This window comes from Elgaria multicarinata, chromosome 7 (assembly GCF_023053635.1).
Source record: "Elgaria multicarinata webbii isolate HBS135686 ecotype San Diego chromosome 7, rElgMul1.1.pri, whole genome shotgun sequence".
In the NCBI taxonomy this organism is placed as follows: Eukaryota; Metazoa; Chordata; class Lepidosauria; order Squamata; family Anguidae; genus Elgaria; species Elgaria multicarinata.
In genome coordinates, this window is record NC_086177.1 from 91873892 (window position 1) to 92162249 (window position 288358).

At 43.2% G+C, this 288358-nt stretch overlaps 5 protein-coding genes across 9 annotated transcripts; 2 read left to right on the forward strand and 3 right to left on the reverse strand.

Annotated features, from left to right (window-relative positions):
• Positions 1-22702: 22702 nt before the first annotated feature.
• NUDCD1 (NudC domain containing 1) lies at positions 22703-67736 on the reverse strand. The gene is made up of 10 exons (XM_063131052.1): positions 67593-67736; positions 60824-60978; positions 55231-55416; positions 51890-52073; positions 48693-48878; positions 45923-46127; positions 40152-40296; positions 34686-34811; positions 26523-26679; positions 22703-23209 (listed from the first exon to the last, which is right to left on the reverse strand). The coding sequence occupies exons 1-10, from the start codon at positions 67708-67710 to the stop codon at positions 22917-22919; spliced, it is 1755 nt and encodes a 584-aa protein (XP_062987122.1). The 5' UTR covers positions 67711-67736; the 3' UTR covers positions 22703-22916.
• Positions 67737-70211: 2475 nt separating this feature from the next.
• On the forward strand, positions 70212-78381 carry ENY2 (ENY2 transcription and export complex 2 subunit). 2 transcript variants are annotated; one of them, XM_063129905.1, is made up of 6 exons: positions 70212-70321; positions 71379-71479; positions 72902-72997; positions 74726-74796; positions 76320-76394; positions 78038-78381. In XM_063129905.1, the coding sequence occupies exons 3-6, from the start codon at positions 72930-72932 to the stop codon at positions 78112-78114; spliced, it is 291 nt and encodes a 96-aa protein (XP_062985975.1). In that variant the 5' UTR covers positions 70212-70321; positions 71379-71479; positions 72902-72929; the 3' UTR covers positions 78115-78381. The 2 variants fall into 2 exon arrangements, with proteins under 2 accessions (XP_062985975.1, XP_062985976.1); XM_063129906.1 differs by having other exon boundaries at positions 71379-71475; positions 72900-72997.
• A 1650-nt stretch (positions 78382-80031) lies between these two features.
• Positions 80032-101798, forward strand: EBAG9 (estrogen receptor binding site associated antigen 9). The gene is made up of 7 exons (XM_063131060.1): positions 80032-80169; positions 86632-86729; positions 87367-87445; positions 87575-87733; positions 95577-95684; positions 96956-97047; positions 101265-101798. The coding sequence occupies exons 2-7, from the start codon at positions 86647-86649 to the stop codon at positions 101383-101385; spliced, it is 642 nt and encodes a 213-aa protein (XP_062987130.1). The 5' UTR covers positions 80032-80169; positions 86632-86646; the 3' UTR covers positions 101386-101798.
• Positions 101799-106723: 4925 nt separating this feature from the next.
• On the reverse strand, positions 106724-154761 carry SYBU (syntabulin). 4 transcript variants are annotated; one of them, XM_063131062.1, is made up of 7 exons: positions 154711-154761; positions 150872-151079; positions 129660-129860; positions 120443-120545; positions 113224-113331; positions 109625-109774; positions 106724-108644 (listed from the first exon to the last, which is right to left on the reverse strand). In XM_063131062.1, exons 1-7 carry the CDS (start codon positions 154735-154737, stop codon positions 107534-107536), a joined length of 1908 nt encoding a protein of 635 aa, XP_062987132.1. In that variant the 5' UTR covers positions 154738-154761; the 3' UTR covers positions 106724-107533. The 4 variants fall into 4 exon arrangements, with proteins under 4 accessions (XP_062987132.1, XP_062987131.1, XP_062987134.1 ...); XM_063131061.1 differs by having other exon boundaries at positions 113125-113331; XM_063131064.1 differs by lacking the exon at positions 113224-113331.
• Positions 154762-229323: 74562 nt separating this feature from the next.
• KCNV1 (potassium voltage-gated channel modifier subfamily V member 1) lies at positions 229324-240126 on the reverse strand. The gene is made up of 3 exons (XM_063131065.1): positions 239645-240126; positions 235007-235533; positions 229324-229915 (listed from the first exon to the last, which is right to left on the reverse strand). Exons 1-3 carry the CDS (start codon positions 240124-240126, stop codon positions 229404-229406), a joined length of 1521 nt encoding a protein of 506 aa, XP_062987135.1. The 3' UTR covers positions 229324-229403.
• Between the last annotated feature and the right edge of the window lie 48232 nt (positions 240127-288358).

The window sequence follows — 288358 nt, forward strand, 5'->3', positions numbered from 1 at the left end:
GACAAGTGGGGACTAAATCTGGAACACCTGAGTCCCAGTCCCATACTCCAACCACTACACCACATGGGCTCTCTTGTCCTTTCCTTCCTTCCTCCCTTTCTGCCTGCAGCAATCACCTTTTAACTTCTGCTGCTAAGGGATGGGAAGAAGGTGAACCCTGTAGTACCAGGGCTCTCCCAGACCAGACATATATCATTGTCTACTTCCAGACAGGCAGGTTCAAGCTACACAGCCACAGGTGGGCCAACAGTCACGTACCTCCTGACCCAAAGACAGACTAAAACGTCTCCAGGGAAGGGGGGGCTTCTACAAATGAGCACAGTCATGATTCATACATTTCGTAGACTGTATCACATAGGATATTTGGTGGCCATGTGCCCTACTTTACAGAGGAGACTCCTCTATTTTAAGGACTGTCAGAGGAGCTGAGACCTTCCATGTGCTAAGCATGGGTTCCCCCACTGAGCTACAGCCCTCTTCTTTAAATGGGTGGACGGCACATCTAAATGCACTTACAAACACCAAAGCAGCAAAGATTCACAGGCTCCATGCACATACAAAATGAACATTCAGGATAAAGAAAAGCTAAGCCTCCCTGCACTACTTAAGGTGCAATCCCAGTGCAAGTTTAGACATAAAATAAGTCCTACAACTTCCTGGCTGGCTGGGGAATGCTGGGACTTGTAGGCAGTGGAGGCTGGTGGCTCTAAGGCAGCCTTCCTCAACCTGGGGTGCTCCAGATGTGTTGGACTACAACTCCCAGAATGCCCCAGCCAGCTGGCTGGGGCATTCTGGGAGATGCAGTCCAACACATCTGGAGCGCCCCAGGTTGAGGAAGGCTGCTCTAAGGTCATGGGACATTGAATCCGCTCTGGGGTTCAGGCAGAACCAGTCAGAACTCAAAAGGAGTGATCCAAGGTGCTGTACTCTATCCCCAAATAGGTTCAGCATCTTGCATGGCTCCTTTAGACTCCTGGCTGAAACCCAGAACAGATTTAGAGCCCCACCAGGTTACAGGCCTTTTTCCCTGTCAAAATATGCACAGGGGTGCACCCTTAATGTGCTTTTGTTTGTCTATCCTGTTTTTTGAGGGAAAACGCTCGAAGCATGCCACCCCCTGCCAACCTGCAGCGTGCAGAAATACAGCGAAGAAAAGTTTTCTACCATGCAAATGGCAACAGCATCCACTGTGTGGGCAGGCTGGCCTCCATTTTGCATCCACAACAATACAATACAGGTGTGAGGGGAGCAGTGTTGCCTTCAGCTCCAGGGAAATGGTGGACCTGGTACTATGCCCAAATCTGTCCTCCAATTTCCTGAAAGTTTTCTTCCCCTGTGAAAGGGCCTTCCATTATTCTGCCTCATCCTTAGGGTGTTTTATAATTTATTTTTCTGGTGTTTCTGAGCAAACCTAATCACTGTGAGGGTTTATGTGTCTACCGTGTGTGCTGTCTGTGTGTTTTCTTTCTATTGCACATCTCTCCATTGCTCCAGCCTCCTACGCTGCCTGCGCTTCCTGATCTAAAAAAGCCCTATGGGAGGAATTACCTCATGACTTCCCCTGGGCTTGAAATGTAGGAAGCCAAGGAAGCTACAGGCTGCTGTAGAGATGACTGCAGAATGAAAAACAGGACACTTGGGTCCACTGCTCAGCTAACTGCTATGGAAGTTAAGCACAAGAACCTGTCATGCCCCTATTTGAGGAGTCCTCCTCAGAGGAGAAGCTGGAGGTCCTGGAAGCCCAGGGCACCCCAGACCAGGGTCCGCCATCAGAACCACAGAAGCCTGAGACCTCAGGGGGAGTGGTTGGGCCATCACTGTCAGGAGAAAGGGACTCTGCCTCTGAGGTAGAGGCTGAGCAACCCCCTGGTACCCAGGAACATTATCTCCTCAAGAGACAGGCTAGTACGGCTCCTGCGTGAAAGAGTGCTCACCTCCAGAAAGGGTCTCCTCAGGAGAAAGTGACTCCTCAGGAGTAGGGCTCTGAAAAGAGAGGTCTGAGTACTGCAGCTGAGCAATAGGTGGGGTCCAGCAGGCTCTGGGATTAAAAGCCTTCATTAGAAGCACTGGAACAATTTGATCCATTCTGCCTTTGCCTTGCATCCTGAACTGTGCCTGAGATTAATGCCTTGTTTCCTGCCCTTTTGGACTGCCTAATGATTCTGTTTCTGGACTGTGCAATGTACCTGAGTGATTTACTGTGTTTGGCTCATGCTTGCTGTCTTAACTACTCCTGCTGCTGCCTGTTCCTCTTGTCTACCTGCCTGTGTTCTGTTCTGACTACTGCCTGGACCGAGACTACCTTTGTTGTAACCAGGCCCTCGTCTATACGACAATGGAGGCTTGTCTATACTGCTTTTTTACCCCAACCTAAATGCGCTTATTTGTGTTTTAGGTTACAGGATGCAGCCGTCCATTCGCCTCAGTGCTGGGTTTTTAACTGCAATAATGCGCATATTTGCATTTGCGATTTACTGCGACTTTTAGATCGGGTCCAAGTTTGCACCATGTTATGGCTGTGTATCTTTGGGGGAGATATGTAGGATTTTGATATGTGGGAGGAGTTTTGAGGGTAGGATAACGTGATTGGCCCATTTCCCAATTTCGCACAAATCTGTTGCCTCCTTCATTCGCACTGATTTTAGTTTGAAGTCTCTCTGCAGAGCTCCACAGAAAAAGCTTCTTAAAACAAATTCCCTCCCTCCCTCCCTCCCTCCCTCTCTCTCTCTCTCTCTCTATATTGCATTTCTGTACTGCCCAATATGCAAACTTTTCTGTAGCCTCGTTCTCCCCCCGGGTGCTCCTGGTTCATGGAGGCTGTTTCTTTGAATCTCCTTATGAGGAGCAATGGGAACAAAGCGGGAAACAGGCAGCCAGCCTCCTTCCTTTCCCTCTGTAGCCTCAGCCCCCTTCCCCTCCCCCGCTTGGTTTGTGTGTTATATTAGTCTGCGGAGCTTCGCAGTTAAGATTTATAGCTTCGTTGGCTTCTACCCTTTATCATCATATATGGGATAATGTGCATTAATAACTCACTATAATAATAATAATAATTCAGGAAATAAATCACTGTTGCTGCTGCAGTGTGACACTCTTTACCTACATTTGAATAAACAAAATATCAGGTTTTTATTTAATGAGGAGCTATCCCACTGGAAATGAACACCTGAGGTAGAAGTATGATATGACAAAATCTTGTTTTAAATCAACAAAGCCCCATAGCTCCTTCTAATAGCAAACTCAGATGATGAATGCTGATGGAACATAAACTAAATTTGGAAATTTGATATGCTTGGGGGAACCCCATGGGTTGCAAAAAAAAATTTTTTTTTAATCCCACCAAGGAGGAAACCGAAGGAGTACTGAGTTTGATCTGGAACAGGAAAATGGAGGTGAGATGAAGGACTTCAATGGTCTGTTGTAGAAAGATGTGCCAGTCTTGCTAGAACCCTGAAAAGTGCAGGTTCCACTAGAAAAGGAGAATTACTTTTTCTTCTAGTCATCTTGAAGAACTTCCCAATCACCACCTAATAGCAAGTAATGAGAAAAGTAATTCACTTGTCCAAAAAGGAGATCATTCTGAAAATATTTCCTTAGTTTATTGCTCTTTGCACATCTAACAATTTCTCTTTACCCAGCAGCAAGAATTTTAAGTCAATACAGCCTCAGTAATAAGGGCAATTTGTGTCTCTGTTATGAATTCCACAGGGTATATATCGAGAACAATAGAGATTTCAATACACTTCCTTTCCTTGCACACTCATATTCTATTTCTCTGTTTCTTGACATTGTTAGCTATTTTGATCGAACACAACTAATCTTTCAAAATTCTAGGTTATTATTTTTCTTCCCATTCCAGTTTTCCTTAGACTTAAAAGCACTCCAGTGAAAAGCTGCATTTTTAAAAAACAAAAACCCACACATAATCTTTCATTGTAACTTGAAACAGATTACTGAAGAATGATTTTTAGAACTAATTTTGATATCCATTGTTCATCCCGTTTACCTCTGTCAACGGAAAAGATGGAAATAGCTCCCTCCAACTGATTCTACAAAGCCAAACTCAGTTACTGAAAACATGTAACATTAAACACTATCACATAATGAGAGCAGCTTCAACTGAGGTTCTTTTTAAAATTAATATTTAAGCCTTTCATGTCTAAAGAGCATGACTAATTTTTTTTTAAAAAAAGACAATAAAAATTAAAAGTTCATTGTTCATCTTAGAGCAATTTGTCGAAAGTCACTAGCAGAGTCTGAAGTATTGTGGTAATAAAATATGTTGTATTTTCAAATGTTTATAAATTTTCTCCTCCCTATTTGAGGGCAGAGGAATTGGGGGGGGGGGACTTCACTGAATTTCTCCAGGGAAAGGATAAATTCTTCAATAGTTTCTCACAGATAGGGCTCGTCACCATTGGAAATGGTTGTAGCACAGTTTATTTCTCCTGGTGGTGGTGTGTTGTTCCACCACTGCAAGTAATCAGCAGCAACTGCATTTGCAGCCAGGGGCCCTTCCACACGTCGTCCCCAGAGCGCATCTATTCAACCCCAATGCACTCTGAGGATGATCGCGAAACTTCCCTGTAAAAGAAACGATGAAAAGACGTCCTCGGCGCCACCCAGCTTCCTGCTCCTCGGCCGGCTTGGAGAGCTTTTTTTGAAGACGTTGGGAGAGAGAGCTTCTTCCGCTCTCTCCTCTGCCTTCTTCCGCCGAGCTATGGTCCCGGGCGGGAAGCAGGAAGCTGGGTAGCGCCGGCGCGGAAGACGTCTTTTCGTCGTTTCTTTTACAGGGAAGTTTCACGATCGTCCTCAGAGTGCACTGGGGTCGAATAGATGCGCTCTGGGGACGACGTGTGGAAGGGCCCCAGTCCCCATTTTAAATCCTCTGCAGTCTTTGATATCTAGCATTGTTCTGGGACACTGTGGGGTGAAACAGCCACCATCTAAAATGAATTGCAGTGTGGGAAGCCAAGTAGGCTGCAGGTTGCCAGAAATATGTTCTGCCTCATCCTTTCTACACCTAAGGGTTATCCCAGGAAAATAGAGGGATCATCCCTGTCTGCTCCTGGAATCCCCTGTGTGGCATTTGGATGCACAGGAACGATCCCAGGATATAGGGCTGGTGTAGACATGCCCTATGACTGTACAATGAAAGACAGGACACCCACACACAAGTATGAGAACCATAAATAAGCCTGTCCCATGAGAATTTGTCCAAAATTTTCTTCTCCTTTGAATTTCTTTCCTATCAAGTTGAATGAGAACAGTCGTGGGGGGGGATGTGGGAGAAATTTTGGCACAGCACCCAGTTTAAAATCTCCCTGAAGAACAGCGTAGTTTGAAACACATGCACATTGGAGTGGATTCAGAGTTACTTATAGAGTAGACCCATTAAAATGAATGGGATTTATGTTAGGCGCTTATGTTAGGAATGACTTCAGTCCCAGTAGTTTCATTGAGTTTACTCTAAGTATGAGAAACTTTGGATCCAACCTATTAGATTTATAAACAAACAAATTAATACATGCTTCATAACTGTAGATTTCCCCCCCTCTTGTTTATGCTTTGCTGGGTCCAACTATTTTTCTTATCATTATCAACAATAACGTTGTTGCAATCACCCAGGAGCCAGCTGAAATAGTCTTAGTGCTCGTGTGTAGGTGTGTTGCCTAGGCTTCTGCCTACACAGAGATTATTCATTCACACTTACCAACATAGACAAGTAAGCCTTGATGTTAATGGGCAGCAAGTAGGGAGTCTTCAGGCAGCCTATCAAGCCAGGAGTTAATGATACTTCTTTTAGAGGTCATTAACTGAAGCTGTTGGTTATGATTCCAGTTCATTTCCTTTAAGGATGGTGTGCCGTGAAAAGCATTAAGCTCCTTTTAGCCTTTCCATCAGAAAATACTAGAGTGGCCACGTATGAATTGCTTAAAAACAGAGGATGAAAGAGGTGCCAATCTGCATGAATTTGCATATGCTAATTTATGTGTGTATGCAAATTTAGAAAGAAGTATTATAATTTAAATAGAAATAAAGGATTTCTGTTTGTGAAAGACTGTGACCAGGTGCAGTGGTACAGGTAGGTAAGTTTAGATCCTGGACTTAATGGTTTTATTTATTTATTACATTTATATACCACCCCACAGCTGAAGCTCTCTGGGGGCGGTTCACAAAAGTTATAACAGTAAACATTAAAAAGTATACAAAATTTAAAAACCATCAGAAACATAAAAACAACAGTATAAAAACAAGAGTATCCATTTAAAAAACAATAGTTCTGGGGGCCCCTTCAGCTGTGAAGCACAAAACTAGCATTTCTCTTCTCTCCTCCACTCTGACGTTCCATGGTTTGCAACTGTTTTGAACTTCCCCATATCTTAGAGGGGGAAAAACAAAACCAAATAAACCCCCCTTTGCCACCCCACTTAAAAAACAAAGGAAATAAATACTCTGAACATGTGCAGTTTCACATTTAAACCCACTGAATTCAAAGCAGCATCTAGGCTACAGGAATAAAGAGCTTATTTCTGCTGCCCTGAAGCTAAACACATGTACTTGGGAATAAGCAGTATTTTTTGTAGGAAAGAATAGTATTTTTTTAGAGTAAAAATAATAAAAATGAGCATCTGCAACCATGTACATGCCTGCCCCATATAAACTCAACCAATGCCCCAGCTGCTGCATTTTGCACCAGCTGAAGTTTCCAAACATTTTTCAAGGGCAGCCCCATGTAAAGCACATTGCAGTAATCCAATCTGGATATGAGCAAGGCACGTGCAGCAGTTCTGCTTGTAGCAGTCGTTGCATTAGACCTACGTATTGGTAAATATGTGCATAGAATTGATCTGCCAAACAAATATCGGGAGGTACCATTTTTGAGTTGCACCTAGTTCAAGTGTAGAATATACCTATGTTTTAACTTTGGGTTGTTATTTTTCTCTAGCCTTCAGCTTGTACTGCGCTTGCTTAGAGAACGCCATGCGTCCGATCTACTATCTGCTGCTACACATGGTGTTCCTGCTTCCGACATCTTCAAAACTAGCCAAACCACCTCTGAATTGCCTCAAATGGCATTCATGGTTTCAAATTACCCTGGCTTTGAGTGAATTGGAAGGAGACTTTTAGTCTACCAGGAGAACAAGGCAGGACGCAAAGAGGGGGAGGAACAGTGAGCTAAAGAGGTTGCAAAAGAGAAATAGCAAGGCTAGAGGCTGGGAGGGAGGGGAAATAGCAAGGCAAAAAGGTAGAGGAGAGAGGGAAAGAGCAAGGTTAGAGGTTAGAAAGGGAAAAAAGACCAGCTGCTCTGTTCTGGTCCAAGTGAAGCCCACAGGGCTCAGTACCGGGCAGCAAGGAATCACGGCAAAGCAGACCAGGTGGCTGCCTTCATGGTTCTGGGTTGGCGCCACCTCCCTCCGAAACCCCACAGTTTCTCTCTCCCGGGGTGGCGTCGGGTAATCCCAACGCCAAGGAGGGAGCGCAGGGTTTCCTGCGGCCATCCAGCTCTTCTGCCATTTGATGTCACTGGCTTTTTCAATCCGCGGCTTCATGGGAAAGCCCCGTGGTGGCTACGAAGCTGCACTGCATCATATAACTGATGCAGTGCAGCTCTGCAGCCACACGGAGCTTTCCCCACGTATTAGGCACTCACCCACAAAGTTGCAGCAGCCTGGAGAGCTCCTAGCAAGCCACTCGCTCCCAAGAAGCCTGAGACCAAACTGAAGCCTTTTATGCTGCAGTCCCAGACACCACCCTTTCCTTCAGAACGGAAGCCTTAAAGGGACAGGCCTCTGGCCCATAGCCTAGCAGTCCTCCATCTCTCTGAGTGCTCATGCCTGGCATGCTGCCGGCATTGGTGCATTGGTTCCCTGGAATGTGGGGCTCTTGTAGAAGAGGGTGCTGGTGTTAGGTTCAGGGGTCTCTGGCAGTTCAAGCTCAGAGGCCTCTGTCAGCTCTGCAGTGATGCTCAGACCTGGAGTTTCCATCAGTGACATGCCTCAGAGTTCATGTCACTGCTTGGTTCCTGGATCATGACACTACCTTCACATTTCCCAAGGTTTTCATTTCCTTTTTCCTTATTTTTTTTAATGGGGAGGGGAGTTGATGCCATGGGGCCTGTAGGTGTCATGTGGGACACCCCTTCTAAGTCAATGGAGGAAGGTATGCATTTAGGTACACCCTAAAATGTGCCCCCAATGCATATTTTTTCACCTTTGAACAGCAACAACAAAGCTTGTATTAAGAAATGGGGATAAGCAGACCGAGCTTCCAGATGGAACTCGGAATACCTTGACAACCTCAAGCCTCGCTTATTCTCCCATTCATAGTGTGAAGGGAGCGCTTATTCATTACATAGGAAGATAGTTCATTTCTTCCAGGCTTCACCAATATAGCCTGTCCTCAGTCTTCAGGAGAGAGGAAGTGGCCTAAAAGAAGACAGATCCCATTTTAGGGAACAGTTAAATATACATCTATGTAGATCTAGATTTATAGATATATTAGGATGACTATATGGAAAGGAGGACAGGGCTCCTGTATCTTTAACAGTTGCATAGAAAAGAATTTCAGCAGGTGTCGTTAGTATGCATGCAGCACCTGGTGAAACTCCCTCTTCATCACAACAGTTAAAGCTGCAGGAGCTTTGTCCTCTTTTGCATCTAGTCAAGAGGGCAGGGCTCCTGCAGCTTTAACTGTTTTCATGAGGAAGGAGTTTCACCAGGTGCTGCATGTATACAAATGACACCTGCTGAAATTCCCTTTTCAATACAACCGTTAAAGATACAGGAGCCCTGTCCTCCTTTTCATATGGTCACCCTAAGATATATATCTTCTATATTTGCTCCTGAACTTCATTTGTTTATCTGCCACATTCTTTGCCATATTCAGCTCCTGAAGTGGCGTACAAGAGGAAATTCATAATAAAAGTATCCAACTGTAGAAAAAACAACACCCTAAAAGACTAGATAAAATATCAAACAATAAAAACAGCATGACAAATTCAAAAGCCTCAGAACAGATCTCAAGCCAAGTAAGCCAGTAGAAAATCCTTTATAAACATTAGAAGTCAATACAAATCCCACCAATACAAATCTAAAGCTTAGGGGAGTCATAGAACGAACAGAGGGGCGGGGGAGAGGGAGAGACTAAGAGAAGTGAACCAACAAAATGGTATTTCAAGCTTGTTCTGTTAGGATTAAACTTCAGAATCTTTTTTCATATTTAAAAAGACATGCGAGGGCTTCTCAGCATCAATTATGAATGAATGCACCTTTTTTGTTTAATACAAGATATTGTATCATAACTGAAATGGCTTTGGCTTAAATGTGTAGGAAAGTCTGGTGTGACTTACAGCAGAGTTGCCTTATAGGCAGAGAAAGTGGGGCAACACAGCATTTAGTATTGGAGACAATAGGCACAGTCTAAAGCAATTTAATAGAAGTTCAAACGAGCTTACTTTATTAGTGCTTTTATACATATCTTCAGAGAAGGCTATTTAACACTAACTATAAGCATCCCCTAATGCTGGGTGGTACCACTTCATTACCCTTTCTATGACATTATAATATAATACATTTGGTTCTCTTTCTTTGTTATGGTATGGTGCCTCTGAATCTTGACATAGTTTAGGGCCTCAGCATGTCTTAATCTGGCCCTTGTCACTCATCGCCTGCTGTCTTGCCTCATCACTAAATCTTCACCTAGCAATTTTTCCTGGTTAATTTAAGTCTGCATTCTTTTCATTGCAAGACTAACAGAAGATTGGGAGGAAGAGCCACAGAGATGCCCCAAAGAAACCCTTGTTATGCAAAAGCAACTCCATCACACCTGCATTAAAGCCAGTCCAGGGAGTCCTAAACCTCCACCCCCATAAATTTTGTTCCCAGGGTCATTGGTACATAATGCTGCACATATACTTTAATATTAAATTCAGGAAGCCTCTTGGGGGCAGAAGAACAGGATTGTGGCTGGAATACAGCAAGATAATTCCCTGTATGCTGTTGTGAGCTTGGATCCAAAGGCATAAAATAAAATAAAAAATAGCATATTCAGTGTTTGGGATCTGAGGTAGAACCAGATCTCATCTGAAATTACATAGCTGGTTGTAATCTTGAGCATCTTCGTTTGTATGAAGCCCATTGAGGAGGAAGAAGGAAGTCCCCTGATACAATTTTGCAGATCCTGCAAGGCAGATCACTTTCTTATCAACTCACGTGTGGGGCCAGGCATAAGTGTGCACAGCACATTTCATTAGGCGGTGCACCCAGGGAATTTATTGTCACCCTATGCTAGCCACACATAGTATTAGGATGCATTATAGTTTCTCCTACTCTTGTGTAAGCACATGCAGCCCTGATTTGGATTGGGTCTAAGGTACTCCAGGAGGAGGGAGTTAAACCTTTCCCTTTACCCATTTCCCCCAAAATTCGACCTCCCCTGGGGATTGGGTTTGTGTGTGTTAAAAAACAGAAAAGTCCCCTGTCATTGTCTGGAAAAGCAGGATAAAAATGCAGTAAATAAATAATCCAGCTAAGTGAGAATCAACAGTTTTGGGGGGAGGCTCAATTTTTTTTTAAAGACCACTAGCTCACCAAAATCATTATTTATTACAGCCTACCCCAACATGGCATCCTCCACATTTGGACTGCAACTCCCATCATTCCCAGGCAAAGTTTCCATCTGGAAGGTACTATTGGAGAATGCTGGTTTATTCGTTCTTTGTGGCCCTGAAGAATAATACAGAATGACAGATGTTCCTACCTGCAGCCTTACACTCTAAATTAAACATTCATAAAATTGGGGAATTAACAATGATGATTTAGGGAGAGATTGTGATGACTTTTCATTCCTAATTATCATTTCCCCCCTAGTAACAATCTCTGCACCATTTTCTAGCAGGTAACCTCTAGAACAACCTCCTCTCATGGTTTTTTTTTTTTTAACCAACTTCTCTCCTGTCCTTTTGCCATCTACCACGCAGGAGCCATTAAGAACATCAGTAATTAGCAGTTAACGAACTATGCAATATTATACCTACAGTTTAAGGTTATTTTCTAATGGCCCAATTTGCCTTTCTGGCCTCTGTAATTTTTTTGTTTCTTGATTTGTTTTTCTGCCCTTATGACTCTTCCTCCCAAGCCTCTGCTACAAATCTGTCTGCTGTTTATAAAAGGGATTAATTGTGGATTTTATCAAATATCTACCATATGGATAGAGCCAATAATAACACTGAGGAACATCTGAAACAGATGCAATAAAAGAACATTATATATATGAAAATTCAAGTATCAAGCCTAGATTGCTTCTGGGGATTAGGTTCTGTGCATGTAAGAGAGGTTTTAGTCCGGTGACTATTCTTCTGGGTTCTGGTATTCATATTTTGCAGGAAAAATACAAACCCCCCCACTTGTATGTGGTAGTATTCAACATCCCAATAGAGGTTCTGTGCCTTGCCCTCAGCAAAGTTAAATTAACAGGCTTTGTATAAATTGAGTGTGACACCTTTCAGAATGAATAACCGCCCAGCCAACTTCAGGGTCAAATCTCTGTGTTAAACAAACTGGTATGGTGTATTGGGACCCAGTTTATAAATATTTTGCCAAGTAAAAATGTGGCCAGAATGCATGTAAATGCTGCGGCAGGAATAGTTGGTGACAATATCCTTAGCCCAAAAGCCATTACTGCCTGCAAATGCTACAAAAGCCAACCAAATGATTAAGAGGTTGTCTGAACTACTGATCCCATAGGGCTTTCCTTTGGTATGCGATTTTGTTTCTCTCAAGCCACAGTCTCTCCCCAATTACATTGCCACATAAAATTTTGCTGCAATGAGCAATCAACTGATTAGATCTTGATAACATTTGGGAAATGCTTGTTTTTATCCAAGCGGTTCAATGTCTTGGCACGTGGGCACGTGATATCCACTAGTTCTTTGTATGCGTCGCCATAAACCTGCTCAGAATCAATGTATTTTTGGACATGCCCATTAGAAGTGTGTAAATGTTAGTTTATGTCTGCAGTGCTGCACATGAAACATGCCTAGGTGACAAAGCATATACTACCATCAGCTAATAATTTTATAAATTCTATGTCTATTCTTCTATTTTTTGTATTTATACCTCACCTTTTTTCCTTCTTGTATGGTCACTGATTATCCTGTAGGATATTGTTTTCCAGGTACAATTTCCCGAGAAACTTTATCAGGAGATGTATCATGCAATTTCCCTTTAACTTTCAGAAATTGTCTTCTGCAACAATAATCCAAGATTTGAATGGAGTAGTCTTTACTCAATGTATCCCCGACTAATCAAATTCTATGCTGGGTGATAGGAAATGGTTTGCATCCTTTTCTTTATATCTCTGTACAAAGAAGCAAGCTGTAAATTATTTGTTTTGTAAATTAAAAGTCCTATGAATTTTGAGCTATTGTTCTTCCTCAATGGCAGAAACTGAAAAATAGCTTTAAGAGCATTAACAACTTATACAAAGCTACCTTAAGAGAATTTCTTAGATATTTCTTTTTAAACCCAGAAAGTTAAACAGAAGTGTAGCGGCCAAAGTGACTGAGCTACAAATCAAGAAGTCCCTGGTTTAAATTTTATCTCTGCCAGGAAGTCACTAGGAATTTATTTATTTATTTATTACATTTTTATACCGCCCAATAGACCAATGCAACACTATGCATGTTTAGTAGGGGTGTGCACTCTGCCCCGGAATTATCTGGTAAACCCGAACATCTGCTGAACATTCGATCTTCCAGAGCAGAGACTGGCCACTTCTAAACCCATTAAATAATATCAGAGTCCTACAACTCCATGCTGACTGCAGAATACTGGGAATTGTAGGATTTATTTGCATCTAAACATGTGCAAGATTGCACCCTTGGTGGCCATAGGTAAGATGCTGCCACTGAGCCTTGCCCCCTCCCCATCTACATTATAGAGGATAAGATTACAAGTAGGCAATGCATATGAAGCACTTTGAACATTTGAAAATGAAATCATCATCATTATTGTTGGTCACCAGTACATGTAGGGGTGAGCATATTACCCCAACATTAAAATCACTTCACTGGCTGCCAGTTAGTTTCCGGGCAAAGTACAAAGTGTTGGTCATTACCTTTAAAGCCCTAAATGGTTTGGGTCCAGGTTACCTGCGGGATCGCCTTCCCCCACTCAGTCCGCCACACACACTCAGGTCCTCTGGGGAGAACTTACTTCAGTTTCCCAGAGGACTTTTTCTTCTGTCGCCCCTGGATTATGGAACGGCCTGCCGGAGGACATTCGTAATATTAACTCCCTCTGTGATTTTAAGGCAGCTTGAAAGACTAGCCTTTTCCGGCAGGCCTATCCAGATCAATGTAAAACCAAGAATTTTTAAGACATATTGATTTCTGTTCTAATGTTGTTCCCCGCCTCGATCCAAAGGGAGAGGCGGGTAAGAAATAAATAAATATATTATTATTATTACTCACAGCTCAGCTCAAAAGGTGAGAAAGGATAATGTGTAACAAAATAAATAACACACAAGATAACTATTGTCATAATTAGAAAAACAATTAGTTGCCAGGCTAGATCTTAAGATCCTCTTCTGAGGTCCTTCCCATGGTGCCCCTGACAAATGAGGTGCAGACCATTATATTTTCCCAGGCTTTTCAGTCCTAAAACTTCAGGGCTGCAATCCTAGGCATGTTTAGAAAGAAAAAAGTCCTGCAACTCCCGGTTTACACAGCCTTTTTTCTGTCTAACCATGCATAGGATTGCACTTAGTGATGTTTAGATCTGTTTGGATACTCCTGAAGTTTTAAAGTTTGTAATATTTTGGTGCTGCTGTGAGCTTTGTTATATGGTTTTTATCTTACACTGCTGGTGTTTATGTTGCATTAGATATGGTTTTGCTATGCTGGTATCCATTTGTTTTCATTTTTATTGTAAGCCGCCCAGAAAACCAATAAACATAAGAAGAGCCATGCTGGGTCAGACCAAGGGTCCATCTAGTCCAGCACTCTGTTTACACAATGGCCAACCATCTCTTGACCAGGGACCCAGAAGCAGGACATGGGTGCAACAACACCCTACTGGCCATGTTCCCCAGCAACTGGTGTATACAGGCTCACTGCCTCTGCTACTAGAGGTAGCACATATCCATCAGGACAAGTAGCCATTGATAGCCTTCTCCTCCAGGAATTTATCCAAATGCTATTGGGCAAAATAATAATAATAATAATAATAATAATAATAATAATAATAATAATAATATTCCACGGTTGGACTACTGCAACCTTCTTCTCTCTGGCCTTCCTTCTTCTCACATCAGTCCGTTGGTTTCTGTTCACCACCCTGCCGCAAAGATCATCTTCTTGGCTCGCCGCTCCGACCATGTTACTCTGCTTCTGAAATCTCTTCATTGGCTTCCAATTCACTTCAGAATCCAATATAAACTTCTCCTGTTAACCTTCAAAGCTTTTCACGGTCTAGCTCCTTCCTATCTCTCCTCTCTCATCTCACACTATTGCCCCGCTCGTGCTCTTCGCTCCTCTGATGCCATGTTTCTCGCCTGCCCAAGGGCCTCTACTTCCCTTGCTCGGCTTCGTCCATTTTCGTCTGCTGCCCCTTACGCCTGGAACGCTCTTCCAGAACATTTGAGAACTACAAGTTCAACCGCAGCTTTTAAAGCTCAACTAAAAACTTTTCTTTTTCCTAAAGCTTTTAAAACTTGATGTTGTGCAGACTTCTACTGTTACTTTCTACTGTTAGTTTTACCCTACCCTGTGCCTGCTTACCCTACCCTGTACCTGTTTGCATTCTCTTCCCCTCCTTATTGTTTTACTATGATTTTATTAGATTGTAAGCCTATGCGGCAGGGTCTTGCTATTTACTGTTTTACTCTGTACAGCACCATGTACATTGATGGTGCTATATAAATTAATAATAATAATAATAATAATAATAATAATAATAATAATAATAATAATAATAATTTAATACATGCATACCTAAATGAAATCTGTGTTATACAAAATGTAAAATTTCAATATTTAAAAGCTACTTTACTTTGCTGTGCTCACTTTGAATCCTTACGGGACTTCTCAAAAGCCTTTAAGATATGCAATTTTTTCAGATAATGCTCAATGAACTAATTACTTATCAAATGACGTTCTCTCTCTGTAATGTGGGAGACCTGAATAATTAGGCAGAATGATGTTTCCCTCTGCATTATCCTTCCCCAATCTGATAGCCTCCAGATGTTTTGAACTACAGCATTCCTGACCATTCGCCAGGCTTGCTGAGGCGGATGGAAATTGAAGTCCAGAACACCTGGAGGGAGCCAGGTTGGGAAAGACAGCTCTGCACAGACCCTGAAAACTAACACTTCTCTTCTCTGAAAAGCAGTGAAGCAAGGGAGTCAAATGCTCCCTGTAGTCTGTAATCTGGTCGCAGCATTGTTGGGAGTCTGTGGGGAGGTGGAAGGATGGACAGGGAGAAGCCAAAAAGGGTTACTTAAAAGGTGGCAATTAGTCAAACCAAGTGCCAGCTTACAATCTAAAATCTGACACAAAGGAAACAACAGAGGGAAGGCAGGTGGGGAGAACAGGGGAACATTATGCGGTGGTTGTTCATTTGTATATACTTCGGTTTAGTCAGAAGCCGAGTAAGGCATGGGAACTAGGGGAATTTATTTACGGGAGCTTTAATGCATTTTTTAATCCCACTTCTTGATAAACAGTTTATATCCAAAGTGGCTTACAGCATATAAACACAAATCATTGACAATTTCAAAGGAATGGCTGATACTAAGAAGTACACTAGAAAACCATGAAGTTGCAACAGCAATAGAATGAAATGTTCCGAAAAGTATTAAATATTAAATTCTTGCTTAAGTGGGTTTTGGGCACCTGCCTGAACATGGGAAGAAGGAGCCTCCAAAATTGAGTTGTCCTGAGCCTGGAGAGCCCATGGATCTAGGGCTACTGGGAGACCACATCCCACTACTGGCCAGGAATAACATCAAGCCAAGGGAGAGACCAGACTGGCCTCCTATTAGCCAGAGAAGGATCAGTTGCAGAGAGCTCATTTCCTTCTCCATGCCAGAAAGAAAACATAGCTCCATCTGTCTGTAGCCTTGGGATTGCAAAAGTAAGGGGAATAACTGTTCTAGACCCATCTCTTGGCTGAATGAATAAGAACTAGCAATTGCTATTCGTGAAGGAGCAGCAGCAATGGAAGATCAGCCCGGCTCAGGGTGCACTTAAATGCCTGCCTATAGCTCACACCTTGTCCTGGCCTTGAAAAACTGATCTTCTTCCACTTTCTTTTCTCTCCACTTCCCTTGCCTTGTAAGTCTGGGCTTTTTAGTTTGTAAGCCTGCCTCTCTTTTTGACTTAAGAGAGCAATTTGGGGAGACAGTAATCATCTGAAAAATAGGATACAAATACAGTAAATAATAAATACATTTCTCCAGGAGGGCATTTGTGTCATCACTAAAAAAAAAGGCATTCTCATCCTCACCTCTCAATATCTCGAACAGCGACAGGGCAGAGAGGGGACCTCTGAGGCCAATTTAGGGCACAGGCACATTCATAAGAAAGTCTGATTGTTTATTTTGCCCATCAGCAAGCAAAGCCAGGGACATGGTTTCCCATGTGCTAGATTTATGGGTTGAAAATGCTTCGCAAATATGAAGTTGGTTATGTCGCAGTTGCCAACACATTTCAGAACTAGAGGAGTTTCTGAACATTCACTTGACTGCTATCCTCACCCTTTAATCTTAGAACCACTTTGCCGATTAAGGCTCATGCCTTTCACTATTTCTTATCTCAAGGCCCCTTATCTCATGCACTTAAGTCTAAGGAATGATAAGCTATTTCCTACAGCTAAGGAAGGAGAATCAATAAAGATCTGTTGAGATGCTGGGTGGTATCCATTGGTGTCCTCACACTGATGAAGGCTGTTTGACCCAGGAGAGGCTTCTGTCGGCAGAAAGTGACTGGAGGCACCCATCCCTGCTGTAGTCTCCAACTCCCATCTGCTCTGGAGGGTTGGAGAACCCTTCAGAATAGGGGGCTGCAACAGGGAGGGGGAAAGATGAAAACGGTCTCCCCTCCCTTATCCGCTGATGGAAGCCTCTGCTGCATCAGAACCTTTTGCCAGCAGACAGACACTAGGGGTAGCGTGCAGATGTGCCTCAGCGCTAGTATAAACCAATCTTCTCCATGAGCCCCTGCCAAAGGAAGTGAGGCAGGTGGCTCCTAGGAGGAGGACTTTCTCCACTGTGGCACCCTGGCTGTGGAACGAGCTCCCCAGAGAGGTCCACCTGGCGCCTACACTGTATTCTTTTCATCGCCAGCTGAAGACCTTTTTATTTTCCTCAGTATTTTAACACCTAAATTTAAACTTTGCTGTTTTAATTCTGTATTTTAATCCTATATCAATTTCTGCTGTGTGGTTTTATCCTGGTTGTGCTTTTATATTGTATTTTGTATTTGGGTGTTTAGATTGTTGGATGTTTTATGTTCTTAATTGTATTATTTTTTGTGAACCGCCCAGAGAGCTTCAGCTGTTGGGCGGTATAAAAATGTAATAAATAAATGCAATGTAATAAATAAAAGTAAATAAAATGGTTGAGCAAAATACTAGCACTTGCTAGGGCTTTGGCAGATCACCAATTTTTCTCCATTGTCTTAACAAGCATTCATTACACAGGGCAACATGGAAGGGCATGAAGTGGTTTGAGCCAGGGGCCTGTTCTCCTCTTATATGCATTGTGGGTCTTAGGTTCTATCCAGATAGGGCAATAATAACTAAGAGCTCCATCACACCAGTGTTTTATTGCACTCTCGTCATGCCTGGTTTGCGGTTTTGCAACATGGTACTCACATGACTTCGTCACTGTCCTGCACTCATGTTGCTTCTTCCCCTCCCTTTTCTGTCTTATTTCGGAGCGGGGAAAGTCTGGTTTATTTCCTTTATGCAGGAATAAAGCACCCTCCCCCCACCACATGTATTGCTATCCTTGCATTTTTTTTCTTTTGTTGGGGGCGTGTGCTTGCTGACGGAGGAGGGCAGAGTGGTTCTCCTCCTCCAGCACACTGTGTCAAACAAACTGAGCCAGTCAAACAGGCTTTTGCTGCTCCAACCCCACCCTCCTTGCCTCCTTAAACTATGCCCAGCCGATTAAACATTGAATCGATAAAATGCTAGACAACAAAGCCAGAGCGATGGGAGAGGGGAGGCTCCCACGTCAATCACATGACAAGAACCAATAAAGTGGAGGGGGAAGATGAAGGGGCGGGGGAGCACAATAACAGGAGAGCAAGCAAGTGAAAAGAGAGTTCCCTGGTATACAATAGCTACGATCGTGGAAGCGGCCAGCACTTGCTGTGCTCAAGAAACGGAGGTCAAAATTGCGGGTGCGTAACAGAAAAAATGGTGTGATGGAGCCCTAACCGTGCCTCAGCACTAGGACTAAATGCTTTGCACTAGCATAAATAAATACCGTATTTCCTTGATTGTAAGATGCCATCGATTGTAAGACGCACACTAATTTCAGTACCACCAACAGGAAAAAACACACCCTAAGATACACCTGCGATTCGAAGACAAACCCCATTTTTAGAGATGTTTATATGGGGGAAAAAGTGCGTCTTAGAATCGAAGGAATAGGGTATGTTGGTTTACGCTAGCACAACAGAATTAGCTTTAGTGCTGGGGCACAATTGGATACTACCGTAAGAACAGCCCTACTGGATCAGAACAAGGGTCCATCTAGTCCAGCACTGAGTTCACACAGCGGCCAACCAGCTGCCCATGGGAAACTCACAAGCAAGACCTGAGTCGACAGTAACTTGTATAGGTTGGTATACTGCCTTTGATACTGGAGGTAGCATATAGCCATTAGGACTAGATAAAAACATATCCTATCTGGATACAATTTTCAATGGGGAGCGGTATATAAATATTCTAAATAAATAAATACCCCCCAATGCAGTATAAGAAGGGAACAGGCCTCTTGCATAGACCACTCTGATCCTTCCATGCAGATAATATCTGAAATGGGGAAAAAAATTAATAATACCTGGATCAAGAACTACTATGCTCAAATAACTGTGCCTTCTGCTGATTCAGGGGAGAATTTCTGTGGTCAAAGAAGCAGGTGGGAGAAGGCACACACAGACCCCAGTGCTGGTTTCATTGTAAATGAAGGTTCTGGTCCATGTATTATCTGAATAAATCCTTGGCTGTTGCACAGTGGATTTATGCTAGAGGGCCAAGAAAAGGGATTTGAGGGTGGGGGAAGACCAGAGAAAGGATTTGGCTTAAGAGTCATGGGCCTAATCTACACCTACAGCCATTTCGCAAGTGAGGAAGGGGTGGTTGTGAGTTTTCCTGCTTCCATGATAAACACTCATGGGGCACACACCACCAATGTTTCCTGCAAGTAAAGGAGAGCCGTTGCGGGAGAAAATGGTGATGGTTTTGAATATGTATCGGCAGAAGTGGGTTGGACTAGGCAGATGGGTTCAGGGCATAGAGTTTTTTAATAACTCCTCGGAGATGCGAACCAGTGCAGATACACAGCAACACAAGGGGCCATAGGTACTGTGTCAAAAATGCGCTCCTGCACACCGTGTTGGCTGTTCACTGAGCCAGGAGGTCACACCAAACAGCAACAGCTTTGCGAAGGGGGGGGGGTTACATCACCCGCAGACTTCAGGATTATAGCAAGAGAGCTGAAAAAATGCTACAAAACCAGTCAGCGATATTCCTGAATAACTGAGTGGTGGAGCAGAGATCACCACGGGATCAGCAGACACGGCCATGGTGACGCTTAGCTTGCCAAGCACCTGGGGCGTGGAGAGAGGGTTTGTGACATCCCTTGTAACATTCAGTTTGGGTTGCTTTATGAAACTACCCCTTAAAGTGGAAGGGCAGGTCTTTCTGTGAAGCTCTTTGATTCCTCCATGTTTTTGCTACTGGCACACTATGTGGCACTTTCGTGCATGATGCAGTTAAATCAGCTTTGGCTACTTGGGTTCAACTACATTTTCTTTAGGTGTAGTGCAAAACTGATTTACTCAAAACACCATTCCATTCTCAACAAGCGTGCAGAAGTGTCATCAAGAGAACAGAAAGCCCTTTTCTGGCTAGATCTGCTTTGTCAGTAACCTCCTTTTGAAGTCAAGGTACATTTGCTGCCCCCTTCTCTTTATTGTGTTATAATAAAGGCTGCGTTAAAAAAAACCACACAAGAGGAGTGTTACTTCACTTTGCTAAATCTGTCACAAGAGATAAAGAAAATTAGCTTTCCACAATTCTTAGCTTCATAAATGTAACGTCTTATGAAGAGGAATTATTGTAGAATTGATGAATTGCTCTTTTATCTTGGAGCTTTTACTTTCTTTCTCCAAATGGTAAAATTTAATTTCACAGCTGGGCTTGCTAAGATACATGGGGGTTACTTGGCCTGTAGAAGATGAACTTCCTTGCATTGCGTCTGCAAACTTGTTTTTCGAAGGTTGGTACCAAGACACGATCACAGTTCTAGATGCGCACGATGTTCTCATCTGAAGAGGAACTTTACTTGGCCTTTCGTGCGTCATGCACATGGACTAAGCAAGAACTATAAAGTTGTGCAGAAAAGACTTGAGTCATATTTGACCTTAATTCAGAAGCCCCCTTCTGTCCTTCCTCAAACTCCACCTTTTCTGCAAAACCCTAAGTTTAACCCACTAGACTTCCACACTTACAGAAACTAAGGCATCTGTGTACAGTATTCCCATTGTTACTCTTGCCTCTTTCGTCCCCTCTGTTGACATTTAGATTGCAGGACCCTTAGGGCAGGGACCTATGTTTTCTTTGGTTATGTTATGTAGTGCATCATGTACAACTATAGTCCAATATAAATTTTAATAATGACTCTGAACAGCTTTTCCAAAATCTGGAGTGTTTCTCATACAAGAGCAGTCATGCCAGAACTATGTGGAACAACTGGATGGTCAGTGGACATTTGGGGAAGTAAACTGATGTCTGAATTCAAATCAGACAGGAGCCGGCAGAGGAAACGCCAGGATCTGCTCCAGTTGGTCTGTTCCTCCTTGAGAGGGAGCAGGGCCACCCCACAAGCCCTGCTGCCCATCTTCTTAACTTTCTCTCTCTCTCTCTTCCCCCCTCCCCACCCCCTTTTCCTTCTGTGCCACATCTTTTTTTTTAGATTGTAAACCTGAGGGCAGGCACTGTCTTCTTTGCTGATGGATTGTAAGCCTCTCTGGGAGCCTTTTTTGGCTGAGGAGTGGAATAAAAATGCGATAAATTATAAATAAATCTGAACTGATAGGTTTTACTTACTTGTAGATTGGGGTGTGAAAGGACAGAGCAAATTGGATGGCACTACTTTGTTTTTAACAGTTGTAGATGGGAGACTGCAGAAACACCTCTCTCACATATCCCTAGCTTAAACCTACAGGGCAAATTCATTACTTCTTACCCTTCAGGTAAATGTAGCAGCTAAAGAATTAAGAGCCTTCAAACTCATTCTTGTCCTCACATATGAGCTCCAATCTCAATCTCAGCGAAAAGAACACAAGAGCCCTTTTTAAAAAAACCAAACTCATTTTATTTCTAAAACGCTTGTAGACTTTCATCTGGAACCCGAATACAACCCAAATGTGATTACCACATTTCCACATAACGAGAATTTTGAGCTTCAATTAAATATGTGTGAGAAAACTAGATGTTCATTTTGACTATCATTTGTCCAATGAGCCAATGAAAGCTTTAAGTGAAGGCATTTAAAAAGAAATGAAAACCAATTTTTTTTTAGTCTTTATTAAGCTACAAATTACATTTTATCTATTTGGGTATGCTTCTTTCTTTCTTAAAGAACAAAACAATATGGTCTGATTTGACTCAGGAGGCCAGATAGAAACTGCTGTGATAAAAACGCTAAAATAAACAAAGAGTGTACTTTCCACCAGCTAAGAGAACTGTGATTGAAAAAAATATATATTTGGAAATACAGAAAAAATAAACATTTTATATATGCCTTTTCAATAAGGGTCTAACTTGCATAACTGTTGGAGATGTAATGCAACCTAATTCTTCTTTAATTTGTATGTTTTGGCAATGCCCAGTAGTTGCCCCCCTTTGGGAGGAGGTTATAATAAAGATAAACTTTGTAGTGGAACAATCTTTAATATGGAAAGATCTGCACATCTTTTTAAACTACCTACCGGCTTCTTGGAAGTTAACACATGGTCTGCGCAAATGGATTTTCAGAGCCCTTACGACAGCTAAAAGACTTCTACTATCACGTTGGAAGGACAAATGCTCACCTTCCATAATGCAATGGACTTGAGGACTTAACTCTATCAATATCTGAACAGGTGTTATATAGGTGCGACTTGTGAGTGGATAAATACATGGATATACGGTCTGCTTTTCTTGAAATGTATGCATCTCTCTCTCTCTCTCTTTTTCTTTTTAAACGAATGGTATACCTGATGGAAAAAATGATGATATTCCTCTGTATGTAATGTTTCTTTGATTTTCTTGTTCACTATGTATTTTTTATTTTTGGTTAATATTCACAATAAAAAGGGGAGAGAAAAACAGTTCATAAATGCAATTTCTGCCAATAGCCCCTGTTGGAAAGTGTTAGAGAGAGAAAGAAATCATCAGCCTTCTACAGTTCTCAACAGAAGTAGACATTTTTCACACATAAGTCGTTTATTAAAAATAAAGTTGAATTTCTATCTCTCTTAAACATAGGCAAATGCTAAGATATATATTTTGGTCATAAAAGGTACATATGATACGCTGCTTTTGCATTGACAGCACATCTTTGTACTTCCCCGCTAATTTATATAGTCATTATTTGAGCCAGTTTTGATTGCAGAGATATCAGTGTGACATACTTAGCTGTTAATTCTCAGTGCTTACTTTAATTATGAACAGGACTTTTGTTGTGAGAACAAATAATCTCTCGTTTGTTGCCTGAAACCCCAAAACAGGATCGTGGGTTTCTAGAGTTGCTACCAACTGCTTAGCAACTTGACCTACTTGTCTTCCCTCCTTTCTGTTGTAGAGAACAGTAGACAGAGGAGTTGGTTGTCGATAGATGAACACTCGCCGCAGACACTCACAGAGGGCAGAATATGAGTGATTTGGGGCACAAGCCATGAATTTCTTGTCTTGCTTTGATGCTTGCACATAACCTGAAACACATACAGACAATAAAAGCAGGTAGAAGTCAGGGAGGAGTTTTTTGTGCTACGTTTGTGCAACCATGGATGCGGTTTAAACGATTTTGCAACAGATAACCAATTAGAAGTGGCAATCTATTTTCGTTGTTATAAGGAAAAGGAAATGTTGGCGTAATTTGACTGCTCAATTTAGTTTGCTGTTGTTCAGGAATGTTTTTTTTCTCCCCCAGAAAATTTTATTTTAAAAATCAATTATAAAAAAATCAAAGCAGCTTGAGTTATTTTATGCCTGCTGGGCTCTCTCAGATAGTAGTCTGCAAGACTACATATATTTAAAAGGTTGTCACACGGAGGAGGGGCAAGATCTCTTCTCAATCCTCCCAGAGTGCAGGACACGGAATAACGGGCTGAAGTTACGAGAAGTCAGATTCTGGCTGGACATCAGGAAAATCTTCCTGACTGTTAGAGCAGTACACCAGTGTCTCCCACACAAGAGGCAGCTGGACAACCATCTGCCGGGGATGCTTTAGGGTGGATTCCTGCATTGAGCAGGGGGTTGGACTCGATGGTCTTGTAGGCCCCTTCCAACTTCTACAATTCTACGTTTTTTAAAAAAACCGTCAGTGAAGTTTTTTCTCTCAGTGGTGGCCCCCCAATTATGGAACAATCTCCCTGCTGAGGTTCGTCTGGCACCAACACTGTTATCTTTTCGGCACCAGGTCAAGACTTTTCTTTTCTCCCAGGCATTTAACAGTATATGCGGAGTTTTTTAATTGACCCCAGTTCTATATTTAGGCCTGGTTGAGAGTTCACAGTTGTTTTAAATATTTATTGTCCTTGTATGTTGTCTGTCCTTGCACTTTTAAATTTTGTATATAGATTTTTAATGTTCAACATTTTAATCTTTGTAAACAGCCCAGAGAGCTTCAGCTATGGGGCAGTATATAAATGCAATTAATAATAATAATAATAATAATAATAATAATAATAATGCTTGAAAGTCCTTCTTTTGGATTCAGACTTAGTAAACATTTTCAGGGCTAGACTAGTGTAATGTGCTTTACTTGGGGCTGCTCTTTGAAACTATGCAGAACTAAAGCATGGACAGATATGGTAGCATGCTTCCTGATAGAGAAATTGATGACACATGCACCTCTGAAAATAATAACTAAAGCAGATTAACATCAAAGTGTTACTTTCTATATATTTCAAAATAGCCATAACCTATGTGGAAAGTGCTACTTTAAATATCTATATCTATCAAGCATTCCACCACTTGCAGTGGCTACACTAGATTCCCCCCAAACCCTGTCCAGTGTAAAAACACTGGGGTAACTTTACCACAACACTTCTATTTTCCACCAACCAATGTACCTGCCTGGTTTGCTGTGGATGGAGATAGATTTGAGTTAACAGATGGATTTTATATTTTCAAAAACAGAGGATCTACCATTGTCTGACACTTTATTTTACCCAGTGATTTCAGGGACACTGAAACCATCACATCATCTGACAGAGCCCAATCAGAAAGCCTGCAATCCCTGCTCCACCATTATCTTCTGAAGGCTCTGGCCATGCAGATATACTAACTACAAGATCTAGCCAGACCCTTCCCCACCTGCTTTTCGTAACATCTCACCTGATGAAGGCTTTTGGAGATCTCAAAAGGTTGCACATTTTTTGGTGATCTTTGAGTAGATTTTGAACTTCAACCACAGTGGCTCAGTGAATGATATTGTGGAAAGAAACAGTTAAGAGATGGCAGTCACAGGAAAAAGAAATGGGAGGGTACTACAGTTTAGCAACTAGATGGATGAAATAAGGAAGATGGAAAAAGGTTGCTTTGTAGGCTATATTTGGCAGATACAGAAGTTATTGTGCCTATATTTTTAAGTTGTTGTTTTAAACTTATATATTGTATTTTATTGTCTGCATTTTACTGTCTTAAATGTTATGGTTTTAATTGTTGTGAACTGGCCAGAGAGCTTTGGCTACTGGGTGTTATAAAAATATAAATAATTTTTCATATGCAAAACATGCACAAATTGGTCTGACACGCCAAGAAACCTCGGAAATTTTAAAAACCAGCTTGAACTTCTGTAGCTCTGTCAAGGTTATTCAAATCAAAATCACATGCTACTCAGGATCCAAAGAACTGTGCAACTAGTACTGCATATTTGTGGTGGCTCTGGGCTTATCTTTCTGGACCAAACACACACAAACACCAAAAGGCGGAATGAGAAAGAACTATTGACACAGATGAGACTTTTAAATACAGATTGTAATATGGCATGGGGATCTGGTGTTCAAAGTAAAACCAAACCAAAGTCATGGCCAAGTAATTTTTGGCCCATCTAAAGTAGCACTTTGCATCCTAGCCTATTATGCAGAAAGTATTCCCATTATCTGAAAAACCTTATGGCTCAAAGCTCAGAAATGCAGAAATAAACTACTGGCTAGTATCCTATGCTGCTGCGGTGCTTCTTCTCTTTCTTTTGTGCCAGCAGGAACGACTGCTTGCACAAAGGGGATTTTGCAGTTCTAAAAGTAACCCTGGAAATGAGAAGAAACGGACCAGCCCCGTAGTGAGCTTGCTTCAGGTTGCTTGTGGAACCACATTCGCATTGTACCAGTGGTTGCACACAGTCATAATAAGATACTGTCCTAGAAATTTGAATTACTCACAAAAAACACAGGATGATTAAAGCAAACAATCAGGAATGAAAAATTAAACTGCTTGATCTGCCAGCTGAAAATTAAAGGGGCATCAGTTGAGCTAAGCTTGAATCATCTATGCAAAGTGCCTGGGAATTTTGAAACAGAACTTCAATGCTGGTTTGATCTGCGTTTTATCATCTTTGGGCAATAACACAACACTCATTTGCCAGCAGTAGACTCAGTAGAATCCACTCAAATTCACACAGCACAAACATGCCTGGAACATTTTATGGATTTCGTCTAGAAGATTTAACATGGAGTCTATCCTGAACTATGGTCTGAAATAGCTTACATCTGCAGGGATGCTGGAACCTCTTCATTTTAGTTGCGTTCGCCTTAAGCTATTGTACAAACTTTCATCCATAAAACCAAGTTGCACTTAATTCTGAAGAAAAGTAGGTCTGATTTTATTAAGCTAATCAGTTACTTATTCATCTAAAATAAATCTTTATGAAAATCAACCTGAGATTGAGCCGCTTCAAGATTTGCTGCAATAATCAACCACGTTTTAATCATGGAACTATTATGATTGAGAGCAGAGACAATGAAACTGAAGTGGGGAAGGCAATGAAATGAAGAGAAATGCTACATTGCCTTCCTCCCGTACCTAATGCGTTGAAAGTAGAAATGTGCTCCCACTTGTCCTGTTGGTCTGGGCGCGGCTGCCAGAGAAGAGCATCAACATCATGACGTAAGCAGAAGCATGGCATTTCCTTGGGATCCACCACTGTTGAGAAGAGATACTGGTTGCTTCCAAGATTTACCTGCAAGACAAAAACAGCAATCCTATTAGTACCGATTGTGATGGCATGTGCAGAATACTTTCAGTTTTGAGCAAAACTCCATTAAGAAAATTGTCCAGGCCTCTAAACAGTGGGCAATATCCTACGGTGTCATTCCATAACATGTTGCACAAGAATGATGCACAATGGGTTACGCAAGCATAATGCAGAACCTTGTCTGCACAAATCTAACTAGTAACTAAACTAGAAACACAATTTGCGCTAATGGAAGGACACAGTTGGATACTGTCCTGTGCATTATAGACCCCTAGTCTGGCTGTGATCTTTTTTGGGATATCCCTGAAAGCTGGATGTTTTACACCTAGAAATGTTTTACTGCAATGTTAGACTCAAGACTGAATCCTTAAGTTCTAAGTGTATCAAAATTCTGGCACTGTGGTTTCAATGTTGGAACTACAGCCTGGTCATGAAGCTTGCCGGGAGACAAAGGGCTCATTGCTATTTCGCAGTGTACTGTCCATCACTGGGCTGTTCTGAGTATACGCTACCATGAGCATTTTGGAGGAAGAGTGTGAGAGAGAAAAATCTAACATCTTTGTGGGTGTTGTCCTATTACTCAGGTAGGAGTGAAACTGAGAGATCATCATAAGTTCCTTCAGAAAGGCAGTTAAAACTCATCTTCTTTTACTCTGCTTATACAAGAGTAAATGAAAACCATGAATGCTATTTCATTTACAAAGGCATTTCATGAAGATGTTTAGGCCAATTTAAACAGATTCTTGCTTTTCAAAACTTCTAATGGCGTGAAAATAAGCCGTTCTACTTTGCATGTGGAGAAGGATCTAAGTAAGCCAGTTAAAGGCATAGACTATTTCATAAGCAGCCACTTTTAAGAAAAAGAGCAGTCTGCTTTAAGGGCATGGCCGGCCAGCGTCTTAAACTGTATGCTGTAGGTGCTCCGGGGCTAGTTAATGAAATTCAGTATCCACTTCAGGAATTTTTGGCTTTTCTTACATTTGCTCCTATACATAATGTCTGGCTGTCATTTGCTGTAAGAAGCACATTCCCTGATACAAGGGTGAGGCCACCAATGGAACAAGCATGGAACAAAATAAAAAGAGCGAGAGAGCGAGAGAGAGAGAGCTGTTACACTCAGAAACAAGCAACACCATCTGCAATGATAACGTGAGAGGAAAGAGGTCTCCCCTTGGGCCAGCATATTCTTGAAAGTGGTGGAGAGACTAGTTGAAGTCACTCCCTTGGCTGGCCAATAAGGAATTCGGCCTACAGACTCTTAGCATTTATGTATACATCATCCCAGCAGCAGATGGGAAACTCATGGAGTGTGAAGCTTTCTTGCTCTGGTACACAGCATTCATAAAGTTCGGGATGGGAGGCTCTCCTTCGCTGCATGTTTTCAAGCACAGGCTGGATAGCCATCTGCTGGGGATGCTCTAACTCTAAATGTCATACATCGAGCAGGGGGTTGAACTAGATGGCCTAATAAGGATTCCTCCAACTCTACAATTCTTTATTTCTATCCAGGAGCTGAATAAAATGATCTCACAGGCTGGATGCCATTCAGCTGGTCACACTCTGGCAGAGAAGGCAGCAGAAGCGGGAGAAGCTTTATGAGTTTCACGGAAGAACTAATCTGCAAGCCGCACTTTGGCAGGTTTATGAAGTTACCTTTAAAAAATCTCCTCACCTGAACATATCCCTTTAATACTTTTTATGAACCCGATTATTATACGAAGTAGAGAAAACTGAAATAGCACGTATTATTAAACTCCAACACCACCTGCCCCAAACACGATTCAACGTTGTAAACCAGCCATCTCAGTAATCTTGGATGACATAAAGGTTGATCTTTGGCTTGATATTTTGCAGCCATCTTTTAGGTATGAGGGGAAAATCGAAAAATAAAAGGAACATGTAATAGCCATGGCCCGTGTAAATGTACTCTTAATCCCCTTTTGGTTCCTCTTCTATGCACGATCTCCCTACGTAATTGGTTCCATTGTCGTACTGCTCTAACAGTCAGGAATCTGGCTTCCTGTAACTTGAGCCCATTATTCCATGTTCTGCACCCTGGGATGATCGAGAAGAGATCCTGGTCCTCCTCACTGTGACAACATTTCAAGTACTTGACAAGTGCTATCATGTCTCCCCTCAGTCTTCCCTTCTCAAGGCTAAACATCCCCAGGTCTTTCCATCTCTCCCCATAGGGCTTTGCTTCCAGACTCCTGATCATCCTCGTTGACCTCCTCTGAACTCCTCCAGCTTGTCTGCATCCTTCTTGAAGTGTGGTGCCCAGAACTGGACACAATATTCAAGATGAGGCCTAAACAGTGCCAAATAGAGGGGAACCAGTACCCAAAAAGCTCACTGGTTGACCTTGGGCTATTCACTTTCTCTCAGCCTAAACTCACTTTGTAGACTTGATAATTGCAGTGGAGAGAACCATGCATGCCACCTTGAGCTCTTTGAAGGAAAAGTGGGATAAAAAGAGAATAAAAATAAATAAATAAATAAATAAAATGCTCCTGTTTCTTAATCACACTTGTGAGAACATCCACGAATCCTTATGCATCACACTTCAGACTATATAAAAATATTGCATAACAAATACAGATCTAACCATCTGTTATTACTTCAGAATTTGGTCGCTTTTTAAAATAATGAAGGATTAAAAATAATATTTTATTTTTAACTTGATTTTTTTAAAACAAACTTATAAAGCTTTCAGGAAAAAGGGATTATCTTTTGACTATGCTTTACGTTGCACTACTTTGGGCCAAAAGTGATGTACAATGTTTTGAGACTATTTAACAATCTATCCAACATGACTAGACTCACTGTACAGACTAATCTTATTTCAACTTTCACTGTCAGCTTATGAGAACATCTAACATGGACAAAATAGTTTTTGCTTCCCAGGAAGATCAGCAGCTCCATCTTGTTATTTTTGCTGTCACAGACTAGGGCTGGATTCACACAACATGACAAGCCAGAGGATGGGTTGAGTGTGAGTTGATATTGACCCACGGGTTGTTGTTTAATCATGGGTTGTTGTGTTGTGTGAATCCAGCAATGCTAACAAACCACAGTTTGTTAACCATATACTGTACAACCCACAAAGAGAACTCATCGTTTGTTGTTAGTCTGTAAAAACTAATGAGAAAAACACAGAACATCACATCCGTAATAGGGAATAGAGCCCCAGAATAAGTCAACCTTCCTTCCCCGATGCATGCTGGAATAGAAACGTTTTTACTAACTTATTAAAAAGATTAAAAGAAAGAGAAACCTTCTTTGAGGGGAAAAAGCTCTATAATAAGGCTGCAAGTGCTGAAACATACGTTCAGCCACATAATGCCAAGTTTATTATTCTTTTTTATTATTATTTATTTACAATATTTACATAACAATTTTTATTTTTGAAACAACTCCTGACATGGTTTGTGAAAAAATAAAAACAAGCAAACACAACCTTGCCATGAAGACAGGAAGAGAAGGTGTGGGAAGAAGAGAATAAAACTGCAGTCATACGGCCTCTTCTGCTTGCCTCTGCTATGCTACTAAACAGAAGCAGCAGCAGCACTTCTGCTTCATATATTGGTGGAATCTGCCCTCTGTTCTTCATCTTCCCTTTCAACAGCGCGAGAGCTGGGTTGTTCCTCCACAATCATACTTGCCTGTACATTTTCTCTTAGCAATTGCACAAGCAAGATCACCTCACAAGTGAGCATTATCATGAACTGTCAGCTCACTTATTTATTTTGGGTGGAGGAGGGAATTATGTGGACCTGTTCACTATCAATATAAGGTCTGGGGCACAGATGGGTAAGGGTGCACAGAGTGATGGAGGGAAAAAGAGACAGCTCAGGTTTGGAATAGCAGAAGAAAAAGAAATACCTCCCATCGTCATACAGGAGGAAGGGAGTTGCTTGCACTGTAATTTGCCCATCAAAACATTTGGTTGCCCCACGAGGCTGAAACGTTCTATGGGGCAGAAAAGACTCTTACTTCTTGATATAGTTTAAAAAGCCTAATACTCAAGCTAGCCTGCACAGAACAAATATAGATAAGATGGCAGTCTATTTTTGAAGCACACAAAGAATATGGAACCAGTCAATACCACTATATTGATCACTACGAAAAAGAGGAAGCAAACATAAAGGCCACTGTTGACAACTATTTCCTTCATCTCTGAGTAAATGAATATACCCTGTTGTGAAAGAGGGTTTTTTTTGTCTGCACAAGATACATTTACATAATAGTGGTCCTGTGTCTCAAAATGACACGTTTAAATAAAAATGCACCGATGCACACCGACACCCACCCACCCTTACATAATTTGGCACAAGAATTAATCCATCAAAGAATAGATTCAATCATGGCTATGCTCTAAACGCTAACAAAATGTGCACCTCTATTTTTAAGAAACTGTTATAGCATAGAGGCATACTTCCTTTAACTCCTAATTGGCATCAACAGTAGCTGATAACAGCTTAATTGCATATTTCCAAGTGCACTGAATTAAATATACAGCCTCTGTACCAAGAATGTGTGCCTCAATCACATTAGAAGTTTCCACCTTCACTTTTGCTCTTGCAGGCAGTTAATTTCAAAGTAAAATGCACACTGCTTGGAGCAGACACTGACTATTTATAACAGCTATGCATAATACTCTGTGTTCAAGGCTGGTTTGCATTCATGGAGCAATCACAGTGTAGTCAGCTAATCCAGAAGGCTCAAGCATGGGTAAGGCTTGGGATAGCAAGTCTTCCTTCTGTTCAGCTAACAAAGTCCTTCCCTGAAAGCACTCTACCCGTATGTCCCTTCTCCCCCATCCAAATATCAACTTTTATTGGCAAGACCAAGTTTTGTAGGCACCGAGGAATATTCTGAAGCAATTTATATCCTGCTTTTCTTCTAAAGTGCCTGCTGAATCCTTTCCCTTCATGGGCTTCTAACGCCGTAATTGTGATATAAGTGCCCAGCTCAGTCGGCACTTGCAGGAGCCATTCTTGCAAGCGTTGGCTGAGGTGTGCCGCTGGGAGCAAAGCAGTGTGGGAGGGGAAGGGACTCAGCAGGCACTGGCAAGAATAGTTTCTGTGAACTCTGGCCAAATCCCTTTCTCTGTGCCTCTCTCTGCAAGAAGAAAGGAAAAAATGGGCATGGTGGATGACATCACATGAGGGGGAGGGCCCCTGACCCTTGACGTCATCCAGCCTGCTGGCATGGTCCAGGGAACAGGGCGATGCGGTCCCAGGACCAAAATAGGTTCCCTGCCTTTGCTCTAAAGTAGTGTTCAGCATGGCCTAAAGAGTGCTAGACTAGGCTACCTCTTTTCTGACCTAAGGAATGTGCCTAAACCAATCTATGCCATGATCTCTATCCCTTTATAGTGGCCAGATTCCTGCAGTGCTGAAAGACTTCTAACCTTTGGAAGAAGTTGGATCAGCTTGCAGGATAAAAAGCCTAACTCTAAATATACAAATTCTTCAGGCTAATGCCATGACAAGTGAGTTGAGTATGTTCTATGACTCCCAGGTCTTATTTTTCTGGAAGTAAAATGTTAGGATACTAATATATACCCACTTAACTGAGAGCAAACCCCATTGAGCTCAATGCGGCTTATGTCTGAATACACACGTTATGTTATAAATCTGGCGTAATTTCCAATGTTTTGCCCATCCAATTTCAGAGAAGCAACTGTAACTAAAACCATCAGTCATTTTAAGCATCTGGCTTGAAAGGAGCCAATTTATGTTCTCTAATAATCTGACAAACAGGTATTAAGAACAAAAACCATTTGCATTGAGCTTGTCTTCCCTGGTTGCTAACTGGCAATTATTTGATCCTTGTGCATAAAAGAGGAGCTTGACTCTCTTATGAACATGCATTCACGGCTTGTTATCTACTGCAGCACCTCTCTGTTTCTGTCACAGATCATTATCTTTCTACATAATGCCTCCTTTCCCCCCAAATAATGAATGGCAGCAACCTTTGGCTTAGATGCAAACACGACGAGTTGTTATTCTCACACATAACTATTTAATGGGTGAAAAAAGGGGGGGAAGTATACTGAAAAATGAGTCTTGTAAGAATAGCATTGGTTTGCCATACAAATGACAGGGAATTCTTTGGAAAGCAAATCACCTTTATTCAGAAAACTGCCAAACCTAGCAGGGCACAAAATACACTGATTAATCGCTTGAGAGCAAAGTACAGTGGTGTAAAGGTGCAATGCTTGCCCTAACAAAAATGAGCCTCTATCAAGAAGGGTGGGGGGAAGGGTGATGCCGCCACAAGTGTAATGAAAGTGAATTAAAAACAGATGGCTTGACTGACTATGCTCATGTCTCCAGACTGGCTGTAGACAGATAAAAAAAATAACAACGGGCAGGTACAAGGCTACACTGGCCAAGTCATAATGGAGCAGGCCCAACAAAGTGCCCATAAAAATTAAAAAACAAAAAAACCCACCCACCTTACTAGCTCAGTTAATACTAGCTCAGTGAATAACATGGTTGCGCTGGAGAGTATATACCTGCTTGCCTGATACAAGGCAGAATACCCTAGTATTTGACAATGAAGTTGTTCACATAACATGCTAACCCACGCTAACCTCAGTGGTTGAATGTGGGTTGTTTGTTGAACCATGGGTCAGCGTGTTGTCTGAACCCAACAACAAACCATGGATTCTAAAGGTGGTTTGTTCAAGAAAAATAAGACATACTGCATAGTTAATAAGCCACCCTGCAGAAAAAAAATCAGACAACATGCCATCCTACTGATCAACAACCCATAATTCACCCACAACCCACACTCAACCACTCTAAGTAATGAGCTAAAAAAAATGACTTCTCTTCCTAGCTAGAATGTTTGAAGTGACTTTGGGCCATTTTCTTGTCTAGAGCAAAGGATCTGTGGGAGCTTTGATATACAATTTTTCATTTATAAAATAAATTGGGTTGTTTATATTTTATTGCATTATCTCAACATTTGCATGCCATCTTCAGGGTAAGTGTCCTAAAGCACCCACAACACAGCATAAAAACACAACACAAACAGGTCACAAAAAGATTGTCCCCCTGGCAGTTTAGAACAGTAAAACACTACATATATGAAGTCAAACAGCCAAAAATACGGACACTGAAGTAACTGTTAAATACAGAGTGCTAAAATATTATTTAAAAGCAGCCTGAAACAAAGGTCTTCAAGGCCCTGTCTAAGTATCAACAGAGTAGGGGCCTTATGTATATTCTGAGGGAGGGAGTTCAATAAAGCATGGGACATCATAAAAAAGGCCCTGTGCGCTGTCAGCCAACATAATAGGCCTTGATGGGAGGTCAATCAGCAGGACCTCTGAAACCAATCTTAAGGCCTGGACAAGTTCATATGTGTGCAGACGGCCCTACAAATAATTTGGTCCCAAACCACTTGGGGCTCTATAAGTGCCTCCATCTTATCTGGAGTTGATTTCAGCTTGTTTGCCCTTATCTGTTCCAAAACTATTTTCAGACACCTGTTCAGTGTTTCCATAGCCTCCTTGAAACTAATCAATAGAAATAAGAAGTCGAGTTGCACTCGGGTCTCTCAATAATTTCAAGTAATTGAAAACATGGGGGACAAGATGGAACCCTGAAATACCCCAACAGTAGTCTCCCTACTCCACCATCTGGGTACATCTTTCCAGAAAGGACTGGAGTCACACTGTATTTCCCAACCTAGTTCTGGCCACAAGGATAGCATAGTCAATGGCAGTGAAAACTACTCAGAGGTCCAGAAATCCCAACAGCGCTGCACTCCCCCACCCCATTCATTTCCTAACTAACGACTGGCAGGTGAATGGAGTAGATTAGTATCATACGTGTGCAATAATATGCATGTTTAGACAGAAAAATAGTTGTACAACTCCCAGCATTTCCCCAGCCAGCCAAAGGGAAAAAGGACCACTTGGTTTGCTGTCGGTAGTCAAATGATAAAGGAGTTTAAGGATATTACCTTCTACTTACCACATGAGTGACATTCAAGGTGTTGCCATCAAATCTACACAAACTTGTGCTGTCTTCAAGGAAAATGTCACATTCTTCCAGCTCCTGGGCATTACATGGGGGGTTCTCTTTGTTAGGGTCTGGATTCTGAAACCATAAATGTATTTTATTTAGATTTCTAGGCACTCCAAAGGTGCATGAAGGCAGTATCACTGAAAAAATAGTAAAAGAAGAGCCATAGGATATACAATCAGAAATGATGAAGGATCTTGCACCAACCAATGATGCTCACAACTTAAATAAGCAATTATATTACCAGGGAGCTGGAGTGACAATGCTGATCGGTTGCAAGTGGAACCAGACACTATTGAATTTATTTCTTACATTTATAGCCTAACTTTCATCCAAGGAGCCCAAGGCAGCATAGACAATCTTCCTCCCTGCCATTTTACAAAATACATTTGTGAGGCTTGTGATTTAGGTCAGAGCTGAAAAGAAGGTAGATCTGAATCTACTGGTAGATCTCTGCGTGATTTGCATTAGATCAACAGGGTTGTCTTACTCCCAAGAATAACAACATCCAAATAACTCTTCCCACCCTAAATTATACTGTTGAAATGAAGGGAAGTTTTGGGTAACCAGGAAAGGATTTTTGTGGCTGAGGACTGGGAGCTCTGTTCATTTTTGTTACTCGAAACAAATCTTCGGGCTCAGAATTCTTTCATTCAAAGTATACAGTGGAGGCTAGTGGTTCCGATTTTGGTGGGATGGGAATCTGTTCTGGGTTTTCAGCAAGGTGCCTAACCCTATCCCCCAAATAGGTTCAGCACCTTGGATAGCTCCTTTAGAGTTATGACTGGTTCTGACTGAAACCAAGAATGGATTCACAGCCTCACCAAAATTGGAGCCACAAGCCTCCACTGAAAGCATCCCAGTTAATGGTTCCTGGTATTCAAGCCTAAAACCCTGTTTTAGGTACTACTTTTACCAAGTTTATTAAGGAAACCCAGTCTTCCAAATAATGGAGTAACTTAACCATTCATTCATTTGAAAATCTTATCTTTTTCATAAGCTTTAGGCAGATGGAGAATATAAGACAGAAAGCTTTGCTCTAATAGTCAAAGATTTTCAGAACTATGAGATATAAAAGGTAGCAACTTCCTTAGTTAAGCCCCATTTTAGATCTAGCAATGATTTCAGGCAGCCATAAGGTAGGCCATTAGATTTTTCCATGCTTGTTTAGTTTATAATTATTGTTCACCTTGGATGCACTGAATCTGTTGGCTGTATACAGAAAGCTTCAAACACCAAATGAAAATAAATGAAAGATGCAAGTCAGAAAATTCAACTTGCAAAATAAATACTAGCTTGAATAAAATACTCATGTTAACATTTTAGGTGCTGAAAGGTCTTCTTGGTGTTTCTTCTAAGGAATACTCTTTTCAATAAAGGTGATGGAGCCAGATCTCTACTGGGTTCTGCCACTGAACCGGCTGGAATATTTCCTCTTTTGAAATATCTCTAGGAGAGATAGTATTTGTTCTCCTTCCCCACCCCACACTTTGTGTGCTATTTTTGGTAAACTGAATTGACAATCTTTGTATTTTATTGTGTTGTGTTTTTGTGACGGCTTCCTTTTATTTAATGTATTCCACCATTCTATCATATAAACAGGACATCGTTAGCATAAGCTGCCGGGTGGGATTGTTGGGTGGAAAAACAGGGTAGAAATGGGGTGAAATGAATAAAATATGTTGTCTCCAAAACAACTTAGTTGCTCTTAGGTGATGCTGAAATCAATGTGAGATATTAGTCGTGACTAATTCTAGTCGTATGGATTTCAATGGGGAACAAAGTGCAACAAACTTAGTCTGGATACAACCCTATATCTTGGTTGGCGGTGAGCAACTATCATGAATGCCTAAAGAACTCCTGACTGCAGTGTAGTAGCCTAATCCTTTTGTCTGCTGTGCAAATTGAAAAGGGCGGAGGACCAGAACCAACGCTCAACACTGTGGCATCTCCCACACTACAACAAAGGCTGTACAGCTTTACACCTGAGGTACAACCATACCGTGAGCAGTCATATATGATCAGGAAGGAGACATGACAACAGTTAAGCACAGTTAACTGTTGGACCACTACTATCCTCTGGCACTGGCTCAAAATGGCATCGCCAAATATCAGTATCAAATCAGAGACACAGGATCCAAGTCCCTGGGCCAAGCAGACAACAGAAGCTAGCTAGCCGTAGTATACATGCTAGTGGAAGAGCAGCCCTTTGCTGATGATCATATGACAGGTCTAGGACAGGTATGTATGCATGATACTATTATTTATAAAAATGTACATATTTTTTCAGCTTCCTGCCTTTCACATCTATCTTTCAGAATGAGTACTTTGGAACAGGAACTTGTCTGTGGTGTTGTTGTGTGTTTTTTACAAATGTAAAACATCTTGTATACTTGTAGGGACTGTGATAAAGAACAAATCCCGTTAAAATGGGGGGCAGATATTTGCGACGAAGGAAGAGAAAGCAAACGGCAGGCAGCTTTTTTGGCACCCTTCCCTCTGCCCTTTTTAGCTAGCTGTCAGGATAGCCTTGCATTTGTAAGAGTTAAGTTGCTTGTCACAAGGTACTGCTAAAACAGTCTGCCCACAAAATTTGGAGGAAGGTGTGACTTTCCAAGCATAGCTGAGTATCGCTACAGGCACTTCAGAGTAAGATCAATTGCCACCAGTAGCACCACGCAAGCCTATCACCAACTCTGCCTTAAGATTTCCTACCTGTCCCCTCCTGTCTCATTCCTTTCTCTTGAACCTTTTTAAACAAACACCTGTGATCTGGGTTTGGAAGCTTATGTCAGCAGCACAGGAACAGCAGAAGCACCATTACATCTCAGGCGTTGCTGCTGTTGTGGCTTCAAGGAATAATAAGATGCCTTCCATTGCTGCAGCCAGATTGAAACACTTCGGTAAGCGAAGACACTTGCTGTTCTCCCCCTCCTCTATTTCAATAAACAGCTCAGGACCAAGATACCCAAAAGAACATCTGCCCAGCTAACCTTCAAGATCTTCAGACAAGGCCTTGTTGATCATTCTATGACCAAAAAAATGTTGCCACATAACTTCTCAGACATGAGCCTTCTCAGTAGTGGCACCCACCCTCTTGTATGATTTGGGAAGCAGAAATGTGGCATATTTTAAACACCTCCTGAAAAAGCACTTATTTAAGGAGGTTTTCTCTGGCTTGCAATTACTCATAACTAGTTACGCGCCTGCTCTATTGTATTGTTTTTGCATTGTCGGTAAGGCCTTTCTTTTACTAGAGCAACTTTTGTAGGTACAAAAGTATGCAGACTTCTGAACTACAAGGAATTCTTCATCAGACTTTACAACAGCAGCAACACGTGAGAAGTAATGGTGCTTCTGCTGTTCCTGTGCGGCTGATGTAAGCTTCGGAGTCTGTCATGAAGAACTCCATGCAATTAAAAAGTTTGAATACTACTGTACCAAAGGAAGTTGAGCAAATAATACATTGCAGCCTTTCAGTTCTTTCCCACAAACCCTACAAGCCTGAGATCCAACCTTAGCTAGAATGTGCAATCACATGAAATATGGAGTGTGGTTTCTCACACAGGCTGCATACCGAAGATCACTCTGTAGAATAGTTATTTCCCACCAACCTGCAGCCACACTGTCAAACTCTCGATCAAAGTAGGAAAAGGATAATGTTTTCTCCCCTTTACATGCAGGTTTATGGATGAAGAGGGGATTGTAACCTGTTAATGGCTATAAAGCTTGGAAATATGAGTGCTGGTTTTTCTGGAATAAATTACACCCCCAAAAAGTTTCTTGATGTATTCCTTCACCCAGTTCTACACGCAAGCACATTCTCTATCTCCGCAGCCTGTCTCTCTTAGAACGAGGAAGATTCATGGGAAGCACAGTTAGTGATTCTTTGGGTAAAAATAGGGCCTTTAGACAAGAACATCCCTACTTGTATCTGTGAAATGTTGGAGGGCATGTTATCTTAGTATTTCTTCAAGCTGTTGCAAAAAGCTTCAGGCTACAAACACTTAATGCCACAGTACATTTGTTAACCTTTAAAGCTGCCATGTACACTCTCCTTACAGCAACATCAACGCCACTTGGAGGCTTGGAAACGGCAAAATTAAATTGTCTTTTGTTTTGTTTTTAAGTAGTGAAGAAATTACTGAAAAAGTAAGCATCAAGATCACTGAAGAGCCATGTTATCCTCAGTCGCCACAGCCCAGCCACCTGCTCTGACAAGAGCCTTAGAATCGCGCAATCAGTTCAGGATTCATCTTATAATCCAGTGACCAGTACGCTCACCCTGCCACCAACTCAGACACAGGCAAAAGCGAATCTCTCTTTACTAAGTATTTGTGAGTCAAATTTAACAAGGTGGGGAACAAATGACGGCTACCAAAAAACATCAGACTTCCCCTTTCCTATAATGCGTAGTTATGGAAATAATGTGCTGTGGGTTTCCCCACCCGCACGCCATATTTCCACCTGCCACTGGAGGAGGGTGAGGGACAGGGAAGAGAGGAGAAAGAAGCCCAACAGTGGCATCAACATGTCTTTCTGTAATGACTCATTATGAACAGAGGAGCGAGAACTCAAAAGAAGCACTGGTGTTCGCAGCTCTTCCAGATTATCACATCTAGTTCCGTCTTGTTTTGTTTGACAGAAGTACAATATTTATTTATTGCATTTTTATACCGCCCAATAGCCGAAGCTCTCTGGGTGGTTCACAAAATAGACTAGACTTATTTATTTTATGCGTTCATTGCATTATTTCACTGGGCAGATTAGCGTTACAGGATACAATACCCTTCAAAATCCAGGTTTTTTTTTAACCTCCACTGGAACAATCACAATAGGATAAAAGAGATACTTTTTCTTCTTCTTCTATATCTTGCAGTTCTCTTATTTTAGCCAGTGTATGTCTACTTAATTCTTGACAGTACAGATTCATGTGAAGAAGGGCTGGGCTCAGATGTGCCATCTAGATGCACATTTGGGTGGGAGACATCTGATGTTGCCCTGCTCATCCTATACAAATTAGGTGGGGGAACACAGAGGAAGGTCGTGGGCTCTCCCACTCTAGAGGCCTTCAAGAGGCAGCTGGACAACCATCTGTCAGGTATGCTTTAAGGTGGATTCCTGCATTGAGCAGGGGGTTGGACTTGATGGCCTTATAGGCCCCTTCCAGCTCTACTATTCTATGATTCTAAGTTGCATTCTGATAAGCAAGACCAGTAAAGCATCAGTTTCTGACACCGCAATCCTACGCATACTTACCAGGGGGCAACGTAAGTTGACTTGTTGAACATACATCAAAGTGATTTACTTGAGTAAACATACATAGGACTACACTGATATATATATATATATATATATATATATATATATATATTTCTCTTAATATCAAGAGTTCACTTTTTATCATGCCTTTACCATTTCATCAGATGTAAGGTGCATTAAACGCTCAGTTATTGCTGCACTCTGCGCTGGGTCCGTGATGGATTCACCCCGCGAGTCACCAACTATCAGCTCTGGCCATAAACGTCCCTCTTCTTTCTTAATCATGGAAATCTCCAAACTGCAAAGAGACAAAAAAGATGACTACCGGTAGACCAGAAGATGGGACAAAGTTATACATATGAGTGCTGCAACATTTAGGGTGCAATCCTATGTATGTTTAGATGGAACATGCTGGCTAGGGAATGCTGGGAGACGTAGGACGTTTTCCCATCTAACCATGTGTAGGATTATAACCCTAGTCAACCAATCAATTAAAATATTTTGACTGACTAAAAAGGTGCCACACTTAATCAGCCAATTAATGTCTTTTTAAAAAACATTTTAAATATATTTACAGAGATGTCAAGCATCACATTAAGAGGCATTTCCTGATGAGTCAACATAAAAAATGGAATACTATTTCCATGTTGCTTCCTGTGACATGTACATGCAAGCAAAAATAAAGCATGCCTTTTTCTTTCAAACTAATTGTGCAAAATCATGGAGATTTCTTTAACTTGGTAACAGACCTGTCATGTATCAGCTACATCTATAGTATGATTTTCAGATACAATTATCAAACAATCATAACATCAGAAGCTGCCTTACCCCGAGTCAGACCAATGGTCAGTATTGTCTACCCTGTACTCAGGAGCTCATGCCTGAGTAAGGATTGCATGAAAAGGCACTTACCGAAGGGCAGATGCAGGAAGAGAAGGGGAACCCCGTGAGGGAGTGAAAAAACAAGCCAAAGGCAGGGGCGGAACCAAGGATAATGTTGCAAAATATTATTTGTGTAAAAAAGGGTTTAATGAAGGTGCCTACGCGTTTCGGACAAAAAAAGTCCTTCCTTAGGGCTTATGCCTGCACAAATGGAAAGGCCACTGTACAAAAATTCCAAATTCTGCTCCAACGTAATCCCCGTTTTGTGCCAGGAAAGGAATCAATTCTGCAAACTGAGTAAGTTGAAGTCATTTTTACTAGCTGGCACAGCTGCAAATTTATTTATTTATTACATTTTTATATTTATTTACCGCCCAATAGCCGAAACTCTCTGGGCGGTTCACAAAAATTAAAACCATGAAGAGCATAAAAACAACCAACAAATTTAAAACACAAATACAAAATACAATATAAAAAGCACAACCAGAATAAAACCAACACAGCAAAAATTAATACAGGTTAAAATATGAGATTAAAACAGCAAAGTTTAAATTTAAGTTAAATTAGTTGTTAAAATACTGAGAAAATAAAAAGGTCTTCAGTTGGCGATGGAAAAAATATTTTGAGAAAATATTGTAGGCGCAACCACAAAACAGCTGCCACAGGGTGCCTGGCTAATCACAAAATGGAATCTGGGTACAAGACAGAGGCTCTGGGTGAGCCAAATAAAATAGATCCAACAGGACTGAAGTCTGCCTACCCCAACTTATACGGTATGCCTCTTGTTTTTATTAAAGAAAGGATTCTCAAAGGGGACTACATTTCATTCAATGAAGAATTGAATAAAGCAAGACACCCGCTCTAGGAGACCATTTAAAAATAGAGAATAAACATTAACATGCCTACTGCATACTGCTTTAATTGTAAAGAAAAAGAAAATGAGGCTTGGATCCTAAAGTGCTTTTGCACAAGTGGAAAAGCAGGTCTGCACAGCCAAAGGGCACGAGTCCGATTTTCACTTATCCCACTTTTCCTAGACCACCTGTGCATTGGGAGAAAGTTAAGAAAGACTGGCAAACTGCATTGCAACCTGTCCCACAACCCTCAGGAATTATTTTTTGTGGACAGCGGTGTAACTGACTGCAAAGGGAAGAATCAGACAGAAAAGCTGTTCGGTGAACAGAATTCCCTTCTGTGAGCAGAACAGATGTTAGGACCCAAGCCAGAGCTCGTAACAACCGCAACGTGAGCAAAAAATAAATAAATCCACTTTTAGCCTCCTAATACTTCAGGTTCCTAATGAAACATGTATCCTGATCCTATGTTTATGTGGCAGTGCCCACTGATTTCAAATGGGCCTTGCTTCAAAGGATTGTACTACTGAGCAACAGCCTGGCCTGAGGCAGATAGGTTTCAAATATATATTTTGTTTCTCTTTCCACTGGAGCCCTTCTGGGTAAGCACAGTGTTCTCAAAGCTAAGACACACTGGAATGCCAAGGCACACTGGGATGTGGTCTCCGCTACCCAACCGTCTTGGCAGTTCTGCTTCTCACCACTTCTTTTGCCATCAATTGCTAATGCACCTGCAGAGTAAGAACATCTGACTGAGGTGGCCGCCATGGATAAGCCCCGTTGCATGATAAAACAACTGAACAATATTATCTCATCTCTGTACACAACCATAGGAGATGGTGTACTTCTGCTACATGGACTGATTTATTTCAAGTGTTCTCATGTAGAGAATCCTAACTCAGCAGAAGCTTTTGGGCCAGATGATTTTTCAGTCCCACCTGGTATTCCAGAAACTCAGGAAGGAGGTTATTCCAAGTTAGACAGCCCATCTGGGTTCACACAACCCATCTGGGTTGTTGTGTTGTTTGAACATTTTCGTCAGGGTGGGTTAACGCGTTGTCTAAAAGCAGCTTGTTTTCCGCAGGGTGGGTTGTGTTGTCTGAATGCAGAATATTTTCTGCAGGGTGGCTTGTTAACCATGCAGTGTGGGTTATTTTTCCTCAAACAAGCCACCTTTAGAACTCATGGCTTGTAGTTGGCTTGTTCAGAGTGGTTAACAAGCAACCCCATGGAAACCTTGCTGCGTTCAGACTACACAATAACCCACCTTGAAAAAAAAGTGCTGCACTCAGGCAACATGATAACCCACGGTTCAACAACAACCCACACTGGATGAGTTAGAGTGTTGTGTGAACCCAGCCTGCTTTAGAATTGTCTATGATGATTGAGAGCAGCACCCTAGGGTTTAGACAGGGGTCATTCTTAGCCCTACTTTGAGATGTGGGGGATTAAACGTGGAATCTCAGCCGCGCTGGCACTGAGCTACCCCCCTTCCCTTTGTCTTTCTTCTAAACAGAAACACCTGTTATCAGCAGAATGAACAGTTCTTCCTACCAGGGTTTTTTTTCCAGAGGAGGGGGGAGAGGGTAGAGCAATATTGAAAAGAAAAAGATAAACAGTATTTACAAAAGCTATGACATGCAGTAAAATAAGCAATTCATAAGAGCTGATCACCCAGCTTATATCTCAGTTTCTAAGAACAGAGAGCTATAACCACACATTTGTTTTCAAATGCTTATATCAGCAGATAAACTTAGAGCATATTTGTTGTCAAAACTGATTCTCACAAATTCATTAATTGGGTTTATGAAAATAAAAGCTAGCCAAATCAGCCTGGAATACTGACAGCTGGAGGGAAAATAATAGGGACAAGAACAGCATTAAAATAATCCTACTACTTTCAACAAGTGAATTTAGATAAAAGGAGCTTGCACTGTCATGAGCAACATGTCTGATGACTAGAAATTATATTTAAAGAAGAGGCTGGATTTTCAAACTTCAATCTCTAAAATATTAAGTAAAAGCACCACTCATTTTTACATGCTTAGGATGATCCAACAGAATAATGAAATGTGTAACCAGAGGACTATATGCAACTGGATTGGACTGGACTCCCAACAATCTCTAGCAGCAGCTAGGCAGAAAATTTAATTTGTATAAATTTGGTTTTATACCCCCCACTCATTACAGTTTACTTGGGTAACGTTGGACAATTTACTGCTTCTGAGCCTACATTGGCCACGTTCGGACGATACAATAGTTAACCATAATAGTCCACTCCACAGATGACTATTGGCATGTCACGTTGGGGTATCCCCAACACTACATGCTAATAGTCATCTACGGAGTAGATTATTAACACAGGGTTGACTACTGCTCACGCCACCCCTTGCCTTCTTTGTGCTGAAGGGGTGCATGGCTCTCCTGCGCCTTTCTCCATGGCGTCCCAATATGGAAAGCGGGAACCAGCGTTGCCATTTGGTGGAGGGGGTAGGGAGGAAGACGCAGAAGAGTCACTGCCGAGCGTCCCCCTCCGCTTTCTCAATTGGACATAGAACGCGTGGAGAAGGACGCTGTTAGAAGAGCTCTTCTGACAGTGTCCTTTTCTGCGCGCTGCATATCCACACATGGAGAAAGAGTGCATGGAGGAAGGATGCCTGCATAGCAGGGGATCCCTCCGCCATGCACACTTTCCCCATTTGTGGATAAGGAACGCACGGAGGACGCAGTCAGACGAGCTCTTCAGTTCTTCTAACAGCGTCCTTCTCCATGCGCACCATACCCACAAATGGCGAATGAGATGCGGCAGATTGCCTGACAGCCTGCAAGAGGATTGTCTTCCTCCACCATGCCTTGTTCGCCTCAAAGTGGCGGTGAATGAGGCAAGGGCTGGAGACGCTACGATCTCCTGCCGCTCTCAAGCTTGACAGCGGCAGGAAATGCTTATGGGCCCCACCTCAATATTGGCGGAAGGATATTTCCCGTGGTTTAACGTTACACGTCAAGTTGTGGGAGACACCCTTCATTCAAATGTTAGATGTGCGTATTGATGATTGCCCCATTTGTTTTTCTGACGTAGCTCCTCGTCTTGAATCCAAGGCTTCTCCTAAATTTAAGGAGTTAGGGGTTAGTAGTGGTGGGTTTGCAGTAGGAGAGGGGAATGTTCCCTGGAAAAACGTGTTTTTTGTGAACTGCCCAGAGAACTTTGGCTATGGAGTGACAATGTCATGTCTAACCTTACTGCCCCTGTCTTAGGAGAAGATGTTTCAGGTAATCAATCAGAATGAGATTCAGAACTAGAAGATGCAGCGCCAGACACCAGCTAGCTTGTACCAGTGGGAGAGGAAGCTCTCACGGGTGATTCACCAGCTGGGAGTCAGCCCTCTCTAGAGCTTATCTCCTCAAGGCCAAATCCTACACACTCAGCAGGAAGTGAGCTTTCTTCCAGAGGAGAGCACCCTGACAAGATAGCTGATGCTAGGGTCTGCTGGAAGGTAAAACGCACAGAGCGGAAAGAAGGTGTGAGAAGGTCGGTCCGGCTAGAATTGTGCCAGAACTTGCCTCCACACCAAGCTCTCTGAAGTTATGGGCGTTTAAGGGAAAGCTGCCTGTTCTCCTTGGTAGGACAAATGTCTCGCTTAGTTTGCATAGTTTTGCCTAGGGGGAAGTTTCCAAGAGATCAGACTCTCTTCAGGTGGAAGAGATGTTTGTTGCTTAATAAAAGCTTTGTAGATTACCTAGCTAGCTGATGTGAGGGTCTGCCGGAAGCTAAAACGCACGGTGTGGAAGGAAGGCATGAGAAAGTTGGTTCAATTACGCCAGAACCTGCCTCCGCACTAGGCTCCCTGAAGTTACAGACATTTGGGAAGTGGTTTCCTATTCTTCTTGAGCGGACAATTGTCTTGCTTAGTTTGCATAGTTTTGCCTAGGGGGACATTTTGAAGAGGTTAGACCCTCTTCAGGTTGAACAGACGTTTGTTGCTTAATAAAAGCTTTGTGAATTACTTAACAAGTCTCATCATTTGCCTCCCATCGAAAGCAGGAGTTTTCTGAGAAACACGACAGATATCCCTTTTCCTTTAGGACTGCATGGAAGTTGCCCACTAATTACCAAATGTCTATAACTCAACACTAAATTTGGGTCTTCGGTTCCATCAGCTATTAATTAACCAATTCAGGCTATCTCACCTATTTTCTTTAATTATCCATGTGGAGCTTTCATGGTCAATCAATGAAAAAAGAGTTCCTTCCAGTACAAGGAGTGGATCTTTCAGTGTTACACTAAGACGATCTGGAGAAAAGTGCACCTGTACGTCCTCTTTAGCGAAGTCTTTGTGCAAGTGAAAACTGATCGTCAAATCATCTTCAGTCTGTTTCCAGTAGTACAGGGACTCTATAGATGGAAACACAAAATGGGAATACATTAATAGTTTACAAACTCAAGCACTGAAAACATTTGCAAGAAGATCTGGGGACAGGTTTTCAGAAAACCAGCTTTTTTTGCAGTTAACCCCCTCCCACCATCAAATAGAAAATACTATAGTCACTATTTATATGGGACTAGCAGCACCACGGCACAACTTCTCTTTCGCTGCCACCACCTTCTTCTTTATCTTTAAAATGAATGAGGGAACTTTAAACCGTCTTTTTATTTGTTTTTGTGTGTGAGTGTATATCACCAATCTATGGCAACACCTAAGACTGAGAAAGCAGGGTTAAAATAACAAAACACTATTGAAAACGTTATTTATAAATAAAAAGGTATTTAAATACAACTTATGTTTAAGGTTATTAAAATAAATATACCTCCTTCCACCTCCCAGGGAAAACTAACTCCCCCCCCCAAACTATAGCCCCAATTTCCCAATCGTACCCTGATGAAAGACCGTCCTTCTCCCCTACTTCTCCCTCCATTTCTCTTCTCTCTCTCTCTACTCCAAATGAAACAACCAACCAGATGACACCATTCAAACAGTTCAACATTCTAACTCCCCCTACTTACCATTGCCTGTAATAAAAAAAGAATTGGCCAAAGCAAATCAAGCCCTCAATGAAACATTCAAAATGATACACATAAACAACAAAATAAAATACCCTTCCGTCACAGTCGTCCACCCAGCATCGCTGCTGCTCCCTGCGGCTTCAGAAGTCAGCACCACTTCTCCTAATCAATTGTGTGAACTGCTGTGCAGGTGGAAAGGAGAAGCAATCCTTTTTCTAACCCCTGCAAGTTATCCATTTATGTCTCCAGGCATGTCCTTGTTAGTCTGCCATATCCTGAGGTAATAGCCATCAAGCTATTCAGCCTTTCAAATAAACAAACTGCATTTTGCTCATTTCTAGACTAGGCAAGTTGATTTCTACACAGATAAAAAGTTTAAAGGCAGTTGCTGAAGTCTAACAACTGTATGGAATGTACAATGCACTGAATGTGTACATAAATACATGGCTTCAAATTGGGTTTTGTTGCTGGGGAAAAAACATGGCGGGCAGCAAGGGGCAGGTTTGGACATTCAAACAAACCACAACTTGGTTAACCAAATCAAGGCCTATCTCTTTGAACAACAACATTTATAAAATGAAACGTATATCGCTAAACCGTTGCAACGAAGGAAGTATTAAATGCACTGGCTTTATTATAAATGAAAATGGCTAAGGCTTTAGTAGCGGTTTGCTTTCAAACAACTCCACTTGCTACGAAGTGAGAAACTGAACGAGCAGCCATCATACAAAGAGGCATAGGGTTGGATCCAGGATTTGCCTTTCATGGACAGAAGGGCTGTGCTCACGGAAGGTGCATCTGCCCAATTTTCAGGACTCACCGCCTCTCTCAGAGTCACAGTTCTCCCGGTTCAGCAGAGCCCGCATTACGCTCTGTGTAACCTTTGCAGGGTGGGTGGAAGGGTTGACGTCTGCTGCTGCAAGCCCAGAAGCACACACTTACATTTGGATCCAGCCCACAACCTCTACGCTGGACTACCATAAAGCAAATCTCTTCCGAGGGAGGGATGTCTGCCTGCCACTCCCCTCCCCCCCCTCTCTCACACACAAATAAAAACATGCTACATTAGTGCTTCAGCATCTGCAGTGGCTTTCTGTAGTCATCTGGTCTTAATTAGTGCAGATTGTATATCTGACGGAACACCTCTCCCAACATGAACCTACCCACACACTATGCTCCACATCTCAAGTCCTCCTCTGAGTGCCTACTCAGAGGGAAGCTCGGAGGATGGCAACAAAGAAAAGGGCCTTTTCAGTGGTGGTGCCTCAATTATGGAATAATCTCCCCAACGAGGCTCGCCTGGTGCCAACATTGTTATCTTTTCAGTGCCAGGTCAAGACTTTTCTCTTCTCCCAGGCATTTAACAGCGTTTAATAGCATATGCTGAGGTTTTTTTTTATCTGACCCCAGAATAGTTTTTTTTTAATGGACTGTCTGTTCCTGTTTGTATTTTGTGCTTTTTATGGTTTTAAATTTTGTATATTTGTTTTTAATGTTCACTGTTTTTAACTTTTGTAAACCGCCCAGAGAGCTTTGGCTATGGGGCGGTATATAAATGTAAATAATAATAATAATAATAATAATAATAATAATAATAATAATAATATAATAACATAACATAAAGGCTTGAACTGATGGTGCTAATTGTATTTGGGAGGCTGGAGCATGGGGAAGAATATGTCACAACCTTTAACTACTATCATCATCCACCTCAAATTTAAGATCTGCAAAGACATGCAGAAAGAAGTTATGAGTGGCTGCCCCCAACTGTGAAGTACTCTGATGTCTTAATACCTCCTGGAAGATGTTTATTATGGCCTGGAATAGGGCGTAACAAAGGCCACATGTTAACATTTGAGTACTGTACAATTTTTAAATACATTTTCTACGCTGAAGCTTCAGGACAAGATGGGTTGCAAGCAAAATTAGTAATCATGGACAGGAATGCAGGGTTACCTTTCTTGTTCGCTTCTGCTTTCTCCTTTTCACTTTCATCTTGTTTGTTCTCATCACTCTGTGCAAGCCTGTAAGGCTTGTAAGAGATAACCATCAGGCCATCACCGCTCGGCTCTATAGCGGCATAATGAGGAACTGATTTTCCTTGAAGGACTCGGCGCTTGGAGATTTCGTACCCTTGATCACCTGATCAAAAGAAAACCAACACCATTGAATTTGTTCAATCCCCCAATTTTAAAAGGATAAACATTCAGCGACAAATATTGATGAATCTCTTTCTATCCCCCCACCCCACCCCATGTGGATGGCTGGAAGGTCTTGATCATATAAAATATCAGTACACAGAGATGGAGATAGATAGGGAAGTCTAAAAGACATCTAACATAATTTTAGTATTCTCTGCCTGACAGATTGTAAGACAACCCATACACTGTTTGAAAAAGAACTAAAACGTACCTACTTGTGGGGTCAGTGCAACCACAATAGGACAAAGCTTTAGAAACTCTCTCTCACACACACACTCACCTCCCAGGTCATTCCATTCAAGTATCCTTCTACCATATGGGTGCTGCTGCCAGACCTGCAACCGTTACCTGAAGGTTTGCAGTGAGGACCATTGCTATGGAAACAGTCTCCAGAATGTAGTTCTCACCCCATTCTAGCAACATCCATGCTGCTTTTTAAGGCTATGCACCTACGCACTCTACGAGCTGCTCTCAAGCCTGCTGGTCACTTCCATTATACTCTGACTAGATGCTATGTGGTAATATGCCTCTACTCCCTGCTTCCTCAACATCTTCTGAGACAACCCTGCCAAGGTCTTTTTATTGCTAGTTTACCTTTAATAAATGTTAGGAATTTGTGTCTCTGCATATTCAAGAACTCAGTTAGTGTGTGTGCACAATTATCTCATAGTTTTCCTTTACCATAACTTCATTTAACAGCCTCTTTTGTTCATAAGGTATATTAACTAGCCCTCACTCCTACATTAGCATACCCCATTCTGTGTAAATTACTACAATAAAAAGCTACTCCAACAACAACCCAAAAAAAATATTGCTGCCTCTTCTCTCACTCAAGAGACTTCTTCATTCACTCCTCAAGTGTCTCCTCTCCCCCTGGACTTGCAATCATCTCAATGGGTTCACTCTTAATATGTCTTATTCTAGAATGTCTAGTTCCTGCTAAATGGAAAAAAAGGGTTTTGGAGCTTCTGCTCTGTTGAAATATCAGCGGTTTTGTCTCAACCCAGTATGCGTTTCTTGGGCAGCCGTACTGGCCTGAGGAATCACCTTTGACAATGGCAAGTGGGTAGACAAGTAGCATTTCGCTTAGCCTACTTCGTCCCTAATGATTACTGGCCATCTGGAATCAAAATGGCCTAAAAATATCTCTAAGCAATTCAATTCATATGCTATCTAAATGCATTTTTATTATGGCAAACACTGTAACCCCAATTCCCAATACAGCCCTCAAATCCCCTAAGAAGCCACCCCTGAAAATTGGAGAATCCTGCAGAGTGGCATTTGCTACAACACAATGGGGTACAGTTGGAAAATAATGTAGACAAGCCTTCCTTCTTTATACAGAAGTGTTCTTTATATCCAGGCTGAAACCACACATATAGGTTTTCCCACTGATATTGGGAACAATGTGTAGAATTGGGTAGCCTCACACAGAAGTTTAATTGAAAGATAAGTTCATGACAGCGAGAACTTAAGCTTTATCACTAAAGGATGATTACAAGAACTGTTTTCCCCCCAAAATACAAATTGGTACACAGTATTTCTTAATAAGCCAGAATATCTTTTTTACTTGTCTGAAACAATCACACATGAGACGATACCCTGGTTGGTTCATAAGATTAAATTCCTTTTGCTGTCTCCAAAGAAAACCAGTCAAGTCTTCTAGCTATTTTCCTTCTACATTTTCTCATTAAAGTAAGACTAAAAAAAAAGATTGCTTATAAAGTAACCAGAGCCGTGTCTGAAAGACCTAAGGAAATCTATAAAATTAGATGCCAATAACAGCTACTAGAAAGCCAATGCGCTGAACAGAGGAATATAAATAAAAACCCACATTAATTTCCAACCCTAAGGGCCTTTGCATCAGCAGGTAAGGTATTCTCTGGTAAAATGGAGTCTCTGTTTAAGCCATCTGGGTCTGATGCTTCAGGGTACTAGTTGTGTCTGTACAGATGTGTGTGAGAGAGAAGGGAGGGGGCTGCAGGGAAATTTAATACTGCCTTCAACATCTTTTATTTAATCGCCATTTGGGATTGACAGGAAGTGTTCATCTGTATGGGAGAGATGGTATTGGGATGAAGCATACATTGGGCAGCTGCGGAAGGTCTGCTAAGCCAGGTGGAGGAAGAGTAGAAGAAAACCTCACATGGAGCTAAAAACTATGAAGAAACGGTTCCCTTTGGGGTAAGAAGGAGCAGAGCTTTGCTTCAACACCAACCTAATCCAAGATACTTAAAGGAAATGCAACGTATTCCTCTGTCCCAAGCCCAAAATCACAATTCCAGAGCAGAGTGAGGCATGCCAGGCACAGTCTGTTTTTACCAGTTGTTGTTGTTGTTGTTGTTGTTCTTGCTTTGGAAACTATGTTTGGGTTTTTTCACCCTTCTGCATACTGCAGGGATTCTCAATGCCTGCTGAAAGCTCCCCGTAGCGCATGGCTTTGTCACTTTGGCTACATAAGCATCAGCACTGTCACTTGCAGATGAGACACAGAATATACGATGGATGATGCTATTACAGAAGAAAGGAAGGGAAGACCCAAGGCTAATGATTTTGGTGGTTTCCATGCAGTTGATCTAACGTCTAGTTCCAGCTCCAGAGAGGTTGTCTGCACATGCTCTGGCTGCATCCTAGGATGCTGTGTTTGGAAAATACGGAGGAAAGGCACGCAACACCCACATTTCCAAGACATCTGCCCTAGACCAAAACAAGGTTTACTCAGAAGTCAGTTCCACTGATTTCAGCATGACTGACTTTTAAATTTTAAAATGCTTAGGGTCGTTGCCGTACTCTGTTACCATTTCTAAAACATTTTAGCAAGCAGATTAGCAAGCACACTCATATTCATCACTTTTATACCAGATACGCCGGAATGGCGACTTCATAAATACGTAAGCATTTACGGCTGTCTTTTTCACACACACAAAAGGCAAAACCAAGTGAAATACTCACCTTCCTTAGCCGTTTTCACAATTGTAACCCACTCCAAGGAAACGTGGAAGCCGCTGCCTTGCACGTCCAATTCATCTTTTTCTACTCGCAGAAGTAAAACACCTACTGAATGTGCATCTAACTGCAGGAAGGAGATGCTGTGGACTATAACAAAGGGGCTCTCAAATTCTTCGCTGAATAATATCTGGGGGAGAGAAGGATTCTTGTAAGCTACCAAGTGGTGCATGCTTTAGACTGAACAGAAAACTTAGTGCTAGAACAGGGGGATGTTACAGGGCAGAGAGAAGCTGATCCGGGATTCTAGGTTTTGGTGGCCGTGCTGCATATACTCCAGTGATGCTTAGCTCCAGGCTCAGAGGAGCAAATACCTTTTGGAATATACTGATGAGACAGACACATACAACCGCATACCCAGGATAATTAGAGTAGGGAGTACAATCAATTGAGGTGTATACAACTGGCTGAAAGTGTATGGCTGTTTTTCATCCAATGTTAAGTTTTCCCCTCTAGATCTTTACTCAGGCTTCACGTCTATAAAAATATTTATTCTGGTGCCTATGAAGTTCATATGCTAGATGATTTCAACTGTCTAATGAATTGGTAGGCAACATACAGCTTCCAAAGCTGGGCAGATCCAGTAAACACCATGGCAATGCAGAGATCAAAGCGCCCAGGTCCTGTTGCTAGAGTTCCCAGTTCTAGATCTCAGTACCTTACATTTGCCCTTCTATTTATTTATTTATTTATTACATTTTTATACTGCCCAATAGCCGAAGCTCTCTGGGCGGTTCACAAAAATTAAATCAGGTCTAGATCAGGTTAGTAATGTCTTGGGATTCCATGTGTGGTGAAAGACATTTAGTTTCTCCTATATGCTGTTATTTCATGTTGAGAGGCTGATATTTAAAACAGCAGCAGAAGGGTCGTTTTAAGAATTCCAACCTCCTCTCTAGCACTGGGCTTCTCTACATGAGGCTTTTATCATGCATTCATAATTGCTCACTCGTGGAAGTTTGCAGCTCCTTTACACGTCATTGTCAACCTCCAAGACCTTTCCTGTGCTTTATGACCTTTATCCTGGCTTTTTTAAGATCGGGAAAAGCATTGCATTTTCTCTAGAAGCGTGATCATAACAGTTATACCACACCACCATCTAGTGGCTGTATAATGAAACACATAGAACTTTCAGAGAAAGACACCCCCCTGTGAAAACGAGCCATTTTTAATCCTGCAAGCCTTCGTGTAAAGGAGCTGTTCTTAATCCTGCAAAGAATCCAGAAGCAAAAGCCCTGGTAAAGTGGTGGGATAAAATTCTGGTATAAAGAAGCTCTATTTAACATGGTGAATATACTGTCTGTGTTCAGATGATCGCAGGGATGAAAGAAGCCATCATGGCTTCTTCCCTCGCCCCCGTGCATGCTGTATGCACAACTGCAATTTGTTTAATTACCTGCAATGCAGCACAAGTTGCTGTGTTATCTGAACCCAGTGCGCTATGCTGCAGGGGTGACTTCTTACCAACACCGCAACCCCTACTACAAGCCATGGGTTGTAGTGTGGAAGAAGCCAGTCACTGAAAATTTAGAATCTGCTACAGCGAGTGGCTGTTAAGAATTGCCTTAGAGGATCAGAACAGAGTCCATCTCCCCCAGTATTCTTTTTTCAATAGAGGCCAGCCAATAACTGAGCTTTCGCAAGGAAGACACAATGAACCTCACCGTTTACTGAAAGAGAAATATTCTCAGGTGCTGGAAAAAAAACTTTTATTATGCCCAACATGTCTCAGAAAGGACTTTCATTCCTCAGGGGTCACTTACCTTTCTCCAAACGTCTCACAAAGAATCTTTTCCAAGGCTTCTTCTATCTTACAATTCTCAAAGCACTGGAAAGAATCTTAACTGATTACTGCAGTGCTCTATAGTGCTACGGAGCAGTTTCAGCACATTTGGGGGGGAGGGGCTGTGCCAGGGGGCAAAAGTGGCTCCTTGACATTCAGAAGTTGCCCACCTCTGCTTTAGGCATTCATTTGGGATTTCCTATCAATTTGCTCAGAAAACCTAGGCTGCTGGGAGATAAGACAAGCAAAGTGGATTCTTCAATGCTCAGTAAAAACCACTCGTGGTATGATATGATTAACTGCATTTAGACTGACATTAATGTTAACATGATGTTCACAAATTTCTTCTGCTGCATATATTAATACCTAACTCTCCGCTGACTTCTGAACAAAATCAAATTTCACATTTCAAGAATCAACTAAATTAGAGTACTATGCTGAAAGGCACACTTCAAAGAACAATGATCCAGAGAGACACTTTAGAATGGTGACAGATATTTCTGAGCCATAATCCTTTACATTTAATGCCCTTTTATTTGCTTCATTTGATTTCAAATAGACCTTTAACATACAATACTTAATTCAGTAACATTAAATATAATGAGAGGGGACATATGCCAGTAGAAGAAGTACAATGCTTCACAAAGTTCATGGAATTCCCTCCCACTGAGGTGTGTATATATGCTTGACTCTGCAAATGTTCAAATGTGCTTTAAAAATTCACCCATTTGGGGTTGCTTTTTTGTTAATTAGAACTTTTTATCTTTGCAAGTTTAAACAGTGCTGCTGTAAGGGCGTGATTTTTATTTATTAGGTCACTTATTATAATTTAACTGTCACACACACACACGTGTGTGTGCGTGCACACACATGTAAGCATGTGTGCGTGTGCGTGAGAGAGAACATATGAATGATATATATCACACACACAAGAAATTGAAGGCTGGACCTGATAAAGCAGAATACTTCTCATTCTCTGGCATTCTCTTTTTCCTTTGCCCCATTTGTCATTTTACTCTGCCATATTATTTTTCTGTTTTCACTAGGTTTTATATTTTTTGCTGTATTTTTATTATTTTCTGCTTTTAATTACTGTCTATTGTATTTTTAATACAGTATTCGTTTTACTTTTCTTTCTTTTTTGGCTCTGTAGGTCACTCAGAGAATATCGGTTGAAATGTATAAGTCAATAAAATTATCTTCATCATCTGGTATGCTTCCAGCTACTGACTTTGTAGTTCCTGGGCTACTATACTACTTTATTCAAATGAAGAATGGCAGTAGTTTAAGATTTTGGGGTCTGCAAGTCCATCTTTAAGAAACAGCAGTGGAAAAAGTAATTATGCCAATAACTGGTATACACAGGAAGGCTGAGACAAAATGGTGTCACATCTGGCTTGATGCAAGAATCCTCAGTCACTTGGGGAAAGAAGCAGATAGTTTTCAAAGCACATTCTAAGGCCCCATACATAAGGAAAGCTGTTAAGAGATTTGCAAGACTTACTTCCCACTTTTCACATGAACCGTCTCCACGCTTGCCTGTTCGAATCAGATACAGTCTTCCTGTTCCATCTGAAAGGGTAACCCAGGTGGAAGATGTGAAATGTATTGATGCACAAAGGCGATTATCACAAACTATCAAGTCTGCAGGAAGCCTGAACACTTCTCTTGGCTTTTTTAAGGCAGTGTCCTGTAAGCAAAACACAAAAACATTGTTATTTGTCTTATTATGATTTCAAACAAACACTTTAAAGAACAACATTTCATAGTTGAGACTTTTAGAGGTCGGTGGTAGTTGTAATTTTTTTGGCTTTGGCCTTACATGTCTCTGGCAGACTGGAGCCTCCTCAGCTTTCTACACTTTAGCTAAAGCCCAGGGGAAGACATCATGAGGTAATTCTTTACACAGCACATTTTCAGTCAAGGAAGTGTCGACAGCCTGGGAGGCTTCAGAGCAATGATGAAATGTGTAATAGAAAGAAAAATACAACCACCTACGTAAGGTAAAAAAACACCGCCAACACACATTCAAAATAAATTATAAAAATGCCTTGGGAATGAGGCAAAAAAATGGAAGCCTCTTTCATGGGGGAAGAAAACTTTCAGGGCATTGAAGGACAGATTTTGGCACAGCATTAGCTCCACCTTTTCCTTGGAGTTGGCTGTAACACTGCCCCACCTCACACCTGCTCTCAGGGAAGAAGCAGTAGAGGTAAGATGCAGCTACAATCACCCCTCAGAAATGTAACATTTAGAAGACCCCGAGGAAGGTGCTAAACCTTAAAGAATGACAACCAGAGCTCAGCTAAAAATTCCCAGAACATATTTTTCTTTTCTTACTCTCCTAGAAATAAAAGGCTACTTTCCAATATTTTCCTCCAAATTTTCTTCAACTTTTTTTGTGGTGACTACATTCCCCCTCCCCACAATGCCCTGGAATTATACTAGCTATGTGGCATTGTGGAAGATGCAAAATAAGGGCCAGGCTGCCAACATTTGATGATGTTGCCATTTGCAGTGGCAGTGCAAACCCCCCACCCGCAAAAAAAACCCCACCTTTGCTACAACCCTTGCCTATGGCGAGCCCTACCTCTGAGAAATTGTTGGAGAATTTCTCTTCCCTGGAGAAATTTGGTGAAACAAACGATTTTTAATGTTTACTATTTTTAATTGTTGTAAACCGCCCAGAGAGCTTCGGCTGTGGGGCGGTATATAAATGGGAGGGCTGATGATTTCACATCCTCCTTTCCAGAAGCATCTAGGGCTGTGTTCAGACAACACGATAGTCGATGGTGGGATAATAATCAACTCTACAGTTGTTTACCTAGGGGGTACTCCCCACACAGCATGATAATAACCAACTGTGGTGTGAACCACTCTTGACTTGCGACTCTGTGGCTGATGAAATAGCCAATGGTGGCCGAAGAAATAATCAACAGTGCCCTCCACACAACACAATAACCAATAGTGGTTCAAATAGCCAACTCTGCACAGCATTGGTTATTTGCATTGGCTATTTCGGCCAAATAGTCAACCGTTGGTTAAAAATCTTCCTCCACACAACACGAGAACCCATGGTGGGTAAAATAACCAACCATTGACTATTTAAACCACCATTGGTTATTGTATTGTCTGAACCCAGTCTAGGTGGCTAAAGCTGAAAACGGATGCTGATCTGGAATCACAGAATAGTAGAGTTGGAAGGGGCCTAAAAAGCCATTGAGTCCAACCCCCTGCTCAATGCAGGAATCCACCCTACAGCATACTTGACAGATGGTTGTGCAGCTGCCTCTTGAAGGCCTCTAGTGTGGGAGAGCCCACAACCTCCCTAGATAACTGGTTCCATTGTCATACTGCTCTAACAATCAAGAAGTTTTTCCTAATGTCCAGCTGGAATCTGACTTCTGACTGGCACCTTGGCCTGATCTAGCAAGGCTCTTATATTCCTATCAGAATTAAAAGCCATATACACTGTGCATTGTGGACAGGGTTAGTTTCCAATGCCCTTGGACTTGAATAGCCATGCTAGAGGTTTAAGCTGCACTCTCAGTTACGGATGGGCTAAGAAGGCAATTTCACAATCTCTACTCTTGTCTAAATATCAAGCTCCATCTTGAAGTCAGCTTCCATTTTCAGGGAGCAAAACCCCTTTCAACATCACAGTCTCCAAGGTAACAGCTCCTCAACAGTTAGCATTAGTACGAGCCGGTTTCTGGCATATAAGTACACAGACTGACTTCCTGACATGTTCGTTGAAACATTTTACAGATAATTCTGGGGCAGGACCTCACTCAGAGCTGTAATTTCCAGGTCTGTAGCAGAAATGAGGAGGGAGATGCTCATCCCATCGAGATCAGGAGGACAAACATAATTATTTGAAAGTGAAGGAAAAGTAGTAACTTCTCTTTCAGAGATGAGGTAGAGGTGTGTGTGTGTGTGAGAGAGAGAGAGACAGAGAGAGAGAGAGAGAGAGAATGAGAGAACACAACAGGCTTCCAAAAGATAGAGGAACATCATGTATTATTATTATTATTATTATTTACATAGCTGATCCAGAGCCAAAGCTCTCTGGGCGGTTTACGTAGGATAAAAAACACTATACAAAAAATTAAAACCACAAAAACATACAGTTTTAAACCACAAAAACATACAAAAACAAACCCAGGTTAATTACATATTGCTAAATGCCCGGAAGAAGAGGAAAGTCTTGACCTGGCACTGAAAAGATAACAATGTCAGCGCTAGGCTGACATTTTTATACTTCTCCTCCATGGATTTTACATAATAAAAAGCCCAGCAATCCTAGCTCCTTTCTTAGCTTCTTCTCAATGGCACATAGCCTTTGATATTCCTAGAACTTTATGCAATCCTTTCTGCAGAAGCAGCTTCTGGGTTCCAGGCAATTGCATTCAAACCTGGTCTCCTCACCTTTCGTTTGGCTGTGGGGTTTCTAAGGGCCCACAGATACCTGCTGGAGTTCACCTTTACTATTAAATTCCAAAGCATTCTCTAGAATTCACTATGGAGTCTATTTCAATTACCACATTTTAAAAGAACCAGAGTACTTCATCAATAAGCATGTGTGCCAACTCAGAAAGGGCTCATACAAAAAGATCCTGGAATTAAAACGTTTACGTAAACAGAGGCAAAACTTTCGGGTGATGAACAGATGGAAGGACATGCCAGCAATTTGCTTCCAGTGGCTGTTTGAATTAAGATTAGGACAGGAGTGTTACACAAACCTATCTGAGCAATTAGCACGCCAGCAGCATAAGTTCCAACTTTAAATTAAAAATAAAGTAAGCATTATCCTAAGTATTGGTCTATGAAACTATTTTAATTGATAATGCAGTAACTTCATAACTGCAAAAGTCATAATAGCAATACTTAATAGGTGAAAGGAGAACTCGATACTGTGCTATGGAATAGTACACGCTTTATTACACAGCTGTTAAATTCCACTAAACAATGTATAATCTTGCTATTACAATACTTAACTCCGATAAAATGAAATACCATGTAGTCAATAACATGGAAGAGTGCATAAATTGGGTAGTTCAATTAATATTACTGATTAGTGAAATAATTAAAGATAGTCAAGGAATGTGAAACTTTTATTGGATTGTGTAATTATGGAAATGAGCAGAGTTCCATTAATTCTTAAAGTACCAAAGGCCATGAGGTACAAATGTTTGAACTCTAATCCATTGCATAAATTTATTGGCCTGATCTCTATCTTTTTATCGGGAGAGACTTTGAAAGCGGGATCACACTGACTGTTACTGGTGTGATGCTTTTATCAAAGAGACTGCAGCATGTAGGGAAGAGAGCTTTAAACTATCCCAGCCGTGCTTATGTCATGGCTAACCCTACTGCCCCTGTTTTGGGGGAAGGTGTTTCAGGTAATCAATCAGACTCAGATTCGGAACTAGAGGCGGCAGCGCCAGACACCAGCCAGCCTGTACCAGTGGGGGAGAAAGCTCTCACGGGCGATTCACCCACTGGGAGTCAGCCCTCTCCAGAGCTTATCTCCTCAAGGCCAAATCCTACACACTCAGCGGGAAGTGAGCTTTCTTCCGGAGGAGAGCACCCCGACAAGATAGCTGATGCTAGGGTCCGCCGGAAGCTAAAGCACACGGAGCGGAAAGGTGTGAGAAGGTCGGTCCAGCTAGAATTGCACCAGAACTTGCCTCCGCACAAGGCTCTCTGAAGTTACGGGCGTTTAAGGGAAAGCTGCCTGTTCTCCTTGGTAGGACAAATGTCTCGCTTAGTTTGCATAGTTTTGCCTAGGGGGAAGTTTCCAAGAGATCAGACTCTCTTCAGGTGGAAGAGATGTTTGTTGCTTAATAAAAGCTTTGTAGATTACCTAGCAAGCCTCGTCATTTGCAAAGGTTTTCAGAGAAACACTACAGCACACTGACTGGGGGTTGGGTTGGGTGGGAAGAGCAAGAGTGTATTTATGTGCCTGTGCATATCGGGAAAGAGGGCATGTGTCTGAGAGCGAGGGGAGCAGGTGAGGGAGAAGGCTGTGAATGTGTGGCACTCAATCCACAACCCACTGCTGTAGGAGCAAAATAGTTGGCCAATCCTATCTTAAACGAAAACCCCCAAGAAAAAATGGAGTGTTATTTTTGTTCATTACAAGGCATTTTGACCTGGCTCACATGACACGTAGGGCTCATCTGGGGTTTTTTAACCAGCAATGAGCTGTGGTGTGTCCGGGTGCCATTTTGAATATCCACACCCCTCGCATTACCTTCGGTTTGTTGCTACGCAAGCATTGTTTAACCCTCAAATAACTAGGGATTGCTTATTGAAAATGGCACCAGGCACATGCCGTGGCTCGTTGCGGGTTCAATAACTCCCGATGAACCCAGCGTTTTGTGCAAACCGGCTCACTGGCTGCATTTGGATATCATACAAAAGTTTTCAATGACAAACAAGTCCATGCACTCCCCGCTCTCCTAACTAGAAATCCAATAAATGTTTCTATTACAATTATAGAATGACACAGAAACAACACCAGTCTAAAACAAAGATTAATTACTATGGATACCACAGAGGACATTTGGGTTCATCTTTTTTCTTTTTACAAGATGCCCAGCAGCATCTTGATGAAGCATATTTTGGCACCTTAATCCATATCAATAAAAATGACAGAAAGCCAAGATGTCCAAATACATATTATTAATTTTTGGAGGGGGGATAATCTTGCATATACAATGAAGCTGATTAACTAGCTATGAAGTTTCCTTTACTCCTTCTAAATATCTTGTTGGGGTTTACAGAGAACCCATAAGGAAAGAGGACATTTTATTGTGCAATGGTCTAACTACAGCAAAAATCCTGATCACCTCTAAATGGCATTTCTCATCCTCTCTCACTATTAAAGGATGTTTACAAATTGCTAGACAAAATTAACAAATTATTTAATTGAGCGAAGGGAGAAAGAAAAAGCAAACCTTTGAGCTAGGCGGAACTGATTTGTGTATAAACCATGAAGAATTTATAGTTTTGCTGAAAAATTATGGTGTGGTCCTTGTACACATCATGAGAAGTGAATCTGGGCATCATTATTATTTTTGCTGTAATCTTACCAGAGTAACACTTAAATTCATGACTCTTCCAAGTTGATCAACATAATAAATATTATCTTGGTACCAGGAATCAAGATGTAGGTAGTTATACATGCCAAAGGCACGCATGTGATCCAAGGTGTACTGATCATCTCGAAGTTTGACTTCTGCTACCGCTGGGTGGGGAAAACGAGAAAAAGAGGAGACCAGGTAAACCATTTTAAACTGATGGTTATTCAAAACTAAATGATAATTATTATATTTAATAGACAATTACACTGGCTAATCTTAGGGACTTCGGTTCAAAATAAATAGTTGCCTTGAAAAATAGAACTGCTTTTTAAGCCTGCGATCTGCTGGATTGAGATGTTTGCCCCCCCCCCACAAAAAAGTTAAATAAATACACTGAAGCAGGTCTGATAAGCAAGAAAGAATCATCTGGTGCCTTTGACTTATGTCTGTGGAAGATGTAATTTTGTAAAGAGTTTAAGACGTAATTTTGTAAAAGGTTTAATTTTGGAAAGGGTTTCCTATCATCTTCAAAGCTTCCGTCCACCCACCCCGCAAAAAATATGTGAAGAAAAGATGCAACGGAGTGGTACTAGAAGCTGGCAGACCTTCAGAGCCTTTTTGCCTGGGAACAGGTCATTCCAGCTTCCCCATAATTATACTTCAATTTCCTTCAGAAGTAATAAAAGTACAGAAGGACTGTACTCACATATGGTAAACAACACACATACAGGAATAGTGAAGGTCCTATTGTGAGGATCACTGGACTACCAAATCAGGTTCCCTTGTATCTGAACAATTTCTTATGCCTATCCTTTGATGTGCTAACTGCACCTGCCACTACGGTAGCATTGCCTATCTCTTCCTTATCACCAGTCTGTGATGAGAAATCTGAGATAAAGAAGGGATTCACTAGCAAGAGAAACCCCAGGGTTTCCCTTGCTAGTGCTAAGTCAATCTATGAGCCTCTAGGACTCCTCTCCTTGCTAAGGATCAGTCAGATGACTTGCCAGGTTAAAAGCTGTAAAATTCTGGGGTGTAGCCTTAGTGGCTCTTATATAGTCCCTGCACTCTGCAGTTTACACTGAGATGCAGCAATGTCCAAATTTCTCTTTCCATCATCCTTAGTAAATCACTATGCTACCCAAGACAAATCTTTGCTTGCACTGCCACCCTGTGGATTCAACCTGCCACAGCGTATTAACATAGTTATAAAACAGTTGTGAAATTTTAGGGCCCATATTATTATCATAGTTACTAGGGGTGTGCACAGACCCCCCCGCTCCGCTTCACTTGCAGATCCGCCATTTTCCGGATCGGGCCGCTCCGCCCCGCCCCCGCTCCGCCCACTTCCGCTCCGCCCGGAGCTCCGGATCCGGATCCGGAGCTCCGTTTCCCCCCCCCATAGGCTTGCATTGAAAGCTAAAAAATTATACAACTTTTTTTCTGTTCAAGTTAGAAACCTCATGTTTGGCACCATGACACCTCATGGGGATATACACACGCATGCCAAGTTTCAAAGCAATCCCATCATCCCCTGATTTTTGGCGAATTTTTGAAAATCGGGCACCCCACACACAACATCCCTGCGAGGTGGGCAGGGGAGGAGGGAGGGAAGGCAGGCAGGCATGCAGCTGGCATTTCTGGGGGCATAAGGAAGTGAGCCAAGGATAAGCCAGTAATGCATATAAAATGGAATAAATAAACAAATAAACAAAGGAGGGGTGGAATTAAAAGCAGCAGTGTTGCTCAATAAACAACAAGAAGAACTTTTTTTAAAAGGCTATATCTGTCTTTTACCAGCAATAGGGGGACGTGCCCGGGGGAGGGGGAAGTAGCTGCCAGTTCAAGACACTGACAGCCACAGCTCCGAGAAGAAGTAAAACGCTCACTTCGACTCAGAACAGGCATTGCTCCACCACTGAAAAGTGACCATTCACTTCAACTCATGATAGGCATTGCTCCACCGTTTTACTCTCTTTGGAAGGCTCTATGGCCTTCCAGTGCAGGAGAGAGTGGGGGCACGTCCACGATGAGATGCCCTAGGGGAGCTCATCCCCTTGCACCACATCGATTCAGTTGTTCACCAAGGTTAGGGTGGGGAGCAGTGCTGTGTTTCTATCTCTTATTCTTGGCTTAGTATATGATTTCAGGTTGTGTTTGTGCATTTGGTGGGGCTACTGTGTTAAAAAACACGGGGAAAAGCCCGTTCAGATGAAGAAAGAGAAGTTTCCCAGAATCCCAAGTTACCTGTTTTGCCTATGCCCTCCTCCAACTTTGGGATCATCATGACCGGGAGCTGACTCTGCCCCTCAGCCCTTTGAAAAAGGTATTTTTCCCGCCGATTTTTTAAAAACGTCTAGCCCGCGACCCGTACGATGCAGAAAGTTGAGAGTGGTCTCAAAATGACCCCCATCCACGACTCTCTGTGCACAAGAATTTCCAGAACGATAGCTTAAACCCCCCCCCCAGTTATCCCCGATTCTTTCCCTCAATGCAATCCTATGGGCGAAAAGCCGAAAACGCAGTTTGAGCCGCGCGGTTGACCCGATTTTCACAAAAATATAGCCCGCGACCCAGACAACGCAGAAAGTTGAGAGTGGTCTCAAAATGACCCCCATCCACGACTCTCTGTGCACAAGAATTTCCAGAATGATAGCTTCAAAAACAACGTAGTTATGCGCGATTATTTGCCGCAATGCAATCCTATGGCGAAATGTTTTCAAGATGGCGACCGGAGCGCTCCGCCTGAACTCGGAGCTCCGAAAAATGGGCGCTTCTCTTCGCCTTGCTTCTAGGGGGTCCGCGGTCCGCTCCTACTCCGCCTCTGGGTAAGGCGGAGCAGGCCAATCCGCTACTGCTTCTACGCTCCTAATCGGAGCGGAGCACATCCCTAATAGTTACTATGCTTGTAGCTCAATCCCCACTTTTACATTTGAATGTTTAGTAGAACCCCCAAATTTTTTAAAGAAAGTTTTAAAATGTAGTTGTCTTTGGCTCAGCTCAGACAACACGTTTCTCAATGGTGGTTAGAATCATAGAGCTGGAAGGGGCCTATAAGGCCATCGAGCCCAACCCCCTGCTCAATGCAGGAATCCACCTTAAAGCATACCTGACAGATGGTTGTCCAGCTGCCTCTTGAAGGTCTCTAGTGTGGGAGAGCCCACAACCTCCCTAGGTAACTTGTTCCATTATCATACTGCTCTAACAGTCAGGAAGTTTTTCTGATGTCCAGCCGGAATCTGGCTTCCTATAACTTGAGCCCATTATTCCAAGTCCTGCACTCTGGACTTGTGACAACTTTTCAAGTATTTGAAGAGTGCTATCATGTCTCCCCCTCAATCTTTTCTTATCCAGAACTCCATGATAGAGTTTTTACACCACCACTGAGAAATGTATTGTCAGGTGGAAAAACTCCAACCCACAGTGGAGTGGTGGGGGTTTTTTTTTGGAAACACTCCACACAGAATATTCACACTGTGCAGAAGAGAGTTCCTGAACAACCGTTGTGGGGTTTTCGCTGCATTGTGTTGACTTTTCCCACTGGCTACAGAGTTCCCTGGCAAGAGTGGCAAAAGGAGTGAGTGCAGCTCTAGGAGAGCTGCCAGGATTGGGTTTTTTCCCCAGCAATGGCTGATGGGATACCATTGGGAGGACCAGGGGAGGAGAGAGGGTGGAGGAACTGTTGATCAAACATCGCAATGGATTTTACTTAACTCCACGGTAGCCCACAGTCACACAATGGTGGAGTTAGAACATGTGTGAGGAGTACCCCCTAAAAACTCAACCGCTGAGTGGAGTTTTCACACTGCGTTGATTAGCATGTTGCCTGAACTGACCCTTTAACTCACTACTACAAACCTACAACACTGTGGTATGTGGCATCAGAGCAGCCTTCTTCAACGGGATTCTCTCCAGACACGCTTGACTGCAACCCCATCATGGCTGAGATGGAGGTTAGGGAAGGCTAGTGGTCAGCCCACTTCATCCTTTCAGAGGCTACTTTAATAAAACTTGCATTGTTTTCATCCAAGAAAAAACGGGTTGCATCAATTTAAGCAATAAGAAAGAGAGGTGGATGAACCCTATTTGTTTTAAAAAATCCCTACAGTGCTTCCAGATGCAGTTTTATCCTGCCTCAAAGATGGAATTTTTCAGGGGAAGGGGAAAAATCTAGACAACAGTTCAATTTGTAACCGGTGCTTTCTGACTGCTCTTCCATCTTTTTTCTTACCAGAAAAACAATCCATTAAGTAGGAAAAGGCAAACTAAATGCACAATGCCTTTTGATGGATAGTGTGCTAGGAGCTCTCCATCTGCAGACACCTCTATACTACCATTCTAAAAGCATCATGTAAAGCTATTTAGAAAAATAAAACCACCCATATTAAATAATATAACCTGGCACTTTTTTAAAAAGAAAAGAAAAGAAAAGCCATATACTGCCACAGCAGTTCTACACAATCAGCATACAGGAGCTATACAGATATAAAAGGTTGATCTTCAATTGGTGGATCAGGAACAAGAAGGTGTATCAAACCGGTGGCACCATCATTTTGTAAAGGTGTGTTTAAAAGAAAAGGTAGATGGGTAAGGCAGAGAGGGAAGGATACAGGAAGAAAAAGACACACACAATTATACATCGTAAAAAATTAAAAATGGGTCCCACTTACACTCATCAAAGGACCTCATCTAGGTCTCCCTGCCTTCTGAAGCTAGGTGGTGGGGAGGGGACCAGAGAAACAGCCACCTCTCTTATTTAATTTATTTATCATATTTATACCCCGCTCCTCGGCCAAAAAAGGCTCTCGGAGTGGCTTACACTTAGCAAAAAAGACAGTCCCTGCCCTCAGGCTTACAGTCTAATAAAGACATGACACACAAGGAAAAGGAGTCTCTTGTGGGCCCTCATATGTGGCATGATCTTCCCAGAAAGCTTGCCTACTGTCAAGCTTGAAATCCTTCCAACATGAAGCAAAACCTTTATTTGCCCAGAACTTCCATAATGGAGAAGACTGTCAATGGCTACTGGTCCTGGTGGTTGTGTGCTACCTCCAGGGTCAAAGGCAGCAAGCCTATATACACCAGTTGCTGGGGGATGTGGGTGGGAGGGTGCTGTTGCACCACACCCTGCTTGTGGGTCCTGAGCAACAGGTGGCTGGCCACTGTGTGAACAGAGTGCTGGACTAGATGGACCCTTGGTCTGATCCAGCACAGCACTTCTTATGTTCTTATTGGAGACAGAAGGGCTGTAACTCAGGCGTCCAGCATGCATTCCAGGTTCAATCTGCAGCCATCTCCAGAAGGACTGGGGAAGACTCTGAAAATCTGGAAAGCTGCTACCAGTAAGTATACACCAGCCTTCTCCAAACTGGTACCACAGTGGCTGGGGATGATTGGCACTGTAGTCCAATACATCTGGAGGGTGCCAGGCAAAGGAAGGCTGATGTAGACAATATAAACTTACTCCAGTATAAGTTAGCTTCCTATAATTTAGGGCACAATCTTAAGCATGTTTTGACAGAAAAAAGGCCTACAATTCCCAGCATTCCCCAGTCAGCATATTTTATTTATTTATTTATTACATTATTATATCACCCAATAGCCGAAGCTAGAGAGATGCTGGGAATTGTTGGGCTTTCTTCTATGTAAACATAAATAGCTAGCTTTAAACATCCTGGCCTACATTTACTGCCACTATGCTCTTTTACTGTACAAAATTCTGCTAATGTATATAAGTGAGAAGTGTGAATGGGTGAAGTAGTGTCCACCGCCCACAACACTCACCCTAATGTTAGAGTAGAGAAACTTGTGACAATTGTAAACAAGCTTTTTTAAAAAAAGAAATTTAAAAATAAAAAAGGCAGCCAGCTGCTGGCCGGCAGCAAACCCTGTTAACAGCAGCAGCAGCTTGCAACAAGTGAGGATACAGTCAGAAAATATGTTTGAGGAAAGGGGAGAATGTACCACAGAACACAGAAAAAGCTACAAAAGTTTGAGCTAAAACATGATGGTATTTTTGGCAATTTTGCCTGTGCTCCTTTTGCATTTACCATGTGGCTTCCAAAACCTTCTCTGAATGGAATTCGACCCTCGTCCTGAAAGAGAATCTGCACCCTTCCTTTAATGGATAGACCTTTCCTATGGATAGACCATAGTGGTACATAAAACAAACAGCATGGTATTTTATCTTCTCAAATGTCTGTACGGTATTTTATTTATTCTATTTCCTCAACTGTCTATGATTTGGCCAGAAAACGTTTGTTACTGGGTGGATTAAAATCAAATAAGGATGAAATCCCATGCATGTTTAGACAGAAAAAAGGTCCTACAACTCCCAGCATTCCCCAGCCAGAATGCTGGGTGTTGGTAGGACCTTTCCCTGTCTAAACACGCATGGGGTTGCACCTGAAATAAACTTACAGAAATCCACACATACAAGCCTTCCAGGCCATTTCCTGCCCCATAGAGAGATGCCCAGAGGTAATGCTTCCTCCTCACCCAAGAAGCTTTAGGTTTGAGGCCTGCTGGAGGTTTGGACTCAATAATGGGAGACCCATCATAAATTGCTTGCATTATTCTAATTATTTTATTTCTTATGTTTTTACTCTTCTTTTTTCCTAGAAATATAGCAAGAAAAGAAAAAGTGGCGGTGATGTGGGGGAGAAATTTAGGCATGGTCTTAGATGGGGTTTGCTTTAGGTAGGGTGGTCCCCTAGCCCGTGTTTTGCCCCTCCCCAGAGCAACGAAGAGGCCCCCTTCCCTGTCCCCCAGCACTCACGGGAGTCCAGCCCCACTTGGTAGCAGGCCAGCGGCTCCAGCGACAGCTTGTAGCCCTCAAACTTGGGGTCCAAGAGCAGCCGCTTGACGCGCAGGGAGCAGTTCGCAGCCGCCTCCATGCCTGTTGTCCGTCAAGAGGCGGCCAATAAAGTTCTTGTTGAAAAGCGGACGTCCCTGACGCAGCCACGCTGAGAAGGCAGCAAACGCTAAGGCTCCTGGGTATGAATCTGCGGTCGGTACGAAGGCATGCTGGGAAAGGTAGTTTTTTTGGGTTTGTTTTTTAGCGCCTCCGACTTTGTGCGTCTCCACTAGTTCGATCCGGGGTGGGATGGGGTAGAATATGAAAAGGATGTTTTTGCCATACAGTCCTATGCATGTTTCCTCAGAAGTAAATCCAACTAAAGAAGTAATGAGATTTTGGAAATATGAATAAGATCCCGTGGTTGGAGGGAGCACACTTATGTTAATTATGATTATGTTAAAGGGAATTAAGTTAGAACATATGTTTATTAAATTGTTTACTTTATATTGTGCATTATGGGGCATTGTTTTATATTGTATTGTTGTATTGGTTGGATGTATTAAAAACATTTTTAAAAAAGAAAAGAAGTAAATCCTACTGAGTGCAATGGAATCTGCTCCAGCTGAGAGCTCCCTCCCTCCTGCTACCAACTGTCTCTGCAGAGGCCACCAGTGAGGGAGGAAGCAGCAGCCAGGCACCTCTCCACCATGCCTGGGTCCAGCTCCAGCTCAGAGCCCCCTCCCTCCTGCTGTCATCTGTAACTGCTGAACTTTACAACTAAGATTGTAGTGCCTAAATTTGCTTTCCTTTCCCCCCTCCTCCTCCTCCCTCCCAGTCCCCTTTCCTTTTGTGTCATGTCTTTTAGATTGTAAGCCTGTGGGCAGGGACTGTCAAGAAATACTTTTGTAAGCCGCCGTGAGAGCCTTTTTTGGCTGAATGGCGGCATAAAAATCCTTAAATAAATAAATAAATAAAAATAAAAATCTACTCCCTAGTAGGGTGCAATCTTATGGATGCTTAGAAATAAGTCCTACAACTATATAAATATGTGTCAGGATATATATAGGCCCTGTTCAGAAGACACTTTAAACCATGGCTTTAACCACGGTGGTTAAGACAGAAAGTCAGGCTGTGTTCAGAAGACAGCTTAAACCATGGCTTTAACCATGGTGAATGAGGCTTTCTGGCTTAACCAGCTGTGGTTTAAGGTGTCTTCTGAACACAGGCTGGCTTTCTGGCGTAACCACCGTGGTTAAAGCTGTGGTTTAAGGTGTCTTCTGAATGGGGTGACAGGGTAACCTGAAAATGCCCCTGTTAAAGCCCCTCAATTTAATGTGAATAAATTGCTCAAACACACTCTTGACACTTTCCCTCTAGCCCCCACCAACATCAAGATACAGAGATCTCCAAGGTTGTCCTGATTTCTTGAAATACAGACTTGGAGATGCGCATTATTTAATCTATTTACCATTGAAAGCCCTCCAACCAGGGATTTCTGAAGGGTCAGAGCATACTCTAGAATCCTTATTTCTCCTTGAGGTGCTTATCAAGGAACAGAATGCAACCTTTTGTACTGGTCACAGGCTGCCAAAATATGGCATTGTTTATGTAAGAATGGGTTTCTGAATATGGAACATGTATGGGACTTGTGATCAGTCACAGGAGGGAGGAGGGAAAAGTATGACTTCATTAGAGCAACTTGGATGGAGTATAAATGTATGCTGATATGACTGATGGGTAGAGAGTCTCTGCCATCGGTTTGTATGAGGTAAGAGCTGTCTCCTGTGTACACAGTATAATAAAGGACTCTCTGTTTCTGGACCGGTTGTGAAGTTGTCCCTTTCCTATCAGGTTAGGGGAATTTCCCTAACAGGGGCCATAGGCAATTACTTGGGAACAAATCCCATGAAATTCAATGGAACCTACTTTTGAGTTGATACCTATAGGATTGCTCTGTAAATTGGGCAAATTTGTAAAATGCAAATTGTTAATTCACTTTACAGCCCAAAGCCACTATTTAGATGAAACAGACTCGCCTTATGTGCCATTCACTTACATACAAACAGCTTTTGCTATAGATGAACATACCATGCCAAAACCGGGGGATACAGAAATGTAATAAAAGGAATACATATAATAGGAAACAGTGGTGGTACAGGGAGGCTACAATCCTAAGCATATTTACTTATTAAACACAACGCAACTCAGTTGGACTTACTTCTGAATACGCATACATAGAATTGGACATGTTGAAAAGTTGCACATTTTCTGTGATCTTTTAAGTCAGCCTAATAAAGGTATTACGCTTTAGGGCTATTAGATTTCCTTCTTTATAGACACAGGACCCGGTAACGCCAGACGTAAGAATGCGCAGAAAAGAATGATGGGAGACGTAGTTTTATTTTTGAGGACTCTGGAAGGAGGTGTAAAGACGGCTGCAGAGAATGGTGTTCTGGGAATTGTAGTTTTGTTAAGGGGACCATGGATTAGTGATATGTAGTCAAGGACTACATTTCCCGAGTATCCCTGCGACGGTTGAGGCAGGGCGTTACGTGGGTGGGTCCCTCCCCTTTCTTCTTCTTTTTTTAATGTTGGGCTAAGTCTTGGGCGCCCGGGAGACTGCGACGGTGTCGCGAGTTCGAGGCTGGTTTGGGTCTGGGTCGCCTCGCAGAAGAAGAAAGGGAGGAATCCAGTTGCCTGCGGGACAGGTAATCCGTCTGTGAGTGGGGGATGAAAGTGGAGGTCTCGCGCGGGCTTTGGACTCCCTATGGACTGGAAGTGGTGACCTTTCCCTAACATTTCTGATCCCCCTTTTCCATTCGCTTGGTGTGGCTAAGAAAGTCTCTCTCTCTCTTTTAAAAAGTCTCTCTTCACCCCTTGTGCATCGAATAGGAAGGCTCTCAGTAGGCTACGGATGACCTGCCAGGCACCCCATTAAAAATGATGGCGTCTAGATGTGGGTCAGCTTTATTCCAGGCTGATATACATGGGCTCTTTCCAAAATTGATCTAATGAGAACATTCTTCTCCATCCTTAGGCCCTCCAAATAGGTTGGACTACATGTCCCACCATCCTGCCCTGGAGATGATGGTGGTTGTAGTCCAACCCCATTGGGTGAGCATAAGGATGGAAAAGCCTGGCACAAACACAGAAGAAAAAACACTGCTGTTGCTGAAACTGAGGACCAGCGCAAGAAGTTTCAAGGCTCCAGCCTGATGTACATTTACTGGGAAGTAACTCCCACTGAATTCAGTGAGGCTGGTGGTCCATTAATCTGGTCACCGATAGCAACTGTTTTTGCACTTAGTGCCCAGTGCAAAAATACCCACTGTTTGCTCTAATTCTTGTGGGTTTCAGAGAACTCAAGGGACCAGTCTTTGTATCGGTTGCAAGAAACCAATCCTTTATTTGTCCAGTGCCTTCTAGTGTGGCAGAGGGAGATTAGTTGGAGACGGAAAGGAGTATGAGTCTAATTCCTAATTCCCATGGCATCTGAATCAGAGGCCTGATTCTGATGCCATGATAAGCCATCATCCTAGCTTATTAAACTAGGATATGGGCCAGCAGCATGTACAAAGGATAACTGACAGTTAAGGGTCTGAACTTTCTTTGTCCGGAACTTATAAGTCTATGTTTGCGATTGCACAAAAAACATTACTATGTCGAAAGAAAAAAATCTGTTGTTTTTAAACTTCAAAATCACTTTTTCAGGTATACTGAGATTGCTTGGTATGTTTAAAACAATGAACTTTCTCTCCCGTACAGGAGTTGTGCCACGATCGTCGGTACTTACTTAAACTCAGGTCCGGAATCTCTTCAGAAACAAAATTGTGTGTGTTCGTGTTTTTTTTTTAAAAAAGATGTAAGTTTCTGGTCCTCTTGGTTCTGGAGGGAAACATTAAAACATGATTTTTTTTTGGCTCCCGTCTTGTATCCCCCTACTTGCCCTCTCACAGTTTACCTCCATCTTTCTATATCCCAGTGTGGTTTAACGAACCTGGGAGTTCTTGATCTCATTTAAGATGCATCATTTCTGGGTCAAGATAAAGAAACTATTGGCTTATCCAAGGTTTGCCTTTGCTGAAGCTCAATGCCAAATTACATGGGATCGCTACAACAAAAAATTGTTTTCTTAATTAATAACTACCATCAGGGATGTGGAGGGGATTAGATTGAGGCTGGAGGTGGAGTTTTCAATCTTTTTTCCCCATCTGCATTATTTCCCCAACTTAAATTCCCTCTCACATTTACTATTACTACAGTGAGTCAGGGTGGGTGTGTACAGGTACCTGTATTGAACCTACCTTTGTATTGTACACTAGACCTTTCTGGCTGATGGCTGCTTTGGGGCAATTTTACATTGGGAGAGATGGCAGAGGTAGAAGGGGGCTCACCATCGCCACCCCTGTAGAGTTCTGTCCAAGTGTCCGCATTCCTGCAGTCACATTTAGTTGGGTACGGAAAGATAGGAATTGTATTAAAATTAAATAATGTGCAAGTTCCTTGACCTTTCCCTGACCAGGTTTCTGCAGCATGTAGAAATGGTAATGAATAAATATCCAAACAGGGCCTCTGGGAAAAGCTCGGAACCTGCAAACTGAGCTTTTCCAATTTTATATGTATGCTTGCTTGGGAATCATTGCATTGAATGAATGTATATACCAAGAATTAGCTAAAATGGTCAAAAAATAGGGAACAGAAATGTAGGCCTACAGAAGTGTTGTGAGCTGATAAAAGCCATTATTATTATTATTATTATTATTATTATTATTAATTTATATAGCACCATCAATGTACATGGTGCTGTACAGAGTAAACATGGTGCTGTACAGAGTAAGTAAAACGTGGCAGTTGCATAGGACCTCACTGTTCTGGACTAGAAAAGACACTTGTGTAGGGCTCTTAAATCAACAAAAGAAGTTGTTGTCTTGCTCATGAGGTCTTTGCGTCTGAGGGAAGAATAGTTTTGTTTTGGACTCGAAACAATGAACCAGTGAACAAAGCATTAGAAAAGCAGGCCCGGGCAGCTTGTGATTCACTAAATGGAACACTGCCCATCCAGCCGTGGATTGTGGCCTGCCACGGCTTGACAGCCTCCCTGGTATTTGCAGTCTTCAGGAGGAAACAAAACCAGGAGGTTTATTGAGCCTCCAGCAAGTAACTATTCCTGGCTGTTGGGATACCCTCACTTTTCCGGGTCACAAATTGTGCACAACTGGCTTTGGCAGAAAGGTGAAGTCCTTTGATAGTAAGATCCCTCTGTGTTTTTTCTTTCTTTTTTAAAAGAGATCGGTTGTACTCAGGCTTGGGGGGAAAATGAACAAAGATGCGCAAATGAGAGCAACTATTAACCAAAAGCTAATCGAAACAGGAGAACGGGAACGGTAGGTGGCCTTTGTTTCCTATTCTGGCTGTAGAAATATACATGAGAAGTGGGCAACGTGTGCCTCCCTCGATGTTTTGGCCTACAACTCTCAGTGTCCCTCACCATTGGCTAGGGCTGATGGGAGTTGTAGGCCAAAACATCTGGAAAGCCATCCCTGACTTCATTATCCGAGAAGGAGCAGTCGGCAGGAGTTGATGTGCAAATAATTGCATTTTAATGATTACAGAGAAATGTTCTGCCAGTTCACATGATAAAAACAATCCACTGCGGTTTGTTTAAGCCACAGTGGGTGATATTTGCATATTCAATGCCTGGCCGCAGCTTGTCATGCCATGCGAACCCAAGGACTGTCAGTTATGCAACGGGTTAAACAACCCTCCCATAACCCAACAACAGACTGGGTTATGCGAGGGTTGTTTAACCCACCCACAATCCATGGTCCCCAGATTCGCACAATACAAGAAGTTGCAGCCAGGTGTTCAATATTCAAAATTACCACAGACATTGTAGCCTACCTTAGCTTAATTAAGCCATGAAGGTGGGCTGTTTGATCCTGCTAGCAAGATCACTGGTTTGGATAATAACTTTATTTATTTATTTATTTATTTAAGGATTTTTATGCCGCCATTCAGCCAAAAAAGGCTCTCACGGCGGCTTACAAAAGTATTTCTTGACAGTCCCTGCCCACAGGCTTACAATCTAAAAGACATGACACAAAAGGAAAGAGGATTGGGAGGGAGGAGGAGGAGGGGGAAAAGGAAAGCAAATTCAGGCACTACAGTCTTAGTTGCAAAGTTCAGCAGTTACAGTTGACAGCAGGAGGGAGGGGGCTCTCAGCTGGAGCTGGACCCAGGCAAGGTGGAGCGGTGCCTGGCTGCTGCTTCCTCCCTCACTGGTGGCCTCTCCAGAGACAGTTGGTAGCAGGAGGGAGGGGGCTCTCAGCTGGAGCTGGACCCAGGCACGGTGGAGAGGTGCCTGGCTGCTGCTTCCTCCCTCACTGGTGGCCTCTCCAGAGACAGTTGGTAGCAGGAGGGAGGGGGCTCTGAGCTATGAAAACTTTCCATTTCTAAACAAAACAGAGTTCACATAGGATTTCCCCATCTCCTCCTTCCCCTGCACCCCCACCCCCGACAATCTGCTGGGGCTGAAGGGGACACCTGGGGATGGTGTGGGATATAATGGGAGAGAGGGCTGTGGATGGAGGGGGAAATTGGTGAAAATTGCCTCCTCCCATATATGAACGAAGAACGACTGACAGCGCAATTCTGTACATGTATGTTCCAAATTAAGTCCCGTTGAGTTCAATGGGGCTTAATCACAGGAAACCTGCTATAGGATTGTAGTCTAAGCTAATGAGAATACAATGATTTTCCACATCAGGAAGCAGAAAGCCTTCGTTATCATGATTGTAATTTAGTATTTTAAATGTATATCTCACCCAGTTTTGAGGAGACTTAAGGTAGGCTACAGATGGCAAAACTATCAAGTTGAGTCAAGGATTAGGGTATGTTAACCTAAACAACAAATATTCTGGGACTTAAAATGTCTAGCTGTCCTCCAGGCATCCTTCAGAAAGTACTGTAGTGCAGCCTTCCCTAACCTGGGAACACGGATTGGGGGAAAATCAAGTCCTGTTTTTGCTTTTTCTGGTTGCCTAAATGAATTGACTGATTAGATACCCATATGCGCACACAAAGCAGGCCTCTAACGCCATGTCTTTTTATAGTCTTAAGGAATTACTGAGAGCCAAATTAATTGAATGCGGTTGGAAAGACCAGTTGAAGGCACATTGCAAAGGTAATGGTCAGTTGATCTCAGTGATTACAGATGTAATGATGGAGCAAAGTCATGAAAATGTGTGCCTGGATAGTTGTATTTTAAACATCAACAGATGAAAAGTCAGCGATCTGTCTTGCATTCCCATTCTAGTAATTTTAAGTATAGCATTCCAAATCCCAATTCCTTGTAGAACCAGATCCTCTATTTCCCTACTCGTTTCAGGTATTTGTTTTAAGTCTTTTGATGGATAATAATCAGCTACTGAAAAATTCCATATAGAAAACCTTTAGTTCAAAGGTGGCCATTTTGCCCCCCTCCCCTGTGGGCCACAGTCTGTGGGCAGTCTCAAAAACAATTCCCCCAAATTGGCAGTTTGCCCTCTGAAATTTGGCAGCAAATTGCTTTGTAGCACTCCAAAATGCTAAATTTAGCTTGTTCTCAACCTAACTTTGACGCTGTTAGTGCTCTACAATGCTAAAAACAGCCACTTTTTTTGCTGCCAAATTCTTCATGTGTGCAAGGGGACCACATGCAGTCTGTACTACAAATGTTGCCAACTGCTGCTTTAATTTGTTGCCCTCTTGATCATACCTGTGACGGTCCCAATATTATGCATCCAGCATGTTCAATTTTATAATATTTTGTGATGACTTCAAGATTGGGGCTGTTTGCACGTAATGACAACCCATAGTTCAGAAAACAATTGGCTGTCGCACCTGCCTCTTCCACTTTACTCCACAACCCACGATTGGCTCCTGGTGAGCATGATGTCTGAACCCAGTGTTTAACCCAACAACAAGCCATCGATTAATCACAGGGTTGTTTAAATAACCCTGTGATATCTGAACCCAGACTACTGGGTAGCTCAGCAGAAGTCGATCGTGGGTTGCTGAATAGACTGTGGTTTGTGAGTAAAAGTGGAAGAGGCTCATGTCGACAGCACATCAGTTTTTAAACCTGTGGATTGCTGTTAAGCGTGAACCAGGTTATTGGCTTGATTGAGGTCCCTCCTTTAATTTTTAACAATACTACCCAACCCTGCCCCCAACTTAAAGTAATTGCAGCAATGTTACCATATCCAATGGTAACAATGGTGATATATAGTGGGTGAGGTTGCAGTCTTATACACAGCTACTGGGAGCGCCCTACCATTCAAAAAAATCTCAATTCTTATGGCTACATGGAGCTAAGTGACAAGACTTCATTTATTTATTTATTGGGTGGGAGAGAGATCCTGGCACAGATAAGTACATAAGAGTGCAATCCAATGCATGTTTAAAGGTCATACAACTCCCAGCATCCATCCATCCATGCTGGCTGGGGCATGTAGGGAATTGTAGGATTTTTTCCACCTAAACCTGCATAGGATTGCAGCCATAAGTGCTCTTATTAGGGAATATTATAGAATTCAATGTGTAAATGAACTTCAGATTCTGCTGTAACAGTATCTGTTCTACGTGCGTTGAGTTCTGTTATCGCAGGTGGGCCTGCCTTCTAAACAACTCTTAAAAATTGTATGTGGTTCTCTTGACCTTACCTAGATGTCATCAAAGAGAAAGGGCTAGAGCACGTCACGGTTGATGATTTGGTGGCAGACATCACTCCAAAAGGCAGAGGTAAGAGAAGCAACGCTGCTTTGTCAGCTGTGCATAAACCATTGGTATATATTTCATTTATATTTATTTCAGGTGCAATCCTATGCATATTTTGATAGAAAAAAGTATTGGCTGGGGAATTCTGGGAGCTGTAGGACTTTTTTCTGTCTACACATGAATAGGATTGCGCTCTTAATATATTTATATCTCACCTTTCTTCCATCATAAAAATCAAGATGGCTTGTAGGGGGCACTCTGGCAGCCTCCCATCCAGGCACTGACAAGATCCTCACTGGCTCAGCTTCAGCAAGGTCATTGCATCATGTGCCCTCAAACCATGACCTGGGATTTGTATTTTTCCTGGGCTACATCTAGGACAGGGGTACACAACCTGCACCACCCAGGCTGTGCACCCCAAAGGTGTCCTCCCAGTCCTGCTGCCTTTGAATTTCCTCTCTCAGTGATTCTGATTATAGATCACTTCTTCTGCACTGGTAGCAGCAGTGACAAACAAGTGATTTGTATCAGGATTGTGGAGAGAAAGGCCTTCTTTCTGCCTCCTAGCAATCTACATTCAGATTGCTCTTTTTCCACTGCAGCTAGCAGCAGGGAGGAAAGATTGAGCTGTGTGAGGATCACTGGTTTGTGTATTTACAATGCACTGGTTTGTGCATTTGTATCTATGTGGCCCCCGAACCAGCATCTCATGTGGCCCTCACGGCTGCAAACGTTGTGCACCCTTGATCTTGGAGAGTACATACAGTTCCTGTGTACAGTTTTGTGGATCCTAAGTTGGGGAAGTGTTGCCATTAAGCTGGGGCAGTCAGGATAAATCTGGGGGAATTTCAGCCTGATTTCTCCAGTGCAGGAGTGGACAGAAAGTAGATCTCCAGATATTTTGGGCTTCAACTCCCAGCATTCCCGACCATTGGCCATGTTGGCCATGAAGCTGATTGGTGGAAGATTCAGGAGAAATAAAAGGAAGTACTTCTTCACACACTACATAGTTAAATTATGGAACTCACTACCTCCTCCTCCTCGCAACCAGCTTTTGTACATGCCTTTTGCTTTGGCACAGACAACAGTGGTAGTGGTGGGAGATCTAAGACAAATAAGAGGAAGGACTTCTTCACACAGTACATAGTTAAATTATGGAACTCACTACCACAAGATGTAGTGATGGCCACCAATATGGACAGCTTTAAAAGGGGGTTGGATAAATTCCTGGAGGCAAAGGCTATCAATGGCTACTAGCCCTGATGGTTGTGTGCTACCTCCAGTATTCAAGGCAGTAAGCTTGTGTGCACCAGTTGCTGGGGAGCATGGGTGAGAGGGTGCTGTTGCACCATGTCCTTCTTGTTCATCCCTGGCCGATGGCTGGTTGGCCACTATGTGAATAGAGTGTTGGACTAGATGGACCCTTGGTCTTATCCAGCAGGGCTCTTCTTATGTTCTTATGGCAGGGGCTCCTGGGAGTTGAAGTCCAAAACATCTGGAGATCTTCCTTCTACTCACCCTTGCCCATGTTTGTCTGTGTGTAAAACAAGAAATGCTGTTTGTACTGGAATGCTTGTAAATTGGACTCAGAACACACAATGTGGCCTTGATTTAACTTGTTACATCTTTCTCCCACTCCATTTCCCACTACCTAACTTATCTTTCAGCCTTGGTACCTGACAGTGTAAAGAAAGAGCTTCTCCAAAGAATAAGAACGTTCCTTGCCCAACACGCCAGCCTTTGATTCTTCCCTTTGAGTCTTATTGTGCTGTGTTAAGTGAATCATGCCAGAAACTGGAAGACATTTTTCCATGCTTTGGGGTTAAAGTTCACTATTTTTTTTTAATGTTTAGTTACTGAAAGTGTACCTTTGTTACACTGACTTCTTAATCTTGGTATTTTAATAAAAAAAACCCCAACCATAAAATGCAATGAAATCAACATCCTGTGGGCGCACGTTGGAAAGAGATTACATTTCTTGCTATTAAAAGGACATTGTGTCTCAACCTAACTGGCACTTGTCGATATCTTTCGTGTCTACTGATGACTCTTTACGTGTCTCTCTCAAAATGCACGAACAGAAATGGTAATAATAGAACACATGCTAGACTAAGTATTTGGTCTTAACTGCAAAATAGTGCAATAGCAGAGTGAAAAGGAGGCATAATGGCCATGGGATATTGAAAGGGAGAGAGGATGGGGATGTGTGTGGAAGTGTCACATTTCAGAATTACTGCTAGATTGTTTACTCTTAGCTTTTCACAGACACTTCCTTTACCAGTTAGTACTTAGCAAGAAAATGACCTTAAAGAGACATGCCGTTTTGAAGCGAAGCAATTGGCTTCTGAGAGCTGTGGGGTTACCATGGCAATAGAAGTCAGATTCTGTGATGTGCTATGTAATTTTGGCCGTACACTGAGCACCTGATCCAGCCTACAACACTCTTTGTCAGACTGGAAAGCAATCTCGGAAATGAAATTTTCCTTCCTCTGCTGTTCATAGTCTATGCTGTCAGGGTCTAAAATAGTATAAGAAAAAAGAACCTGCATTCTAAAAATGCTCTGGATGTGCTGCAGCTTTCCCCTTCTCCCCATATCAAGATCCATTTGAGAACCCGGAAGTTCTAATCAAAATAATTCTGCAATCTTACTTACCCCACTTATTCCCTCATATTATGAGTTGGTTGCAAAATAGATACATTTTAATTGTTATTTACAAAAGCTGAATACCATTCTATATCTGAAACATTTCAGAACGGTGAACGTAAGAATTAAAACAGTAAAATATTTTTTTTTAAAAAAACATATTTTTTTAACTCAGATTTAATGCTGAGTCAAACAGACCAAAAGCATCTGGAGGACAACATATTACCCATCTCTGCCTTATAGTTATCCCTGGAAAGATAGAAACTTAAAATTAGTGTACTATGAAACCAGTCTTACTGAATTCAGTCAAGCTTACTTTTGAGTAGACCTATGGGAGTCTGGCAGGCAGGCACAGGATTGCCATAATAAATGTTCTGGTTCCGGCCAGGCCCCAACCTATCTAATTTTAGGAACTGCTCTCTGTGTAACACTTCTCTTGCAAAACCTCCCAACGCAGCCCTTCTCTCCTCTCCTTTTCAAACTTCTAAAAAGCGAGCCTGCAGCATTTTTCTGTACATCTCATAGTTCGATGAACATAAAAATGTTATACTATAGTTTCTAGCTGATAAATCATTTCCCTTTGGAACATGGATGCATTTTAATAAAGAAATAAAGGACTGCGGGAGCTGCCAGACAACACCATGGTCAGATCTACCGATCACATTGTCAGCCCACGCGTTGTACGGCCCGGAGGGTGCTGGGAGTTGTAGTCCAACCAGCTCGGGGGAGGCTTGCACCAAAGGCCGCATAAAGCCACGAGCAGAAGCCCTATTCACGTCACGTGGCGAGCCAGCACGTCACTTAAGCTCCGCCTCCCTGGCTCGGCGCTCAATGACCCCTCCGGGAGGTGGGGGGGAGAAGCGGTTTTCGCGCGCTTGCGCAGAGTGCCCTTTCCTGTCCTTTCCCCGCCCCTCGTTCCTACTCCGCGTTCGGTTGGTCGCGAGGGGCGTGGCCGGAAAAGGCGGGCCTGAGCGAGCGGGTCTCCCAGGTGACCATAAGGCGGAACAGCCGATGGTCTGGTGAGGGAGACGATGGCTGAGCAGGAGGCCGCGCCCGCCTTTGAATGACGGGAGCTCGCGCTCGCCGAGGGAAGCGGCTCCCCCTCGGCTCGGGCCGCGTCGCCTCCATCTCCGCCCCGCTCCGCGCTGGACAAGGTGAGCGCGGGCGAGGCGCAGCCGCCCCCTACAGCCGCTCCCCACCGGCGGAGCTGAGGCGGCTTCTCCCGCTGCCCGGCTCCGCTCTCCTCCTGCTTCCCCCGAGGGTCCGCTGGCCCCCTTCTCCTCAGGACGAGCGTCTCGCTGGGCCCCGCTAGTGCCCGCATGGCCTCGCCGCTTGCCGCTTCCCCGGCTGGGCTGAGGAGCGCATCTCCCGCACCCCGTCAGCGGCCCATCTGCGGAGCAAGAGCCGTAGCCGGCCTCGCAGGGTTATCGTGGGTCGGTCTCCCTCCCTCCCTCCCTCTTCTTCCTCTGGGGGACGAATCAGGCGAAACAACATAGGGCAACTACCGCTGCTCTGGGAAGAGCCCCCGCGCCGTAGACGCTTCCGAGTGAGGCTGGTTTTGAAGGGCCGCTGCCTTCTCCTCCGCCACGTGGAAGGAGACCCACCGTTTCTGAAGCCTGCGGTGCCCTCCGAGTGTGAGGCTAGGTGGCCGGGTGCGGGCGGCACCATAAGCGACGGTTGACTTCAACGTCCCGCCTATTACCAATCTCCCCCCCCCCCCGGTTCATTATCGTGTCGTCTGAACTCAACCGGTGACTTACACCCGTGGCGTCAGGTCTCAAATCCCTTTCACACTCCCCCGCCCCCCCCCTCTCTTTATTTTGGCTTCTCCTCAGTTTTGTTTTTTCTGACATGCAGATCCGTGCATGACAGATTGCATTGCAGATCCTTTGAGGAAAAAGCCCATGCCGGCTCATCTAACAAATACTGAGCGTTTTTCTAGTCCCAAAAATAATGAGACCTTTTCCTGCAGCTACAGTGAGCAGATCTTGCTCTAGCAATGAGACTTCACATGCAGAGACAGAGGGAGAGAAAAGCTGCTAAGGCTGCAACCCCCTGTGCATGTTTAGACAGAAAAAAATGCCCTACAACTCCCAGCATGCCCCAGTCTGGGGCATGCTGGGAGTTGTAGGACTTTTTTTTTGTCTACATATGATTGTGCCCTTAGCTGTGTTTGTGACCTGATCAAATACAAGTCCAGCTTGCATTAGATGGCCAAAGTACAGGTACAAGATGTACTGACCTAGTTTCCATGGAGCCAGTCTCCATGGTTCCACTTCAAATGCCATTCCTTCACACAAATTTGGTTCATAATTGCAGCTCTAGCTGTATAGCTAATAAATAAGGCCCATGTTATGAAATTGTGCTTTTATTTTATTTATTTAAGGATATTTATGCCGCCATTCAGCCAAAAAAGGCTCTCACGGCGGCTTACAAAAGTATTTCTTGACAGTCCCTGCCCACAGGCTTACAATCTAAAAGACATGACACAAAAGGAAAGGGGATTGGGAGGGAGGAGGAGGGGGAAAAGGAAAGCAAACTCAGGCACTACAATCTTAGTTGCAAAGTTCAGCAGTTACAGTTGACAGCAGGAGGGAGGGGGCTTTCAGCTGGAGCTGGACCCAGGCACGGTGGAGAGGTGCCTGGCTGCTGCTTGCTCCCTCACTGGTGGCCTCTGCAGAGACAGTTGGTAGCAGGAGGGAGGGGGCTCTCAGCTGGAGCTGGACCCAGGCATGGTGGAGAGGTGCCTGGCTGCTGCTTCCTCCCTCACTGGTGGCCTCTGCAGAGACAGTTGGCACTTAAATGTTAGAATTAGTGCTGTAAATATAAACAAGGGCTTATTGCAAATATAATGAGTCTTGCGGCACTTGTTACAAATATAATGAGTCTTGGGACAAATTTATTCTGGCCCTATAAGGTATAAACCTCTATCATGTATGTCCTTTTTTCTGAAATAAAAACGCAGAACTTTGTAACCTTTCTTCATTGAGAAATTACTAAAGTCCCTTAATCATTTTGGTTGCCCTTTCTGCACCTTTTCCAGTTCTCTAACATTTTTGACATGCAGCGTCCAGAAATGCATGCGGTATTCCAAATGTGGTTGCACCATAAATTTCTATAAACTCATTACAATATTGACTGTTTTATTTTTGCTCCCTTTCCTAATGATCCCTATCATATAATTTGCTGCTTCTTCTTTTTTTATTACAATTGCTATATACTGGGATGATGTTTTCATTGAGCTCTCCACCATGACCCCAAGACCTGTTTCCTGCTTAGTCACCACTAGCTCAGACTCCATTAATCATATAAATAAGGTTAGGGAGTTTTGCCCTAATGTCTGTCACTTTATGCTTACTTCTATTGAACCGCATTTGTAATTTAACTGCCAATTCATCCAATTTGGAGAGATCCTTTCTGAGCTCTTAATTACTTTTTGTTTTTACCACCCTGAATAATTTGGTGTCCTCAGGAAACTTGGCCACCTCACCACTTGCCCCTAACTCCAGATCATTAATGAACAAGTTAAAAAGTACCAGTCCAGTGCATATCCTTGGACAGTTCCACTTCTTACATCCCTCCATTGTGTGAACTGTCCATTTATTCCTACTCTTTGCTTCCTGTTCTTTAACCAGTTATTGACTGGTTTGTTATTGGTTTGAAACTCTGAGTTGTTTGTCCCTCAACATCTCAGAGTACCAGGTTCACACATCTCATCAAACAACCCAGGAACAGAGCATTCCTGATTTGTTGACGAAAGCGGATGCAAAACAGAAGTGGCGAGCAGGTGGGAGGCAGCACGGTCCCTGCCATGCAGCACCATCAATTCATGGGTTGATTAACCCATGAATTGGCATTACATGCAAATATGCTCAATTGGTTGGATCTAGGATTTGCCTTCCACAAGAGGGCTCTGCTAACAGAAGGTCTGTCTACCTGAGTTTTGTGATCCCCTCCCTGCAACACCACAGCACGTCTCATTCAGCAATGTAAATGTATATCTGTGTTGATAAATTCATGTAATATTGTTATGTTATCATGATGGGACTGGACTTCACAGCTGGTTAGTAGAAATAAAACCAGCTACCAAGCCCAGCTTTAATAGGTGGAACTTTGATTAAAAATGTGTTTGGGTCTTACTGATTGTACAGTGGTCAGGAGAAAACAGCACTGTGATAGCTGAGATGTCTAAAATTAACTGTTCATACTTTATCGTCACTTTTCTTTGGTTAGCTGTAGGTTGCCATAACTGGTAAAACCTGCTGGTTGAGAGATTGTCTTTGACATTTAAGGGTTGCATGCTTGTTGGCTCTGTTGGATATTTTCTGAGCCTTGTAATTTAAAAAGTATTGCTTCAAGGATTGCTATGAAAAATCTGAATTTGTCCCTAATAAGTAAGACAAACTAAAACATATAGATTACCTATGTTACTATTCCATTTTCATTGTTAGTCAGCTGTACTGCAACAGGGTTAAAATATTTTTTTCCAAAGACACCTACAGTTGGTGCCATATTCTTTTGTTCATTGGGGAGGAGGGAGGATTGTGTGTAAATTGAAACCATCTCTTTGTCCAAGAGAACATCTGTCTTGGGCTGCAGTCCTAAGAATGCGTATTCAAACGTTTGAATTAGTTGTATGTAATTTATGGTGTTTTTATTTGTGTTGTACCCCGCCTCGATCCAGAGGGAGAGGCGGGTAACAAATAAATATATTATTATAATTATATTATTATTATTTGGAAGTAAATGGCATTGAAATCAATAGGGCTTATTTCCTAGTAAAACCTGTCAGCTAGGGTACTAATTGAAAGAAGAAAGCACATACATTATACTATAATTACACCTATATGTATGGTAAAATATTGAAAATAAAAACATATTTAGAAAGCAGAGGCATAATCTTTGCAGCTAATAATGTCTTTTATGTACTATAGGAAAAGTAGCATCCAAGATCTGTCCTCCCATTTTCATTTTTGTTGTTCTGTCTGTGCCTTTTGATTTCAGGTTATATTATTTTGAAGCCAAAATAGTGATAATTATTATTTATATTATTAGCATTATTTCCCACAACTTGTCAATGGTTTTCCAATTATTCCCTAATAACAGCTTACAATGCAATCCTATACATGTCTACCAGAAGTAGTTCCTAATGATTTCAGTGGGACTTAATCCTAGTTAAGTATGTATAAGATTCCAGCCTTAGTGTTGCACATAAAAAATAACTAATGCAGGGTTAACTAACTGCATGATGAAAGTAAGACTGACTACTTTGAATATAATAAACTTTTAATGCGAACTAGTTCGCAGAATAGGAGTGTAGGAGGAAGTTCATAGTTTGGTTGTATTCTCTAGCATGAGTCAGTCAGAATGTTGACACAGTGAGTGAAAATAGTATGGATTGCATTCATAGAATGCTCTTATACATGGACAGGTGAGAAATATAAACTCTTGCACTCATTAATATACTGACTTAGAATGTTAAGACTTGCTGCTTTTGTAACACCAGTGAAGGAACTCTTTATTATTTTTGTGTATGTGTATGTATTTATTTTATTCCATTTATACCCTGCCTTTCCACTCAAGGCAGCTTTAAACCAGTTAGTTGCTTGATAGCCTGTGGCAAGTAAGAATTGCTTCCAGACAGGGAACATTTTTTCAGTGGGCAGAGTAGTTCTTTTCTTTTCATGCTGTTGCTGTGTCAGAAATTATTAATGCATTTATAGGCCCTTTGTGCTTCACCTAGGCTTTAAACATGTCTGCGCTACAGCTGGATTTCAAATTTTAAAAATGGGGGATCCATTTTTTTCCCCTTTCCTTGTTTACAACACCTTTAAGGGCAGCTCCAGGTCCAACCTTTTAAACATAATATGACCTGCAGAGCCTTATTTGAATGCCCGGAGACCCCTCCTCCCCCACTTCATCTTGGGATTCTGAACATGCAAATGCTTTGTTCAGGTTTGGATGATTAAACAATCCATGGGTTTTTAATAATGGGTTGTTTGTAAGAGTGCAAGAGTGTGCATACTGGCTATTGCTCACTTCTGCTTTGCTAAGCAGCTCAGGAATGCCAGTTCCTGGTTTGTTTGTGGTGACATCCAAGCCTGAAATGCTGGGTTGCTGAGTGAGAAACAACCAAGAGTTTTAACCAAACAACAAATCATGGGTTAAAACTATGATGTTTACAAAGCAGGAGTGAGTGGGATCCAGCTCACTCACTGCTGTGAGTTCACAAACAACCCATGGTCAACAAACTGTGGGTTGCTTGTCTGTGACTTCACCATCAATTCAGGTTTTTTTCTTCCCATTTCTCCTGCCGCCGCCAACCAAACCTGCTTTTTGTAACATCTTGCCTGATGAAGAGGTCTGGAGATCATGAAAGCTTGCACGTTTTTTGACGTCTTTTGGTTCGCCTAATAAAGTTATTACAGTAATACAGATTTTTATTTATTTATTTTTATGGTCAACAGGGCTACCTTTGTTTTTGATTTTTATCACACAACAGAAATAAAAAAACCTGTTGTTTACATAAAGTGTTCTCAGAGTATATAGAAAGATTTTATAAAATGTCTAGCCTATAATGGTCATGTGACAATAAATTAAACTATGGCCCACTTCAGAAAACACCTTAAACCATGGCTTTAACCATGGTGGTTAAGCCAGAAAGGTGGCCTGTGTTCAGAAGACACCTTAAACCATGGCTTTAACCATGATGACAAAGGCAAAAAGCCTTAGTCACTGTGGTTAAAGCCATGGTTTAAGGTGTCTTCTGAATGGGGCCTATATCAAGTTCAAACAAATGGTGATATAACTCCACTCACACCCCCACATCCCCCACGTACGCATCACCAAATATGGCTGTTGGAAGTCAACTTAAACACCAAAGCTTCCTGAACTGTGAATACTATTGAAATGTTATCTATCAGTGTGCATTCACAAATGCAAAAATAAAATAAAAAGCAGTTAATCAAACCATTCAACTGGAATGGACCAAAATAGTATGAATAGTAACTACTACTTCATGTCGACAATATTTCAGGGTTTTGTATTTTGCTCACTTTTTTCCTGTCATTCAAAACAATTGTACGCCTAAGAAGTCAAACTAAAAATGGCTTTGTATGATCCGCCACCACCAACATTCTAAAGGTAGAATTCAAAGGAATTAAAGTATAAATCTTCCAAATAAGATTGAAAAACACTCAAGGTTCTGGACAGCCTATTTTCTTTCTTTCTTTCTTTATAATTAATTTACTTAACTGTCCAACTGTACTCATGCAGAAAAGATTTCCCTTGACTGAATGTGATAGATTTAAGAGGCTTATTCATAATTTGACACTGAGTTTGACTCCTTCATATCTGCTTTCATTTTGTGAAAAAGCAAGCTTTCAAAACAGTGAAAAAAGTATGTAAATTTGTGAGTATCCTGACCAGGAGCATAGAAGTGCAAAGCGCTGGCTAATTATAAGGTATGTTCCTTGGTGCCTAAGTAAGAATGTGGACACCTTGAGGTCATGTCTATGAATTCTAATCATATTGAACTACATGCACTGACCGGCTCCAGCATCAGTAAGCTGATAGGCTTACATTATAAACATCTAGTATTTTCTTCCTTTTTGCAGGCGAAGACCTCCATCATGGCCATTACGCAATTCCGTCTGTTTAAAATTTGTACATGCCTGGCAGCAGTACTTTCTTTTTTTAAGCGGCTAATATGCAGGTAAATATAACATCTTGCAAGTCTTATCTAAATATGTCTTGGGATCCCTGACCATTGCTTATATGGTATTCCGTAATCTCAGCTCCTATCAATGTGCTAACATTTTCCAATAGCTAGCATGGTGCTTAGTGATGGCCAGGTGTTTTCACTGAAACTTATATGCAAAATATCAGACACGTTGGAAAAGATACGCTTACAAGTTTTCTGGTTTGACTATAACTCACCTGCCACATCCAAGAATAACCATACTGAAACATGTATAGATTAGTTTATGTCACATTTTGATTCTACTAGTCTTTATAGCATGGTTTATAATGGAAACTTGTTATATCACAGCTCAGAAGTACCCATATTAGTCAGGATTTTAGAAGGTGTAAATTAGGATTTAGAGTTATTGCTTAGACCAAAACTAGTTCAAAAGCAGCTTGCAAAGCTTTCTTTCTTTATATTCCTTTTAAAAACAGAATTCTAATCAGATATTTAGTTTTTTTACACAAAGGCTACTGACTTTTAAAGTTAATACTTTTTATTTAGCTTTTAAAATAATTTTCTTTCTATAAGTTTTTTTAGCTTCACTAATAGTTCCAAGTAGTGCTTATTTTTCAGAGTTAGGAAGATGTCTGCGTTTCTTTTCCAGGACTGGAAGAGGACGAAAACTTAGTGGAGACCAAATAACTTTGCCAACCACCGTGGATTATTCATCTGTTCCTAAACAGGTAATACCTTTAAACACCTGGATATCAGTGATTAAACAAAAATTCTGCCAAACGACCCAGTAAAAAATAGATTGATGATGAATGCCAGTTTGCAAATAGGTAGCTAAAATCTTACTGTTTGCTCTTTAGCCAGAAGTAGAAGATTGGTCTTCATGGGATGAAGATGCACCCACGAGTGTGAAAATTGAAGGTGGTAATGGCAGTGTGGCCAATCAGCAAAATGGTTTGGAAGAAATGGAGCCTGACTACTTTAAGGACATGGCACCAACAATAAGAAAAACACAGAAAGTATGTTTCCAACATGAAAGTCTTTTGAAATGTTATATGATAAAGTAGTCATGATGATTTAGCGATAGTAGTTGTTGCACATAAAGTGTTTTCTACATGTAGGTTATCTGGACTGTAGGTGCATTTGGCTGTCAGACTGTAGATGCATTTGGCTGTCATTAATTTTTGTGAACCGCCCAGAGAGCTTCGGCTATTGGGCGGTATAAAAATGTAATAAATAAATAAATAAATACTGTGGGAACATGTTCACATCCAGCGGAGGAATAACAAGTGAAATTATATGAGTTGTTCCATCTCGATCTTTGATTGGCTACCCTGGATGGCTGCAAACTGCAGCATGGTCAGTTGTCTGATTGCTGCTAGAGTCAAATTTTGGCATCTTCAGAGAACAGTTTACTTTTTTCTGTTTTGTACCTTGGAGAGTCATTTGTAATTACGTTGACTGACTTAAGTATTTGCATACAGTCCGCACTCAGGTCCTCTAGGGTGAACTTACTTTAGTCAGCTAAAACTAGGCTGACATCAGTTTCCCAGAGGACCTTTTCTTCTGTCGCCCCCAGATTGTGGAATGGCCTGCCAGAGGAGATTCATAAAATTAACTCTGTGTGATTTTAAGGCAGCTTTAAAGACTAGCCCTTTCCGGCAGGCCTATCCAGATCAACACACACTCAGGTCCTCTGGGGAGAACTTACTTCAGTTTCCCAGAGGACTTTTTCTTCTGTCGCCCCTGGATTATGGAACGGCCTGCCGGAGGACATTCGTAATATTAACTCCCTCTGTGATTTTAAGGCAGCTTTAAAGACTAGCCCTTTCCGGCAGGCCTATCCAGATCAATGTAAAATCCAGAATTTTTAAGATGTATTGATTCCTGTTCCCCACCTCGATCCAAAGGGAGAGGCGTGTAAGAAATAAATAATTTTTATTATTATTATTATTATTATTATTATTATTATTATTATTATTATTTCCCTGTCAGTTTTTGTGAGTTTTGCAATAGAATTCTTTCAATGGAGAAATTTGGCACAAAACTTAAATCTAGAGTTCGTACATACAATTTTAAGTTTGTATGTACTGAATGAGACATCAGTTGTAATTTGAGATTTATGCACAATGGTATGCTAATTTTCTTTTGATGTTTGGGCTAAATCCCCACTCCATTCCATCAACACCCAAAACCTCTTATATACATGTGGATTTATGTCTACGAATTGCTATGCATCACATATGAGTGTTGTGATGTTTTCTACTAGCACAGGCAGGCCAGAGTTATTTTGAATGTGGGTGGGTCTAAATAGTTGCTGCAAATCATGTGTGCAAGAAAAAATTTGTACGGATATAGAATTCCCAACATTATCCAGCAGTCATTTTATACCAAGAGGGATCATGCAGCCAAGCATTCCAACACAATACTTGCTTGGTTCAGAAGTGAGCAAACCCTCACAAGCCACCCGCTCACACACTCCTCTCTCACTCTTCCTCTTTTGGAGATGCAAGATTGGAAGTATTTGCTTCTACTTTGAAACAAACAATAATTCTCTATTACATCCAGTCTTGGGACATAAGAACAGGTCAAGATTGGAAACAGTTTTATCCTGAGTTGTTCTCACAAAGTGGAGTTCAAGCAGACATGTATTTCCTAAGTTCAGGCATAATGTGGAACTGTACTTTGTTTAAAAGTGGAAGTAGATGCTTCCGATCACTTTATGGCCACAAAAGAGATGGGGTGCGTATGACCCTAAGGCTCATTCAAGTAGTGGGGAACCATGGTTCTTCTTCGTGGTCTCTATGCATCACACATATGGGCTTTGCGCCTGCGCAGAGACCAGACCGGAACCTACTATAGCTGAGTGGAACGTTTTTGGCGGGAACCCCTCCCCCCACGCTACCGCGCATGTCCATGGGGTTCCCGCCCTTACCTCAGTTCTTCGTCGTCCGCCATTGTGCACAGACCTGTTTACCGAACCTCTAGCGTTTTCGTATAGCTTCTTCTTGTTACTATCTTCTTCGTTCTTCAATCTTTTCTAATCTCTTTCTAAACTCTTTTTCTTACAAATTTCCTTGTATCTAAAAAAAAAAAAAAAAAAAAGTTATTGTAGATAGTTCTCCTCAGCGACTTCGGTCGCGTGAGGCCTTTATGGCACTTAAAGCCCCGTTTAGAAAGTGCGTTAAGTGTGGGGCCAAACTTCCGCCGACTGACGGACACTCCCTTTGTGTTTTGTGTTTGGGCGAAGGACACGTTGTTGAGGCCTGCCACCACTGTATGTCATTTACCAAACAAACAAGAAAAAATCGAGCGGACCGACTCCGTTCGATACTGTGGGAAAAGGCTCTCAAGGCCACGGAGGCCCCTACAATGGAGAAAAAGGCGGTTCATAAGTCCGTTGCCCACAAAACGGCAGTTACCAAGACTGTTCCAGACAAACCGCCAGACCATAGCACTGAAGTGCAGGCCAGAGCAAATAGGGCTGAGATACCCCTCACGCCTGGTCGGTCTTTATCAACTTCAATGGCTAAGAAGGTTTCTAAGAAAGCCAGAACGCCGATGCCTTCTCCCGAACTGGAGAAGAAGAAGAAGAAAAAGAGAAAGAGGGATGCGGAGAGGGCCGCTTTAGCGTCACCTCGGCCGCGGGAATCGGCCAGGAGCCATTCCACCCCTCCCGCCGCGCCGACCACTTCGATACCGAGGTCTCCTTCGGTGTCGAGGCCTCTGTCGGTGCCGATGACCACGGTACCGACACGCCCTCCAAGTTTATCAGAAGGCGAGATCCGAGATTCGGTGTCGATAGCTTCCGCTCGACAATCTGTAAGACCCCAGGAGCTCCAGGGTTTAATCCCTGTGCAGCCCTCGCCAAGGCAGACTCCAAGACGCGATTGGGATAGAGTATCGCAGTACTCTGATCCCCAATCCAGGTACGGCTATTACGAGTGGGATCGTTACCGACCGCAACAATTTTTTCAAGGTGACCAGCAGCATTACCAGCCTGAGGGCTATTATGCACATCCTCCACCAACATCGAGGGTATGCCAGTTACCTTTGCCTCCTCCTTCCATGCATCAAGTTCCGACGGTATCGACCCCTCGACATCGTGAACAACATGCGATACCGGTCGCTGCGCCGGCTGCATTATCTACGCAGGAAGAACGGCTGGATTTGCAGGTGGTGACGCTGTCTTCGCCAGAAGAGAACTATCCATCCGACTCGGAGTCGGCACACTCTTTGGTTCCAACCGCACCTTCTCCGGACGATGCAGTCGATGATGCTGACCCTTCTTCGCCGTCGGATGATATGGTCCGTTTCTCAGACCATATGCTCAGAATGGCCAATGCATTAGGCCTCGACATTCAGCAGGCAGATGAATCGGTCATCGACCCAATTTATGACGTGTTTCAAACAACAACAAATCAACGTCTAGCCATCCCAATACCTCACGCCCTAAAACAAGCAGCTCAGTTGTCTTGGAAAACTCCAGCAGTGGCTCAAACAACTTCAAAAAGATTAGAATCATTATACCGTGTAAAAGAGGATGATACACAATTTTTGGCTCAACACCCTAAACCAAATTCAATAGTGGTGGAGTCTGCACAGGGCCAGTCACAGAAAACCCATTCTGCGCCCGTAGATAGAGAGGGGAGAAAGTTAGACCAAACTGGAAGAAGGGTTTACTCATCCTCCGCCCTAGGAATCAAGGCGTCTGCATACGAGGCAACGATGGCGAGGTACCAGCTTTTTCTCTGGGAGAAGATGGGATCTTTGTGTGAACACCTCCCAGAGGACAAAAAAGAGCTTGCAAGGGTTTTTCAAAACGAAGCATCGGCCATAGCAAGGCAACAATTGTCCACCGCTCGACACCAGGTGGACTGCCATTCAAAATCGATGATGGGGGCCATTTCTTTAAGGAGGCATGCTTGGCTCAGATCAGCCAATCTTACGCACGAAACCAAAGCTAGGATTGAAAACATGCCATTCGATGGCGAAGGTCTATTTCATTCAAAAACCGATGAAACACTAGACTCCATCTATAAGGCAAGAACAACAGCCAAAAAGATGGGGTTTACTGCTCCTCCTCAGACTCAGTACCGTTCAAAAAGATGGACAAGGCCTCCGATGCAACAACAGCATCGACCCCAATACCAGCTCCAACCTCGACAGCAACAACATCAGCTTCAGAGGAAGAGGCCTTACCAAGGCAGGTACCAACAAGAAAAAAGGCAGCCCGACTTCAGCAAGAAGCAGCGGGTTTGACTTTTCGGATCCAGATCCACCTCCCTTTGCGAACCGCCTAGCACCCCATTACCATCAATGGGAGTTAATAACAACAGACTCCTGGGTGCTCACTATCATCAACTCGGGGTATGCCATCGAGCTCGATGTCCTTCCTCCTTTTTCGGGCGTGAAAGTAACGGCGCCATCCCCTCCTCTGCTGCTCGAGGTACAGACCTTGCTGTCGAAGGGAGCTATCTCTCCCGTACCCGCAGAGGAACTCAACCAGGGGTTTTTCTCCCGATACTTCACGGTCCCGAAGAAAGATGGAGGTCTTCGACCGATCATGGACTTAAGGCAATTGAACAAATTCATCACCCCGAGAAAGTTTCGTATGATAACGATTGCTTCGATTTTGCAGCTCCTACACAAAAAGGTTTGGTTCGCAGTGGTGGATCTGAAGGATGCGTACTTCCATATCTCTATCAGGAAGTCGCATCAACTTTACCTTCGTTTTTCCATCGGTACAGCCCAGTACCAATTCACCGTTCTTCCGTTCGGATTGGCCACGGCACCGAGGGTCTTCACGAAAGTCATGGCGGTGGTGTGTGCCCACCTGAGACAAAAAGGGATATTTGTTTATCCATACCTCGACGACTGGCTTCTGGTAGCGGACAACAGCGACACGCTCCGGACAGATATTCTAACTACCCTCAACCTGTTGGACTCGTTGGGGCTGTGGATCAACGAAGAAAAATCCATATTGACCCCACAGCAGAGGTTGGACTTCATAGGGGTAACCCTCTCATCTCGAGACGGGAGAGCGTACTTACCCTTGGCCAGGGCGAGTACCCTTCAGCAGTTAGCCATCGATACCGAGAGCCGCCGAAAAGTTTCGGCATGGACAATTCAGAGACTACTAGGTTTGATGGCAGCTACAACTGCAGTCATCAGGTTTGCAAGACTCAGGATGAGGATATTACAGGCCTGGTTTTTGAGGACTTTCGATCTTCGACACAATGCTCGACGAACTTACCTCTCGATACCGAAGCAAGTGAGGGCATCCCTGCAATGGTGGTTCTCGATGTCGACGCTCCTCGATGGGGTACCATTCCAACAGAAGGCGCCCTCGGTAACGATCACAACAGATGCATCCTTAGAAGGATGGGGAGCTCATTGCAACTCCCTTACCGCTCAGGGTCGCTGGCCTCTATATCAAAGAGAACAACACATCAACCATCTGGAGCTCTTAGCTGTGGAGAATGCCGTGAAGACTTTTTCACAAATGATCGAGGGCCGAAATGTCCTGATCGCAACAGACAACACCACCGTTGTGGCTTACATCAACAGGCAGGGTGGAACACGATCGCACCCTCTGAACCGTTCTGCACTCAGAATCTGGAACTGGTGCATCAAGAGAAAGACTTACCTGACTGCCATCCATGTAGCAGGAAAGGAAAACATCATTGCGGACTCCCTCAGCAGGTCCTTCCGTGTCGACCACGAGTGGGAGCTCGACGTCGAGGTCCGAGACGATCTCTTTCGTTGCTGGGGCCGCCCTGCTGTCGATGTCTTCGCTACCGAAGAAAACGCAGCTTGTTCCAGGTTCTGCAGCAGAGCAGGAAAGGGAAAGCACTCTTTAGGAGATGCTTTCACCAGGACTTGGAAAGGAAATCTCCTTTACATCTTTCCACCCTTCCCGCTATTGACGAAGGTGTTAGCCAAGATCCAGATGGACACCTCCAATTGCATCCTGATCACACCGTGGTGGCCTCGACAGACGTGGTTCTCTCACGCCCTTCGGTTATCGAGAGGGGATTACATCAGGCTCCCGTCGATACCGAAGCTTCTGTCTCGACACCAGGGCAGAGTTCGACACTCAGATCTGTCGACCCTCAAGATGACTGCATGGAGGATAACAACTACTCCTCCTCTGGAACCAGAGTTTTGACTGTGGACCACATTATTTTGGCAGCACTAAAGCCTTCCACAAGGAAATCTTATGCAGCAAAGTGGCAAAGATTTCAGAACTTTGCATCAAAAGATGGTAATCAAATACCAGAATCTTGCCACTTAGCCCTTATCCTCAATTATTTATTGACGCTTTTCCAGCAGGGACTTAAGCTCGCATCCATCAGGGTTCACCTTGCTGCGATTACATCTTTTCATCGGGGTGTGGATGGTTTTACACCTTTTACCCATCCAACAACCAAGAAATTTCTGAAAGGTCTGAAGAACACGATACCGACTGTGAAGACTATCGTGCCGCCATGGAGCCTGTCAGTTGTGCTGCAAGCATTGACACGCAAGCCCTTCGAGCCCATGGCTTCGACAGACCTTAGGCTGCTTACTTTAAAGACTGTCTTTTTAGTAGCCATCACATCGGCAAGACGTGCAAGTGAGCTTAAAGCTCTTAGGATAGATGTCCCGTACACTATTTTTCATAAGGACAAGGTTGTGCTACGCACAGACCCAGCCTTCTTACCTAAGGTAGTGTCATCTTTTCATCTGTCCCAGCATATTACTTTGCCTGCTTTCTTTCCTAATCCAACTACACCTCTTGAGTCTTCCCTACATACTCTCGATGTAAGAAGGGCTCTTGCTTTTTACAAAGACAGGACAGACACTTTTAGAAAAACAAAGCAATTGTTTATTTGTTATGGGGAGCCTTCTAAGGGACTCCCTGTCTCTTGCCAGCGCTTGTCACGCTGGATAGTGGAGACAATTGAATTGGCCTACTCTATTTCTAAAATAGAGTTAATGAAACCTGTGACAGCTCATTCCACCAGAGCCGTCTCAACATCGGTGGCCTTCACCAGAGGTGTTCCACTAGCAGAAGTCTGTAGAGCCGCAACGTGGTCCACTCCATCCACGTTTGTCAAGCACTACAGTTTGGACACCCGTGCGAGGCAGGACTGCTCGTTTGGGAGGACAGTGCTCTCGGAGATCTTCAGATGATGCACCAACCCACCTCCAAAGGTATGTCAGCTTGCTACTCGCCCATATGTGTGATGCATAGAGACCACGAAGAAGAAATGCAGGTTGCTTACCTGTAACTGTAGTTCTTCGAGTGGTCATCTATGCATTCACACAACCCACCCACCATCCCCTCTTGGTGGTGTGAGATTTATAAATGACACTGTTATATTGTGGAATGTACTTTATTTTATTTACACTCATGTTTATGGGGGCACAATGTCGGACTCCTGTAAACTGAGGTAAGGGCGGGAACCCCATGGACATGCGCGGTAGCGTGGGGGGAGGGGTTCCCGCCAAAAACGTTCCACTCAGCTATAGTAGGTTCCGGTCTGGTCTCTGCGCAGGCGCAAAGCCCATATGTGTGAATGCATAGATGACCACTCGAAGAACTACAGTTACAGGTAAGCAACCTGCATTTTCTTGTTCCATCTGAACTCGGTAGTTGTGTTGGAAATACATATAGAGGTGTATCTGTATGTATGTTCCAATCTGCAAGTGTAAGCCCAAAACATTGGAAAGAAGTAGTTGGATTGGTACCACCATGAGACATCAATTATTGTGGGCCACAGGTCAATGAACTGGAAATCCTCCCGTTCAATCTATTAATAATGCCAGTATTCTTGATTACTTGTTGTTTCTTTCCTCTTAAATGTTACCTTTCAGATTATTGTTAAAAAACGTGAACCCCTAAATTTTGGGAACCAGGATGGCAGTGCAGGATTTTCTAGTAGATTAGCAGCTACACAAGATGTTCCTTTTATTCACCAATCTGTAAGTATCGATACCGATCAATTTCAGTTTCCAGGTGATTGTTTCTCTCTTAGAAGAAACCATAAATGTTTTTGCATGTTCAGAGGGAGGTCATGTTGCTGAAATATAGTGATAAAACCTTAGAGGTCTTGGTCCGGTCATAGAATATAAAGACGCTGGTCTGAAAAAAAATGTATGCAAGGGAAATGTGAAAACAATAATATGTATAAGTGTGGCTAAGAATTCTTGTCAATGGCAAATCTCCAAACGCAGTACTTGAGTTTGGAGTGTTTCTTGAAGCCCGTATTTTCCTACTTGTGCACATAATACTAACACCTGCTAAATTGTGTGCAAAGTAAAAATGTTAGAAATGCCAAGTCCTACGTCTGCCTACCATCAGTGAGCCACTTTGACTCATCATAGAATGTCTTCGGACATGGCTTCCTTTACTCCTAGCTGCTGTCAATGGCATTGTGTGTAAACAAGTTATATTGGCCAGATTATCAGTTCATCCAGTCTGCCCCCATCGCCAGTTTCTTCAATTGATGTAGGCTTGATTCATTCTGTTCACTTCCCCCTTGCCCCCAATACGTACAAGAAACATATTGCTAAACAATTTGAGACAAATAAGCAGTGCATCCATTTGCTTCCTCACCCTTCAAGAGCATGTTGATAGTTTTGGGGGTGGGTGGGGGAGGCTACACCTTTTTATGAAGGAAGTTTAACATTTCACATACATAAAAATTGGAAAGTAACCGAGACATCTCTGATTATTTGCTTTGTCTGGTATTATAAGCACTGCAGATTTTCTGAGAAGATATTCTCAATGGGAATATTAGAGTGAAGTATAGAGGATATCATGGCAAAAAACATGGAAGTAGTGATATATGTACGTTAAGGGCACAATCCTATGCATTATTTAGACAGGAAAAGAGCCCTACAATATTCCCATGCTGGCTGGGGAATGCTGGGAGTTGGGCTTTTTTTCTGTCTAAACATGCATAGTATTGTTCTCTAAAGAAATTATGAGGGTCTTCGCTAACGTTCAGAAACAGGCAGGTTGCTTGAATGTGCTTCTGTTTTTTAGTGAGTTTGTTCAACAGATGTCTGTCTTCAATTAGTGGTGTTATTTCCCCCCAGGGATGAGTAGAGATGGAAGGGTAGAGTTAATTTTACCTGAATCTAGAATTACAGTGCTATTAATAGGATAGTGCACCCATAATTCAGGATAATATTTTACTGTGAATATTTCAGTTGGGCATTTTGTGTGTTGAATTCTTGCATTTGTTTAGCCGGAATTGGGTGACCTGGAGACATGGCAGGAAAACAGAAATGCTTGGGAAGAAGAGGAAGATGCATCCTGGCAAGCAGAAGACGTTCTGAGGTAACTTTATCCAGATCTGTGACTGTATCGCAAGAATTTGTCAACCAGCAGGCATAGCTTCAGGGAAGATACAGTATGGCTGCAATTGGACGTTTGCTTTTGTTTTTAGTTAATCACAGCTTCATAAACTGAGGTTTCAGCTTGGCTTGTTTCAGTAAGTCATAGTTAATCTCAGCCAGACTTTTTGGCTCAGTTCAGACAACATGTTTCTCAGCAATGTGTTTAGAACCCACAGTGGAGCATTTTTGGAAAACTCTCCACCCTGAATATCCACACTATGCAAAAGAGAGTTCCTTCACAACTGGTGTGTTGTGTGGAGGGCACCATGGAGTATTCCGTTGCATTGAGTTGACTTTTCCCACTGGCTACAGAGTTCCCTGGCAAGAGTGGCAAAAGGAGTGAATGCTGCTCTAAGAGAGCTGCTGGGATTTTTTTTTTCAGCAATGTCTGATGGGATCCCATCAGGAAGACCAGGGGAGGAGAGAGGGTGGAGGAACTGTCAATTAAACGTAGCGATGGATTTTACTCAACTCCACAGTAGCTCACAGTCAGTGAAGTTAGAACATGTTTTGTGGGGAGCACCTCCTAAAAACTCGACCGCTGAGTGGAGTTTCCACACTACATTGATTAACGTGTTCCCTGAACTGAGCCTTTGTCTTGATGTGGACATAACAGTAAGTTGCAGTTAGTCAAAAATAGAAGCAAAACCTTCCACTCTCACAGCCACAGTGGAGGAGGAGTGGGGAGAATGCGAGCCCTAAGCTTCAGCTACGTTCATTCCTGTAATGGAATTATGAGAGTAAAAAGACAGTAAAATTGCTACTAAGATTCATAACCATAAAATCTTGACATTTGAAATGTCCCATAAATTCCTCAGTTATAATATTCTAGGGCTGCTCGTTTGGCACCTAGCCTAATGACTTTTCTATACTAAACCAAGAATTTTGTATTCACCCAGACATTTGATTGATTTTTAGCTGCTGTTTCTCTGGTTCTGATTTTAATTTGTAATTTCTCTTCATTTTTATCCTACAATGTACTTGTTGCTTGGTTTAAAACCAGAATAAACTATTTAAAATAAAAATGAAAAACGTAATTTGTTGGTGACGATACATGACAGGTGAAAAATGGCTTTTGGGCAGGCCATAAAGAAACCGGGGCTCCCCAGAACTACAGAGCCTTAAGAATAACTACTATTTAAACTATTTTAAATAAAAATGAAAAACATAATTTCATAAACCTTCTCCTCATCTCTCATTCTCTCTTACTGTCAATGATGTTACACTTACTCCAGTCAAGGAAGCTCGTAGTCTTGGCTTTATATTTGATTCCTCGCTCTCCTTTATTCCTCATATTGAGGCAGTAGCTAAATCCTGTCGTTTTTTCCTGTATAATATTGCCAGGATTCGATCATTTTTGTCTGTCTCTTCTGCCAAGACTCTTGTTCATGCATTGGTTATTTCTCGGTTGGACTACTGCAACCTTCTTCTCACTGGCCTTCCTTCTTCTCACATCAGTTCATTGGTTTCTGTTCACCACTCTGCTGCTAAGATCATCTTCTTGGCTCGCTGCTCTGACCATGTTACTCCACTTCTGAAATCTCTTCATTGGCTTCCAATTCACTTCAGAATCCAATATAAACTTCTCCTGTTGACCTACAAAGCTTTTCACTGTCTAGCTCCTTCCTATCTTTCCTCTCTCATCTCACACTATTGCCCCGCTCGTGCTCTTCGCTCCTCTAATGCCATGTTTCTCACCTGCCCAAGGGTCTCTACTTCCCTTGCTCGGCTTCGTCCATTTTCTTCTGCTGCCCCTTACGCCTGGAAGGCTCTTCCAGAACATTTGAGAACTACAAGTTCAATCGCAGCTTTTAAAGCTCAGCTAAAAACTTTTCTTTTTCCTAAAGCTTTTAAAACTTGATTTTGTTCTGACTTTTATACTGTTAGTTTTACTGTACCCTGTGCCTGTTTGGTGCATTCTCTTCCCCTTCTTATTGTTTTATTATGATTTTATTAGAATGTAAGCCTATGCGGCAGGGTCTTGCTATTTTATTGTTTTACTCTGTACAGCACCATGTACATTGATGGCGCTATATAAATAAATAAATAATAATAATAATAATAATAATAATAATAATAATAATAATAATAATAATAATTTGTTGGTGGACTTCTATCTGATTTTTATCCCACCCTTGCTCACTACATGGTCACTCCTTTCCTTCATGCTACAGCCATGTGAAGTAGGTTGTGCTCAGGTGTGAGAGAGCACCTGGCTCAAGTCAGGAATTCCCAGGTCCGAGTCCAGCAGTAACTGCTAAACCACACTGGCTTTCTTAGAGAAGCTTCCCCATCAAACAGGGATCGAGAGCTCTGCTTGATAGTGGTGATTGTGCAGCATTACTGGGGACAAAGTGTGTTGTGTGGGGAATATTTTCCCATTGATAGTACAATCTAGACATGTCTAGTCAGAAGTAAGTCTCATTCAACTCAATGGGACTTACTCCCAGGTGAGTCTATAAAGGATTACAGCCTCGGTGAGAAATATGTAATTTGTTATAGTAGCTGTACTTGTGGTTAATAAGAGCTGCCAGGCTAATTTGTGTGGTATGTCACTGATTTTCTATTGATTTGAAGGAATGAGCTGTTGGAGGGGAGAATTGCATAGGAGATCTTAAGAGTGTGAAATTTGTAAACTGGTGTTTTATATTGGAACTATTGAATCCACACAATAATGTCTTGACTAACCAGCAGAGGGCAGTGTACACAGCTAAGGTGGCCTCTTGAGATTCCTGGTTAAAGAACAGTATTAGTTCCATCTGTTTATTTCCTGAAGAGTCCTGTCTCTTTCTTTTAATGCCATGTAACTCATGACATGTTTTCTATGACACAGTCAAAATATGAGATCCGAACTTTTTAGACATCGCCTCAAATAGCTATTTCAAAGTCTTTTTGCAGAGGTGCAGCTGTAGATCACATATGTAGCCATTGATAGCCTTCGCCTCCAGGAATTTATCCAACCCCCTTTTAAAGCCATCAAAATTGGTGGCCATCACTACATCTTGTGGTAGTGAGTTCTACAATTTAACTATGTGCTGTGTGAAGAAGTACTTCCTTTTATTTGTCCTGAATCTCCCACCAATCAGCTTCATGGGATGTCCCCTGGTTCTAGTATTTTCAGAGAGGGAGAAAAATGTCTCCCTACCCACATTCTCCACATCATGCATAATTTTGTACACCTCTATCATGTTTCCCCTTAGCCTCCTTTTTCCAAGCTAAACAATCCCAGTTGATGTAACCTTCCCTCATAGGGGAAATGCTCCAGCCCCATGATCATTTGATTTGCCCTTTTCTGCACTTTTTCCAGCTCCATAATAGCCTTTTTTAGGTGTGGTGACTAGAACTGAACATAGTATTCTAAGTGTGGTTGCACCATAGATTTGTATAAGGGCAGTATGATACTGGCAGTTTTATTCTCAATTCCTTTTTTTTATAATTCCTAACATGGAGTTTGCCTTCTTTACAGCAGCCGCACACTGGGTGGACATTTTCATTGTAAAGTTTAGGGTGTGTAGCAAGAAAAAGTGAGAAAATTCTGCTCTTTGGCACACACAATGCAGGAGGTTGTTTCAGACTCTTTGGATATTAGTGTACAGCCTTTTCTCTACCTCTTTCCATGCCCCAGAAAATGCTGGATAGAATTTGAACTTATTTTTGTGGCAGACTGGGCATATCGTGATCCACTGGGAGACCACCTCGTTCCTGGTGGTTGCTAGGATTCTCGCAAAAAATGCTGGGCAAGGTTGAAAATTTGTCTCATTCAGCAAGGCAAAGCTATGTTAAGGAAGAATGTGTACTTGGGATTAAAAGAGGTTAGTTATGCCTTAATTATTAAAAAGATTCAGGGCATGCATTTTTTGGTTTGCTAATTTAAAAACAACAGCGGGGTTTCTGGTTTTTAAAATAAGGAAGGCCAATATTGAAGTCAGCCCACCCATTCCTTGTTGTATTCAATGGTGAGAGCCCACGGTGTTGGGGTTTATGCATCCCAGTTCAATGGTAGATCTTAGTGAAGAATCTAGTGGTGTGACTCAGAACTTGGTTAAAAAAATGGTGTGGTTCAGGAAATGACTCTTTGTGCAGTGTGATCTTTCAAAAGCGGTCTGATAAAGAACATGCCTCTGTATTTCATTCTATATATTCTGTCTGAAATTGTAGGCAGCAGAAAATAGCAGAAAGGGAAAAAAGAGCAGCAGAGCAACAAAGGAAGAAAATGGAGAAAGAAGCTCAACGTTTAATGAAGAAAGAGCAGAATAAAATTGGTGTGAAGCTGTCCTAACGCCACTTTGCGTTGGTCTCATGGTGCCAGCAGAGGGGAGAGAATTCAGCTTCTAAAGCATATGCATCATTTTGTATTGATCTCAGTATTTTTAGAACTCCAGCTCACTGCTTCATTTTTAAAGCCATCTTGGGAGAGACACTTCTTCCATAAAGTAACTTCAACTGGACGGTTCAAACAACAACAACAGCATCATCCCACCAAATCCCACCATGAAAGGGCAGTGTTTCCTTCAGAAGCCCTATCCCACTGCACTCGTACTCCAAGAAGAGATACTATGGCATAAACTCTTCAACTGCCTGTTTTTGACGCTAAAGGGAAAAAAGGGTGTAAATAATTGAATGATGGCAAACTATTCTATTGTCTATTATGCTTATAACAGGAAAGGTGTGTAATTAAATAATTTTAAAGAATGTGTTGCTTCTCTGTTGTCACAAACTCTGCCTTCACTGCCACATTTAAGTGCCTCTTTGTAAATTCTAAGGAAGGGGGCAACAACGTGCATAGAATGCACGCGCACAAAGTTGCTTAACCAAGGGGGTGTTGAACTGAGGGCCAAATTCCATTTTGAAGAAGCGCTGGGGTGGGGGCATATTCCAGTGTTGGGCAGGGACAGAGCTCCAACCCCCAAAAGGGCCGGCATATGTATTTTTTAAAGCTCTTTGCTGCCAGTAACTGAGCCTTAAGGTAGGTATTTCAATCTTTTTAGGATAGGGGGAAAATGACACAAAAGCTGGGGAACTGTCGAAAGATCGGGTGGAAAGAGCGGTCCTGAGAGGAAACAGCATGGTTGTCTTGAAGCCCCAGTAGGCTGGGTTTGGACAGAGGTTTTGCACCTCTGGCTTAACACTAGCATGGATGTAAATGCTTTTTTGGACAGGATTATAAACAGGTGAAGCAGGTAAGAGAATCTGTCACCATTTCTAACCACTCTCATTCTGAAACAGCAGTGTATAATGGCTGTAGACGAAAGCATTCTATGCATGTGGGCATCTTTAATGCTCTTAACGTTCCTTGTAGATGGGTGCAGAATACTTGTCAGCAGGTTTCCATCCCCAAGGCAAAAGCCATGCTAAAACAGAGCACCAGCCGAGGTAGCATGAGTAACACAGTTCCCACATGGAAGCAACAGATGTCTGCTAGCTTTCTCTGAAGGGCTCCTGAACTGTTCAGGTGGTATTGCAAAGCTTATGGAATCTGGACAATACTTAAGTAATTTAATTTAGCAATGGCTACCTCTGAACCTGGAAGTACAGGTTTTAAGGTCCAAGTCCCTTTGGTAGATGGTTGCGTAGTATATCTCTGATTTCAGAGAAACTCCCATCAGTGACAGTGTGCCTTTAATTCCTCCACCTACAAAGCTAGACTATGATGTTAAGCAAGGTGTAACTGCGCTCCTGAGAAATACGAAGTAGTCCAGTGTGCAAGATCGGGTTTCTTTTAGCCAATGTGTGAATCAACTTTCCTAGTGACTTGGAAAGTGTCATATGGAAATATTGAGTTGTCATAGATCAGTTTAAAGCAAGCCTCCCTAGGGGAGGGAAATGGGCAGTTGCTTGGGCAGGAATGAGTTGCTCCTGTATCTTAATTTAGCAGGCTGACCCAATACTTGGGCTGCTTGTCAAAGCTGAAAGCAGCTGGAGAAACCTATCTTGTATGGACTCTGTTTTCTAATGGTGTCTTCCTTAGGAATGTGTCATGACCCTGCCTCCATTTTGTTTGATCTGCTAGTCCTGGACTGGAAACAAGTATTGGTTGCTATTTAAGATGTCTTTGGTCCAGCTTACACTTTTCCTTTATTATGCAGAAGAAGCTGTAAATAATCTGCCTGGCGTGGATTCTCCATGCCAGTGTTCTAATGAATAGCACTGACCATGTGATTCTTGCTATGGGTGTGGATTTCCCATATCATTGCTGGAGTGTTTTAGTAGATTCAGTTCAGTCAGCCATTATGGAAAATTGAATGTATTTTTTCAGTCTCAGGCTGTACATTTTAATCTACTTAGTTGGTAGATTAATGAACAAAACCTTTGGGAACCCATTTTAATCTGAGGGTAAATCTTAATTTGGGGAATAGAGTTAAGAGTACACTTACTTTGACGTCTTACTGTAATGGAAATGAAACATAGCTTTTCCTTTAGCAGTGGCTGTGATCCAGCTAAAGTTAGTCATAACTAAATCTCCATGAAAGCGATGTGACTTAAGTTGCAACTAATTCTTTCCATTAGCTTCAATGGGACTTAGCTATGACTATGCCTTCTTACTACAAAACTGGAAAGTTTTCATAGCTTGAGGATATTGAACAAAGGATGTATGGTTAATCAACCACTTAAAATGCAGTTTAATCAACTGTATTCTTTAATCAGTTATGAGCTCTTGATTGATTACCCGATGCTTCCCAAATGTGAATGGAAGCTGTTCATGTGATCTTTGAAGGTCATAATATCAAAAACGTTAGTAATAATATCTCTCATCTGCCATTGATAAATCTAAAGGAATGGATATTGCCACACTTGAGAACCTCTCTGGTAAGTATCTGGCTAGATGGGCCTTGGTGTTGTAGCTCTTACGTTTTTAGAGCTCTTGTTATTCTATAAATTTCTCTTAGAGCCTTTCGACACAAGGTATTTATTGTGCGCTTGTGATTCCTCACGCTAGTTTGTGGGTGCTTTACATGTCATCCTCCAGGGCTTCTCCCATTCTTTGCAATCATTTTAGCATTTTTTTTCTAATGAAAAAAGCCTGGTATACCTGTGAATGGTGGCATGAAACCCTAGTGTATTTGTGCAATTCTGCATTGTGTAATGGAACATACTGAAGCGCAGAGGGAAAAAAACCTGGGGGGGAAACATGCATGAAGGTGTCGATCTTAATCCAACAAAAAATCCGGAAGCAGAAGCCTCAGGAAAGGGGCAGCTTAAAAGCATCGTGTAGAAAAGTCCTTAGTCTTGCATTGCTTTTTCCATGATCGATTCCATCTTGTGTTTCATCTCCACAACTGCAAATCCTCTTTGATGTTAACCACAGTTATATCTACATCATGCAAAAACGTTTGTTGTAGAAATCGTAGAAAATCGCCATTGTAATTACAGGAACAGTAAATAACATGATTATTAGTTACCTAGAGAACATAAGATTAAGCTAAATCAAGATCTGCTTTTGTACAGGAAAGAACTGGCTGGTAGGCATGAAACACTCGTAGAAGCTTGACCACTACACGGAGAACACCGGAGAGTGTTTCCAGACTAGGTTGTTATGAGACTATTGCCCTGCCCTGCCTCATTCACGGAAGTTTACAGGGCTTCTGGACGGTGGTGACTTCTACTCCTAACCCTCCTGTGTTGTCCTATCACTTCTTAAGCCCTTTTCTCTGAAAACCATTGAGGCAACCTGTCTCAAATCCTGCATGGTGGTGATGGTAATTGTAGGTCTGGCTCAACTGAATAAAGGGGTCGGAGGGAAAGTGAATTTAGCTGGATGGGTAACTTGGGGGCCTTGGCCTAAATTCAAGAGCCCCTCTGCCAGCTATCAGTTCAGAGTACTGGCCAAATCAATCTATCAGTAGCAAGCTAGGGAGGGAGATAGAGGGAGTGAGAAAAGAAGGTGCCCTGCTCACTACCATCATGCAATATCCAACAGATTATTTCTTAAGGAATGAGGCTGTTGGCAGGGAAAAACTTTCCCTACGCTGATTCAGAGCAGAAGGATGCAGAAGCTTTCCTGGCTCACTGCTTGCCTTTCCCTCAGTTTTATTTTTTTGTTCACTGGGGCCCACTTGCACTGTCTTGTTCTAAGTAAGGGGGCAGTGAGACATTGGGGAAAGGGTTTGATTCGATACACATGTTGCGATGTGCACCCATCCTTTACCCGGGCTTTCATTTGTTATCCCCTCATGCCTGGGGCAACAAGCCATGGAGTAGGACGTCACTGCCAAGTCAGCTGTACATACTGACCTGGATGACCTCTTACTCCGCCTCAGTCAACACCAAACAAGGGTCAGAACTATCACTATGACTATAATTTGCAGTTTGGGGAAGTGGGTGCTGGCCGTGACGTGCTATTGTATGTGGTAGCATAAAAGGAGTCCAAAGCTCGCACACCGTTTTGACTCAATAACACAAAATAAAAGTTGATGCTATACAAGATGTTGTTTTGTCGCTATAGGTGTTCTTGTTATTTAATGGATGACTCACTGCCCCTCTAGGTCCTCCCTCAAAACAGAGATGATGCTTTGGCAAATTCCATACCCAATGTCCCTCAAAACTAACGGACAAAACAGAGAAACCCTCCTCTAGAACAAAACGAGCCAATCACACACGAGTCCCCTCCTGCCCAGAGTTAATCCCTTTTTTTACCTGTATAAAGAGTTTCTGAAAAACTAAATGCGTTCATAGTAACATAACAAAAAGGGTTAACCAAAGAAGCAGGTGATTTTGTCACATACATGTATTCCTTTTGTTCTAAACACCATACTTCCCACTAGGGAGGTGGTTAGAGCGTTAGCCAGTGTGGTTAGAGTGTTAGCCAGGGACTCGAGAGGTCTGAGTTCTAGTTAGGCCCCACTCGGCCATGAAACTCACTGGGTGAGTTTGGGCCGGTCCCTGACTCGCTACTGTGGTTCCTTGCAAGAGGGGAATGTAATAAATACCCAACCAACCAATTTAATCAAATTGGTTTGCTGCCATCTCATCGTGTGTTGTATGAGCCTCAGATATGAGCCTCAGTGTGTTACCATGGGCAAGTCACTAACAACCAGCCTAACTCACTAGACAGTTTTTGCGAGGGGGCAAAGAATGCCTGTGGTCCCATCCAGACTATAATAAGCGGCAAGGAACAAAATATTTCTCTTCTACGACACAGTGTGTACAATAACTTCGCTGGTGGAGGCAGGTAGCTCTGATTTTGTTGGTGCTATAAATTCATTCTGGGTTTCAGTCAGAACCAAACAGAACTCTAAAGGAGCAATCTGAGTTCTGAATCCTATCCCCAAAATAGGTTCAGCACCTCAGATAGCTCCTTTAGAGTTCTGGCCGGTTCTGACTAAAACCCAGAATGGTTTCACAGCCCCACCAAAATCGGAGCGCCCAGTCCCCACTGAACTCCACTTTTTAAGTTATTTTTTTTTCTACATCAGCAACACCACCAGCATTTGCTTATCCTATCCAGCAGACTTCCCCCAACCTGATGCCCTCCTGGTGATGTGGGATTCAACTCCATCTGCCCTACCCAGCACGGACAATGGACAAGGAGCCTGGGAGTTTGTTTGTTAGATTGAAATCTCGCCTTTCCTCCAAAGAGCTGAAGGTGGAGTTGCCGTCCTAAACATCTGTGGGGGAACCAAATTAGACAAGGCTGGTATATGGTTTGTGGCCCCTCCAGTTTTACAGCACAAGTGAGCACTCAGATCTTTTGCATTGAGCCATGTTCAGCTAAAACAAAGACACCAAGTCAGTTTCAACATGCTTTATTTATAACTTGTGATTATAAAGCATTTTTTTCCTTAAAAGATTTAACAAGAAAGAGAAAAATAAGTTAGTACACCATACATTTAAAATATTCCTTCATACACTTGAGTGACATCATCACGTTCCAAGTAAGACTTTAAACAGATTTCATAAAATATATTCACAGCCATATTTATAAACGAGATTAATAACGTGATTCAAGACCCCCACCCCTCTACAATAATGGATTTTTTAAAAATTCTTATTTATTTTTTGGTTACGGTCCCCTTGTACGCAGGATCAGTGAAATGCAGGGGTGATTACATAATCAAAGCGCCACTAAGAAGCACAGTCAGACAATACATGCCAGGATGATGTAAGCTGCCTTTGGAAGAATGAACTTTCCCCTCACATCTGAAAACATTTGGTATAACAATCCATACATCCGACGACAGAACGAGAGGTGCTTAGCATGCTTTTAAAAATGCACTTGTGTTTTTACACAGAGTGGAAACAAGTCCCCAGGCCACCAATAGCCTTTCTCCTTCAGTTTCAAACAACAGACGTTTTCGACTAAATATAGTGCAAATCAAACACTGAGGAGTAAAACGGACAGACCCACCATTACATACACTACCGTTTCCATGGCCTCACGACACCCACCGGGACTCAGCCTCTTGGCACACTGTACAGGACAGTTACATCTAGGGTTGGAGATTGATGGGTACCCGGCGAAGAGAATTCAAGGCTACCAGGCAGCAGCCTCGAAGCAACGCTCCAAAATTGTAGACCGGATTCGTTCCGCCTCTCTGAGTACTCAACATCCACACGACCGTTGGCACTACGGGGGCAGCTACAGCCAACAGATCTATGAGGAAGTTGCTGCTCCAGTATCTTTTCACGACGCTTCCTTCGGACGCCTCCGCAGCACTGCCAAACGTTTCCGTGTGACAGTCTGTGAAATCCAGTTCTTTCATGACTCGGTTTTCGTAGTATCGAGAATCCACAGCCCCACGCACTGACTCCACAGGGGATAAAAGGATAGCGGAATTTGGGTCACATGGAGTCAAGTCCAAGAGCAAGTCTGTGATACTTTCAGGACAAGATACATCTGATTCTTTCAAAGATGAGGATGGGCTGATGAGGCAACCATCTTGCGCTTTGAATATGTTCTGAATCAGCTGTTCCATGTCTGAGCTGTACAGGAACACATCCGCCTGAACTGCCTGTTCCATCGCCACACTATGGTTAGGGTGGTCCTCATCTTCTTTGGAGTCAATTAGGTTTTTTACAAGATCCAGGTGGTTTAAGGTAGAGGCTGTAAAGGCAGTCAGACAACCAAGTTCAGGTGTCGTAGCAATCATTGTCTCTTCAAATATGTCATTCCCATTCGCCACATCATCACTAAGCAGCACACCGCTATCGGCCATATCCTCTGTAGAGTGGTCCTCCGTGAGTAGGCTGTCCGCCATTTTGGAATAGGCTGTACTCAGGGTTGACGATTTATCCGGTGAGCCACACACATACTCTAGACCCTGATCCTCATTAGAAGAGCCATTTTGTGCCATTTCCATACTCTGAAGCAGAGATTCTAGCTTCTTGTTCTGGATGTTGATGTCCACAAAGTACTTCTGAATCCCTTTGTCTTTCTCAGCCAAGCTGTTTTTCATGGTTTCGATAAACTGCTTGAGCTGCTTGATCTCCTTCCTGGCCTCTTTCAAGGCGAGCTGTGCTTCCACACGATGACACTCTTCTTCAATCCAGTCTTCCCTCATGCGCGCCAGTTGAGACTTCAGTTCCTTGATTTCTGTTTCTCTGAATGGAAACAGAAACAAAAACAAAACTTCAATTCCAGTGAGTGCGTCCCGCTCTTTTGAGGTTACCAAAAATGGGAAAGGCCTAGGAACAATGGCAGGTAGACAAGAGGCCAGAAGATGCAGCTTTTTGACCATTCCCAACAGGGTGAAGAGGTAGCTCATAAACTGGAGATATCCATAGGTAGGGGACATGATGTTCATAAGCTGCAGAACTTTTCCCTAGGCTCTCTCTCTCACTCTGTGAGTTTGCATACCCTGTCCTATCTTTCCTCTCTCATCTCACACTATTGCCCCGCTCGTGCTCTTCGCTCCTCTGATGCCATGTCTCTCACCTGCCCAAGGGTCTCTACTTCCCTTGCTCGGCTTCGTCCATTTTCTTCTGCTGCCCCTTATGCCTGGAACGCTCTTCCAGAACATTTGAGAACTACAAGTTCAACCGCAGCTTTTAAAGCTCAGCTAAAAACTTTTCTTTTTCCTAAAGCTTTTAAAACTTGATTTTGTTCTGACTTTTATACTGCCTGTTTGGTGCATTCTCTTCCCCTCCTTATGGTTTTATTAAGATTTTATTAGAATGTAAGCCTATGCAGCAGGGTCTTGTTATTTACTGTTTTACTCTGTACAGCACCATGTACATTGATGGTGCTATATAAATTAATAATAATAATAATAATAATAATAATAATAATATATAAATAATACTAATACTAATACTACTACTAATAATAATGATAATAATGATGTCCAGGTATAATGCCTGAAGTGGGATTGTTACCCAACAGAATCATAACCTGCAAACCAGCCTGCCACTGAGCTCTCCTAAACAGATGTTATCTTTGATTTATGATAGCCTTCCCCAACTTGGATGTGTTGAACTACAACTCCCGTCATCCCCAGCTAGCATGGCCAATGGGTGTGGTAGTCTATTGCTAGCTTGGGGAAGGCTGCCTTATGAAATCTGTTTCCAACTGGAACGGTTACCTTTCTTGAAGTCTGCTCTCAGATTCCTTCAGTTTAGTTTTCAGGTGCCTCAGCGTCACTTCCTTTTGCTGCAGAGGGGTCAGGTACTGCTCTGGGCTGGGTGGTTTAATGCCGTGGTTCTCGCCACAAGAGGTGTATCTTGCCGGCCGCCTGCAAGAGAGAAACATTGTTGGGCCTGCAAAGTATAAACCAGCGATTGGGAAAGCAATCCTTTACGCCAGCCTTCCCTGACACAATGTGATATTAAATGTTGGTATGTCATGGTCCCAAATGTCATGCCACCACTAAAGTTATCTTCAGAGGAGGAGTTGGAACTGTCAGAGGCAGTTGGAGGCCAAGCATTAACCAAGATAGTCTGGGCCCCTCGTGAGTGATGCCTTTACATCTGCCTCTTAGAGAAGCAAAGAGCTCAGCTTCAGAGACAGAGGGAGATGCTGGACCTATCCCCCAAGTACGGCAGCACCTTAAGAACCATGATAGGATGTTGACCAGGAGAAGAAGTACTTGCTTAGTGAAGAGGACTACTCATGAGTTGGGCTCTCCTCATGAGGAAGACATCTGACAACTCTCTGATGGGATGCAGCTGAACACTGGGTGGGGCTCAAGTAGCTTTAACTAGGGGTGTGCACGGACCACCCGCTCCACACCGTGGGCCGATCCGAAAATTTCGGATCGGCCCGCTCCGCGCCGCTCCGACCATACTCCGACCATACTCCGCTCCTCTTCGCAGCGGAGCTCCGGCTCCGAATCGGAGCTCCGCAGTGGAGGGGAGTGGCACCAGGTAAGGCCGGGAGAGGAGGGCGGGAGGTTTACCGGGCCCTGCCGCCGTCGCCGCCCATGCGGCAACGGCGGCAGAGCCCGGTAAGGGACCAAGGGGGAGGGGGGGCCTTACCTGCCCCAGACTTCCTGGTTGAAGATGCTGACAGACCGCAGACGGAGGCAGGTATGGCAGAGGAGGGCGGGGGTGTTGGGTGTTACCGGGCCCTGCTGCTGTTGTCGCATGGGCGACAGCGACAGCTGCAGGGCCAGGTAAACCCCACTTACCTTTCCTGCGGAGCTCCGGATCAAGGTGAAGGATCCGCCATCACCTCGATCCTCTTCGCCACGCTCCGCCGGCCCCCCAATCCTCTTTGCCTCCGCCTTAAGGGCAGGCGAAGCCCCCCGCTCCGCTTCTAATTCGCCGGTCCGATTAGAAGCGGAGCACATCCCTAGCTTTAACTATATCAGTTCTCATTGGTAACTTGCTAGAAACAATGCCTCCAATAGTTTCAGTGTCTGGTCTTTTGACCTCTGATAGATGCTCTGTGCTATTGACCCTTAGACTCTTTCTTGAACCTGCTTCTGTACTTTATCTGACTGCTAAACTCTCTTTTGACATCTGCTTGCTCTCTAGATAGCTCCTGCTTCAGCCTGAACCCCTTTGGACTGAAACCTGTGTGCTTGACCATTTCCTTGCTGAATTGACTACTGTATGGTACACCTCCCTGTAACTACTTTGCTAAGAGCAAGGATGCAGTCCAGAGCAGGACATGGTATAGTTTTGCATTTCTATGGATAAGATAGTGGTATTTTGTAACCATTTTAGTGATTTATGGGTGCTTTGTTTTAGTTATCTCTGCTTGTCAAATTGTTTTTGAAATAGTTAATGGTGCAATCTGACGCATGTTTACACAGAAAAAAAATCCTACAACTCCCAGCATTGCCCAGCTAGCACTATTGGCTGGGGAATGCTGGGAGTAGTAGGACTTCTCTCTGTCTAAACATCATAGGGTTGCATCCTAAATTACAGCTTTTGCTTATGTTATTAGTTGCCTTGGGCTCATTTGAGTTTTAAATGAATAATAAGGAATAATAATGAATAAACTCAATGGAGCTGATGTTGGAGTAGACATATATAAGACTTTGTGCTGGACCAAAGTATTCATCCTAGACTTTTTCAGCTTTTGGGAGTGGGTGAGGGAAATCACCCACCCACCCACCCCTGAAATTGGAGGGTAAATCACGCCAATTTCCTATGATGTCTCAGAGCAATGCTACATTAAGGGCATTGTGAAAAGTTAAAATGGCAGGCAGATCTGGCTGGCTGAAGCATTGCTGTAGCCAACAGAAAAGAGGCCCACTGGAACCCACCATTGGACAAGAGGCCTCACCAAAGCACACTTTGTCCAGAGCCCCCTAAAACCTGGAGCCAGTTCCGTTAGAATGACTCCCAGTGATGGCTCGAGGTTCTTGAGAGCCATCAGACAGGACATCTTCAACAGGCCCCCTCCTTCACTAAGTCTACCTTCTCACCATCATTGACATGAGCTGCTATTGTTCTTCCTCCTCCTTCTCAACACTGCTACTGCTTGCTTGCTTGACAAGCAGGGAGCCACTGTGCAAGCAGATAGGGGCATCTGCTGCTTCTCCTTAAGAACATAAGAAGTACCATGCTGGATCAGACCAAGGGTCCATCTAGTCCAGCACTCTGTTCACACAGTGGCCAACCAGCCATCAGCCAGGGACCAACAAAGCAGGACATGGTGCAACACCACTCTCCCACCAATGTTTCCAAGCAACTGGTGCACACAGGCTTCTGCCTCGAATACTGGAGACAGCACACAGCCATCAGGGCTAGTATCCATCGAAAGCCTTCCCCTCCAGGAATTTATCCAACCCCCTTTTAAAGCCATCCAAATTGGTGGCCATCACTACATCTTCTGGTAGCGAGTTCCATAATTCAACTATGTACTGTGTGAAGAAGTCCTTCCTCTTATTTGTCCTAGATCTCCCACCACTACCACTGTTGTCTGTGCCAAAGCAAAAGGCATGTACAAAAGCTGCTTGCGAGGAGGAGGAGGAGGAGGAGGAGGAGGAGGAGGGGGGGGGAGGAGGAGGAACAAGTCTTGCCAATGGGCCCCGCTGGGGTGAGCGTCCTCATTGTTCTATGGCACAGCAGGCCATAGCAATGGATACTAGTCACTATGGCTCCCAATTCTCACTTTGTATTTTCCTGGAGCTGATTAATCTCCTCTGGACTAAGCGGCCTGAAGCTAGCAGACAATGCACATTTGCCTGTAGTAAAGATGTCATGTGAACAAGTGGCCACGTAAAGGAGGTCAGCAAGGGCACACATGAAAGAGCACAAGAGTATGCAACAACACTGGAGCTTCTTTTTGCAGCAGCCACAGGTCAAGGCAATGGCAAGCGGTGTTACAGTATACGCTGTCCCACAAGGGACTGATTTAGAAACACAAAAGTCAAGGCAGACATTGAGTTAGTGAGAGATGCATGGCCTTTGGCAAGGTTGTTTCCCTCCTAGGAGAAGTCATTGCCTCGGAGGGTGTTAGCGGTGGTCCCAGGACACCTGTCCGTATGCCAGAAGAATGTGACTCAAATGCTGGTGGCATTTATAGGCCTGCAATAATATGCAATGAAGAATATCTATTCAGTGCCATGGGGGGATGTTGGGAACTTTGATGGCAGGATGGGGGAGCAAAGGGCTGGAGAAGCTCACTTGCCTCAAAATGGGGCTGTTATCACTTCCCTTGTATGAACCTGAATTGCTGCTGCTGGCTGAAGAAGGCCCATAATTCTGATGGGTGCTAATGGGACTCAACTGATTTTTGCACAGCATCGATAGGAAGTCCTTCTCGCGGGATGTAATCGGAGGACTAGACCCAGACTTGAAAGACAAGGATCCATTGTTCCGTCCATGAGGCCCCCGACTAGAAGGGACAGCAAAGACAATGCATTATAGTACACCATGCAATATATGTATTAGGGCTCAGCAGAGGCTGGTGGTTCTAATGTCATGGGGTGGCGCATCTCCTCTGAGTTTCCATCAGAGCTCTAAAGGAGCGATCCAAGGTGCAGAATCCTACCCCAAAACTAGGTTCAGCTCCTTGGATAGTTCCTGTAGAGTTCCGACAAACCCAGAATGGATTCACTGACCCCCTGACATTGGAGCCACCACCATGCTGCAATGGTTAGTCAATTAATCACATATATTAATCAAGTTAAAAAAAAAACCTTTTAGATCATTAAATTTGCCAGGAGATTAAATGTTGCTTATTTTGTTTTGATAAAAGTACTTAGCAAAAGAGCACCATCGCCATCTTAGAAGAGACGTTGGTCCTCTCTTGCATAAGAGGACATTTCTCTGCTAAGATGGTGCCTGCTGAGACACATCTGCTTCTTCCAAAAGCAAAAACTCAAACGCTCATTCCTTCAGATACATTGCTGCTAGGTTTTAGTGTGTTGCTGGGTTTTCTTCTGGTTATACTTTTATATTGTGGTTTTAAACTTCCATATTTTATATTTTATAAAATAATTACCTTGTGGTTTTAATTTTTGTGAATTGCCAAGAAATAAATTAATGAAATAAATAAAATATACTTTGTCTCCCCCTCATGCATCGATCGTTAATTTATTTGAATTGTAGCAGCAACTGAATAGATCTGAATTTAACCGTTTAACTGTTAATCTGTAGCAACTGAGGCTGGGTGATGGAAATCCAACAAATGGAAATCCAAGCAGTCCCCACTCTCCACCCATTGACCCAGTTCACATGATGAAACAAACCATAGTTCTTCGTGGTCTCTATGCATTCACACATATGGGCTCTGCGCCCGCGCTGAGACCCGAACCGGAACCTCCAATAGCTTAGTATAACGTTTTAGGCGGGAACCACTCCTTAACGCTACTGCGCATGTGCACGTGGTTCCCGCCTAAAGGCCAGTTCTTCGTCGTCCGCCGTTATGACTAGACATACGAATCAACCTCCTTAGCATTTCTCTTAAAATTTAGTATATAGCCTTCTACAAATCTTGAACAGAAAGTTTTAGACAAACACAACAACTGTTCGTGTGCTATGGTGAGCCAAGGAAGGGTCTCCCTGTGTCATGTCAATGCCTGTCACGCTGGATAACCCAGACTATTGAGCTGACTTACACTTTAGCTGGCCTTCGTTTGTCTGAAACTGTGTCAGCTCACTCTACTAGGGCAATGGCTACATCGGTAGCTTTTCGTAGAGCAGTGCCCTTACATGACATATGCAAAGCAGCAACATGGTCTACTCCATCCACGTTCATAAGACATTACAATCTCGATGTCCGAGCAAGACAGAACTGTTCCTTCGGTAGAGCAGTTCTTTCTGAAGTATTCAGATGACACACCAACCCACCTCCAAGGTAGGTCAGCTTGCTAATCGCCCATATGTGTGATGCATAGAGACCACGAAGAAGAAATGCAGGTTGCTTACCTGTAACTGTAGTTCTTCTAGTGGTCATCTATGCATTCACACAACCCACCCACCATCCCCTCTAGGTGGTGTGTCTTTTTGTGTTTTTTCTCCTGCACCCTATTAGCAGGGTATCCTCTGATGTTTCAGGTATTATTTTATCTTTATTAGGTAATGTTTAGGGGGTCACAATGTAAACTGGCCTTTAGGCGGGAACCACGTGCACATGTGCAGTAGCGTTAGGGAGTGGTTCCCGCCTAAAATGTTATACTAAGCTATTGGAGGTTCCGGTCCGGGTCTCAGCGCGGGCGCAGAGCCCATATGTGTGAATGCATAGATGACCACTAGAAGACTACAGTTACAGGTAAGCAACCTGCATTCGTTAATCATAGGTTGTTTGGGAGCAAACAGGAGCAAGCAAGCAAGCATGCTAGCTGCTGACCGCTCACCCACTTCTGGTGTGATAAACAACCCAGGAATGCCCCATGCCTGGGTTATTTCCCATGATGTCTGAACCTGGAACTCTGAGCTACAGAGGAAAGTTATAATTCATGGTTTTGTTCTTGGTTATAACTCCAGATTGTTTCTTCCTCAACAACCCAGAGTGCTGGGCTCAGATGTTACAGAGAACACTCTAGGGATGGGCATCCTTGGGTTTAGCACACTGGAAATGGGGAAGCAAGTGGCAATCGGCATGGTCGCTTGCTCCCAAACAACAAACTGTGGGTTGTTTCATCATGCAATCTGGGCCACTGTATGAGGCTTTGATCACCTGACCACTACTCAAATGTCCAGACCAATCATGTTTTAGAGCCGCTTGCCTGTCTTCTGCTCAACAACTCCCATTTCTGTGGTGCCAAGGCCACCAGTTAATGGCTGTAACTACACTTTGAGCATCATCAGACGGGGAAATCGTGTTTCCTTACCGTCGCTTTCCTCCCCGCTTCTGTCCATGATACTTCCTCTTCCTTCACACAGGAGAAGAAAGAGGAAGTAAACAATGACCACGTGGCCCATTCAATGGCTGTTTCTATCATGCCACTTTTCCTACATACAGCAGGAAATGACAGCACATTCAGAAAGAAGGCAAGAAGGAGTGGGAGGCGGGCATCATTGACACTGCCGTCAAAAGGACCCGCGAACATCCGTAAGTGGGAACTAAAAGCGTGCAATAAAACGCTCGTCTGATGATGCTCTTTGTTAAGCCAGACATCATTCCAAATCATACTCAAGTTTCCATCTTTCTGTTCTAATGACTGCAAAGTTGAGCTTGAATTTTTTTAAAAAAGCCTCATTTTCCAAACTGTAGAAACTATAAATTTATTTTTTATTTTATTTTTTAAAAAACAATCTTGTAATTTCTATGCCCTTTTAATTATTTTAACAACTGAATCACTCTTTTAAGCGCACCCACCCTGCCCTAGAACCAGCAATGCCAAGGAACTTTGCCACTGCAGCCGGTGACCTGGGATTTGCCCACACTGGAAAAATACAAATTAGGCTAATCATGTAAATAGTAACAGGGATATTGGCAGCATAGCAAGTCTCTAGTGTGGGTGTTGCCTGGCAAAGTGGTTCACGCCCCGGTAAGAGATGCACACAACCACACACACACACAAAATCAATCCAAACTCTTCCTTTTAAAATATGAAAAAGCATCAGAGAGGTGGGGCAGGGGAAGTAAAGACAGAATACATACATGAGAAACACCGCAAATCACGAAGCAAAAAGCTCTGAATTTAGAATTCATTTGAATTGGTTTCTTTTTCCCCTTTGCCTGGAACACTTTATGTGGACCAGATGGTGGAATGACTGTTCCACACGGCAGCATCCCAAGCTTGTGGGTTGGGTTGTTTCGTTGAGCAGAACACAACACAAAGCTGTAATAGGGGGAGTTATATGGCTTCATTGATGAGCTGAATGAATCTCTCCAAACTGCAGCTTCCCTTTGCAGAGGGGCAAATGTCGAAACGCCATTTGAAGGCTGCAGCCTTCGACTCACTTACCTGGCAGTAAGTTCCATTGAACTCAATAGGGCTTACTTGTGAGTAGACATGAATAGGATTGCACTGGAAAAAGACTCTAAAAATGAAAAACAGAACCTGCTTTTTGCACACATGGCACAGCAGAGATATTTTTGGCAGGCGTAATTTGCCTCCTTGGCTCAAAGGCTGTACTTGAAAGATTATTATACAGTTCAGCCCTGTAGTTTTCCTTGCTTCAACTCCTCGCTCAGATAACTTGTTTATTTTTTATCATTATAAATTTCTTTAATTCAAACACTGTAGGGAACAATTTTAACTTTTAAAGGAAGAGGAAATTGAATGACGTTTGCCAAGTTACTCAGGTAATTCAAGCTAATCCAATCCCAGTTCCAGAAAATGTATTTTGTTATAGTGTTTAATTTCCATCAATGTAGGAAAATTATGCTAGGAAAGGGGGAGAGTGCGAATTTTCTGTCAAAAGAGGGACAATCCTTAGGAAACAAGCAGGTAGCTGCTAGGTTTTGCCAGTGTATTGCATTTTTACAGCCCTCTTCCTCAAAATAGCCCAGGGTAATGCTCTTCTGCTCAAAATGTCCCTCAGAAGTTACATTTCCCTCAGATGGCTCCAAATTTATTTATTAGGACTTCTGACAATTATTTATATCTTGACTTCCAAGACACAGATCTTTCCATGGAAGCTTACAAATTATAAGGGTGACCATGTGGTATCTTTTTTAGTGGGTGGCCCTCTATTTGAAGGGCTTCCGCAGGACTGTTCTGTATTCTGAAGGGGTCCTCTGTTTAAAGTGCAATCCAGTCCAAGTCAGGGTTAAAGATAAAGAAGCATAAGCAGGAAGACCAGGGCCTCTGAAATTGCCCATTAACAGTTAGCACCTTGACAGAAGACTGGTCAGGCAAGCACACAGGTCACCCTCTCATTTCATGAGTATTCTTCACTATGAAATGATATTTCCATTTAAATTATAATAAATATGTCTAAATTTGTATTTATACATGTAAATTAACATACACACATTTTATGCAAATTTGTGTCCCCTTTTGACCCCTTTTCTGGCCACCCTGAGGAAAACAACTTGGCTTCGGACAGTATACTAACCCATGGTTCAACGAACAATCCATAGTTCTACAACAATCCACACTCAACCAGTGAGTGGGGGAGAGCGTGTTGTGCAAAACCAGTCAATGGGTATACATGCACAGCGGAGGCACCAGTACTTGCTGGATCATGATCTTATAATACACACACAGGATCTGACTGCTGCAAAACTGTAGTCAATTGTCCTACCACAAAGCTGTGCTGTGTAAAAAGTGGTGTTGTGCAACAATGCTCCTCCACTCTCCCGCCAGTGCCCTGCTGGAAAATGCACACCTATCTGTCCTCTTCCTTGTTCAAGACAAAGACACCATTTCAAAGTTGTGCATCTAAAACAGTCCCTCAGTCGCACTCAGCCTACGAGATGTGCCCCTTGCCTATGCAGACGGTGTCCAACAAAATAATGCACTGCATAATGTTCAGCAGCAAATATGTTAAAATAGCCTTCCTCAACCTGGGGCGCTCCAGATGTGTTGGACTACAACTCCCAGAATGCCCCAGCCAGCTCTGGAGATGCAGTCCAACACATCTGGAGCACCCCAGGTTGAGGAAGGCTGTGTTAAAAGCTTACAGCCAAAATATCTGCTGGGTTATTTCAAATCAGCACGTGAACTTCAGCCTCTCTAACCTCCGGCCACATGCAATTCTTTCTTCTTTTTCATTGTATCAGTTTTGCTTCTCCTTTCAAACTCCTCCACTGGCTTTCTCCTCTTGCAGTCATCTCTCTATACTAGGAGTTCCAACACTGCACCCTTGGGGAACTCAAACAGCACCCATGAGGCTCTTCACTCCCTGCCCCCTTCAAAAAATTATTTTTAATCAAAATCTTGAAAAACATTAGACTGCCAGGTTCTCCTTTGTGTTCCTGAACCTGCTGCTCAGTGAGCAGGAAGTGATGGAGGGAACTGCTCCCTGTCCCCACCCAATCTTCTTTCATCCACAAAGACCTTTCCCCCCCCCCTCTCTCTCTCTTCACTCCCAGCCACTAGCTATGCTCTTTCTCTCCCCCAATCCCTTTCCTGGCTATTTCTCTCCCCTCCTAGCCCCTAGCCTTGTTCATTCTGTTCTACTCAGCCCTTTACTATGCTGTTTCTCTCCACTCCCAGCCCCTAGAAGTACTACCATTCTTCTCCCCCTTCTCTTTATCTTGCTGCTTCTCCCCCTCCAGCCTCGCTCCTTCTCTCCTCTGTATCCCTTTGCCTTGCCATTTCCTCCTCCCTCTCAGCCTCTGTCCTCGCTATTTCTCCCCCTCCATCCCTTTTGATCAGCCAGGGCCCCACAGCTGCCATTATGTGAATAGCCATCCTCCATGAAAGCCACAGCAGCTTCCCAAATTCCCAAATGTGCTCATGGGTCCAAAAAGGCCAGAGACCCCTGCTCTAGACCATTCCCTGTTCTAACTCTCCTTTCCTAGGATCCCTTTGCTTTCCTTGCCCTTATGCCACCCAGGACCTTGCTTCTCCTTTCGTCTACTCTTCCTTCTCTAGGCCTTTCAGCCTGCCCCCTGTAAAGTATGAGCATCGCACCCAATGGTATCCGGAGATGTTTCTGCCTGCTCCACTGTTCTGTGACATCCGGCCAGCTCAGCCAATGCTCAGAGGCTTCGGCTGGGTTCACATGTTGTGCTAACCCATGGTGGGTGCCAAGCTATGTTGAGTATGCAAATAACCTACTGTGCTTCCATCAGACGAACAGGCAGACAAGCTACAGAGCTTATTTCACCCCCTTCACCCTCCTCCTCCTGTCGTCCTCCTGACCAGGCAGGCAGATATCCCAGCTTCCTCTGCAGCAGAAACTTGAAGAGCAGAACACGACAGTGGTTTTGGCTGCTCTTGCCCTGCAGCTCTGTAGGCGATCTCCGTAGCCCACACTATGCGACAGACAACACTGTAGGTAAAATAACCCTGACTGCAGACAATGGCTTTATTTGGGGGACATTTCACAGACAACATGCTAACCCATCATGAGTAGTTCCAGACAATAAACCATCATGGGTTAGCTGTGAACCCAGTCTTCACCTCCCTTAATCTGAATATATTACAAGGCAAAAGTTACAACAGTGTCGTGTCTTTTCAATATACAGCAAGGCTCATACCTGGCTGATAATGTAACTGCAGAAAAACGAAATGTGTGCTGACCAGAGGGCAAAGGTTAATTGTTCTGAATGACTCCAGTGAAGAGGCTGCATGTCCAGCTGCTTTCCTGTTCTCTGTGTCCAAATGGCTTTTAGCCACTTTGCTGGCTTGCAAAATAAATGTGCTGAATAGGGAGAAGAGCTTTCTTACTGCATAGCAGGTTATAACTCTAAGACGACTCTCACCAAGACCTCAGATTCTTGTTTGTACCACAAACCACACCTGTAAACATGCAGGCCATAACTGAATGGTGGGGAATCATGGGTCAACTTCCCCTGCCTTCCACCACACACCGCCCAACTCCAAATAGCCAATCTAAGCAACATTGACAGGAGGGTGTTGGGGGAAGACGCAGTTGCATACTTGCGAGGAAACGATGATCTCTTGCTTCCAGCAGCAGACATATGGACTTCAGGAGCTGAAATGCTTCCTGTGCTGCTTGATGAGCTAAAATCAGCTTCGCTTCCTGAAAGAGAAGAGGGAAGAGTAAAAGACCAATGGAAAGTCGAACTCAAGGGTTGATGTGTGCAGCAGTTAAGCGCAATAATGAATCGTTACTGCCCTTCCTCGCCTCTCCCACTGGAACTTGAAAACCAAACCTGCAGTTTGCAGAAGGTTAAAGGCTGGATCCATTTTGGATTCTCCATGTTTCCGCAAAAGCGGTGAGAAGCGATAGAAATAGCAGCCATGAATGCTTGGATTTATAGTGCAAGATGCTTCAATGGAATGAGATCCACTTTCCATCAGGTGTATGCAAAGAAGAGGCAACTAGCTCTAGCATTCATTTGTGTTATATAATAATAATAATAATAATAATAATAATAATAATAATAATAATAATAAAGAATAACAAATGAGGCATAGTCTGTAGGGTTAACAAACAAATGGAATGAATGAAAATCATCAAAAGAAGAAAATTACAATATCAGTTTCCCACAACCCCACAGTCACCTCTGCATATCACATTCTCCATCCGGTCCTCATGGTTTATCTGCTTTGGGAGAATGAGAATTTCACTGGCACTTTCTGCCTCCTTAGGGAGGATGTTGCGTTAAAGTCTGTGAGCCTTAACTCCCAATTTCCATGCTTTTTGGGGGCTTGGCTGACATTAAGCGCTAGAGCCTTAATGTCGTTTTGTAAAATGTAGTTTTTTGTTTTGTTTAATGATGGTAATTAGTGCTGTGCCAAAAATTTCAATTATTCCATTTTCAGCATTTTGTGGGCGATGGGGAAAAACGAAAACTCTGGTGAAAGAGGCTGGAAGTGGTGAGAATTTTGGAGAATTTTCTGTTTGGGGAAGGAGAAAGGGTTTCCACATACCTTTTTAGGTGTAGGAAGTTTTGAGGGGGTCTTCTTTCTATTTTTTAATTTAAAAAATGAAACAAAACACCCCCGGCACTTGCAGGAGCCCAGGCGTTCTTCCTGAATGCCTATTGGAGACCCTGTGACCTCGCCCTCTCCAACAGTCATTCAGGAAGTCCTGGGTTCCTGCAAGTGCCAGGGGTGATTTTTGGTTTTTGAAAAATTAAAAAAATAGGAAGAAGCTCCTCAAAACTTCCTACACCTAAAACGTTATGTGGAAATGCAGTCCCCCTCCCCAAGGAGAAAATTCTCCTCCTCCCTGAGAAAGAGGCAGAAAAAACAATTTCACAGTCAGAGAAAAAGACTTCCTGAAAATAAAGGGCAGGATTCGGCCTAGCACCATCCCCCCACCCCCCACCACATATGAAGAATTTATTATAATGCTTTACATATGTGTGTAGAGTTTTTTTGCATAACATCCTGGAAAGAATATTCTGGGGCCAAATTGGGGGGCGGGGAGTTCAGTAAAGCTGATGGGGAAAAAGAGAAGTAAACAGACACGCTGTAAGCCGTGCTCTAGGTCACCGTTTTGAATATTTTAAATAAACATCAGATTGTGGGGGAGCATTTATGGCACCAGTTTCGTATTTTTGTTGGCTCGGGGTCCTCCAAGATCAGTGAAGAGGAAAGGATGTTTTTGTATTTTAAAATAGTACTTGTGTCTCATGAACTACATTGTTTTCAAATCTAATTGGAAAGAAATTTAATGGAGATGGGTCAGGCTTCTTTCCCTGGAAATGGCATGTCCATACTGTCAAAGCACATCCTTGCATAAAATCATGAATGATCACAATGGGCCTGTTCAGACGTCACACTAAGCCATGGTTAGGCTGCGGCGCTAACCCTTTTGCAGCAAATGGTTAGTGAGCATGCTTAAACCCCGGTTACGTAGCTACTATAGTTAGAAATAGTTCACCTGACATGCTAAGTCATGGTTCACACTAGGGCTGTGCACCCCCTACCTGAACCGCTTCGGATCCCTTCCGGATTGGGTCCAAACTGGTTCGGGTCGATCTGGACCTTCCCCGATCCGCTCTGGAACCAGAGCCATGTCCTGCTTCCGGCCTTAGGCCTGGGCCGCAGTTGGACTGCGACGGACCCAGGTAAGCCCCCCTTCCTCGGCTCTGCCGCCATCGCTGCACGTGGCGGCAGATGGGAAGCCAGGTAAACTTCCCTCCCACTTACCTAGCTGCTAACCGTTCCAAAACGCTTCGGGCCGATCTGGACCTCCCCCGATCCGATCCGGAACCGGGCTTTGGAGGTCCGGATCAGCCCGCTCCGGATCCAGGGATCCATAACGGAGTGGAGCACACCCCTAGTTCACACCACTCGCTAAGCCATAACATTTAGCCTCAAATGCTGAACCACCCTGGCTTAGCGTGTTGTCTGAACAGAGTCTCTGTAAAATTAAACAGGTTCCCTATAAGGAACACACTGAAGTAGGATGTAGTCAATTTGCTTCTTTGTGTGACCTCCTTACTTGCCTTTGGCAAGCAGGCAGCAACAGACATACAAGGACATTTAAACAATAACATAAGATGTACTTAGGAGCAATTCCAGACCATTTCAAGCCAAGCATTCCCCCTCCCCCCAGCTGGGCTGTATGCCCACCAGTTAATAAATAATCTGGTACCATTATTTCTCTCTCTCCCTTTCTAAGTGCTGAGCACGTGAAACTCCATGAGTTGCAAGGCTGGAAGCTTCAAAGTCAGGCATCAACAAATGACATTTTAGGGACACAATCCAGCCAAAGCTAAGCCCTATCAATCACATGGAAGAAGTTCCCAACTTTGGCTGAAACATGCGCTAGATCATTGACAAAATGCCCATTCGTATGTCAAGCTGTATTTACTTTTAAAAGTGAGTGATTTCCATTCACCTGTAGGAAAGACAGTATGGAAGGCTCAGAGGTACCATTGCAATGGTGTGTGCACTAGGGCTGTGCTCCGCTCCATTTCGGGTCATAGAAGCAGGAGCGAAGCGGCCTGATTCGCCAAAGGTGGATCCAAATCAGGTTGGGGAAGCTGCGGATTGAGGCGAAGTGGTTCGCCTCCATCCGGAGCTCAGAACGCAGGTAAGTGGGGGGGGGAAGGGGGCTCACCTGGCACCACCCAGACTATGGAATGATCTCCCTGACGAGGCTCGCCTGGCACCAACGCTGCTATCTTTCCGGCGCCAGGTTAAGACTTTCCTCTTTGCCCAGGCATATGGCGGCACATCTTAATCACCCACATGTTTAGTTTTTTTAAATGGTTTTAATGCTTTATGTGTGTATGTTCTGTGTTTTAGAATTTTAAATTTTGTATACTCGTTTTTATCTTAATTTTAGAATTTCTGTAAACTGCCCAGAGAGCCCCGGCTATGGGAGCGTTATATAAGTGCAATAAATAAATAAATAAATAAATAAATAAATAATAAACTACGGGATAACAGCGTTGTCTTAAAGAATCCATCAACAACCATGAGGAGGGAATGAACAGCACATGATAAATGATGTGTGTAGAAAAGCCCTCTGTTTGCCTAGCTCCATGCTTATTACCATTTCTTGATAATTCACAAAGACAGAACTCAGAGATTGGCTACACTCAGGGACATCTACACATGGGAATTCTCAGCATCAACTCTCTGCGCTCATCATCTCAGAGCATTTGAATTTCCAGCAGGGGCTACTTCAATATAGAAAGGTGATATCTAATTCAGTGTTGATCTCATTGTTTACATTTCAGACAGTGTATTTACTTTAGCTTTTTGGAACGGGGGAAAGTATATCCTTGTGCAAAAACAAGAGGACTTTTATTCTTTTTACAGAGAGATGTGTGTATTTTATGCTTTTTGTGGACTATAGTTTCATACTGGCGTATCCATGGAGACAGATCCCTTAATAACTCCTCGAGTTAGCAGGTCAAGTAAGCAAACCTACACAGCTCCATAGCAACAGACTTGAAACTAAAAAGGAGCCTATCAGCAAATGAGCAGCATCTCTCTCTCTCTCTCTCTCTCTCTCTCTCTCTCTTCCTTCTTCTCTCTCTCTTGGGAATTTGTGCAGCAAATTATCATGATGCACAGGCTGTCTTAACCAAAAGGAGGAACACCATCCATTTTAAGCAGGTGCGGGAGGAAACAAAGAATCAAGCAAGCTGTCAGCCCCTATAGTAATCACCTTACAGGATCTTAAGCACCGTATCATTTTATTCTTTGTGCAACTGGTGTCAGAGGCAGCATGGTTCCAGAAAATCAAGATCAATAATCAGGAAGGAGTAAGGCTTAGGGTTGAACGTACAAACACACACACACAGGGATGACCCTCCCATGAAGCAGGGTGAGGTGCCTGCATCAGGCGGCAGAGCTGGAGGAGTGGTGAATTGCACAGCTCCACGCCACCCCCCAAGGTGGGGCTGTCACCACCACTGCCTCCTCCAGCAAGTGCTCTGGGAGCCCCACCAGCCGCTCTTCCACTGTGGCAATTGCCCCAGTGAGAAAGTGGCCAGTGGGGCTCTGTAGAGCAGCTACCCCCTGTGTTTGTCTAGTCATGTGGCTGGAAAAACTGGGTGTGGATTGTCTCGTGAGAGTTTGTCCGGAGACTCTGGTGAGCTCTTGAGAGACCCACAACTGCTTCTTCCGGCTGCACGGCTCTCTGCATGAGAAGGCAGAGGCTGGGCGGTAGCAGCAGGGTGGGTGGGGAAGATAAAAGCGGTGCAGAACAATGTCGCAGCAGGAAGAGGCACGATGTGGGGGTGGCAGCGCATGTCCTCTCCTTCTTCAAGCAACAAGAGATCTTGCGCCAGAACTGCATACACCTCTCAGAATATCTGCACCTCTCAGTTTAGGAGGGACTTCCACTTTGGGGTTGTTCCACTGATTTAAGGCGGACTGTCATTTAGTAGGGCTTCAATCAAGCCAATCACACTCATCCTTTCAAGTATTGCCATGTGGATCTTTTTTTTTTTAATTGCCCAACTTCTGTTGAGGAAACGGAAGGCAAGGTGTTTGGCACTGCAAAGACCTCCTGGAGGCAGAACCCCAAAGGCAGAAAGAAAAACTTTAAAGATTTGAAACGCCATATTCTTGTTGTTGTTGATGATGATATTATTACTACTACTACTACTACTAATAATAATAATACCACCACATGAATGTACATGACAGACCTCCCCTCAAGGAGATTACAACCTCGATTATGACAGGAAAGACAACAGTGATGCAAAGGAAGAGCATCAAACAGAAAATGGAGAAATAGGAGAAGCAAGAATAGTTGAGAAATTGGAGTGGCAAGAATAATGCTTAAAGAATTTAAGCAAGCACAATTAACAAGTATTTAGGTGTTGATCCAAAGCACGTGCATTTTAAAGACATAGATAGCCGGGAGCTTTGGCTATTGGGCAGTATAAAAATGCAATAAATAAATAAATGAAATATAACTTTCTTTCCATTTTTTTACTCTAGAGTAAGCACAGGGGTTCCAGGTAGAGGCCTTCTACCCTCCCCTCAACACACACTTTGCTCTTGATCCAGATCATATACCCCCCACGCTCCTGTGATTTATATTGCCAAATATTGATCCATTAAAGCAATATTGAGCAATTTAAATTGCAGTTGTGGAGGTACTAGACTGGATCAAAACTACAGCATAGGGGTGGGTGGGAATTAAAGGTCTGAATCCAGATCATGACCCCTTGCATTTACTCCAGAGTAAAAAAGAAAGAAAGCCCAAGAATAGATACCACTTTAGCCGTTTTATCTCTTGTCATTCCATGGAGCCAACACTTCAGATTAATAACTGTCCAACGGTCCCATAACTTGTCTCCTGCATTCTCCTTCCTCCTTCAAGCACATCAAAAATGACCCCTGACAAACAGAATGCTTGCAAGGTGAGGCCGACTGACTTGGGCCCAGTGACAGCAAACATGTGAGTGATATATGGTTGACCATATGCATATCTCCTCCAAAGGAAGACAGCCAGAAATCAACTGTCAAATAAGCAGCAACAGATGCAGCTGGTAAGATCATCAGGGAGAAAGGAAAGAGGATCAGCAGTTCTTCTGTTCGGGATAAAGTGGGGTAAAATATGCAAAAATACTCACAAGAGGATAACTTTCTCGATGTCAACATGTTAGTGAGCTAAGCAACACACTACGTGCAGCTCATCCTCACCATTTTGTTTACCTTAGTGTAAGCACGCGGGGGCCCAATCCAGGATCCCCACACACTGGTTGGAGAAGGTTTAAACTTCTGGGGAGTAAAATACAGAAGAAAGCTCCTTTGGCAACAATGGAAGGGTTCCCCCCACTACTTCTTTGAGCTGCAGGGGTTGAAATGAGATGGGGCAAATTTGGGGGAGAAAGTGGCTGGGTAGGAAGTTTTAAACCTCCTCTTACCGCACACAACGGTCCTGATCTGGATCAGCCTCCCAGATGCGGTTACACAAAGGTAAACAAAATGGTGAGAATGAACTTCATGCTACGTATTTAATGCAGCAATGCTGGAGAAATCCATTTGCGGGGTGGAGTTCAATGAGTTTTCCTAGACTCCCCCCCCCCCCACTCCACACACACCTGTTGTAACTCCTGACTTGATCTGTAGCAAGTCGTGACACTTTGTGGATTTCCTGGGAATTTTGTCCATTTTTTCCTGTGGAAGGTTCTGCAATTGTTGCAAATTTCTGAGCAGTCTGCACAAACGACAGCTGGATTTGTGCAAATTGTGGGCGAATTTGTGCAAATTACGCAACTTAAGGCCGAATGTGCTCTGTTTGCACAAGTTCAGCCATAATTTGCACAAATTGTTCAGATATTTTTGCAAATTGCAGAACATTCCAAAAACACCGCGCAAAAAAGTTCCCGGAGTTCAGGGAAAAGCCCATAGCTTGGCTCGCAGACATAAAGCAACTCCATTGAGCCCAAAAACAACTGGATTTCCCAGAAACGGACATCCGTGTTTTAATGTAGCTGAGTAAAACAGAATAACTCGATTTTTAAAATCTAACCTCCGGCAAGCATGATTGTGCAGCAGTTTTGTATTGACAATAGGTCCATGCAAAACTATGATCTAAACACTATTCAACCATTCCTATGACAAAGCCTCTATTCAGTTTAGCACACTCTGTATCTTGTGTCTGAACAGCAAACACATTATTTTTTCTCCCCAACAGTTTGCTGACCTTTGCAGCAAACTGGGAACAAAGAGCAGCAAACCCAAGCACAATATGACAAATGTCATTTTCTAAAACTCTCTGCCAGACGTGTTTTCCCCAAGAGGAGAATGCTATGCTCCCAAATCATTGTGAAGCCTAGTGTCCCGCATGATGTCCAACGGATCACAAGTTCTTCCTGAAAAGCCGTGCCCGTGGCTCTTCAATAAGGAGCCCCCAGCCAGTGGCTTCTAACTAGAAAAGTTCTGTAGCAATCTTTGGGATGTGGTCGTCATTCACCAGGTGATAGGGCAGCAGCAAACATGTCTAGTGCCAGAAACTTGGCTGGCATGGGCATGCCAGGGCCCACTAGGGTTGATGCTGGCCTCCACAGCATCATTTGCATTTCTGTTGTAATGATGGTGCTATGATTTAAGTGAGTTTAAAATGCCGAATTGCACATGCTCAGGGTACTCTTTTTTAAAAAACAAACAAATCAGGGTTGGTAAACAGGCTGTCTCCGCCCACTGCCACCACCCCAACCCCCCGGTAACATCAGGAATGTAGAAGCAATTGTAAAGCATGAAATGACAGCAGGTGGGGGAAGAGAAGACAACTGTTAATTGTGTAAATTACAACTGAAGTAATACACATGGCCATCTAACCTCCTCCTGTCCCTGCAAGACCATTAAGTCCAGGGTCTAAAATTACCCAGTAAACCACGGCAATCAACTTTCAGCTGTACGACTTTATATTATTTACAAGTCAAGGGCACATGCAGCAGAGTTTGTCACAGCCCTTTTTGAAATTAGTCAACAATGAAAATTCTTCGTTTCTATGTTTTTGTTTGTCTACGTATTTTGAAAATTAATTATTTTTTAAAAACAACAACACCAACAACAACTTTCAGCTGTACCACCCAACCATGTCTTAATAAAACATTCCAGGCTAGATCTAGACTTAGAACGTTTTCAGATGGGTGTGGGGTGGAGATTGCGTTTCCTTCCCACCACTTTGCTTCATGCTACTGGCCCACAATAGGGAGGAGCAGCTTCCTCCTTCCTCACATGCTGAAGAAAGAGGAAATTAAAAAAGACCACGTGGCCTATTCAGTGGGCATTTTTATCGCGCTGCTTTCCCTGCACACAGCAGGAAATGGTGCCATATTTTTCTGTTGGAGAAAAAAAATCGGATTTTCCAGGGCCTTTTTTTTTTTTTTTAAACGGAAAAATGACCAGAAGGAGCAGGAGGCAGATGGCATCATGAAGCTATAAAGACTGATCTCTTCTGACAGGCCTATCCAGTGGAATTTTAAGATGTTTTAAAAATGTTTTTAGGATGTTTTTTAGGAAGTTTTTAACAATGTATATTATGTTTTAATTGAGTATTATGTATTTTATCATTTATTGTTCCCCGCCTCGATCAAAATGGAGAGGCGGGCAAGAAATAAATTTATTATTATTATTAGAACCCATGAAAATCTGAGTGCCTAGTAACAAGCATGCTATAAAACACTCGTCTGCTGATCTTCTTAGAGTAGATCCATGGCAAAGGGTAAGTAGGCGGATGGGGAAACCAAATAATGCATTGATTTATTGGTTAACATGCAGTTCAAAGGAGAGAGAAATTTATCCCAGCAGCAAATCATCCCCAGGTGATGAGACAATGACAAAAATAAAATGAAGTTCCCAGCAGGCTTCAAATGAATTTACATTTCATACATAGTGTTCAAACAGTTCCCGACCTTATAGATATTACATCTAGGCCTCAAACAATTCAAAACTCCACCCCTTCGGTATTAAATTTCTGTGTTTCTTTTGGGGGGGGGGGCGGGGGTTCATCTATTGCTTATGCTTGGCTCTTTACGCCTTTCGCAAGTGGTTCTTTTTAACAAAGAGTTTGCATTCAAAACAAAGGCGGCATCTGACAATGCAAAGACCCAGCAAACCACATAGATCTATAAATACAGACTCTGTATTTTATTTACTGTAAATGGATGTTATATGCAAACTTAGAAATATTATAATATAGCCAAAAAAAAACCACAAACAAAGATGGCATCCAAAATAGTAGTTTCTAAGTGATCCTTACCTGGTTTTATGAGACTTGTCTTTGTTTCCTTCTTATATCGAGCTGACTGTTGAGTTCCATCCCCCATTGTTCCCGAATTAAATTTCTTTCTTGTGTAGTCACCTCCATCACTGCCTGTACAAAACCCGACTGGACTGTTTCCAGTATCAGGAGGAGTCTTAACTGGAGATACTGACTGGCTACTGGGGCAACCTGTGTCATCTGTAAACAGGAGACAAAAAAAAAAAAAGCCACAAGAAAGGTTATTTGTCGGATTAAATGCAGGTGGCAGCGATTCAATATTTTTTGGCATTACACTGTATGGCCACTTGTTTCCAGTGAAGCATGCAGTCTCTGGAATACTAGATAAAGTGAATTTCATTTTCAGTGGGAGCATTTTTTTGCTCTCATTTTTGCATTTAAAAATGGCAGGAGGCACAATTCATAACCTTTGTCTGTTCTTAATTGCTTATTCCTCTGTGCTACAGGTGGACTTCGTTTTTTGTTTTCATTGACAACTTCCTTGTATGTGTTTTGCTTAAATGTTTGTTCACGTTTCTTTCTTTTTAAATGCTCTTTTTACACTTTTGCATGTGCTCTGAAAAGGCAGACAGCATAGGCATGTTCAAGGGGTGTGCCCAGGCACAACCTAATTTCTCAAAGAATAAGTGCTGAATTGAGGAGGCCACTGAGTAGGGATCCAGAGGGGGATCCAGGCGGAGCGGGAACGTCCCTCCGGCTGCCATCTGGCTGCTCTCTGGCTGCTCGGCTGCCTTGCCAAAGAACCGCTGCCTCCATGAAAGCACCATTGCTCCCAGAAGCAGGAGAGAAAAGGAATCACTCTGGTGGGAGTCTCTCGGTTGGTAGCCACACTTCAAAGAGGCCAGGAGGAGGGCCCCTGAAGGTTAATGTTGCCTCGTAAGCCCCTCCTCCAGCCAGTGTCATTACAAAGCTCCCCCAATGCTAGGGCTTGAGGACTTCTCATTCCCCTCCCCTGCAATGGCCCTGCCACAGTCAGGCAAGCTGAATGCAGAGTAGGGCATTAGTCTACAGTGTTTAATGAATAAATGAATAAAAATAATATCCTTTATGACTGGGTAATCAATGAAATATTCACCTTTTAATAAAAATATATATCCCTGGGTGCGCACCCTAATGAAATGTGCTGTACATGCCTAAGTCAGACAGCCGGTTTCATGATTGACACAAGGACCAGCGAAACCACATCATGAACAGCCCTGTTTTGGACCAGCCAATCAGCATTGTGTACAGCCCCACTTTGAGGGGGGAGGTGGAAATATGACTTTATGATTGAGTCAAAGACCAGCCAATCACAGTGCTTTGCAAAGTGTGTGCTGTTTTTTTGTAAACCGCCCAGAGAGCTTTGGCTATTGGGCGGTATAGAAATGCAATAAATAAATAAATAAATAAGTAACTTCTTCTGAAAGACAGGAGAAGATTTTTTTCCTAAGCTGGATCTAGAGTAGAACGTGATATGTACTCCCAAAGTTCACTGAGTGTCCTCCTATGTGAGGCTCACTGCTAAAATGAATTACATCTGTATGCACCTTTAATTTATATTGAGTCAGTCTGCCTCACTCCCTAAAGCTGGTTAGAAAAATATTTTGTACAGAATCCCTTTCTTTAGCCCACAGGAGCCCGATACAATATTTTCTCTTGTTGGGGAAAAACACACACTCCTCTTTACTTAAGTGAAATGAGTCAGCATCCTCTCTGACTTAGATTTACCCAATTGTTTTAAAAGGCAAGTCACTCCCAGAAATATTTTGGAAACATGCCCAAAGAGTGGATTTACACTGATTCCTCTGTTCCTCTGAAAAGCTGACCAAGAGAGGTTTTCTGTTTTGTTTTGTTTAAATGTACAGGCCTTTTACTTTATGCCCTCACTATAATGAATGCAACTAAGTCCGGAGAAAACGTGAATTTTGGAAATGGCTCGTGACAGCCGTGGGCTAGACTTTGTAAGTTGACAGTGTGGCCAAAGGGAATGTAAAGCTAAGGCTTTACAAGGTGTAATATTTCATTAGCAGGAAGCAAGGAGGCCTTCACGACTCACTGCCCGTTTTCTAGGTTTTCCTTTCACAGGAAGAACTGAGACGTGTGTTTGCTGGCAATCTGGTCAAAGCCAACGGAGAAGGTGTTGATCCCTGACAACCCAGTGAACACTGCTCCTTTGTAAAGGAATGGATGACAAGCAAGCTATATCACATGCCAAAGTACTTCTGAGCATGTACAGAGCATCTTGAATAATCACCATACTTGCATCCTCCTTGATGGTTTTCCTCTGCTTTTCAAAGTGCTTATTTAGGCAGGTAATTCGGCCTGTCACGGAACTGATGGTTTATGCACCCTGATATCTCTGTGAGGTTTCAGCTGCTGCCCCTCTTTTTAAAATGGTTTAAAATTGTTTGGGGGGGTTGTTATTTTCTTATATGGATCCTGTTCTTGATTTTTGTTCTTAATTTATGTTGTGAGCTGCCTTGAGTGTTTCTCTAGAATGGCGGTGTAGAATCTTTTCAGCCCAAGGACAAAGTCCAATTTCGGAAAGCATAAGAACATAGGACGAGCCATGCTGGATCAGGCTAAGGGTCCATCTAGTCTAGCACTATGTTTGTACAGTGGCCAACCAGGGACCCACAAGCAGGACATAGTGCAACAGCACCCTCCCACCCATGTTCCCTAGCAACTCAACCTCTCAGGAGCTACATTCTAGTAAGAGTGTTCTAGTGGTGAGCAGAGCTAAAGGTAAAAGAGGTGGGCTGAAATACCAAAAACACCAGCATGTTTTCGCTCAAAGCTCTTACAGCCAGTAACTGAAGCTTAGGAGAGGCATTCCAACCTTTTAGAATGGGCCGAAAACATGCAAAATCTGGAAAACCATCAAGCAATCAGCAGTTGGGGGAAACAGGGCGAGGCCAGAAAAAGGGGTCATGGCCTTCTAGGGGACCCTACACGGGCCTGAGATTCAACACCCCTGATCTAGATGCAAAAATGAGGGGAATAAGCCCCTCCCTCAAATAATAAATAATATAGCACCTTTGGAGAATTTAGTGCTATCGTCATGTAATCCTGGCAACAACATTGTAAGGTAGGTTAGTACTCTTATCCCCATATTGCAGATGGGAAGAACTGAGGCAGAGGGCCTTGCCTTAGGCCACCGAGTACGTTCATGGCAGAGAAGAGATTTGAACCAAGGAGCTTACTGATTTGTACCCAGGCCCGGCCCAAGGCAGGCTGCCACCTGAAGTGAGCACTCACCATGGCCACTGCTCACCTACTCACTGGATCTGCTCGGCAGCTAACTCTGGCCACGCCCACCTGCTTGCTCGCTCACTTACATTTTTTGGTGAGTGTACACATGCCTGCCTTGTCACATTTCCCAGAATTCTCAAGTATCGCGATACTTCTGGGACGAGGCAGCTGCTGCACAAGTCGATGTGGAGGTGAGCGAGCTGATGGCTACTTCTTGGTCCTGTCAGCAATCTGCATGGCTAGCTGGCCAGCCGGCCATGCAGGTGGCTGGCTGGACCTAGAAGAGGCGGGGCCAAGAAGTGGTGAGGGTGGCAAGAGGGCTGCCCAAGCACGTCGGATGGGTGGGAGATTAGCAGGCATTAGGTGTTGCCAGCAGGACGGCTGTCCCAAGAACTGGTGGGCCCTTTGGAAGAGAACAATTTGTTGCTCTTCTCATATTCCACCACCTGATGCACTCACATCAGGCTGCTTCATGATAGGGCTGGACTTGTTTGTACCTAAGGTGGAATCCTATGCAGCTGCCCTACTGTTCCCAGGGAACTTGACATCTGAATAACCATGGATAGAAAACCAGTGCACGTCGCTTAGGGCACAATCCTATGCATGTTTAAACAGAGAAAACTCCTACAACTCCCAGCTGATGCTGTAATTCCCAACAAACGCCTCAACGCAGTGGAAGTTTGGGACATTGCGGAAAATTTAAATGACCCCCCACCCAGCACTGATTGGATCACTGCTCCCAGTGACTGCTAACCAATCAAGGCCGAGTTCCGACATGGGCACTTTTCCCAGCTCCCCTTGAAACTGGAGCCAGCCTGAAAACAACACTCAGCTGCACACTCTTCCATTTTAAACTGCAATTGCTGATGCTCCCAGCTTTTATGGACACCAGGCTGATTATCATGGGAACACAGAGAACTTGGCAGAGACAACCATTCCTCCTCTTGGCTCCTATCATTAATGACCTTTCAACATACCAATAACTAAGCCGGGCTTTTGAATTCAGCTGCAGACAATGAAAGGATCTCTTGTATGCAATCCTCTTTCCTATTGCCGCCCTGTTATTTTTAACAAGCTGTATACCTAACACCGGTGCATAAAATTTCTCCCCCGAACAGCCGCATGGAAAACATACATCTGTACAGTTGTGATCCCCATCTCCTTCTGCCAGGGGACATTTTTTTCCCCATCCAGGCAAGTATCAGATGGACATTTGAACTTGCAGGATCAAAATTTTCGCCATCACCCAAGGTAGCAGCTGTGCATGAAACCAAGCTGTCCATCACAAAAGGCAAAGTCATTTCTTGACATCACGCAGAGCTTACATCTCTGTACATAGAAGCGACATTTGGAAGAAATGGCAGGGGTGCAGGACTCCTACTTTAAAGAGGACCGTCCTCTATTTGAAGGCCTGTCTAGTCTGGTTTAGAGAGAAAGAACCATAACAAAGAAGAGAAGGGAACTCGACATCTTCCCCACTACAGTTAGAATTATGGCATTTCTAGAGTAGTTATTTCTAAATGTGCAGTTATATGTATAAATTGACTCAAGTATATTTTATGCACATCCATGTCCTCTTTTGACCTCTTTTTGGCTGACACATTTCCACTTTGTTTTGGTGGTGGTGGGGAGAACACACAAGTGGCCACCCTGGGAAATGGTGAACCTGAAATGCTGCTTGTTAAAAGTTTTATCCCCCGCCCCCTCTTAAGAGCTTAAGGAAATTCACACGGTTCTCTCTCCCCTTTTTATTCTGATGACAACCCTGTAAGGTACTCATCCGAACTGAGAGATAACAACTGACCCAAGTAGGGAGAGTCATGGCTGAGTGGGGATTTGAACTCAGGTCTCTCCACTCCTAGTCTGACACTCTTAACTACTACACTATGCTCAGCAAGCAACAGCCTCTCATTTTTGTCTCTAGCACCAGTTATTTTAACATTCACTCATTCACAGAGGCCCACATCCAAAGGAGGGTGAAGCTAGTTCATTTCTGTTACACAACATTTACTACATATATGACAAACGTTGTGGTATAGCATTGGGATCAGCTGTTCAAAAGAAAAGACTCCAAAATTCATCGGGCTACCATGAACACTCTGCATGGGCCTCATCGGAAATCTGACCCACCCCTGCCCCACCCCCCTCCACAGCAAATAAGGCTGAAGCTATTAAGCCTGGATTTGGGATCAGTGAAATCTGGATTCAAGCCTTATCCAAAGAAGTCCTATTTGGTCTTGCAAAAGTCACTCTCTCACACAGAATGGCCCTATGCATCCTTTCCTACAAGTAAAAATGCTAGTTGATCGATGGAGGAAATTTGTTTTCTGTTGCCCCAGAGGGGAGGACCCGAAACAACAGGTTTAAATGATAAGAAAGGGGATTTGGACAGAACATTAGGGAGAGATTCTTGGTGGCACAAGCTGATTGACAATGGAATCAGTGGCTTCAGAAAGTGGTGGACTCTTCCTTTGCCAGAGGTTTTTAAGAAGAGGTGAATGGCCACTTATAAGCGATGCTGCAGCAGCAGGTTCCATGCATTGGCAGGGGGTTGGACCGTAGAATCATAGAATAGCAGAGTTGGAAGGGGCCTACAAGGCCATCGAGTCCAACCCCCTGCTAAATGCAGGAATCCACCCTAAAGCATCCCTGACAGATGGTTGCCCAGCTGCCTCTTGAATGCCTCTAGTGTGGGAGAGCCCACAACCTCCCTAGGTAACTGATTCCATTGTCATACTGCTCTAACAGTCAGGAAGTTTTTCCTGATGTCCAGCTGGAATCTGGCTTCCTTTAACTTGAACCCGTTATTCCGTGTCCTGCACTCTGGGAGGATCGAGAAGAGATCCTGGCCCTCCTCTGTGTGACAACCTTTTAAGTATTTGAAGAGTGCTATCATGTCTCCCCTCAATCTTCTCTTCTCCAGGCTAAACATGCCCAGTTCTTTCAGTCTCTCTTCATAGGGCTTTGTTTCCAGACCCCTGATCATCCTGGTTGCCCACCTCTGAACACGCTCCAGACGACCTTTGTGGTCCATTTCAACTAGTGTAGGCTGGTTTCTCCAATATCAGAGGGGCAGTGAATCTGTTCTGGGTTTCAGTCAGAACTCTAAAGATCCTGTCCAGGGTGCTGAACCTAATCCCCATCCAAATAGGTCCAGTACTTTGGATAGCACCTTTAGATTCCTGGCTGGTTCTGACTGAAACCCAGAGCAGATTTACCGCCCCACTGACATCAGAGCCACCAGCCTCCACTGGTTCCAACACCATGATTCCAAGATCCCAGACAAACATTCATATGACTGTAGCCTCCCTCTCAATTTACCCCTCTGCAAAAGGGGAATTGTATTTACACTGACCTTCCTCAATGAGTTGCTATGGGAAGAAACAAACACCATAAGGTTCTCTGCACCATCAGCAGCAGCAGCAGCATCCACTGACAAACAGAACACTACAACATCTTCAGAGCATGTTTTGACTTCTACAGTCAAAATCCCATATAGGAATGTTAATATGCTGAGTAATGAGGAAGAATTTTAATAAAATAAATATATAAAGAAAGAAAGATTAAAAACAGAAAAAAAAACCCAAGGTGAAGCTTGCATGACTTCCACAAAAATATTGACTGAATTTACAACCACAGATGCATTCCGATACTCGTGCTTCTCAAAATAAGTGAGAACTGTGGAATCTCATTTAATTCCATTCCTACCTGTCATTCAGAAAAATCAGTCAAACCACGGACAGGAGCGCACAGTAGCAAAACTGATACATCACAATACATGGCTTTGTATAATCCCTAGCATTTACGTATCACCTTTTGAGCGTTCAAAGCGATGGACATGCATGATTTCAGTCATCCTTGCAACAACCATGTAAGAAAGGCCGATATTATGAACCCTATACTGCAGATGAGGGTGGGGGCAGGGGGAGATACCGGGGCTGAGATATAGTGAAGCTACAGACCTTTCTTTCTGTGGCTTCACAAAGTGCCCAAGTACAAGAGGAAATCTTTCTTACAGCAAATGCCAGCTTCCCACCACTTACCAAGGTCTCCATGTGGCCACCTTGCGTTTTTTCCCCTGCCTACCTCTGTAGCCACACCACAATTCATCCTTCGTGTCAGAAGTGGTGGCCGGATAAATCATGAGAAGCAGCCGGCCCATGCAGGCACTGACATTGGGGAGATTCTTGAGGACGTGATCCGTGCTCACGCAGCCAAATTAGCGACCCTGCTGCAAGATCCAGCAACGTAAGGATTCCTTAGCAAAAGTAAATAAATCCCTGCCCATCAATGATATCTACAGAAGCTTCCACAGCAGCTGTAAGAGGAGCAATTACCCGATTGTGAAGTTCCAGCCTCGATTATGACTGGGATGGAGAGGAAATTTCCATGTCGTCCTTTGGTAACCGGAGGTAACATTTCCCTCTGTGAGAAAAGCTACTGGAGGCTACAGATGTGGTTCCACAGGAGAAGTGAGAAGGAAAGGGAAGGACGGGACTTGGCGCTAGCAGCCAAACAAGCGCTTAGCAGGATCAGTTCTTACTCCCCCTCTGTTCAATTGATCGTAGCATTTTTTTCAAAAATTATTTTTAAGATCCATTCTGTCAGCTTTCTACTTTCCTGACTTGGCAGCACTTCATCTTAGATAGCACAACATGTTTTCACTCCACCCTTTCTCACAAGGCCGTCTGTTACAATCAGTTTCTAATAGACGTCAGTTGTAACTTGGCAGAGAACTTCAACAGGAAGCATCCAAGTTAACCTCTGAACAGAATGAGCACTTCAAAAGCCTCAATTTCCTAAGAATTAAGCACTTGCTATTTCCTCTGCCTCCCCCAGGTCTTTACTCCCACCCAGTCATTGAAATTATTGTCATTTGTACTGATTCCATGATTTCACATCAACAACTAAGATGGCCCAGGTGGAATACCGACACTGAGGTTGAAGTCTCATCTTGGCTAAAGATTGACTGGATGGTCCCAAGTACCTGATTGCCTGGGTTCACACAACACACTAACCCACACTCAGTGCTTGAGTGTGAGCTGTTGTTGAACAATGGTTTGTAATTGAATCATGGGTTATCATGTTGTCTGAATGCAGCACATTTCCCACAGAGTGGCTTGTTAATCATGCAGCGTGGCTTGTTAACCACCTTGAACAACCCAACAACAAACTATGGGTTCTCAAGATGGTTCATTCGAGAAAAACAAGCTACACTGCAGAGTTAACAAACCACCTTGAGGATAACGGGCTGCATTTAGACAACACGATAACCCATGGTTACACAACAGCCAATGACTCAATAGCAACCCGTGCTAAACCACTGAGTGTGGGTTTGTGCGTTGTGTGAACCCAATCATTGTCTCAATTTACCCCCTAGTTCCTCAATCTGATGCCTTCCAGAGATTTTGGACTACAACGCCCAGTATTCCCAACCATAGGCCATTCTGGCTGGGGTTGATGGGAGCCGAAGACCAAAACATCAGTCTTCATTAAACTAGAGTATGCACAAAGCTGCACAGCATGTTGCGAGAATGTATGGTCTAATTATTAAGTGGCTGGTTCACACAATGATGGTGCTATGAATCGTTATTGTATAACTATTTTAAGCTGCTATTCTATACACCATAGAAGGGAACTTCTAGAGCACAATGGTTCCTCATCCAGCCTGCAGAGCCATGATGGATTACTCAGGGGGCAGGGATTGAAACATTCCTGCTGTTATCTCCAATCACAGGTTGGAGATAACACTGGAGGATGCAGGCATGGGAATCACTTGTGTGGCATCTTCACCAGTGCAGTCAAAGCATCTCTAGCTGACTGCTCAGTGGGGGAGGCTTTGCTTGCAGAGTGTCCTCCCCAAGATGGAAGCTGCCATGCAAATGAAATGTGCTTCTGGTAGAGTTGGTAGCTGGAGTGTTCCTCAAGCCTCCAACTCAGTTGGGGTGGCTTCACTGCATTCCAGCACCCCCCAGTGGTGGAAACCAGGGCACAGCAAAGCAAGGTCCCAGATGACACAATGGCCACCCAGTGCATTGTCCAAGAACCAAATGATGTCAGGAGGCCTGGTCCTGCCCCCTGACATCAAGTGTGGGGCACACTGCTTGCCATCATGCAACCTGTGGAAAGCTGGGTGGGGCTCACCTGCCCCCCACCAAAATTCAGTCCTCCACCCCTGTTACACACACTTACCTGGGAGTAAGCCCTATTGAACTCAATGGGGCTTACTTCTAAGTTGACATTGCTGTTTTCATTACCATATCTGGTTTTTATTACGTGAGTGTTATTCTTGTACACAGCCTGAAAGGCAGCCAAGAAATATTTAAAATAAATAAACCATTTGCATAAGATTGCACCGTTATTAGGCAGTGTGTGTTCATGACCTCATTAAATCAGCTCATCATTCTAAAGATGGGGACTGAGAATAACCTATCAAAGCTGTCAGCCTTTCAGCCATACACATTTTTTCAATGTATAACTGAAACGAGGCTTCAGCCCACATATACCAGGCCTATCCCCAGCCAAATCTGCAAGAACCATGCCCTGTGGGTCTGCTATTCCCCTTCCATGGTTACATCACTTACCTCGGCACAGTTTAACTGTGCATCCCATCCTCCTCCACACCCTGAACGGGCAGACATGGGGGAAAAATAGCCACCAGCCATAGAGGAGGTCCATGGCATCAAGAGCATCGCCGCAAGTGGTGGTCGTTCTTGCTGGTGGACTGTATGGTTCCCCCCATATTTTTTTGAGCGGAACAAACAGAAATACCATCAGACGACCACCGTAGAAGATGGGTACTCTACCCACCATGGGGAGGGAACATGGTGGGCTCTTGTGTCATCTTATCAGGCCCTGTCTCTGCATTCCTCTTAAACACTACTGCAATGATTAAAGAAAAGAAATAGAAGAGAACAAAGGACAAGTTCCTTCTCCAATAGTATTGTCCAGGAAAAACAGAAACCTGGGGAATATCTACACTACAAACTTAAATTAGGTTTATACCAGTTTAATTGTCAGGGCTTCTTCCTGAGAATCTCATGAATCACTGTTTGGTGAAGGTCTCAAAAATTATCAGAGCAGAGGTGGTGGGGAGGGAGACAGAAACATCTTGGGATCTACAATTAAGATTGCTGGAAGATTTCCACTACCAAGGATTTCTGACTCTCCCCTTAAAAGAAAATAATAAAAGTAATATGACAACCACAAAGAGGCTTCCTTGCCCTTTCCTAAATTAGAATCTCTGATCTGTAGTGACTCAAATGTAAATTCATACTTGCATATGTAAGTCATCTCAGTATATTTCTCATGAGGTGTAGTAGGTAATTTACTCTGCCCTGAGTTACCATTTTGCACCTGGCTCCCTTTGGTAGATCTTTGGGATTTAGTAAACAAAGTAGATCTCATGAGCCTGTAGTCTGCTCACACTTGTATTAGTTACCCCCCCTCCACTTAGAATCATAGAATCATAGAACAGCAGAGTTGGAAGGGGCCTACAAGGCCATCGAGTCCAACCCCCTGCTCAATGCAGGAATCCACCCTAAAGTATCCCTGACAGATGCTTGTCCAGCTGCCTCTTGAATGCCTCTAGTGTGGGAGAGCCCACAACCTCCCTGGGTAACTGATTCCACTTGTCCTCATGGTTTTCCTGTTAGGGTGAGCCAGGTGAAAAGAGGACAGGGCTCTTGCACCTTTAATAGTAGTATAAAAGTGAATTTCAGCAGGCACATGGCAAGCACAACTATTAAAGGTGTAGGATCCCCAACATCCTCTTTTTCAACTGACCCGCCCTATTCCCCCGGAGAGAAAATGCCTCTCAAATGCAATCCTATACCTCTTTGCCTGGGAGTAAACACTATTTAATTCAATGGGGATTACATCTGAGTAGACATGTCTAGAATTGCACTGTTAGGGTGCAATCCTATGCATGTTTAGACAGAAAAAAGTCCTATAATTCCCAGCACGCTTCATTCATCCATCCTGGGAGTTGTAGGGTTTTTTTCTGTCTAAAACTGCATTGAGTTGTGCCCTTAGTCTCTAATTAAGATCTACTCCCCCAGCCCCTTAATGCTAGCTTCTAATCAAAGGAAAGTGTGTTTGCTTGTTTTTAGTTTGGCGGAACTTTGCAACCTTTCTTCAGCACAAAAGCATGTTTTGAGATGATTGACATTTTAAAAAGAAATAATGATGTGTATCTCTTTGGCTGGACCTGGTTATTACAACTTTGCACTCCGTCCTACGTATACGGCATACACTTAAAAAGAAATGAACTGAAAGATGAGAGATGCTCTATTCACTGCAAGTAATTGATGTACCAGGCAGGTGAAGACAGAAGGGCAGGACAGCTGGCTCGGCTTCCCCACCAGGTGCGTGGGGCATGGAGGACAATCACTCAGTAGGAGAGCTCAGGCTACTCTAAATCAGTCCTGCAGGTGCCAAGCGGGAGAATAAAATATCCATTTATGTGCACTCCTCATCCTATATATTGTCATGTGCTTGGGGTCAGTCTCAATTACCGTCCAGGGATCCGATTACAAAGAGATTCAGGATTGCTCACCCCAACTCTGTGGGCCTGTTCAGACGTCATGCTAAGTCACTGCAGATCGCTCAAAAACATGATCCGCAGTACCTTAGCATGTCATGCAGTAGGTGATTCCATTCCTCCCCCACATCATGATGGCTGAACTACCCACATCCGCTACCCTCTTGTTGCAGTGGGGTTAGCGGGCATCTGGGATTGCCGGGTCATCTGACGGGAACTCCGTGGGTTGCTTCCATCGTTCTGGCAAAAAGAAAAAGAAAAAAAGCGGCAACCATAGAGTTCACTGGCAAGAGCAACCGTCACGTTCAGCGGCGTTCTTACCACCGTAGACTTTCTCGATGGATGTACAGCCTGATTCATGTCATGGCACCCACTGGAATATGCAGGCACACCAGCAGGAGGCTGCAATGTTTTCCATGGAGCAGAGACAGGATTACCAGATGACACCCCAGGAGAGGGAAAGCATGGGGCTATGGGTTTAGGACGGAGGCCCCGTGAGCCTTATCTTCTCACCTCTGTTGTCACCTTCTCACCTCTGTTGTCACCAACTGCTATGGCTGCTGCTTTTCCCTTTTTCTCATCATTGCTACCACTTGCTGGTTTGACATAGAGCTGGTGAGGGAGCAAGCAGGCAGTGGCGTCTGCGTCTTCTCACCACTATTATCTGGGCCAAAGCAAGAGCCAGGTGAACATGCAGGTTACCATGGTGAGGAGGAGGAGCAAGTCCAAGAGGCTCTTCTCAGTAGATTGGTCACTGCTGGGATGTGGGGGCTTGGGCCTAGGGTGACCATATGAAAAGGAGGACAGGGCTCCTGTATCTTTAACAGTTGCCTAGAAAGGGGAATTTCAGCAGCTGTCATTTGTATACATGCAGCACTTGGTGAAATTCCCTCTTCATCACAACAGTTAAGTGTCAGCAGCTATACTAGAGTGACCAGATACAAGAGGGCAGGGCTCCTGCAGCTTTGTTGTGTTGAAGAGGGAATTTCACCAGGTGCTATATGCATACAAATGGCACCTGCTGAAATTCCCTTCTTTATACAACTGTTAAAGATACAGGAGCCCCGTCCTCCTTTCCATATGGTCACCCTACCCTTGGCAGGTGCCCAACCATGGCTACGCTTGGCAGGATATATACACACAGTTTTCTATATGAAATTATATCCATCAATGAAGTTTGCATTCTGTGAATCAGTTGTACCTGAGCAATTAATTCACCAAATGATACGCCGATGCATAATTTATTTATCTTTTTACTGACTCCTATTTTGACAGCTTTGCAAGGTAAAAAAGCAAAGGGCTCTGACACGAGATACACAGAGATATGGTGTTAGAAGCTTTAAGATACAGCAAATGCCTTTTAGGGAACAATCCTATGTGTGTTGCAACAGGAAAAAAAAGTCCTACAACTCCCAGCATTCCAAGCTAGCTATGGGGCATAAAGACACCCTAATGGGAAAAAAATCAATAGATTCTTTAATGCTCCAAATGTGTTTTTGTTTCCAGAAAGAAGAGGCAGAAATTTGGGGACATTGTGCAGATGACAGTAGGCAACAATGCAATGGGAAGACTATGTGCAGGTCTACTTCTGTGTAGATCCTGCAACATCAAGCACATTTGGGGTTATTTTGTTAGCACAGAGGGTTGGAGAAGGGTTTTATTGTGCATCAGACTTCCACCTAAATCTTACTCACTTTAGTTTAACCTGCACAAAGATGTTCTTGATAGTAGCCCTAATAATAATATTACTGATTTCCCTAAGAATAATATTACTGATCTCTCCCCCCCCCCCAATGAAGAATTTATTATTATGCTTTACATGTGTGTAGAGTTTCTTGCCCAGCACCTGGAAAGAATTTTGGGGATGCTGGGAGTTGTAGGACATTTTCTGCAAACATTGCACACTTAGAGTCTTGTTATTTTGCAGACGAATACTACGGCTTAAACTCTCCCAAGTATTTGGGAGATCCTCTTTTCTGTCTGTTTTGCTGTATAAACAGACCCTTAAAACCTGGATAGCCGACGCTTGTTAGAAGTGTACGTTCTTTTCTTGACTGACAAGGTCAATCTGGCATGAGCAGGAGTCGTTCCAAAGCAGCAGTGCAGCTTATGAGGAAAACAGACCTGAGGTGGAGAAATACTCTGAGGCCAACGAGCCAGCCAATGTCGCTGGGAGAATGTTTTTCTCGGCTTGACATCTGAATCCTGAGGCTGAAATCCAAACCGAAGGGTGAAGCGGAGGGTGGGAGGGTGGCTCTATCCATGTCAGATGACAGGCAGCACACACAAAAGCCATTGGTTTCGCTTCATCGAATGCTGGCACCCGGCTAGAAGTTTTATATCAAGCCGCGTTAATGAGCTCCACATGCAATTGCCAGAATAAATGCACGTTTTGAAGTGTTTCCCCACCCCAACCAATGATTTCATAGGATAATGTTATTAGAACATCTCATTGCAGTTTCTGCAGCTTGCCTCAGTTCAATAGGACTTGCTCCCAAAAGGGCCTACTCCTGAGAAATTGAAACCATAGGCATTTCATGATCATAGTATTACTAGGGATGATATCTACAGATGGAAAACGAGTGTGGTGTAATGGTTAGAGTGTTGGACTGGGAGTTGGGAGATCTAGGTTCTAGTCCCCACTCGGCCATGAAGCTCACTGGGGGATTTTGGGTCAGACACGGACTCTCAGCCCAACCTCCCTCACAGGGTTGCTGTTGTGAGGATAAAATGGAGAGGAGGGGAATTATGTACGACCTGAGGTCCCTTGGAGGAAAAAAGGCGGTATATAAATGCAATAAATAAATAAAATGGCTCAATTCAAAGCACTCTCATTGCAACACATCTGTAGCACATTTATGGAACATGCATAAATCCTGTGCAGTGGGCCTGGGAGAAATCCTGCACTGTTCTATCCCATGCAGCATTATGTGGAAATAGGTCCCACTGAGACGAAGGGGGCATAGAAACACAGCTTCATACCTAACATTGTGCAAAACATACTGCAGGTTAACATGTTCACAGACTGATCTGCACAGGCACACCGTATTATTACCATTGTTTTTAGTCTGTAGGCTGCACATTATCTATGAGGTCACCTGGCGGGGAAAAGAAACGAATCATTGCCAAGGCAAATATACAGTTACAGAGCTCAGCTGTATCATTTTCTAAAAGGAGAAGTGCCAGGAAGCCAGACCTTCGGACCAAGGCCGGAATAACAACAGAGGCAAGCTATGTAACGGTTTGGAGGTACCAGCTACAGCTATGCAAATACCTAGCAGAAAGTACTACCTTTGTTTTGGGAAGAGGCGCCCAAAGGCACTTGGGGAATATTATTCATTTGGGGAATATTTTCTACACTCCAAAGGATGCAATGAGTTAATCCAGACTAATAAATGCCCAGATTGGGGGTACTATTTAATCCAAATTAAATGGTGCAGAGATCAAGTCACGTGACAGTTAAATCATTGAACTTCTATGAGAAAATCAGGAAACCACTGGCACTGAAGGGGTGGCTTACAGTGCTATTGTTAAGATCAAACATGGAATGGGAGGAGAGGCATTTGTAGAGCAGCAAACACATACTAGGTCAGCCTTGCTTCTGTACTGGAAGCTCTGTCCCCAATCACAGATGTGTAGGGGCAGTGGTAGGAATATTGGAGTGGAGAGACCCTAGTTCAAGCCCCCTCTCAGCCATGAAGCTCACTAGATGAACCTGGGTCAGTCACTCTCTCTGAGCCCTACCTACCTCATGCAGTTAGAACATAAGAAGAGCAAGACCAAGAATCCATCTAGTCCAGCATTCTGTTCACACAGTGGCCAACCAGCTATTAACCAGCACCCCACAAGCGAGATATGAGTGTAACAGCACCCTCCCACCCATGTTCACTAGCAGCTGGTGTATATATTCTTACTGCCTTTGATACTGGTGGTAGCACATAGCCATCAGGGCTAGTAGCCATTGACAGCCTCCCCCTCAAGGAATTTATCCACCCCCTTTTAAAGCCATCCAAATTCGTGGCCATCACTACATCTTCCATAGTTTTCGCTGTGTGAAGAAGGACTTCCTTCTGTTGTGGAGTTGTTGTTGTGGAGGTAAAATGGGGAAAGGGAACCATGAACTCCTTGGGAGGAAAGGTGGGATAAAAGCAGGTAGTGCCAGAAAGATGCTCTGCACATGCTCAGAGGTGCACTTTGCTACGCATTTGAGGCCTGAGCCTTGACATTCAATTCAGCCCTGGTGCTCAGCCAGAGCTTAAGCACTCCTCCCTCAATACGAGCATCTTCCTTCTATCACTGAGTGGTTTCACTTTCCCCTCAGCTTCCAGACTGACAGCCTCCGTACTTATTCCCGAAGTCCTGCAGTCGGCTTCTTTTCTGCACAAGGCTTGCCTGAGACAACGTTAGCACACTCTTCTAGATAAAATTTTATATCGATAAACACAGAGAGAGATTGTTGAAGCCATACAGAATATAGCATTAATTCCCACACCCCATATTTTTACAGCATCACATATCTATATACTAATTTAGATGACCAGTTCATTTTTTATTTTCATTTTGGGTGGTTTAGGCCTGCCTTCCCCAACCTAGTGACCTCGAGATGTGCTGGACTACAATTCCCAGCATGGCTGGCTGGGGATGCTGGGAGTTGCAGTCCAACTTATTTGGAGGGCACCGGATTGGGGTCAGCTGATACAGGGCTTTGGCTATAAGCGGTGAATCTGGTCATATTGATAATGATATTATTACAGCTACCCTTTGCTCCTTCTGAGCAACTGTACATTTCTGATTAGCACATACACAACATCATAACTTACTCAAAAGCCAGATGCTCTGCATTCTGGGAAACAGTGGCTCAGTTCAGATAACATGTTAGTCAATGCAGCATGAAAACTCCACTCAACGGTTGAGTTTTTAGGAGGTACTCCCCACACAACATGTTCTAACTCCACCCTTGTGTGACTGTGGGCTACCGTGGTGTTGAGTAGAAGTCAATGCAGTGTTTGATTGACAGTTCCTCCACCCCCTCTCCTCTCCCGGTCCTCCTGATGGTATCCCATCAGTCATTGCTGCAAAAAAATATATCCTGGCGACTCTTGCTAGGGAACTCTGTAGCCAGTGAGAAAAGTCAACTTAATACCACAGAAAACTCCATGGAGCCTTCCACACAACATGCAACACAATGGTTGTGCAGGAACTCTCCTCTCCACAGTGTGGATATTCTGCATGGATAGTGTGACCATATGAAAAGGAGGACAGGGCTCCTGTATCTTTAACAGTTGTATAGAAAAGGGAATTTCAGCAGGTGCTATATGTATGCACGCAGCACCTGGTGAAATTCCCTCCTCATCACAACAGTTAAAGCTGCAGAAGCCCTGCCTAGTGTGACCAGATACAAAAGAGGTCAGGAAGCTGTACAGAACTGTCACCACCCTCAGTAAAGTATTCTTCCCGCAATTCTTTTGGTTGGGGAGTCAAGATAGCTAAACTGGTAGAAAAGCAATGTATACACCTAAGCAATGTATACAACTAAGGAATCACTTCTGCCTCTTTGTATAGGGTCCTTTGGTAACAACTCCTTCCAGATCATCTTTGTATGAAACTGGCGGGTTGCATCCAATGTTAGCTGCTCTACTTAGAGCAGACCCAACTAAAATTAATGGGTCTTAAGTTAGACAAATATTTTTTTTAAAAACTAGTGTTTTATAGCACGCTCGTTACTGGTCACTCACGGACATTCACGGGTCATTCCTATGCATCTCCTACTCCATTTTCTCATTTTAGCACTAAAAATAAAACCACAGAAAACCCGACTGTTCTGGGATATATTGATATTGGTTGGGTTTTCCTGCCACGTGCAGACAAAGTTGTACTATAAAATGCCCACTAGAGGGCACTGTCCCATTCAACTGCACTGAGGCTGTATAAGCCATGTGGTCACTGCTCTCTTCATCATGTAATTACAACTTGTTGCAGAAGCGGAAGAGAAGCAGGAAGCAGAGCCATGGTAAGGGAATATGATTTCCTCCCTCCTCCCATCTGAAGTAGCTCTAACACTGGAAGCAACCATTTGGATACAACACAAAGGTCTTAGCTACTGTGTGGTTGTGGGCAAATTTTCACTAGTTAAATTAGTATTTTAGGCTATGTATATTTACCTGTGAGTAAGCCCCATAGAACTCAGTGGAACTTACTTCTGAGTAGATGAATATAGGATTGTACTCTTAGGGGACAATCCTATGCATGCTTAGACAGAAATATCTCCATCGCTGGTTTGGGGATGCTGGGAGTTGTAGGACTTATTTCGGTCTAAATGTGCATAGAACTGCACCCTTAATTTATTTTATTGATTTATTATTTATTACATTTATATACCGCCCCACAGCCGAAGTTCTCTGGGTGGTTCACAAAAGTTGAAACAGTAAACATTAAAAAGTATACAAAATTTAAAAACCATCAGAAACATAAAAACAACAGTATAAAAACAAGAGTATCCATTTAAAAAACAACAGTTCTGGGGTCTGTTAAAAAACAAACTTAGCGTTGTTAAATGCTGTTAAATGCCTGGGAGAAGAGAAAAGTCTTGACCTGGCGCTGAAAAGATAACAATGTTGGCGCCAGGCGAGCCTCATCAGGGAGATCATTCCACAGTCAGGGGGGGGCATCATTAAAAAGGCCCTCTCCCTTGTTGCCATCCTCCGAGCTTGTTGCCATCCTCCGAGCACTCGGAGGAGGAGCTTAGATGTTGAGCGCAATGTATGGGTAGGTTCATGTTGGGAGAGGCGTTCCATCAGGTATTGCGGTCCCAAGCCATGTAGGGCTTTATAGGTTAAAACCAGCACCTTGAATTGGGTTCGGAAACGTATAGGCAGCTAATGGAAGCGGGCCAGAATCGGTGTTAAATGCTCAAACCCCCCTGTTCCAGCTATCACTCTGGCCACCGCATTCTCCACAAGCTGCAGCTTCTGAACCGTCTTCAAAGGCTGCTTCATGTAGAGGGCATTGCAGTAATCTAATTTGGAGGTTACCAGAGTATGGACAACTGAAGCTAGGTTATCCCTGTCCAGATAGGGGCGTAGTTGGGCCACCAACCAGAGTTGGTAAAAAGCACTCTTTTTACCACTGAGGCCACCTAATATATTTGGGAAGAGAAAAGATGCACTTTCATTTGCTTACTGTAACTCCCCCAGTCAATAGTGCTTGTACTCATTATTTTATTATTGACCCACCCATGGTGTGCAGTAAATCAGTGGGAAGTTTGTGTCGAAAATCAATGTTGTTACATGACTGATATCTGGTTGGTCAATCCTTATAATGAGATAAGAACGCTAAAGGCCTTTAGATCATCTTTTTAAAAATACTACCCCTCACATTTTACATGTAAAATTCACAGATCTCCAAACTCCTAAACTTTTCCTGAGCAAATCTCATCCTTTAAGACTGTCAGTGTGTGTAAACTTCAGCTCTATTAAAACAGGCACATTTCTCATGCAGCGCTTAAGATAAACACATAGTAATCCAAACAGTAACATCTGAGTTCAGTAAGCGATACATGTTTAATATATTCAAGACTGAATTTCATCCACACCGACTTTCTTTTGCTCTATGTTGCTCTATATGCACCCAAGCAAATTGGTGTGTGGAAAAATACAGCAATGTACATGTATTACGTATCTGGAGACAGATTTCCAACAGACAGAGTGATTGCAATGCTCAGTAAATAGAGTGATTTTCCACAGGTTTTTGTTAGTGTATTTGTTACCATGAACCTCCTTGGAAAGTTATTCCATTTACTAGGATGAAGAAGGTTATCAGATTTTTTTCTCCCTCTCTCACAATGCTAGAATCCAGGGTCATCCCATGAAACTGATTGGTGAGAGATTCAGGATAGAGAAAAGGAAGAAATTATTCACACAGTGCATAGTTAAACTATGGAATTCACTACCACAAGATGTAGTGATGGCCACCAATTTAGATGGTTTAAAAGGGGGTTAGACTAGGGTGACCATATGAAAAGGAGGACAGGGCTCCTGTATCTTTAACAGTTGTATTGAAAAGGTAATTTCAGCAGGTGTCCTTTGTATATATGGGGAACCTGGTGAAATGTCCTCTTCATCACAACAGTTAAAGCTGCAGGTGCCCTGCCCGCTTTTAAATCTGGTCTCTCTAGTATAGCTCCTGCAGCTTTAACTGTTATGATGAAGAGGGAATTTCACCAGGTTCTCCATATATACAAATGACACCTGCTGAAATTTTCTTTTCTATGTTTATATGTTAAAGATACAGGAGCCCTGTCCTCCTTTTCATATGGTCACCCTAGTTAGACAAATTCCTGGAAGAGAAGGCTTCCAATGGCTTCTAGTTCTGATAGCTATGTGCTTCCTCCAGCAGCAGCAGCAGCAGTAAGCCTACATACACCATCTGCTGGGGAACATGGGTGGGAGGGTGCTATTACACTTGTGTCCTGCTTGTGGGCTTCCCATAGACATCTGGTTGGCCACTGTGGGAACAGAATGCTCGACTAAATAGGCCTTTGGTCTGATCCAGCACTGATTCGAGTCCTCCTCCAGAGGGCAGAACTAGAAGCAAAGGGTAGAAATGGCAGGGAAGCAGATTTTAGCTAAACATTAGAATAAGCTTCCTAACGGGCTGTTTGGGAGTAGAACAGACTGCATCAGAGGTGGCTCTCTTTCCCTGAAGGTATTGAAGTAAAGCATGGAAGGCCATCTGTCAGAGATGCTGTAGTTGTGTCCTTCGTTGTAGATCCTACATTGGGCAGAGAGCTGGACTAGATTGAATTCCTGGAGGAGAGGGCTATCATGGGCTACATCTCTATGCTACCTCCAGTACTAGTTGCTGGGGAACATGGGTGGGAGAGTACTGTTGCACTCATGTCCTGCTTGTGGGTTTTCCTTGGGCAGCTGGTTGGCCACTGTGTGAACAGAATGCTGGACTAGGTGGACCCTTGGTCTGATGCAGCAGGGCTCTCTTGTATTTTTATGTTCTCAACAATGCAGAGCCAGTCCTACCTTAAGACAGAGTGAGCAAACTACCTTAGACAGCAGATGCTGGCCGGAGGCGGGGGAGGCAGCAGTGACAGTCCCCTTGCTGTTCTTCCTAAGACCCCACCCCCATTCCATGTTGGAGGGCCAAACCGTGTGTACCATGTTGTCTCTCCTGCTCCCCTAAATTGGCCTGCTGCCTTCAGGTGTGGTGGAAGATGCTATCTCATCCGCTGTATTAAAGTAGGATTCAACTGGAAAGGGCACCATGTCATCCTTTGCCTCGGGCATTACAGGTTCTTGGGACATCACTGAGAAGATGACCTCCAAGGTCCCTCCCAACACTATGATTCCGTGAAAACAAAATCAGGTCTAAAGATCAACATTTCCATGGGGACACTTTCTTCAATTACCTGAGCAAAAGCTGTTGCTGCTGATTGTCCTTGCGGACCCTCCGGAAGAGCCGAGGGGGTTGAATTCTCGGCTTTCCTCTTCAGAGAAGGGGGACTCGGATGTTGGGGACACTTTCTGGTGATGGAAGTGCTGCTGGGGCAGATGAGGCCGGAGGACCAGGCGAGGGATACGGCTGCGGCAAATCTCCTTGTCCTGCATCTTCTGCTCCTTCCCATGACAGCAAGAAAAGATGTGTCATTCCCATGCCACGCCAAACACCCAACTCAAAATGTGATGTTAGGAGAGCGGTTACCACCCAAAAGTGCTTCCACATGGACGGACCATCGCTAGCATTCCAGTTGTCAAGAGGGAGCCATGTGGTTTGGCTTCAATGGATGGAATCCCCCCATCCCCCATTGGTACTTGGAAAAAGGGGAAGGCCGTAGCTCAGCGGTAGAGCACAGGCTTTTCATCCAGAAGGTTCCAGCTTTAATCTCCAGGTGTTGCTGAGAAAGACTCCTGCCTAAAGCCCTGGAGAGCTGCTGCCAATAGCTGGGTTCACACAACACAGTAACCCTCATTCAGTGGTTGAGTGTAGATTGTTGCACTATGGGCTGTTGTTGAAATGTGGGTTATTGTGTTGTCTGAACGCAGCACATTTTCTGCAAGGTGGCTTGTTGCAGGGTGGAGAGTATATACGTACCTGCTTCCCTGATACAGGACAGAGTACCCTAGTGTTTGACAATCGGGTTGTTCACACAAGATGCTAACCCACACTCAGTGGTTGAGTGTGGATTGTTTCTTGAACCGTGGGTTACCGTGCTGTCTGAACCCGGGACATTTTTCGCAGGGTGGCTTGTTAACCACGCAATATGGCTTGTTAACCACCCTGAAAAACCCAACAACAAAACTTGGTTTCTCAAGGTGGCTTGTTTGAGAAAAATTAGCCACACTGCATGGTTAACAAGTCAGCCTGGCTGTGTTCAGGCAACATGATAACCCATGGTTCAACAACAACCCACACTCAATCGCTGAGTGAGGGTTAGTGTGTTGTGAACCCAGGCAATCAGAGTATCCTGAACTGGATCGATCAATGGTCTGACTCAATATAAGGCAGCTTCCATGTTCCTATGAACGTTCCATGTTCCTAAGCATATGGCACGGCTTAGTAAACTGCAGACCGCCTTCCCCTAAAGATACCTAGCTAGCCTTCGAGATCTTCAGAGAAGGCCTTAGTGCTGGTTCTTCCATGACCAACAGAATGTCACAACATAATATCTTGAAGGTGGGCTTTCTCGTTGGTGCTTCCGACGCCCACCTTCTGGAAAACCCTCCCTCTTCCAATTCAGAATGCAGAAAATGTGGCGGTATGTTTCAAACACCTCCTGAAAATGTACTTATTCATCCAGGCTTTCTCTGGCTTGTAATTAACTGCAATTAATCATATGCTGCTTCATCTCATTGTTCCTTGCATTGTTTTGTTTTGTATTGTTATTGTAGTTGGAATAGTTTTTTAATGGTGTATTTTAAATGTGAGTTTTAATACATGTGAACCACATAGAGATTTTATTACATTAGGTGCTATTTAAGCATTGCTAATAAAATAACATGGAGGGCTACCCATGCAACATCATTTTCCATGAGTAACACACTGCTTATTTCACTCTTCAACTGGGCCTTTGGCTGACTGCATATCTAAAAATGTAGAGTGTGAATGCGGCAATGCTGACAAACACAAGTCAATGTGACAAATGTGTTTTGGCAAGCATATGCATCCTATAGGTCAGCCTCCAACCTTGTGTTGGACTACAACTCCCATCATTCCCAGCCAGGATAGCCATAGACTGGGAATGATGGGAATTGAAATCTGACACATCTGGAGGGTGCCAAGATGGGAAAAGCTGGTACAGGTTGACTTGTCAGGAAGCTGGGATTGGCTGGGGCCACCATAAAACAATTCCAAAATCCATAGAGGAGATATCCATATAGTTGGCTTTTATTAGGCCAACTCAAAGGTCACAAAAAAGATGCAAGCTTTTGAGATATGCAGATCCCTTCATCAGGCTGTACAGACATCCCGACTATGACATCCAGTCAACCTTTCCACCCTCCTATTCTACACCACCACCAACTTACTGTTTTTTCACATCTTGTTGAAGAGATCTGTTGAAGAAATCTGGAAAGCTTGCACATTTTTTGTGGCCTTCAATTTGTCATACTAAAGATATTACACTATAGGCTGTTGAGTACAGTGTACTCAGAGGCAAATCTGCCATAATGTGTGAAGTGGCCCTTAGTGCTCATCCGGTGATCTGTGGATGCACTTCCTCTCCTGCATTTTAGCCCTTCTACAATAGTTCTACAGGGCCACTGCCCACCGTTAAACACACACACACACACACACACACACACACAGCACAATATCAAATCCACACTTAAGGGACGGTGGTTAGCCTTGATCTCTTGGGAGGTGTGGAATCCATTTAGAGGTATACTCCAGTGCTGGAGAGGGTACAGACATCAAACATTAAACATGATGGTTTCCAAAACTGGATGTTGATGGATCCTGGGGAACAGCCAAGTAACCTCAATGCATTTATTGCACCAAGACTGAATCAGCTGGACTGGCTCTTAAAGGCAATTATCGCGGTCATCATCAACATCGCCACCACCTGTGCAAGTGCCCTCCCTGCCCCCCCCCCACTCAAGACTCAGCCACACACAACAAGGGTGGGGAGGCAATATCCAGATAAACGGGGAGGGTTCTGATAAACCTTCCCAGCTTTGGGCTGACGTCATTTTCGAGCTTGATCTCCAACCCACCCACCTACCCGCTCTGCTCTAGAGAAAGATCCGCAGCACGGGCAGAGCAGCAGTAATGATGTCAGACTCCTTTAGGGTGGAAGAGGGATGCTCCTTTGGAGGATGCGGATGGAAGCAAGGGAAGGGAGGAAGAACACCAGAGTTGGGTGGGTGGGGGTGGAATGACACCTTTTGCTGGGGTGGGGAAGAAGATGCACACCCACATATGGATGCCCGTCTCACCCCAGTCTTTGCCCCCAGCCCACCCAACCCGCAACGTCTCCACCCACCCCATTCAATCAGAAATACACACACCCAAAAACCCACGCAGTATGGAATGATGTCAGGGTGTGAAATCAAAAGATTTGGCTTTCCTAGCTTCTGTTGCTTGTCTGGCTTCTCTTCCAGCCTTTCTGTGGTTTTTCCAGCTTCTATTGCAGCTTCTGTCCGCTGCTTTTGGATGGACATTTTAAAGGCTGCGGGGGTCGTGGGTGGGGGGGTTAACCTCATCAGCACCTGCCTTTGAAGGCGATGGGGGAAAGGGGGGCAGAGTTAGATCCCCTTTGCCACGGCTCAAACCCTAGCGTGAGGACACACGATCACACACCCAAACATGCGCGCACACACGTATATGTGGGGAATCTATGGGTAAAATCCTACTTAAAGTAGATCCATTGACCCGAATGGGACTTCAATGAGTCACGCCTGACTAAATCCCGCTCATTTCAATGGGTCTACTCTACATCGGATTCATGTTGGATCTTACCCTAGCTGCTTGCTACGAGCGTTTCTGTCTATGGGGCATGATGTACACCTGTAGACGTCATGCCGATGAAGTCATCGCCACAGATACTACGCCAGTCTTCGCCCCCCGCCCCGCCCCCGGCGCCCTCCAGAGGTGTGGGATTACCGATCCCATCAAAGCCAGCCAATGCGGGCAATGGGAGTTGTAGTCCCGCAGCTGGAGGGCACCGGACTGCGCCACCTTCTCCACGCCGAGCCTCGCTCCCTGGCCAAAGGCGCCCGAGGGTCGTCTCCCCGCATGGCCCCCGCTCACCTTGGCGCTTTCCCTGAGGGGCCCCATCCCGACGCCGCGTCCCGGCCGAAGCGCTGCCTGCGCTGCTGCGATGGAGGGAGAGGAGCGGGCAGCGCTCTCGCCAACGCCGCAGCCGCCGCGTCTTCTGCCTGCCGCCGCCCGCTGCTGGCGCTCGGCAGCCTCAACCCCGCCCCGCCCCGCCGCTGCCGCCGCCACCGCCGCTCGCCCCGCCCTGACACGTGGAGACGCTGCTGGCTGCCGGGCGCCGTTGCCTGCCGCGCTGTGCCGCAGCCGCTGACGCCTCACATGGCAGAAGGGGCAGCGGACGCGCATCATGTCGCTCGACGGCGTTTTGGTTTTAGGACAGATCTATAGGAAGTTAGAAGAAGGGGTGCTTGGAAGAGAACCATAGAATGGTAGAGTTGGAAGGGGCCTAAAAGGCCATCGAGTCCGACCCCCTGCTCATTGGCAGGAATCCACCTTAAGGCACACCTGACAGATGGTTGTCCAGCTGCCTCTTGAAGGCCTCTAGTGTGGGAGAGCCCACCACCTCCCTAGAGCAGGGGCTTGAACCTCACCCAGCCAGTCGCCTCGGCCCGGTTGCCCAGTTGGGGAAAACATTCTGGACGCTGGCCGTAAGGTGAGACTGGGCTGGTGGCTCCGATTTCGGTGGGGCTGTGAATCCATTCTGGGTTTCAGTCAGAATCAGCCAGAACGCTAAAGGAGCTTTCCGTGGTGCTGGATTTATTTGGTGACACGCCTCAGCACCCTTGACTTTAGAGTTCTGGCTGGCTCTGATTGAAATCCAGGTTGGATTCACAGCCCCACTGACATTGGAGTCACCAGCCTCCACTGAACTGGATGGGAGCCTGGGGCGGGGGTGGGAGCTTAGTGCCCATTGTGGCTGGTGGGGCAGAGAGTAAGGCAGATGCTCGATATTCTATTGGGGTTGTTGGAGGAGCAGGGTAGGAGAAGGTCATACACTCAAGCAGCCGCAAAGCCGTGCGTTGCAGCAAATACACCTGGGGGATCTATCTGCCACAAGTTGGGGGGGGAGCATGTGGGAGTCACTGACCCATTTGCCCCAAATATAGAGCCGCCTCTGGATTGAGCAAGAAGTAGATGAGTTCCAAGGTCCTGGACAACTAGATAATTCTATGTTTCGATGCACTTGATATTAAACACCAGGTGATATTCCTCACATGTAACATGCATGTATTTCATTAGCTTCCTGCCTTTCCTTCAAGGAGCTCAGAAGACGTGGTTCCTTCCCTCCTCCTCTCTTACCCTCGGAACGGCAACCCTGCAAGGCTGAGAAATAAGGACTACACCCACGGTCACTGAGTGTGCTTCATGGCTGGGTGGGGGAGGATTTGAACCTGTGTCTCTTATCTCATAGGACAACCTTTTCAGCCCAGTCTTACCCAACCTTGGACCTTACAGAGGGAGTTGGACTATAATTCCCATTGACCCAATGGCCATGCTGGTTAGGGATTGTAGTCCAACAAATCTGGAGGGTGCCAGGTTAAAGGGTGTGTGTGTGTGTGTGTGTGTGTGCCCTAACCGCTACACCACACAGCTTGCAATTGTAAGCACACTTTCTAGGAAGTATTCCACAGGAGTCAACCTGTCAGTCTGCTGAGACTTGCAGCAAAAGCAACACCAGGTGCTGTGGCACTTTGAATTTATGGTGGCGTCAGCTGTCCTGAACCAGCAGCTACTCTGTTACATGCATGGAATTGTAACCTCGGTGGGGAAGTATATATTTATTATTTATTTAAATGTCAGAAGAGAGGAAGCTCAGCAGCCGGAAGATCTACAGAGGGGAATTTTGCGGCTTCGGCTATTTGGCCTTTTCAAGCACTGTCAATATTTTCTACTGTGCTTAATGCAGAGCCAATTTTGAACTGAGCAGTTGGGTAAACCTGTGTAACTTATAATTATTACCTTCTTAAGGTTTCTGACTCCCCAGTATTGTTGAGAACATAAGAATACAGGAGAGCTCTGCTGGATCAGACCAAGGGCCCATCTAGTCCAGCATTCTGTTCACACAGTGGCCAACCAGCTGTGACCAGGGACCCACAAGCAGGACTTGAGTGCAACAGTACTCTCCCACCCATATTCCCCAGCAACTGGTACTGCCTCGGATACGAGGCGAAATTCGAAAGTCCATTTTTTTCCCAATAGATATGCATTGGAAAAGAAAAATGCCTACAATTTTTTATTTTTCAAGATACAGACATGTAACTGGGCACCATGATAGCTTCTAAATCGATCCTTAGTCACACCAATTTTGAAGCAAATCGGATCAGCCCCTGATTATTAGGGAATTTTTAAAATTTCCCCCATTTACAAAAATGCATTCATTGCAGTCATTTTTGAAGATACACACATGTAACTGGGCACCATGATAGCTTCCACATAGGACCTTATACACACCAATTTTGAAGCAAATTGGATCATCCCCTGATTTTTAGCGATTTTTTAAAAAGTCCCCCACCCTTTACAAAACTGCGGTTATCTCTGTCATTTTTCAAGATACACACATGTAACTGGGCTTTGGCAGGTGTTGGTTCACTGATTTCATGTGTTTGTGGATCAACACCTTGTGTCACATCATTACGATCCCATCATGGTAACGCAATGTCCTTCTTGCACATTTATACCTCGTTGGATACACAATGACATTTTTGCGGTCTTTTGGATAATGCGGAATAAAAAGCAGGAAATAACAGTGTGGTGTAATAGCTAAAGTGTTGGAATGGGAATTGGGAGAGCCGGGTTCTAGTCCCCACTCAGCCATGGAAGCCCCCTGGGTGACTTTGGGCCTGTCACAGACTCTCAGCCCAACCCACTTCACAGGGTTGTTGTTGTGAGAATAAAATGGAGAGGAGGAGGATTATATATGGCAACTTGGGTTTCTTGGAGGAAAAAAGGTGGGATATAAATGAAATAAATAAATAACAGTATGAAAGCTGTTTGTGGAATGTACAATGTGCTCCAACAGTTATCAGTGCACTTCAATACCACTATAAAGCAGTAGGGTAGATCTAGCCCTAGGAACAAGACTAGTACTCTCTGTTTGTTGTTGTTTCAGGGTTGTGCTACAGCATCACAGAATCATAGAATAGTAGAGTTGCCATCAAGTCCAACCCCCCGCTCAATGCAGTACATCCGAATTGGGGCATTGATGTACTAGGGCCTGGTACATAAATGCCTCTTTCGGTCTGAGTGCCAAATTCCATTTCAGAGAAAGTCTTAGATGGAGATAAAGGGGGAAACTCTGCAGTGCACAAGTAAATCCTGTTCCCTAACATGAGTAATTCAGGAATATACAGGAGAGAGGACTATCTAAACCCTTTCTAATTTAGGTCAACACTGGAAAGAAGAAGATTGTTCATTTCAGGAAGTATGTCATATTGCAATTCCACAAGGTAATGTTTACTTGTTTTGGTTTATAATCTAGAATACTTTCAGCCTTCTCTGTAGCCCTAATAGCTTTTTGGAACAGCTTACAAGATACACATAATACAATTGAACTTGAGTCAAGTATCAAGAATGGAAATAACCACATGTCCAAATGGTGCCAGGATTATTTTGGAAGCATTTCCTGCCCTTTTCCTTGGTCTTGCCCGGTGCCATCCTTTGGTTCCACCACTGATAAGGCAGTAGCTCCTCCTGAAGACCTCTGTGGCAAAGGAGTGGAGCTGAGTCTCTGGATCTTACTCAGCCTGTGAAAATAGGCCCTCCACCCCAGACCTCATTGAGAGGGATTCCACCAGGAGGGCAAGAAGAACCAGTGTTGTAGTGGAGTGAGGGCTCTCAGGGTCAAAGCAACAGAATTTTTTGACTAGCAGGAACTGTGATGTCATCTGCCACCTCCTGAGGCTTCCTAGTTCCCTCTGAAGGTAGCTGCAACCCTCACAGTGGCTGGGGTGGAGTTGGGGGATTTGGATTTTTGTAGCAAAAGCGTATTGTTCTGATCTATACTGCTCTCTTGCAAAACATTTTGGCATGGCTTGATCTGGAATGGGCAATTAAAATCCATTAGCTTTATCAAAGACGGAGATGAAAATGACAAGAACTGGTTTGTTAATATGGATCAATGCAGTTGCCTATATTTTTGAACACTGCCTGGGGGCTATGGGGACTGTCACAGTGAACACCCGGACTTCACAATTGACCACTCCAGAACAGGCGGCAGCCCTGCAGGTCCTTACAATATAGCAGCAGCTCTGTCCACAGCTTCTTTGATAAAGTCGAGCAATTTGCTAGTCCTTGTGTTAAAATCTGGGACACGCCATCAAGAATATGCTGTTGATTTTTCATGATTGGTGATTGTTCATTCCTTCTTAGACATTCTTTCTCTTCTCTCTCTCTCTCTCCAGCCAGATATATCACTACATATTAAGCTTAAGGCTAGAACAACCAGAAAGCTGCTGTGAATATCAGTACCTGTGAATATCAGTACAGGTGATAGAAGGGAGTGCATATTGTACATGACACTGTTTAAAAATTGAAGCCTCATCATTGTGAAGGCCTCTGACCTGCAGCAAGCAAGGGACCTGCATCCCTCAGGCATCCCTCAGATGAAGAGACAAAGGTGATTTTTTTCCCCATTGTGATTTCTCTCTCTCTCATTAGGGCTACTGGAAGAGAACAGGAAAAAAAGCATGTTGATTATTTTCCATTTCTGTAATTCTCTGAAAATGTTACATATCAGATTGCACAGTTAATGAATAAGCAATCAAATTATAATTTTCAAATGCTATACTTAGATGAAATGAGGAGGAAGCCTTTAAAACTGCAGCCAATTTCCTTCCAGACATTATCCTCATGCATGTTTTAAAGGAAATAAAATATTTTTTTTATATGAAACATATAAGTAGAAATATCAGACTGGAATGATGCTTGATCAGTTGGACTTAGTTGGACTGATCAGATCAGAAATATTAGGGCTGCAGAACTTGTGACCAACCCAGCTTAATGTATCCCAGTAGGGACTTGATCAATTTCTTATTTTTTCCTCTGAAGTCCTGATTCAGATCCAGTTGTTCTTTGCCGGATAAAGCAGTCCTATGGCCTCTAGATAGAATCTGGGGGACCATAGGATATTTCAGATTCTTGGATCTGAGGTCAGAGAGAGCACTCTGACCTCAAAGCCAGAAATCCGAGGTACAGAAGTGACGAGGAAGTACCTGTGGGTGGGGAGGGGAGGGGACTGGAGAGGCCAGCTTATGCCATATCCTCTCCAGGCTCTGTCCTTCACCCTCTGCGATGCCTCAGCTAGATGGGTGAAAAAGCCCATCTAGCTGGAACGTAGAGTGGGTGGTGCGGCGGAGGCAACAATATCCTCTGCCATGCCTTCTACTATGCACTGGATATTTGTAATGTTCTAAGTTTGGAGACTTACAAGTATCAAAGGTGGATCCCATTGGATTGCAGCCTAAATACAGGACCTCGGAAAACTCCATGTTGGTATGAGTTCAAACGAAAAACATTTTATTTATTTATTTATTTATTTTTCGTGTTTCTGTGGTTTTTCAAAATCTTTCAAAGCAGCTAAAAGTGAAAATGTAGAAGTTATCAAATAATATTAAAATCAAATATTAAAACAAAACAAAAAACCACACAACAAAACAACAATAAAAAACAATAACAGCAGAAACAGCAAATATAAAACCAATCACCCATTAAAAGCTTGAGTGGATACAATGTCTTCAATGGGTGGGGAAAAAGCAGGTGCCAGCAGATTATCTATTGTCAGTCTTCTACAACTGAGATCCCAACACCAAAAAGGCTCTGTCTCTGGTCACCAACCACCTCACCTCTAAAGGCAGTGGTACCCAGAGCAGGAACTCTGATGGAGTTCTTTAAGCCCAAGTGCTTTGGCACAGCCAGAAGAATTTTGAACTGTTGTCTTTTGAATGGTGCACACAGAAATAGACAAACATGCATACAACATGCCTCAGTACTGAGGTCCAGTGTGGTACTGTGGTCAGAGCATTGGCCAAACGACATCTAAGGGATGCAAGTTACAGGCAAATAGATTCTACTGAACATTAGGAGAAACATCTTGATTATAGAAACAGTACAAATCCCTCCTTTGGTCATGAAGCTCACTGGGTAACTTTGACATTGAGTCAATTTGAGCTTATCACTCTATCATGTATACCACCTCCTATGAATGCAAGCTATGAATGTAATAAATGAAAACTAACTATTTGTTTGAAAAATTCTCAGTTTGCAAATAGTTTTGCCATCTGTTAGGAGGTGAGGGCTGCTGCTTGAGAAATGGTAAACCATCCTCCTGGTTCACCTCCCCCCGCCCATCACAACCATGGCGTTGTGATTATGTGCTGAAATATGCACACAGTGGAGGGAAATACACGGCATCTTTTATGGCTGAATGGTTCTTTCCTCCTAGGCAGCATGTTATATGTTTACACTCCAGTTCTCTTCCTTACTTTTGGCTGCTTCAGTGAGCAATGATTTGATCTGACAAATGGTCTTGAGCCAAATGCCAAAATTTAAACAATGAATTAATTTAAATTCTCTCTCTCTCTCTCTCTCTCTCAAATGCAAGGATTGGAAAATGCAAACAGGGTTGGGGGAATGGCCGTCATCCCTCACCATGACCATACTGGTTGAGGCTGATGGGGGTTGATGTCCAAGAACAGCTGGAGGGCCAGTGGTTCCCCATCCCCTTGCTAAAGGAAATCCATTGCCATCTTGATGATTTTCACTTCTACTGAATAACATTACCAATTAGATCAGACTTTCAACCTAGTCTACACATGCAGCAGAATGAGATGACAGGATACGGAGGTGAAGTTGTAGATTGCACCACTTTAGTGGTGTGGAGGATTTGTGTGCAAAAGAGAAGCAAAGAAAGGTGAAATCCTTAACAAACAGATAACGCTGAGCCAAAAGTTAAGGATATATACAATAAAGCAGTGATGTTTAATGTACAAGAATAAAATTGGAATTAACAATAATATTGCATCAAAAGTGCAATAACATATTGCACAGGAATATGTTATTGCGCTTTTAATGCAATATTATTGTTAATTCCAATTTTATTCTTGTACATTAAATATCACTGCTTTATTGTATATATCCTTAACTTATTGCTCAGTGAGGGTTTGTGTGCGACATTTTTGAATGTTTTTTTTAAAGTCTGCAAGTAAAAAATAAAATAAATAAATAAATAAATAAATAAGCAAGCATATCAGGAGAGACATTCTAGTGCAGTTGTCCCCCATATGCAATCTGACAAGGTGCCGTCCATTCTATCACCTCATTCTGCTGCCTATTATAAATCCATTTCAGTTGCTTCTGTTGAGTTCATGTGCACTGACTGTTCCAAAATGTGTGCCCATTTTCTGGCTACCCAAAGTGCAACAATTTACTACCCAAATGGAAGAACCCACCTCTGTATATAATAGATGCATACTGTGGCTGTTCATCGGTTAAAAGTTGCCTTTTCATTTTTCAGTACCAAGGACAGAGTAGGAAGCTCATTGTACAGCATAAATCACTCACCATACCGTGATTACTTTAAGGGGCCCCTCCTCGAATTACAAAGACATGTCAGGGAAGCTTGCCAACTCATACCAATAGAATGGAGTAGCAAGTTTGCATGAATTCTACTCATCCCTGCCTTTTAGCTATGCATCCAAGGTGGCTTACAATTCTTAACCAGTGCACAGAATACAACCAGTACAATTATCCATAAAAAGAGCCAAGAGCATATCCTAAACCTGCAGCAACAATAAGCCAGTAAAAATCCACACTGGGAATTTGCACTTGTAATACAAGGGTACCAAAAGCAGGAGAAATGAGAATTGCTTTGAGCCAACATCTGAACGATAACCAGCGGGTAGATGTCCCCTCTCTCTTTGCCACTGGCCATATTGCTTCCAAAAGTGGGGACCATCCTGAGAAGAGAGACAGAGGAAAATAAAAGGGAATAAGATAAATCAACTGAAGTGTATAGGAGTGTAACTGAATAATTAATGTAACACTCTACAGGATTAATGTCTAAAATTGGGCTTCCCAACTGCCTGTGTGGTGGTCTTGACCATTTGAATGGATATAGCAGCCTTCCCCAAGATGGTGCACTCCAGTTGTTTTCATAGAATACAAAATCATAGAATAGTAGAGTTCGAAGGGGCCTATAAGGCCATTGGGTCCAACCCTCTGCACAATGGAGGAAACCACCTTAAAGCATACTTGACAGATGGCTGTCCAGTTGCATCTTGAATGCCTCAAGTGTGGGAGAGTGAACCACCTCCCTAGCCCATTGGTTTCATTGTCATACTGCTCTAACACTCAAAACATTTTTCCTGATGTCCAGCCGGAATCTGTCTTCCTGTAACTTGAGCCCATTATTCCGTGTCTTGCACTCTGGGATGATCGAGAAGAGATCCTGGCCCTCCTCTGTGTGACAACCTTTCAAGAACTTGATGAGTGCTATCATGTCTCCCCTCAGTCTTCTCTTCTCAAGGCTCAATAAGTTTTGGACTACACCCCATCAGCCCCAGCCAATGGTCAGGGGAATTGTTGTCCAAAGCATCTGGTGGGCATCTAGTTGGGGAAAGCTGTGAAGAGCACACACCTCCAAAGAACTGAGTACTTATCAAGGAGGGGGATGAGTGACAGGCCCTGAGGAATGGGAGGTGCAGCAGTGGCCATTTCTCCTGCATAGACATGTCCATATGAAGGTTCTTTAGAGTCAGACCATAAATCCACCTAGCTCAATATTGTCTAATAATCTCCACTGTTTCAAATAGTGATCTTCCCCATCCATTGCTACAGCAGCCTCCCCCAAGCTAGCGCCCTCCAGATGTTTGGGACCACAATCCCCATCAGCCCCAGTAGTCAGGGAAGATGGGAGTTGTAGACAAAACATCTGGAGGGTAACAGGCTGGGGAATGCTGGACTTCTAGGAGACCACTGAACTGGAGATACATAGAATTGACCATGAGAACTTCTGGATGCAAAGATGTGCTCCACTACTATGTTTTTGCCCATCCTGCACCATTAAAGGTCAAGTGAGGTTCTTTGGGTTGCAGCCTGGCAGTCCTCATGCATTCACTTTAGCTTGCTTGTGTGTTCATTTGCCCCCTGGATTCCTGCTGCTTATCAAACCATGAAGCCATCGTAGCCAAGATATTCCAAAAATATCAAGCAATGTGGCAAGCTCCAAAGGGTGACTGAAGTCTTCACTGCCCCAGCACTGTCATTTCCCCATTGCACAGTGCACCCAGGAAGCAGAACCAAAGAATTATCTGGTGGTACCCTCTTTCAAATGTGAAATCGCCCTGTTGACTAGAAGTAAGTCTGATCTAAGGCAGCAAGGGGAAGCTTGAAATGGACAAAAATGAAAAGGACCCAGATTCTATACTAAATCTTCCTCTTCCTTCACTCTGTTACCATGGTGATAAGCATTTTCCGCTGCTTCTGAGCTTCCAATGAAAATGCTTCTGATCTTGTGCACATGTTACAACTGGCATCACACAGGGAAACTGATGTAACATGATGGCCCAGAGACTGTGTACTGAAATAGGATGCCTCTGGTTCAAATCTTGCCTTAGCGATGAGCTCCAGTCTCACCCCAAAATAGGTTCGGCACCTTGGACAGCTCCTTTAGAGTTCTGGCTGGTTTCGACTGAAACCCAGAGTGGATTCACAGCTCCATCGAAATTAGAGCCACCAGCCTCCACTGGCAGAGCATGCAAAAGGTCCCAGGTTCAGTCCCAGGTATCACCACTTTTTAAAAAAAGAACCAGGTAGCAGTTGATGAGATGATCTCTGCTTAAGACCCCCAGGAGACTCTACCAATCAATACTGGCTTGTAGATGGACAAATAGCTTGAAGGGTTAGAACATGATTTCTGATGTTCCCTATGCCAGGCACAGTGCAAGGAGCCTTAGGATGGGTTCAAATGGCAGGCAGTTGTGCAGCCTCTGCTTTAAATTGGACCATGTGGAATGAAATCATCATCAATTGCATGGAGCACCAATTTTCTATTAGGGAACTTTCATTTATTACAAAATTGGCCCTTGAATGATTCAATAGGGGACACCCCCCCCCCCCAAGGCAGATTTCATTATGAGTAAAAATGTATGTAGGACAACACAATTTAGTGATGGGAAGGTGGCTACCATGGATCTTCAAAAGGAAATGACCTTATCCATTTACTGTTTTCCAGCCTTTTCAATTCTGTGCATGTCCTTTACACAGCTTCCCACTTTGAAGGCCGGTTCCCCTCCTGATGCATTATTCTCTACCAAAATTCCCTGAAAAAAATGGCAGACATGGAGCTATGGAAACAACAAAGCTAAATGTGCAAGCAATCCAGCTGAAAAAAGCATTTCCCCCTAGGTTAAAGCATGAAAAAGCACATAGGAGGATTCGTACATTTTGGGGGCATTTGCACATTTCCACGAGTGCAATTTTTAGCGAACACAAATTTGTGCAAATTCGGACAAATGGTCAAAATATGATTCCATCAATGAGTGGATGATGGAATGAAAGGCAGCTGTCAGTGTGCAAAATGCAGATGGAATGGATTTTACCAAATCTGTCCATCCCTAATTCCATCCCCACACGAAGTTCATTGCCAGCATTATATGTAAGTACATATAAACAGAAACAGCCTACCATTCATAAGAAACAGGTTGGCATGTCAAGAGAGCACCAAGCTTAGATGTCTTGCTGCCATATACTGTCTGCATCAGGTTGCAACCCATCTTAGCTGGATCTAGGTTGCTGTGTAAGAGTCCCTTGGATGCGTGAAATGAGATTCAGGCCAGATCTACACGTAGCGAAGGCACTTCCGTGCTCCTTTTTTAAAGACGTAACCTAAAAGAAGCGCCTCTTTCTTTACTGTGTGTACTGTGAGCTAGGCACACTTCTTTTAGGTTACATCTTTAAAAAAGGCACACGGAAGCGCCTTCGCTACGACGTGTAGATCTGGCCTGAGTGTAGCATTCATTTCATTGCTGCTGGCAGGAGCCCCACGTGACGCAAAACAGCATGCCCTGAGCTGGTGAGCTGAATGGAAGCAGACGATGCTTGTGAGAGGCAAGTCTTAAAAATGAATACTTGCTGGCAAATTGGTTGCACGTTCGTGGCAGTCCACTGACCCCATTATGCCAGACTCATCTTTGAGCATATTTGCTGCAGCGCAGGTTATTTTCATAGTTTGAAATGACTGTGCTCAGTGAAGTAAACTGACAGCCTCAATTCACTGGGGAGTCGGGACAGGGGCGGGTGGTGGGTGGGTGGGGGAATTCATTCATTCACACTTACGGCTAATTTGAGCAATTCTTCCATCCTTAAAATAAAAATACCGTCACACTTTCGAATTCACACTCAGTTTCCCTTGGAAATTCACTCTGCTCTAACTGTTGCAATGGAGGTTCTCTAATTAAAAATGCGTCCAAAAAAGAAATAAAAAAGAGAATAATTAAAATGCATTTTATTAGGGAAATTGCTTGCAAAAATGTATATCTTAGGGAAAATGGATGCAACAACACATCTATTAGGAGAAACATGCACAAAATGATTATGAATTTCCAGGCAAATATTTAAAAACAACAGCCCAGAATTTAGGATGAAGAAACTTAGAAATGCTCAAAGTTTGAGATGATCCAAAGATTGGAAAAATGAGAAATGTGGAGAAATAAAAATTGAACAGATTCAGCCATCTCTACTGGGATGGTCTTCTGCAGCAGCCTTGATGGAATTGATTTTAGGGAAATGGTTGCTACAAATGAGAAGAAAATTGAGCCATCGTTTCTCTTGGAATGGTTTGGAACAGGGTCTGTTTTCAATCATGTGGTCCCTCTGGTTGGCTGGGATTCTCTGGAACAGTGCCAAGACTGAAGTGAGCATCATCCAAAGCCATCATTGTCCCACAAGAGATATTGAGGCAGTTTGCCAGAGCAACAGGAGATACATGCACAGCCTCTTGATTTCTTTGGCTGCAATTTACATCTGAATCCCTGAGGACATCTGAATCCCTGAGGGTTAAGTCTGCACAACACTGGGCTGGGCTGGGCTGGGCTGGGGACATTGGCTTGGATCCTGCATTGCCCTTCCATGAATGGAAGGACTTCTTTGAGTTGAATTTTTGCCAAGTCTCCCCTGCATCACCTTCCACACCATTCTTTACAGTCCCCCAACCCCCTGAGAAAGATTTTCAGGGTCAATCAACAAAAATGAATTGGTTAATCTTCCGCCAATCGAAGTACTCTGTTAGTAGAGGTCTATTCATGGGATCCTAACATCCAAACCGTTGGCTAAGTTTATACAATGCGATCATCCACTCTGCGAAATAAACCATGCAGTGTGGGTTGTTGTCCAAACTACCTACAGTGAACCTGGCAGAGCGATCTCACTGTGGGTTGTTCTGCCCCATCTTAACCTTCAGACCCCCAGCTGGTTCTGCCTGGTATCCCAGGGGACTTGGCAGCAGAACCTGTCTTCTCTGCCATGAAGCCCCCAGTCACTGCTCTGGTCATGACTCCAGTCACAGTCGGAGCTTTTCAATTATTATTTCTATTTTCTCTTCTTTTGCACAAAATAGGGCCAGATTTTATTTATTTACTTCATTTTCCCAGCTCCAGGAATGTGGCCAACACCTTCCTTTAAATGTTCCCCTCCATATACTTCCACACTAGCTGTTTTCCAAAATAAACATCATTTCTTTGCCCAGTTGGTTCAGTGAACCCAAGCAACATTGGTGTCAAATTGTTGCATTCTGGGTTGGCCTCCTGTATTTTTTCAGATGTGGTTTGTTGCGATTTGCTTTGGTCTTAAAATGCAACTGCAGCATCAACCTGTCCACTGGCAAAATACTATTTAAGCTTTTCAGGGCTAGTGTGTCTTTAAGTAGTAGCTTCTTGTGCGCTCTCTCTTTTTTAAAGAGACAGTGTCTCCCTTTGTAAATCATTCCTGAAATTCCCCCTAATTACGGTAGTGAGATATTTCTTGAGTGGGTGGGCAGGCTATAATTCCCAGTTTCCTCTTTGCAGCCAAAGCAATTGCTTCCTATTTTGTTTCATTTAAAATGGTCACAATTGCTCTGGCTGCCAAGGAAACTGGTAATTAAAGCCCCCTCCCTCTCCCCTAGAGAAAAAAACCCAACTGTCTAAGGACCAATTCAGCCTGCAGCTATCCAAATGAATAGGTAGAATCTAATTACGGTGCTAGAAACTGCTTTAAAGATAGAGACAAGCAGGAAGATACTGATTAAAGGCACAGTGGCAGGGGAAAGCCAGATCTTTGATGAAACAGGACTTATTTCTAAGAATGCATTCCTAGTAGCAGATTTCTTTTTGGGGACTATAGCACTATATGACATGCCATTTGGTACCACTATTCCACTACGAGATAATTTCAGAAACAAATACTTTAGCAGCATTAAAGAACTCAAGTGTGGAAGCAATTCAGAATTCAAAGAATTGATAATTAAATAGTCCTCATGCCCCCAGAGACCTTTGAACTTCTGTTTCTAGAACAACAGTTTCCCAAGCCGTATGGCAAAGGACTTTGAAACTGAGGCCCTTTCTTCACCTAAGGATTATCCCAGGCAAATGGAGAGGTCATCCCTGCCTGCTCCTGGGATCCCCTGTGTGTCATTTGCATGATCCAGGGATGATCCCTGGAAAAAAGGCAGGTGTAGAAACGGCCTGAGGGGTGTTCAAAAGCAATTTATGATGTAACATGATGAGGTCCACTTGCTGGGCATTCTCAAGTATTTGGATAACTTAAGGTTACCAAAACCTGCCCAAAATTTCCAATAGGAATCCAATTGTTCATTCAACCTTAAAAGCATTGTTTCTGCTTCTATAAAATCTGCAACTTGTCTTCACATCTGAGAGGCAAGATGGAGTGTTACCTGAATGCAAAATAGGGCTATCAGAATTTTTTTATTCACCTTTGATAAAGATTAGAAATAGATTTTATAGAAGCAGAAGGAATTGAAAAACACAGGATTTGAATGAACAGTGTTGATTCATTTTTTAAAGAAAGATGTTATATTTCATGGTCCCTCCCCCACCGGATGTTTTTATACACGTAGCATCCATTGGCTGGGTTCATGCAACATGCTAACCCACCATGGGTTATTATGCTGTCTGAATGCAGCACATTTTTTGCACAGGGTGTTAACATGTTGCTAGTGGAGAAGGAAGCATAGAATAAAGACACAGACAGCAGAACTTGGGTTAAACTCTGGCCTCTTTATTTGAATAACATGGGTAGTTCTCCCCTCCCTGGATCAGCATGTGAAAGTACAGGAATTGATGTGTCCTTTCTCAGGCCACTTGCCTGGCTTTATGTGTGAGCATTCTGCAAAGCCAGGAGTCGGGTAAAACCCAGCTCCTTTCTTATATGCCAGTCTGCAAGTGTGGGGAGACGGCCTCACATCATCCCCTCCCTGTGTCTCACAGCTCAGGGTAGGTGAGACAGGAGGGTCTCCAAAGGCAAACCATATCCTGACATGGGAGCCTTACAGTTCTCGAGGATGAGGTCCTCCTGATATGCCAATCACCAAAAGGTGCCATAGTGCTCACTGTCCCTATTCTTATATTGCCAATTCCCGCACATCCCTGTAACCAATCACCTATTATCCACCCTCCACCTTAGCAATTCCAATATGAAGTAGGCAAAAACCTTCCACTTTAATGGGCGGAAAAAATCCTACTCAGCCCTCCTTCCAAAGGGAGCGATTGGCTAATCCCATACTAGATTAAGAGAGGGTGGGTGGGAGCCGAGATGAAAGAGGCCGAGTGTTTTGGCAGGATGGCTCTTATAGTGTGTTAACATGTTGTTTGAAGGCAGGGTGGGCTATCGTGTTACCTGACTGCAACATGTTTTCTGCAGGGTGGCTTGTTAACCGTGCAGTGTGGCTTATTTTTCTTGAACAAGCCACCTTGAAACCCTATGGCCTATTGTTGGGTTATTCAGGGTGGTTAACAAGCCACACTGCATGGTTAACGAGCAACCCCATGGAAAATGTGCTGCATTCAGACAACACAATAACCCACCCTGCAGAAAATGCAGTGAGCACAACATGATAACCCATGGTTCAACAACAACCCACACTAGGTGGGTTAGTGTATTGTGTGAACCCAGCCATTGCTTCACCAGCATTGAGCATTTCTACCACAGACTGTATGCTTATACAATACACATACAGGATCTTGGGGGATCAAAGTGGGATGGGTGTGTTTACATCCAAAATTAGCAAGCTCTTGTGCTGACATTTGCCTTTTATCAGAAGACCAGACTGGCAATTTGATTGTTAAATGTCAAGCCTTCCATTCACATCACCAGATTGTATGCCTGTCATTTTCTGTTAGAGAAAAAAATCATGTAACCTTTGAGGTCCTTTTCATCTCAACGATTCTATGATCTCTAACTTCATTTTCTTAAAAATGTCATTCTCTATCAGATAGTTTGCTCCCACACCCCAAGATGAAGATACAAAACTGTAAAATTTCACAATGGGCCACAACTTTATTGCCCCATACAGGGATCTGCAGCAAACATTTAATTTTTATAGCATCCAAAATCCCATCCTGGTGGTGCAGGTTACCTATTGCTTAAGGTAGGGCTGAGTAATCTGTCCCCCTTCCAGATGTTATTGGACCATGATTCCCATAAACTCCAACCAGCATGGGCAATGATTAGGGATGATATTATTATTATTATTATTATTATTATTATTATTATTATTATTATTATTATTGTTATTATCACCATCATCATCATCATCATCTGTATACCATCCCATAGCTGAAGCTCTCTGGGCGGTTTATATAAGATACAAAAGAGGCCAGGGCTCCTGCAGCTTTAACTGCAGGCTTTTAAGAAGGCCTTAAAAACAATTCATTTTACCATAGCCTTCACATGATAGGCATTGTAGTCCAGAGACATCTGGATGGCAATATATTCCCCCCACCTTCCTTAAGGGCACCTGCTGTCCACCTTAAATGGGGTGAGCTGAGCCCAAGCGTCAGATCAATCAACTAACCAATCCATACTTTTAGTTGTCTGCTCACCTTAAATGGTGTGCCGAAGTGCCCACCACCACTTTGGATGGGACCAAGTTGGAGTAGGAGGTTGTTTTTTTGTTTTATGTAATGTAGTTCTCGGTGGGGATGCCTCAAAGAAAAAGAAGCAGCTGAGGACCTTTTCATTATTGTTTTATATGTTAGCAGCTTGTGTCTTTCTTCAGCTCATGAGGAAGGATTTTTATATGAAACATGTAGAGCTTACTGAACAGAGTTTATTAAAGATAAGAATTTTCAGTAGCACCAGAGCGTATCTCCCTTTCCGCATTTGTTTTACGGTGCTTCCCCTCTCATTTCTCCACTTCAGCAGTCTGAACTTTAAAGGAGCTATCCAAGGTCCTGGATCCCAAAATGGGCTCAGCACCTTGGATAGCTCCTTTAGAGTCCTGATTGGTTCTGACTGAAACCCAGAACGGATTCATCGCTCCACTGACATAGGAGCCACCAGCCTCCTCACCACATCTCCTTGAGCAGGATGGCCATGAGGGAGATAGTCTGGTCCAGCCTTCCTCAACCTGGGGCGCTCCAGATGTGTTGGACTGCATCTCCCAGAATGCCCCAGCCAGCTGGCTGGGGCATTCTGGGAGTTGTAGTCCAACACATCTGGAGCACCCCAGGTTGAGGAAGGCTGGTCTGGTCAGTAACCTTCACTAATAGGGTGCTTACTAGCACAGCCTGAGCTCCTTTCCTTACCAACCTTGACCTGCACCGCCAATGCAAGCTGAAGCCAAATTAGGAAAATTCTACAACTCCATGACATAGCTTAGGTGAAAAAAGAGAAGGGCAGTTTTGGAAACTGCACACACATGTGTTTTCCCCCCAAAAGCAGCTGGTTAATCCCACACTAGGTGGAGCCTATGGAAGGAGCCCAAGCCTCCGTGAGCCAGATGGGCAACCACCATGGGTTGAATTAGGCCTGTGGGTTGCAGGTTGCCTCCCACCCACCCCATGACATAAGATGTTCCCAAAGTTATCACGCCACATAAGGCACTGGGCCCAAGGCATTTTGCCAGTACAAGTGAGGCTCAAATGGCACCCCCTGCCCTTGCTAGGACCAACACTTTAAAACAGCCTTCTCCAACCTGGTGCTCTCCAGAACGTTTTGGACCACAACTCCCAGCATTCTTGACCATTGGCCAGTCTAGCTAGGGAGATGAAGTCTAAAACATCTGAAGGGCATCAGGTTGGGGGAGGCTTCTTTAAAAAGTTATGCTGCCCAGGAACTGAAAGATTATTTATTTATTTAAGGATTTTTATGCCGCCATTCAGCCAAAAAAGGCTCTCACGGAGGCTTACAAAAGTATTTCTTGACAGTCCCTGCCCACAGGCTTACAATCTAAAAGACAAGACACAAAAGGAAAGGGGATTGGGAGGGAGGAGGAGGAGGAGGGGGAAAAGGAAAGCAAATTCAGGCACTACAATCTTAGTTGCAAAGTTCAGCAGTGACAGTTGGTAGCAGGAGGGAGGGGGCTCTCAGCTGTAGATGGACTCAGGCATGGTGGAGAGGTGCCTGGCTGCTGCTTCCTCCCTCACTGGTGGCCTCTGCAGAGACAGTTGGTAGCAGGAGGGAGGGGGCTCTCAGCTGGAGCTGGACCCAGGCATGGTGGAGAGGTGCCTGGCTGCTGCTTCCTCCCTCACTGGTGGCCTCTCCAGAGACAGTTGGTAGCAGGAGGGAGGGGGCTCTCAGCTGGAAGATGCCACGTTGCTCCTCATAATGCCACCTACCCTGCCTCTTTACAAGCTAACGGACAGATTTCATTACTAAAGGTGGCAGAAAATAAATGAATGAATCAATAATAATAATAATAATAATAATAATAATAATAATAATAATAATTCTTACTCGCCTCTTCTATGAATTCTTTATTATTTAAAATGTCACTAGCAATTGACTTTCAGGGAATGTTTCTTCCCTTTGGGTTACCTTTTCCAAACTATGTTTTAGGCCTACTTCTTAAAGATGTAAACATGTCCTTATTTAGAATGGCCTGTTACGCGAGCAGTGGAGGAATAACCCGATTATCCAGTTGCATACATTATATTAAACATGGTGACATGTATACTATTCTCTGTGCAGGGAAAAATGAAATAGCTGCTGGCCTCTAGTCTGGAAGATTGGGTATTTCAAATGACAGAAAAAGAGCAAATGCTGACATCTAGAGGAAGTAATTGGCTTTGTCTTACAGCGTGCCACCTAAAATCTGTATATGAAATGAATTTAGCAATTGTTTATGGATTTGCAGACTTCTATTCAGTACATAGCCCATGGGGCAGATTTAAATCCATTTATGGAGGTCCTACATCCAAGTTTAGGATTAGTTCAGATGTGCATGTACGTTCAGACATACTAGAGTGATCAGATATATTAGAGTGAAAAGATACAAAAGAGGGCAGGGCTCCTGCAGCTTTAACTGCAGGCTTTTAAGAAGGCCTTTAAAGTATTTAATTTTACCATAGCTTTCACATGATGAATATCATTGCTGTTATTGTTATTGTTGCTGCTATTGTTGTTGCCCCTGGTTTTATTGTTGGTTTTATTGTTTTAATTGCTGTTTTATTGCTTTAAATATTTTATGTATTTTATTGTTGTAAGTCACCTTGTGAGGGCTTCTGCCCAAGAAATGTTTTAAATAAATAAATAACTGTGAGGATGAAGAAGGAATTTCACCAGGTGCTGCATGTATACGAATGAAATTTGTATACATGCAGCACCAGCTGAAATTCCCTTTTCAATACAACTATTAAAGATACAGGAGCCCTGTTCTCCTTTCTATAAGGTCACCCTAGCTGATGGCTATGTGCTACCTCCAGTATCAAAGGCAGTAAGCTGTTCATTGTATGAACAGAGTGCTGGACTAGATGAACCCTTTGTCTGATCCAGCATGGTTCCTCTTATGTTCTTATCTAGGGTGACCATACGGAAAGAAGGACCACCATCCACAGTTGCATAGAAAAGGGAATTTCAGCAGGTGTCATTTGTAGGCATGCAGCACCTGGTGAAATTCCCTCTTCATCACAACAGTTAAAGCTGCAGGAGACCTGCTCTCTTTTCTATCTGGTCAAGAGGGTAGGACTCCTGCAGCTTTAACTGTTGTGATGAAGAAGGAATTTCACAAGGTGTTGCATGCATACAAATGACACCAGTTCCCTTTTCAGTACAACTGTTAAAAATACAGGAGCCCCATCCTCCTTTCCATATGGTCACCCTAGGTAATGCAAACAGCCAGAGAAAATGAATCCAAGTTAACCTAACTAGACTATCCCTGTTTTGTCCAGGTCCCTTTCAAACAATATTTTATTGTCATTGGCCCAACAATCTCAACCAGTTTTTCCATTACAGCAGATCTGACACTTTAGTTCATCTAGGATGCCCTTTCATTCTCTCTTTCTCTCTCTCCACTCTCTTCCTCTGACCTTCTGCTGAACTTTATAGTTTGCTTCTTGAGCAACTTCCTGACCACTGTGTTGTTACTAAACATTTAGAGCAGTACGACAATGGAACCAGTTACCTAGGGAGGTTGTGGGCTCTCTCACACTAGAGGCATTCAAGAGGCAGCTGGACAACCATCTGTCAGGTATACTTTAGGGTGGATTCTTGCATTGAGCAGGGGGTTGGACTTGATGCCCTTGTAGGCCCCTTCCAACTCTGCTATTCTATGATTTGACCTTTACCCTACTAACTGTTCCACTGACTAGCATACACATAAGAAGATTTAACCCCATAATATACTAAAACCGAATAGAACAAAAATGGGGGATAGCTCTGTCCCTTCATAGTGGGCAATGTTGATTGAAACGAAAGTAGAAGGCCTTTGAGTGAACTATAGGTGTCTGGGACACAGGCCATGAATGCCAAGGGTCTCTAGTAGAAGAGATTCTAATAACATCTTTTTTCCACTTCCACAAATTATTGTAATGCAGTTTTGAATGTGCTGGATAAATAAATTGTTCTTTGGCATATGAGCCTAAGCAGAAGACTACTACTGTAAACAGTACTTAGATAATAGAATTCTTCAAATATGTCCTAAAGGAAGTATTTGGGATATACTTCTCTTAGGACATATTTTTAAAATAGAAATTCAATAAAATACAAATAAACTCATAACAAATAAAATAAAAATGTCAACAGCAGCAACAAACACAATTTCAGCATCCTAAGATGCCTTCTGATACAATACGTCTTTCATCAATCTTTGGAGAGAAAAAAAAGCAGTCCTATGAGGACTGTCATGATGAGCAGCTGTACTTCAGAATTTACCACCACACTAGTGTGTGTTAGTCTTTCCCCACAAACTTCAGTTTCTCTGTCCTAATACCTACTTCTATTGTTTTGTTCCTTTTCACATATACCCAACTATGTTGCCCCCCCTTCAGAGTAGGGTGACCATATGAAAAGGAGGATGGGCTCCTGTATCTTTAGCAATTGCATAGAAAAGGGAATTTCAGCAGGTGTCTTTTATATATATGGAGAACCTGGTGAAATTCCCTCTTCATCACAACAGTTAAAGCTGCAGGAGCTATACTAGAGTGACCAGATTTAAAAGAGGGCAGGGCACCTGAAGCTTTAACTATTGTGATGAAGAGGGAATTTCACCAGGTTCTCCATATATACAAATGACACCTGCAGAAATTCCCTTTTCAATACAACTGTTAAAGATACAGGAGCCCTTTCCTCCTTTTCATATGGTCACCCTAATATAAATCTCACGTTGAATAAATATAGGGCTAAAAAGTGTTGAAACAGAATACCATTAGATGGGACACACTTGAGAATGAACTGCACAAAATTAAGTTATTTATCTGTCGGAGAAGACATATCCTTACTTCATTAAAGGCCTGGAACTTTTAGTGGGGGGAAATCCCGCAGTTGGCCACAAGATGGAGTGTTAATAATACCAAGACGCAGAACGGGATAAACCAATTGGACAGACATGCTGTGATATCCCAGCTTGCATGCTGCTAAATAAAAGTGGTCCCTAGTATAGAGAGAGCTTCACCACATTGAAATCAGTGGGGCCTAAGTTGACTATCTCACTTGGAGCTCAAATATTAATTTAGAAGGAGTTATTCCACCTGCATGGCTTGTTGCTCTGATGATATTGAAGAGATTTGGGCTGGTGTTTCTGATGATGACAACAGTGCAGCTGGATTTGAGTGGACTTCAAAACCAAAAAGCAATACACATTCAAGGGTTATGTGTAGCACAAATATAAACTAACTCTTTTAGTTAGTTTAGTTTAACTTAGGATGAGTTTTTGTGGGTTGTAGGTTGACCATATGAAAAGGAGGACAGGGCTCCTGTATCTTTAACAGTTGTGATGAAGAGGGAATTTCAGCAGGTGTCATTTGTAAGCATGCAGCGCCTGGTGAAATCCCCTCCTCATCACAACAATTAAAGTTGCTGGAGCTATATTAGAGTGACCAGATACAAAAGAGGGCAGGGCTCCTGCAGCTTTAACTGCTGTGATGAAGAGGGAATTTCCCCAGGTGCTGCATGCTGAAATTCCCTTTTCTATACAGCTGATAAAGATGCAGGAGCCCTGTCCTCCTTTGCATATGGTCACTCCAGTGGGTTGTAACCCACTTCACCAGATGCTGTAAATGGAGGCTCTGAGTCTGACAAAATGGTTAAACAGGTAGATCTGCAGCAAGCATTCCATTCTCTTAAAGCAACAAGAGTTACAAACCACAAGGTGCACTAAGAGTCTTTATAATGTGCATAGAAACCATAGTCCCTTTGGAGTCTCTGATTAACACAATCAAATTTTTTTATCACCTCTTGTTCTGCAATCTCATGCTCCAAGTGAGTCTCTGATGTCAATTTCTTTAGAACTGCCATCCTGAGGTCCTCAATGGTATGCCCAGGGAGGTTAAAGTGTTCACTGGCAGATTTATTGATAGTCTTACACTTGATGTCTGATTTGTAGCCATTTAATCTTTTTCTTACAGATAGTCCCATTTGGCTGATGTAAGAGGCCTTTGGGCACTTGATGCAGGAGATGGAGGCAAGATGTACACTACTGCTTTATAACAGTTTTTAACAGCACTGGCTGCCACGACACAGGCTCTGAACACCAGGCCTGGCCGCGGTTACTCCCTGCTCAAGCCAAGCACCACCGCTTGATATGCCTGAGGCAAGGACAAACACCTCCTTCCTCCAAACTATGTGGAGAAAGGGGTTAAATGGAGAAGGATTTCAATAATAAATTAAAGCGCGGTGAATTATATGTGCTGAGGTGAATTATTGTCAGACTGGATGTTAAATGAATAAACTTCAGATGATAAATGCCAAACAGACACATGGGATTTTTGTGGTAGTTAAAAACAAAATAATTAAAATTTGTTTTTAAAAGTTCACAAGCTTCGTTTCAAATTAAAACATGTCATAACCTTTCATCCAATCCTTTCACCCATTCACATACACACTTTCCTTTCTCTCACACAATCACACTTGAACTTTATTATCGGTACTGTTTATTATACACAAACTGTCTATCTCCACACCCCACTCTCAAAAGATACCACTCTCTACACTGAACCTCAAATTCTCCAGAACTTAAGTACTCTAAACACAGAGAGCTAAAAACTCTAAGAGTACCTAAAAAGTCTCTCCATCCCCTCCGTCATTCCCTTATATATCACTCCTCCCACCTCTTCAGACATTCTAACTCCGCCCACTCAGGCCAACATTCTAAAAACCACAGACTTACAAACAGCAAACATACATTTGGGAACTGACTTGTGGGGTGTATCGCCACACTGGCAACTGTTGAGGCCCAGGACACACACACCATATACTGTTTTCAAATCGCTTTCAAAGTGTTATATCTTGCTTGGTGTAGATCTGGCCTTTGTGCAACGCTTAACCCTTGACTTTGTAAACAGAAAGCTAATGTAGTTATACTATAATATTATGTACTAAAAAAAAAAACCAACCCCCACTAATCTTTGTGTTTCTCCTCATTTCTTGCCCTGGGTTCCATCTTTCACCTGAGTAAAGTCAAGTGCAGTAAGAGGTGCACCTTTTTTTTTGTAATTGCAGCCATAAGTATGGTCTTTTTTTCTTTCCTTTTTTTTTCTTACCAAAACAGACTACCTGGATACTCTCCTGATCACCTTTGGCCACCAGGAGAAAACACATTTGTTTGATGAAGCTCTTAGGGTGACCATATGAAAAGGAGGACAGGGCTCCAGTATTTTTAACAGTTGCATAGAAAAGGGAATTTCAGCAGGTGTCATTTGTATATATGGAGAACCTGGTGAAATTCCCTCTTCATTACAACAGTTAAAAGTGCAGGAGCTATACTAGAGTGACCAGATTTAAAAGAGGGCAGGGCACCTGCAGCTTTAACTGTTCTGGTGAAGAGGAAATTTCCCCAGGTTCTCCATATACACAAATGACACCTGCTGAAATTCCCTTTTCAATACAACTGTTAAGATGCAGGAGCCCTGTCCTCCTTTTCATATGGTCACCCTAGAAGCTCTCCCTGGGCTTTTAATGTAACTGCTGGAACAGAGTTTGGCTTAGAATAGCTGTGATTGCTATACTTTTGATGTTGTGTAAATTTCTAAGAATGTTTAATGCTGCTAATTTTTTTTTAAATAGTTTTAATCACATTCTGTGCTGTTTAAATATCTCCAGGTTGGATTCATATACAGGTATATTAAACTGGCCTGGCTAAAGGAGATTTCCCAGATTTCCCCTTCTTGGAGGAACCTCCAGCCTCCCAAAAATGCTACACTGAGGGTTGGGTAAACTATGGTGTGGGGAGAAGGGGAGAACCCTGAAAATTGAGCAGAGACACCTTCTGTGAGTGGTACCCCTCCATCCATGGAAGGCAGGTCTTGCATCAAACCCTTAGGGCACAATCCTATCCAGATACCCATCAGCTCTGAACTTGGGAGCTGACAGGCATCCTATGCAGAGTGGGCGGACTGCAGAGGTGATAGTTGCCTCTGTACTCCACCCACGCTGTGGTTTTGCTATACAGGCATTTTTGCCCATCTAGCTAGGGCACCACAGAGGGGGAAGGAAGCTAATATCCCCTCTTTCCCTGCCCCTCCCTTCCCCATCCACAGAACCTCCCCCTTTCCTTCCTCTCCAAGGTCACTGTAGTGACCTTGGGGAGGCAGCTGGTGCAGTTCTCTCCCCATCAGCTGCCAGGGAGAGGAAGAGGTGGTGCGAAGCTCAGACTCCTGGGTCTGATGTTGGAGGTCTGCCTCCAACCTTGGATCCAGAAATCCAAGCTATCCTGTTGCCCCTCAGGCACTGTCTAGGGGTCATAGGATTGCCTTTTTAGAGACCATTTCATTTTCCAGCTATTCCTGATAGGGAGATTTAAATATTAATGCACAGTGTTTATGGGGAACGTGGTTATGGGTTGCGTGGTCAGAGTGCGAATGCTGCTGTCTCACTTGGGAGCCTTCTCCTCCTCCATCAATACTTGCACTGAACTGTCCCCTTATATCTCTATCTGTCCTGGGATTTGAGAGGCATAACAGCTAACTCTGTGCTAAGAGAAGTATGCATGAAGAAGAAATCTTTGGAGTGATTTGCAAGTCAATTTTCCAATCATCTGGTCCGGCTCCGTGACTTAGAAACGTTTGTCTTAATTGCTTATTAGATGCCAGGGCACAGCGTGGGCTTAGTGTCAACATGAAATATGTGTGCGAGTAATGAAATATACTCAGAGCAGAAATTAAACAAGACAAGGTATTGGCTGCTGTTTGCCACTGTGTCATTTGCAAACCAGTTTGAATAGAACAAGAATTGTAATATATCTTTTTTCAGGACTTAATTGCAGCAATGGGTTCCGGAATTTGCTTTGAATATAAGCATTTCGCCCTTGAAGCTGGAAAATAAGGAAGAAGATAGCACCTCTAGGCATGTGAAGAGTGCATTTCTTTACCACTGAATAATGACAACCTCCTTCATGAGGTCTGGAATTAGGGGACAGGGCTTCAGTGTATACATTTATAAAAATGAGGGGCAATGGCATTATCCAAGCCAGTGTGGTATAATGGTTAGAGTGTCATACTGGGACTGTGAAGATCCAGGTTCAAATCCCCTCTCAGGCATGCTGGGAGTTGTAGGACATTTTCCTGCCTAAACCTGCATAGGATTAAGCCTTAAATCTCCCAATATAATTTTCTTCAGAAGATGCTGCTGAATAAATTTGCTGGCTAAGTGCCTGCAGAACCTTAAAGTAGTTGGGTTCTCACACAATCAGTTGCCTCTGCAAATCCTGTTATTTATTTAAATAAAGATGGCTGTCATTCAACCCATCCTCCCTTTCTAGTGTGTTTCAAAGAACATCTCTAGCCATTGAAAATAGACTGGATCATAAAGGTTGAAGCATTTTTCTACCATTCTGAAATCTGTCGGCAGTGAGATTTTTTAACGTTTTATTTTAAAGGAATAAGATAAAGCACCATCTAGGGAAATGCACATAATATCGAGTCCTCTGACATATAGATCATGAGTAATTGTGACATTTTAGAGCTGTCAAAGCTCTTGTGCAAGTAGCACCATTTAATCCAACGCTTCGCTTTTTGCCTTTGCCAAAAGCTGTAGGGATGGATCGTTTCATCTGAGTTTTTCCTTACATGGTTGTCAGTCTTGTGAAGGACATTATTTTTGTCACGTAGTGATGCATCTGCTACCCACACGTATTTGGGATATTCCCCAATGTTTGAGATATGTCTAATTGGATTATTTAGATGAAAGCTGAAATCAACAACATCTCATCCACGGCAAGATTTCCAAATCGCTGATGAGCAGGCGAAATGTCTCCAGGGCCAATGCTCACTTTACATTCAGGACTCAGGTTCAGATGCCAGGATACATGGACCTCATACTAATTGGGAAAGGCACATGTGTGAAGGACAAGGGGTCTGACCTGGGTTTTGCTTTAATTCATTGTTGCTTTTTGTGTCTGCCAGAATGTGTACATTATTGTGGTCTGAGCTTCGCTGTCCCAGGCTTGGGTGGGAGGGCGCGCCTGCCAAGGTCATATTTGCCTGGCATTTCCAACTCCACCTGTAGCACCTGGGGATTATCAGAAGTATTTAGAAGTCAACTCGTTTCAGCTGTGGGAAAGAATGTGGGTCTCGCTCCTGTTGGGAGGGGTCGCCAGAGGCCCGTGAAGGGCAGTGGTTGGTTGGGATGGATCATGGGGCCAGGTGGTCCAGGCAGTCAGGGGGACTGCTTGGAGTGAGTTAGGCTTTTCTTATGTTTTAAGTGTTGCGGTATTGTGGACAAGGTCAGCCGCCGCTGTGGCTGGGTGGTGGAATGACTGATGGTTTTATTGGGGTAATTGCTAGCTTCCTTCCCTCAGCTTCATTTCTCACTCCTTTTTCCCCACTCCCTTCCCCAACCTTCCCTTCCCTCTTTTTGCTTAGCTTTTACTGACCAAGGGCTCACATGTTAAGTCTTGGTGGTGTTAATAAGCTTGCTTTGGTCCCTAATGAGTGTTTGTGCTTTATTCTTGGAACATCTGGCTCATCCCGGTTGTGGACAGGGCTAGGGAGGCGGGTTGCCTGGGAGTTTAGGATGTTTGGTCCAGGAACCTACCTTGTAGGGATGACAGGTGGATCCTGACTTCCGTTACAACATGTACTTCTCAATTGCCACTTTTCCCAGGCAAAACATATGTAGGCTGTTACTGAGAAAAAAAGACTGGGAGGGAATCTAGACGTCGTTGTGAGGGTGCTTGCATGCGCCCCCAGTGCGCCCCCACAACGACTGTGTAGACGGAGGACGAGGCGGAGGAGGAGGCGGCTCGGGAACCAGCCGCATCCTTGCTGCTGCCGCCGCCACCGCCTCCCCGGTGGCCTCCTGCTGCCAGGGTAAGAGCCACCTAGGTCGGAGAGCTCAGCGGAAGCGGAAACTGAGCTCTCCGACCCGGGTGGCTCTTAGCCCGGCAGCTGGAGGCCACCGGGGAGGCGGTGGCGGCGGCAAGGACGCTGCCAGTTCCCAGCCACCTCTTCCTCCGTCTACACAGTCGTTGTGGAGGCGCATGTAAGCGCCCTCACAACGACGTGTAGATTCCCTGTGGGTCTTGCTATTCACAAAGTGTGCAATCCTATGCATGTTTAAGCAGGAAAAAATGTCCTACAAAGTTACCTGGAAGTAACTGGAATTACATGGAAGTAAGGCCCATTGAACTTCTGAGTAGATGTGCATAGATCAAGTGAGAGCTTTTAATTCCTGTTCAGAACTTTCTGGGCCAATTAAGGGGTTGGAGCATCTCCCCTATGAGAAAAAGTTAAATCAACTGGGATTGTTTAGCTTGGAAAAAAAAGGAGGCTAAGGGGAGACATGATAGGTGTACAAAATTATGCATAGTATGGAGAATGTGGATAGAGAGACATTTTTCTCCCTCTCTCAAAATATTAGAACCCGGGGTCATCCCATGAAGCTGAGATGGAGTTTGTCCATGGAGATCCAGGGCAAATAAAGGGAAGTACTTCTTCACACAGTGCATAGTTAAATTATGGAACCCACTACCACAAAATGTAGTGATGGCCACCAATTTGAATGGCTTTTAAATGGAGTTGGATAAATTCCTGGAGGCAAAGGCTATCCTTGGCTACTAGCCCTGATGGTTGTGTGCTATCTCCAGTATTCGAGGCGGTAAGCCTGTGTGCACCAGTTGCAGGGGAACATGGGTGAAAGTGTGCTGCTGCACCATGTCTTGCTTGTTCATCCCTGGCCGATGGCTGGTTGGCCACTCTGTGAAAAGAGTGCTGGATTAGATGGACCCTTGGTCTGATCCAGCATGGCATTTCTTATGTTTTTATGTTCTTATAACATGGCAAGGCCTGAACTGGGAGTTGAGGGGACAGTGTGCATGGATACATGGGGGGTGGAACCAGCATGCATGGCTCCATCCCAGGACACACTTTGAGCCCTCATGCATTCAAGTGAATGCTTGAATAGGGCTTGTATTGAAACAGAATGGTGAACTTGATGGAGCTTTGGTTTGAGTTAGAATGCAATGTATAGATTCTATGCTTGACTTTCCCCAGTATATGCAGAAACATGTGTGGCCACATGTAACATGCACATCCTGAGACATAATAGGACACAAGATCCTTGCATGATCTGAAATTAGTAAGCAACTTCAACACCAAGGCCCAACTCTTAATTAAATAGACTGAAGAAGGGAAAATAAAGATGGTGACACGTTTTAATTAAAAACATAAACACTGTTGACAATGATGCATCTGTCTACAGACTAGCCAAACAAAAATAAATTGATTTCTTTGTTGTAGCTGTTGATGGCATTTGCTTCTTATGCAAATGTTGCTGTGCTTGTTTCATAATTAATCACATGGAAGTATTTGCATTCTTTGGTGTTTTCCATTGCTCTGTTATCTCATCCCCATCTAGACATTCAATAGGGGAAGTTAACAAAGACTCTGTTCTTTGAAAAGAGAGAAAGAGAAATGGGGAATTAGTTAAAGATCTATAACCCTTGATAATTAGTCTTACAAAACAGGGAGGGTCTTTTCTCTTTGACTGTTCACGGCAGGTCCCACTCGTATTCCAGTCTTTGTATGACATTTCCCAAACTCACGTGTCAGCTGGAACAGCACATCCTATCTATATCCAATGGAAAATGTCCTTACTTTAGAGACATAATTGTGCTACTATTTCATAGACTCATAAAATAGCAGAGTTGGAAGGGGCCTACAAGGCCATTGAGTCCAACCTCCAGCTCAATGCAGGAATCCACCCTAAAGCATCCCTGACAGATGGTTATCCAGCTGCCTCTTGAATGCCTCTAGTGTGGGAGAGCCCACAACCTCCCTAGGTAACTGATTCCATTGTTGTACTGCTCTAACAGTCAGGAAGTTTTTCCTGATGTCCAGCTGGAATCTGGCTTCCTGTAACTTGAGCCCGTTATTCCGTGTCCTGCACTCTGGGAGGATCAAGAAGAGATCCTGGCCCTCCTCTGTGTGACAACCTTTTAAGTATTTGAAGAGTGCTCTCATGTCTCCCCTCAATCTTCTCTTCTCCAGGCTAAACATGCCCAGTTCTTTCAGTCTCTCTTCATAGGGCTTTGTTTCCAGACCCCTGATCATCCTGGTTGCCCTCCTCTGAACACGCTCCAACTTGTCTGCATCCTTCTTGTATTGTGGAGCCCAGAACATTTGCCCTTAAACATTTGTTTTTAAAGTCGGTCTGCATCAGATCTTCATGACCAATCAAGCTGATAATAGTTCACCAGCCATGTATGCTAGCCCACAAGACTCTATAAATCTCCTGCAATTACTTTCTGCTTGGGACTGTAAAAACCAGGCAGTATATCAAGAATGCCAGGCAGACTTGATGGTTGAGGGACCATGTTTGAATTGGTTGCTTCAGTGTCCTGTGGGTCTTGTCCTCCCCATTAAGATAACCTGATAGAGGGGGCATCTGTATGGCACCACTTTAGCTACTGATTCCTCCCGAAACCCATAGCATGGTTACTGCGAAGCAGAAACAATAGAGTTAGATGTCAGGAGTGAATGTGGGCTGTTCAGCCAGGAAAATTCGCAGCACCGTTGTTCCATGAGTGACTGAAAACCTCCAAAAGATTTTTCTTCGTTTGTTTTCTGGTAACTCTGTACAGCTCTGTGCAACATTGTAGCTTTCAAAGTCTGTGCGTCTGCGCTGCTACAGTCCATTGAATGTTTGCATTATTCATAATAACTGTTCTTACTTTTGTTCCAGAATGAGGCATTAATGTCGCCATGGTGGCCATTACTAAACACTCACCGGGGTCCTTCTCCCCCCGTATTCTCACACCTACCCTGCACTGGGATACGCACCTCAACTACACCCACTCTCTTAAACTGAACTAAAGCCACCACTGACACATGCACAAACAACCGTGGTGACAAGAGGAGCAAAGTGGACTCTTGTTTTTTTAAAAAAAATTTAATGGGGGTGGTAGATATTCTGAGAGGGAAGGAGCACCCTATTCCTCCCCCTTCTCCCCACCCCCATTTAGCTGTAAATGCAACCCTTTGCATTTACAGCTCTTTTTTTAAAGAAAAAAACATAGGCCAATACATATATAAAAAACCTAACCTTAGAAGAGGGACCGCAGATGCTCCCAGGCTCAAAGCAGGAATCCACCCTAAAGCATCCCTGACAGACAGTTGTCCAGCTGCCTCTTGAATGCCTCTAGTGTGGGAGCCCACAACCTCCCTAGGTAACTGCTTCCATTGCCGTAGTAAGGCCAGACCTACACCAAGCAGGATATTGCACTATGAAAGCAGTATAAAAGTGGTATATAAGAGGCAGGAGCCACACCAAGCAGGATATAGTGGTATGAAAGCGGTATATGGTATATGTCAATGGGCCCCAACAGTTGTCAGTGCACTTCAATACCACTATAAAGCATACCACTTTCATACCTCTTTCATAGTGCAATATCCTGCTTGGTGAAGATCTGGTCAAACAGTCAGGAAGTTTTTCCTGCTGTCCAGCTGGAATCTGGCATCCTTTAACTTGAGCCCGTTATTCCGTGTCCTGCACTCTGGGAGGATCGAGAAGAGATCCTGGCCCTCTTCTGTGTGACAACCTTTTAAGTATTTGAAGAGTGCTATCATGTCTCCCCTCAATCTTCTCTTCTCCAGGCTAAACATGTCCAGTTCTTTCAGTCTCTCTGAGTTACATGATGCTTCTGTAAATCTATGATTCCATTACCAAAAATTAAAATTAAAATTAAATACATCTTTACTCCTACCATGGTGACAGAATTGAAGAGAAGTCTATTTTTTGAAACAAACACCCACAGTTGAAATAAGCAGCAAATGTTCCCAATCCCAACATGCCCTCTACAAAGGCTGAAATACTGCATAACTTCTTCCCATAGTTTCCTTTTTCTTTTTACCTTGCGAAGAGGGCAATCTTTAAGGAGTCAGATGGGGTGAGGACAGTATCTAGGAATTTTCCTCACAGGAATTCCTTAACCTGCTTTGACAGAGCAGTTCCATTCATTTACATTCCTTGGGGGGTGCAAAGCAATATGAGAAAAAGGTCTGTAATATTTCTGTGCAATAAAGTGTTTCTATCAAGAGAGAGATAATTAGTTTTGATCACATTGTCTTAATTATATGCTATACTTTAGAGCACAGTCATTATTTAACTTTGTTTTTTTCAAGATACGTCATGCAGCACAATGTCTACTGTTTTTGTATGAATTGTCAGCTCTTAACAGCCCTAGAAATGGGAATAAAATAAAAGACTAGAAAACACCACCACCATCACAACAGTCACAAATCTTTTAGAGATGTTGAACAACCAATTAATTGCTAGCAGTTTGAATTTTGAGTCTATTCCACTTTTGCAATGGTTCAATGAATAATGCTTTCAAACTAATTAGCAAAGTGATGTGTTTTGCTAGCTGTTTGCTAACTAACTCTGAGGGGGGCTTCACATGGAATAATATCCTATCGCAATGGTAGGATATTTTCAGCCAGTGTTCCGCAAGCAGAGTCCAAAGTAGGGGTGTGCTCTGCTCTTTTACGGATCCCCAGATCTGAAGCGGAGCAAGCCAATCTGGACCTCCAAAGCCCGGTTCCGGAGCAGATTGGAAGAGATCTGGATCGGCCTGAAGCGGTTCAGGAGCCCTGTGCACAGCCCTAGTCCAAAGTATGAAATAGTGCTATTCTGGTGCATGCTATAGGAGCCTGTGTCAGGATTCAATCTAAAAAGGAACCCTTTTCAGGTGTGAGGGCAAATTTTAATCCTGAGAAAACATGTCTCAGTTAGCAGAAATTTGGCAAAACTGGAAAAGAGGGTGCCTCTAGGTGGGGACTGTGGCAGTACCCCACAATTGAGTATCTTGTATACGTTTGGGCTAGTATGTCTCATAAGTATGGAATGTTATAACTGAGTGGGTGTGGTTTATGATGTAATAGGTGGGGGGAGTATATAAGGAGAGTGTTGGGAGTTTGTGAGGGTAGTATTTGTGTGAATTTGAGTACGTGTGAGGAGATTAAGAAGAGTTTGGATTCTAGGGACTTAGGAATGGTGTGAAGAGATTGAGGCGGTTGGTGTGTCTGGAGAGTTTAGATCAGGCAGGATTGAAAGTATTATATTTTGATTTAAAGCTTTTTAAATAACAATAAAATTACTATTTTGTTAGCTACTAAATACCACAGGTCAGCTTGGCATTATTTACCTGCCTTACAGTTATTAAACACCCACACCAGAGTATTCCCACAGTATACTTTGAAAGATTCTATATTAGACCTGTTACCCTCATAGCTAGGGAAAAGGATTTATTTAACCCTTTTTCAGGTGGTGGTGCTTGACCTGAGAAGGGTTTATGCAGCAGGCCTAGCGTAAGAGTCTGTTACATTGCAGGGACAGCTAAGGATTTCATTTGGTTCATGTGTATGATAAGGATGTACCAAAATTTGAAACACCTTAATAAATTGGATGGAAAGAACATGGGATTCACACAATTTGAATGTGGGTGAAAATAAAACTGGCAAATTCATCCATCATGGGCCCTGTCGTCATGGCACTGCTTTGTGGCTCCTTGCCGCTGAAACCCCGCATTATTGCTGCTGTGGGGTGGGGGTGGAAAATCCCCTGCCAGCAGGGAGCATGGGGTTTCTGGGTAGTGGAGCCCCCACCCCATGCTCTTCCTGGCATCCAGCGACCAATCAGGGTCACCATCTACCCAGGAACGCCTGCCCCCCAGATTGACCCAGGAGCAAGGTCACATGGTGGAAGAACCATGGTTATCTCATTCCCAAAGAAAAAGTCAGGATAAGTCCATGACTTTTTTACACTGCAACTTCGAGGAAAGGCCCTGTGATGGCCTGCGAATGGTCAGCTGCATCCTATAACTGATGCAGTGCCGATTCGCAACCACTGTGGGGCTTCGAAGGTGGCTGTGAGTGCTTTGCTCTTAAACACTGGTGTTTGAATCCCTGCATATTCAGCTATATTTGCAGTGCGGAATTAGTGCTGCCAACTCTTTTTTTCAGGCAGGCTCCTCATTGTTAACAACTACATTGCAGGAGAGGACCAACATGGCCCTTTCCGTGATGGGAATATGTGCACCTGTTGAATTGGACTGGTGCAGATGAGTGAGAATTTCATTCAGTTTGTTGTTTTATGGGAACCAGAAACCATGAACGTCTTCATAAGCAGGGCAAAAAGAACTTGAGGTTTTTTTTGGTTTTTGTTTTTGTTTTAAATATGAATGTAGAAGAAAATAAAACTGCTAGGTTCATCCATCCAGGCAGAGGACTTTCAATACTTAGCTCTTCAAAGTCTCTGTGTTGTTGTTGTTTATTCGTTCAGTCGCTTCCGACTCTTCGTGACTTCATGGACGAGCCACACTTTCTGATCTGTCCAACCCTACTTCCAATTGAGGCTTTTATTGTGCAATCACCCTGCCCCAAACACGGCATTTTATGGGGTAAGGGGCATCATGACAACATCATCTTCCATTTGCAACTTCCCTGTGTTTCCTCACTCCTATCTTTTTTTCCTTACCAGAAAAAAAACCTTATAAAGAGGAGTTAAAGATGGAATAAAAACACAATGTTTTTCGATTGGTAGCACGGAGTGAGGGGTGTTCATCTGGAAGCCCCCTAAGAAAGTGTTCATTTCCGTCTGCCTCTACTGCTGCCTTCTGAGCCAGGGAGGAAGCAGGAGAACAGCATGGAAAAGTCAGGCAAGAGTGAACCCCTGACTCTATGCTAAGGTCTGTATGTCTCTGACAGCCCTAAGGGTAAGACTCACCAATCGTTTGAAGAGCTCAGCCCTGGGATTCTCCACGAGACACTGTTTCAGTTGTGCCTTCTGACTGGGAGGAGACAAGACCAGTTCAGGGATTTACACCGAAGGTAATCTCAGGGAAATAGTTCACCTCATCTCTGTATTTTGAATTACTGAAAGCTCCAATCACTCCTGACACACACACATTCCACAGGCTCCCATCCAAAAGCACATCACAATGGAGGTGAGCATCTTGATGTGCAGGAGGACAGTAGGATGGATGGAGATGCACATCTAAATGTCCACCTGCATGGACATGAGGCATCGTGAGTGTGTGCGTTGGGCATAAGGAGCCCAGTTGCATTATACGATATGGATGGGGGTCACACACATTTCAATCTAATAGAGCTGGGAATGAGTATCTGCTGTAGTCTACATGTACATTGTTCCTCATGACTGCACTTGGATTTGGACTTACAGATATCATGCCTGCTAGGTAAAATGTAGCAATGCCTTTCATCGATTTTTCTGCTGAGGCCAATCCAGTAGAATTTTAGGATACTTTTAGTATGCCTTTAGGATGTTTTTAACAGTGTATACTATGTTTGTAATCCGTATTTTATGCTTGCTGTTGTTCCCCACCTCGATCCAATCAGAGAGGCGGGTAAGAAATATATTATTATTATTATTATTATTATTATTATTATTATTATTATTATTACTATTATTATCTGGGCAATAAAAGGAGGAAGAAAATAGGAAGGGAATTAACAAAACAGGAAAACCAGTTAAATGGAAGCTTTAAAAGAACAATGATGTATGCAAAAAGCTAAGCACAGAAACATACTATTTAACAGAGAATTAGGTTACTTACTGGGGAAAAAATTGGAAATAGTAGACCCATTATGGTTGCTTATGCTGTCGTTTATGCCTTATGACTTCTTACCATCCTGAGGATTATAGAAAACATCTAAGAGATAGAAGCCTGGATTGCTCTGAATAAGTGCACCACATTTTGAATTTTCATAATCCCAGGAGATGTTCAGTTCATTTTCTTCTTTGTGACAAGTATGATTAAGAATGAAGCATGAGCATTTGATGGGACCTCCATTGATTTTTGGCTTGAAGAGAGCACTATCCATTTACAGAAATGCCTTTTGGAACAGGATGAATTACTCCTCAAGGGAGCCCACTCAACTGAGAGCAACTCAAATGCCCATCGTAGTTTTCAGAGTGCTCTCTCATGAAAGCGAGAGCTTTGGATCAACAAACACACACACCTGGTCTGGATAAGTGTAGCTTCTAGAAACATGACAATAACAGTTTGATCTAAAAGAGGCAGGCATGACTTGTAACCTATGCAGCCAATCACAATGCACCAACCATGAATGACTTTCCTGGAGTTCAATGTAAAAGATTGAAAAAAAAGGGTGGGGTGGGGGCTTGTGGTTCTTAATCTCTGGTCAGACAAAAGTACATGGTTGGTGGGCTGTTCAAGGTTCACCATCTGCATCTCAGATGACCATCTGCACCTTACACATCAATGATTCTGAGCTGGACATTGAGAGACAACCATCCATGGTTCCATCAAGGCTCAGACATCTTCATTGCCAGACAATTTTTTAAATTTATTTTTATTTTAATACATTTTATTTTAATGTAACCAACAAAACAAGCAAAAGGGGAATGTTCTTTTTTCAGATGGTGTACTGCTGAAACACGTTGCTCCAGGCATGGTTAATAGGAATAATGTAATTGGGTTTAAAAGGAGACTTGACAAGTTCACAGGGAAAAAACAGGCAGTATTGGATTCATTTGTGTAGGTCAGTCCAAATCGCTCTGTAAAATGCTGTCCCTGAAACGTCCCAGTATTCACAGGAGAGGCAAATGTGAAACAATATGCTCCTGTTCAAACATAATAGGAAACCATGGTTTCCTGCTGCTGAGTTCTCCCTTTCCTCTTCTTTCACACGTGAGATTTTTCCTGTCACCTTCACTTTTATCTAAACACACTTTTAATCTAAATGTATCGTCCAAACGCAAGGATCTGAGGTTTGGACAATAGACTCACCCCTAGACTCCCAGTGTGAGTTGCAGTCCATGGAGTCCCCCCCCGCCCCGCACACACAGAAGGGCTGAAATTAATGGTTTGCTACCAAAGTTCAACAGCAAGCCACTTCGTAGCACTGCAGAGTGCTAAATCTAACCGTCCTGGCATTCTGTAGCAGCTACAGAGTGCTAAAAGGGCCATATTTAGCCTGTGAACAAGCTGAATTTGCTGTTTGGGCCCTCAATAGCTGTTCTAGATGCTGTTTTTTTTTTAAAAAGGGGAAGATTTTTTAAAAAATATGGGGGAGGCACTGGGGAAAGTGAGGGCTCCACCAAGGGTGGCAAAGGCCTCATGCTGCCTGCAGGCCACACATTGCCCAACCCTGGTTTAAACTATGGTTAGAGAGAACAAGACAGTATCAAACTGAAATTTCAGATCCTGGCTTGGTCTCATATGTGGAGTTCAGAACTACTTTAGTCAGATCCAGCATGACACCCATGGTTCACAGGTTACATTTATTTTATTTATTTATTACATTTCTAATCCACCCAGTAACAAATGTCCTCTAAAGCTAAGCTGACGAAAACAGGCTTGAATCACGTAAGAGTCAACTATCCATTCCTTTGCATTCTTATTACACTCCTACCCATTGTGCAAGAAAGTTAATTATCTTCCTTGTACTTTGCTGGTTTACCCAATGGCAATAATTTATCACTCACTGCCAAGTCTGATGCTTCAGCAGCTCAGCCAAATCAGAGGGTACTGTAAAAATCATGTTAAGCGGCACAGCCAGGCATGAGATGAGCTCATATGGTTTCTGCCATCTGTGATAAATAGACGTATGCTGGGGAATAAAGAGGGGGATATCTCTATGGTAGGAAGAGTTAAAATGTCAGGTTTACTACCCCCAATGCATTAGAATGAAATTGAAGAGGTGGCATTTTCATAGAGGGATAAGCTGGTGAGACTGAATTCCATAATATGATAGGTAAAGTGGAAATTCGCAGCATAGTGGGTTAGAAGTTTGAACGAGATAAAATGAAATACAAAACAGAAGGGAAAATGGGTTACAGTGACAGAGAGAGGAGCCGCTTCCAAGGACATCCTTTATTTAGACTCCCACTCGTAAATCTGTTGTGCTCCGTTATTATGCTGAGTTTCCTTTTGCTGTCCAGAGTTAACAGGGACTCTGTAGCATAATATTCTAAAGGATGTTGTGGAAGTAGTAGTGAAGCTTCTGGCAGTAACTGGTAGAGAGAGGAGCAAAGCAGGTGGAATGCTATTGGATGGGCTGCTCTAAGGGGCGTGGCAGGCAAAACAGTCTTGGAAGGGAGGAAGAGAGGCAAAGGCCTAGAAGAGAAGGATGGCGACCTTCAAAGGCAGCAAGGGAAGCATGTTGGTCAGAAAAAGAGGACTGCAATGGGAAGTGTTATGGGGAAAGAGGAATAGGCCATAGAGGAGAAGGAACACTACAGAAGAGAATGGGCATAGAGGAAAGATCTGGAAATTAAAATAAGGAAGGAAGCAATCCTAGGCATGTTTAGACAGGAAAAAAAAGTTCTTCATCTCCCAGCATCCTCCAGCCAGCAAAGTTGGGGATGCTGGGAGTTGTAGGATGTTTTTTCATGCATAGGATTATACTATACCTGTCAGGGATTCTTCAACCTTGGTCTGCAGGCTTCTAATCTTCAGAAATAATCATGCTGAAAATGAAAATCATTAATAATTGTCATCTCATTAAGCAAAAGAGAAACAGCACATGTCTAATGCAGGAGATATTACTGCAATACAGAGCAGCTGTTGTGTAGTGGTTGAGATCCTAAACTGTGAGCTGAAAGTTCTTTGTTCAAATCTCAACTCAGCCATGAGTGTCCTTACGAACTGTGATCTAATGTCTGCAACCATGTGAGAGAGGTCCACATTATCCCAATTTTTATTGATGAGGGACTGAAGCCATTACCATCGAAGTTCATTTATAGAACATTATAGGCCATCTTGCAAACAACATGCAACTCACTGCCAATTTTTGCAACAAGAAGTATTATACCAGCATAATTCAGTCTACATTGGATCAGATCCAGAGATATGTAGAGCAGAATTCCATAATCTAGAAGAACCTATGGCAGATGGAGGAAAGCTAGACTCACTGATTCCTGATTCCACTGCAGGCTTATGCATGTCCTGCTATGGCTGGGTTGGGGCTCAACTGTATGGCAAACTACAGGGAAATCTGTTAGTAAACTTAGCAAGCAAAGGTTCAAACACAGTTTTATCAGTCCACCAGTAGAGGAGTTCAAAACAGGAGGAGGCAAAAGGCAGGCAAAAGCTCAAGAGCACAGTATTACCAGTCCAGCAAGAGGACAGTCCAAAAGCAGGGTCTTCTCAGGAGTCCAGGGGCAGATCCACACATAGCCTTCGGGACGCCCTGAAGGCGCTTAGGGGCGTCCCGAAATCGATGATGTGTACCCTACCTTAAGCGTCCCAAGAAGAGGCGGCGGTGGCGGAGGAGGAGGCTCCTCGTGGGGACGGGATGAAGACTTGCCCGCCCGGCGCCTTTGCTGGACAATCAGCTGCCCCCCCCGCTGTTTGCCTGGGTGAGATGTTCACTGCCGTCCACCTACCCGCCGGCCTCCTTTTGCCGGCAAAAGAGCCACCCGGGCGGAAGCCGCCGGTGGCTTCTTCCGCCAAGCTCTCCAACCCGGGTGGGCCCGGGTGGCTCTTTCACCGGCAAAAGGAGGCCAGCGGGTAGGTGGACGGCAGTGAACATCTCACCCAGGCAAACAGCGGGGGGGGGCAGCTGATTGCCCGGTGAAGGCGCCGGGCACGGCAAGTCTTCATCCCGTCCCCACGAGGAGCCTCCTCCTCCTCCGCCGCCTCTTCTTGGGACGCTTAAGGTAGGGTACACATCATCAATTTTGGGACGCCCCAAAGCGCCTTCAGGGCGTCCCGAAGGCTATGTGTGGATCTGCCCCAGCAGTCATCAGCATGAGAAATCAGTCCAAGGACAGCAAAGTTTCAAGGTATTGGAAGCTGGGATAAAGGTGTTAGTCTCTACATTTCCCTGTAGTTTGCCATACAGTTGAGCCCCAACCCAGCCATAGCAGGACATGCATAAGCCTGCAGGGGAATCAGGAATCAGTGAGTCTAGCTTTCCTCCATCTGCCATAGGTTCTTATAGATTATGGAATTCTGCTCTGCATATCTCTGGATCTGATCCAATGTAGACTGAATTATGCTGGTATAATACTTCTTGTTGCAATGGAGGTCTCTATTGAGTGCTTATGAGCTGGAGCTTCCAGAACCCCACTGACGCTTCAACTGTGGTACATCAGAAGCTTCAGGAATACTCACCATAAGGAAGCTCCTACTCATAAGCAAACAACTCATTTGCCTCTGAGTTGAGCCTACACCTTCTGGAGCTGGCATGTTTTAGGGCTGGTTAGATGCTCTACCACCACCTATGATCCCACCACCTATGATCCCTGTCTGGGGATTCTTCAGAATCCACTGCTTTTGAAGAGCCTGATGCCAGAGGTGCCCGAAGGATCCGGGAGTCCCACAAGGTCATGAGAGTCTGTATTATCAGGGTCTTCATTTGAAGAGTCATCTTGGCTTGGACCTGGGTCAGGCATGATGATGTCCATGGAAATTTCCTCTGCATGGTTGGACAACCCTCCAGAACAGTGTGTGAGGTGGCTGTGTGAGCTGCAGAGGGATGAGGAATCAGTGAAAAACACTGCTCTACTTCCCCTTTGCCACCCCTCCGTCCATTGGGGAGACTCCACTGCTTCCCAGTTTCCTCCTCCAAGGGAAGGAGGCCTTCCATTCACAGAGGACTACTTCTGGATAGACAAAGATTATCTTTTATATGGTCACATGTGACCAGTTTTTAATGAATCATATCAGTGGTCCCTATGTCACTCCAGATGTTTTGGCCTACAACTAATCAGCCCCAGCCAGCATAGGTAATGGTGGGGATGATGTGAGGTGTAGGTCAAAACATTTGGAGGGCTGCCCTCCCCTGATCTAGATTGATAGTGCTTGTTTTGACTGTCAGCTCTCCAGAGCCTCAGGCACTGGCTTGACATTAAGAACATAATAAGAGCCATGCTAGATCAGACCAAGCATCCATCTAGTCCAGCACTCTGTTCACACAGTGGCCATCCAGCTGTTGACCAGGGACCCACAAGCAAGACACAGTGCAACAGCACCTATACAGGCGTACTGCCTCTGATACTGGAGGTAGCACATAGCCATCAGTACTAGTAGCCATTGATAGTGTTCTCCTCCAGGAATGTATCCAAAGCCATTGAAATTGGTGGTAGTGAATTCCATAATTTAAATACACACTGTGTGAAGAAACAATTCCTTTTATTTGTCCTGAATCTCCCATCAGTCAGCTTCATGGGATGACCCTGAGTTCTAATATTATGGGGGAAGGAGAAAAAATGTCTCCCTATCCACATTCTCCATACCATGCATAATTCTGTACATGTCTGTCATGTCTCCCCTCAGCCTCCTTTTCTCCAAGCTAAACAATCCCAGCTGTTATAACCTCCCCTCATAGGAAAGGTGCTCCAGCCCCTTGATCATTTTAGTTGCCTTCCCCCCCTCCCACTATTTCCAGGTCTACAATATCGTTTTTTCGGTGTCTATCCACATTCTCCACATCTTGCATAATTTCGTACACCTCTATCAGATCCTTTAATTGGACCTATTGGGAATGGAACCTGGGACTTTCAGCATGCAAAACTACTACTACGAGGAAACCATGGCCCTTTCCCATATATTTAGCAGGATCTCATAAGCGGTTACTTTTTTATGTGTATACTGATGCATTTCTTCCTCATCTCTTTTACAAATGTTGTATATTTTAGTTACAAAGAGTTTGTGCTCTCTCTCTCTCTCTCTCTCTCTCTCTCTCTCTCTCTCTCTCTCTCACACACACACACACACACACACACACACACACACACACACACACACGTACACACACACCTCATCTGAAAGGAGATCAAGGGAGCAGTTAGAAGACTCTCTGGGACACTGCCATGCTTCCTTAGAGAAGCCTGAAGTTTGCGCATCCCCACTGAAGGTAGTTTGCATGCCAGTACAGAATAAGATCCATTAGTTCCCTGACTGATGGAAGAGCTGGAGGAACTCTGGATGAAGCAAGGGAAATCCAGCATTTAAAGCTTAATGACCCAGAGCACCTTAGCCAATGATTCATATCCCAGCGGGAAATTTAGACAGCTCCACTGAAGAGATGGCAAACCATCTTTTATTGGTAAAGGCAACCTCCTCCGCCCCCACTCAAACAGCAATCCTGCTACTTTAGGCCAATCCTGGTGTCCCTCCACTTGGCACAAAATGACAAATATTGCAGACAGAAGCAGGGAAATAGGAACAGATGTTTTCATTTGTCTTCCAGCTTCGGAGATAAAAGATTCAATCTCACACTGCTGTTTTATAATTAAACAGAATATCACCATGGGTAACCTGCAGTTACGCTGACATGTGGCAAAATAATGCCTTTGGAAGCATTATCTTTCCATCCATAGGTGTGAAAGCAAAATGCTTTTCTGTTAGTATACCAAGGATCATTGCCCAAGGCCTTCTTCACCTCCACACCATCACAATTACTGAAGACTGTAGGGTGGCCATGGCCAGATCTACACCTTGTGTCAAATAATTACAAATGTGGAATAAAAGTATGAAATAACACTATGAAGGTTGTATATGGAATGCGTCCTGTGCTCAACAGTTTTTGGTGCATTTCAATATCTCTATAAAGCAGTATTGTAGATCGAGCCCGTGTGTCCTACTTCACAGAGATTTCTCCATGAAGGGCTGTCAGAGGACAATCCTCTCTTTGGTGGTGCCCTCTATTATTTATTTGCAGTGTATATACCACCCCTTCATTATCAAATCACAGGGCAAAATCTAGAGGACAGTCTAGTCTAAATCTTGTCTAAAGGTAAAGGACCATGAGAAGGTAGATCAGGAGCTTTGAAATTGCTCATCAATGGTTAGCAGACCACCACAGTCAGACAGCAGTCAATTGGCAGATGGGCAGAAGACTGAGCAGGCACACAGGTCAGGTGTAGTCTTCCCTACTATATTGAGATGCATTGGATTTCTCTTTAAATTATAGCAATAATTTCCAAATGTACATCTATACATATAAATTAGCATATGCAAATCACAGATTTATAGAATAGCAGCGTTGGAAGGGGCCTACAAGGCCATCGAGTCCAACGCCCTGCTCAATGCAGGGATCCACCATAAAGCATCCCTGACAAATGGCTGTCCAGCTGCCTCTTGAATGCCTCTAGTGTGGGAGAGCCCACAAACTCCCTAGGTAACTTGTTCCATTGTCATACTGCTCTAACAGTCAGGAAGCTTTTCCTGATGTCCAGCCAGAATCTGACTCCTGTAACTTGAGCCCATTATTCTGTATCTTGCCCTCTGGGGTGATAAAGAAGAGATCCTGGCCCTCCTCTGTGTGACAACCTTTCAAGTACTTCAAGAGTGCTATCATGTCTCCCCTCAGCCTTCTCTTCTCAAGGCTAAACATGACCAGTTATTTCAGTCTCTCCTCATAGGGCTTTGTTTCCAGACTGCTGACGTTATGCAAACCTGCATCCTCTTTTATCATCTTCTTTGGTGATTTATTTCCTTTATTAAGGCGATTCTTGTGGCCACCCTGATAAAGGTTCTTTGCTGTGTTCATTTACTCTATTTTAAAGCCAGGAAAGTTTTTGGGCAAAAGATGTACTAGGGAAACATTGTTCGATATTGCATGATTGACAGATCAGAACCAACTTCCCCAGCTGCCAAGGCTGCATGCTGCATGGCACCTTAGTGAGGCTAGCTTATTCCTGTCATTTGAAAGGAATCTATGTTTTCCTAAAGCTCCAGCTAGAACAAAAATTCATCCCTAGAATTTCATTCCTTGGTTAAATTGACAGAAAACGTTCTGAAAAATGAGGATATGCAGAGGAAATATGAGCTTCTGTCAGGTATAACTCTCATTGAAAGCCGGGGAGGCCTTGCAGGGTTGTATGTAGATTTAATGAGAATTGGTTTGGAATGTGTGCAGACTTAATTCTCACAGGAGTGTCTCAGCCTTGAAGCTACTAGTCTTCTCTGGGGAAGTGATAGCATTTAGAAAAGTGGGGGCCCTTTGTTGAAGGAGTCATTCAGATTGTAGTGTCACCTTGGTGGGCTGAGCAGTGTCACCCATGGGCATGATTTACGGGCCAGAGCCCCTGTCTGTCAAGTGGTTTTGAAGAGGCCTGAAATCCCTTTATAAGCTGGGGCAAAGGTGAAGAGCTTTTGCTAGGATCATCTTTTGACTCATGGCCTGAAATCCCTCCCTGTTTGGATCCATCACCATTTGAGACTTTGAAAGCACTCCACACATGGATTCTCTTCTATTTGGACTTTGGATTCCTAAAGACTTTGCCATGCTACTTTTACTGTTAGGCTTTTCATAGACTGCAACTCACATTTGCTGTGGAGTGTGTGTGTTTGAGGTCAGTTCAACGTATGGCAGTCTGGGATTGACTGTCAGATTTCTTCCCTGCCAGACTCAGGTGGCAGAGAGTCCCAGTGCTACAGTTCATGCATGGGAGTTCTTGTGCCTGAGATTTTACCCACCCCATGATCTTGTTTAGGCTGTGTCCATGTTCCCTGAATAGTCAACATGTGGTTGCATTTGGACTAGCTCCCTTGGGATGGTTTGTTAAGCTTTTCAGGAATTGTGATTGCCTGAAACATGGAGCCTAAAACGTTGTGACCATCAATCTGCTTGAAGTGGTTTTGGAAGTGTGTAACCATAAAGCTTTTCACCATGAGGTTTTCCTGAATTAGAGAAGTCTCACGTGTCAGCTTGCCAGCACATGTGAATGCCAAAGGGACCATGAAACATGACAGCTTCCTTGTTTCCACGTTGTCTATAGCAGTAATGAATCTTAAAATTATGAAAAAGAAGCTTCAGGTAACCATTTAGTTTAGTTCTTTAGTGATTTAGTTCTTTATTAATTGACAGCAATGCAGCTTAATTGGCCTTTGCACTCAGAAATTAGGGCAAAATCCCAAGACTTTGAGGTTTAGCTTTGTGTAATATCGCTCCCTAAGCATTTATCTAGTTAAGCAAACAGCAGATAATTCAGAATCAAATCTCAGGAATGGGTTTCACTATCTCAAAGTGATTTTTAAAATACAGCTACCATTAATGAAAATGAAACCACTACCTCCACCACATCAAAGGAGCTAAAGCCCATCTCACCTTGGAAAGAAATAATGATCTGTTTACATCCCTGTGGGCATGAAAAAAATAAAAATAAAAGCCTAATGAATGAATATGTAAAGTCTAAGAACTTCTATTAAAAGCCAATGCAGAAAACATCCCTAATCAGAACACTGGACTAAGAACATAAACCTATACCTGTCTACTCAGGAGTAAGTCCCATTGAGTTCAGTGGTGCTTACTCCCAGGTAAGTATCTAGAGGATTGCAGCCTTAAAGTCATTCAGCTTTTTCCATAACTCCTTCAAATATGAAGTGTGAAGGGCTATGCAACCAGAATTTTGGACTACAATTCCCCTGATTTCCAGCCAGCATGTTCAATGGTCAGGGATTATAGGAGTTACTGAGCCTTCTGATTCCTCACTCATGGTAGTTTGTGGTTTGCTTTACATGATGTTGTCTTCCTTCAGGGCTTCTTCTGTACTTTGCAACCATTATAGTGTTTTTGGTTTGTTTGTTTTCAAATGAGGAAAGTCTGCTATTTTTCTGAATGGTGGCATGAAAACCTGGTATATTCATGCAATTTTGCTATATCACATCTAGTGCTTATGTAACAGAACATTTAGAAAGACATGGAAAAAAAACCTCCCAGAAAAACAAACACACATGTAAAGGAGCTGATCTTAATCCCACAAGCATAAACCTTGGTAAATTGTGGGTTAAAAACCTCATGTAGAAAATCCTGTAGTCCAAAAAATGTGGAGAGCGTCAGGATGCTTACTGCTTTGCTGCTCCTTCCTCTTGAAACCCCACGGTATCACTGGTGTGGGGTGGGGATGGGAAATCCCCATGGCAGGAGGGAGTGCAGGCTTTCTGGTGGCCATGCGGCATGCAGAGCCCACTCCCTGCTACGGAATGCCCCCGGCTCAACACCAAAGCAAGGTCACGTGGTGAAAGGTCTGTGGTGACCTTGCTTCAAAGCAAAAAAAGTTGGGTTAAGTCCCTAACTTATTAAATTCACAGTTTCGGAGAAAATCCCCATGGAGGCTGAGAGTTGGCAGCTGTGCCATGTAACTGAAGCAGCACCACAGCCACCGTGGGGCAAAGAAGATATACAGGTAGCCCCAGTAAGGCTATCTTTGGTTCTTTCATCAGTGAGGTACTTCCATTAGCTACCTCCTATTGTTTTCTCTTGCCATTGGCTGCCCAATTCTGAGGTTTCCTCCAACTCTCACAGCTTGAAGAAATATGATATCTCAGGTACTCCAAAGGTGAATTGTTAATATATGCAGCACTGATATTGCATAAATATAACAGGCTTTAAAAGAAACCACCACCACCAAGGTACCTGTTACTTGTTTTCACTGAAGAGCAGACAAAATAATTTTGGGTCACTACATAAACCTCCTGAAGAGCAGGCCAAGGTGCACAGTGTGGGAATAAATGCAGCCACAAATATTTATATAAATTTCAAATTGTTTAGACAGAGACATCACGTTGGCACGAATGACTTGGATAATGGATTGCATAAGGGAGAGCAACAAACTTTAAAACAGTGCTTTCTTCAGCTAGTAATTGATTTTGGATTGCATTTATACTCAAGTTCCTGCTTGGAACAGAAGCTGCTGTGATAATCAAGCACTCAAAAGTACATTTCACAGTGATGCACAATATCAATATTGCCATTAGAAGAGAACAAGAGATAATTTTTAGATTCTCATAAATAGTGTAAAATTTATTCACGATAGGTTTTTTTTTTTTTAAGGACAGATATCCCAGTGTATTATAAAACTCAGAACAAATAGTTATCTTTAAAGACTTTCCTAACCACCTACTGCTTTAGTATTTCTATAAACAAAGTGCAGGTGTTTCAAGACTCCAGTTCAGATTTACACAGACATAGGCCATAGCTAGACGGGGTGATATCCCGGGGCGATCCCCAGGATCGTCCCTGTATGTCCACATGATGCACAGGGTGTCCCAGGAGCAGGGAGGAATGATCCTTCCCTTTTCCCAGGATATTGCCCTACCCTTTCAGCCTGCTTTTTCCATGGTCTTGGGATGATGCCTGCCCACTGCGATGATCCCGAAACCACGGAATGTGTCAGTTTGTCCTGGCTCCTTGTGGTTACTTGTGAGGAGCTGGGAACCGTGCATTGGGGGAAATTATTATTATTATTATTATTATTATTATTATTATTATTAAAAAATCTTACCTTTGAGTGCACGAGCGCTCATGTGCTGCTTCTGCTTTCTTTCTTTTTTTTTTTTAAAAAAATGTTTTTCCTTCAGGTAACCTGGCCCCAAGCTGTGTAGGTTGCCTCTGGACTCCCAGAAGTATTCTTAGAAAATAAAAATGGTGGGCAGATTCAGTCCAGCACTTCATTCTGAAACATCCCAGCCATCCAAGAAGAAGGAGGAGGAGGAGGAGATTAGGTGGAGGGTAGTAGGGAGCATCTTGGGGTAGGTAGAGGCATGGTGAGGGATAAAGGGATGTTTTGCCTGTCCTGTGTGAATAGTGTGTGTGTGTTTTGCCTGAACCTTTGTGGGATTCTCTGAGCTTCACCAGTTTTGCCTTCTGTGAAATGGATTGTGTTTTGGAAGCTGGGGGGTAGATTTAGGGTGGGACCCTACTTTTGCCTTTCTTAGCCAAGCTACTGGTTTCTGCCTCATTCATTTGCCTTTTGAGAAATGGAGGTTGGAACAAAAAATTGTGGGTTCAAGAGTGGTTTGTATTACAGAGCCTCAGTGTTGTAGGTGGGCAAGTTCCCTTTTCTTTTAGCTTCACCTGTTTGTCTTTTCAGAAAAAGGGTGTTTTCTGACTGGCTGTACCTACCATGCCATTTTGTAAATCAGCAAGACCTCCTATGGCAGCCATTTTATGACAGCCTCTATTACATTCTCTCAAAATTCCAGATGTGCCAACCAGTCCCAAAGGGGCTGCATGACTTAGTTGTTGTGTTTTTTCATGCCAAAAAACAAAACAAAACACCACCAATATATTTTTTACCTTGTCTGCTAACAAGATTAAGAAAATCCATGTCTACCACATTATCCAGCTTCAGCAGCTCCATCTGCAAGGGCTCATCGAAATTCATTCAAAACTCAACATTTTCCAAATTAGAATGACTGTTCCGCCACAGTGCATGGTGCTTTAAACCACATTTACATTTTTTAATTAAACAACAGCAACAACTCCGTTACATACAAAAAGATGTTTGGGACATTACTTGTGGAAAAATCCAATTCTTTGTTTCCCCCTCAAATGCTACATACATTCCGGGTATTTGAGAAAGCTATTAGGTGGGAAAAAGCAAATGCAACAACTGGAACAAAATCAATCTCCATTATGACATGTAGTCAAATTTGAATTTATAATGTGCCAATTGAGGAAGCATGTCAAGCTCAACATTACTGAGAATGTATAGTCTGCTTTTCTGCAAAAGTATAGGAAAGAACATCGTTTGGACTGAAGATATATTTATTACTTTTATTATCCTGGTTCACTACTATTTTGAGAAAAGGAGCATAAAACCATTTTAAGGCTGATGCACTCACTCCAAGGGTTAAAAAACCTTAGGATTTTGGTGTACTTCCATCTGCATGATGAAATTAACATTTTCTACAGGGACTTTTTTTGGGGGGGATGTCAAATAGGTGTGTACATTAAGTGGAAATTGAACTTTTTGGGGGCCATTTTTAACCACAACCTGGAGATTTTACCGTCCTGAGAAATATTAATGAAGGCCCCAATGAGATTGTATTTCAGGACTCCAGGAAGCTATGCAGTCTGTGCAAAGGCCAAAGTCAGAGAAACTGCTCGGCCTTTGATTCATGCAGTTCCTTGAGGTAGTCTACCAAGCTCTGTAAAGCTCCTCAACCCATCTAAGCCAAAGACTTGCTAGTCTTCCTTGATACTGGAAAAAAATTAATCCAGCTTTTCATTTTTTTTTACAGTTAGAATTGGCATGCATTTCCCTGTATTACAGACAACAAACTGATAAGGTGGCGAGGATCTGTGCTGCCTCCGTTTTTGCAAATTGGGGTGATGACAGCATTACTCCCAACAGCAGGAATTTCCCGAGAGTTATTGATCCATGAAAAATGGTTGGCCACTAAAGGAGTCCACAAGGACATACATGCCTTAAGTACTTCTGCTGGTATTCCATCAAGGCCTGGCACCATCCCAAAAGTAATTGCAGAAAAAGTTTCAGATCTGTGTACTGGAGGCCAGCTAGGAACATCTGGCAGAAATGGAAGGATAGCACTGTTGGCAAAATTAGTTGGATCATTAAAGCTGACTTCAGATGATGTTCCTAGGCATTTGTGATGAATCTCTTGTTCGGGAAAGGGCACCAATCAATATCTGCCAGAAAACTCTACTGTTCTGCATAACTGAGGCATTAATAAGCAATCTCCACATTTCACTTTCTACTATTCATTTGCTTTGGGCCATCAGGGCTTTATGTTCCTTCTTAACTATTAAAATGAGGCTGGCAGCACCCGTTCATTATCTGTTCTATTTGGATTTTCTCTCAGCTATTTGCATAGGGTTAAACAGTCAGCATTAAACCAACAGTATGAGAGATATGTCCTGTTTTAAACTAATTGCCAATGCCTGTTGTTAAGTTGAGATATGCCAACTAATGGCAGAGGTTACCTAACCATTACCAAATAGAAGTGAGACATGTGGTAGAATTAATAAAGGAGATCAAAGCTCCCTTAGTGCTGCTCTTCAACTATTTACTTCAACTGTTGTTCTCCTGCACTGGGTTGAAGGGAGCTTCCTCATACACATGCATCCTAACAGGTGCTTTAATTGATAGGATTACTTGGGAGGGGCCATAGCTCAGCTGCAGAGCACTTGGTTTGCATGCAGAAGGTCCCAGGTTCAATCCCAGGGGTGGGGATTGTTATGAATTTTGCACGCCTTACATATGAGTTATGTTTCTTCTGAAAGAGCGTCAAAAGTGACAGCTCACTATCTAATATCCCAGAAGTCTATGGAAGAATGGTGGATTTTCTTTGCAATTAAAAAAGATGACATATGGCATGCTGTATAGTGCAGTATATTTTTCAACAAGACGAATGTATTTTCTTCCCTACCCCCTTTTTTGGGGTGGTAGTGGTGGTTGTTCTTACGAAGACACCAAAGACCATCCTTTCAGCTCTAGTAACCTAACCAGAAAGAACATCAGTTCTTCCATTAAGGCAACTACATAAAGCTAGCTTTGATCTTAAGCTCATATAAAGAGGTTGCAAACTATCAGTACTAGTAAAAAAAGAAGAAGGGGGGACTAGTAATATTAAATGCAGCCCAGCCAAGCACTTTACATCCCATTGAATTCAATGGGAGAAATGAGAGTACATACTGAAATCTCTTCCCCCCTTGAATGTAATGTGCTTATGGTGCAATCCATTGCATGTTTACTCAGACATGTCCCACTATGTTCAGTATGATGTACTCCCAGTATGATGTATGCATAGCATTACAACTTCGATGTTGGCTTGATCATGACTATTCACAGTATTCACTAGGGCAGGCTAAGGTAGGGTGACCATATGAAAAGGAGGACAGGGCTCCTGTATCTTTAACAGTTGAATAGAAAAGGGAATTTCAGCAGGTGTCATTTGTATATATGAAGAACCTGGTGAAATTCTCTCTTCATCACAATAGTTAAAGCTGCAGGAGCTAAACTAGAGTGAACAGATTTAAAAGAGGGCAGGACACCTGTAGCTTTAACTGGTGTGATGAAGAGGAAATTTCACCAGGTTCTCCATATATTCAAATGACACCTGCTGAAATTCCCTTTTCAACACAACTGTTAAAGATACAGGAGCCCTGTCCTCCTTTTCATATGGTCACCCTAGGCTAAGGCTGTACATGGGGTCCAACCAGGTTCTCAATCATCCTGACTTTTAAATTCAAAAATTGCAAACTTGTCAAACAGCTGCCGTAGTCCTATAGATGGCTCATGGACTACATTTGGCTCAAAGGATCACAATTTGAGCAATCTTGCTCATTATAGGGCTCTTCTACACCAAGCATGATATTCCACTATGAAAGTGGTATGAAAGCAGTATATAAAAGGCAGGATCCACACTACTGCTTTATAGTGGTACTGAAGTGCACTGATGACGGTTGGGACCCATGATACATACCATATACTGCTTTCATAGTATTATATCCTGCTTGGTGTAGATGTGTCATGGGCCCCAACCATTGTCAGTGCACTTCATTACCACTATAAAACAGTAGTGTAGAACCTGCATTTTATATACTGCTTTCATACCACTTTCATAATGGAATATCCTGCTTGGTGTAGATGAAACCATAGTTTAAACTTCGATTCTTAAAAAGTTCAAATAACCTAAATTAGTGCCTTCCCCTTTTAGCAGTGTAGATGATGCTATTGTGAAGGGCAGCCCTCTGAGATTGTTTGGAAGTTGTAGTTAGTACAAACCAGTGAGACCTGCAACAAAATATTGCAGTATAAAGTATTCCTGGTTAGGATTCCAGCCACCCATGCCATCTTCCAGGACATAGTTTTGCCCTGAAGGGGTTGTCCTTAAGGAGGCTGTCCTTAAGTAGTGCAACCACTCCTGAAGAAACTCACTCTGGATCTAATGGTATTTGACAACTACTGCCCAGTTGTGAATACCCCGTTCTTAGGGTAGGTACTGGAGAAGGTCATGGCGGAAGAACTGCAGGCACTCTTGGAGGATACTGATTATCTAGACTCATTGCAGTCTGGGTTTTGACCTGGTTATGGGGCCGAATCAGCCTTGGTCACCTGATGGATGGCATTTTGCTGTCTGTGGTACAGCAGCAAAATAGCACTCTCCACCAAATCAAAGTGAACGTAGTACCCAAGGCAGCCATATTACTTTGGAACTTCAAGCAGAAAACCCCACAAGCACCTCACCCCCTCGTGGCAATAAAAATATGATAATAATCTCTTTTATGACACTCCAAATCAGCTGCCTGAGATGGCCAACTCACTCTGCCTAACAGTAGGGCTGGCCCTGCTAAGATTTTATGTATAATACTTGCGACTAAAAGGAGAAGCTTTCTTCAGTTAAGGTGGAGCTGGAAATATTGATAGTTTATGAAAATGTGGCATATAACTACCTAACGTCAATAATTGGATTCCCCTTTACAAGAGAAAGCAGGAAATGAGTTGAAATTCTGTCAGAAGAATACAGTGCAGACTCAGTGTCTGAGTGTTTTGCGAATTTGCAAGCAATGACATATGAAGTTGCCAAAGCTATTAATGCCATGACCTTTAAAGGAAGAATTACAGGAACTTCCTGTGGTTTTGCATCCTTATTAAGAATATAGGAAAACTTAATGGAAAATTAAATTTGCTTCTTATCCTATTGGTAAGGTAGATATTAGGGAGAATAGAAAATTAATTCAGGTTGAGTGTGTGGTAGATGGCTTGCAATTATGCTGGACTAATGAATTGGCCAGTAATTATAAAGCAAAAGATCTAACCTATTGTGCTTCTTCAGTGAGAACTCTCTCTATATTTATAAACAACCCCAAAATTTTACAAACAGACAACACCCCCCCCCCCGGCCAATCTTGACTACAGAAACTGCAGACTAACAAAAAACAAATCCCTACATTGATGACGAAAGGGCACATGTTTGCCTCTGTCCATTTCTTCTTTAAAGGGGCTCCAGCCCTCGCAGGTTACTTCTCTGTCATAATGCTAGAACCTGCAATCATCAAATGACCTGATTGGGGAGAGATTCAGGACAGATAAAAAAGAAGTACTTTTTCACACAGCACATAGTTAAACTATGGGATTCGCTTCCACAAGATGTAGCGATGGCTTTAAAAGGGGATCGGACAAATTCATGGAGAACAAGGCTATCAAAGGCTACTAGTCCTCATGCTACCTCCACTATCAGAGGCAGTCTGCCTATGGACATCAGTTGCTGGGGAACATTGGCAGGAGTGTCCTGTTACACTCATGTCCTGTTTGTGAGTTTCCCATGGGCCACTAGTTAGCTGCTGTGTGAACAAAATTCAGGACTATATGAACCCTCAGTCTAATCCAGCAAGGCTCTTGTTATTTTCTTATAATGTAAGTCCACACATAAAATTGTGATTCAGTAGACAACCAGTTCTAACAGGCTAGTCTCTGTTAAAATGTCTTGCTCTGCTCTGCTCCAAAACGTAGAATATGGGCGATGAGGATTGTGTGTTTGGCCCTGGTCATGCCCTCTACAGTAACTATTTTATGAATGGACAAGTCATTTGAATGCAAGGCAGCCATTTTGTGAGAGCACCCACAATGTACCCACTCACCCAAATGTTTCAAATGTACCCACCCATGGGGTGACCACATGAAAAGGAGGACAGGGTTCTTGTATCTTTAACAATTGTATAGAAACGGGAATTTCAGCAGGAGTCATGAACCTGGTGAAATTCCCCCTTCATCACAATAGTTAAAGCTCTTTATGGAAAGATCTCTGCATATTTTGTTTAGATCTACTTTGAATGTGTAATTCAGCTTTGATCTATTTTTTTAAAGTTTGTAATTCTTTGGTTTAAGAATGCCACAAGCTCAACACAAATAATATCCATGAAAACATTTCTCCTGTGTAGACCGTCCCAGTCAGGACAGCCGCAACCCATTACTATTGAGCCCTCTTGAAAATATTTAAAAATGTGATTAACCTAAGCAGCAGATCTTAAACAAATCCCGTTAAACTAATTGGCAACATTTTTTTTTCATTTCAGTGCACAAAGAGACAGCCATTTTTTTAAAAAAAAACCTGTTTAAACAGAAGTCTGCTGTCCGTAGGAAATTTTCAAGATGAATCTTATCTCACCCTTTTCTTTAAATGGCATTATCTCTGAAATCCTGATGACATGTTTATAATGCCATCAAACAGCTGTCATTGGGGGGTGAGCATCCCTCAATAAACAAGCTCCAGATAAGGATCAGAGAAGCATGCACACAAAGAAAATGTGTTAGAAGAGAATATTAGTGACTCCAAAATCTGAAATGGGTTTCCAAAGCCCTTCTGTCAAAGCCAGCTGTAGGCGCTTCTACAGGATTACATATATTCCTTGCAAAACCATCCTACCAGCAGACTCACCTGGGAACTAATTTGTTGCTTGCAACTAGAATGGAAAAGAAGTCTGCTAGTAGACTTACAATGCATTGCTATAGATGTCTACTTAGAAGTAAGTCCCATTGAGTTCAAAGGGATCAAAACTAGTGTCATGTTGAAAATTTCTCCTGCATTCTTTCCCACCGTTCTCATTCAGTTTGATAGAAAAGGAATTGCTTTCGAAAAGAATTTCAAAGGAGAAGAATATTTCAGAGGAAGTCTCATGGGCTGGGGTTTCTTGAGCTTACCCTGCTTAGGAGACGGCACGGAAATTTCCTGTTTTTCATAATTTATTTATTTATTACATTTATATACTGCTTCATAGCTGAAGCTCTCTGGGTGGTTTACAAAGATAATACAATTATCTTGCTTGCAGCCTGAAGCCTGCAGCCTCCTTGGCCTCCCACACTTTAGTTAAAGCCCAGGGGAAGACATCATGAGGTAATTCTTCCTATAGGGCTTTTTTTCAGATGAGGAAGGACTTGGAAGCATGGGAGGCAGCAGAACAATGTGAAGATGTATAATAGAATAGACTCAGAGCTGCCCCCCTCATCCTTGCATTCTCATGGATGCAAAATGAAGGCCAACCTGCCAATACAGTGGATGCTGTTCCCACTTGCAGTGGCAGCATGAAAAACCCATACGAAAACGAAGCAGTAGCAGCAGTGTTTCAGCCCCTGCCAATGGTGAGCCCTACCTGTGAGAAACTATTGACAATTTCTTCACTCCCTGGAGAAATTAGGTGAAATTGTCCCCACAATTTCTCTGCCCACAAAGGGCGGAGAGTTTCAAGAGGCTATTTGTGCAGCACTCTAGTCAAGTTAGACGTTACTGTAAGTCCATATCTAACAGTTACAGCCCCCCATTTTTTTACTCTAGAGTAGGTGCAAGGGCCCTGATCTGATCCGAAAAGCCTCTTTCCATTAGGTAGGGTGACCATAGGAAAAAAGGACAAGGCTCCTGTATCTTTAGCCGTTGTATTGAAAAGGGAATTTCAGCAGGTGTTATTTTTATGCATGCAGCACCTGGTGAAATTCCTTTCATCACAACAGTTAAAGATGCAAGAGTCTTGCCTAGCATGACCAGATACAAAAGAGGGCAGGGCTCCTTATTTCGCTCATGTGAGGATCCCTTTCAACAAAACAAAGTAAAAACCACAAGAACAGGTAGCTGATGATGGGAAAGGTCTCTGCCTGGGACCCCAAAGAGCAGGGTAGACAATACTGAACTAGACAGGCAAATGGACGGATGATCTAATAAGGGAGATTCACATCTCCTTCCTATTCTTTTTATGATGGCCATGTTGATCTGGCTCTGTTTTGGACCAATATAAGAGGCTGGAAGCAGTATTTATGGAAAATGGGTAACAGCTTGTTCCCACTTTAAATAGCTATCTATAATACTTGCTACAATATCTGAGGATGACATTATGCTTAATTTTTTAAATTCAGGGAATGCAATCAACACATGGAAACAATGTAGCCAGATGGTGTACCCAGATGGGTGTACTGGGTGAATGTAAGCCTGCTATATGGAGGAATGGAGAAATCTGCGCCAAGGAGCCCCGGACCCTTATGTCACATCATACTGGAGCTCTGCCCATACGTGTAAAGGTCTCCCTGCTGCAGGGGTTCATGCTCCATGCATGGATGTCTATGCACGGGGCTATGATATGATGTGATGTTGAAGGGTGGGACTTCTCAGTGAGGCCCTATTCCTGCTTGCCTAATGAGTTTCACCGCATATATATATTGAATAGGGCTACTGTTAACACTACCATGAGTACCTATAGAATGTTCACACATTAGAATTGCTACAGTATGGAGGGTTAAGCTCATGCTATTGGCATGATAACAGTATGTCGGACTGCAGCAGGGGGCAAAGGGTTAAAGCCACCTAACCCACCCACCACCCACTATCATCTCTCAATCCACACTGGGTGCTTGCTTAGCTTCATCTTTAAAGTCACGTGTATTTTGACCCTTAGGAAATGAAACTGTCAGTATGTCCTGTAGAACATATCTTCACTATTTTGAAACAGAGTGGTGAAATCTTTCTTTTGGTTTAAGCCTTAGAGCTATTGCTGAGAAAGGAGGGGTGTACGAAAAATTAGTTTCAGTTCATTTTTGATCAGGACGTACCTCGTTCGCACCTTCTGGACTGAACGCAGACTCGGGACACAATCTGCAGTCGAAGCCCGTTCATTTCCGAGCTTGCAGTGTGATTCACGTACCGATGCAAATATGTTCGACAGCATGCATGCGCTTGAAAAAGGCACAAGGAAAGAAACATTGATGGTGCTATATAAATAATAATAATAATAATAATAATAATAATAATAATAATAATAATAATAAATACGCACAAATACGCTTTAATCAATGGGAGAAGAATGTGTACATTTCAAAGATGTGCACAATTGAAGCATACACGTGGAAAAATAGGAATGAAAATACACGTGGGTTTTCATGCACAAAGAAAAAAAGAAAGCCCGCCATCTCCTAAGGCAGTGGTTCCCAAAGTGGGTGGTACTGCCCCCTTGGGGGTGGTGGGATTGCACAGGGGGGCGCTAAGAGGCAAGGGGACAGCAGGGGGGCGCTCAGGGTGGTCTTTCCCCAGAAGCGCCTCTCCAGCAGGTCTTAAAACCCAGGGACATTTTTATGGGAGAAGGTAGTTTGGTCCCAAGACATATAGGGGAAGAAGCCACACATGTATTAATACCGTTTAAGAAGAGTCTTTTTAACGGTGAATTGAAATATTTCAAAAGCACCAAAACGCTAATGAAGAGACATATCCTGCTTGGTGTGCCCCGCTACGCCGGCTGCAAAACAGAGTCGTTCTCTCTCTTTTTCCTCCGTCCCTTGGCAAGCCTGTGGCAAGTGCTTCAGAGTTTGAATAAATATTCAATTAATTGTTACTGTTTTGAATTTTATTGTTATTATCTTCCTTAGTGGGTCGTTGAAAACCACTATTCTGAATAATGATTTTTATAGTGTAGGGTAGGGGGCACTGGGCATGAGTTTGTGGAACCAAGGGGGCGGTGACCTGAAAAAGTTTGGGAACCACTGTCCTAAGGGCTCAGGTCAGAAAGAGCTTCAAAATGGAATTTGGGGGACTTCATTGAGCTCAGATTTGGCTGATTTGCACATGGGAAAGACAAGTGCATCTAAGGATTTAAAATGGCGGTTCCATCATAAAATGGCTGCTGAGACCTCGGATTTCCAAATCTGGGGCCGAGGCTTGTGCAGCCCTACCTTCCACCCTTCAAAGTAACATAGGTGTAGCATGATAATCTGCTTCTGTATCATTTTGTACAATAAATGTGAATATAGGAGCCATATCCTTCTTTACATCTGGTACGTGGGTTGGATCCAGGATCTACCTTCTGTGAGATGAAGGGGCCTTTTGCAAGAGGAAGCACTCCTTTCACGAAAAGTCTCTCCACCTGATTTCTGGGGAGCCCTGTCACACCATCACTCACTCCATTCAGCAGGGTCACCTTGCTCTCTGTGTAGCATTTGGAGGGGGCTGGAGGGGCTGCCATGGGAAGAAGGGAGTAGAGTAGTCTACTTCTGTCAATGCAGATGAACCAGTTTAAAGCTGGATCAAACCCCTTGGAAAGAGAGATTAAAGTCATGATCCTATGCATGAAAAAGCGCTACATGATAGCTAGGAAATGCTGGGATTTTTCTGTCTAAACATGTCTACTCAGATGTAACTCCCATTGAGTTCGAGGGGGCTTTCTCCCCGGTACATTGCATAGGATTGAACAAAACTTTCAAGTGAGTATCCCATACTCCAGTGTGGGATGAAATATGGGTCCTGGATCTGAACAGGTTAAAGACAGGTTAACAGAATAAAGATGCCCATTCCATTTCAAAGCCTCCCCATGTAAGCGAGGCTTTTAAATCATTAGAATGATTTTCAAAGGTATTGATGTTTTGCAGTGGGCTAATACTATGAGGATGTCTCCTAATGGTTGCAAATATATAAAGTAAGCTTCCATTTAGCCGTTTTCTGTAACACAACAGTACTGGACACGACATCAGCATTTTGAAATATGGGAAATTGTTTATAAAAACAACATAACATTTTTTTGGTGCTGAAATCGGCCCATGACAACATTTTGAATGCAGCTGTGTTGGCAGAAGATGATCATGTCACTTCTAAGGCCATGTTTTGGTTCTTTTACTGAACTACACAGCACAAGTTCAGTGTTTACAAAAATGAGAAACTGCTGTAATCTTTGTAGATTTTTTATTTCAACAAAATGAGCTACAAGGTCAAAGGTGGAAGCCTCTAATCCCTTACATGGAAGTAGTCAAGTCCTTTAATTTTTCAGCATACTCCTGGGTCCTGGCCCACTTTGGTGACTGGGGAGCTTAAACTCTGTCATCCTGTTCTGGCACTCACTTGCAGTATTGCCTATGAATCTTCCCAACTTGCAAGGGCTACTCTCTTTATTAGGGGTGGGGGTGGGGTGGGGTGGGGGAGCGGGGAGAGATCCACAGGCATAGATAGATGCACATAAGTGAACCTTTAATTGAAATTCATAAGAATACAAGAAGAGCTCTGTTGGATCAAACCAAAGGGTTACCATGTCCAGCATCCTGTTTTTCCACAGTGGCTACCCAGATGTCCATAGAAAGCGCACAAGCAAGACATGAGGTCAGTAGTATTCTCCCACTGTTGTTCTCCAGTAGCTGGTATACAGGCATGCCACCTTTGATCCTATAACCATCATGACTAGTAGCCATTGATAGCCCTGTTTTCCATGAATTGGTTTCATCTCTTTGTAAAACCAACTGGGTTGGTGCCATCACTACATCTTGCTGTAACAAATTCCACAGTGGTGTAAAGATGTACTGCCTTTTGTCTATCCTGATTATCCTACTATTCAGCTTCATTGGATGGCCCTGGGTTCTAATATTATGAGAATGGAGAAAAACATCTGATGAAGGAATATGATAAATTCATGAGCGATATAATGACTAGTATTTGCCATGGGATGGATCTGGGCTTAGTCATACTTAGAGTAGACCCACTGAAAACAATGGCATTTAATTTAGACATGGGTAACTCAAGTCCCATTGATTTAGAGTAAACTAAGTATGACTAAGTAATGTATGGATCCAACCATATGATAGCTAAATAGAACTTTTATGCTCAGAGGAGATGCCTCTGAATGCCAGATGCTGGGGATATGCAATGGGGGGAGGTCTCTTCCCCTCATGCCATGTTTGGTTCAAATCATTTTGCTGCCTGAGGCAAAGGATAAGATGCCCCATAACATTTCACATACAGAAGCAGACTGGACTAGCAGTGGACAACTTTTTTCAACACAGCAGACAGAACAGCATCCTCTACCACACCTGAGGGCAACAGACTAGCTTAGGAGCTTCAGAGCAGGCTGCTGCAACACTTTGCCACTGCTCTGCATGCCTAGTGTGGCAGCCCCTCAACTATTCTTCATGAACACTCCAGTTATTCTCCTCTGTTGGAGGACAGAGTTGTGTATGTCATATATCCTCTCCTGCTCACCCCCAAACTAATCTTCAGGTGTGGTGGAAGATGCTATATGCCATTGCTAGTGTTAAAGTAGGATTCAACTGCCACTCCAGACACTATTTATGTGGACTGGGAAGAGGACGCCATCTTGTCCTTTGCCTCAAGCAGCAAAATGACTTTTTCTTGCTCTGTTTTTTCTCTATGCATTTAAAGAGTGCTGGAACTTATAAGAGCTTCCCTCTTACAGCATATAGCCATGGTTGGAGCTGGAATCTTCAGAACATAAGAAGAACCATGGATCAGACCAAGGGTCCATCTAGACTAGCATTCTGTTCACACAGTGGCTAACCAACTGCCCACAGGAAACCTACAAACAGGACATGAGTGCAACAGTACTCTCCAGCCCATGTTCCCCAGCAATTGGTCTACATAGGCATGCTGCCTCTGATACTGGAGGTAGCATATAGCCATGAGGACTAGTAGCTGTTGATAGCCTTTTCCTCCATGAGTTTGTCCAATCCCCCTTTGAAGCTATCCAAATTGGTGGCCATCAGTACATCTTGTAGAAGTGAATCCCATAGTTTAACTACGTGCTGGGTGAAGAAGTACTTCCTCTTATTTGTCCTGAATCTCCCATTAATCAGCTTCATGGGATGACTCCATTGGGTTCTAGTATTATGGGAGAGGGAGAAAAATGTCTCCCTGTCCACTTTCTCCACACCATGCATCATTTTGTACACTTCTATCATGTCTTTCATTCTAAGCTAAACAATCCCAGATCCTCAGCAGGAGAATCATGGCCAAGGGATAAAGGGTTAACCCCTCCCCATCACCTGTGGTCCGGATTTCCCCCACAGCTTAGTCTAATTTAATATTTTGTTTGGCCTAAGCCTCTGATGAATGTTTTTGACATCCACACTGTCATTTGACTACATGTGCCAAAGGTATGCCTGCTTAATGTTCATAGCTTTGACAAACATTTCCTCTGTCTGTGGCCACAGCCAAAGTTTTCACACCATCCAGACAGAGAGAGCATAAACAAGAGTGATTTAACTTTTGGGAAGGCCTTAGACAAAAGGGTGATTGAATACAGTTGCCTCTGTTTCTTCCTCCATTTTTATTATTCTCCTTTGAGCTAAGCACTGCTGAGGACTGGGCATTTCAAGACCTACCCAGATAATAAAAGGTGATGTCATGTATGGACTATCCAGGCCCCGTGTAATGGAATGGCTTTGCTGCCAGAGGGGTGGCTGTAGGAGGCATGTTACTATATATGGTGGGGTATTGTGTGTTCATGTGTTTCTATGTGCACCTAAAAAAGGATATTATAGAGCTGGAAAAAGTGCAGAAAAAGGGCAACTAAAATTATTAAGGGGCTGGAGCATCTCCCCTATGAGGGAAGGTTACATCAACTGGGATTGTTTAGCTTGGAAAAAAGGAGGATAAGGGGAGACATGATAGAGGTGTACAAGATTATACATGGTGTGGGGAAGGTGGATAGGGAGACATCTTTCTCCTTCTCTCAAAATACTAGAACCCAGGGTCATCCCATGAAGCTGGTTGGTGGGAGATTCAGGACACATAAAAGGAAGTACTTCTTCACACAGCACATAGTTAAATTATGGAACTCACTACCACAAGATGTTGTGATGGCCACCAATCTGGATGGCTTCAAAAGGAGATTGGATAAATTCCTGGAGGCAAAGGCTATCAATGGCTACTAGCCCAGATGGTTGTGTGCTATCTCAGTATTGGTCAAAAGGCGGGATATTAACAACAACAACAATCCCCACTATTCGAGGTAATAAGCCTGTGTGCACCAGTTGCTGGGGAACATGAGTGGGAGGGTGCTATTGCACCATGTCCTGCTTGTTCATCCCTGGTCGACGGCTGGTTGGCCACTCTGTGAACAGAGTGCTGGACTAGATGGACCCTTGGTCTGATCCAGCAGGGCACTTCTTATGTTCTTATGTGTGGGGGGCAGTTAAAGCAGAGGACATGTGCAGTTACTCACTGGAAAAGGAGAACATGTAGCCATCAGAGAACTACATTAAACAGCAAAATGTCTGCAAATTGTAGATGGGATTTTGTTGCAGAAGATGATAGCTTTTTTTTTTTGGATGCCCTACAGTTGCACTTAAAAACAACTTTCATGCAGTAATCAATTCTTCTCCTGTTATAGAACGAGTTAAATGCATATGAGAGCTTGTTTTTGTGGAATAGAAAAAGATAAAAATAAAAAATGAATCGCTTCATCTACCTTTGGGATTCTTGTTTTCCGTTCAGTGATTTCATTTGCAACTTCTGTTACGATACGGTACAGTCCCCATCTGGCATGGTTTATATAATGTTCTAAGCTTTGCTTTGGAGCACTTGCATTAGAACAATTATATTCCTAAGTCATTTGAAAACATTGTGAAAACCTTGTTTGCTTTTAACTACTTTGATAAAGGTTAGAAACAATTAACATGAATTGAATTAAAGGTTGTGGATACATTCATATTTTCCCATGGTTTCCCTGTTTAGTGGTTGTTCAAGTGATATAGACATCTATTATTTGTTTCTTAATTGCCAGGCAATAGACAATTAAATATTTTTCTTAAGCAAATTAATTATTTTTCTGACCCTTTGCCCTTTCTATTAAAGGTAGCAGTTTAAATCTAGGGCTTAAATCCAGCTGTCTAGTATTCTACTATAATATTAGCTGTTCAAATCGTGGTATATAAGGCCAGGACAGGATTCTATGTGATACAAATGTGGGAGGAGAAAGGCATACTAGGCTAGAGTGCTCGGTCCAGATTTTGGGGGCACTTGGTCAATTTACAGTGGCCGCTTGTGAGTTGCCAAAAAGAGGACAAGTATTGTCACATGTATATATGTTATGAATCTTTGTATATATCTACATTAATGTAACCCTTGGGTCGGTACCCAGGGCCGGGTTCTATGTCTAGGAGTTGTTTGTTTTCCCCTTAAGGTTAGCTCAGGCTCAAGCCCCCACACAGGAAACCTGGGACACCAATTTAGAGATGTCTGAGTAGCAACCTCACCCACACACCTGAGGTATAAGTACTGGTATTTATTCAGTTTGACAGCAAGCAACAAAAATAGAACATGGGAAACAACCTTTTGATTAACACATTTCCCTCCCAAGGTCTAGGTAGGCCGATGGAAGCCTGTGTCCTTTAGCCTTATTCACAAGCCCAGGAGACAGTGAATGAATAGGGATCCTCCAGGCATGCAATAAGGTGGATGGTAGGTGGCAGCAACCGGAACTGGGGTGCGCTGCAAAGAGAACTGATTCAGTAGGCCCAAACCAGGAACTGGGGTGCGCTGCAAAAGAGAGCTGATTCAGCAGGCCCAAAACAGGAACCACCTGCAACACTAACAATGTCAAAGTTCAGCTTCACCTTCTGCAGCAAGAGACTGTTGCATGCACAACACTGTATGCAAATGAGCTCCTTCGTGTTAGTGGCGTGTACTCATTTCTCTACTGCTTTACATTAATGTTATGACACTGTATTTTCTGATAAGTAGATCAAGAGAAAAAGTGGTATGAATGACAGGAGGTATGCTGAATTTGCATATATGAGATGACATTAAACAGGATACTGCACTATGAGAGCGGTATATAAAAGGCAGGCACCACACCAAACAGGATATAGCGGTATGAAAGCAGTATATGGTATGTGTCAATGGGCCCCAACCGTTGTCAATGCACAGTACCACTATAAAGTAGTAGTGTGGCTCCTGCCTTTTATATACCCCTTTCATATCGCTTTCATAGTGCAACATCCTGCTTGGTGTAGATTAGGCCTAAGTGGGGAAGGACAAAATGGTGTGAGATATATAAACAGGGAGCAGTGCCTGTGGAGTTTAGATAGGGAAGGAACAGGGAACAGATAGAAAAGAGATAGATCAGGTTCGTGAGGAGATAGTGTCTAGGATCTGTGTTTATAGGATTAGAGTGAGGATTGAGTGTGTGAGAGAGGATATATAGAAGATTTTAGAGTGACATTACCGTAACTCAATTATTGATGTGCAGAAGGAGAGTAAGTGATTATTTACCCTTGAATACCTTATTTCTGCAAAGAATTCAATTTTCTTTGCTTTTCAAAATCCTATCCCTATGGCACATGGCTACCAAAGGGTAAAAGTGATCGGAGAATAATATATGGCAGAATAAAAAGCCAGTATGCCTTCACATCTTGAGAAGTAAAAGGTGCTGTACCTGAGGTAAAAGTCGTAGTGGCAGCATTACTGTGTGTGGGAGAAGGGGTCGCCTGCTGTGGGAAAAGCCTTATAGAAAAGGTTTTCACACTGGTAAGTACGCAGGAATGCCAAAATATGAATCACCAAAAGAAGAAGAATTAGAAGACATATATTTGCATACAATTTGCATATGCTAATATATATGTACAGAATCAAATTTAGAAATAATTATTATGATATCAATAGAAATATAATACTTCTCACCATAGTGTGGAAGACTGTGATCTTTGCTCAGTCTGCTGTCCAGGTGCTGCTGATGGGCGGCTTCAAGTCCCAGCTCTTCCCTCTGATGGTTCTTTATCTTTAAACTGGACTTTGACCAGACAGCCCTTCAAACAGAGGACACCTTCAAATAGAGGGTTATTTGAAGGGTCCTTTGGTAACCCTCAAAATAGAGGACTGTCCTCTGCAAAAGGGTCACATGGCCACCCTATCAGCCACCCCCCACCCCTAAGAGGGCCTAACCCTTCTTCACTATGGTTGCTGTCCATTTCCTTATGCTTTCCCCGAGGCCCCGATCCACAAAGCCAGCTAGAGGAGGCGAGAGAAGTGACCAGAAGTGCCTTCTTCTTCTCACTCTTCCTGCCATTGCTTATTTACTCAAAGCAGTGAGATGTGTAGAAAGTGACAGCAAAGATCAGGGCCAGTGAGGTTGACCGGATTCAGGTGTTGGCAGTGGTCACTCTGCTTGGGTGTGAACAGCAGGTTTCCAACAATGCTGACCCCAAACTCCACCCCTGTTAGGCCACTTGAGGCACCATTTGTATGTACATAGAACAACCAGAGTGTAATGGTTTGCCTATTGGACTTAGATTGAAGAGACTCAGGTTCAAATGGCTGCTCAGCTACCCAGAGTGCACTGGATAAACCTGGGCATAATCTCTGCCAAATAGTTGCTGTGTGGCTATCAAGGAGAAGAAGACATCAGGGGAGAACATTTCCCCCTGATCAGTTCAGCAAAGACAGAATAGGAGGGCAGTTTCTGCACACCATGCATTATTTTGCACAAACCTATTCTTCTGCTGCAGAATTTGGTCACTTTATTTCTGACTTGTTTCCATAGAGAATGATATTGGCCAACATTGCTCTGGTGAACATATCACTCCACCAGACACACACACACACAGAGTGTTCCTTTCATATTTATAATTAATTTCAAGCATTTATTGAGGCTGAAATCTCTCTAGCCTGACAGCTGAAACTCCACAAGTTATTCACTGTTATTTTTTGCTTTTCACTTCACATCCATCTTTGAGTAATGTGCAAAATAGCAAGATTTATTTCCACAGTTGCTTTTAGAATATTTAGGTTATTTGATTACTTTGAATTTCTTTCAGCAGAGATAGAGATGGGTGGGAAAAACCCAGTCTTTATAACTTCTATGCTTTTTCAAGCCATTTTCTAGAAGTGTTTAAACCACTGTTAGGAAGCAACCTTATGGCTCCTAGACAGCTTCTGGGTGGGTGGGTGGGTGGCATAGGATACTTTGGATTCCCAGATCCGAGGTCAGAAATGATGGTCCACTCTTGGATCCAGGAATCCAGGCTCCCTCCCTCTTGCAGCCACAATGGAAAGAACCATGCCAGGGGGCTCTGCAAGGTCTCAAAAATGATCATGGAGAGAGAGTAGATGGGGTGTTCCGGTAGGAGGGGAGGGGACTGGAGAGGCGGGGATACAAGCATGACTGTAGTGAACTCTTTCTCCCCCCTTTCTCAAACCTGCTTTAAAAGGGAAAATGGTCAGCATCAGCATCTGGCTGCCACCCCCTACCTCCCCCACCCTGCGTCTTCAAGCTGGGAGAGAAGAACCAACCTTAACCTTGGGCAAAGAGCCCAGGAACAAACAGCAACCGAACTTGGGTCTTCTTGGCTACAGATAAACACTAGATGTTTCCCAGGCCAACATCCAACGCTAACAGCTGGGGCGATACATGCAATTGAGGTGGCAGACTATAGCAGGCCCAGTAAGCCTGGGCAGGAAATCCAGGCACAGATGTAAACTACGCCTTCTGCATTTGGGGCATGGAAGACAATAATTGCATTGCTTCACTAGATCCTCGATATACATTAATCTTCAGCATTTCCACAACAGCTGGCTATGGCACCTATGGTCTTTGATAGTTGCTTTAGCTGGCCACAGAGCCAAATCCTATCAGCAACATGACCAGTCACCTGTTCACCTTTCTCCGCAGCACCTGGCATCTTTAAGAGCACAATCCTATGCATGCTTAGGGATGGTGGAGAAATCCATTTCGGGGGTGGAGTTCAGTGAGATTTCCTAGGCTCAGCTCACCCGGACTTCATTTCGTTCCAGCTGCAACGCTGGACTAGATCTGCAGCGATCAGGCCAAGTTGTAGATTTTCAGGGAATTTTGCACATTTGGCAACCGTGGGTGTGGGGGTGTGGGTGAAATTCTGCAGCTTGCACAAATTTCCAAGCAATTTATTCAAAATTACAGCCAAATTTGTACAATCTGCACAAAGTTCGGCCATCGTTTGCACAAATTGCTCAGAAATGTGTGCAAATTGCAGAACCTTAAAGAAATGCACGAACAAGTTCCCAGGATTTGGGGAAGAGCCCTGTAGCTTGACTTGCAGACAACAAAGAGAGTCGTACATGCTGTGGAAGTCCGTAGAGGCAAAAAAGAACTGGATTTCCCGGCGATATACATTCCTGTGGATGCTTAAGACAGCATCCACTGGAATGCTGAGATAGCAGAGAGGAGGTCACAGTATGAGGGGTTGGTACAGCAAGGCTTCCATATAGATAGGGTCTGTTCAACAGGCTCCTCTGAACTGGGCCTCTGTGTTGCTTCTTTACAGTGTTGTAAGCACTCTGCTCCAACAGTTGCTTGGCTTCATTTTGTTATAATAACAGACCATGTAGTTCAGAGGTGGAACACATACTTTGTATATGGGATGTCCCAGCTTCCATCCCTGGCACCTCCAATTAGAAGTGGTGGGGAATACACCTACCTGAGAGCAGAACACAGTGGGCTTGAATTTCAGGTCATAATGCTCATGTTCCTACTCGGAGTAAAAAAAAGTATTTTCATCCTGCATGTTGTTCTTCCTTCACCCCATCCACCTGCCCACCAACCTCCTATTCACTTGAAGACATGTTCCAGATCTGCCATGCTTTGAATGAATCCACATTTCATTCTTAATAGGAGATGAGAAATGCCGCAGCTCCAGCTTTTTAAAAAAGAAGTGCTCCTAAAAAAAGCAATGGGCATTGGGGTGACTTGTAAGCACAAAACACGGAGCTGTCCTTCCCCTTTGCCTTCTGTGAAAACAGGGTTTGTGGTGCTAAAAGCCATTTGAGCTACATTTAATGTGGCAGCTGTCTGGACACTGAGGAATACACATGTTTCCATATATAAAACGGAATTAAAATAGAAGACTGACAGATTACAAACAGGATGTTGCCTTCACCTGATCAGAATATATGAACTTTGTTATTCAAATGTTGTTGTTATTGTTGTTGTTGTTGTTGCTGTTCTAAAATGCTACATACTGCACAATCTGAGGTATTAGATGCAGAAACATCACAGCATGAAAACTTGGGTTCTCTACTTCTTTTCTTCCTGAGACTTCTGCTCTATGTGGGAATAGCTTGCATTCTGGAAAGGAGCGATTGGTGGGCCACGATACAAATGGTGACAGCAGGTAGTGTGAACTAGGCTCGCATTGATATGGGTTGGCTCCAGATTTTGGGAGTTGTTGGACAAGATGCTGCCAGGCAGTCCCATTCCCTGAATATGGCGAACCTTTACCGTTGTTGCTTGCACACTTCCACTGTGCCCAATTTGCAGAAACAGGCAAAGCAAGTAGAGGCTTTTGCTCCTTCTCTTTGCTCTTGGCACCTTCCATAACTTGGAGAAGATGGGCGAGCAGGCTGCAGAAGGAAGGAGAAACATTACTAAAGTGCTGTGGGGGCCAGTAGTGCTCCCCCTGATGGGGTGGGAGCATCATCAGCTGCTTGATCATGTCAATCCCTCATGCTGGCCCTGCCCATTGTAAATAATGACCACTTCACCCAAATGCTAGCTGCAAGGGGTAGTGAGTTTAGAAAACTCCATTGAGTCCCATGATTACCCTTCTACACCATGGAAGGACATAGTGGCCCTGTTCAGACAACATGCTAAACCATGATGGTTAAGCGTTTCAAGCTAAGCATTATGGTTCAGCATGACATGTAAACCATGACTTAGTGTGTCGTGCGAATCATTCCTAACCATTTGGCTATTGTTATTATTATTATTATTATTATTATTATTTATTTATATAGCACCATCAATGTACATGGTGCTGGTTTAAATATGCTCACTCACCGCTTGCTGCAAAAGGGTTAGTGGCCTAGTATGTCATCTTTCCCCCATAAAATCAGAAAATGAATATATTCCATCATGGCTTTAATTCCAATCACTTAACAAAAAAGGTACATGCAGTACTCCTGAGTTTTGCATGACTAACAATATTGTTTACTCATTTTGGGTTGCTGTGGTGACAGTATCCCATACATATGGAAGTTCAGGCAGCAACTTTCTGTCAATATAATTAGATTCCAAACAGCTTTTAATTGCTTGCTTTCAAAATCCTCTTCATTCACATCATTTGCTTAGACTTATGTTACTGATACCTGACCTGGCTCCATAACAAAATGCTCTTAATTAGCTGACTCAAAAACTGGTAGGCTACGTATAGAGAAATCTCCATTAATAATTTGCCTCAGTTTTCATTCATCTGTTTATATTTCCTCTATATTTCCCCAGAACTTGGGACAACCCTAGACATTCCAGTATCGGTAATAGCGGCATTCAGTACTAAGTCTCAGTTGTAGATTCTTCCTCTAGACTGACATTGGTGCGCTCCATCTCATCAACCTACCAAACATCTGTATTCCTGTTCCACTTACAGCCTTTATCGCAGGATTCTGTCCTGTAGTATATTGAAGCTTTGGCCACAGTAGAATTCATAAAACTATTTACACTCCTCAGAGTTATTGTTAGTCTTAAATAGGCCACCTCACTGTTCCATTCCAGAAATTGAGAGGGCACAAAGAGACTGTAGTTGCTCATTGAAACTGAACTGCCTGACCTGAAGCAGGCATCTTTCCCCTCAGAGAATCTCTGTATTCACCACTGGAACCCAGCTGTGGAAGTGAAGGGCTCTACAAAAGGTGACGGTCTGGTTGACAAGAGTTTGGTTGTAAGAGGTGCACTGTAGAATCATAGAATCATAGAATAGTAGAGTTGGAAGGCCATCAAGTCCAACCCCTTGCTCAATGCAGGAATCCACCTTAAGGCATCTCAGACACATGGCTGTCTAGCTGCCTCTAGTGTGGGAGAGCCTACAACCTCCCTAGGTAATTGGTTCCATTGTTGTGCTCTAACAGTCAGAAAGTTTTTCCTGATGTCCAGATGGAATCTGGCTTCCTGTAACTTGAGCCTATTATTCCGTATCCTGCCCTCTCAGATGATTGAAAAGAGATCCTGTAAAAAAGTCTCTTTGTACAAACATTGTGGCAAGAAGCCTTCATGACCAGATCAGAGTTTGCAGGGTAAGGATGTATGACAAATTAGTTTCAGTACATTTTTTATCAGAATTTACCCAGTTTGTACTTCCTGGAACTACACGTCGTTGTGACGGCGCTTGCATGCGCCCCCAGTGCGCCCCCACAACGACTGTGTAGACGGAGAAAGAAGAGACGGAGGAAGAGGAGGAGGAGGAGGAGGCTGGTGAACCGGCCGCATCCTTGCCGCCGCCTCCCTGCCGGCCTCCTGCTGCCGGGATAAGAGCCACCCAGGTCGGAGAGCTCGGGGTGGCTCTTATCCCGGCAGCAGGAGGCCGGCAGGGAGGCGGCGGCAAGGACGCGGCCGGTTCACCAGCCTCCTCCTCCTCCTCCTCTTCCTCCGTCTCTTCTTTCTCCGTCTACACAGTCATTGTGGGGGCGCACTGGGGGCGCATGCAAGCGCCGTCACAACGACGTGTAGATTCCCTCCTGAAGGCATCAGTAAATTCTTGCAATGGGAGCAACCACAACCACAAAAGCATGAAAAATGTGCACCTTTGAAAAATGTGCATGACAAAATACATATTTTTGAAAAAAAATGCTTTAATCAAGGCAAGAATATACATACATTTTGAAAGGGTGCACAGCTGATGCATACATTTGGTAAAATATTTATGAATATTCATGCAATCCAAACAAATAAAAACAAAGCTTGGAATCTCATATGAACATGACTTGGAAAGAGCTTCAAGGTGGAAATTGTGAACTGCCCAGAGAGCTTCGGTTATTAGGCAGTATAGAAATATAATCAATGAGGTTTTCTGATTTGCACATCCTTATTGCAGGGGATGAACATCTGCAGATGTGATGAGACAAGTATGTACAATTTACCCATTTATGACATTAGCAGTAGCCACAAACATGAGCATGAAGAAATAGTCCCTACTTCTTTTTCTTCAAACCTTCACAAGCTAGTTCTTCTCTTTCAAAACTGCATCCCTACAAATATTTTAAAGCTTAGATTCCAATTCATTCCCCTCCCCCCAGCTGGTTCGCTGGAGCTGTTCGCTTAAAATGCCTACTTCGTCATTCCTAGACTTATGATAAAATTAGTCAGAGCTGGCAAATGTGCAAGGGCTGTGGTAGTGAGTGTGTTATAACAAGGTGGCTACTTCTCGTTCTCACTACGGGTGTAAATGGAAAATCCCATCCATTCTTGTTGTTCAGGCATATCTTGTAGGCAAGAGTTACTTGGGAGAATGTTCCTGTGTGTGGCAATTTTTGATGAAGGAATCAGCTGTAACTGGCAAGTTGGTTTAGCACAGAGGTAATGCAGTCTAGAGTCTGGGCATGAGAGATCCAGGTTCCAATGTATTTAAGCTAACTGAGTGGGCAAGGTCAGCCCCATACATAACATTTGGAGCATGGAAAGCTGAAATGAGAGCCAGCTTCAGGCTTATGAGGATGCTCCAAGTTTATACCGCTAGCTTGGAAGAGGTGGAGTATATAAACTAAGGATTCTCTTACACCACTCCTGAACTAGACATAAATGATGAAAATAAGCTTGATGCAAATTTGCTTGCATTTCCAAATGTATTTGTTTTGCAAAATGTGGCTTTCCTCTGTGCAAGATTAGAGCTGCTTGACTACAGATGCTACTCTTTTCTCTGTAATGGAGAGAAGATATAACCTTATGCATTTAAAAAACACACACACACACCAGGGATATAGGAAATGACTTATAACTCAGGTCAGACAATTTGTCCATGTAGCTATGTATTGTGGATTCTGACGGGAAGCAAATTTCCATGGTCTCAGGTTTCCTAATCATCCTAATTGCATTGTATGTAATAATGTATTTTGCTTGTTTCACCACTGCAAAGTTTTGTTATTCTTTAATACTATTTGAGCAATAAATATATATTTTGTGGGATCACTTTGTGTTATTTGGCTTGAGGAATATTTCAGGGACCAATTATTTCTTGAAGCCCAGAATACACAACTGGGAGTTACACATCTGTTACTGAGTGGCGTCTGTCCATACAGTCACTGTTTTCTCTCTTGGTCAGGTGAGTCACAAACATACCTGTTCAGGTAACAGAAACAAGCTAGTATAGGCTGACCATATGAAAAGGAGGACAGGGCTCCTGTATCTTTAACAGTTGCATAGAAAAGGTAATTTCAGCAGGTGTCATTTGTATATATAGAGAACCTGGTGAAATTCCCTCTTCATCACAACAGTTAAAGGTGCAGGAGCTATACTAGAGTGACCAGATTTAAAAGAGGGCAGGGCACCTGCAGCTTTAACTGTTGTGATGAAGAGGAAATTTTTTATTATTATTATTATTATTATTATTATTTATTTATTTATTTATTTATTTATATAGCACCATCAATGTACATGGTGCTGTACAGATTATACACAGTAAATAGCAAGACCCTGCCGCATAGGCTTACAATCTAATAAAGTTGTAGTAAACAATAAGGAGGGAAAGAGAATGCAAACAGGCACAGGGAAGTGTAAACAGGCACCAGGTAGGGTGAAGCTAACAGTATAGAGTCAGAACAAACTCAATATTTAAAAGCTATAGGGAAAAGAAAAGTTTTTAGCTGAGTTTTAAAAGCTGTGATTGAGTTTGTAGTTCTCAAGTGTTCTGGAAGAGCGTTCCAGGCGTAAGGGGCAGCAGAAGAAAAAGGACGAAGCCGAGTAAGGGAAGTGGAGGTCCTTGGGCAGGCGAGAAGCATGGCATCAGAGGAGTGGAGAGCACGAGCAGGTTCTCCATATATACAAATGTCACCTGCTGAAATTCCCTTTTCAATACAACTGTTAAAGATACAGGAGACCTGTCCTCCTTTTCATATGGTCACCCTAAGCTAGTCAGATGGATTGGGAATAGTTTACCCATCTCAAGGTAGAGATGTCTGTCACCTTGAAATCTGTCTCTTTTTGGCATTGCTGGGTTTCTGGGTGCCCTTGACCTGCCTTGCATTTGAGAGCCTAGCTACGGATATTATGGCTGTGCAAGCCTTGGATTTGGAAATCTGAAGCATGTTGGCCTTTTCATGACGGATCCACCATTTTAACGCACAGCCCTAGGCCTCCGTAAAGAAGCAGCAGGCTTCGGTAGGTTCAGCCCTCCCAGGCTGTGCATGCTGGGAGTTGTAGGCTGCTTCTTCATTATGGAGGCCTAGGGCTGTGCATTGAAATGCCAGTTTCATCATAAAATGGCAGATCCATCATGAAATGGCCGTCATGCTTCAGATTTTCAAATCCGAGGCCCAAGACTTGTACAGCCCAAGTGGATATTCCTGGAAATTCAGGAGGTGTTTCATTTAAAAAACAATATGTAAATAGACAATCACACAAATTGCAACTGCAAATAAAAAGCAAAGACAGAATATCCACTAGCTGGCCTGACTCACTGTAGACTGAGTTGGGCCAGGTGGTGGAAGTTGGAACGCAGTGTTGGGCCGAGCTCCACCCCACAACCGGATTCCTCCGACATCCCTATCTCAAGCACAGAACAACTTATCTCTGTTAAAGAAATATTAACAGTAAGTGGGTCACTACTAGGGTGACCAACTGTCAGGATTTCCCCGGATTTGTCCTGGTTTTTGTTCTTTCCATGGTGTCAGGGGGGATTTTCTATAATTTTCAATAATGTCCTGGAATGACACACCTTCCCCTTTAAGGCTGCCATTAGCATAGCAGGAGGGAATGACATGCTTTCTTGAGGCACATCATTCCCTCACCCCGAGCTCCGATTGAGGTCTTAAAGGGGAAAGTGGGTCATTCGTGGACATTATAGAAAAGGCCCCAATTGGAGTGGATGGTGGTGGTGCAGAATGAAATCGTTTCCCCTCCTCCACTCCAATCGGGTTCTTTAAGGTGGCGGGGGAATAATGTACTTTCTGCAGGACTCAGAAAGCTGCTTCCCCCACACACACACTAGGTGTCCTCTTTTTTGGTTTCCCAAATATGGTCACCCTAGTCACTACAAAATGGCTTCCTTCGATTATGACTCATCTCAAAAGGGTGAATGAGAAGGACAGAAGCTGCGAGAATGAATATCTCCAAATTTCTTCACATTTGGGATGGAAAAAGAACTTGAGATTTTTTTAAAAAAATCTAATGTGGCAGGAACCAAACGGACAGACCTGTCCATCCAGGCCCAGGAGTTTGAATGCTTTGCTTTCAAAAATCTGGATTTGAATCCTGGTGCTTTCAACCACATTTCTGGTGCTGTAATAGGGCTGCTACCTGTGTTTTCTGAGAGGCTTTTCATCTTTAAGATGAGGAGGCAAGTACAACACGTTCCTCTCCATGCTGGGAGCAGCTGTAACTATTCAGCTTGACTGGTGCAGATGGGTGAGAATTCCAATTCAGTTAATTTTTTGGTTAGAATTTACTGCCAGATTTGCACATTTCTGTACATTCGGCTTGGAAAAAATTTCAGATTTTTTTTTTTAAAAAAATTAAATGCTGAAGAAAGCAAAACCAATGAATTTATTGTCCCCGAGTCGCAATGTCTCTCAGGTAGTCAGCTATTTTCCATTTTAAAGGGCAGAGGATTTTGGCTGTGTTTCGCTTCTTAGTGCAGGTGTGTGACAAGATCCTCTTTGCGTCCTGGCGAGGAGGAGTTCCAGAAGGTGCGTTTAATTTATGGATCTAGTTGTGCTGACAAAATCCTTAATGCAGTGAATGGAAACTAAGCAACCGCACGCACCATCCCAGGCCTTGAAATGGAAATGCCAACAGACGATTCCTCTGACACTGTGCCAGCGGGCATCAATGTAACATAGAAATTGCTACTGCTGCTGAAAGCATCCGTCAGCTGTCCAGCAGGGGACTTAGTAAGAAGAGGCCTGATGACATATGAGCCACAGACAAAAACAGACCTCCTAATGTGAGCATTATCATCCATCACCAGGGTTCTAGTCTGGCTCATAGCCAGTAAGCTCAATTATTAAGCATGCATAGAATTTTACCAGGGTGACCATATGACAAGGAGGACAGGGCTCCTGCATCTTTAACAGTTGCATAGAAAAGGGAAATTCAGCAGGTGTCATTTGTATGTATGCAGCACCTGGAGAAATTTCCTCTTCATCACAACAGATAAAGCTGCAGGAGCCCTGCCCTCTTGACCAGCTCCTGTGATTTTTAGATTGTAAGCTATATGGCAGATTGTCTTGTTTTATTCTGTACAGCGCCATCCATGTTCATGGTGCTGTACAGAATAAATGATTATTGTGAACTGCCCAGAGAGCTTCAGCTATTGGGTGGTATAAAAATGTAACAAATAAATAAATAAATAAATAATAAAGTGGTGCAATGTCTTGTCTAACTGGGCCTTACCCACTCTAAGATCTCCATCAACATTTTCTGTGTTTAAAACTGCTATCCGATGCACACTTGCCTGGGAGTAAATGCGTCTGAACACTGTGGGACTTGCAGGCTAATCCTACACCTGGATCCTGAGGAGCAAATCCCATGAAAAAGAGCAGGGGTTCGGATGTGCATTGTGGTATATGCTAGAACAGCATAAGTTCTATGGTATATGCTAGAACAAATTATGCAATAAATAAATCAACAGCTAGTACAGAGGCACTGTAGACATCATTAACCTGGTAGAAATATCAACGTATGAACTTTTAACTCTTCTTAGCTCTTTCTTCGGCTATAAAAATGTAATACAGAAGGAAATTTCATAAGGTATAATTTGGTAGATTCCCTTCTTATGTTACTGGAAGATATTGATATGATTTTGTTAAATGCAATTTGTTTGTTTTTTACAAAGAAAATTTTTAAAATTTAAAACAAAGCAGCTTTTTTCATTTTGCTGAGACTTTATTTTTTGCATATTGGAACGAGTGTCAGAGAGTTAGAGTTAAATTGCTGAAGAGATTGTTCCACTTAGAGCGGTCGGCCGTTCTACTCCAAGGAAAGATATACATTTCAAGAGAGTTTGCGTCAGTGTACCCTGAGAGTGTTTGCTTTTAGTATGCCTTTGGATTATGCCAGTTGTCATATGCTCGGCGACTTGGAAAAGCAAATTAATTAGGAGAGAATATTAAAGGATTGTTAGCCAGGCATTCAACACTGTATTTTCAAAGCTGTCAACACATTAGACAACCATTATAAAACAAAAATGTTTAAAAATCAAAACCAAAACTCATCACCACCACTACTCCTAGTACTTGTTCTATCACGGCTTTTCAGCCTCAACACATCCATGACACTTCGTGCATATATGTCTCGTAAGTTAATGTTGATATTGCAGTCGCTGGACATATTCTTTGTGAGCTTCTTTAAGGCTTCACGCTGCCGGAGGGCAGCTTCCTTGATCTTCAGGGTAAAGTAGCAAGCAGAAAAGCGATCATTGATGATGGCTATTGGCAAAGCCAGGACCAGAATTCCCGACAATATACACATAAAGGCAACTATCTTGCCCATCGTTGTATCTGGTCGAACGTCTCCATAGCCGACGGTGGTCATGGAGGTTGTAGCCCACCACCAGGCACAGGGCACACTCGTGAACGTTGTGCCGTGGACACCTTGCTCCACAAAATACTCCACTGTGGAAAAGATGGAGATGCCCACAGAGAGGAAAAGCAAGAGCATGCCAACCTCTTCGTAGCACTGCGCAATGGTCATCCCAAGGGACCGCAAACCTGGAACACAAAACAGGTTTTTTATTGGTGGCACACCCTCTGATTCCCTTCCTTCTTGAGTAAAGGAACATGGCTGGCTTTGGCATATCAAATTGTCTCCTTCCCACTGGGCCAGAAATGAATCCTAAGGCAAAGGGTTTACCTGAGCATCCTATCAACTAACAGGAACTTGAAACAGTTTGAGATTATCTGCCATCTAGCCTTTTCCTGAAAGCCTCCCTAGAAGGTGGTTCCATAACTTTCTTAGGCAGGTTCTTCCAGAGCTGAACTGCTTTTTACTGTTAAGGTGTTCCTTGAAATTATTAATAGACAGCTACTTCCTTGTAGTCCTGCCATGTTTTTTTTTTTAAATCATGTTAGAACATAAGGAGGCATACGCTCGCTAGGTTTAGAAAGAAGTCTATGGCCTTAGATAGACCTACCTTTTAGCTCGCAACAGAGGAGGGAAGATCCCGCAATGCGTTTATCGTGAGATCCCTCCTCTGTCTACATGTGACACGCGACAACCTCAGTAGGAGAGGTGTTGCATCTGCCTTTTTTATTTTTTAAAGAGGCAACAGCGCATGAACACTCGTGCGCTAAAGGTAAGCATTTTTTTTAAAAAATATTAAATTCATGCTCCCCCCACCCTACCCGATGGGCGCAGCGGCTCCCGGCAAGGAATAACACGGCGCCGGGTCAGCCCGGGACCACGGAAAAACCGGGGCCAAAGGCAAGGGTGAGATCCTGGGGCAAGGGAGGGATCATCCTTCCCTGATCCCGGGATCCCCTGTGCATCATGTGGTTCGCCCCGGGATAAAGCTCTGTCTAGCTATGGCCTCTGTCTCTGCTATGTCTCTCTTTTACCCCCTCCCCCTCCACACACACACATTTTACAGAACACCATCTTGGAAAATCAGAGTGAAATCATGGCGTCATTAATATCTGATTGCACTGCTGGTGGGCCTATAGATTAGCAGTAAGAACAAAACGTTACGAAAAGTCCCAGGAAGCATGATGGAATAGGGGTTTAATTTACTCAGGGATTCTGAGCAAGTCAGGTGAATGTTTCCATGCTCAACCAAACTTGCATCGATTGCAATCATGATTGAAAACAGTTATTTTAGGTTTGCTCTAAAACATCATGCATATAACCTACCTTTAAAGAAGACTACACCTGACAGCTTAAAAAAGCATTATGTTTTTGAAGGAGATCTGTATGAAATATTTAATGACAAATGGTGTCATTAAATCCTCCTTTAAAACAGGGTTGGGGAACATGTGGCCCTCCAGATGTTATTGGACTGCAACTCCCATAAGCCCTAGCCAGCATAGCTAATGGTAAGGGCTGATAGGAGTTGTAGTCCAACAAATATGTACAGGCCCACACATTCTCCATCCCTGTTTAAAAAGATGAATTTCCCCAAACCAATAAAAATACTCATAATCTTTCTCAAATCCTCCAACAAAACAGTTCCTAATATTAGCATAGCCCAATCGCTCTCATCCAGTACAAGAAAGCAGGCCAAAATTAGCAAAGAGGAAATGAAAAGGTTGGGAAAAATAGGACATGGGGTCTCGATGAATGCAAGAGGCTTGCCAAAACCCAAAACCCAATTTTCCTGACATTGCTAGAAGCTAGTCCTGGCTTAATGGTTGAAGCAGAAAAACAGATTCGACATGCTTGATAATTGGGAGTCAACCAACACTCAGTAACGGAGAACAATTTCTTCCCATGCCTTGGATCCAGTTTGCTCATATTTAAACTGTTGGCTCAGGAACTGTTTAAGGTTCCATTGAAGTCATTCAGAGTTATGGCTTATCCAGTGATCACCCCCATTTTGCATTGGAGGATTCTTGCGTGCATCTGCTTCATCTTCAAGGTATTTGAAATAATGAATTATAGAGGCAATAACTGCAGAGGCATACTCAAGAGGACTGCAAACTCTCTAGGATATTGCAACATTCAGATGAAAAAGGCCCCAGAAGGGAAGGAGCCTTCTTAGCTTTATCGCTTAATGCTATTAGTGTCCTCTTGTAACTGTTAGTATAGTTAGGACACTCTCTCCCTGAATGGCTGCAACACCCAGACAAGAAGGATCGCTGGGGATTCTAGATGAACATACACAGGCTCCCTTATTCCCCGTAATATTGGCCCAGTGTGCTGCAGGAAGGGGAAAGGATAGGACCCCCAAGGGTACTGTGTTTTATGCCAACTGTGTATATAGCTGTGCCCTCACAGAAATGTATTATGCCCAAAGTATTCACACACGTTTATCATCAAAGACTTCAACTGACAATGAACATGTATGAATCTATTACAGATGCTTGCAGCTAGCCCCTTGCCTGATCACCTACAATGAGTAAAAATTGACTCCAGGCAACCAGGAAGGGAAAATTATTCTTTTGTCTTTATGTCGCCAGTGAGCAACATTGGTATTTTTGGACATGTCTAGTAAATATGTATATACACACAACTAAATTCACACACACATGCACAAGACTTATGGTTTCATTTCTTCTTCCCACTCATTCTAGCCTTATTCAGGCATTCAGCTGAATGTGTGAGGGCTTAAAGTGGGTATAGGGTTGTGGCCACAGACACCGCCCCACACTCCCTTCAGTTCAGAGCTTACTGTGTTGAACTGGCAAGGTCTGAAAGGGATTTTCTACTTGCATTCACTTCAACATGAGCAGAACGCTCTGCATGATTGCAGACCCTGGTTTATCCCGGTTCTGCAGAGAGCTCTATTTGCTAGTGCTGTGCACTGCCTTGGGGTAAAACCTTGAATCGAAACAGAAGTGGGTTGATTCAGCCTGCTTTGGTCTGAATGTAGATCAGCACTGGATTGGACCGAGGCACTCTGGGGCGGCTTGAACTGGGCCAAAGGTGCCTCAGACTGCTTCGGCCCACCCTGGGGTGATGGTAAGACATTACCCCCACCTATCCACGGGACTTACCTGAGCCATCCTGCAGCCATGCGTCCTCAATGAGAGCCACTGTTTTAAAGGACGATTTTGGGGGGGGGGGCTCTGTAATTTCCTACACATAAAGTCACAAACTATGAAAATGTCTCTTTGCAGCCACCATACTTTGCGACCTTAGATGTGGGGTATCTTCTGCTTTGTGGGAGTGCCTGATTGCCTCCATTTCAGCTCTGTTTGTACATAGCTGTCATCAAATATCTGATGAGTTGACACGGAGAAGATGAAGTAGACTTGCCATCTGTCATTTGCCATCTGTCATTCCGGGGGTGGTGGACAGACTAGAAATAATGGGTGGAAATGGCTGGAAAGCAGATTTCGGCTAAACATTAGGAGAAACTTCCTAATGGTAAGAAGTTTGCCATGAGAGGTGGTGAGCTCTCTTTTGTTGGAGGATGCTGAACTTGCATCCTGCATCGAGTGAATGTGTGTGTATGGATGAACTAGATGATTTCCAACGTGTCCAACACTGTGATTTGTAAATGCAGTATTACAAAGACACCTTAAGTCTGCAGTGCTCTCTCAAGTGAAAGAAACTCAACCTGGAATTACATCTCCAACAATTCCCTCCACTTGGAAGAAGCAGGGAGTGTGGAATAATAAATTAATCCAAGGCAACATTACAGAAGGGCTGTAGCTCAGTGACAGATCACCTCTTTTGCATGCAGAATGGCCCAGGTTTGATCCCCTGCATCTCCAGGTAAGGCTGGAAAAACTCCTGCATAAAACCCTGGAAAGGCACTGCCAGTCAGTGTCGACAATACTGACTCGGTGTACTGCCAGTCAGTGTTGACAGTCTGACTTCCTGTAAAGCAGCTTCCTATGAGCCCATCAGCTGAGAACACATAGCTGCTACAGATACTACGCTTTCCCTTTTGAGTGTTTCATTCAGTTCTTGAACAGAACAGAGTGTATCATCAATTTGCAAAGTGTTCGGAACGGCTGGTGTTCATACAGTCACCCCCTCTGGACAAATGTTTCCAAATGCCAGTCCAGTTTTATTTGAATAGCAATAAAACGATGATACGTAGGTATATCTGACCCTTGCCAACTTACTCACTGTTGCTAATGACACTGGCAGACAACCAATGTGACTAACAGAGCAGTGCAAGGGTGATGAAAGGTTATAGTAAACATGTGCAGAAGGCGTTTCTAGCATGTCAGTTTAATTCATCTGTGTTATGCCTAGGGCTCAAAAAGTAGGCTGTGGTACTAATGTTATTTCTGGACTATACCACTTCAGACTGCTCATATGGCTGAATACTGCTACATGCAAAAACAAACAAAAAATCAAATCAGATTTCCTGCAGAGAGGAAACTAGATGCTAGGGTGAAGAGTTCCAGCCTTCCTAATATCCTACCTTTGTATATGTATTTTGTTTTGGATAAAGGAGTTATCAATATGTGGATGACACCCAGTGCTATACCTTCTTATCATCAAATTCAGGTGAGGCAGTGACTGTTGTGAATCAGTGCCTTGGCACAGTAATGGACTGGATGAGGGCCAATGAACTGAGGCTCAGCCCAGGCAAGATGGAGGTACTGTTAGTGGGTGGTTTATCTGCCTGGCTATGGGATGTTCAACCTGTTCTGGAGGGTGGAGTGCAGTCCCCCTAAAGGAGAGAGACTGTGCGAGGCTGTGCCCTTTTCAGGTTCACTTGAAGGATGTTATCTTTGGTGACTGCCCAGTGGTGGCCCCCAATTATGGATTGCTCTCCCCAGTGAGGTCTACCTGGCACCAACATTGTCATTTTCTGGTGCCAGGTTAAGACTTTCCTCTGTTCCCAGGCATTTGACAGCATATGATGGGGTTTTGAATTTAGTTGTTCTCCAGATCTTGCATTTTTAAATCACTTTAAATCTTGTTTTAAATGAAATTAAATAAACTGTCAGCATACTACACTTATTTGCTTGCGTCTTGGGAATGTTGCCAGGGAAAGGGGAGTCAGTGGCAAGTGTGACAGCTACAATGTTTGGCAGGCTACTAAGCCCAGGTTCATGATATTCCCCTGCCCATTCATCATTTGCCTTCCAATTTGATTTCCTCAAACATCCCCCTTCCTTGTTCCCCTCTGAGTCAAAAGAAAACATTGTTTCCCCACAGGCTCCCACACCAGATGGATTTACCTGTTGAATGCCTGCCCAACTTCAACATGCGCAGACCCCTCAGGAGCCTCAACACCTGGACAATGCGGCCCATGTTCTCCAGCTCCTGGGAGCTGTGTCTGCCCCGCAAGCTCTCCACCAGCAGTGTGATGTAGAAGGGCAAAATGGCCAGAAGGTCTATGATGTTTGTGACATTCCTCATAAAGTGGAATTTGTTTTGTACACAGAGGAAGCGCAGGACAAACTCTCCCGTGAACCAGGCAATGCACACATACTCCAGGATGTCTAGGAACTGTGGCGGCAGCCAGCTCAGTTCTACGGAGATCAGGGCCATGTTGGCAATAGAGATGATGACGAAGGCCATCGAGATAGTGCCAAAAATCCTGGCCGTTACAGAAGACCCAGGTTTTTCCAATATTTCCCAAAGCTTCTGCCTGAAACAAGGGCATAGGCTCCCAGAGAATTCCTCCTCCTCAACTTGGGCATCCAGTTCTTCGGCATCTTTCTTGATATCCAAGACTTCACTCAGTTCCTTGCGTCTGAAGTACCTGCAGGGCAGTTGACCAGAAAGGTTACATGACAAGTCAACACATGAAACAATTGAAAAACATGTACTGCAGAATTCTGACCATGGACAACTCAACTAAGAGAGGTAAAGACTCAATTGCTATAAGCCAGGGGTGAAGAACCTGGGTCCAATTCTGTCCTCCCTGGGGGCCAACCCCAGCCCTCCAAGTTTCTCCAGATGGTTACACCCCTGTCCTTACACCCTTCTCCTCCAACCTCCATGAATTGGTGGTTTCCTGGCTTTTGTGCAATTCTTTCCACATTCTAAAGGGCTGGGATGCCTCTCCTAAGGCTTAGTTACTACCAGCAAGAGCTTTATGCTAAAATATGATGGTAGTTGGGATATTTTGGCCCCACCCCTTTTGCCTTCAGCCCTCACCTGCCACTGTTATGCAGCCCCCTGAGTGCGTCTCTGAAGTGAGACTTCTGCCTTTGGGCTGAAAGACGTTCTGCACCCCTGCAATAAGCTGAAGATGTGGCTACTGTGAGTAGTGTTGTGCTGAAAAATTTGATTATGCTGTTTTCGGCATTTCATGGAAAAAAAGAAAAAGAAAACTCTGATGAAAGAGGCTGGGAAAGGTGAAAATTTTCTCCATGGGGAGGGGGACAGGGTTTCTACCTACCTTTTTAAGTGTATAAAGTTTTGAGGGGTCATCTTTCTATTTTTTTTTTTTAAAAACACACACCCCTGGGACTTGCAGGAGCCCAGTTCTTCCTGAATGCCTATTTTAGAGGTCACATGGTCTCCAATGGGCATTCAGGAAGAACTGCCAGGCTCTTTTTCTTTTAAAAGACAAAAAATAGAAAGAAGACTTCTCAATAACCAGCTACATTTTTAAAGGTATGTGGAAATGCTGTCCCCCTCCCTAAGGAGAAAATCCTCTGAAAGCAATGCCTCCTTCGCAGGGAGAGAAGTTCCCGAAAATAAGGGGCAGGATTCAACACAGAACTAGTTCAGACAGTCTCTCAGAGGTGTAAAGCTGGACCATCACCAAAGCTAACATCCTTCAAGTGAACCTGAAAAGGGCACAGCCTCACACAGTCTCTCACACATCCGGACACACCACTGAGGGGATACTATTTCAAGGCTATTTTGGCCTGCTAGTTCAGCTATCTGGCAAGGAACATTACCGGTGCAAGTGCCCCGTTCCTCAGAGGACACACCTTGTACCTGGGATCTTGTTTTCTCAATAATATTTCAGTGGAGGAACAGGAAAGGACTATAGAGCAACATTTGCTAAGTTTGTTTTTTAATGGACCCCAGAACTGTTGTTGTTTAAAATGGATACTGTTTTATACTGTTGTTTTTATATTTTTGATGGTTTAAAATTTTGTGTACTTTTTAATGTTCACTGTTTTAAACTTTTGTAAACCATCCAGAGAGCTTCGACTTTGAAGCGGTATATAAATTAAATAAATAAACAACTGTATTTTTCCCTTTTCCTGTGTCTTCTCACTGTGGGGTTGTTGTTCTCTTGGTGGCGGAGTGGAAGGTTATGAGTTACCAGTTTTGACGATTTGGAAATGGTTTGGGTCTTTATGAGGTCGGTACTTCCTGACAGTTATTTATTGCATGTTGTGGATTTCATTTTATTGCACAGATATTTTGTTGTTGTAAGCTGCTTTAAGTTTCGTTTTTTTTTGGGGGGGGAATGGAGGGCTAAGTTTTTTAATGAATTAATAATATACAGAGAATAAGGACCAGGACACAATGTTGGCATATTTGAAAAGGGGCAGTCCCCAATCTCATTTAAGGAGTTGGTGGGCCTAACCTGCAAAGCACATAGTCAACACCTGTAACAGTTTAGCCCCCTTGACCATTATGGCTGGGACTGATGGGAGATGAAGTCCAAAACATCTGGCAGGCACCAGGTTGGAGAAGGCTGGTTTAACATTTGGTGTGAAATACCAAGAAGTGCCTGTCGGTAGGTCATAACATGCACAGCTGTCCGATCTGTTTTTGAAGGCAGGAATAGGCATGGTAAAGAGTGTACCTCTGTGCTCAGTGTCTTTTCCTGAGAGGAATTTCCAAGTCAGAGGAAGCTGCTTCTGGGCAACCTTGAGCATCAACACCTCTTGTTTGAGAAAGGAAAATCCCCTGTGATAAGTTCTCCCATCTTCCTGCTGACATCAAAAAATGCTGGATTATAGCTCTGCTTCCCATGCCGGCACTCCAAGCAGGTGGGGAAGAGCGAGTATGGGAAGTAACCATTTGATCCATTATGTGTTATGTTTACATGTACCAATGCAACATGGGAAGCTACTACAGCCAATGGTTTTGCAATGGGAGCCATAGATAGATGATAAATTGGGCTTATTTACAGAGCATAAATGGCAGTAAGTGGGATTTTGAAGACTTGTAGTTATTAAGGCACTCAACCAATCAACTTTGCCCAGACTTCCTACGTGATCTTAGTCAGCAACCTATACTGTATCCTTTCCTTCCTCTTCACAAGTCAGAAGCTTCTCAATAGGTTGAGTTCAGTGACTCTAGAGCACTCATCTGGGAGAATATTTCCACCCAGATGTGATGTACCTTTTCCTATAGCGTGTGGTTGGGTGCACTCGCTGGGTCATCAGGCAAGGAACTTTCATCACAGACCAGCTCTCCCACTTGTGGCACATGCTAGAGTCTGTGGGACATGTTCCCTCTCCAAGGTTAGCAGCAGCAGTAGTGTGGGGAAAACAAACACTTGTCACGAAAAACACGATAACCTGGCTTGATTTCCCTTTTATTTACATCCTTCGAGTCTCTATTTCTCAACACCTTTGGAGTAAATGTCAAACTTGCCCATACCATACTGTAGCCTTCCACAACCTGGCACCCTCCAAATGCATTGGATGAGAACCCCCATCACCCACAGTCAGCTGGGGATGATGGCAACTGTAGTCCAACACACCTGGAAGACACTGGGTTAGAGAAAGTTCCCATATTGAATCTCCATTGCTGCCCCTTCAAAGAGGAATTTCTACTGAACTCAAGCACCGCTCTGGTTCTCAGTTGTGTTGCTCCCTTATGCAGGCAGGTGTTCATGTCAGTGCCACCCAGCCTACTATCTTGGGCATATTCTCTTCCTCTTTGCTTGCCCACGCAACCAAATTATCATTATTAATTACATTTCAGCTCCATAGCTGAAGCTCTCTGGGTGATTTACAAAGTTTAAAAACCTTTTTTAAAAAATAAGCAAAATTTAAAAACATAAAAATATACACAAGAGACAGTATACACAGAGACAACCTATATGTAGAAACAAGCTGGAGCATGTTCAGAGGAGGGCAACAAGGATGATCAGGGGTCTGGAAACAAAGCCCTATGAAGAGAGACTGAAAGAACTGGGCATGTTCATCCTGGAGAAGAGAAGAATGAGGATAGCACTCTTCAAGTACTTGAAAGGTTGTCACACAGAGGAAGGTCAGGATCTCTTCTCGATCATCCCACAGTGCAGGATACGGAATAATGGGCTCAAGTTACAGGAAGCCCGATTCCAGCTGGACATCAGGAAAAACTTCCTGACTGTTAGAGCAGTATGACAATGGAACCAATTACCTAGGGAGGTTGTGGGCTCTCCCACACTACAGGCATTCAAGAGGCAGCTGGATAACCATCTTATCAGGGATGCTTTATTCATGCATTGAGCAGGGAGTTGGATTTGATGGCCTTATAGGCCCCTTCCAACTCTACTATTCTATGATTCTGTGAACTTTGAACAATCAGCCAAAGTATAAAAACAAATCCAGGATCGATTAAAACCCATCACATGCTACCAAATGCCTGGGAAAAGAGAAAAGTCTTAAAAATGGCACCGAAAACCATTTTCAAAGTGTTATATCCTGCTTGGAGTAGATCTGGCCAAGGTGAAAAACAACCAAAGAGTACTCCTGTTTTATAGATGAGGAATACTGAGGCCAAGAGATAAGAAATGAGCACAAGGCCAGCCATGGCAGAAGCTTTTTGTTTTTTTGTAATCCCCTTCTCATTAAAGTCAGAAGCCCTTGGAGATCTACTGAAAACCACCTAGAGATCTACATTCTGCCCACCTTGATCCAAGCCACCCCTATTAGTTTTCTGTCTGCTGACCACAGAGTGCCCACCTGTCCCTGCAGCAAGAGTCTATGCTGAGCTCATCCAGCCCCCAGTACTGAATCTCCTGCAGGAAGGAAAGGGCACACAGCTGATCCATCACATGCAGCCGGCCGGTCTGGTAATAATTATGGATGTAGCGAAACGCCTGAGAGCTACGATCAAAGAAATACTCATTCTCCACCACATTGGCATCATCGCAGAGGTCCAGGAGGCTGGAGGTCACATCCTGGGCGGCTGATACCACCACAGCCAGCTTGCCCAGGCGAGTGTCCGGGTAGCAGCACAGCTTTTGTTGGGACAGCACAAAGCGGGCGCCTCCCACATTGATGGTGATACAGTCTAAGGAGGGGACGACCCGCTGCAGCAAGGATCCAGGCTCCAGCTCGCTACAGAAGACGCTGGACTCCAGAGATCCCAAGGATGTGCTCTCGTCCAGCTCTTCCACGGATGCCCCAGAAGAAAGGGACAGGCAGCATGGAGGGGACTTCATCCTTCAGCTGCCAGACGCAGCTACTGCCTTCTCTTTTTCCTAGGAGGGAGAAAAGGAATTAGGATGATGGACATTTTATTTATTCATTTATTATTTACTCAAACATTTGTATCCTGCTCTATATCATTGGGATCTCAGGGTAGTGTAGAGATAAAACCAATTCAAACTGCACAAAACAATAAATAATGTAAACTTCATGTTGGAGATGGGGTGGGGAGTTTGCTGAAATATCATCAATTTATCTGTACTTTCTACAGATAAAGAGATCAAAATTGGCACAGTGAGAGCTCTTAAGGAGGGCTTTCAGCATGCCATGTTTGAATCAGATCGGTTCATCCCTTGATTTTTTTAGGATTTTTTTTAATTCCCCCCCCCTTAAATGCTTTTCCTGATAGTCTACCAGTGTGAAGGATCACTTTTCCTTCCCTTTGAGCATGCGAAGCTGTGCATCTCCAAGTTCCTAAACTACGGATCTGCTGGTCCCCTTCCTCAAGAGTAAACCAGTGTGGTGTAGTGGCTAAAGTGTTGGACTGGGAGTCAGGAGATCCGGGTTCTAGTCCCCACTCAGCCATGGAAACCCACTGGGGGACTTTGGCCCAGTCACAGACTCTCAGCCCAACCCACCTCACTTGGTTGTTGTGAGGATAAAATGGAGAGGAGGAGGATTATGTATGCCACCTTGTGTTCCTTGGAGGAAAAAAGGTGGGATATAATAATAATAATGATGATGATGTGCCTCATGACAGAACCTCAAGAACAGGGCACTTTATCTGGTGACTGCTTGGCTAATTAAAATGTTGACTATACTTCCGCTTCTTATTTTGAATCAGAGACAATCTGGGAAATGCTTCCTAGAAGTATTATTTATTTATTTATTTATTTATTTATATCGCATCATCAGTGTACATGGCGCTGTACAGAGTGAAACAATAAAATAGCAAAACCCTGCCGCATAGGCTTACATTCTAATAGAATCATAATAAAACAATAAGAAGGGGAAGAGAATGCACCAAACAGGCACAGGGTAGAGTAAAACTAACAGTATAAAAGTAAGATCAAAATCAAGTTTTAAAAGCTTTAGAAAAAAGAAAAGTTTTTAGGTGAGCTTTAAAAACTGTGATTGAACTTGTAGTTCTCAAATGTTCTGGAAGAGCGTTCCAGGCATAAGGGGCAGCAGAAGAAAATGGACGAAGCCGAGCAAGGGAAGTAGAGGCCCTTGGGCAGGCGAGAAACATGGCATCAGAGGAGCGAAGAGCACAAGCGGGGTAACAGTGTGAGATGACAGATGAAAGATAGGAAAGAGCTAGACTGTGAAAAGCTTTGTAGTTCAACAGGAGAAGTTTATATTGGATTCTGAAGTGAATTGGAAGCCAATGAAGAGATTTCAGAAGTGGAGTAACATGGTCAGAGTGGCGAACCAAGAAGATGATCTTAGCAGCAGAGTGGTGAACAGAAACCAACAAACTGATGTGAGAAGAAGGAAGGCCACTGAAAAGAAGGTTGCAGTAGTCCAACCGAGAAATAACCAATGCATGAACAACTACTGGAAGAACTTATACGCCATGACATTTAGGGATGACCATTCACTAGAGCCAAGTAACCCCTCCTGATCTCTTAGATTGCTAAACAATCCCATGTGATATTGCTGGTTCTGCTAACACATCATTAATGGCACTGGCTCTTAGTCTAGCTGTGAACTTATTATGTTTCCTCTTTGGAGGGTTTCTTTTTTTAAAAAAATAGGAGTAGCTTCCTTTTCAACATAATTCAGCATTTTGCCTGCACATCCATCTGGAAATAAGCCCCGCTGAACACAGTGGCATTTACTTTTGTGTAAGCATGAGTGGATTGTGCCATTCATCTTTACTCCTTCAGCATGGAACAAGAGTTTTCATCTCCATTAATGACCCTTTTAAAATTGGCTTATTTATTTTAATTAGTCCTTCGCATTCTCTAACTCCGTTTGTGCCTTTTGTAAATTACAAGCCGTTCTGCGCCTAGTGCAGCATTAGATGCTTAATTAATAATAAATGACGTGCATTTTTATCAACACGTCCGTCAATCAAATTGCAGCATCAGTTTTGTTTTGTTTTTTAAAAAAAGCAAGTGCCAAAGCTGTCTAGAAATGATAATTAAAAAAGATGTTAACATCAATAACTGATGTTTACAGTATGTAGAAGTGTGAGAGAAGTGTCTTTGCAGAAGCATCAAGCCTATATTAATGCTAATCCAGTGGGTAGAATCCAATGATAGTCCCATTTATTTCAGAGTAGACACACTGAAATAAATGGGACTTACCTTAGTCATGACTTAAGTAAGGCCCATTCACTGCAATGGGTCTACTCTAGGTACGACTAACACAGGATACTACCCAGTGACAGCACAATCCTTTACTTGAAATTAACCTCCACTGAGTTCATAGGACTTACTCTCTTAGTAAGTGGGCATAGAATTTCAGCCTCAATCATTTGAAAAGCAAGTGCCAAAAGTTGCTTTAAATGAATGGTTAAAAACGCTTTTAAAAACTGATCAGTGATACAGAGGCTGTAGAAGCTTAAGACGTCAGAATTCAATGCACATTTTCTTGGGAGTAAGCCCCCATGAACGCAATGGGACTTACTCTCGAGTAAGCATGCAAAAGATTGTGCTGTCAAACCCTCCAAAAGTAAATATCTCAATTCAACGAGGTACTTTGTGTTGCCTAGCCTTCCCCAACCTGGCGCCCTCCAGTCGTTTTGGACTAAATTCCCAGCATTCCTGACCCTTCCCCATGGTGCTGGGACCGATGGGAGTTGTAGTCCAAAGCATCGGGAGAGCACTAGGTTAGGGAAGGCGGCGTGTAACCGAACCGCGCCCTCCCATCAAGACGCAAGAAGCACAAGGCGACACGCCGCTTACCTTCCTCCCTCCCCGCCGTCCCAGGGACATCTGGGCTGCTGCTACAGCGGCCGCTGCCTTTCCTCGGCTCGGTCTTGGCTTGGAGACTAGGCGGAGGTCTTGCGAGGGGGTCGGCTCGTTCCAAGCGCACCTCTCCACACGCGCGCTCCGTCCCGCGGCTCTTAACTTCTGCGGGAGCCTTTCGAAGGCGCTTCTTGGCTGGTCACGTGAGCCGACAGGGCAACAAATCAGAGCGCAGCTCCCGGTTCTATCTATCTATCTATCTATCTATCTATCTATCTATCTATCTATCTCATCAAAGGGAAGAGGGCGGAGCTCACCAAACCGGGTTTCTTTTGACCTGGACCAACCAGTGGAAGTTGGTGGCTCCGATTTTGGTGGGGCTGCTAATCCATTCTGGGTTTCAGGCAGAACTCTAAAGGAGCTGAGCCCTATCCCCAAATGGGTTCAGCAGATTGGGTAGCTCCTTTAGAAGTCTGGCTGGTTCTGACTGAAACCTAGAGCGGATCCCTAGCTCTACTTACATTGTTGGCCCCAGCCTCCATTAGGCGAGGATCTTTCCCTGCCGGGCTTGGAGACGCCAGCGATTGAATCTGGGGCTTTGGCCGTGCAGCGGAAGGGGTCCATTGCTGCCGCTGCAATCGACGGCACAGCACAACTTCCCACGTGCTTATTTGGAAGTCAGTCTCAACGAGTCCAATCGGATTTACTCCCAAGTAAACCCGCCCAGGATAATTGCAGCCTTGCAACGCGATGCTTATGGTATGTTTACTCGGGAAAAGGCCCTCCCAAAATCAGTGGACTTCATTACGCTTGAGATTCTTTGGCGACAGTTTAAACTTCCTTACTGCATTAGGCTACAACTATAAAGCCAATTCTCGTCTTTATGCCGGCAGACTCTCGTTTATTTTATTCATAATATTTACATACCGCTTCTCATTTGAAACCAACTCTTTAATATCCATGTCTTTTTCTCCTGGTCCGTGTTTTCATTGCAGCTGTATTAACACCCCTGAGGCTGAAACCCTAAACACGCTTACCTGGGAGTAAGTCGCATTGAACTTGACTAACAATGTTGGTCTGAATTTATTTATTTATTTATTGCATTTCTATACCGCCCAATAGCCGAAGCTCACTGGGCGGTTTACAAAATTAAGACAATTCAAGTATAAAACAACAGTATAAAACCATAATATAAAATACAATATAAAAGCACAACCAAGATAAAAACAGCAGCAATGCAAAAATACAAATTCAAAATACAAATTTAAAACAACAAGTTCAAATTAATTTATAGACTGTTAAAATACTGGGAGAATAAAAAAGATCTTCACTTACCAATGAGTGTACTTTAAGTAAGGTTACGGGCAGGTTGTGGTGGTGAATACATGACTGAGGTCTCCACTTCACATGCTGGCAACATAGATGATTGTGTCGGGGATGCTAGAGTTGCAAATCCCTCATTGACAACGAGTTGGGATAGATTATATATAAACCTATGGTCCTACAGTTCTACAGTTTTCAACCAAGTACCAAAAAGCAGGCAAATTGGGAGTTAAGGCTCACAAGCCTTAATGCCACATCCTCCTGAAGGAGGCAGAAAGTGCAAATGAAATTCTTATTCTCCCAAAGCAGATAAACCATGAGGACAGGATGGAGAATATGATATGCAGAGGTGATTGTGGGGTTGTGGAAAACTGATGATGAACAATTTAGGGCCACCTACTTCTCTATTTTTATTTAGAGCAGCCCTTCCCCATGGTGCCCTCCAAAGGTGTTGGACTACAACTCCCATCATTGCAAGTCAGTATGTCCCATGGACAGGAATGCTGGGACTTGTAATCTCAAACATTTCTGGCACATGTACATTTAAGGAAGATTGGTGAAACATTTTGGATTTTATGAATGTTAGAATCATCAAACCATCCCACCCCAATTGTTGGTAGAATGCTTTTTTCACTGTCCAACCTTAACTAAAGAGGCGCTCCCGTGCCTCTTTAAATATAGCTCTGTGATTCTAGATTGGGATATGAGGGCAATTCCACCATACACAGAAGAAAGCTCCCTTGGATTGAAAACATTTTTCAGAATGTTTCGTTTCTACACTTACAGGTTTTCCCCAGTCAATAAGGTGTTTCATTCCAACAAAACAACATTTGGTAACGGTTTTGTCTTATGTTTACATAATGCGGGAGCTTTGCTATTTTCTTCTTCTTTTGCCAGATAGAATCTGGAAATGACATTCCGCACATTCCGCCCTCCCCCGTTTCAGCTTGGAAGTTCTGACTTATCAAATTATTTGAGACCAATAAATGGGTGATAAACATGTTCCAATAGCTTTTTGGGGTGGGGGAATGGGGGAGATGTTGCTATGTTAATCTGTTGCAGTAATAACAAGCACTACCTATGGTATTTTGTATTTAGGTGTGATATAAATTAAATAAATAAATAAATAAAAATACAAACTAAGTTTTGCGGCACATTAAAGACTGACAAAAACATTACTATTACGGCCTGTACATTCATGGACTAGAGTCAAAGTGGACTCTATTCCCCAAATACTTATGACAATAACACATTTGTTAGTCTTTAAAGTGCCACAAGACTCTCTTTCGTGTGATAATACACAAACAGACCAGTTCACATCCTGTTGTTGTTTATTAAACTTTTTAATTCAACAGCATCTATAATTGAGGCTGCAGTCCTATGCACTTTTGTCTGGGAGTAAATACCATTAAAGTAATTGGGCTCGCTTCTGAGTAGATATGTATAGGCTGCATGGTACAAATATGACAGATCAATTCAAATTTGGATAAATGCAATTTGATTTCTCCACCCCCTGTAAATTTGAATTAGAAGAGCTTGCTGCAAATGTCAGCCTTATTTCACCTTTATTCCCAGGTGTACTGGGAATCAGAAACAGGAAGGTACTTCTCTTCCTGTCCCTGGAATTAAAAGGAGCATCAGCTGCTAGGATGCTTTACAACTCTCTGGGAGACCCAGAAACATCTGCTCTGCCTTTTCAATTACTCACAGAGAACATAAGCAGATGGTTTATTCATTCCCTGAGCATCCATGTTGTAGGTCCAAACAAATTTGTACCTTAGGCAAGTCAAATCCACTGATCAATCTCTTTTCAGGCAGTCCAGAGCTGTTTTGTTGCTTTGCTATGGAAAATATGCATGCCATGGTCTACAGTAATTCAAAGCAGGGGCTGAATTTAGGGTAGGAAATGTGGTTATGTGTCCTAGGACTGTTTTGACTAGTCAAAACACAGATGAAATAAATAGGGTTTTGTTTTTGTTTTGTTATCTTGAGATATCTTCAAGACCACAATTTTCAGTCAGATATGAATACTCAGAAGTAAGCCCCATTAGGTTCAACGGGGCTTACTCCATCATAAGTATGTATAGGATTGCAGCCCCAAACTATGTGGAGTTTAGCCACAAGGGTAAAGTTCAGAATCTGTTTTCAGTGCCAGGCAGGGACAGATTGACATTAGGAGCAAGAAGGACAGCGACACACTTCCTGCCTTCCACTCATCTTCTCTAGTCTTCCCAGACCTTAATAATAATAAATAAACCAGAGCACCATTGCAATGCAGCAACATGTCCTAATTTCTTAATTTCTCCCTCCGCTTGTGTTCTCCATTGCTGTCTAGGAGAATACAGGCATGCCTGATGGTTGCGCGATGGGAATTGTTGCTGGAATAGGAGAATGTGAGTCCAAAGGAGTGCAGTTGTGTGGATGTGTGAACCATAAGAACCTAAGAAGTACCATGCTGGATCCAGACCAAAGGTCCATCTAGACCAGCACTCTGTTCACACAGTGGCCAAGCAGGTGTCGACCAGGGACTAACAAAGCAGGACATGGTACAACAGCACCCTCCCACCCATGTTCCTCAGCAACTGGTGCACACAGGCTTACAGCCTTGGATACTAGAGGTAGCACATAACCATCAGGGCTGGTAGTCATTGATAGCCTTCTCTTCCCCCTGCTTTGCACATGGTTTTAAAATTCATGAGCTTCAGTTGCTCCTTTCGGTGGTATAGGTTGCTTGCTGTTGGAGATTCAAAAGACTGCTCTGCCTCTCATCACCCAGCCCTCTGCTCCACCAGTTTCCGTGGGTGCTACCATTGGTGCCAGGGCCTCTGCTCTGTAGAGTAATAAGAGCCCCTCAAATGAACTCTCACGCTCTGCAGTGGGAAAGCAAGGATTTCGTGGCAAAGGACCTGACTTTCAGACAGGCTTAAAGCTCATCACTATCTCTGTGGTGTCACCACCCTCTGTTATGCTATCAACAGCCTCTATTATTCTGCCGCCACCCTCTTCCTTTTAAGAGGGATCTTCAAACCTTTGTGTGTGTGTATCACAAACCTTCAGCAACAAATAAGACTGAGGAAGGCAGGGTTTTAAGAAAAACAAATATATATATATTGAAAACTTTATTTACAAGAGAAAGGATGTTTCACTACAACTTAAGTTCCATGGTGTTAAAATAAATATACCTTCCTCCACCTGTCACTTCTATAGTCAAGATTCCCTACCCCTACCCCTCTGACAGCCAGTCCTTATCTACCTCATGAAGAAAACCCTCTGGCAGTTATACTCACTCTCACTCTCAACTGAAAATGAAACAGCCAATCAGATGACACCATTCAAACAGCTTGATATTCTCACTTCCCCCTCCTACCAATGTATCATTGCCTGCAGTAGAAAGGATTTGTAAAAGGAAATAAGGCATTCAAATGTATATATGAACAACAAAATAAAATACCATTTTGTCATAAGGCTCATCTACACCAAGCAGGATATTCCACTATGAAAGAGGAATGAAACCGATATATAAAAAGCAGGAGCCACACTACTGCTTTATAGTGGTATTGAAATGCACTGCAGGATCTACACTACTGTTTTATAGTGGTACTGAAGTGCACTGACCACTGTTGGGGCCCATCACACATCTACACCAAGCAGGATATAGCACTATGAAAGTGGTATGAAAGCGGTATATGGTATGTGTCAATTATGTATTATTCTATTGTGTTATTGTATTTTATTGTAGCATTGTATAGTAAGGCACTGTAATATTTATTGCTGTATTTGATTATTGGATTGTAGTATTGGATTGGATTGTTCTGGATTATTGAATTGCATTATTCTATTGGATTTTATTATTCTATTGCATGATTGGATTAGATTTTATTGCATTATTCTATTGGATTGTATGGTATTGTATTCTATTTAGGTTGTATAGTATTGTATTGCATTACATTGTATTGTTAAATTGCATTGATTTTTTGTATTGTACTCTATTCTTTTGCCCCACCAGATAGCTGCTTATTGTCTTATTTTGTATTCTATCTATATAAAAAGTTTAGATACAATACCGTTTGCTATGCCCACTTTGCCTTCAGGAATTCTAGAATGGCTTCAGCTGATACAGGTTGCTAAGCATCAGTAACAACGTGTAACGTCAGCTGATACAGGTAGCTAAGCCCCTCGCCCAACTCTTCCGGGCTTTCCAAGGTAATCCTACCCCCTTTCTGCCTCTTCGGTCCCCCCACCCCACGAAGGGGGCAGCGCCATGGTCCGGAGCATGAGCGAGGCATGGCCGGGGCCCTTGGTGGCTGGGTGGGAGACCGCTCGCCTGCTGGGAATGAATAAATAAATAAAATGCGATGATATTTAATTAATAAACTTTAAGTTATGCTACAACGGCGTATGTTACGTCAGGTACAGCTAGTTATTTAATAGTATTATATTATTGTATTGTATTATTGCATGGTATTTTGTATTGTATTATTGTATTGTGCTATTGTATTGTGTTGTTGTTGTTGTTTCATATCTATACTGCCCAATATATGAATCTCTCTGGGTGGTTTACAACCATTCATAAAATAATAAAATAAAGCATAGAATACAGGCAGCCAATGCAAGTGGGCCAGAATTGGTCTTACTGTTTTATTGTATTGTATAGTATTGTCTCATTGTATTGTATTGAATTATTGCACTTTATTGGATTGGATTACTGAATTGTATTGCATTGATGCATTGTATTGTATTGTTTTATTGTATTGCATTGTTGAATTGCATTATTCTATTGTGAAGTATTGTTTTATTGTGTTTTATTGTATTCTGTTGTATTTTATTCTATTAATGTTTTGTATTATACTGAATAATTTTATTATATATTATTTTATTGTATGTTATTGTATGGTTGTATTGTATTGCTCTACTGTATTATTATATTATTGTATTTTATAATGTATTATTGTATTGTGCTTTGTATTGTATTATATTGTATTGTACTGTATTATTGTCTTATTGTATTATATTGTATTGAATTGTAGTACTTATTGTATTTCGTAGTATTGTTGTATTGCATTGTATTATATTGTATTATATAATTGTATCGTACGATTGTATTGTATTATTATTTTACAGTAGTATTGTATTGTATTGCATTGCATTGTTCTATTGTACTGCATTGTATGGACTGAAATTGCACATATTTTCCACAGCTTTGATTTGTGCAATGGCTTAATCGGTGAGGGAGAAAACCCAGGTAAAGAAATGCAAAATGTCAGCTCTGATGTAACACTGCCATCTAGTGTTACCTTCCTAAATTATTCCTGCAACTTGTTCAAAAGGATGTTGCTGTGCAGTAAAATACTTTGGGCCATTTTACACATCATGCAGAAGTAAACCTGGGCTTCTGTGTTGGAATCATGTCCATTTTTGTATAATATCCATGACATCATAAGAACATAAGAAAAGTCCTGCTGGATTGGACCACAGTTCCATCCACTTGAACTTTCTGTTTCCAACTGATGATGAGAGACTGTATTATTTCTTACATACCTATGTAACTTGAGAACTCTCTCTCTCTCCCTCTCCAACCCCCCCAAAAGGTGAGTGCTTAAGCCGCTTAGCGTGTGCACAAGCACGTGCGCACGCACGCACGCACACACACACGTTCACACGGTATTCAGAAGAATAAAAGGCTGCACATGTATTCATGTATCTTAGATAAAGAGGCTTTTTGTTCAACATTAATCCTCATCAGGTTTTGAAGGATATAAATGAATTAAATAAAACAAAACTTAGAAAAAATATACCAGGTGGCCCAAAAGAAGGTATACAGTTGTTTAAAATGTTGATGGGATTATATACGATGCCTTGGGATCCTTGGAGGAAAAAAGGCGGGATATAAATGCATTAAATAAATAAATGCGGTTAAAATTACATATTCATGTTATGTGCAATTATGCTGAATGCATTTTTTTTAAGGTATACTGGGTTGTATCGATTGGTGTCTTTGAGCTAGGGAAAGCACTTCACATGCAAGACAGGGCAACCATTTTTTGCTGGCCCTATCCTCACCTGGGTCCCCCAGATTCCCCCCCCCCTCAACTTCTAAGGATGGGGCATCCTCTGACACAGTATAGAAAATGATGTGGAGGATTGCTATAAATAGGAGAGATCAGTGAAAATCAAATGCCCCCTTTTGTGCTTTCTGCTAGTGCAAAGCCACTATTGGCTAGAACCCACATGCAATTGTTGCTTGATTACATTTTGACATAATTCACATTGAACCTGACATTTGCATGCAAATTCCCTTTCTGAACTGGACAGATTATGCCACATTTTATTTATTCTATTTATGTATTAAATTTCTGTGCCAACTTTCTACGAAATATAGTGCTCAAGTCAATGAACAATGAAAAACAAACAAATAGCACAGCTGTAATTAAAACTCAAAGAAAAATACATCCAATAAAAACACAAATAAAAATACATCAGTAAGAAAGCCAATGTTAGCTTTGACCTTGAGATGTTAGCTTTGACACAGCCTTCCAATATTTAATTAAAGGAAGAAATGGTAATAATCTAAGCTACTGAAAATCCCTTTCAAAGCTTTAAATGTATTTGAGAAGACTGTTGAAGATTCAGCCAATTGACTCTATTTTTTTGATTGACCAAATACCCGGCCCTCATCATTTGAGCAAATACTGTAAGATGTCACAGATATTTGATTTAATGTAAATTTAATTCTCAATCCTGTTTCCACATATTTAATGTTGCATGCAGCTCCTTTACAAAGAGAATGAATCTATGCTATTATTGGGAAGTTTAAATAGTTCTTCTGTATATATGTCTATTACTTCCATTTTAGCAAAAACAGCTGCAATGATAATAAAAGAGATCCTATTGTTTGTTAAAATAAAAAAATAATGCAGCTATAATTAAGGACCAGTGGAATGTAATTAAAGTAATCAGACTAAAGAAAATCTTTCATGCTATTAGTAACTCCTACCCCTCTAATATACCCCAATAATACCCCAATAATACCCCAATTATACCCCAATAATATATAGCCTAAATGTCAGAGAGAAAAGGAACACGTATACAGAAAATCTGACCCTGTCTTACAATTCACACATTGGCACCATACTTTATATATCAGCAGTGCTCTAAAGGCATGGAATGGATTGCAACGTTATTAAATGGATCTCTCTCTCTGTTGCGATAACCCAGCTTGACAGTAGTGAAGAGTCTACCTATTTGGCCCTCACCAATCTGTGGTCCTCACCAATCCCATTTCTCTACTGGAAGCTAGAGAGAACTTGGAAGTGAGGATAGCTCAGCCTCTCACCTGAGAGTAGGAGATTTTTTCCTTTGGAGAATCTTTCCTATGGATTCTGAATGCCTTCAAAGCCTGGCATGTACTGAAATACTGATCTCTCTCCCTTCTCCCATGCACACCAGCATTTGCCAGGCCCCAATACCACTAACAAAGAGGCCTGCCTCTGAGTCAGCAAAAAGAGAATTGAGGTCATCATTGGCTACCTGATGACCCTGGACAGAACTGGTCCATCTAACATACTCAACAAGGTTGTCCGCTCTATCCAGTCCTCTTCACACTGCCTTTATAACTCTTAGCAAGGAAAGTAAATGGTTTCCTTAAATGCAGACTGCATGATGGCATCTGTAACATACATCAGTTTGGATGGCCTTAAAAGGGAATTAAACAAATTCATAGAGGATAAGTCTTTCAAAAGTTACTAGTCATGGTGGCTATGTGTCTCCTCTAGTTGTCCTACTTTACAGGGGACTTCTCTAATTTGAGGAGCTGGCAGAAGACAACCTTCTATTTGAAGGTGTTCTCTATTTGATGAGCTGTCCAAGTTAAAGATAAAGAATCATAAGGGAGAGCAGGTGTCTTGAAGTTAGCACCTGGACAGCAGACTGAGCAGGCAAAGAGGTCACCTAATCAGTTGTCCCCACTATGGTGAGATAACTTGTATTTCTATTTAAATGACAATTATTATTTCCAAATTTGCACCTATGCATATACATTTGCATATGCAAATGAAATGCAAATGGTGCCCTTTTTCAGTGATGCATTTTCTCTTTTTGGGGGTGAGGTTGTAAGCAGCCACCTTATTTATCAATTTGTTTCATTTCTATATCACCCAATAGCTGTAACTCCCTGGGCGGTATAGAAATGCAATAAATAAATAAATAAATAAATAAATACAATACAGCACAGAAATATAAATATACAAAATTTAAAACAATTTAGACAGCTAAAAATAGTTTCATTAGAATAGTAGACCTGTTTAGATGGCTGGCATAAATGTCCCATCATATGCCAATATATGCCTGGGAGTAGAGAACAGTCTTAACCTTGTTCCCAAAAGATGACAATCTTGGTGCCATTTGGGCCTGAGTGGGGAGCTCATTACACCATTGGGGGGCCACCACTGAAAAAGCCCTCTTCCTTGTCACCACCCTCTTAGCATCCCTAGAAGGTGACCCTCAGGCCGTAGCTAGACCAGGTAAAATCCTGGGACAAACCCCGGGATCCCCTGTGCATCATATGGATGGTGGATCAGGGAGGGATCATCCTTCCCTTGCCCTGGGATCTCGCCCTCTCCTTTGGCCTGTCTTTTCCATGGTCTCGGGCTGAGCCCGAGACCATGGAACGTGTGGCCTGTTGCCGTGTTTTGACCCGCACGGAGCTGGGAGCTGCGCCCATCTGGGGTAGGGGGGTAGCGGGGAAATTAAACTGGTTTTTTTTTTTTAAAAAAATAAAAAGCACCTACCTTTGCGCACGACCGGTCATGAGCTCCACTTTCTTTAATAATAATAATAATAATAATAATAATAATAATAATAATAATAAATGGTGGGCGCAACGCCTTTCTTCCTGAGGTCGTCACACCTCACGTGTAAACAGAGGAGGGATCTTGCGTTAATCACAATGCGAGATCTTCCCTCCTCCATCGTGGACTATCAGGTAGGTCTAGCTAAGGCCTTAGATGAACCACCCAGATGTTGATCATACTGTCCAGGGGCTATGCTAAGGTCAGGAGAGGTGTTTCATCAGGTATTGTAGTCTTAAACTATGTAAGGGTTAAAACCAGCACCTTGAATCAGGCTTGGAAGCATACAGGCAGCTGATGCAAGTGGGCCAGAATTGGTCTTATGTGGTCAAACCTTCTATTTCCAGATATCCTTCTGGTTGAACAGTGTTCAGGGGCAGCCCCACATAGAGTGCATTGCAGTAATCTAATTTGGAGATTACCAGAGCATAGATTACTGAAACCAAGTTATCCCTGTCCAGATAGGGGTGTAGCTAGTAGGAGGTATTCTGTGCCAACAGGGCCACTTGAGCCTCAAGTGATCGAGATGGATCCAGGAGAACCCCCAAGCTTCATATATAATTATCTCCAGGATCAGACTCAGTAGGCCTCCCAATATCAGTAGCTAGGAATATTACCATTTGTAAGTGTGCTAATGAGCTCATGTCTTGCTTGTGGGCTTCCATCAGCATCTGGCTGGCCACTATGGGAATAGAATGCAGGATTTGATAGGCCTTTTGACTGACCCAGCACAGCTCTTCTTATGGTGTGATGTTTTTCATGTTAGAAATGCTGAGGGTTTATGACAAAGACGTCAGACGGCAGATTTCTAATAAAGTTTGTTATATCCCCGGAGGATGTGAATGGGTATCTGTGTGAGCGGAGAGTGAAAGGATCATTATTAAGTCATTCCAAATGCTACAACACACTGCAGCAGATAAAATAAAGCACTCCATTTTTCAGATGGAAAATGCTGGAGACATAATTGTAACAAGGGTGGTGCAGGGACTTCAATGTCCTGATGAATTTTGGGAAGCTACCGTGGGGATGATACAGAGCATTGGGACATAACTATATTATGTGACCATGTCGTAATTTTATTGTGCTATCTCAGAAATGTTAAGGGTTGCTCTGCTTTTTTTAGTAGCAGTGGCAAATATTTAGGGTGACCATATGAAAAGGCAGACAGGACTCCTGTATCTTTAACAGTTGCATAGAAAAGGGAATTTCAGCAGGTGTTATTTGTATGTATAGAGAACCTGGTGAAATTCCCTCTTCATCACAACAGTTAAAGCTGCAGGAGCTATACTAGAGTGACCAGATTTAAAAGAGGGCAGGGCGCCTGCAGCTTTAACAAATGACACCTGCTGAAATTCCCTTTTCAATACAACTGTTAAAGATACAGGAGTCCTGTCCTCCTTTTAATATGGTCACCCTAATTAAATATTCCAAGTTCTGGAAGGAAAAACCAGCAACAGTTCTGTCAACTGACTTATGTTAAGGTGACCATATGAAAAGAAGGACAGGGATCCTGTATCTTTAACAGTTGTATTGAAAAGGGAATTTCAGCAGGTGTCCTTTGTATATATGGGGAACCTGGTGAAATTTCCTCTTCACCACACCAGTTAAAGGTGCAGGTGCTCTGCCCTCTTTTAAATCTGGTCACTCTAGTATAGCTCCTGCAGCTTTAACTGTTGTGATGAAGAGGGAATTTCACCAGGTTCTCGATATAAACAAACGACACCTGCTGAAATTCACTTTTCTATGCAACTGTTAAAGATACAGGACCCCTGTCCTCCTTTTCATATGGTCACCCTAACTTATGTTCATCTAAGTTTGGGGAGTTTCTAAAACTATAGTCTCAACTAAAGATTGAGCATATTTCTATACCACTTTCCAGCAAAAACCTAGCCAAAGTGGTTCACATAGTAATAGAGAATAATAGAAGGTATGCACAGCTCCTGGCTTTTGGAAGTCTTGGTGATAAGTCTGGATGGCATGGCGATGGAGCAGTGAACTTAAAAAGCCCTCTCACCAGCTGTCTTGGTGCTGTGTTGCTTGCAGTGATCACACAGAAGACCCCCCCCCACACACACACACCAGATGTGCATAGCACTTCCTTTCTAGAAGAGACCACTAGCCAGCCAAAGTGTGTGTGGCCATCCCAGAGTCAGGAAGATATTCCAAGCTGCATGTCTCTTTCATAAGGGTTTGTCTAAGCACCTAATTGCTGGAGCCATAATGCAGCTAATGCTTCTTTTAACCACATGTTTTGACAATGCCTATTGTTGCCTCTTTTGTGGAGGGAGGTTATTTTACAGAAAGACTTTGCACTGGGCCACTCTTTAATATTTACTGTTGAACATGTTCTTTGAAATTATCTACCTGTTTTCTGGAAGTTAATGCACGGCCATTGCAAATGGATTCTCCATGTCCTTTTGACAGGTAAAACACGAATACTACAACATTGGAAGGATAAATGCTCATGTCTTACAATTCAGTGGATAGAAGACTAAGACTAAGAATAAGGAAGTTCCTTCGTACATAGGTCTGGTAAAAAGAGCAAGAATGCCTTCCAACTAGAAACATAGGAAGCTACCTTATACCAGCTCAGAAGATGTGTCTGCTTGTCCAGTATTACTTACTTTGACTGGCAGCAGCTGTCCAAAATCTTAGGTGCCTGCTTACCAATACTTCTCACCTGCTACTCAATCTCACCTGCTACCCCCGTCCTTCAAACTGGCGATGCCAACAATTAAAACTTGCATGCAAAGCATCTTCTTGGACCCTCTCCTAAAAATGTGAATGCTGCTCCTGGGCTGATCTCTAATTGCTTCTAGCATCAGGGCCAGCCCTATCATTAGGTAAGGTGAGGCAGTCATCTCAGGTGGCAGATGCTGGGAGACAGCAGCAAGGTGTTCAAGGAGAGAACTGTGTATCTCACAGCCAACTCTGTGCCCCCTAAGTTAGCCTGATACCTTCAAGTTCAGTGGATAACATTGTCCCATCATTAGCATTGAAGACAGATTCATCTGCCAGTCCAGTCAGCTTTTGTACATGGAATGGGAGGAGACACCATCTTGTCCTTTGCCTCAGACAGTAAAATATCTTGAGCCAGCCCTCTCTTGCACCTAGTGACAGCATGAACATCCTCTTTGTCCATGGTGCTCATCTTTGGGCATATACAGCCCCTTCCACAGTTGGATTTTCTGGAGCAGGAGCCCTGGTAGTGAAATTGTGTACCACAGTAACTAGCCTAACTCTGGCAGGTGTGCAGAAGTAGCATGCCCCTTATTAGTATATAGATAAGTGTAGAGGCTCCTTCACCAAGCTTTATAAAGCATTACAGCTGAATATTTATTTATAAGATTGCTAAAACCATAAATTATGCAGTCAAGTGTCCTTCATTTTCTAGTATGGGGCTCCACTATGTGTTATAAAACATGGGTCTTCACCATGTGTTATAAAGTATGGGGCTTTACTGTACATTTTAAAGCATTGCAGCTGGATGTTTATCATTTATTTATTTGATTGCTAGCCTGCCTTTAGTTTCAGCCCAGAAGAGTCCCAAAGAAACTTCTGTAAAATAATAAAATCTAATTATGTTGGGCTTCTTTTACACCTTGTGACATATGACATTACTCTGGCGTGGATTTCAATACCTCCAAAGCACTAATTCTCATTAGGTCACCGTTTAGGCCTGTTTTCATTGCCTTTCATCCATCTGTTTAATTCCTCTGGCTGCTGAGACTTGAGTGGCCCATAGCTTTTTGGCCACACATTCCTTCCTCTATTTCCCCCAAGTTTGCAGGTCTTTTCGCTGTCCAAAGGCAGAGAGGAAAGAGCCAGTTACAGCAGCTGGGACTCAGGTGGCTGCTGAGCTGTCATTTCTTGATATGCCAGCACATCAAATTATAAGTTCCCTGAAAATGAGAATGCTAAGCATGGATCACAGACAAACTGGCATTTCCTAAGCCCAGCTGGCTTCTGCCAGGGCAGACGGTGTAATGGGGTAGAATGTCCTAATGATTCCCCCCTTCTACTTTTTCTAAATTTCCCCTACAGTTGAGCCATATGGAAGGAAAAAATAAGCATGGCAGCAGCTCCAAGTCAGGCATACTTTTTGAAAATTAGAATCATGTTGGGCGAAATGGGAGAGCCTTCAGTAATGGCTGGTGGCTTCGATTTTGGTGGGGCTGTGAACGCATTCCAGGTTTCAGCCAGAACTCTAAAGAAGCTAGCCAAGGTGCTGGATGTATTCTGGAGAAAGGCTTCAGAACCTTGGATAGATCTTTTAGAGTTCTGGCTTGTTCCGACTGAAACCAAGAATGGATTCACAGCCCCACTGAAATCGGAGCCACCATCCTCCACTGAGGGTTTTGGAATCTGTGGATCCAAATCCTCTCTCAAGTGATCCCACAACTGCCTCTTCTCCTGTTAGCACCATCAGAACAGCAATGGCGATGAAGTGATGGCAGCAGGGGCTTCTGGTGCTGCAATGAGAAGACCTCTGGCAGCAGCCCTCCTTCTCTGTCTAAGGAGGTCCATCATATTCTAAGGCCCATGGGATGCCCCCCCAAGGACCATCAGATTACAGCCAAAGTTATACTAAAATGATCTTTTAATGGGCGCTCTCCTTCCCTCCTCAATGACATTTCAGGCCAGGATTTTGTTCTTAGTCTTTCCAGCAAATGCTATTGAACTTCTATTGTATCCCCAAAGCTGCTTTATGTAGGTCAAAATACAGCATCGTTTACTTTCTTTATTGATTTCTTTTCAGGAAAATAAGCAGAATGTAAAGCAAGATAAAAACCAAAGCACCCCAGAGACAATCTTTTGACATGCTTGAACTTCTGAACGCAATTATAGAGTTGTTTCTTTGCAGTAAAAAAAAAAAAAGCAGCAGCAGTGTGCATTTAAAATATTCCTAGCAACACACCATACTTGAGACAATGAAGCCAGTCATGAATAAAATTTCAGAAATAGTAAAGTCTGTGGTCTACTACTTATTTGCTTGTTTATGTCTTACTGACAGAGTCTGAACTAACACAATTCTCCAGAGAGAACTTAAAAGTTACAGTTTTATTGGGATGATTCAGACCAGTTCATATCATTGCTTTCTCATTATCAAAGGCACATTTGCAGCAGGGGAAAAAACTAACAACCCATAAATACATAGCAATTTGCCAGAACTAGCATGCAGACCTACTTGTTGATACATAAAGACAGCCAAGAAATTTAAAATCTAGAGATCAGACATGAAACAAAAATGTCAAAAGCTGGAATGATCCTATTTTATGTTTAGAATTAAACTAATGAATGATTACCTTTATTGGATAAGTCTTCTGACCATTTCAAAAAGAATTAAACTAAGAATCACCTGATCAATGCTCCCATTCTGGTGTTCGCTTTAGCGAGAGCAAAGATTCTAACCAGTCTGTTCAGAAGAAGTTATTATTCTTCATGCATACCTATATATCTTGCCAACTAATTCATGCTGTACACTGTGGGTGAAATGACACATTATGTTGTGTGGCATGCACCTGATGTTTCTCTCTTTTTGCTCTTGATTTCATGCATGGCCCCATGGGTAACGGAGTCTTTCCTCCTCTATTTTTAAGTAGTGCTCTGCTGAAAATTTCTCCCGTGAGAATTTTGAACATTCTCAATCAATTTGATAGAAAAGAAATTGCTTTCAAGAAGAAATTCAAAAGGAGAAGAAATAGCGGAGAAATTCTCAGTTTTCATTAAAAGTTATTGTGCTTACCTTACTTATGAAATGGCTGAGGAGTGTGTGTGAGCATCCTGTCTTTCATTGTACAATCATCTCTCTGACAGCCTGTTGCTTCCTGCACTTCTCACCCATAGAAAGACATATAAATGTATTCCTCCCATGGGGCCTTTTTGAATCTGGAAGTGCAGGCAGCCTGGGAGACGGTACATCAATGGTGAGATGTGTAATAGAAAGAAAAATATAAACAGTACCATCAACACCTCACAGCGATTAGGGAAAGTCAAATACAGCACCAACACACATTCAAAATAAAATTAAAAATTCCCTGAGATTGGGGCAGAAAAGTGGAAGATCCTTTCATGGGGAAAGAAAACTTTCAAAAAATTCCTGAGTTTTCTTACCTTCTCGAAATTACAGGACACTTTTCAGAATTTTCTCCACATTTTCTTCACCATTATTTTTTGTGGTGGCTGCATTCCCTCCCCTCAACGCCCAAGGGTGATGCTATAGAGGATGCAAAATGGGGGCCAGGCTGCCAACACAGTTGATGCTGTTGCCATTTGCAGTGGGGGGAAAACTTGGGGTGGGGAAAAAGAAAAAAAACAGTTCTACAACCCTTGCCAATGGTGATGCCTACCTGAGAAAAATTGTTGGAGAATTTCTCCTTCCCTTGGAGAAATTTGGTGAAATTGTGTGCCCACCCCACCCCAAAATTTGAAAGTCCACTTGTGCACATCTCTATTTTTAACCCCCTTGTGCAGGAGGAAGGAATTTCTGGAAGCAATGGTGCCATGTGGGGTAAGGTTCAATCCTCTCCTCTCAGTGCATAGTGCCCCTAATCTAAATTGGGGCTGCACACACATACTCTAGAGTAAAAAAGAAGACAGAAGCCTCAGCTACGTGCTATACAATTAATTAACATGTTGTCTGACCCTTAGTGACTATTTTGACAAACCTACGCATTATAGGACTATCCTAGGCTTGGTTGGGGAAAACTGGACTAGACTAATGCTGCCACCACCATTCTTGATGTCACTGGTCACTGCCACCCCCACCCCCATCATCAATACATTTGACACAACGTCTGAAAGTAGCTCTTATGTGTGTGCATAGGAACTCCATACTATCAGGGACCCTATGTGATCAGGGTCCCTGATTGTAAAGCCTTTGACTGTGTGGATCATAACAAACTGTGGCAAGTTCTTGGTGGTATGGGGATACCAAGTCATCTTGTCTGCCTCCTCAGGAATCTGTATAACGAACAAGTAGCAACGGTAAGAACAGACCACGGAACAATGGACTGGTTTAAGATTGGGAAAGGAGTATGGCAGGGTGGTATACTCTAACCTTACCTATTCAACTTGTATGCAGAACACATCATGTGACGTGCTGGGCTTGACGAATCCAAGGCTGGAGTTAAAATCGCAGGAAGAAACATTAACAATCTCAGGTATGCAGATGACACCACTTTGATGGCTGAAAGCGAGGAGGAGCTGAGGAGCCTTATGACAAAGGTGAAAGAAGAAAGTGCAAAAGCTGGGTTGCAGTTAAATCTAAAAAAAACCCCAAGATTATGGCAACCAGCTTGATTGATAACTGGCAAATAGAGGGAGAAAACGTGGAGGCAGTGACAGACTTTGTATTTCTGGGCGCAAAGATTACTACAGAAGCTGACTGCAGCCAGGAAATCAGAAGACGTTTATTTCTTGGGAGGAGAGTAATGACAAATCTTGATAAAATAGTTAAGAGCAGAGACACCACACTGACAACAAAGGTCCGCATAGTTAAAGCAATGGTATTCCCCATAGTAACCTATGGCTGCGAGAGCTGGACCATAAGGAAAGCTGAGCGAAGGAAGATAGATGCTTTTGAACTGTGGTGTTGGAGGAAAATTCTGAGAGCGCCTTGGACTGCAAGAAGATCAAACCAGTCCATACTCCAGGAAATAAAGCCAGACTGCTCACTTGAGGGAATGGTATTAAAGGCAAAACTGAAGTACTTTGGCCACATAATGAGAAGACAGGATAGCCTGGAGAAGAGGCTGATGCTAGGGAAAGTGGAAGGCAAAAGGAAGAGGGGCCGACCAAGGGCAAGATGGATGGATGATATTCTGGAGGTGACAGACTTGACCTTGGGGTTGCTGGGGGTGGCGACAGTTGACAGAAAGCTCTGGCGTGGGCTGGTCCATGAAGTCACGAAGAGTCGGAAACGACTGAACGAATAAACAACAACAAAACATACATGGGGGCCCTTGGCGATGTACCAAAAACATAGATATTGGAGGAGCAGTGCTGGTGAGGCTTATATCAAGACCAGCAGGACAGCCAAACTCCCTTTCCTACATTTTCAATGTCTATAACTCTCATGAAGGTTGTGCACTGAGGTGGTAGATTTCTAGATTCACCACTTCAGATTGTAGGTGACATTTTATATTATTGAATGTTCCCTCCATGTGAAAACCTCCCCATATATAGTAAAGTAGCACGTCAAGGAGCAGACTAAAACAGTAGCTTTCTCCTTGATACAGGGAGTTTTATAAATGGATGTGCATTCAAAACATAACTAGATAAAAAGTAGTACCCTATTTGCATCCTGAAATGGTACACTCCAGAAGCCTACAACCCATTCAACATAATATACACACTGGCCACAGCTAGACCTGAGGTTTATCCTGGGATCATCCAGGGTTCGCCCCTGCCTGAGCACTGGATCCCCTGTGTGTCACCTAGATGAACAGGTTTGACCCCTGGACGATCCAGGGATAAACCTTAGGACTATGGCCACTGATTCTTATAAGAGTCTGTATAATAGGCATGCCTGTCAGACAAATCTCCTTGTTTAAAACAGAACATGTGTTGACAACAAGTGTTGGACTTACTGGCCCCATTCAGAAGACACCTTAAACCATGGCTTTAACCATGATGGTTAAGCCAGAAAGCTGGGCTGTGTTCAGAAGACACCTTAAACCATGGCTTTAACCATGGTAAATAAGGCTTTCTGGCTTAACCACCGTGGTTAAATCATGGTTTAGGGTGTCTTCTGAATAGGGCCATAGTGATGTATAAAAACTAGGGGTGTGCACGGACCCCCCGCTCCACTTCTCTTCCAGATCTGCGATTTGCGGATTGTGCCGCATCGCTCCACCCCCGCTCCGCCTATGTCCGCTCCGCTCTGTTGCAGAGCTCCAGATCCGGATCAGAGCTCCATTTCCCCCCCCCCATAGGCTTGCATTAAGCTAAAAAAGTATACAACTTTTTTTCTGATAAAGTTAGAAACCTCAAGTTTGGCACCATGACACCTCATGGAAGTATATACACGCACGCCAAGACTCAAGGCAATCCCATCATCCCCTGATTTTTGCGGAATTTATGAAAATCGGGCACCCCATTCACACCTTTCTCGATAGCTCCGTCAATGTGCACGTTAAAAACCTCAAACTCACCACCGCGATAGCTTATCCAGGGATACACATGCACACCCAGACTCAAGGCAGTCCCATCATCCCCTGATTTTTGGGGAATTTATGAAAATCCAACACCCCATTCACACCCCTTTCGATAGCTGTCAATGTGCAAGTTAAAAACCTCAAACTCGCCACCATGATAGCTTATCCAGGGATACACATGCACACCCAGACTCAAGGCAGTCTCATCATCCCCTGATTTTTGGGGAATTTATGAAAATCGGGCACCCCATTCACACCCCTTTCGATAGCTCCATCAATGCGCAAGTTAAAAACCTCAAACTTGACCATGATAGCTTATCCAGGGATACAAATACACGCCCAGACTCAAGGCAGTCCCATCTTCCCCTGATTTTTGGGGAATTTATGAAAATCGGGCACCCCATTTGCAGACGTGGACTGTTCTCTGACATTTGGACAGATAAAAAAAGGGAAGTGGGCACACTCACAGATGCCAGCTAGACCCACAATCATGCCAAGGTACAAGGCAATCCCATCATCCCCTGATTTTTGGTGGGACTTAAACCTGCAGACAGCTCCATGTTCATTGGGGGTGGGGAGGGGACTGGGATCGTTGTTGTTTTTTACCTTTTTATTTTTGCTGGAATGCTTGTGCGCTCCAGTCCCATCATCCCCTGTTTTTTGGCGGGGCTTAAACCTACAGACCTCTCAATGGGGCCATTTCAAAGGAAATCCCAACATGCCATGAATTGGGGAATAGAGATCAACCTAAATGAATCTTCTTCCACACTTGAAAAATGGATTTGGAATGTCCAAAACTCTAAGTGAGCGCAGGAAGGGCTTCTCCCCTGAGTCAAAGCCAGACACAAACCATCCCTGCGAGGTGGGCAGGGGAGGAGGGAGGAAAGGCAGGCAGGCAGCAGACATTTCTGGGGGCATAAGGAAGTGAGCCAAGGATAAGCCAGTAATGCATATAAAATGGAATAAATAAATAAATAAATAAACAAAGGAGAGGTGGAATTAAAAGCAGCAGTGTTGCTGAATAAACAACAAGAAGAACTTTTTTTAAAAGGTTATATCTGTCTTTTACCAGTAATAAGGGTGGTGGTGGACGTGCCCAGATGGGGAATCATCGACCAATGTAACTGGTCCTGTCTAAGAACCAGTCGTTTAAGAAGCAAAGCTTTCACTTCAACTCATGATAGGCATTGCTCCACTGGGTTACTCTCTTTGGAGGGCTCTGATGGCCCTCCAAGTACAGGAGAGAGTGAGGGCACGTCCACATGGGATGCCCTAGGGGAGCTCATCCCCTTGCACCACATCTTTTCAGTTGTTCCCCAAAGTTAGGGTGGGTAGCAGTGCTGTGTTTCTATTTCTTATTATTGGCTTAGTATATGATTTCAGGTTGTGTTTGTGCATTTGGTGGGGCTACTGTTTTAAAAAACACTGGGAAAAGTCCGTTCAGACTAAGAAAGAGAAGTTCCCAGAATCCCAAGTTACCCATTTTGCCTATCCCCTCCTCCAACTTTGGGATCATGTGATCATGACTGGGAGTTGACTCTGCCCCTCAGCAATCGAAAAGGTAATCTTTTTCCCGCCTTTACCCTACTTTTTTTAAAATTCTAGCAAGCGAACTGCACCACGCAGAGAGCTGAGAGTAGGCTCAAAATGTCCCCCAGCCATGACTCTCTAAGCACAAGAAGTTTCAGAAAGATAGCTTCAAAAACAACACAGTTATCCCCTTTTCTTTTTCACAATGCAATCCTATGGGCGAAATGTTTCAAAATGGCGATCGGATCGGTCCGCGGAAAGAGAAGCGCTCTGAAAATGGGCGCTTCTCTTTGCCTTGCTTCTAGGGATCCCCAGTCCGCTTCTACTCCACCTCTGGGCAAGGCGGAGCAGGCCAATTCGCTTCTGCTTCTACGCTTCTAATTGGAGCGGAGCACATCCCTAATAAAAACTAACCAGAACAACCACAGTGTTTGTATAAACTTAGACTATGTACAAGCTAAATTCAACAAGCCTGTACATAGTTTAAATTGTTTAAATTGTTTTTACTTTTTTAAATCTGTACTGGTTATAGCTTATGAATGGTTTAATTTGTTTGTAGCTGTGTATATTTATCATTATATCTTGGTTGTATGATTTCATCTGTACGACGTCCTGAGATCCTTGTGATATAGGGCAGGATACAAATGCCTTAATAAAATAAATAAATAAACTTAAGCACACACTTACCTGGGAGTATGTCTCATTGAACTGAATGGTACTTACTTCTGAGTAGACATGAATGAGATTGCTCCATTAGCCTTGCATTTCAAAAAACAGGTAATTAAAGTCTGCCAAGCATCTGCCCCCAGGACCAGCTTACCAATAGGAAGCTGACAGGGTGGTAGTGATTTCATTTATTAATACTATTGTGGTTTTACCACCATGGAGCTGGAAAAGGTATTTGTGGGATAACTTGACTAGCTTAGGATACTTTGATTCTTGATGCTTGTGGGGTGTGTGTGTGTGTGTCTGTGTGTGTGGTTGAGCACCATCTGCTGCTCTGCCTCAGGCATCAAAATGTCTTGGGCCATCCCAAGTGGTATCTTCCACTTGTTCCTGTGTTTTTCCGGTCATTGTGGATGGTGATGTCCATATGGGAACACCCATCATAACCTTGATTCGAAGTAGCCCTCTGCTGATATAGCTCATTTTAAAAGTGCTTTTAATGCGAGCTCTCATCACTTAAAAAAAAAAAATCCACGGTAGAGATATTGATATAAATTATTCAAATTATATCCCTCCCCACACACTTTAAATGGCTCACAACCAGCAAGGGTATATTGTTGCTAGCAATATGTCACTGGCCTATTAGCATCTTAAATTGAGCACTCTTACTCTTTTTAATTGCATAATAGTACATCTGGTCCCACAAGGCCTTATTCTGCACCTTTGTGTATGCTAAAAAACATCTTAGTGTAAAACTGAAATCTACTTCTTGGCTCTGGGGGTAATAACCATTAGTGGGACTGTTAATTCTAATTTGACTGTTCAGCTGTACAGCATTCTGTGTGATATTAACTTGACTCAAAATGAGACTTCTCACAGAACTTTAAAGGAACAACACTTTCCATTTCCTACGTCAAACCCAACAATATCTACCACACCCAGTCGAGGCTTATGACTGAGATTCCATTCTGGGTTTCAGTCAGAACCAGCCAGAACTCTAAATAGAGCTATCCAAGATGCCGAACCCAATCCCCTAAAATAGGCTCAGCACTTTGGATAGCTCTTTTAAAATTCTCGCTGGTTCTGATTGAAAGCTGAGAAAAACAAGGGGGAAAAACAGCACCACCAGGATCTGTGTGAGTGAGAGACTAAAAGCTCTGGTGCTTGCAAAATCAATTGTTTATTGCAATCCAAAGATAAACCAATAAATCTTCTTAGTATAAAACTTGCCACAAAGGTTATAAAGTGCTCAACGTTTTGGGTTCACAAACTCTTCGTCAGGAGCTATAAAACATTAAAATGATGTATGCATGAAGTTTTATCACATTAAAAAACATTGAAACAATTCAAAATATCAAGTTCAAAGGAACAACACTCGTGATTCAGTATTTTGGTTTCATCAAGGATATTCCACTATGAAAGTGGTATGAAAGAGGTATATAAAAGGCAGGAGCCACAATATAGCTTTATAGCAGCATTGAAGTGCACTGCAGAATCTACACTACTGCTTTATAGTGGTACTGAAGTGCACTGACAACTGTTGGGCCCCATGACACATCTACACCAAGCAGGATATAACACTATGAAAGTGCTATGAAAGTGTATATGGTAGGTGTCAATGGCCCCCAACAGTTGTCAGTGCACTTCAATATCGCTATAAAGCAGTAGTGTGGCTCCTGCCTTTTATATACCACTTTCATACTGCTTTCATAGTGAAATATCTTGCCTGGTGTATTATTTATTTATTTATTTATTTATTTATTTATTTATTTATTTATTTATTTATATAGCACCATCAGTGTACATGGTGCTGTACAGAGTAAAACAGTAAATAGCAAGACCCTGCCGCATAGGCTTACATTCTAATAAAATCATAATAAAACAATAAGGAGGGGAAGAGAATGTAGATGAGTGTACATTGGTGTAGATGAGCCCGGAGCCACCAGCCTCCACAGACCACACCATATTGGATTTTAAATGTTTATTAGTTCTCTTGTTAGGTCTTCTCTTGACATGTACAAGGAACATGCAGGTTAGGTGATGGCAGACTCCACCCTGCTTTCTGTTAGGAAGGAAGGAATCTGTTTCTTGTTTCTCCTATCTTAACTTCAGTTCATCCTGAACTTTGAGAGTTTCTTTTTTAAAAAAATCATATACATTTTATGTGCTTTTCTCATAATACATGTCTTTTGTACTGAGTTTTGCCTAATATACTTTTTTGTGCAAAAAGTTTCACTAATATAATGCATTTTTAATATTAGTTTCACCGATATGTGTTTCTGTGTGCACTTTCCCCTGATACGTACATTTTTGTATACATCTTTTGATCACAGAACGCCATTGCAAAATTCAGAGAAATGTGAATTTTGAAGGATAACTGGACTTTCAGTTTGGGTCTTGGTTCAAACTTGCAAAATAAGGTAAGTTGGCATTAAAATGCCAACAAAATGAATTTCTCCTCCATCCCAACCTTCTGTGCATTGAGAAATGCATTTGCAATATAGAACTGTACATGTACAGGTAGGGCTTCACACAACTGGAAACCCTGACAAAGCAAGGTTTACACAGAGTCATAGCATAGACACATAGGATGATTCTATGCAGAGACAATGTATTTATTGCAGCAAGTTGTTATTTAACCTTTGATGCATAATTCAAAGGTAATGAGTTACAGGCAACTCTGACTAGATCAGATACGTTCCATGTTACAGACATGCGTTTCAACATGCAGAGAGTCTACACTGGCATCATCTGCATGGTCACTGTACACGTGGAGAGGAGCTCTAACGCAACGATGTAGCAAAAATGTAGGATCTAATACAGTGTGGTGTATAGGACATTGAGATTGGCCTAATATGTTCTAAAGCACTAGTCTGCTACATATATGGAATTTTGTACATGATGCCCTATTTACAAATATGTTATCCCATCTGGATCAAAGCTCAGCTCGGCTATGCCACTCACTGGATGGAAATCTTATTAACTTTCAGCCCACCTTTCCATGAATCTTCAAAGAAACACGCAATCCATGGGGAAAGCTTAGATTTAACTGTCATTGCAGTCAAGCGCACAATTTTTGACCACCTCATTGTAGTATCTTTAAATGTATTTGTTTAAATGTGTACAAAGGACTGATGCAGCCAGAGCAGCCTAATTGGTGACCTTTGAATCATGCATCCAAGCTTAAAATAACATATTGCCACAATCAATACATTTTCTCTGCGTGGAATCGTCCTAGATTTTACGGGCTTGTTTAGCTTCCTGCCTAACGATTTCCTTCTTCTCAGCATGAGTTCAGTTGGTAATAAGGAGATTCTAATTGAATTTGCGTGGCTTTTATATATGTAATTAAATAATGCCTCATTTCATATTCCACTCGTACTTCCATTTACATGTTTGGAATTATGTCGCGGCCTGAACCAATATTTTTCCTACAATGATAAAATTGTACAGGTTATATATTTGCAGGGCTGATCACTGTCAGAGGAAAAGTTGGAGCCCTTTCCCATTCAGTGGGAAGGCAAGTTTAGACCAAGAGTGTCAAGCCTGACAGCCCAAGGGCTGAATTCAAATTCAGAGAAGGTTGCAGGGGCAGGGTGAAGACATTATCAGCCTGTGCTACACCCACCTCATATACTCCAAGCCATCTAGTTCAAAGGGAGAAAGGTGTGTTCATTTCCCCTTTCATTGCACTGGAGGCCTTTGGACTTGTGGGGTGGGGGTCTGGTATTGCCTGGGGTTGTCCTGGAGTTGTGGTAGGCCTCAGTCTCTTTTAGCCATAGGAAGCCAGATTCTGGCTGGACAGCAGGAAAAACTTCCTGACTGTTAGAGCAGTATGACAATGGAACCAATGACCTAGGGAGGTCGTGGGCTCTCCCACACTAGAGGCCTTCAAGAGGCAGCTGGACAAACATCTGTCAGGTATGCTTTAAGGTGGATTCCTGCATTTAGCAGGGGGTTGGATTCAATGGCCTCATAGACCCCTTCCAGCTCTACTATTCTATGATTCTAAACCTCTTTCAGTCCCAGGGCTGAATTCCGTTTTAGGGAAGCTCTTGGAAACCACATTTTGGTGATGGGTGAAGCTGAAGGCAAAAGGTGTGGAGCCAAAAATACAACTCCCCTATCATATTTATAACATATAGCTAAGCTTTAGGAGAGGCAATTCAACATTTTAGAATGGGGGAAAAACTACACAAAAATCTGGAAACCACCAAATGATGGTTGACGGAAGGGGTAGGGTCTTGGTCAGGGGCATGGCCTTCTGGAAAACCTGAGAGGGCCAGATTGGGACTCCAGGTGGGCCTGATACCACCTGAGGTTCTGCAGCCCTGTTATAGGCAAGGGGGCAATGGTGACTCCACACCCAGACTACTTCAGAGGTCTCTTGGCACAAGTAAAGGGAGTCATCAGACTCTTTTTACATGTCTGGAATGGACTGTGTGGTGGAATCCATTTTGGATTGCTCAATCTGCCCAGGAGGCTTGGAATGAATTCAGTGCACACTACTATTTTTTGATTTTTTATTTTGCATGGAAGTCATTGGTTTAGATTATCACTGCTTACCTCTCCTATTGCAATTAATGGACTGTGTAGCCTAATGCAATGCATGCTTTTTTTCAGAAATAAGTCCCACTAGGTTCCATGGGGCTAGTTCAGTGGAGGCTGTTGGCTCCGATGTCAGTGGGGCAGTGAATCCACTCTGGGTTTCAGTAAGAACTCTAAGGGAGCTATCCAAAGTGCTAAGTCTGCTGGATCTGACTGAAACCCAGGGAGGATTAATCACCCCATTGACAATGGAGCCACCAGCCCCCACCGGTGTAGCTTTCCATTGCATTAGTGTGCATGGGATTGTGAACTGCAAAGTTTTTAAAGTGGCCTGGATCACACCCTTTATTCTTTCTGAATACTGCAAAAAGGACTGCCTGTCCTCAGCCTCATATGAACAAATATTTATATTGTATTCATCTGCCCAGTGGCTGACATTTGAGATAAAAGAATGTTTAGGTTCTTCTCTGTCTACCACAGTGTGATGAAAAGCCCAGTGCTATAAAAGATGAAGATATTTCACAATAAGTGTCTAACCCACTGGGTGAAGGAATAGAAATTTAGTAAGCATGTCATTTGATTCTGTACTGCTCACTGGGCAGAGCAGACTACAGGCAGAGGGCAAAAATAAAAATAAATATCCAACTTCATAATATTTTTCATAATGATTAAGGTAGATATCTCTGATTTTGTCAATTCAGATGCATTGCTCTCCAGGCAAAATCATCTCTTCGCAAGCACCCATATTTTGCCCCCTAGATTTGTACTGGTATAATAACAAAAAACAATACGCGCCACATAGAGTGGACATGTGTTCTCTTTTACAGAAGACGGTCCTCTATTTGAAAGGTTGCCCAAGGACTATCCTCAGTTTTGAAGTCAGCCTCTATTTGAAGGGTGACCCAGTCCAAGTCCAGTTTAAAGATAACCCTCAGAAGGAAGATCTGGGCCTTGAAATTGCCCATCAACAGAACCTGAATAACATACTGAACAAGGCAGACAGGTCACCTGGTAGCAGCTCCCACATTATAGTGAGATGTACTATATTTCTATTTAAATGATAATACCTATTTCTGAATTTGTAAATTTTATACAAAACAGTGTCCTCTTTTGTCATTTTTTTTGGCCATTCACAAGAGGCCACTTTAGCCCCCCACTAAATGAAACAAGATGTGAGAAGTGGACCGGCTGTATTTTGGATTCATAACGGCATGCAAAGGAACTTTGAGAAGTCAAATGAAGTAACGGAGGGCATGTCTACACCAGTTGTTATCCTGGTGATAGCCTGGGGATCATCCCTGTGCGTCCACATGATGCACAGGGCATCCCGGGGGCAGGGAGGGAAGATCCCTGCATTTCCCCGGGATAACTGGGATGGCTTTAGTCCCAACTTTTCCCTCAATCTCTGGATCGTCCCGAGACTGTAGGAGGTGTGGGCGGCCATGCTGGTTTTGTCCCGGCTCCTCACCAGTAAACGTGAGAAGCTGGGAACTGGGCATGGGGCATGGAGCTCCTTAGGCGCTCCATGTTCATTGGGGGTGGGGAGGGGACTGGGATCATTGTTTTTTTTTACCTTTTTATTTTTGCTGGAATGCTCGTGCGCTCCAGCTCTTCTTTCTTTAAAAAAAATGGCTGCCAGGACAGGCATGATGCCCAGGAAGTCATGTGGCCATGTGTGGACTGAGGGGGAGGATCTCACAATCAGAAAATCACAAGACCCTCCCCCCTCCCTCCCAGAATGCCGGGAGGTCTAGCCATGCCCAGAGTCTTGATGTATATCACAACTTTTAGGCTTATTTAACAGCTGTATTATGTTTGTGTCAAACTAAATTGGGTTTTATGATAAGCTGCTTTTAGAAGTGGTACACTGAAACCAGAGAACCTTATATAAATAAATAAAACCAATAAATATTAACTTGATTGTGTTGTTATTCTAAAGTACGATATGGTACAAAAGCAACAATGATCAAACCACAGTCAAGAACTTAGAATAATAATAATAATAATAATAATAATAATAATAATAATAATAATAATGCACTTCTCTAAGGGCGAGCATTTTATCGCATGCTTGCTATTGCCCACTTATGGATGATTGCACGTCCTTTAAATGATGACGTTCACCTCTCACACGCCTCTTGCTCCTTCTGTGAGTTTTTCTGTCACAAAACAGACACCTTTTAATCCGACTTTAAAAAACCCACAAAAAACGGAATGTGCCGCGATCTCCTGCTGTGCTCAAAAAAAGCAAGACAATAAAAATGGCCCCTGAATTGGCCACTTGGTCTTTGTTTACTTCCTCTTTCCTCTCCAGGAAGGAAGAGGAAGTAATGGAGGACAAAAGTGGGGGCAGAGAAGCAACGGTAAGGAAACACAATTTCCCCCCGTGTGATAATGCTCTCAGTCCTGGGCCAGATCTACACCAAGCATGATATAAGACTTTGAGTGTGGTTTGAAAAAGGTATATGGAATGTGTCATGGGCTGTTATGAAGAAGTTATAAACCATTATAAAGCAGTAGTAGTTCTTGCCCCAGACTATTCAATGGGAGATGCTTAAGTATGCACATATTCTCACTTCGAAATCAAAGTGACACAAAAGTGCTGAGCATTGATTGGATCTTGCCCATAATTTCAAAATTTCAAAACTTCATTTTGTATGGAATTACAGAAGCATTCTGATATGAGCATCAAAGATATGAAAATACCAAGCAACAGAACTCATTTTATTCCCCAAAGGATGACAACTTGTACTAATCTATCTGATTTTAGTCATTCCTATTAGAGGGTAATAAAGAACAAACATTTTGCAATCCTATGCCCATTACCTGCAATCCTATACCCATTAACCTGGATGTACAACCTACTGAGCGGAATGAGATTTACTTCTAAGTAGCCATGTATAGGATTTGCGCTGTTAGCCTTTTAGATGTGTTCAGTTCCAATTCTAAGTCCCTTCTTCGGTGTCTTTGTCTCTGACCGCAGTGCCTGACATGTCTGGACTTAAATGAACACGATAGAACAAAATACCAAGAGACTTTTTTCTGCTTAGACCTCTGTGTCTCTAAACCCTTGTGACGCCGGTGGGCATATTGTGTTTATGTATGTGCACTCACATGTATATTAGGGGCTAGAAGACAGAGGATTTTAGCTAGGATTGGAAAACACAATGCTATTTTGGGATGAGGAATGACTCTTTTCCCCTGAGGTCATATATAATGTATATAGAGGACGTTATTTGTAGTGATATCAATCAGCCCTCCAGGGGGCAAGTGTATTCTCATATTTATTCTGTAGCCTAATGAGGCATAAGCAAAGATTCTCCCCACCTCCCCGCCTTGAATATTAGATATCAGACATGCCCAGGAAAGTTGAAAACTCTGTCTTGTCCTGGGGCTTAAGCTTGTTACAATTTTACCTTATGACAACAGAATTTCTTTTCTTTCACCCAAGAAGGCAGGAGGTTCAGACTTGCTTTTTCCAGTCCTTCCTTTGACCTCTGTTTCATTTAGCTCTTCAGTGTGACTCATTTCTTCTTGATCAGCACAAAATGACAGCTGGCTTCAAATATTCATGATCCCTCTTACGGTATATGCAAGTATCCATTTGAGGCCCCTACTGTCTGTCACTCAGGAAAGAGAACAGATTGTCTGAGAGACAGGAGCTCTGTGTGTGTGTGTTTTTCCCTAAGACAAATAGGATTGCCACCTATTCATCATTCTTGTGGCTTGTTTATGCTTTTGGAGTTTTTCTCATATGACAAAGTTTGTTTGCAGAGGCAGAACTCCACGTTCAGGCACTTAGACTTGCTTCAGCTGCATTGGTAGAGTGGCCACAGCTGAATTGCCCCGAAAGAGGAAATGCATCACCAAAAAAGAAGACAACGATTTCCATACATTTTGTATATGTTTATTTTAGGTATAGCTTTAGGAAATGATTTTTTATAATTTAAATAGAAATAAAGTGGATCTCACTACAGTGGAGAAACTGTGGCCAGATCTACACGAAGCAGGATAGAACACTTTGAAAATGGTTTAAAAGCTGTATATGTAATGTGTCATGGGCCTCAACAGTTGTCAAAACCATTATAAACTGTTATAAAGCAGTACTGTAGATCCTGCCTGTGACTTGTGTGGCTTGCTCAGTATACTGTTCAGATGCTGACTGTCGGTGCGCAACATCAAGGCCTGCTGCTCTTCCTTCTAGTGGTTCTTTATCTTTAAACTGGACTTGGACTGGACAGTCCTTCAGATAGAAGCCACCGTCAAAATAGAGGACACTCCTGTGCAGCCCTTCAAATAGAGGGCTGTCCTCTGTAAAAGAGGACACAGGATTAGCCAAGAAGATATTTAGACCACGCTGGCTTGGGAATACTGGAAGTTATAGGACTTTCCCTCCCCCTGTCTGAACATGTATAGGATTGCGCCTTAAGTGAGGTTACACCATGGATTTGTATAATGGGAGTATGATCTTGGCAGGTTTGTCTCCTTTTCTAATTATGCCTATCATGGAATTTGCCTTTCTCCCAGTTTGGAGAAATCCTATTGGAGCTCATTGCAGTTATGGCACTTTTGTTTTGACTGAACATGTATAGGATCACACCCTCAATATGTTAAGGCTTCACAAAAGAACAATCCTTCTTGCCTTCAATTTCAGGAGTATCATAAACCTTACAGTTTTGGTCCATCATGGGCTGCCAGAACAGCATACAAAGTTAAATCAATTAAAATAATTTAAAAGTATGTGGGTAACTAACCATGTTTATACTGTGGTCACAACAAAGCCTCATAATGATATGGTTTAGCATTATGAGATGCTTGGATCTGCATGCTCTCCTCTCCCCTCCACTCATCTGCTGTGTCCACAAGGAGTTATTTGTTTTTGTTTCTGTCTTCAACTAACCTCAGTTTAATGTTATATTGAGATCCTGAACAAATTCCAGGTAGTCACAGGCCTTAGCTAGACTTATCTTTTATCCCGCGACAGAGGAGGGAAGATCTCACATTGTGTTTAATGCGAGATCCCTCCTCTGTTTACATACGACACGCAATGACCTCAGAAAGAGAGGTGTTGTGCCCGCCATTTAATTTTTTAAAGGAGCAGCAGCACACGAATGCTTGTGCGCAAAAGGTAAGCATTTAAAAAAATAATTTAATTTCCCCGCTCCCCCCCCCCACTACCCCTGATGGGTGCAGCGCTCCTCCCGGCTCGGTGCGAGGAATCAGGTCAACCCAGGGCACCTGGCCACACATTCCGTGGTCTCGGGCTCAACCGGGACCAAAGGCAAGGGCTCTATCCCGGGGCAAAGGAGGGATGATCCCTTCCTGATCTTGCAGCAATGGGCCACATGTTCTGCAGTCTTGAGCTCAGCCTGAGACCATGGAAAAACTGGGGCCAAATTGGAGGGCAAGAACCCGGGGTAAGGGAAGGATCATTCCTCCCTGATCCCGGAATCTCCTGTGCATCCTGGGGTTCGCCCTGGGATAAAGCCCTCTCTAGCTATGGCCTTAATTGTGGCTTATTGAAGCTAGCCTGGGTTCATGAACCACAAAAGGGGACATACATCACCCAAAAAGAGGACAAAAGAGGACACACATTTGCATATAATTTGCATATGCTAATTTATATGTATAGATTCAAATTTAGAAAAGATGTTTGTAATTTAAATAGACTACAGTATTTCTCATCATTGTGTGGAAGACTGTGAGCAGGTGATCTTAACTGGAACATCCCATTGGCAGGTTTAACTTCTTTAGGTAGATTGGTAACAGCCAGAAGTTGAACCGAATATCACCTTTTGTGATAAAGATGGCCATCCTTCAAGACCTGACAAGCTTGAATGTGTATTCAAGCATAGCTCTGGTATCCTTAACAGGGGACCCTTTAGGATAGGAAGGGTGATGCATGAGTATAAATTCTCCTGGAGGTTCCCTTGGGATAATGCCCAGTGGCAAAACCCATAGGTACCTGCCCGGACCTTAAGATCATCCACAGGGGTCCTTCTCTGTGAGCCCCAGCCAAAAGAAGTGACGCAGGTGGCTACTAGGAGGGCTTTCTCTGCTGTGTCACCCTGGCTGTGGAATGAGGTCCCAGAGAGGTTCACCTGGTGCCTACACTGTATTCCTTCCATCACCAGCTGAAGACCTTTTTATTTTCCTCAGTATTTTAACACCTAATTTAACTTAAATTTAAACTTTGCTGTTCTAATTCTGTATTTTAATTTATATCAATTTTTGCTGTATGGTTTTATCCTGGTTGAGCTTTTTGTATAGTATTTTGTATTTGTGTTTTTAAATTGTTGGTTGTTTTATTATGCTCTTCATGGTTTTAATTTTTGTGAACTGCCCAGAGAGCTTCGGCTATTGTGCGGTATAAAAATGTAATAAATAAATAAATAGGTCCAAAATTGGGGGGTGAGGGAAAAGGACCAGCCACCCTGTCCACTGCATACTCCTTCACAATCTTGGCTGCCACAACCTCAGGCATGTCGTGGACTGGCTTAAAGTTGTAGGAGTCTGTGGGCCCACACTCACCCATGAAAAGGATGTGGAAGACCTGTGTGAGGCTTTCGCATAAATAGTTTGCAGCCTCATTTTAGTTGTTGGACTGCGCAATAAAGTAAGCTTTGGTGGCTGGAGTTATCGTGTGGAAAGGTGAGGAGCTGAGGGACCAGAGAGGCAGATGGATGGAATGGCTTGGGGCGCATCTTCAGGGAAAGTTATTGCCCCACCCTGGGTGGTCCCATGGGGAGGCTAGAATGAGTGGACATGCAGTTTGCTGGGTTAGATGTGGAGACCTCCTCTCAGAAGAGGGTCTTGCTTCAGAAGTCCTGTGGGGGCCCCTGGAAACTGCTGCTCCAATGTCAGTAGCCGGCTGCACTGGCAAGGCTTGTGCAACCCAGTCAGAGACATCCTTAGACCTGAGGTGCCATCTTGGGATCATATCTGGACCAGCCCCCACTGTGAGGCACCCACTTTAAAAAAAAAACAAGAAGAAATTAACTTTCTAAAGGGCAGCTCACAGTTGCTCAGACTCCATCTATCCCCTTCCACTCTGCGTAATTGGCCCAAAGAGGGCGCATAGGAAGTGAGGACCAGGACTTGCAGGGAAAAGTCACCTTGTGGTGAGATTTTCCTGTGAAAACAAAGGACACAATCTAGTCAAATTTAAGCCTTTTCACTTGTCATGCCCTTAACATTAAAATCAATGGGGCCCAAAGTTATGGATTTTACTCTCATTGTACATATACTGTACGCACTCTAAGAATATTGATTTGGCTAAGTAACAAAGGAAAAAGAATGACATTCTTCAAAAGCATTTCATTCCAGGTTCAGAAAGGCAAATCCATCTAGTACTTTCCATTGCTAGATAATTTCTACTGTGCAATTAATATGCACATTTGTCTGTCATTGGCTGAAATGCTTGAGGGGGGAAACCTCTTCTTGTTCTTCTTTAAATATTCTTTCCTTGAGGAAAATAAAACCAGCTTTTGAAACAAATGAGAGTGCAAGCATCCTTGCATCTGTCCTGCTATGATAGTACAGTCCTTCAGAAATACATTGCATAGAGGCGCTGCTACCATTACAGTGAATTAAAATAATAGGTTTTTTTCTTTCATAGTGCTCTGCTCACATACTTAAACTTCTGAGAGCCATTTTAAACTTCCAAAGTCAAATAATGTCTGTGGGATGGAGACATATTTAACTTTGTTTAAGCAATAGCCTAAGTGCTGTGCAGCATAATTATATAAAGTTCAGTTCCCTGCAGAGATGATCCATGTTTCTCTTGGAGTTGCTAGTGAACAAAAACAAGCAAACAACCTTCTTTATTGCTCCAAAGGAAAAGAGCCACAGGTGGGTAATTTTTAAAAATGACACTAGATTGGAGAAGCAGTAGAATCTCATGTGATTTGGTGTTTCAAGTCAGAAAGAGACATGGTCAGAAAAATATGGTTTTGATTATTACAATAGAGAAACGAATGGTAAGAGTGAAACAGTACAAAACCTGGCTTCTATTTTATATGGATTCTCCTAATTATGGACGGCATATTATCTTGCCTTAAAAAATAGCTGATTTATACTAGGGGTGTGCACGGACCCCCCGCTCCGCCCCGTGGGCCGATCCAAAAATTTTGGGTCGGCCCACTCTGCTCCGCCCATACTCCGCTCCTCTTCGCCGTGGAGCTCCGGCTCCGAATCGGATCTCCGCAGTGGAGGGGAGTGGCGCCAGGTAAGGCCGGGAGAGGAGGGCGGGGGGGTTACCAGGTCCTGCCGCCATCACTGCCCATGCGGCAATGGCGGCAGAGCCCGGTAAGGGACCAAGGGAGAGGGGGGCCTTACCTGCCTCCATCTGCGATCCGTCGGCGTCTTCAATTGAGCCCGCGGTTCAACCAGGAAGTCTGGGCCGCAAGCAGCCCAGACTTCCTGGTTGAACCGCGGGCTCAATTGAAGACACCGACGGACCGCGGACGGAGGCAGGTAAGGGAGAGGAGGGCGGGGGGTGTTACCGGGCCCTGCCGCTGTCGCAGCATGGGCGACAGCAGCAGGGCCCGGTAAACCCCACTTACCTTTCCGGCGGAGCTCCGGATCGAGGCGAAGGATCCGCCTTCACCTCGATCCTCTTCGCCACGCTCCGCCGGCCCCCCAATCCTCTTCACCTCCGCCTTAAGGGCAGGCGAAGCCCCCCGCTCCGCTTCTAATTCGCCGGTCCGATTAGAAGCGGAGCACATCCCTAATATGCACTAAACAGAAACACACTTTAATTCTCAAAAAACAAACAAACAAACAAAAACCAACACAAACATTTGCAGAATGAAGAAGTGCCTGAAGAATAAAACACAGCAAATAAATAAAATAGACAGCTACAATAGAACCCCGGCCAAATTACTTTAATCAAACTTCTCCTTCTTCTTCTTCTTCTTCTTCTGCTTCTGCTTCTGCTTCTGCTTCTTCTTCTTCTTCTTCTTCCTTGACAATATCTTTACAAAAGCACAAACTTTTGTGGACTACTATGGTCCACTTATCAGAGGAATGGAGTGCCATCATAAGTCACCCTTGCTCAAGATAACACTTTATGCATATGATGAAGTGGACTGTAGGCCACAACATTTTATTAAGCCAGAATAAGTGTGTTTGACTTCAATGTGCCATAAGACTGTTTGTTGATTTTGCTGCAACAGTCTAACATGGCCGTGCTTATGGGACATGATGCTTCTTTGTCCAATTTCTTTTCCCCCATGGTTTTTTTTATTGCTATTGTTGTTGTTGCTATTGCAAGACATATGGAGAACATTCTGCAAAGTGGTGGGCTTCTTGACTGAGTTGAGGGGGGAGAAATTGAATAATCTCAGAAATATTTTTAGAAAAATGTCTTTTGAGGAATTTTTGTTCAGCCCTACAGGAATGGAAGTACCTAGGTCAAAAGCAGCAAGAAGACACTGGCCCTTTTCAGAAAACACCTGAAACCGTGGCTTTAACCACGGTGAATAAGCCTTTTTGCCTTATTCACTGTGGTTAAAACTGTGGTTTAAGGTTGTGTTCAAAAGCCAGGCTGTGTTCAGAAGACACCTTAAACCATGGCTTTAACCATGGTGAATAAGCCTTTTTGCCTTATTCACTGTGGTTGAAACTGTGCTTTAAGGTGTCTTCTGAATGGGGCCACTGTGTACCACCTCTCACTTGGAAGGTGTGATAAAAGCCCTGGAGCTTCCCTAATACTCCTGGATGTATTTCTTGAACTCTCTGCATTGTATATTCCTCGCACACAAAATACAAAGACCCTTAAAATAGATGTGTTCAAAAATTACAATATGGGATGAGGGCATATGATAAGATGTCTATATACATACCGAAAATCGCCAGATCTACACCTTGTGTCAAATCGCTAAGGATGAGGAATTAAAAGCAGGAAATAACCCACTGGGCTTGTTCAGAGAACACATTAAGCCATGGTTAGGCTGCTAACCCTTTTGGCAGCAAATGTTTACTGAGTAGATTTAAACTGTAGTTATGTAGCCACCATGGTTGGAATGATTCACATTACATGCTAAGCCATAATGTTTAGCTCAAAATGGCTTAGCATGTCATCTGAACAGGGTCTATGAAAGCAGTATATAGAATGTATAATGTGCCCCAACAGTTATCAGTGCATTTCAATACCGCTATAAAGCAGTAGTGTAGATCTAATCCAAGCCTGGACAAAGAGAAGACTTTTTAGCATGAATGAAAAAGTGGGCACATAAACATTTTCCCCTCTCATGATTAGTTGATTCATTTCCATTATTAAAGACAACATTTGTTTAATTTTCTGTTTGTTACTTAATGTGAGGTTGGTTCTAGAGCAAATTTCTTACACTTAGGTCCAACTGAAATCAATGGAACTTAGTTATGAGGATTTTTTAACATTGATTTCAATGGGTGTAGCTCCAACCCATTTCTTTTTGGATTTTTTTTTTCTTGCTTATTCTTTTGGTCAGTAGTGGTCACAGAATATAATCATTGTATTATTTTCCCAGAATGCCTCAGAAGTTGTGTAGTGCTGGGGCGTTTGGGGGAAAAAGTCAATTCTGTCCCCATAAAAGAGTAGTTTTCCACTTGTGATCACCATTTCATTTCCCCTAAATTCCACAGAATGACACAATTTTCATGGCCTTCTGGGAAAATAAAATGGCCACCAGAAATCACATCTGCTGCTGCTGCCACTTCCTTCAGGATCAGGTTAGACCTCCCATTCCCAAATGAGTGATGAACAGATACAGAACCCATTTGTTACTCATTGAATTTGTTTTAGAACAAACAGAAATTGAATTGAATGGGTTCAGTTTTGCTCTGTTTTTCACTTGTTCCAAAACAAATGCACGGCCACCCAGAAGTCATCACAACACCAAAGAATAGTGCCTTGCTGTCTACATTCTTCCCTAATTAGCCAATCAGTTTAAGATGTCCCTGCTGTTTATTGAGGGCCCTGATTGGCTAGCCTAGAATGTTTTCAGCAATATATATTTCTGGGGTATTATGCAAGTAGATAAAATACACCTGAAACTACTAGCCAGATCCAAGACTGAGAATACTGTAGCTTTGCTGTTAACGCATTCTTTTACAGTTCAAAAAATAAATACATCTATTCATTGGTGCACAATCCAGCACCCATTGATAAAGTGCAGTTCAGTCACGATTGCTTCTGTCGTTTTGGTCTCCAACAATTCACCGGTGAACAGAAACAGCCTTACAAACCACAACTCCATTTTGAGTAGATCAAAAGAGCCTTTGAGTTGAACAGTTGAACAGCTACTCCAATTGACAGCAACACGGCTATGTTGACAATACAGTCAACAATATGTACTTGAAAAAGGATCTGAAAAGCAGTATCTTCTTTTTCTAGAAGTTATGCCAAAAACTATACTAAACCCTGCTATCATAAAATCTCAAATTTACAATCACACGGAGAAAGAGTGTGGAGTTGCACCTACTCTTCCTGCCCCTGCTGTTGCATCCCCTGCCAGTCCCCTCACATTGCTTACACATTGGGCAAAGATCTGAAATAGAAACAAGTCTGCTCTACTCATGCAGGCTCCTTCCATGATTTAGAACTCTGCAATCACATAAGAGCCAGTGTGGTGTAGTGTCTAAAGTGTAGGACTGGGAGTCAGGAGATCCTGGGTTCTAGTCCCCACTCGGCCATGGAAAAAACACTGGGTGACTTTGGGCCAGTCACAGACTCTCAGCCCAACCTAACTCAAAGGGTTGTTGTTGTGAGGATAAAATGGAGAGGAGGAGGATTATGTATGCCGTCTTGGGTTCCTTAGAGGAAAAAAGGCAGGATATAAATGCAATAATTAAATAAAAGAAAATGACATGGAGGAATATAATGCTCAAATAGGGCTCGCAACTAGGCCACATGTTAGCCCATGCTGACAACAACTTGGCACCCCTCTAAAGGACTTTCTTAGACTATTATCAGCCCAGAGTCCAGTTTGGGCCAAGAACCCAACGACATGGCAAGTGTGCCTTTAAAGGATTTGGTACAATAGATGTCTTCTTGCTCATAACCTGCTCTTTCCTGAATCATTTTGCTTCCGGCATTTTGTACCATTTTAATTTATTTAGAAATATACAGTTTGAACAAAATGGGAAGCACAGCTTAAGCATTCAATCAGACAGCCAATGTCCACTGCTGCTATATCAGATCTCCAGAGAGAAAGGAAGAGAGAGCACTGCAAAATACTCTGACCAAACGGAGCCCCCCCCCCCATCCAGCTTTTCCTGCCTCTTCTCTGTGTCCTGCTCAAAAACTGCTATTTCTGGCTCCAACTAAAGTTTCTAATTTCTCTCTTTTACATGCAGACCTAGATTACATCATCCTTATTTAGGAGTGGGGGGAGGGAAGAGAAAGGCACACCTTCCCCTTTCAGATGTATTCCTAGTCATTCACGAGACTTAAGGAACACTATCTAACAATTGCATCCATGGAAACACATCAACAGAAGATCCCAGCCTATTAACACTCCTTTTTCAAGTCCAAGACTCTGACCCAATACATAAGAATAATGGTGCAATCCCATGGAGATGGTCAAAGCAGAGCGGGTGACATGGCGGAGGCCATCCTTGCCTCCATGCTCTTCTGACTTTGTAATTTCGTTAGGCATTTTCACCCATCTAGCGGAGGCATTGGGGAGTGGGAGGGAAGGAGGCTGGGAAGGCCTGGGGGTGCAGCATAAACCATCCCCTCCCGTCCCTGCCCCACAGCCTGCTCACATTCCCTACCCTCTGGGGTTGCCTTTGCAACTTTGGAGAAGCAGCCAGTGCATTTCTCTCTGCACTGGCTGTGAGGGGGAAGGGCAGGGCTGGGGAGCTCGGATACCCGGGTCCGAGGTCGGAGTGCTGCCTCTGACCTCGGATCCAGGAATCCAAACTATTCTCTGCCCCCCAACTCTGTGTAGGGCCCACAGGATTGCTCTCCCCACTTATAAGATACATGTTAAGAAAAGAAAAAGAAAGGAAGTACAATATCCAAGTGATTCAAACAGAATATTTTCTTTTTTACACTTCTCACTACAGCATTCTGTACTTCACATTTGAATCAATTACAAGTTATCCGCTTTAGTGCAAGTGTAAATCATGCGGTGAAATAGGAATTTAGGCTTGCACTCAGAGTTCAGAGGAATTTAAATTTAGTTTGTGCAGTGAACTAGGTAGCAAATCTATAAATCGCTGCTGTAGGTGTGCATCATTCCGCTTCTTTGCCCAGTCAAAATGCACACAGGCCCAATTCTCACAACAATTTAAGGTGGAAGAATGGCCACACAAAAGTACTCTTTCCCCTTGATATTCACCTGCTGAAATGGCCCTGGAAGTAGCAGCATGTTAAGCTGTCGTGAGCTAGGATAAATTCCTGACTAAATATTTTTTGGGGGAAGAGAGAATGCACAGCTATGTGGGGATGCTGCACAAAACGATATGGTACAATTTAAAGATCACCAAAGGATTTTGCCTCCTATGTTCCTCTATTATAATAAGGAACAAAACACTAAAACATTCCAGTTGGTATTCACATCTAACAGTCACATTCCAACTGTCCTGCTTTATGTATATCACATGATATGTAACCACAACTTCGAGACGAATGTATGAACAAGGCAAAGTGTTTCAAAGTGTGACTGCATGCATTTTAGCACAAAATCAAGTGGTTTGTTTTTCTGAAGACACATTGTTAGATAGCAAAGACATATGGCAAAGTTAGATGGCAAAGGTAGATGCTGTACTCAAAGCGATGGAAACGGAGTCCTTGAATCAGATGTGAAATGCCACAGTGTGGTTCAAAAATATGAAGATGCTGCTTATGAATACTTTGCTGTGATGAAGGAAACAGTGGCTTTTCAACCAATCATCCAACAGCTCCTCGCAATTTCCAAAATGCATATATGCATTTCAAAGCAGGACAGGTACTGAGATTTGAAGGGTATACAAGGAGATGGCCCGTTACTACCAGTGGTGAAGGCAATGAACTTAACTTTTTTGATTTACTGTGAAGCGTTTTCCCACAAATATATGTTGTGAGTGGATGAGGAAGCATGGAATAAAGACATGGACATCAGAGTTTGGGATAAACTAGGAGCTCTTTATTTAAACAATAAGGGGTATTCAACTCCTCCTGGATTTGCATGTGAAAAGTGCGGGAATCTATATGTTTCGCAGAGTTCCGTGTCTTTTGTCAGTAAGGAGAAGGGATCTGGGCAGTGCTGGGAGGAAGCTCTTTTCCCAGTGCCAGTTGAGTCCTTGGGTTCATGCACTTCTTGTCTTCCCAATGGTGCTGGCAGTGGTGTTTGAACAGACCCAGCCGACACCACTCCTCCGAGCCCTGGCCAAGTCAGACACCTCCTCTACCTTCCTGTTGCTGTCCCCACTGGGGGCAATGAAATGTGCATGAAGGAAAACACAGCTGGAGCTGGGAGGAGCACCCCCAGCCAATTCCACACCCACTCCTCCCATACCAGCTGAGTCCTGAGTTCACGCAGCGACCTGGATTCTCAACATGGCAATGTTAAGAAACTAGGGTGACCAACTGTCAGGATTTCCCCGGATTTGTCCTGGTTTTTGTTCTTTCCATAGTGTCAGGGGGGATTTTCTATAATTTTCAATAATGTCCTGGAATGACACAGCTTCCCCTTTAAGGCTGCCATTAGCATGGCAGGAGTGAATGACATGCTTTCTTGAGGCACATCCCCCACTCCGAGCTCCAATTGAGGTCTGAAAGGGGAAAGTGGGTCATTCGTGGACATTATAGAAAAGGCCCCAATTGGAGTGGATGGTGGTGGTGCAGAATGAAATCCTTTCCCCTCCTCCACTCCAATCAGGTTCTTTAAGGTGGCGGGGGAATAACGTACTTTCTGCAGGACTCAGAAAGCTGCTTCCCCCCCCACACACACACACTAGGTGTCCTCTTTTTTGGTTTCCCAAATATGGTCACCCTAAAGAAACCTTTACAGCATATTCAGTATCTGCTACTTTGCACACTGAGGGTGTTTTATTCTAACCAGGAGGGGGAAATTACTTTAGGACTGGTCACTTGTATACCCAATTAATTTCTACTCTCAGCTGAATTTCATTTCATTTATTACATGCCTCTTACTGCCCAATAGCCCAGGCTCTCTAGTGGTTTACAAAGATTAAAAACCTTAACAATTACAATATTTTCCATAGTAAAAAAAAACAAAAACAATTTACCTACAATACAATAAGCAGACAATACACACAAATGCACACAATGCAGCTTCACCTTGCACATGTGACCCAAAGCTGTTGTGCAGTCTTCTTTGTAACCCAGTTCAGTTCTACTTCCTGAAAGGCACTATGGGCCTTGCTAGACCTACCTGAAAATCTGCGCGTGTGGAGGGGGCCCAGCCCACGCTAAAAATAGTGCAGGCTGTCACTCCTATCCACACGTCAGACACGACGGACTGCAGGAAAGCCCCGTCGCATTTTGTTTTACTGCTTAAAGGGCTGGGTGCCGAGGAGCGCACCAATGACAAAGGTAAGGTTTTTTCCTTTAAAAAAGGGTTCCCCGCTCCTCCCCGCCCCAATTTCACCCCCCCCGGTGATCTCTGCTTCCCCCCTGCAATCTCTGGTTCCCCCCCGTGATCTCCGCTTCCCTCCCCGCAATCTCCCCACCCCATCTCTCCTCCTGTCCCGATGGGCCCAGTGCTCCTGCGGAGTGCTGTACCCCGTCCGCTGCATTTCCCAGCTACTCGTAATTGCGGCGGCTGGGAAAAGCGGCAGACCTGTCTACACGACCGTGGTCTCAGGCTCAGCCCGAGACCGCAGGAAATACTGGGCCACAAGCGGTGCCAGTTATCCCGGGCCAAGGGAGGGTTACCCCTGCCTGAGCCTGGGATCCCCTGTGCATCATCTGGATGCACAGGGGTGGGCCCAGGGCTCGCACTGGGCTAACCCGTCATCTAACAAGGCCCTATAACTCTTGCAACCAGTACCGGGGAGGGTGCAAGTCAGCACCTGTGTGCTAACAAGTGACTGAACCACTTCTGGCTTAAATGGGTTGAATGTTGCCATTTTTAGGGATCCCATTAATTGACCTGGACACCGTGACCCAGTTCAGATGGCCTACTAAGCCTTGGTAGCTAAGCATTTTGAACTAAACATTATGGCTTAGTGTGTTCATGTGAACCATTCCTAACCATGGTGGCTACATAACTACGATTTAAACAAGCTCCTTAGTCATTTGCTGCAAAAGAGTTAGCAGCATATGACTGAGGCCTTAGCTAGACCTAAAGTTTATCCTGGGATCGTCCCGGGTATTCTCTGTTCGTGTAAATGACACACAGGGGATCCTGTGAGCAGGCAGGGACGACCCCGGGACGATCCCGGGATAAACCTTAGGTCTAGCTAAGGCTTTAGTGTGTTGTCTAAACACACCCCTTAACTGGAAATGCAGTGAATTTGCAGTGAATAGAAACAGAAAAATAATTCTTGGAAATGCAGTAAAGCCATCCTTTGGGTACTTCTGTGCATGCAAGGTGTGATCGCCATGGGGCTTAATACATTTATTTAATTTTCATCTGCTATTAAAACTTGGCTGGGCAAGCATAATATTTTATTTATTTATTTATTACATTTCTATACTGCCCAATCGCCAGAGCTCTCTGGGCAATTCACAAAAATTAAAACTTTGAATCAGGCCCGGACTGGCAGCCAGTGAAGCTGGAAAAGGACAGGAATGATGTGGTCTCATTGGCTGGTCGCTGTTAACAAACGTGCTGTTCTGTTTTGTACCACCTGAAGTTTCTGGACCGTTTTCAAAGGCAGTCCCATGTATAACACATTGCAGTAATCCAGATGAGAAGTTATCAGAGCATGGATAATTTACACTGTTTCAAGTATTCTTATTTTGGTTTTAAGGCCATTTTAAGGCTGTGTGGTTCCCTGACTAACAGTAAAATGTATATCTGTCCTGACATTTTTCTTTTCTTTTAGAAAAGAGGAAAAAAACAAACAAAATTAATACGAGCTCCTTCCTTGTACTGATTTACAGAGAAAAAAAATGGTGTGGAAAAGGAAAACCTTCAAAAAGATATCTATGCTTCAACATATAGAATTGATCAAAGGTAGACAACTGATCAAAGGTAGACTGTATTGTGAAACCTTTTATTTTAAAAAATGTATATAGAACATTCAGTTTATTATTATTTTAGTGTCTACCTCCCCCCACCCCCCGGAAGAGCAGCTGTTCTAGATCAACAATTCATTGGGATTCCTTATCTTCAACTGACCTTGCATTAAAGCAGAGCTGTACCTCTTGTGGTTTTCTTTTTAATAAAAAATGGAGCATTCTTTGGTCCATTATTTATAATCAGCTGTTGCAGCACCCCAGGCCTATATATGTTTACTTCAATTCACATCCTATTGATTTCAGTTGACTTTGCTTCAGAATGATTCCCTCTTTTTACTGTTTCTGCCTGGTTTGCCTAGAACTGTTTGCCTGAACATCTACGTAGTTCCATCATTGGGCTTTCCTTGAAATCTGAACTCAGAAACTACCCCTTCCATAGGAGCTAGTGGAGATAGGGAATACCCAAGTTCAAATGTCTACTCATGAGAGCATTGGCTAGCTTTGACCCCATCACTAGCTGTCAAGAACTAGCCCTGACCTACCTCACTTGGTTCTTATGATGGTAAAATCAGGGAGGAACCATGTACACAGCTCAGACTCCTTGGTGGAAGCATAGGATAAAATGTAATAAGGTAAATAAAGCAAATGGCTCTGCTTCTTAATCGTCACCATCTGTTGAAATAAGACAATGCCCCTTTGCAGATGTTACTTCAACACATGGAAGGGAAGGGAAGGGAAGGGAGTTGCATGTGCTTCTCCAGCTCCCTACATGACTTCCATGTCGAGAGGCTGTTGCTGGGAAATCTGGTTCTTTTTTTTAACTGACAGAGTTCCACAGCATGTATGACTTGATCTGTGTTTGCGAGCCAAGGTGAGGGCTTTTCCCCAAAACTCCAGAAATTTGTTTTCTACTCCCAACAGCCCAACTACCCCTTTAAAAACAAAAAATAGGTGGAAGGCACCATGTTGGGGAAGTCTGCAAAAGAGTGTCTGTGGCCATAGCTAGATGGGGCAAAATCTCGGAGTGATCCCCGGGATCGTCCCTGTGTGTCCACATGATGCACAGGGGATCCCGGGATTAGGGAGGGATGATCCCTCCCTTGTCCTGGGATCTCACCCTCCCCTTTAGCCCTGTTTTTTTCTGTGGTCTCAGGCTGAGCCCTAGACCACAGAACATATAGCTGGGCCCCGTGGGTTGACTTGGCTCCTCATGATTCTTCACGGGGAGCTGCGCCCATTGGGCATAGGGTGGGAGGAGCGGGGGAAATAATTTTAATTTAAAAAAATTACTTACCTTTTACACATGAGCGTTCATGCACTGCTGGCCCTTTAATAAAAAAATGGTGGGCGCGACACCTCTCCTTCTGAGGTCGTCGCGCGTCGCATGTAAACAGAGGAGGGATCTCGCGATAATCACATCACGAGATCTTCCCTCCTCCATCGCGTGCTAATAGGTAGGTCTAGCAAAGGCCTATGGCCAGATCTACACCAAGCAGGATATAGCACTATGAAAGCAGTATATAAGAGGCAGGAGCCACACTACTGCTTTATAGCGGTATTGAAGTGCACTGACAACTGTTGGGGGCCATTGACACATATCACATACCACTTTCAGACCTGTTTCATAGTGATATATCCTGCTTGGTGTGGCTCCTGCCTCTTATATACTGTTTTCATGCCACTTTCATAGTGCTATATCCTACTTGGTGTAGATCTGGCCTTTTTCTTCTTTCTCCACTCTTCCGTTGTGTTGGGACTTCATTTAAGTCTCCAATATTTTGCGCAGAACACTCCTGTGGCTGACATCTGTGTCAGTAATCCCCAATACCAGTTTCTGATACTTTTTGTGCATGTTGAAAACAATCTGTTTTATGATTCAAGTAATTCCTTTATTTGATCACAGGAGAGCACTGTTTCCCTTTGAAATACTCTTTCTTGCACGAAGCAGGGAAACAATGATGTTGATATAGTAAATTATGTAACTTACATTATTAAAGCATTGTTACAAAAGGGGTGGAAAACCCACTGCTACCAGCATAAGAACAACAGTAGTACTGTAATATCATGGTGGGTATATATATTTTTTCCTGACTGGAGTATTTAAATAAATGCCATATTGTTTTTATTATGACTTAGTGTTT

What these genes read in the sequence shown, in the direction of transcription:
- NUDCD1 (XM_063131052.1), bottom strand. Translation starts at nt 67,710, where the DNA reads ATGGAGGCGGCTGCGAACTGCTCCCTGCGCGTCAAGCGGCTGCTCTTG. An exon ending in CCAAGTGGGGCTGGACTCCC is followed by an intron (nt 60,979 to 67,592) that starts GTGAGTGCTGGG and finishes TTCCCCACCCAG; the next exon opens with CGGTAGCAGAAGTCAAACTT. An exon ending in CCTTGAATGTCACTCATGTG is followed by an intron (nt 26,680 to 34,685) that starts GTAAGTAGAAGG and finishes TTTGTCTTGCAG; the next exon opens with GTAAATCTTGGAAGCAACCA.
- ENY2 (XM_063129905.1), top strand. Translation starts at nt 72,930, where the DNA reads ATGAACAAAGATGCGCAAATGAGAGCAACTATTAACCAAAAGCTAATC. An exon ending in GTTGAAGGCACATTGCAAAG is followed by an intron (nt 74,797 to 76,319) that starts GTAATGGTCAGT and finishes GACCTTACCTAG; the next exon opens with ATGTCATCAAAGAGAAAGGG. An exon ending in CATCACTCCAAAAGGCAGAG is followed by an intron (nt 76,395 to 78,037) that starts GTAAGAGAAGCA and finishes CTTATCTTTCAG; the next exon opens with CCTTGGTACCTGACAGTGTA.
- EBAG9 (XM_063131060.1), top strand. Translation starts at nt 86,647, where the DNA reads ATGGCCATTACGCAATTCCGTCTGTTTAAAATTTGTACATGCCTGGCA. An exon ending in TTTAAGCGGCTAATATGCAG is followed by an intron (nt 86,730 to 87,366) that starts GTAAATATAACA and finishes TTTCTTTTCCAG; the next exon opens with GACTGGAAGAGGACGAAAAC. An exon ending in CAATAAGAAAAACACAGAAA is followed by an intron (nt 87,734 to 95,576) that starts GTATGTTTCCAA and finishes GTTACCTTTCAG; the next exon opens with ATTATTGTTAAAAAACGTGA.
- SYBU (XM_063131061.1), bottom strand. Translation starts at nt 154,737, where the DNA reads ATGGGGCCCCTCAGGGAAAGCGCCAAG. An exon ending in CAGCAACAGCTTTTGCTCAG is followed by an intron (nt 129,861 to 150,871) that starts GTAATTGAAGAA and finishes TCCTGTTTACAG; the next exon opens with ATGACACAGGTTGCCCCAGT. An exon ending in GATAACAGCCCCATTTTGAG is followed by an intron (nt 109,775 to 113,124) that starts GCAAGTGAGCTT and finishes TCTCTCTTGCAG; the next exon opens with GCGGCCGGCAAGATACACCT.
- KCNV1 (XM_063131065.1), bottom strand. Translation starts at nt 240,126, where the DNA reads ATGAAGTCCCCTCCATGCTGCCTGTCCCTTTCTTCTGGGGCATCCGTG. An exon ending in GACTCTTGCTGCAGGGACAG is followed by an intron (nt 235,534 to 239,644) that starts GTGGGCACTCTG and finishes ACTGCCCTGCAG; the next exon opens with GTACTTCAGACGCAAGGAAC. An exon ending in GTTGGGCAGGCATTCAACAG is followed by an intron (nt 229,916 to 235,006) that starts GTAAATCCATCT and finishes TTTGTGTTCCAG; the next exon opens with GTTTGCGGTCCCTTGGGATG.